At 39.6% G+C, this 288358-nt stretch overlaps 1 protein-coding gene across 1 annotated transcript; it reads left to right on the forward strand.

Moving 5' to 3' along the window:
• The first annotated feature begins 37763 nt into the window (after positions 1 to 37763).
• Positions 37764 to 161427, forward strand: INSC (INSC spindle orientation adaptor protein). Its single transcript, XM_070743927.1, has 15 exons — positions 37764 to 37929; positions 38053 to 38223; positions 42466 to 42557; positions 64967 to 65037; positions 84420 to 84765; positions 88890 to 88942; positions 89760 to 89883; positions 90730 to 90843; positions 101833 to 101958; positions 136572 to 136743; positions 139414 to 139592; positions 153573 to 153639; positions 155938 to 156093; positions 157013 to 157089; positions 161272 to 161427. The coding sequence occupies exons 1-15, from the start codon at positions 37764 to 37766 to the stop codon at positions 161398 to 161400; spliced, it is 2043 nt and encodes a 680-aa protein (XP_070600028.1). The 3' UTR covers positions 161401 to 161427.
• Positions 161428 to 288358: the final 126931 nt, after the last annotated feature.

Consider the following 288358-nt stretch of genomic DNA (forward strand, 5'->3'; position numbering starts at 1 on the left):
CCATTTGGCCCTGGCCCAGGTGGATAGGTCATTTGTTGGCCATTTGTTTTTTCCTTGGACCTTAACTGTCAAGTAATGTTCGGCAGGAAAAAATTACTCTGATGTAGTTGGTGAACATATTTTGGAGAACTAGAAAAGAATCAGGTAATTACAGTCCAATAAAGTAAAGCATCTCTCTTTCTGTCACATAAGGATGTAAAAGGTGATGATATCAATGGGAGAAGTATTCCTGCATATTTGTATTTTATTTTCCAAATCCAGGTATTTAGTACACTAGACAAATGGTAATGGACAAACTACTACTGATCAGATTCTATTTCATTAGTTCTGAATGTTTCCTAATGTCTTCTTCCCATGCAAAATGTATTGTAAAGTTATAAAGGTTTTCATGCTTTAAGACAGAGATTAGGAAAAAAAGACAAAATAATATAAATCTATATAAAGACTATAGCATGATCTCTTGCTCTGTGTATGTCAGTCTGCCATGAATATAATTTTAAACAAATTGGAATTTAAGATTTATGTGACAGTTCTATAAATCTGAGGACTATAACTGCAATAACAGATTCTACAATGAAGTCCATCCTTTCTACTGGCTATTGCAAAGAACTTGCATTTTTACTTATCTTGCTCTTTAAAAATACATCCTGTCCTTTTTTCCTGGGTTGGTTTAACCTTACCAAGAGCTTTTAATTACATTTCTCCTTCTGTAACTGACCACCCTAAAAAATTCAAGCCTTTGCCACAAATCTGTAAAAATGTTTCCACTGCAATGGGAGACAAAAATAGAATGAGTCCATGTCTTTTTGGATTCATGCCTAGGAGAAACTATGCAGTGTTTGATTGACAGGAGGATGTAGCCTTTTGCCGAAAGCCATTTCTTTTAAAATACCCTGCATTTAGTCTTCAAGAATCTTCAAGCAAGTGTCTGAAGGAAGGGAGTTTATACCCTGCCTTGTGGCTGCTTTCATCTGTTGCTTCTGCTTGAGTTTTTCTGACTTATCATTGGATTGTTTTGGCTTTCCTGTACTCGTGGAACACACCAGCATTTTCTTAGTTGGGTGAGCATTTTCTTATTTGGTTTTCTTTAAAAAGTGTACAGCTGGAAAACTTGCAAACATCCTTTAGTAATTTGGCTACAAAATTGCAATTCTGGATTACAGCTTTTTTCTAAAAGTGTATCTTTCTACTGTTCCCCAGCTATGTCAATAGCATACTTTTAAGTAAAGCCAAAGAGCAGAAATTAGTTGCAAGTTTTGCTATTAAAAGTTTTGATTAAGGATTCTACTTTACGACTGCTCCGAACACTCTCAATATCTGCCTGGGCTCCAAGTGGTATAAAAAGCCTCCTAAAGCTAATTGAGTCATTAGGAGGACAAAGAAAACACAGTTTTTCCAGATGAGTTGCAGAATTAAAAAAAACACAAATGTATTAAAAGAAAGGGGAAGGATCGGCAGCCGCTGTATTTTGCTATTGTACGATTTCATACAAAACGCCCTGGTAAAAATTCACAAATGTAGTAACAAGTTCAGTTAATGCTAACCATCTTTTCAAAATGCTGATAACATTACAAACCACTTCTGCCCCTTTCTGCCTTTCTAAAATACTCATCACTATTGGAATAGATTGCCATATGATTTTTTTCAAAAGCATTTGTAATTTGATTTTTCTGTATTTTGGGGGTTGTCTTCTTGAAAAAGGCATTTCAATCTACTTGTTTTTACCTGTATTTATTTCATTATAACTTAATTGACAACAAGAAAAAAATGATTTTGAAATACAGTACGTAGTAAATTCTTATGAAGGGGCCAAAGAATGAAACAGCAGTATATGTGTGTGGTTTTTTTTTAAGTATATGAATAACTCTCAAAGTCAAGTTACTGGTACTCACATGAATAGAACTGACTTTATATTCTGACCAAATGAAGACAATGCCGAAATGTGAAGGTGTGAACAGGATATGTGTTAAATCGGAAATGCCACCATATGTATGGTGACAGACAGTTTTGAAATGTGTATTTGTGAAAATAAGAGAGGCATGTACAGAAAGAAAGAGAAATAGCCCATACAATTCTCATCTATATATTTTCAGAGAATTTGGTACTACTCACCTATGGATTTCTCTCTTTGCTCTGCCTCATATTTTAAAAGCAAAATTTAGTTGCACGTCAGATGATCAGCAAAGTAAACAAAGTCATTTGAGTTTACTAATGGTTTTATAATAGTTTGACACCATTTCTCTAGGAAATCCTTAACAGAGAAGGAGCTAATTATAATCAAGCACCTGCTTTCCCCCCCAAACAAGTGTTTAAAATTCCATGCAGCTAATACCTTAGAAAAGAGGAACTTAAAAATGCGGATTGTGGGAGTTACATTTTCAGAACCTCAGAGAACATCCAGTTCTTTTAATTTCTAGTTCTATTCAGACGTTCACTCTGAATATGGGGGAGCAATAGGGCAAATAGAGCAGGGAAAATAGCTTCTCTGTGGCCAAGATTTCTTGTATTCCAAAGCTGTATCCTTCAACAAGAGATCAGTAAGGTGAAAGATCAACCCCAAACACTAAATGACTCTGACTTCATTTCTTAAGTCTACAGAAGTGTTTTTAAAGAAGGAAAATGAGAAAGTACTCAACACAAGTCCTCCACAAAATGCTGAATGTCCCTTTTGTTTTAATTTTTGCTTTGTTCAGTCTTTCTGGTTTAATTTTGCCCCAGGAAATTTGTCACTCTATTGTTTGAGCCAAAGGGGACTGAGTGATGGTGGAAACTCTTTCATTCTTCCTATCTAAGATACTTGGGTACCTTAGGTTTTGGAGAGGAAAATAGGAAAAGAATCTGCTTACCAGATATTCACCCGGCTAACATCCTTAGTCTGGTCAACTTCAGCACATCATTTTATCCCCGGTTAGAGCTTAAAAAAACCCTTATTTGGAAAGAGTAACAATAAAAGAGCTTGCAAGCCAGTAAGAGCTAGGAAAATCATTAGCACCTGGAAAGAAACATTTGGAGCAAGTAGAGCAATGAAAAAAACTTGCAAAGACTTAGTGCATTGAAAACATTCTTTGCAGAGAGTAACAATGAAAGAGCTTGCAAGCCGGTAAGAGCTGAGAATATTGTTAGCACCCGGCTTAGGGCTGGAAAGAAAGAAACATTTGGAGCAAGTTTGACCAATGGGAAAAAAACCCTGCAAAGACTTAGGGCTTGGAAAACATTCTTTGCAGAGAGTAACAGTAAAAGAGCTTGCAAGCCGGTAAGAGATGGGAACATTGTTAGCACCTGGTTAGGGCTGGATAGAAACTTATTCAGAGAAAGTTAGAACAATGAAAAAACTCTGCAAAGACTTAAGGCTTGGAAAACATTCTTCACAGAGAGAAACAATTAAAGGGCCTGCAAGGTAAGAATTGGGAACATCATTAGCAACTAGTTAGGGTGGAAAAAAAAGCTATATTCAGAGTATAGGACACACCCAAATTATCAGCCTCTTTTAGGGAGGAAAAAGGTGCATTTTATACTCTGCAAAATACGGTAATTATTTTATTCAATCCTTTATTCACTTAGTGGTGTTATCTGCTTTAAAAAAACACTGTGTCAAGGGTTTAGTTTTGCTGAGAAATAACAGAAAACCTGGTAGCAGATTTTCAGAGGAGAGGGTGGCAGACAACCAACCTTGGCTAGCGTGTTCCATAGTCCTAATTTGGATATTTCTAGAGTATGGGGAAGGACTGTGCATCAGCAAGGGGTAGTCAAGAAGAAATATGCATGTGTGATCATGTCCTATCTGCCACCTTAGACAAGGCTCGGCATCACTTGAGTTTCCAAGTGAATTATCTTTAATATCTGTAATAAGATATGAATTTCAGCTAAAAAGTTTTCTTTTAAAAATGTGGCAAAAACCAGTTATGTACAGCTTCAAAGATTTAAGCATTGTCTTGAACTGTCAGGATCAAGTGCAGAAAACAGACAGTGAGATCCAGCTGACTCCAATCCTCCATTTGCTTTCGGACAGAATCTTGCCACACTAAAGCTCTAACTTTCTACAATACTGGTTATCTCCTCAAAATTCTAATACCTGGTTATCATGATCCTCTTTCCCCTCTTCTATCCAACTTGGGGTTGCAAAGTCCCTTGAATGTGGCCTCTTTCTGGGAAAGCTCTGACTTGGCAAAATCCTCCCCCTCTGCAGGTGCACATTCCATCACATGAATTGTGCCTGGAAAATAACTGGCAGCTCTTTGTGATTTTTCAATATATCCCAGTGATCATGTGATAAGCTAGCGGTTTAGCATCAGTTGAAACTTTTGAATTCTTTTGAAGGATTATTTCAAATAAAGCACACTGCACTAGTCTGAGCATGTCATTAAACTATAGACATACAGTGTGTTGTTAGGTTCACCTTGCTTCTTAATGCTTGCAGCAAAATCATAAGATTCAGTGATGGGAACTCTTGGAAATTTCTGAAAGTTCAAAGGTAGCTGAATTTCAGCAGACGCTGCCAGAAGTGCACTTATTTCCCCAGTAGAAGTGAATCCCTAATCTAGAACAAGCTAAAACTGGTCTGGCTTCTTACTGACCAACATTATTTCTATGTGAGCTAGATGCAATGTAAGCTTGCATATGCACATCCAACCAGAGGTAGGCTGCTGCCCGGACAGGGTGGAACGCAGTGTGGTAGCAAAAGTGAAGCTCCACCCAAGAGCACCCAATCTGCACTGAAAGAGGTTGAAAGAAAATGAAGGGCATCCTGTATAAGCCACGCCCACAGTGTAGTAGTGAAAAATTGGGTAGCCCTTCACTGCATCCAACCCATTATCAAACTTAATGTCTACTTGTGGTTTGCAACTAGATGGCAAAACAGTATGGAGCTAAATATTGTTAGCACACCAGTGATGTTACACTCTAGATAATTTGCCCTAGTGCTTCTTAGAAACATAGAAACATAGAAGTCTGACGGCAGAAAAGACCTCCTGGTCCATCTAGTCTGCCCTTATACTATTTTCTGTATTTTATCTTAGGATGGATATATGTTTATCCCAGGCATGTTTAAATTCAGTTACTGTGGATTTATCTACCACGTCTGCTGGAAGTTTGTTCCAAGGATCTACTACTCTTTCAGTAAAATAATATTTTCTCATGTTGCTTTTGATCTTTCCCCCAACTAACTTCAGATTGTGTCCCCTTGTTCTTGTGTTCACTTTCCTATTAAAAACACTTCCCTCCTGGACCTTATTTAACCCTTTGACATATTTAAATGTTTCGATCATGTCCCCCCTTTTCCTTCTGTCCTCCAGACTATACAGATTGAGTTCATTAAGTCTTTCCTGATACATTTTATGCTGAAGACCTTCCACCATTCTTGTAGCTCGTCTTTGGACCCGTTCAATTTTGTCAATATCTTTTTGTAGGTGAGGTCTCCAGAACTGAACACAGTATTCCAAATGTGGTCTCACCAGCATTCTATATAGCGGGATCATAATCTCCCTCTTCCTGCTTGTTATACCTCTAGCTATGCAGCCAAGCATCCTACTTGCTTTCCCTATCGCCTGACTGCACTGTTCACCCATTTTGAGATTGTCAGAAATCACTACCCCTAAGTCCTTTTCTTCTGAAGTATTTGCTAACACAGAACTGCCAAAACAATATTCAGATTGAGGATTCCTTTTCCCCAAGTGCATTATTTTACATTTGGAAACATTAAACTGCAGTTTCCATTGCTTTGACCATTTATCTAGTAAAGCTAAATCATTTACCATATTACAGACGCCTCCAGGAATATCAACCCTATTGCACACTTTAGAGTCATCGGCAAATAGGCAAACCTTCCCTACCAAACCTTCCCCTATGTCACTCACACACATATTAAAAAGAATAGGACCCAGAACAGACCCTTGTGGCACACCGCTTGTAACCTGACTCTGCTCAGAATACTCGCCATTAACAATAACTCTCTGATGTCTACGCTTCAGCCAGCTGCAAATCCATTGAACTATCCAGGGATTAAGTCCTATCTTCACTAATTTATCTATCAGCTCTTTATGTGGAACCGTATCAAAGGCTTTGCTGAAGTCCAGGTAGGCAATATCCACGGCACCACCTTCATCCAACACCTTTGTGACATAGTCAAAGAACATTCTTGAACATTATTGGTGGAAATTATTTTTAGGCCAAAGGTATCACGATTTCAGAAGTTCCTATGATGCTGTGGTCATGTGATAATAGGGCTTGTCATTTAATTGAGTGAAAATTAACTTTTGCAATTTTTTTTCAGTGAGGGGTTCTAAAAATTACTTGTGTTTTCTATGCAAGTAATTCAAATCTGTTGTTATTTTTGCAATTGCAGAACAGTTAGCGTGGTGTGGAAAATCCATGTCTGATCATATACCCCACAAACACCGGTCCAGTACTGTTAATTTTATCTCCTCAAAATTACAACTTGTGCTACAAAAATTAAAGCTTTTTTTCTGCATGAGTCTTACCTAGCTAAAACAAAATTAATCCATGCAATCGTAAACTAACACCAGGAAGCAATTATCTGAGTTCCAAAAATGTTGAAGAGAGTTTCATCAAGTCTTGTTTTGATTTGTTCTTCGACATCAGCCGCCAATTTGCTTCTTGTCTTCTGATATAACCCTCATGTTTCTCATGTATACACTCTGCTTGCTGCCTTTGTGATCTGTTTCACACATCTCTCTATTGATTGGGCATGAGAAGACCACTATGGAACTTGCATTGGTTCATCAAAGAACTTCTTTATTTCCACTGTAGTCATTCTGCAGGGCAAAGGTGGCTTCAAGTACACTTTCAGACTCAATCGGCTCCAGCAGAGTGGATGTTCTGGCTTGATTTCTACCCAGTGCATGGCACCACCTTCACAGCCAGTATTAACATTTGTGGAATCTCTTCCAAAGGCCTTCAAGCTTTTGTCAATGCCTTTCTTCTTCACAAAATACACTGGACTATTTGCAATCACTTGAGTAGGTTTTCCTGTTTTTAGAGCCTTTCTCTAGAGTGAAATGATAAAGATATCTTCCATCCCTCTCACTGCATACAGGGTCATTTCTTTTTTAATGGTACTGAGTAATTGCTGATCTGAGTTGTCTGGTGGGTCTGGCACCTGAATTATATTAAACTAACCACCATTTTTTGAGCACTCCTAATGTTTGAAAATTGAAAGTTGAAAAATTTGACACACCGTAATATGATAACATCATTAAATACAAATTAAACTTGTTTTTTTCTCCTCATTTGGGAGGTTTGGAGTGTTTTTAAAAACCAAATATGTTTAATAAACATGTTACAATTAAAAAGCAGATTACATGATGTTCTGTTGAGCTCTCTGGTAGAATCCTCCCGAAAATTCACAGATACAAATTTCAGACACACACACGTTTGAAAATTCAAAACAATGTTCTTTATATCGAAAATTCAAATAAACTAAGCACTCTTTTTGTATAGCAAAGAGCACTCGTCTCCAAACAAACTGGTAATTTGTACAAGTCCTTTATCAATTCTGAGATACTTAGCTTGCAGCTGTGAGGCAATTCACAGTCCTTCTTTCACAAAGTGAAACACACTTTACTCTGGTTTAGTTTCAAAGCGGGGGAAAATCAGCACACAAAGGTCGAATTCAGCAAGGCAGGCACGAAACACAACGATCAGATAATCCTCCACAATGGCCAAACCCACAGGCTGCTATTTATAGCAGCCTCACTAATTACCACAGTCCCACCCAACCACAGGTGGCCTCATTTTCTTTGATAATAATCTCTCAGTTGTTGCTGCCTATGCATTGCTCTCAGCATGCATGACTGTATCATTAACTCTTGTTCCGAATCCAAGGAGGAGCTAGAGAATTAGATAGATTTAGATTAGATTTATTGGATTTATATGCTGCCCCTCTCCGCAGACTCAGGGCGGCTCACAACAAATTGAATTGATCTCCTTCTGAGCTGTCTGCCACACTCTCCTCCTCCCTGTCACTCATGTCTTCTTGGTCAGAGGAGCCTTCATCAGAAGATTCCACCGGGAGCAAAACAGGCCTGCAGCATGTGGATGTCTCCCCCACATCCACAGTCCTTGGGCCAGAGCTAACCACAACACATGATATTGTTCTTTTCCTACAAAAATATAGAAAATCGACCAATTCTATATAGACTGAGACCAGTCTATCTGGGCAACCTGATCTACTCAAATGTGGGACAGAGCATACTGCTTCTGCTTTCAGCCTCTGCTTTCTGCCCCAATCCAGTAGCCTTCTCAGGCAGTTGCTTTCGCGACAAACTTTTTTTTTTTGAATCAAATTATACAAATTGTTTTTTGTGTAAATATAAATTTAATACAGCCAATAAAGTAATGCCATTTTTACATGACCATTGCTACATTTTGGCATTATAATGTTGCATGGTCTGGGAACTGGAAAAAAGGAAGAAGGCGAAGCGTTGAACTGTAGTCCAGTATGATCAATGGCATTTGGAAGTGACAATGAGATATTGGAGAATTAATAGGGCTACCCCATTCCCTTTCGTTTCTAAATACAGGTCAACTAACATTCAGTCTCAATTCTACATGCTGGCTGAAAGCCCAGTTGAAATGGATCCAGATAAGTGGTGTTTTCCAAATACACCCTCTTGTTCCCTTCACCCTTGATCATTCATTCTGGAAATTTATTTGGCTTTATGACTTTTTTTGCCAATATTGCAATTGCTGTAGGGGTATAATTTCAGCCCCCCCCCCCTATAATCTATTAGAAGCTTAAAAGTAGAACTAAATTGTACTAAACAAATATGCTCTGGCATTAATCTTATCTATATTACTCTAATTTTTAGCAATAAATTGAGAGTGAGTGGTACTAATCCATCAACTTTACTATAAAATTCAAAAGATCACATTAAAATATCCCAGCCCTTTCTTCTGGCTGCTAGTATAAATTTTGTTTGCATCTATCTTGATTGCATAATTTGGATTCTTACTAGAAAGCAACATAATTTCACGAGGAACACTTGCTATATTGTTTGAGTTCTAGGGAGTAGGTTGAACAATAATGGCAAAGAATCATGCTATGAAATTTTCAAATTTTCAGATGAAAGACAGTAGAGCCTTTTAGATTCTGAAATATGCAGATGTTGGTAACAAAAGTAGAATTGAGCTTTTGCTTATTTATGATTGAGGAAAAACATTCCATTGTAGGTTTCCATAGCTACATAAAGTAACCTGTACAATAACAGCCTATGTCCATGGACATAGGCTGACCTCTGTTCAGAAAAATTCTCTCTCTCCCATAATTACAACAGGAAGCAAAGTGAAATACGTACATAACAAATGTAGAATGATTCTAATAGCTTGACTTTATTTGATGGCTTAGCAGATAATAACTTTGAGGGTATCTATAGTATGTGAGAACTCAGGTTGTTCATATATGACTTTTGGAATTTATCTGCAAGAAGAGGAGTAAATGGAGTGCATACACATTACTGGGGCAATGTAACAAAAGTTACACAGACCTATTTCTTCTGTTTCTGTTTTGAAAGACTCATTAGACACTAAAAGTACTGACACAGAAATTAGAGATGACATCATGGGATGACATACATGACAACTGAGATGGACAGGTGGCACAATGCTCTTTTCTAGGCATCAGAGCTAGGCATTTATAGCACCTTCTGAAGTGTCCTTCAATTGTGCAGTTTAAGGGAAGACATGCATCTTAAATAAGAAATGCAGTTGCAATTGAGGGTTTCCCTCTTCCTCTGAGAGCTCAGGAAATAAATAGTTTAAACATTAATTATCCAATTATTTAATAATGACTGATTGATGAGAATGTCTTGCCAAAAAATCAATGCCCTGTTTTTAAAGAATGCATATGTGTACTGTGATAAACAATATCAAACATCTCTAACATGGAAAACACCCCATTCTTAAGTGTAATTAACATGAGATATGAATAAGGTAGCAAAATAAAAAGGTGGGAATGGAAGGTTAGGGTAATGGACTCAAATGTGGTGGAATGCAGTCAGAGAAATAGATAATCACACATCAGGTTGTGTCTTCACTGTCTCTCCCACTCTTCCACCAGTCTCATCTGTTTCTGAGAGTGTGAATCTCTGGACTTTACAGGAGGTTGAATGTGGCCTTGAGAACAAAATAAGATTGTTCGCTTGGAGCCCTCTGGCTGTTTGAGTTGGTGACTTCCACAATCCAGACAGAAAAGGGCAGTGGGCTAAACATCTGAAAGGTCCCAGGCTGCTGCCCTTGCCCTACAGCCTTTAACCAAGATTAAGATGGAAACAGCAGATTGCCTAACAAAAAGGGCATTTATTACTAAAATTATCAGTTTTATTAGAATATTGGGAAGAAGTTGACAAAATGCTTTTTTTTTTAAAAAAAGAAGTGGATAAAATAATTGCAGGATTGTTTAGCCTATAATCTCTTTTCAAGTTTAGTTAGCAAAACCCTTATGTGCAATATTTTAAATGTGCATACTTTTAAAAAATCATTAACTGCTTTCACTTCTGCTTTTTGTAGAAAGATGACGTGTAAATATAATATTAGGTCAAACCTTAGTGTTTGTGTGGCTTCAGCAAAAGGAGTTCTTATTAAGCTTTTAAAGGTTATTATTGACGTTCATCCATAAACATCTCCAAAGCAAATTCTTTTGTGTTTATTTATATGTTTATTTCTGATCAGCAAGGTGTCAATCTTCCAGTGGAGATCTTTGGGAAAATCTTGACAATATACTTCATGGTGGTTTCAGAGCCAACACAACTAATAGAGAAGTGATCAGGCTGTTTCAGAGGAATAAATAGGAGAGGACAGTCCATTCTGGGCTTTTACATAGTATCAATAATTCACATAACCCCCAACAGTTTCAAAAGGTTTCTAAACCATGTGAATAAAAGGAGACAGAGAGGGAGAGAAAGAGTTCTTTAGGATCCATTTTAACACTAAAAAATATTGGTTAAACATTTTTCTATTCATAATTTATGTTGATAGGATGTTCAGAAAGGGTAAATCTGCAGCCAGTTAGCCAGTGAAACTGTTATATATTTTAAACAGATAAAATATTAAGAAAGAAAGAAATAAGAAACCCTCATATTTTATCTTGGCAAGTCTAGCAGACAAGGCTATTAAAACCCTCCTTTTCATCTCTTTCCCCATCTCATCATTTACTTTCCTAGTTTTTCCGACCTGCTCCTTTTGTGACTTGCTCATTGGAATCCCCTAGGGAGGATCACTATCAGATCTAATCAGCTTGCTGTTACTTTACACCAAGCAGAAAGCAAATGTTTCATCTTGTTAAACTGGCAAATAGAAAACATTTTTGCCTTATCCTCATTTAGTCTTCCAATGGGGAAGATGGCTTTCGCTCTTTTGTGACTGGACAGCAGATAAAATGGATTCGATGTCTTGGATTGGAATATGCTGAAATTACAACGGGTTTATGTAAGATTTTTCTCATTTCTTATTTAGTGGCCTGTACTGCCATATGATCGTAAGAATACTCATGCTTTGTGCGATTACAATGCACGATATAAGCCCTGATGCTTGTAAAGTTGTAAGACTTTGTCTGTACCATGTAACAGGATTGGTCTGGAGAAAAATATTAGATTAGGAGCTGTGCTAGTTTTACAGCTTGTTTGTTTATTTGTTTGTTTGTAGTGTGTGTGTGTGTGTGTGCGCACGCACAGTTTTCTCAGGGGGTTCTTTTTCATTGACCTGAGTGTTGGCAGACATAGGTCTATAATTTTGTAGTCTATAATTTGTAATATCAAGGTCCCCTTCCCCATTTATCTGTAACCACCCTTCAAACCACATTCCAAACTCGACTGCAGGAAATAGGACTTTAGTAACCGAGTAGTTAATGCATGGAACTCACTACCAGACTCTATAGTATCATCACCAACCCCCAAAAACTTTGCCCTTAGATTATCCACTGTTGACCTCACCCGATTCCTAAGAGGTCAGTAAGGGGGTGCATAAGTGCACCAGCGTGCCTTCCGTCCCTTGTTGTAATGTTTCTCTCTTACTAGTATCATGTATAGAAACATTGTTATATCTTTGTATACTACCAATAAAACAAAAATAAATAAATAAAAATAAATAAATACTTTTACATGGCCACAACACTATTTTTCTTTTCACTTTAAGTTTAAGTTTAAGTTTAATCAGATTTGTATGCCGCCCCTCTCTGCAGACTTTTTAAATAAAAAAGCTACAGTATGCAGTATGATTCTTTTTCATGTACTGATCAGAAGTACCATTTTAAGCTTTAAGTAGAATAAACATGTATTCCTATGTGCATGCAAGGTTCTTTTTCCCCAGAAGAAACTGTGGTTGCATATATTGATACAATCATGTGATTGTATCAATACAATCTTTTGTTTTCTTTCTCCCCCGACACAAAGCCCAGGTACTGAGCGGGGCGTCATACAAATCTAATAAATAATAATAATAATAATAATAATAATAATAATAATAATCATCATCATCATCATCATCATCCAGGAAGGGGATTGTACTGACACATTCCACATTACAATGCTTCAAAACATCATTAGGGATCATGATAGATCTCTTTTCTGTGATGTTTTAAAGCAAAGGTCCTCAAACTTGGCAACATTAAGACTTGCAGATTTCAACTCCCAGAATTCTGGGAGTTGACGTCCACAAGTCTTAAAGTTGCCAGATTTGATGCCCCCTGTTTTAAAGGGAAGGAATACATAGTATGGTAAAAAAGATATTGTAATGAATTCCATGTAGCTCTCAAGCATAAACCATTTAAAAACAGATTTTTTAAAAAAAGAATAACGAGAGATAAGAGAAAAGTGGTTGAGTGGTCCAGTTTTCCACAGCTGCTAGGTTGAATCAACAGAGAACCTGCTAAATGGTGTGTATTTGGATTTGTCTTGGTCTCCAATATGATTGCATGGATTGTTGTAATAATTATTTTTCATATCCTTTCTTATAAACCCTCTGTAAGCCAGTCAGAATTACTTGGCAATTGAATGGTCTTAAAAAGTTTTCTATACCATTTGAGTCAGAGACACGTGAAAGGCCGGCCGCTTAAGGCTGGCCAACATTTGCGGCAGGGGCTGGATGCACTCGGCCACCACTGCCAGAGGCTTTAAATGGGTGGTCACATGATAACGAGTGTGATCGCCCAGGAGGCCTTGCGCTTAGCACTAGGCCTGCTGGGGTGCCAGTCGGAGAGCCATCACATGACAGTGATGGGTCGCTGCTCTCCACCCTTTCCAATTTTGGACTCGTCTTCCCCTGTTGCAGGCATCCGCCTGCCCTCCCCATGGTCTTAGTCTGATTGCTGGTCACTTTCGGGATCCAAGTAGGAATTTTTGGCGACCATACTGCAGTTTAGGTTATGGCTGTTTTTTCACCTACTCCACACTGGGTCAGGGGATGGGAGAGGCTAGGGGGTGCTTAGCAATAGTTGCTCTCAGGATTAGGTTAATTTGCTCGAATACCCTTGGTCACTGGAATGGCGGTATGGGGTGATAAAAGGGGCTAGCAGCAACTGTGTGATCTCCTTAAGGATACCTTTTGGAAGGTCATGGGCTCCTCCACACCAGAAACTCCGGGCAGAATCTGCTTGAGTGTTGGGGAGGGGGTGCCCTTGGGGCTCACTCGCCACAAGCCCAAAAATGGGGGTGAGCCTTCCCACATGCATTGGGTGTGGCAGAGGGCAAGGAAAGGTCAAGGCCAAAGTCAAGTTCAAGGCCCAGGTCAAGGGCGACCTTCCCTTGCTCAGCAAGGAGCTTTTACCCATAGTTGGCCAAGGATGTTTGGAACAGAAGTTCCGCCCCATTGACTTCCTCTGCAGGTCCAGATTTAAATAAATATAGTGACTCATAAAACCCAGCTGTGCGGTTTGTGTGCTTATTCCGGATCTGACGCAATAAGGTGTTTCCAGATTAAAAGGATTAGCCAGTGACATCACTGTTGTCCAAGGGAGTCTGGGGGGCTCCTTTAATGATCTCATCAAGGACCTGGAGCAAGAGACAGGAGCTCACCCCACTATAGCAACAGCACTAGGTTTCAAATATAGGCTTGCTAACCTCCAATCCAGTGTCCTAACCGTATTAACCACTGACCTCTTTATTGGGGAGAAGTGATAAACTACAAGAGGTCTAAGCATTCCTTCTCCCCTGATTTTCTTACAACCTTTGTTTTTATAGCATTTGTAGTGGTTTTGTTGTTTTTACACTTTGGAAAGATGGAAGGGATAGAATGTCTATGCTACTCCTGTCACAGGCTTTGAGTAAATTTGACATGTATTCTTTACATTGTTTTATCTCATGAGCCACATTATTGTCCTAAAAATAATTATTTTAAAGAAATCAACAATTTAAGTAAATTGAATTAATTAATAAATAAAAACAATTAATTAGCTTTCCATTAGTCAATTTTAAAATAAATTTGTTAGCCTATGTATCCTCTGAAATTAAGTATAACAACATTGTTTCCATACTTTTTAATCTTGTTTTCTTTATTTAAAACAGTTTTCTTTCAATCTTTCTTCTAAGTGATACCAATAGTGATGATAGCTTTTTTATTGCAATAAGACAATTGTTTGGTGCAATTACAGCTAATACTTAAAAGCCACAAAAATAATTGCAAACAGAATAACAGCAATGTAATTATTAGCCCATACCATTAATTGATGTAATATTCAGCTGAACGTCCTTGAAGATATAAACACTAGCTCTAGTTAGTCTAATCTCACGGAAAGCTGTTAAGGCACTTATTTTATGAATAAAATTGTTTCCTCTAGGAATGATTTTGCATAGTGGATTTTAGTACCATTTATATAACTGGGCGCCAAGAAAGGGCTCTATAACTCTTATACTTTGAAGACTCATTTTTTCATAATTCCATTTGCAAATTTACTAAAGGTTTTCAGAAATAAATGAGAGTAAGACATTCCTTTTCCATTTTTGACAGCTAATATGATTTTTGGAAAAATGAATATGGTTTAGAAGTGCATGCAAGAAATATTAATAATATAATATAGTGTAATAAGCATTTATGTTCATATCATATGATATCATGTGATATCATATCATAGCATCATATCATGATCTTTATCATCATCATCATTTTAGCCAAAGCCACTGCAGGATGACTTCTTCTGCATGTTTCCAACCAACATGGTCCTAAACTTTCTTTGGCCAATTGGGCCTATAATACTTACTGAATAATATTTATATGAATCTGGTAATTGCAATGCTTTCATTGTGTTTAATTTTTTTTCACACAATCAAAAATACTTTCTTAGAACAGTAACCAATGTCATTTGCATTTGTTCTATTATATACCAAGGTCAATATGCTTCTAAGGTTTAGCTTGATCTTGAATTACATGCTTAATACTCTGGATTTAACAATAATGCTACATATATTTGGAATTCTGGGTTGGACTCTCCCTATTGTAATTGTCTTGTATGTTGATGCTCCTGACTTGTTTGACCATGCACCTTTGCTTGGAAGTCATGAGATAAGACATGTTAGGGTGAATCATGCCCTGCTCATGGGCTTTTTTCTGCTGGGACACAATGAGAATAGAACACTAGAATCGACTTCCTTATATATTATTGTTTTGAAGATGTAGTTAAGAGACAAGTGCTGCAGATGACTTTAGTCTGTCTGGACCTCTTTCTGATAGATACAACTTCTACCTGGTTCATTTGGTACATCTTTTCTTAATCCTTTTGTCAATCTGTATAAATAATAATTTTCCAAATGGAACTCAGATATTCACTAATTGGAAGTTTAAATAGCTAGCAAGCAAATAGCATTAAGCATGCGGTGAAATGGAAATGCCAGATGACCTTGGATCTGTAAAATACAATGAGACCATATGCTAACAGCTTTTTACGAGACCTCACTGGCTCTGGCGAATGGCTAAATCATTATTCATTTCTCATGATGATACCAGGCAGAACTGTGGAACAGATGGTGTTGAGCACTGATGAAAGTATGTATTGCTTGGCAGAAGCAAGCATGGGTTTATCAAGAGTAAGATATACACAATCAGTCTGATCAAGGGACTAGTTTAGTTGGACATGGGAATATGGTACTCCTGATATGCTTTGATCTCAGTAAAACATTCAATAAAACCTGCCATTAGCTCCAGGTTTCTCTACTTTCCCTGGTAACGTGTGGGCTGGGCCATGCAACCATCAGATAGATAACACCACTGATTTCATCTAAATCAATGGGTGCATTTCAAGTTGGAAATAAGTATTGAGTGGTGTACCACAGGGATCTGTTGAACCAAATATACTGAAAGACATGGTTATGATTTGGATGGTTATCAGATTTGGAAATGACGCAGACACCTCAAGGGACAACGATTTAGGAGGATCTTGACAAGTTGGAATAATAGCCAGATATTATTTTAAGTAGGAAAATATGAAGTCCTCCAGGTGAGGAGATTGGTTGATTGATTGATTGATTTAGATTTAGATTTATTTGGATTTGTATGCCACCCATCTATCTATCTATCTATCTATCTATCTATCTATCTATCTATCTATCTATCTATCATCTATCTATCTATCTATCTATCTATCTATCTATTATTATTATTATTATTATTATTATTATTATTATTATTATTATTACTATTATTAATTAGATTTGTATGCCGCCCCTCTCCATATCTATCTATCTATCTATCTATCTATCTATCTATCTATCTATCTATCTATCTATCTATCTATCTATCCATCCATCCATCCATCCATCCATCCATCCATCCATCCATCCATCCATCCATCCATCCATCCATCCATCCATCCATCCATCCATCCATCCATCTATCTATCTATCTATCTATCTATCTATCTATCTATCTATCTAGACTTCTATGCTGCCCCATCCCGAAGGCCTCAGGGCAGCTTACAACAATACAAAAAATATAAATACAATAAAGAGAAGTCAAATCTAAATATCTTAAACTATAAACCCCAGTTAAAAACTCAAACAATCCAGGCAACACACATTCACACCATTCAGTACACTTCGGCAATGGCAGATGTCAGTTTCATGACCCCCAGGCTTGCCGGTAAAGCTAGGTCTGGGAGCAGTACGAACATTGGGGGGGGAGTTGGTTCCATAGACCCGGGGCAGCCACAGAGAAGGCCCTCCCCCGTGGCCCCGCTAACTGCATTGCTTAGTCAACGGAACCTGGAGGAGGTCAACCATGTGAGGTCCTATCGTTCTCTAGGAGGTATATGGCAGGGGACGGTGCCATAGATAGTCTGGCCCGAAGCCATGTATAAATCAGTTGTACTAAAGGGGCAAATATTGCACAAGCACAACCAAAGCCTGAAACTGCTCAAGCATGCTGACATTATTTTATGCAGTCTGGAGGCAACCAGACATAACTGTTCACAGACCATCCCCTATGAGAAAGATGAAAGCACAGCACACTAAGGTTAAGCTAAGAAGCCATCATATAGAACTATTTGATAAACTTAAAAGAGGAAAAAGAAATCTGCACCATATATTCTCCTTTGGAGTTACTTCTTAGATTTTTTGTAATAATTCTCAAGAGAGCTTTAATGGACGCACACTCCGATATAGAAATAATGCAAGAATTTTGCCTTATACTGAAATGAATAGAAGAGCAAACTATAGTTTTACCTTTATCTTGATAGGAATTGCAGGTATTCCTATGCAATCTCTGTTTTTACCACCCAGGTCCCACAATAAACTTGCAGTATCCTGGATGATTGCCCTGGATCATTTTGCTGGAATGGTATTCCTTGAGTGTGTTAGCACCCCCTTCAAATTCTTCAGTGATAATTCTGTTCTCATCTTCACGCTTTTCTGAGAGAGTGCCTTTATCCAGTATATAAGGGAGCTCTGTCTCAATTTGAGTATTAAGGACAAAGAGCAATGCATTAACCTTAAGAGTGAGGGATACAAAAAAGGGCAACAGTTAGACCAGCGGTCCCCAACCTTTTGGGCACCAGGGTTCGGTTCCGTAGAGAGAGGTTTTCCCATGGACTGGAGGGAATGTGGTTTTGCATGCTGCCTATATCCCGCAGATGGAGTTTCGCTTGTTTGCAAGGCTGGTTTCTGGCCTGTGCAAACAGACCAGGGGTTGGGGATTCCTGAGATAGGCAACTGAACTGATCTAAGCTGCTTTGAGACTAGATTTTAAATATGTGCACCTCCAAAGGCTTTAACAAAGAAGCATCACAATATCTACAGCTGGTTTATTTTTAGGGAGAAGGGGAGGAACCCAGGGGGTGAAATCCAGCAGGTTTTGGCAGATTCTGGAAAATTGGTAGCAGAAATGTTGAGTAGTTCAGAGAACTGGTAGTGGAAATTTTTAGTAGTTCAGATAACCAGCAAATACCATTTCTGGCTGGCCCCAGAGTGGGGAGGGCATGGGGATTTTGTGGTATCCTTTCCCTGGAGTGGGGTGGGAATGGAAATTTGTTTTATTTATGTTATTTATGTTATTTATGTTATTTATGTTATTTATGTTATTTTTTTTTTTAATTTTATTTATTTTATTTATGTTATTTATGTTATTTATGTTATTTATTTTATTTATTTTATTTATTTTATTTATTTTATTTATTTTATTTATTTTATTTATTTTATTTATTTTATTTATTTTATTTATTTTATTTATTTTATTTATTTTATTTATTTTATTTATTTTTTATTTTTTATTTTTTTATTTTTTTATTTTTTATTTTTTTATTTAGTTAGTTATTTAGTTATTTAGTTATTTAGTTAGTTATTCAGTTATTAATTAATTAATTAATTAATTAATTAATTTATTATCCAAGCAATGCCCACCAAACTACACCACGCCCACCAAGCCACACCCACAGAACCGGTAGTTTAAAAAATTGGATTTCACCACTGGATGAACCTAATACAGATAGTAAGTCCTTACCCAGACATTATTCATGCTAAGTTTCAGCTGACTCTCTTGAAAAGTTTCAGATTGAGGACAACTTTTGAAATATTCAAAAATTCAGAATAGCACTTCTTTTAATTTTGCCCCATTTAATCTAGAAAATGAGAATGCCTTTATCCAGTATATAAGAGTCTTCTACACACTTCTGGTCCACCCCAAACACAGCCTTCTTCTGTATTTTTCTGCTCTAGACAAGCTCCTTCACTTTTCTAGGCTGCTGGGTTGAGACAGTAATGCCCCTTCACCTTATCAGCCCAGTTTTGGAATAAGTACTCATTTTATTACTGTATAGAAACACAAATAAATTTTAATAGAAATTCAGTGAAAAATTCAGCAGCCCAGGAAAGGATAAATATTTTAAAAAATCCTTCTCTTTGAATTTCAGCCAAAGTCTTTCTGTACATCAGACAAGTATTATAATCATTGAAATTTCAATAATAAAAGCAGTAGCAGATCTTGAGAAATAGCTACAGAAATGTAAGGAGGGAAATTTTAAAACTGGCTGCCGTGGCTGCAAATATGTACATTTTGATGCTTCAACTTTATACAGCATACATATATTTAATGTAATTTTGCTTTCATATATTTTACAGGTGTCTAAAGTAAGTTGGAACCTATACATGAGGGGTGGAACCTATACATGAGGGGTGGGTTCCAACTTACCACACAGAGGTTCGCTTCCGCCCCGAGGTTCGCTTCCGCCCCGAGTCTTTGGAGAGGGGCGGCATAAAAATCTAATAAATAATAATAATAATAATAATAATAATAATAATAATAATTATTATTATTATTCCTCCCGCACCACATGAGCGTGCCTTGTGATATGACCAATGGGCTGCTACTGGTTCAGGCAAACTGGTCCAAAACGGGAGGAACTCACCTCTGCTACACATCTCCAGACATGCCAGAGAGAAGCAGAGAGTATGTTTCTCTATTTCTTGAAAGATCCTTGCCTAGAAAGTTGAGGGAACATTGCAGCACGCTATTGTCCCAATCAGGGATCATAGCAGTTGGTTGCCTTGACATTTACCAACATGCTGTTAAAGCATCCCAGTCTGGACAAATTTTTTGGAAAAGTCCAACTGGCGTCAAAGAAGCAACTTTATGGTACAAAGTCTCCAAACTGTCAGCAAGGAGCCTCAATTGTCTCCAACTGATGCAGAAAGTGTCGTATTGCAACTGAGCAACAAATATTTTTAAAACTGCTTTAAAAAAATAAGCTCTTATGTTTCTACTTGTTTTCTAGGGTGCCAGGCTTGGCATGGCACTGGAAAAAAAAAGTCCATTCATTTACTGCCATGAAACTAGATTTTCCTGATGCCAGGAGGGTTGGCAGGATTGGCACTTCTTGGGAAAGACCCATTCATTGTGATAGATAGAACTCAGCTGTCACGGTTGTAGTATGTTGGCAATCTTTGATGTTTGTTCATTTGCTTAGTTAGCAGAGGCAATAGAAGCAAGCTGGAGACAGAGATAGACAGGCCACAAGAAAAACATAATCTGGGTTTGTCGATGCTGCAAAATCCAGATGGTCATTAGCTGACAGCAAAGACTCCGATTCTGCGGAGAGAGGCGGCATTCAATTTAATTAATTAATTAATCTGGGTTTGTCGAGGCTGCAAAATCCAGATGGTCATTAGCTGACAGCAAAGACTCCGATTCTGCGGAGAGAGGCGGCATTCAATTTAATTAATTAATTAATAAATAATAATAATAATAATAATAATAATAATAAAAGACATAAAGAAAACCCTCTTTGCTGCACATTGATAGTTGTCTGAACTTTTGCAGCCTAGTGATGTCATTCACAGTTGTCCAGTACTCTGAAAAAACTCTATTAATTTAGAAAATGTAGAAATTATTTCTCAAATCTAGAAATCTATACCTAGAATGTTCAAGGTCTCTTCTTTTCAATGCTTCAAGGGCTTGATTCAACTGTCTATACTGTGCTACTGCCCTAGCTAGAGAATTGCACACCCCTGTAACAGTCTGTTCAATCGTACATGTGTCAGCTAAAATTTTGTGGTTGGTTTTTGCATTTTATCTGAAGACTCAGTTCCATGATTGCATCCAAAGCTTTACTATCCCCATGTATTTGGTAATAGCAGGGCCAAGCCACAGATTCCTTGAGCTGAGGTTAAGAGCTGTCTTCCATCAGCTATGAGTCAGTCCTTGATTCACGAAATCTAAATACCAATGAACTGGCCAGGGGTGGGCTGCTGGGAGTTCTCAGGGGTTCGGGAGAACCTCTAGCTAAGATTATGTGCAGTTTGGAGAACCTCCAAGTCCCACACCTGGATGGTCCCTGGGGGGGTTGATGGCAACTCCCCCATTGTGGTGCAGGAGGTCAACTTGGTCATGCCCCCAAGACCATGCCCTCCCAGCAACCAGACAGAGAAACTTTTGCTAAAATTTTGGAAGCCCACTTCTGGAACTGAAGATTGAAATCCTTGTTACGCCAAGACTCAGCGCCTTGTGGATACTCCAGAAGATATCTTTTAAACATCATTCTAGTATCCAAATATCTCTAAACCATAACAGCAAGGTATTTGGCAATGCGTGCAATGTGCTAGTTCTGCAATTGTTTAATTCCAGTCAGAACTTCTGTAAACTGATCCACCACACTATGGTTACAAATATCCTATATTCCACATTTATTTTTTGTTTGTGCAAACTATATATTCTGAGCAGGTGTATCTCACATACAATTTTTTCTTCATCTGGAAAGATTCTTATGTCAATTTTAGACCTAGGAATTAGGGATGAATATTCTCAAATGGTAGTAAAGGTGCTGGCCTAGAAATCAGGAGATTTTGTCTGCCTTAGGCACGAAAGCCAGCACGGTGATTTTGGGCCAGTCACTTTTTCTGAGCGCAACCCATTTTGCAGAATTGTTGTGGGGAGAATAGGAGGATGAAGGGACATTATGTATGTTCACCACCGTGAGTTAATACAGGTGGGGTTAAAAAAAAAATCAACCAACCAATCAAACAATAACAGTTGATTTCCTGGGGGAAGATGGCTTTTTGCTAAAACCAAGTTGCCTTTTTTGAAGGCATTTTGGCTTTAAGATCAAATTCTTCTGCTTGAGCAGGGGGCTTGACTAGAAGACCTCTAAGTTCTCTTCCAGCTCTATTCTGACTGATTGAAGTTTATGTGAATGGAGCTTTTATATACACACATATACTATATTTTACAGTATATGTCTTCCACTTGATAATATAGATTTGGATGGATGCTGTAGTATTTGTCTACTCACTGCAATCACGATACAGTGATCCCTCGATTATCGCGAGGGTTCCGTTCCTAGCGATAATCGATTTTTCGCGATGTAGGGTTGCGGAAGTAAAAACACCATCTGCACATGCGCACCCTTTTTTCATGGCCGCGCATGCGCAGATGGTGGAGTTTGCGTGGGCAGCGGGGAAGACCCAGGGAAGGTTCCTTCGGCCGCCCAGCAGCTGATCTGCTCGGCAGCGCAGCAGCAGCGAGCAGACGAAGATCGGGGTTTCCCCTTTGCGTGGGCGGCGGGGAAACCCCAATCTTCGTCTGCTCGCTGCTGCTGCGCTGCCGAGCAGATCAGCTGCTGGGCAGCCGCAGCAGCAGCGAGCAGACGAAGATCGGGGTTTCCCCGCCGCCCACGCAAAGGGGAAACCCCGATTCGGCTCCTCGCTGCTGCCGCGCTGCCGAGCAGATCAGCTGCTGGGCGGCCGAAGGAACCTTCCCTGGGTCTTCCTCGCTGATGCCCCCGCTCGCCCACCCACCCGCCGCCCACCGCCCGCCAGCAAGAGGGGGAGAGATAGAGAAAGAGAGAGAAGGAAAGAAAGAGATGAGAGAGGGAGGAAGAGAGTGTGAGAGAGGAAGAAGCAAGATAGAGAAAGAGAGAGAGAAAGAAAGATGAGAAAGGAAGGAAGAGAGTGACGTCATCGGGTGGGAAAAATCGCGATATAGCGTTTCGCGAAGAACGAGATCGCGAAAATCGAGGGATCACTGTACTACTATTGTATTGTTGACAGTTTTGTTCCTTAAAACCAGGAAATGAGTTTGTCACACAAACTCATTTTAATCCCTAAAAATGCTAGGCAAAAACAGAAAAACCTTTAGACTGAAGTTGGATGTTTTAAAATATCAAACATCAGATTGACCAATAACATTCTTTCTTAATTTAGGCATATTTTTTTGTAAATATGTTTTAATTTGAAATATTGATTAAGGAGATTTCTTCGGCTTTGAAAAATTGACTTTTTACTGCTGTTCTGAAACTTGAAATGATATTAGAGTTTGTGCAATTACAGGAAATATATGGATCTATATTTTATATCATTTTCTTTGTTCTTTTTCAGAAAAAAAATACCTCAATTTTAAACTGAGCACTCTAGGCTATGCAGCAAATTAAAACATAGAAATCTGGAATGCAACTCATAGTAGCTTAATATTTTTCAGCCTGGGTTCTAACTAAATTCTAATTTTTAATTCCTAGGGTTAACCCTGATTGATTGGATGTGATGGGATAACCACATTTAATTAATTTAATTCATTTATTAATCTAATTTTTTAAATGTATGTGTTACCTGACTTCCAGTGATTGTGTATAACATTTGAACCTCTGGTTCTTTCTTTCAACTAGGAATTTGGACTGGATCTTGGTCACGACCATGACTAACTTTTTTGTCTGATATAAACAGATTTTCAAGAGTAATTTAATTGTTTTGAAGTGCTTTCATAGTATAGCTATTTTTAGATTATATTCCATTTTTATTGCCTACATGAGTATCTCTTAAATAACCTTGTACTACTGATATATTAAGCTATACAAATTCTACCTATACTTATGTATTTCTGAGTTCCTATCTAATATATAATAAAGGACCTAGTGTTTTATTTATGCATGTTGAAATGGAAGAGAAATGTTGGGCTTACACTGGCTTATGACATTGTTGTAAAGTTGCCCAACCCTGCTCTACAGATGTAGTTAAAGAGGCAAGTTTAATATACTGAAGAGTAATCTGTTGCCTTCCAGACCTTCTCTAGAGTGGATATGAAATAAGATAGAGATTTCTCAAAATCTGCAGAGTAAATCCATTCAAGGTGATGACAAGTTAGTAATATATCATCTGGATTTTAAGTGCTAATGGAAAACTCCTGGATATGCTACACAACTTCTTTTTACAACCATAACGCTCTTAAAAACTTGAGGTCTTTCAGAAATTCTAAAGTGCTTCAAAAATGATTACAGTTGCCTAAAGTAATCGATATTTTAAACAATAACAATGATGACACATTTTCTAATATAATGTCCTATTGTCACCATGTAAGCACTTCAACTTAGGCCAGACTTCTAATAAATTATTCATTGCTGTTTATATTCTGTAGATATAATTGAATCAGGAAGGAAGAATGGGAGGAAGAAATTGGGAGAAGTTTTATGGAACCAGAAGTACCATTTTGTGCATTAGTTTCAATAATTGCTGGACACCATAGTTGGGCTCTGTTTAGGGCATCAGCTAGTTTTTGTCCTGAGTCCAGAATGCAGTGGCTTAAGCAGTTATGTACACATTATGTAGATGTAACACCTTTGTTCTAAGACTTGTATTGGTTATCACTTTGCTTCAAAGCGCAAATCACAGATCTGGTTGTCTTCTTTAAAGTCATGACTGCCTTTGGGATCTCTTTCTTCCAATGGTTTCTGCTTCAACAATGAGAGCTGGTGAAAAGGTTTCCTTCGGGTCCTTCACTTAGATGGGGTCACTTCCAGGGATTTCAGATTTTCAACTGTTGTCTCCTTCTTTGAAGCTGCATTCCAAATATATTGGGCTTTAGATATAGAATTAATCCCTGGTTTCCCAGCAGATCTTGAAAGCATATTATGAACTGTTGCCCTTGGAACAGGGCATTCAGTTTTGACTTTGTTTATGGTTGAAGCAAAACATTGGAATCTGTCAGGCTCCAAAGACCAAAAATACAAGCGGTGATTTTTCCAAGCAGGTTTGTTTATGGTTCCACATCTCTAGACTGAATCTTGCCAAACTGAAGGATTCCACTATTTGCATTTATCATAAAGTAAGGGAACTATTAGTGAGGGTCTGTTTTCGCCCTCTTTCTCATACACAAAATATTGAACTGTGCCGTCTGTTATTCCTCTGGAATGCACCTCTTCTTTGCTGAGAATCCACATTAAATTTCCTTATAGAATCTCTGTTTTTGGTTTGATTTTTCTATATTTTTAAAAATCTGGTTTTACAGAATAGGATATCTAAACTCTTAGAGTAAGTTATGATTGGAGAGGTATATAAACTTAATAAAAGACAAGAAAAGTGTGCGTCATTTTGCCATGCTACATTGTTTTTTTAAAGATATATGACTAGAATAGAGTAGGTACCAGTGGTCCGCTGCTCCTGGTTTGGCCCAGTTTTGCAAACTGGTAGTGGCAGCAATGAGAGGCTCCACCCACCCATTCAGATGCTTTGCACATGTGCAGAAGAGCCACATGCGCATGCGAGCGTGCGTGCGAACCAATAGCAATGGGATTTGGAACCCACTGCTGGTAGGTACATATCTTTATTTCCCTTAAGAACTTTCCTTCAATATATCTGAGCTTCACTGCAGCAGCAGTAGTAGTAGAACACAACAGTATTCAATAATGGTTTATTTTTGGCCATCTTTATTGCGGTTTTTTATACTTGAGAAATTCATTGTTTAAGCTCCTGGCCATGGAAACTTCTTAAGCAGATAAACTGCTCAAATATTTATGTTATTACTATTTCTTTCCAAAACTGAAGAAAAGAAAGGGAATAAAGTTATAGCACACTTCACACATACTTACATACATACGTGCATTCACATATACATGATCCACAATACCTATACAGTACTTACTTTTCTCTTTTTTTAAAAGCAGCCTAGATGTTCCTCCATGATGATTTCTTGATGTCAGGAAAACCCATACCTCATACATTCTGTCAAGAAAACCTCTCATCCAGAAAATTTATATTAATGAAGACCTTTACTCATCCTGAATAAATTAGTCAACAAAATTACATCATCTAGTTATGATGTTTTCATTTTGACAGCTATGGTGATATACTTTTTTGGTGCTGAGGTATTGGGCCAAAAATGCTGACATGAAAATTTGCTAAGGAAAAATTCTCTTAGCAGTTTGCTTTTTGTCCACTGCTGGCTTTAGTATCTGTTAGAAGAATCCACACTAATTTGTCAGAATAAAAGGATCCATACCACACATTAAGCCATGATATGGTTTGATTTTAATTCAGTTCCTATAATTGGTAAACCACTTATGACTTAGTGTGACAACCCAACCAATATGTTTTATTTGATAAAATCATGTTTAAATGAATCAGGACAATATAATGTATAAATCCAACTGAAGTCCAATAAATAGTATATGTAATTGATTGACAACATTACTCATCTGCCTGTAATGCAGTACATTTCAGAAACTTAGTAAGGTTGTTTACATGAGAGCAGAAGCTTTGCTTGTTTAGAGTGCCTATATCTACGATGTAAAACTCTGGACAACCATTCGATGGCAACAATTTTATTTATTTATTTATTTGTTTGTTTTTTTGTATTTTTGTCAAACAAGTATAGTATTATAGTACATATTAACATAATATAATATAATATAATATAAGTATAAAGTAGAGATAGAAAAGATAAAAAGACATTAGGACAGGAACGGTAGGCATAAAGGTGCACTTATGCATGTCCCTTACAGACCTCTTAGAAAAGGGGAGAGGTCAATTATAGATAATGTAAGGTTGAAGATTTTGGGGTTGGGGGAAGCAACAACAGAGTCCAGTAGTGAATTCCAGGCGTTGACCACTCTATTGCTGAAATCGTATTTTCTGCAGTCAAGTTTGGATTGATTTACATTCAGTTTGTATCTATTACGTGCTCTTGTGTTGTTGTTGTTAAAGGTCACTGACAGGGAGTACATTATGATGTATGATTTTATGAACAACAGTTAAATCAGTTTGGAGATGATGTAGTTGTAATTTTTCTAGATTTAGTATTTGAAGTTTGGAGGAGTAGGGTAATTTGTTACGTGAAGAGGAGTGAAGGACTTTTCTTGTGAAGTATTTCTGGACTCCTTCGATTGTATTAATATCTGATTTGCAGTGTGGATTCCACACAGGTGAGCTATATTCTAGAATAGGTCTGACGAATGTTTTGTATGCTCTGGTTAATAAATCAGTGTTTCTAGAGAAGAAGCTACGTAAGATTAGGTTTAGGTTTTATTGGAATGTAAACCAATAATGAAACATGAATAGAACTACTGTAATAATATGAATTGCTATATAACAATGTATATATATTAGGGAATATAATGGACTTTTGTAATTCTCTGTAATTTTTATCTTCAAACTCATTATACTTGTATTCTCCTTTCCCCTCCTCCCCCTTCCCTTTGATTTTGTACTCCCCTCTTCCCCTTCCTTTTTCAATAAATTAATAAATTATATTTTGTTAAAAAAGATTAGGTTTACAATTCTTAATTTATTTATTTATTTATTTATTACTTGGATTTGTATGCCGCCCCTCTCCGAAGACTCGGGGCGGCTCACAACATGTAGAAACAAATCATAAGTAATCAAACAATTTAAAATTTTAAAGATTTAAAAAACCCCATATACTAACAGACACACACACACATATATAAATTAAACGTGCCCAGGGGGAGATGTTTCAATTCCCCCATGCCTGACGGCAAAGGTGGGTTTTAAGAAGTTTACGGAAGGCAGGAAGAGTAGGGGCAGTTCTAATCTCCGGGGGGAGTTGGTTCCAGAGGGCCGGTGCCGCCACAGAGAAGGCTCTTCCCCTGGGGCCCGCCAACCAACATTGCTTAGTTGACGGGACCCGGAGAAGGCCCACTCTGTGGGACCTAATTGGTCGCTGGGATTCGTGCGGCAGGAGGCGGTCTCGGAGATATTCTGGTCCAGTGCCATGAAGGGCTTTAAAGGTCATAACCAACACTTTGAATTGTGACTGGAAACTGATCGGCAGCCAATGCAGACTGCGGAGTGATGGAGAAACATGGGCATACCTAGGTAAGCCCATGACTGCTCTCGCAGCTGCATTTTGCACGATCTGAAGTTTCCGAACACTTTTCAAAGGTAGCCCCATGTAGAGAGCATTACAGTAGTCGAACCTCGAGGTGATGAGGGCATGAGTGACTGTGAGCAATGAGTCCCGGTCCAGATAGGACCGCAACTGGTGCACCAGGCGAACCTGGGCAAACGCCCCCCTCGCCACAGCTGAGAGATGTTGTTCTAATGTGAGCTGTGGATCGAGGAGGACGCCCAAGTTGCGGACCCTCTCTGAGGGGGTCAATAATTCCCCCTCCAGGGTAATGGACGGACAGATGGAGTTGTCATTGGGAGGCAAAACCGACAGCCACTCCGTCTTATCCGGGTTGAGCTTGAGTCTGTTGACACCCATCCAGGCCCCAACAGCCTCCAGGCACCAGCACATCACTTCCACCGCTTCGTTGACTGGGCATGGGGTGGAGATGTAAAGCTGGGTATCATCCGCATATTGATGATACCTCACCCCATGTCCTTGGATGATCTCGCCCAGCAGTTTCATGTAGATGTTAAATAGCAGGGGGGAGAGCACCGACCCCTGAGGCACCCCACAAGGGAGAGACCTAGGAGTTGACCTCTGTCCCCCCACTAACACCGACTGCGACCGGCCAGAGAGGTAGGAGGAGAACCACTGAAGAACAGTGCCTCCCACTCCCAACCCCTCCAGCCGGTGCAGAAGGATACCATGGTCGATGGTATCGAAAGCCGCTGAGAGGTCAAGGAGCACCAGGACAGAGGATAAACCCCTGTCCCGGGCCCGCCAGAGATCATCCATCAACGCGACCAAAGCAGTTTCCATGCTGAAACCCGACTGCTGGGGACCTAGATAATCGGCTTCTTCCAAGGACCGCTGGAGTTGGAGTGCCACCACCTTCTCGACAACCTTCCCCATAAAGGGAAGGTTGGAGACTGGACGGTAGTTATTAAGCACAGCTGGGTCCAGGGAGGGCTTCTTGAGGAGGGGGCGCACAAGCGCTTCTTTATAGAGTGATGGAAAAACTCCCCTCCCCAAGGAAGCATTGGTAATCTCCTGGGCCCTGCTCCGTGTCACCTCCCTGCTGGCCGAAACCAACCAGGAGGGACACGGATCCAGTAAACAGGTGGCGGAACTCACAGCTCCAATGGCCTTGTCCACTTCATCAGGTGTCACCAGATCAAACTCTTCCCAGACAGGTGGACAAGTACGTGCCCCAGTCACCTCGACTGATTCGTTGTCAGTCGACTCTGTTTTACAATTGGAGTCGAGGTGCTTTTTTGGCAATGCTGTTACAGTGGTCATTTGAAATGAGTACTCCAAGGCACCGTTCCCTGTAAGCTGCGCACGTGCACGCGCGCGCGCTCCAAAATACCCCCGCGCGCACCTTTTTCCTTGGGCGCGCAGTCCCCATCCCCCTGCCAGCCCACGGGGGGGGGGGGCGGGCGGGGAGGCGCGGGCAGTAGAAGGGAGCTGCGGCCACACCTGCCTCTCCATGGTGCCTCCGGCCCCCTCGCGCTCCTGGCCTCTCGGCCCTGCCCCCCACCCGCCCAGCCTCTCTTTCTCCTCCGCTGCAAGAGAGGGGGGAGGGGCAGGCATTCTCCGGAGGCTGGCGGGCGCATGGGCCGGCACGCGCTCTTCCCATCTCCCTGCCTGTGCGCCCGCCCGGAATATTCAAAGTAAGAGCGAAGGGTTTTCTTATTTTGAATGTTCCGGGCACGTGGGCTGGCAGGGAGATTTGGGGAGCGCGTGCCGGCTGCCCCCGAACACCTGGCCGCCCGCCCACCCGCCGCTCGCTGCCCGCTCTGCCTCTCTTTCTCCTCCGCTGCAACATGGCACCCGGCCACGCTCCTCCTCCCGGGAGCCCAGCAGAGCCGCACGGAGGCGAAGACACGGCGCCCGGCCGACTTTTGGAGACGTTTTATTTTCGGCCGGGCAGAGGCGGCGCGCGGAGGCGAAGACACGGTGCCCGGCCACGCTCCACCTCCCGGGAGCCCAGCTGAAAACAAAACAGCTCCAAAAGTCGGCCAGGCTCCCAAGAGGCGGAGATTGGCCGGGCGCCATGTCTTCGCCTCCGCGCGCCGCCTCCGCCTGGCCGAAAACAAAACGGCTCCAAAAGTCGGCCGGGCTCCCGGGAGGCGGAGCTTGGCCGGGCGCCGTGTCTTCGCCTCCGCGTGCCGCCTCTGCCCGGCCGAAAACAAAACGGCTCCAAAAGTCGGCCGGGCTCCCGGGAGGCGGTGCGCGGCTGCTTCCTCTTCACTGCAGAGCCGCCGGGCAGAGGCGAAGACAACAGCGCCCTCCACTCTCTCTCCATCTCTCTCTCTCTCTTTTTCTCTCTGTTGCCGGCGTGGTGAACGAGAGAGAAAGAGAGAGAGAGAGAAAAGAGGGGAGAGAGAATGAGAAAGAAAGCGAGAAAGCCAGCAAGAGAGAAAGACAGGGAAAGAAAGAAAGAGAGAGAGAAAGAGAGGGGGGAAGGAGGGGGAGGGAAAGACATAGAGGGAGGGAAGGAGGGAGAGAGAAAGAACAAAAAAGAGAGGAAGGAAGGAAGAGAGAAAGGAAGAGGGATGGAGAGAGAGGGAATGAAAGATGAAGGAAGGGAGAGAGAAAGGGGGAGGGAGAGATAGAAAGGAGGGAGAAGGGGGTAGTTAGGGAGAGGGAAAAGGAAGGGCTTGGAGAAAGGGGGAAAGAAAGATAGAAAGGAAAGAGGGAGGGAGAGATAGAAAGGAAAGAGGGAGGGAAAGATAGAAAGAAAAGAGGGAGGGAGAGATAGAAAGGAAAGTGGGAGGGAGGAAAGAGGGAGGAAGACATAGAAAGGATAGAATTATGGATGCAAGAACTTGCTCATGTGTGATAGCACACGCCCACACTTACTTACTTACTTACTTACTTACTTACTTACTTACTTACTTACTTACTTACTTACTTACTTTATTTATTTATTTATTTATTTATTTATTTATTTATTTATTTATTTATACTTATATGCCGCCCAGTGCCAAAGGGACTGCCGCTCAGACACTATACTTTTCCGCTCACCCCGAAAAAAAATTAGAGGGAACACTGCTCCAAGGTCTTTGACTGAGTGAGGGTCCTATGTTAGGTTCATTTTTACCAAGTATGTATTTAGTATTTGGATTCTTTTTACCAATGTGTACGACGGAGATTTGTAGAGATTTGAAGTTGCCAGTTGTTAGACCATTCAGCTACATGGTCAAGGTCCTTTTGAAGGGTAGAAGTATTGTCAGTGGTATTAAATGGTTTAACATCATCAGCAAAGAGAACACAATTGCTTGTCATATTGTCACAGAGATCGCTTATGTAGAGTATAAAGAGAGTAGGTCCTAAAACACTGCCTTGTGGGACACCACTGTTAACTGGAGCAGGATTAGATATGGCATTACCTATTTTGACCACTTGTGATACAAAAAGCTCTGACTCTTTCCGTACCTTTTGTAGAGGCAGTATGAGTAGATTTATTTATTTAGTGTTTGGCATATCACACATGAACTTGCAATATATATTAACATTACACCTAGATTAAAATAATAAAATAAAATAAAAGGATTAAAAAGATCTATATTCAGATGTTACTGTCCAGGCCAGGAGTAGGCAAAGTTGGCCCTCTATGACATGTGGACTTCAACTCCCAGAATTCCTGAGGTAGCATGATTAGCTCAGGAATTCTAGGAGTTGAAGTCCACAAGTAATAGAAGAGCCAATTTTGCCTAAGCTATCTAACTAATCTACTTATCTAATGAGTAGATGAGTTTCCCAAAGGACATGGATGTGGCTTTTTCTTGATACATTCAAAGCATGTGTGACCATACTTTCTTGTTGGAGATTTATTCAATCTTGGAGCCCCACCCCATAGAATTGGACACAACTGGATACAACTGGACAGGGGAAATTTTACCTTTACCTTTAACAGTCCTTGGTATAAATAACAAGGACGTATTAGCTTAGGTTCGTCCTTCTCATCTCCAATATTTGGAGATCTAGCAATGGTAGAATGGTGGCTCAGTGGTTAGAATGCAGTACTGCAGGCTACTGCAGGCCTGCAATTGGGCAGTTCAAATCTCTCTAGGCTCAAGGTTGACTCAGTCTTCCATCCTTGTGAGGATCCAGATTGTTGGGAGCAATAGGCTGACTCTATAAACTGCTTAGAGGGAGTTGTAAAGCAATGCAAAGTGGTCTATAAATCTAAGTGCTATTATTATAATCACCTTCACTGGGGATTTACACTGGGGATTACATCACACTGCAAAATTCTTCAAGCAGGATAATTGACCATAGACATTTACTGTAACTATACAGTTTTGCTTTCAACAAGTTTTCTGTTATCCAGTTATCATCAGAATTTGTACACCTAAGACTGATCGTGTACACTTGTTAAATTTCTTCTTTGTACTGGGGGATAAACAAGTATATAATAAGCTGGCAATCCTACTTAGGCTTTAGGGTCTAAAAATGAAATTTAAAAATAATATAAAAGTGAACCATGTGAATGTGAAAGTTTTGTTTCGAATCTGATAGAATTTCCTTTCTATCTAATAACACCTTCCTAAAATTAGAATATAATGGGACAAATAAATGGAACTATTTAGTATAAGGAAGTGGTTTCCTTGGTAATGATAACCATATGAAAGCTTTCATAACTCCCCTGCTTTGTAATATTATTTGGACAATAACTACCAATATCAAAAATTCTACTTAAACTAATGATTGGGAACATAAGTCAGAGAGAGATTGTATTTTCCAGTTGGTGATTTGCAAGGTGTTGGGTGAAATGTTGGATTGTAAGGAACTATGTGAATATGAAAGTTTTGCTTTGAATCTGATAGAGTTTCCTTTCTATCTAATAACACCTTCCTAAAATTAGAATATAATGGGACAAAGAAATGGAACTATTTAGAATAAGGAAGTGGTTTCTTTGGTAATGATAACCATATGAAAGCTTTCATAACTTCCCTGCTTTGTAATATTATTTGGACAACTCTACTTGAACTAATGAATTGGAACATAAGTCAGAGAGAGATTGTATTTTCCATTTGGTGATTTGCAAGGTGTTGGATGAAATGTTGGATTGTAAGGAACCACATACCCTAATATTTAAAATGAAGTAGCTATTTTTCCTAAAATCCCCTTTCCCGCATCTTCCTTGAACATGAAGGTTTAAATATTGGCATTTGACATATAATGCAAAATTAAGCATTGCTCCAAGTGAATAGGCCTGAAGTAAAAGATGGATTTGTCTGTTTCCTGCTGTCCTATGGTACAAGTTTTCTTCCTCCCCTTCCAAATTAGACAACAAGCCATGGTTTGTCATGCTATTCAAACCAGTGAACTCTTCAAGGTTTGATACTGGAGGCAAAAATGCTGGCTTAGGTGCCATGTCAAGCTATGGGTTCATCTAGAGCAGGAAATAACAAAACAGGCAAAGAATAGAAGGAAAAGGAAAGGGAGGGGTGAAGGAGGGGTGTGGGTATAAGCCTTTGCTCAGTTCATTGTCCGCCCAGTGCTGAACCATGTCTCACATAAATGTCCTTATGCCCAATCGTTCAGACAAGGATCACGAAAGAAAAAACATAGGAGAGTAAACTGAATAAATTTGATGCCTGCAAGTGATATGATTAGAATTCCCCTCCTCCTCATCTTTTTTGGATGCATGATTGCCTTGTTGGCAGAAACTAAACATATAAATCAGAGGTGGGAAACTATGACCTTTTTATGTCCTGTGGACTTAACTCCCAGAATTCCTCAGCCAGCCAGGAATTCTGAGAGTTGAAGTCCACAAGTCACAAAGGAACCATAGTTCCCCAGTTTTGTTATACATATAAATATAAAAGAGCCTCGGTGGTGCAGTGGTTAGAGTGCAGTATTGCAAGCTACTTCTGCTGATCACTGGCTGCCAGCAGTTTGGCAGATCGAATCTCAGTAGGCTCAAGGTTGATTCAGCCTTCCATCCTTCCAAGGTCGGTAAAATGAGGACCCAGATTGTTGGGGGCAATATGCTGACTCTGTAAACTGCTTAGAAAGGGATGTAAAGCACTGTGAAGCGGTACATAAGTCTAAATGGTATACGTCTAAATGCTATTGCTATTGCTAAATAGTGATTATTGAAATTTCTCTTCCTTCACTTAAAAAAGAAAAGAAAAAAACTGTTGCGAAGCAGAAGCAGTGCTCAAAATCCAACTATCCAACCTGAGAATGTATGTACTGTACTTCTAAGTAGAAATGCCTACTGCCTACTGCCTGCTTCTGATTCTCATTTTCCCCATTCCACCTTTACTTCAACAATGCAAAATAAAACTTCTTTATTCATGTATTACATTTAGAAACTGTCCCTTGACTTTGGGCAGCTAAGCAGCTTGACCAAAATGACTGCTGTTATAATTATACCAACACTTTTCCCACCACTTGTCATATCATGCAATACAGGTAGCCCACGATTTACAATAGTTCTGTTAATGACCTTTTGAAGTTACAATAGCCACTGAAAAAAGGGACTTATGACTATTTTTTACACTTATGATCATTGCAGCATCCCCATGGTCACATGATAAAAATTTAGAATCTTGGAAACTGGCTAACATTTATGATGGATGGTCCAAGGGTCATGAGATCACCTTTTTGAGAACTTCTGGCAAGCGAAGTCAACTGGGAAGTCAGATTTACTTAACAACTGTGTTATTAACTTAACAACTGCAGTGGCAGTGATTATCTTAACAATTGTGGCAAGAAAAGTAGTAAAATGGGGCAAAGCTCACTTGGCAACAGAAATGTTGGACTCCATTGTGATCATAAGTTGACAATTAACTATATGTGTGCCCCAGCCATCAAAAATATTACTCGAGTTTTGTTTGATTGCCAATTGCCCTTCATAGACTCAGCTACTTATCATCCCTATTGGAAACAGCAATCACTGGGATCTGAACTATAGATTGAGTTATTTCCTTCTGAGCTCACTCTCACACACAAACACACACACACAAACATACAAACACACACACACATGTAGGTCTTGGTGTATTTGAGTCTTTTCCCACATAAGATTTTTTTTTTAATACGGGAAATCTTACACAGGAAAAGACCCGAATATGCCAAGATCTGTGTGATTGGATACATAAGGAATTTGTCTTTGGTGCATATGCTCTCAGTGTACATGAAAGAAAAGATACATTTAAGAATCATGAGATACAACACTTAATGATTGTCATAGGGTTCAATTAAGAAATCAGGAAACAATATTAATATAAATCAGTTGCAGTCATAAGTGGGAGGAGATGGGTGATAGAAACAATGAGAAGACTAATAGTAATAGTAATGCAGCCTTAGTGAATAGTTTGACAGTGGTGAGGGACTTATTTATTTAGCAGAGTGATGGCATTTGGGGAAAAAATGTTCTTGTGTCTAGCTGTCTTGGTGTGCTGTCTCTATGGCATCATTTTGAGGGTAGGATTAAAACAATTTATGGGACTTCCGGTCTGGCTGAGAACCGCAGCGGAGTCTCTTGGCAGGGCTCTGCCTAGAGACTCCTTTCACCCCTCCCGAGATCGCTCCATTGCGATCAGCTCGAGTCCAGATGGCTTGATCCTAGAACAGGGGACTTCCCCCTGTCCGAGGAGCTCCCGCCGAAGCTCCAGAGGCAGCGGTCTGTCCCGCAGCTCGGGTGCAGGGAGAACCGGCCCTCCAGCACGGAGGACATGGCCATTGCGATCCCACCTAACCACCGGGGAAGCAAGAAAGAATTGAAAAAAGTGAAAGCAGTTTGCAGCGTTTTTTATTGAAAAAGGAATACAACCAAGGTAAAAAAAATCTTTTTTCTACGTTTCATGTTCAAATAACAAGACTGGAGTAAAAGAAAGTGAAAAGTTAAAGAATTTTCTGAAGCAAGGCAAAAGTGAAAGTTGTCTAAAACATTGTATCCAGGCGCAAATCAACAGCCAGATCTTATTTCCATCACTTTCACCTATTGTTTTGACTTTGAACTTGGACTGTTAAACGTTTGAAAAAACAGAGAAAACTTGCAAAAGAATTAAAATGAGACTTTAAAAGATTGACTAGCAACAAATTGAAATTATTTGGCTAAATGTGTTTCCTCTTTTTTCCGTGAGATAACTTCTTACTAAAATACCAGAAAATGAATCCTGGGCTGTGATTTACACAGCGGAAGGATTTAACTGCACAAAACCTATTGCAAATTTTTAATAAACGTTTAAATAAAAGAAGATGAAATAAATTGAGATAAATACACAAGAAGGATTATCTTCTCTTTTCCTCTTTGGATTATAAGTTTTTGGATTACTTGATCGTTCACATCTGGATTATTTCGTTTGGATTATTGGCTGTTTCGTCGGATTCGTAGCAGAGAGGTTGTCTATTCTGTTCTGAGCTGCAAGAGACGGATTGACTCCATTTTAACATCAGACAAATATATTAAAACTACCTTGAAAACTGGGACTTTATAAACTTTGAAAAGGTTAAACTTTATTCCTATCACAACTGAAATAATTGGAACTTCTTCAAATTAACTCTTTTTTTATAAACAGAAAAGATCTTCAATCAACATAATCACTTTAGAATATTAAATAGCTGAATTTCGCTCCTTGTTTCTTTTTTTATATCCTAAATTTTTTTAAAATCCTTTTGAATTTCCTTTTTTTTCTATACCTATATTTAGATTAATATATGCACTGCTAAATAATCCTTGGTCCTTTGTTCTATTTTAATTAAAGTAAATTCCTCCCCCCCTTTTTTAGATCGTTTTCCTCCCTTTACTCTTTCTTCATTCTTTTCTCTATTTCTTTCTTTCTCTCCTATTTTTATCTTATATAAATCTTATATATATTCTTCTTATTTCCTCCCTCTCTCCTGTACTTTTATTTTTCTTTCTCTGTTGTGCCAAATCCTATTATTCTTTTCTTATATTTCCTCGTTTACGTTAAATTGTATTGAAGGTTGTTTTGTTTTATTATTTTACTCTTTTTTTCATAGCATTTAATCTAGAGTAATAAGACAATATAAGGTGATATCTGTTTAAAATTATAATATTGATTATATTCGCAATTTAAGTGGGGTTTTTTTTAGGGAATTTGTTTTAGAAATTGACTGAATACGTTTGGAATTTGTAGTGATTCTCTACATTTCACTAACATAAAACAACATCAACGGTAAATTTAAGAATGTCAAGTACTTCTACTTTTACTAAAACAATCAAGAAACAAACGTCTGCGGCATCATCGCCCCAAGGATCACCCCATTCCTCCCCGGCACACCAGGTTTTGTCTGTAACTATGTCTACCAAGGAGAAGGAGAAAGAAAAGCCACAACAATCCTCACTTACTACAATACAAGAAACACTGAATGCATTGAAAGACTTCATGCTCCAATCACAAAATGATGCATCCCAGCAGAGAGAAGCCATAAAAGCAGAAATGGCTGAGATGAAGGCAGATACAGCAGAGATGAAGGACCAGATGAAGGAGATTAAACAAACTTTGAAGGAGAGTGAAGATCGAATGAAAGCAGTTGAAGAAAAAACAGAGAAAATTGAGAAAAGAATGGACCATCTTGATGACAGCGCGCACCTGCGTTATAAAAGATATGATGAATCGATCACACACTTGGAAATGCAACGTGCTTCGTATGGGCTACAGTTTCAAAATATTATAGAAGAGAAGGATGAAGATTTAAAGGCCACTATGGCCGAAATTATTGGAGGAATCCTATAAATGGATCCCGCAGAAATAATAAAAGAAATAGATGAAGTTTACAGAATTTCTAATAGCTACATTCGTCGCCATAATCTTCCAAGAGAGATTCATATAAAATTTGTAAGAAGAACGCTGAGAGATGACATTCTACATTGGGCAAGATCTGGACAACCGCAATTCAAGGGTAAAGATATAAAAATATTGAAACAGGTTCCAAGAAGCGTCAAAGAGAACAGAAGAGACTACCACTTCTTGACCAAAATTTTGATTAAAGAGAACATAACTTTTCGTTGGCTTATTCCACAAGGACTGTCATTGACATGGAAATCTACAAGATACAAACTGGAAAATTTAGATCAAGCAAGAGACTTTTACAAAAACAGTGGAATAAGCCAAATGGAGCAAATAACAAAAGAACTGACAGCACTCCAGGCAGAAGCTATGGGGGCTCTATCACAAGAGCAAGAACAGGACCAAGGCACGAGAAGAAAGCAACTGCAGCGCGAAACCAAAAAATACAATAAATGACTATATTGAGTGACTTAAAAATCTTCTCTGTAAATGTTAACGGACTAAATGAACCAAAAAAAAGGAAGCAAATGTTTTCTAAAATTAAGAACCAAAAGGCTCAAATTGTGATATTACAAGAAGTACATATAAAAAAAAGTAATCGGAATTTATTATTAAATACTAAAATTGGAAACATGTATGCTGCATTAGCAGACCAAAGAAAAAGAGGAGTAGCGATGTATGTGGAGAACTCTATAAATTCCAAACAATTATTTAGTGATGATGAAGGCAGAATTTTGATCGTCCAAGTTAGTATTGAACCTAGACCTCTTACTATTGTTTCTATATATGCCCCAAATGAAGATCAAATGACATTTTATAAAAAACTGCATCAAAAAATTATTGAATTAAATGTGGAAAATATGCTAATTATTGGAGATTTTAATGCTATTTCAAATAGACAATTGGATCACTCGGGAGGGGGAAAAAACAATAAAAAGAAAAAAAAGAATTTACTACCCTTCACTTTCCAAAAAATGAAAACAGAATTATTATTGAATGATATTTGGAGGGAAAGATTTCCCCCAAAAAGGCAGTATACTTTTTATTCAAATCCCCATAAAATTTGGACGAGAATAGATATGGTATGGGCCCCGAAAATAACAGCAGAATATATAAAAGAGGTTGAGATAGATGTTAATACATGGGCGGATCATAATCCAGTAATAGTTTATATGAGAAATAGCAAAAATGTTATAATTGGCAAATGAATAGAAATATTCTGAAAGAGAAAGAGTATAAAGATTGGATTGAGAAAGAATTAAAAATATTTTTTGAAATTAATAAAACCACAGACACTACTCCCCAAAATTTATGGGATGCAACTAAAGCATACATAAGAGGATTAACAATATCTTATACTGTACAGCAAAATATAATAAGGGAAAGAAAAGTAAATACAAACAATTAACAAAAGAATTAAAACAGCTAGAATTAATATCACAACAAAATATAAAAGACAAAGATTTAGGAAAAAAAAATATTATTAAACATTAAATTAGATTGGAGGACCAGAATCAAATGGTAGAAAAAATAAAAAGAACCAAACAATACTATTTTGAACATGCCAATAAACCAGGTAAGTGGCTAGCATATAAATTAAGGAAACAGAGACAATCTAAACTAATTAAAAAATTAGAAGATGAAGATGGAACAATAAAATACGATACAGAAGGGAAAGCAAATATAGTACAAAACTTTTTTAAAGAATTATATAAAAATGATAATATTGAGGAAGATGTATTTAAATATTTAAAGAAAGCTCGGAGTTACCTCAACTAACAGAAGAACAACAGGAGAGGATGGAAAGTCCTATAACAATGGAAGAACTCCTTACAATTATTAAAAGGCAGAAAAATAATAAGGCTACGGGCCAGATGCCATTCCAGCAGAGTGGTATAAAATAGAAAATGAGACAATAAGAAAGAATATGTTACAAATTTTTAATGAATGCAGGCAAGACGGTAAAATTCCTAAAACATGGTCTGAATCTTTGACAACCCTAATTCACAAACCAGGTACAGCACCGGAAAAAATTAAAAACTATAGACCAATATCGTTATTAAATGTCGATTATAAAATATTTACTGCAATATACACAGATAGGTTAAAAACAATTATAAATAGTAAAATCCATCAAGACCAAAATGGTTTCTTGCCAGGTAGACAGATTAGAAATAACCTTAGAACAATTATTAATGTATTAGAATATTATGAACAACACCCAGAAAAAACTTTAGCTTTATGCTTGGCTGGCATGCCTTTGTTTGGTATGATAAAGATAAAAATCATTCATATTTCAAAAGACATACATTAAGAAAATACCTATTGGAGGTATGGAAACATATAAGGAAAAATCATTTTTTAACTATCCCTGATTGGGTGGCCCCTCTAGAAGCAATTATACACCCAAATTCTATTAAGGATACAAAAATAAGATATAAAGATTTGTTAGATGATCAAATGAAGTTAAAATCTAGAATTAAATTACAAGAACAAGGAACAATAATTGATTGGTGGCATTACGCACAGATTAGATCTAGATACCAGAAGGATACCACGCTTTATATTTTTAATAAAAATAAAAATTTATTGAGTAATTTAATTACTATCAATCAAAATAGAACAATTGGGAAAATATATAAATATTTGATTGCCCATAAGAACATTGAATTAACTTTAAAAGATAACATGATAGCTTGGTGTAAGAATATAGGGAAAGATATAGATATAGACACATGGGAGAAAGTTTGGATACATAATTGGAAAATGACAAAATCAGTGTCTATGAAAGAAAACCAGATTAAAATGTTTTATAGATGGCATCTCCCACCATACAGAATAGCAAAAATGTTTCCCAAGACTTCCCCATTATGTTGGAAATGCAAGAAAGAAATAGGGACCTACTACCACCAATGGTGGACATGTGGTAAAGCTAAAACGTATTGGAAAATGATAGAGAGAATGATAAAAGAAATAGTTATGCAAAATATAGAAATCACCCCAGAGTTTTGTTTGTTAGGAATTACTAACCAGGTTTATAAGCAAGAAATTTTATATTTAATTGTACATATTTTAACCGCGGCAAGAATTATATACGCGCAAAATTGGAAAGGGGAAAATATCCCCAAAGAAAACAAAGTCATTATAAAAAATATTAGACTGCGCGGAAATGGATATGATGACAAGACGATTAAACGACCGTGAAGAATCAAAATTTTATGAAACATGGAACAAAGTCTATATATGGATAGACAAGAAAAAAATAATTAAAGAAAATTAAAGTCAAAATATGTAAGAAGTAAATATATATGTAATGGTTGAGATTTGCTTTTTTTTAAAAGAATGGTACTAGAATTAGTTTATATATACAATAGTAATAAGATGAGAAGAATGTTTGATTTTATCTTAGTTTAAATTACTTGTTACTAGTTTTTTTAATCTGTTATTAGCTATTTTTTATGTATTAGTATTCAACTATGTATTCAATTTTGTATTCTTTTTTCTATATCTGCATTTACACTTTTGAGATAAGTGGGGAGGATACCTCCCCAAACTATATGTTTAATGTTTGTAAGTTTGTGCATCCTTTTATGAAAATTAATAAAAAGATTTATATATATATAAAAAAGGATTAAAGCAATTTATGTCCCGGATGTGAGGGGTCAGTAAATATTTTCATGGCCCTCTTTTTGACTCGTGCAGTATACAAGTCCTCAATGGAAGGCAGGTTGGTGGTAATTGTTTTTTCTGCAGTTCTGATTGTCCTCTGAAGTCTGTCTTGCTGGTTGCAGTTATCATTGTATTTTCATGAATCGATTTAAACCAAGTTATATATTTAGTTTTTTTGTTTTGTTTTATTTTATGGTTACAAGACTAATAAGTTAATAAACTACAATAAACTATACTCTTGCTACTAATTATTGATAATGTTACAATTCAATACTATTTTCACATTTTAAAAGGAATCTGCCAGATTAAAAGACAGAATTTTACTCCTCTTAAAACAACATTTCTGGCAGCAACATTTACAGCTATAATTTGAAGGACTCCCTATTCCTTCTGGAATAGTAATAAAATATACCTAATATGCAATAAATAATGGGAAAAATATACTCAGTTTTACAAAAAGAAAGGGTTCTTAGGAATGTGTGATATGCATATTTCTTGTGTTATTGTTGAATATTGATCACTAATTATGATTTTAGCTTATTTCTGAGCTAAGAGTACATCTGGCATGTATGAAATAATATGTGACACTTCTGCATATAATCATGTAAAATAGTAGAGAGTATTAATTAAACATTTATATTGGTAAATGCTTCTTTGAAATTAGTGTGTCTTCTAGATACTTCAATGAAAGTTGTGTTTCTTTGGTAGCAATATAGTCTACTCTTCTTTTTCTAGTTGGTTTTAAAAATAATAATAATCTAGTTTGGTATTTCTAAATGATCAATTAACTTTTTAAAGCTTCGTTCAGGCCTGCTAAATTGTGCCACTTGCCCTTAGAATACATTTTACGACACATATTGGTCACTGGAATATGAAGTGATATTAAAAGAATTTGCTTTGGTTTGTAGCTGAGCACATTCTCTCTTTCTTATTGATAATTATGGCTTTCCATTCATGTTAACAGTCTATTTTCTTTTAGGGATCACATTCTATAGTGCGAATGTGATCCTCAAAAGAAACCAAAGCCCAGTGAAATCTAGAACTGATAGAGGGCAGGGAAAGAGTTCAGAAGTAAGTGGGATTATCTTGGTGGATAATCAACTAAACAGGACCCAACAATGTGCAGCAGCAGCCAAAAAAGCCAATACAATCCTAAGCTTCATCAACAGGGGAATATACTCCAAGACCAGGGAAGTCTTAATACCACTCTACTACGCCCTGGTCAGACCACACCTGGAGTACTGTGTTCAGTTCTGGTCACCACACTTCAAAAGAGACATTGAAACTCTGGAGAAGGTGCAGAAAAGAGCAACCAAAATGATCAGGGGTCTAGAAACCAAGACTTACGAAGAGAGACTGCAGGAACTGGGCATGGATAGCCTAGAGAAAAGGAGGGCCAGAGCAGACATGATAGCAGTCTACAGGTATACGAGGGGTTGCCACAGAGAGGAGGGGATCACTTTATTCTCCAGGGCACTGGAGGGCCGGACGAGGAACAACGGCTGGAAGCTGACCAAGGAGAGGTTCAACCTGGAAATAAGGAAGAACTTCCTGACGGTCAGAACGATCAACCAGTGGAACAACCTACCAGCGGATGTTGTGAACTCCAATACTCTGGACATTTTAAAGAGGAAATTGGACAGCCATTGGGCTAGGATGCTATAGAGTTCCTGCTTAGGCAGGGGGTTGGACTTGATGACCTGCATGGTCCCTTTAAACTCTAACAATAAATAAAATCTTTTTGTCTGCTTCTCTTTCTCATGCATTCCATCCCTTCTCAGAAAGTAGTAGACTGCTAGGGGTCTGAGTTTACTACTTACAGGGAATTCTGAAATTAGGTAGAATGGGTACAAATTACTGGTTTATTTAAAAAGTTGTAAGTGATAGTATCTGCATTTTAGCCATTTTATTTCATTGCTGTAAATCTATCACACTAAATCTGGCAGCTGCTTTATATGGTCATGATAGGAGTGTGACACAAATGGGACACAGGCAAATTTTAGAGGTGACTTGATTAATGCATATGGTAATCATACTCAAGTCCTGTTTTATTGAATAACCACTGGAAGAAGCTAATTCTCACTTCTTTTAACTTCTGCATGTCATCTCCACTGTTTATAGTCCCTCTCCATCAACCAGCTACAGGGATGTATCTACTCTTATTCAGGGTAAAAGTTCAAGTATCTGATGAAATAGATTGAGTCCACAAAAGCTTCCCCCATATTAAATTTGTTTTTCTCTAAACAGCCACTAGACTCTTCACTGCTTAAATGAAGCAAAGGAAATTAATGCAGAACTTCTAAGGGAAGTAGTTATAGAGGCTCTCTGAAGATAGTTAAGGACAGATTGCGACCTTGCAGATGAATTGGATCAAAACTCTTATGCTGGTAGAATATATACATGTATTTGTTGATTTGTTTGTCTGTATGGACTCTGGAGGGCCATTGGTAGAGGCCAGGCAGGCCAGGAGGAATGTTGTCCATGGGGTTCCAATGGGTCGGATACAACTTCGCAACTAATAACAACAAAATTGTCTATATTACAATTTTTATAGCCAGTTCAACTCAAAATAGACTATCTTGTATGGAAAACATCAATTTGCGGAAAAGTATGAGTTTACCGTAACTGCAATTAATTTGATAGACTCATTCAGTCCTCTTTGGACAAAAGCAAACAACGAAGGGACAAATAATATGCAAATAGCTAAGCCCTTTGCTTTGGAGGCCTTCTGGCTTGGTTCCCATAAAACCTTAGTGGCCAAAAGACCCTGGTTCTTCGTCTCATGTTCCCATTTGTTCATTTTTACCATGACAGAAATCCCTTGCCATTCCTCACTCCTTCTGACCTGAATGTTGAAACTCTTGGCAGCCTTAGATTTGAACAAATGCCAGTCTGAGTAAATGTGTCCAGATTGCTTTACAGAGCAAGACATTGTTGTTAGGTACTTCCAGACAGGGGCTCCTAATGGCCCAGTCATTCTCTCTCAGCCTTCTCTACTTTGTTGTTCTTGTTAGAAAGACCTCCCCTGGAAAGCAGTGTTGAAGTCACACAAGCAGACAAATAAATAATGCTACCCTGCTACATGTATCAATTCTTCTATTTAATGCATCTATTAAACAAAAAGTAGGGGAGCAGGAAATGGAAGTGTTATTATCAACCTCAAGTTAAATCAGACAGGGAACTTGACCAAATCAGTTAATTCTACTTTATTATATATTGTGGAATATATCATAGTCCACATGACCTGGCTCCGCAGAATTCTGAGGATCCAGTGGCAGGATAAGGTGCTTGACACTGAGGTCCTCTCCAGAGCAGGCCTGCCATCAATTCCTATTCTGCTGATGAAAGCCCAAATACACTGGGCAGGCCATGTTACAAGGATGTCAGACCATTGCATCCCTAAACTGCTCCTCTATGGTGAGCTGTCTAAAGGAAAGCGATCACATGGGGGATAAAGTAAGCGATACAAAAACACGTTGAAAGCCTTTTTCAAGTCCCTCGATATCGACACCACCTCTTGGGAAACCCTGGCACAAGATCGATCAACAAGACATGTGCTGATCTACCAAGGCTGCCGGAGATCTGAGGACAGAAGAACAGCCATAGCAGAAGAGATGTGAATACTCCACAAAGCCAGAGTGGTAAATGCTGTGACAATGGTGCCCACACATGTCTGCCCAACATGTGGCAGAACATTTTGTGCTCGTATAGGCAGTGAATAGCTGCAAAAAGTTTTACTACCACACTGTGGGCGTGGCTTATTTTGTGGGTGTGGCTTGTTGGCCATGTGACCAGGTGGGAGTGGCTTGATGATCTTATGACCAGGGAGTGGCTTAAAGGTCATGGGACTGGCTTAAAGGTGGCCAACTTGACGTCACTCATGTCAAAGGTTTGGGTTAGAGTTAGAGATACAATTTCCTTATCTATTTACTATTACTGAACATCCAAAATATGCCATTTAATTCTAAGTATATATGCTATATGTGTACATACATATTACACACAGGCACATAAAAATATACATTATCTACTATATAAACTGTTTATGTATACACACACAAACACATGCATACACAGAGCTCTTCTAAAGTTATACACATCCAACCTTATTTTCTGCGATAGGAAAAATATACCCAGAATCCCAGAAGGGAAAAGAAGAAAAAAAAATCAATATTTTTCTACCGGTTCTGTGTACCTGACCATACCCATAGGAGCCCATCACTGTGTATAGGTCTTACCAGCCACCCGTGGACACATCATAAACCTGTTAGATATCAAGGTCCTCTTCAAACAGATAGACAAACATCATTATAAGGCTGTGTTAACAGAATCTTGCAAGTCTGAAAATACATCCCTCCTGCTTTCTCTTTTTACAGTCTGATCAATTAAGGCAGGTCTTTCCTAAGCTTTTCCCTGTGGTTGTTAAACAACTGTGGGCCTCTTTGTCCACCTCTTTTCTGAATATTCCACAGGTAGCATCTCTTCACCTTGTCTCTCAAAATTATTTTCATTACAGTTACTACTACTATACTCCTCATAAAACCCTATGGGCAAGTGTGACTTCATGATAAAAATATTTCCTGGTCATTTGTAACAGAGTAGAATAAGATCCAAGATTTTTCATGCAATGGTTTCCTACCAGTGATGGGCACCAGCCAGAATGGTCAGAAATGCCGTTCCGCTGGTGGAAACAGAATGTGTAGGTTTGCTCTGGTTGCCGCTGGGCATGCACGTGCCATGCATGTGCAACCGGAGTGATTCTGGTAAAAAATTAGGCATGCGCAGAAGCAAAGAAACCAGCAATTTTTGCTGCCGGAAGGATGTCCATGAATGAAATTCCAACTGCTGCACATGTGCAGCAGCCTAAACCTCACTGCAGTGCCTAGAGTGGCAGCTGGCAAAAGCAGCCCACCCGAGCTATGGCCATGTGCCTGCTCTCTCATGCCGCAGGAGAGAGATGCCTGCGGCGAAGGAGAGCACAGAGCAGGCCGCATGGCCAGAGCTCAGTGCCACCTGTCCTGCATGTTCTCAGCACCCCTGCAGGACGTCATCGGAGAAAGGTAAGGGTGGGACGGTGGGCGGTGACATGGCAGAGGAGATGGTGGGGGATTTGTGGCATTGTGGAGGAGAGAGCAGACAGAGCAGCCACTCACGGCACAGCGGGCAGGCTGCTTGTGGTGGTGTCGGGGGTCCTGGGGGCTCACAGTGCGGTGGAGGGGAGAGCTGATGGAGCTGCCGCTCATGGCAGAGTGGGCAAGCCGCTTGTGGCAGCGGTGGGGGCTCGTGGCGCAGTGAATGCAGTTCTGTCGGCTCGTCCCTCCACCGCATCATGCAGGCGAGTGGACGGGAGTGGACCGGCAGTCCTTACCTTGTTTTGCTGGTCGTGTCCAAGCGACTGGCAGCTATTCTGTCCATTTTCCGGGTCTTTTTGCTTCCGTGCACACGCGGAAGCCGAATCTTGAGGCGGGCGCACACATACTCCTGGCACGAGCACACGCATGTGCTCCCAGCCCATTCTGGTAGGGCCGGGAATGGTAGCCTGTCCATGCTTCCTACTAAGATGATTCTCCTAATATTTTGTAGGCTCACATGCAGGGATCATATTTAGCAGTATTTCTCAACTTTGGCAACTTTGATATATTGACTTCAACTCCCAGAATTGTCCATGTTGGCTGGTGAATTTTGGATGTTGAAATCCATACATTTTAAAGATAGAGATATTGAGAAACTCTGATGTATAGGACAGTCACCATTTCTCTAACAAAGAATGTGCATTCTTTGCACTCTTTAGTTCATTCTAATCAGTGGTGGGGTCTACCAGTTCTCATGCAGAAGTGTCCCGTGTGGATGGGCGGAGCCTCCCGCCACTGCCACTACAGGTTCGCAGAACTGGGCTTCACCAGGAGCAACCCATTTCTGATTCTAATATCCAGGTTCTTTTCACAGCTTGTTTTTTTCTATTAATTTGATTTGGTCCATTTCTATTGGTATTCAGACTCTGTAAGAACTAGTCAATTAGCAAATTAGACTGGGGAGCTCACTGGAAAATGTCACTGTGATGGGGAAAGCAAATGTGTGAACTCTGATTAGGAACCCTGCCATGTTTGCCTTAATTTCACTAGTAAACAACAGCTTGTTAAATAAAACAGAATTTTTAATGATTTTTAAAAAAGCGTTCCAGATTGGATTCATTTTCTCTCTTTCTTCAGCTCTGTAAATTTAAACACAATAAATAAAATGTAAGAAATAGTGTTGGGCGAACCGATCTTGCAAAGTTCGGCATGCCACACCCGAACCCGAACTTTTAAAAAAATTCGGGTTCGGCATTTGCTCGAACACCGTGAAGTGCCGCCACTGCAAGCAAAAGGAGGTGGGAAATCCCACGATGGGATTTGGGGGCGTGGCTTTGACATCACGGGGACTCCTTCCTGGCCGGCCGAAATGGGGAGGAAGGAGTCTCTGTGATATCAAAGCCCCACCCCTGGAATCCCATCGTGGGATTCCCCACCTCCTTTTGCTTGCAGCGCCGCTGCGGCATCCTTTTCTGTAAAAATAAAAGGATTATTTTTATGGAAAAGGACGCCACAGTGGCGCTGTTTGGGTTTGGGTTTGGTTGAGTTCGCCGAACCCAAACTTTGTTGGGTTCACCCAACACTAGTAAGAAATAATAATGCATATCAGTGAATCTGTAATTCATGATCATTATGAACATTAAATAAATAAATAAATAAATAAGTGTATTAAAAACATTTTATTTATTTATTTATTTATTTATTATTTTATTTTAGTTCTCAAACATGTATAGGATAGTAGTTTGTATAAACATAACATAAGTAAAAAGTAATGATAAAAGAAGACAACAGGACAGTAGGACAGGGATGGAAGGCACAATGGTGCTTACTGTGGATCTGTGGATCTATGACTCAGATGTCCAGTTTTTATTTAAATTAATCCCAGTAGAAATTAAAGATTGCTAATATAAAACATAGGATTGCTAGTTACATTCAGTCATTTTGGTGAGGTTGTCTCATGTAAGAATTAGATTCTTTGGGAGAAAATATTTAAAACATCAGTGAAGGATAAGGGAAAAATCTAAGAATCCCATTAATTAAATACATGTAGCCACGTTTTGTGCATCATTCTTGTTTGCACCAAAAACGTGGCTAGTGGCTCTTTATTTCTCAAAGTTGAAAAAAAAAGATTGCCACAGAGAAAAGTATAATGTAAAGCTTTTACAAGTGCTCTACGGGGAAAGCTGTGGAAAGAAAGTGTTTTGTGTTACCTAATTTTTGTGCACACAATGCAGTCTTACGTGCGTTTTCTCAGGGCCAAAAGATGTTCTCTTGATATCTGGCTGAATGCCAAATATTATTTATCTAATTGGACAGGGAGGCTAGAGGTAACCCTTCTCTCCCTGGTGACATCAAAGCCAAATCCCTCCCTACTAATGTGTGTGGTGCAAAAGGGGAGGGGGGAGAAGTACAGACTGAATTTCTTCCCTAAGCGTTCTAGCTGTGAGAGACAAAAGTGATTCTCACTAGAAAAGAGAAAAAAACCTTCCCTGTTTGTGTGTGGCATACTTCCCTACAGGAAGAGCCACCCATCTACCTCAACTCACCTTGTGAACCTCGTCTGTATAGGATTGCCTCCAGGAGTGAAATTCAACCATGAGCTGATAGGGCCGACTACACGAATTCCCACCCATCTGTGTGGAAGTTATGAGGTCCCTTTTTTGTGACGATTTTCAGGCTCCGCACATGCGCAGAAGGCTTTGCACATGTGCAGAAGACGGTGCATGCACATTTGAGAACTGCTAGGGAAGATAAATGAATTTCACCCCGATTGCCTCCCCTCCCCAAGGTTTCATTTTGGTCATTGTTGCTTTCTTTCTAGTAACTGTGAATAGGCCTGGAGAGTTGCTAATAAACTCTTTTTTTGTTTAATGCTTGTTAATTGCTACCTTCAAAATGTATTCAACAATGAAGAAGCTGCCTCTACTGGCACCACACAAGACAATTAATCTGACTGTGAAAATATAACAACCGTCCTATTATAGTTAATAAAGGAATAAACTTGAGAAAATGTCAAATATAACCCCCACAAAACTAGCTAAAACATAACCCCCACAAAACTAGCTAAACATAAACATAAAACATAACCCCCACAAAACTAGCTAAAATAGACAAAAAGCGTTCACCTACATGTTGGAAGTGCAGCAAAGAATTCAGATCATATTATCACATGTGGAGTTGTGACAAAGTTAAAAGATACTGGGTGAAAATTCAAACATGGTTAGAAGAAATATTAGAGAAAAAAATAGAAAAGAAACCTGAAATTTTTTTGGTTAGGTATAATACGAACCCGGGGTTTGGAATTTTTTTGCCTCTTCTTCCGAACTTTTTCCATCTTACGAACCCACCGCCCGAATGCCAAAACCGGAAGTTTTACAAAAGTTTGGGTTCAAGTGGCCGCCGAGAAGCCCCGCTGCCCGGCTGTCGCTTTTTGAAACAGCCGGGGGGCTTCTCGGTGTCCTCCCGAACCCGAACGCCAAACCCGAACTTTTGCCGAACTTCTGGGTTCGGCGTTCGGGAGGCCGCCGAGAAGCCCCGCCGCCCGGCTGTCGCCTTTTGAAACAACCCGGGGGAGCTTCTTGGCATTCTCCCGAATGCCGAACCCGGAAGTTTGGCAAAAGTTTGGGGTCGGCGTTCGGATTCAGGAGGATGCTGAGAAGCCCCGCTGCCCGGCTGTTAGCTTTTCAAAAGAGCCGCGGAGCTGTCGGGCTGGTCAGGATGCTGGAAAGGAGGTGGGGAATCCCAATAGGGAATTCCATGGGCAGAGCTTTGATGTCACAAAGATATCTTTCCTGGCCGGCCATCAAACACCATTAGACACCATCAGACATCATCAAAGCTGTCACCAGTCATAACATAGAAAAACTCAAAGAAGCAGTGCAAGATTTGAAGATATAAGATCCTGGTCCATTGAATTTCCAAGAGGGGGATATGACTAAACAGATATCATCATCATCATCATCATCATCATCATCATCATCATCATCATCATGTAATTCATCTCATTATTAAGGGATTGCGTGTAAAATAGATTTAAAAACAAAGCCATGTTTCTTATATCTTCCCAATGTGGCCCAATAAGTTCTGTTGCAGCTATTATTAAAATAAGTCTTAGTAATTGTTATAATGTCTATCTGATATGTAGAAAGTCACAGATACATAATATGGCAGTGAGTTCTTAAATTTTTTAATTTTTTTGTTTGTTTCTCTTTTTTTTGAAAAAAAAGATGGTAGTCTAACTAACATTAAAATAGAAAAACCTAGTGAGAAAGTAGGTAGCTCATGAAAAGAAAAAATATTAAACCCCCCTCAAAATCTCTCCAACTGTGCATTATTGAGAATCTGCAGTCGGACAAATATTACACCCACTATTCTGTAGAGGTGCTTATTTCCCAATAGTAGCTGCAACAGAGATTCAAGTACTATGGGGCAGCAAACATTCTTTTAAGTGAACAGTAGCCAATCAGTGTGAAAGAAAAAAGTATGGCATGCAACTCAGACAGCAATGCTTGAATGTGCACAAAGATATGACCACGTGCCAACTAGGCTAAGTTTTCAAACTATGATAAAAGGCCAGCAAGTCTGGAGCCAACTGGACAGGGTTGAAATGCTACAGGTTCGGCCAAGGTAGCAGCGATGGCCAGTGGTTTGGAGAACCGGTAACGGTAGCAGCATAAGGCCCTGTCCCGACACTGCCATTTTCTTTTTAAAACTCTCTGTACATTCACAAAGCCTTCTGTTCCTGTTGAGAAGGTGAAAAGGCTTGCACATGGTGGCATATCGTAAAAAGTTGACCTCCTGGGTCCCATCAGAAGATACTGTTTCATATAGAACAGCGGTGTCAAACTTGCAGTGTCATGTTGTTGTCATGTGATGTATTGTGACTCTCCCTCCCTTTGCTAAACAGGGATAGACATGCCCAGCATCCAGCCCATGGGGCACGAGTTTGGTGCCTGATATATGTTCTGTCGGGCTCTCTGGTAGAATCCTCCCGAAAATTCACAGGTACAAATTTCAGACACACACACGTTTGAAAATTCAAAACAATGTTCTTTATAATGAAAATTCACTTAAACTAAGCCCTCTTTTTGTATAGCAAAGATCACTCGTCTCCTAACAAACTGGTAATTTGTACAAGTCCCTTATCAGTTCTGAGATACTTAGCTTGCAGCTGTGAGGCAATTCACAGTCCTTCTTCTTTCACAAAGTGAAACATCCTTTGCTCTGCTTTAGTTTCAAAGCGGGAAAAAAGCAACACACCAAGGTCGAAGTCAGCAAGACAGGCACGAAACACAACGATCAGATAATCCTCCACAATGGCCAAACCCACAGGCTGCTATTTATAGCAGCCTCACTAATGACCACAGCCCCACCCAACCACAGGTGGCCTCATTTTCTTTGATAATAATCTCTCAGTTGTTGCTGTCTATGCATCGCTCTCCGCATGCATGGCTGTATCATTAACTCTTGTTCCGAATCCAAGGAGGAGCTAGATAATTGACCTCCTTCTGAGCTGTCTGCCACACTCTCCTCCACCCTGTCACTCATGTCTTCTTGGTCAGAGGAGCCTTCCTCATCAGATTCCACCAGGAGCAAAACAGGCCTGTGGCATGTAGATGTCTCCCCCACATCCACAGTCCTTGGGGCAGGAGCTGGGCCAGAGCTAACCACAACAATATAGAACATCCCCTGATGGATTATGTGGGGTGGGACAATAACCTGCTATGTTATATACCGTATAGGAGGCAATCAGCAACTTGAATTGCACCCAGAATCCTAGCGGGAGCCAGTGCAGCTTGTGATATACATGATGTTAATGAGAATACATAGTTGTAATCTGGACCTGTTGTAGCTTCTGAATGATTTCCAAGGGCAACCCCAAGTAGAACACATTGCAGTAATCCAAACGGGATGGCGAACCTTTTTTCACTCAGATGCCGAAAACATGCATGCATGCCTACACCCATAATTCAATGCCCCTATGTGCCCCAACCCCCTATATTCAATCCCCCATGCTGCTGCACCCCTGCACATGTGTACATGACTCCACCGCTCCCCCATTCCTGACTTCCAGTGGGCCCGGTAGGCCTATTTTTCACCCTCCCCAGGAGCCTGGGGAAGGTGAAAACGCCCCCCCCGACCCACCAGAGGCCTCTGGAGGCAGAAAACACCCTCCCAGAGCCTCCGCATGATCCAAAAATCAGCTGGCTGGCCTGCACACTGCAGCTGAGCTAGGGAAATAGCTTGCATGTAGGCAGGTATGCCTCCGTGTGCCACTTGACATAGGTTCACTATCACAGTGGTAGGTGATCATGGCCTAAGGGCTATCAGTTAAATTAACAGTGCTTTACTTCAGTGTTTCCCAACCTTGGCTGCTTGAAGATATCTGGACTTCCACTCCCAGAATTCCCCAGCCAGCATTCGCTGGCTGGGGAATTCTGGGAGTAGAAGTCCAAATATATTCAAGTTGCCAAGGTTGGGAAACACTGCTTTACTTGACAGATTATCTTCATCAGTGATCATTCCTTATTCACCAGTTCTTTGGAGAAATCCTTGATGGCTGAATGTGCGGAAACCTTATCTAAAGACACCTAAGGATAGAAATATTCATAATAGAGGCTTGTAAGATACATAAATATGTTACATCATCTGCTGGATTTGGGTTTCAGGGATTTTGCTGGGATAGTTTAAATGTGATTCTCTCTGGATAAAATAATAACATGTTGAAGTTTTCATTGGCAGCTATTGAATTGTATCCATCAAAAGAGGATGATTTTTTGGTACTTAATATCCTGTCTTACCTCAATTTATATTATTGCCAGCTTCCTAAAAACATACTGTAATTCACTGGCCATTTCAAAGTCATTTTAAATAATGCTTGTCCCAAACAAATTATACCAGATCTTTGCTTTGGAAAGAAAACAATTTGTTTTCTACCACATACTTTTGTATTTTATTTCACTTTCATTATGGCATTTTAAAATGTGTTTATAATTCTGTAATGACCAGTGAATGGGATGGGAGTCTGTTTATTTTGTTAGCCATAACAAGGGAAGGGAGTTATATAGCCTGTGGTTAGCATTAAATTGCAAATAAACTTCAGCACCCCCTATTCTCTTTGCTATGGTAATTGGATGCTGACACCCACACGTGGGAGTATATTTATTTACTTGGGGTTGTAGATTAAACAATTGATTCTGTAAGATTAAAATGCCCCACCTGCATACTTGCACACTTCTGTTTTTGCTACGTCAAACAATATAAAACGAACACAGCACTTCTCTCTCCAGCTAATTGAATAATTTACTGTAAATAGCTGTCATTTACTTGCAGAGGAATAGGGTATCATTAGCCAAATGGATGTGAGTAAGTCATGGCTTTAATGCGTTCAAGGGTCTAAAATGGAATAATCTTAATGGGACCATCAATACAGCAAGCTGAATAAAGCCCATAAGCACTTAAAGCTCGAAGTCCCCTTTCTTGTAAATTACATAATCAGTCTGCCAAAAAAAAAAGAGGGGAAAAAAAATCACATAAATGTGGCATTTCCCTGCCCCCACCTGCTTTGTTTTTAATGAATACAATAATGGTGTTTATAACTATACCTGGTTTTGGATACCCTTAATTGAATTATCTCCCTCCACTCTGAAGTGTCTGTAACCAGAGCTTGTGTTGATCAATACAGGCTAAATTCTCTGGGTAAAAAACAGAGAGAAGCAAGGTAGTTAAATAGCCTGGACATCTGGCCTTGTAAATTATCCAATTTCAGCCTTTATTCATAACTGCCTTGTGTTACTAGGCAATCTTTCAACCTTGTAAGTTCATGAGCAATGGAATTTCTTAAACATTGGGTGTTCTCCTCCCCCCCCCAAGTTCATTTAGTCCCATTAGCAATAGATAGAGAATCTTGAAAGAAATGAAGCTTAAAACCCTCCTGTTCAAAAACACCCTGGTACTGTTCCCAGGTCTATTTGACCCAGACCAAAAATGGTTAATTTTAGGTACTTAACTTTGGTCTTTTCGAAAACTTTTTTCACTGGGAAACTAGTTTGAACATTTCTGCACACAATGAAATGAAAATTGAAATGAAAAACGTAATGCTTATATTTTTATTTTGCTCATAAAAGCCCAGCCCCCATTTTTGTGAATTTTTTTTCCAATTTATAGATAGTTTTGCCTGCAAACAACGTACAATTTTACTAAATTTGGTGTGGGATTACTAGTTTTCAATTTTCATTTCATTGTGTGCAGAAATGTTCAAACTAGTTTCTCAGTGAAAAAAGACCAAATTTAAGTACCTAAATTAAACCATTTTTGATCCGGGTCTTATTGACCCGGGAACAGTACAACTGTATAGTATTTTTGCCCAGCAAAAACTAAGCCCCCCCACCCCAAAAAATTCACATAGAAAGAACCCATGACACGATGCGAACTCATGAAATTTCAAGTTTCAGATATGCAGGGAAAATTTTTTACAGGGTCTCAAATTTAGATCCGGGTCTCACAAGCCCGAACAAAACAGCAGGGTTTTAATACAGTCTGCTAATTAATACACAATCCAAAGCCTGCTAAAACCTTTCAAAAAAGTGTTTACGAAAGTATGCCTGGAAGGCAACATGGCAACAATGCATCTGAACCCGTTTTAATGAGATTGTATTTTTTTTGTCAATCATAGATCCACCCCCTTATTTTGATCAACCAATCATTGAAAGATTTTGGCATTGGGTATGAGTAATTTACAATCTTCAGTCAGCCTAGCTGTTGCTCAATTAGGGAGGATGAAAGTGTCGCACTCTACTGCTTTCTGTAGTATCTCAATATATATTCACGCTTTAGAGTCCACAAAAATGAGTAAATGTCAGATGGTAAAAGTCTTCAGTAAGTTGGTACTCCTTCTTAGAAAGGACAAATAGAATATGTGTAAGGAATATATTTGTGCTACTGCATGACTGGCCACTATATGTCAAATTAAAATCTAAAATGAAGGAGACAAGAGAGGTGTTTACTTTTCCAAGATATTCATCATTCCTTTTCTTATTTGCATTTTTCAGATTAAAATATGTAGTAGGCACTAGCGAAGAAAGTGGTTATTTTTTGAGGTTCTTAGCACAATCAGTTCAATTTTTCATGTAGGCTGTGCCGAACTTGTCATTAAACTTGGTGCCCTGGATGTATAGGTAGTCTTCAACATACGACCACAAATGAGTCAAAAAAGTATGTTGCTAAATGAGGATCATGAAGAGTAAGTTTTGCTCCATTTTATGACTTTTCTCACCACATTTGTTAAGTGAATCACTGCAGTTCTTAAATTTGTAATATGGTTGTTAAGTGAATCTGAGTTCCCTTTGACTTTGCTTATGAGATGGTTGCAAAAGGTGATCACATGACTCTGGGACACTGAAACCATCATAAATGTGAGTCAGTTACCAACCATTCAAATGTACATCATATGACCATAGGGATGCTGCAACAGTAGAAAAGAACAGAACAGAACAGAACAGAATAGAATAGAATAGAATTCTTTATTGGCCAAGTGTGATTGGACATACAAGGAATTTGTGTTTGGTGCATATGCTGTCAGAAAAGATACATTTGTCAAGAATCATGAGGTACAATACTAAATGATTCTCATAGAATACAAATAAGCAATCAGGAAACAATCAATATTAATATAAATCGTAAGGATACAAGCAACAAGTTATAGTCATACAGTCATAAGTGGAAGGAGATGGGTGATAGGAACAATGAGAAGACTAATATGAGCTGAGGTTGCGCAGTGGACAGAGTGCAGTACTGCAGGCCACTAAAGCTGACTGCTAGATCTGCAGGTCAGCAGTTCAAATCTTAACACCGGGTCAAGGTTGACTCACCCTTCCATCCTTCCGAGGTGGGTAAAATGAGGACCCAGATTGTGGGGGCAATGTGCTGGCTCTGTTAAAAAGTGCTATTGCTAATATGTTGTAAGCCGCCCTGAGTCTAAGGTGAAGGAAAAGAAAGCAAGCAAACAAACAAACAAATAAAAAAAAAATAATAGTAGTAAAGTTTTAGTGAATAGTTTGACAGTGGTGAGGGAATTATTTGTTTAGCAAAAATTGTTCTTGTGTGTAGTTATACTGGTGTGCAGTGCTCTATAGCATCATTTTGAGAGTAGAATAAGTGTGAAAAATTGTCACTTTTTTCAATGATGTTTTAACTTCAAATGAACTTTAAACAAACTGTTATTTATTTATTTATTTATTTATTTATTTATTTATTTATTTATTTATTTATTTATTTATTTATTTATTTATTTATTTATTATTTAGATTTGTATGCCGCCCCTCTCCGAAGACTCGGGGCGGCTCACAACAAGATAAAACAAATCATAAATAATCCAAATAACTTTAAAATATTTAAAGATTTAAAAGAACCCCATATACTAACAGACACACACACAAGCATACCATGTATAAAATTGAACATGCCCGGGGGAGGTGTTTCAATTCCCCCATGCCTGACAGCAGAGGTGGGTTTTAAGGAGTTTATAGAAGGCAGAAAGAGTAGGGGCAGTTCTAAGCTCTGGGGGGAGTTGGTTCCAGAGAGCCGGTGCCGCCACAGAGAAGGCTCTTCCCCTGGGGCCCGCCAACCGACATTGTTTAGTTGACAGGACCCGGAGAAGGCCCACTCTGTGGGACCTAATCGGTTGCTGGGATTCGTGCGGCAGGAGGCGGTCTCGGAGATATTCTGGTCCAGTGCCATGAAGGGCTTTAAAGGTCATAACCAACACTTTGAATTGTGACCGGAAATTGATCGGCAGCCAATGCAGACTGCGGAGTGCTGGTGAAACATGGGCATACCTAGGTAAGCCCATGACTGCTCTCGCAGCTGCATTCTGCACGATCTGAAGTTTCCGAACACTTTTCAGAGGTAGCCCCATGTAGAGAGCATTACAGTAGTCAAACCTGGAGGTGATGAGGGCATGAGTGACTATGAGCAATGAGTCCCTTGAGTTATAAGATGAGGACTACCTGTACTTCTTTTATTTTCCTGTTATACATTTTAAGTTTTAGTAGAGGACCATGACTTCCCACCCCCCTATTCTAACTCTCTTTCCCCTATTAACATACATCTATGTGCAGCCTTTTAATGACATTACTGTATTTCTTCCCTCTGTCCTTTTATTTTATTTTCTCCTTCTGTCTTTTACACTGAGGAAAAAAAGCATGGGAAAATTAAAAGTAGTATTTTTGGAATAACATTTGTGGATAAAAAACATCCTGTTTATTCTCTCGAGAGACATAATCTCTAAAACGTTTCCATGTATCTTTCTTGTTGTGCTACAAATTTCCAGAGTACCAGTGTTGGCTTTGAAGTTCTGGGCAATGTCAAAAGCAGTAATCTGGTTTAATCAATTGAAAGATGAGGAATAGTTGTGACAGCTTGTAAATAATATGAAATGCCACCATTGTTTATCAGGTCACACTCTCAGATGCCTCTGGTAATTGCAATCTGGGCTTGAAATTAAACCAGTATTTTTTCATCTTTTAGAAACTCTAAATAAACTTTCCCAACTATGAGATTTTTGAGGCTACAGATTATAAAATCCACAACACCTTTGACAAATGTGCTAATCTTTAAATTGATTCTTTGTTGTTTATTCTTCCATCTCTTTGAATGTTTGTTATGTTTGTGTGTGTATTCTCTCTCTCTGTCTGTCTCTATCTCTGTGTGTGTTTGTAAGAGAGAGGGGGAAAGGAAGGAAGAAAGAAAGAAAGAAAGAATGAAAGAACGAAAGAAAAAAAGAAAGAAAGAAAGAAAGAAAAAAAGAAAGAAAGAAAGAAAGAAAAAAGAAAGAAAGAAAGACTGAGACTTGGTCCAAAATTTTTAGGTGACAGGCACATTTGAAATCTTGAGAGCACATCATGGGTACTATAGGATAGCTGCCAGGATGTGTTTTGCTATTTAAACATAATTACTTCCAATAAAGCAAACTGAGCGAGTGCTCTTCACCACCTCATTTAATTTCCCCAGATGCCCTTTATCACTTCAATTGATCTGTTCTTTTTCCTGAAGATTTCAAACTGAGCCGTGAGATAGGATCAGAACAATGACAGAAAATGTCTCCTCCTACTTCACAAAACATACTCATAACTCTGAGGAATAGCATTATAGTGACAGCTATTATATATGGCTCAAAAAAATAATAAAGGGAACACTCAAATAACACATCCTAGATCTAAATGAATGAAATACAGTGAACCCTCGAGTTTCGCGTGTTCAAGTATCGCGAAAGGGCTATTTCGCGAGTTTTCAACCAGGAAGTAAACTCCACCATCTGCGCATGCGTGCCCTTCCACACATGCATAGATGGTGGAGTTTCCCCGCCGGGCAGAGGCTTCCCTGGGTCTTCCCCCTCTTGCCCCCGTAAGACCCCAGCGGCGGCGCGAGCAACGGCGTGGGTGGGCGGGCGGCACGAGCTTGGGGACATCCCAGCTCCGCTCCCCAGCTGGGGAAAGCGCGCGCGTTGCTGGGGAAAGCGCGTGCGTTTCGGGACTCCCTAGATCCGCTCCCCAGCTGGGGAGCGGATATAGGGAGTCCCCAAACGCGCGCGCTTTCCCCAGCAACGCGCGCGCTTTCCCCAGCTGGGGAGCGGATCTAGGGAGTCCCGAAATGCGCGCGCTTTCCCCAGCAACGCGCGCGCTTTCCCCAGCAACGCGCGCGCGGTGGGGACTCCCTATATCCGCTCCCCAGCTGGGGAAAGCGCGCGCGTTGCTGGGGAAAGCGCGCGCGTTTCGGGACTCCCTAGATCCGCTCCCCAGCTGGGGAGCGGATATAGGGAGTCCCCAAACGCGCGCGCTTTCCCCAGCAACGCGCGCGCTTTCCCCAGCTGGGGAGCGGATCTAGGGAGTCCCGAAACGCGCGCGCTTTCCCCAGCAACGCGCGCGCTTTCCCCAGCAACGCGCGCGCGGTGGGGACTCCCTAGATCCGCTCCCCAGCTGGGGAAAGCGCACGCGTTGCTGGGGAAAGCGCGCGCGTTTGGGGACTCCCTATATCCGCTCCCCAGCTGGGGAGCGGATCTAGGGAGTCCCCACCGCGCGCGCGTTGCTGGGGAAAGCGCGCGCGTTTGGGGACTCCCTAGATCCGCTCCCCAGCTGGGGAGCGGATCTAGGGAGTCCCCAAACGCGCGCGCACCCCAGGCGCGAGCAACGGGGTGGGCGGGCGAAGGGCGGGCGGCAGTGGAAGCAAAAACACCATCTGCGCAAGCGCAGATGGTGTTTTTACTTCCGCACCGCTACTTCGCTAAAAATCGATCATCGCGTGGGGTCCTGGAACGGAACCCTCGCGATGATCGAGGGTTCACTGTATTCTCATTCAATATTTCATTTGTACAACTATTCCATTTGTAGCAACAGCATGTGAAATTGACTGTCAATCAATGTTGCTTCCTAAGTGGACAGTTTGATTTCACAGAAGTTTGATTTAGTTGGAGTTATAATGTGTTGTTTAAGTGTTCCATTTATCTATCTATCTATCTATCTATCTATCTATCTATCTATCTATCTATCTATCTATCTATCTATCTATCTATCTATCCATCCATCCATCCATCCATCCATCCATCCATCCATCCATCCATCCATCCATCCATCCATCTATCTATCTATCTATCTATCTATCTATCTATCTATCTATTTATTTTTGAGCAGTGTAGATAGGCTTGGGCTGCCTGGCATATACAGTATTTTGTTGCGAGGCCTCCTTCATTAACCCTGGCAAAAGGTGATGCCAAAAAAAGCTGGAGTTAAACTCTGTTTTTTAAGTGTTCCCTGTATTTTTTTGAGCAGTGTATAATTTAAACCTGCAATACCTATCCTTTAATAAAGCACCTATTCTGGGATAAACATATATCCATCCTAAGATAAAATACAGAAAATAGTATAAGGGCAGACTAGATGGACAATGAGGTCTTTTTCTGTTGTCAGTCTTCTATGTTTCTATGTTTAAGATTCTTTAAACCCTATAATCTATTAATTTATTATCAACTGACCATTTGCCAATGTCCATTTCAAATATAGACTTCTATTCCACCAGAATGTTAAAACTCATACAAGAGTGAAATGTTTTCCATTTATTCTACTCAAATTACTCAAGGTGGTTAAAAACATATCCAACACACCTTCCTCCTATTTCCTCCACAAGAACAGCCATGTGAAGTGGGTTGAGAGAGTGTGAGCTGTCCAAAATCACCCAGCTGGCTTTCATGAGTAAGGCTTTCATGAATTCATAGTCTCCTGCTTTCAAGCCTGATGCTTTAACCACTAGACCATTGATGGTGAACCTTTTTTTGCTTGAGTGCCAAAAGGATGATTGCACAATAGTGTGTGCATGCTTGCCTACACCCATAATGCAATGCTCTCCCTCTGAGCATGCATACACAACCCTCCTCCTAGGCTTCCCCCCACATACATGCGTGCAGGCCTCACTAAAGTTTCCCGACTCTGTGGATGGCAAAAAACTGAACTAACGGACCTACTGGAAGTTTGTTTCTGAACTTCTGGTAGGCCTGTTGGGCTATTGTTTGTCATACACAGGCTCTGGAGGCTTTGCTGAAGACTGGGGAGGGTGAAAATGCCCCCCTCTGGAAGGCCAAAAATCAGCTGGCATATGGCAATGCCTTGGGTTCCCTCATGCTATCTGTGGAACATGTGCCATAGGTTTGCCATCATGGCACTAGACCAGGGGTAGGCAAAGTTGGCTCTTCTATGACTTGTGGACTTCAACTCCCAGAATTTCTGAGATAATCATGCTAGCTCAGGAATTCTGGGAGTTGAAGTTCACATGCCATAGAAGAGCCAACTTTGCCTACCCTTGCGCTAGACCAAACTGGCTACCAGTTACTTAGAAAATGCTGCCTGTAATCCAAAGCATCATATTACTGACTGAATTCATTTGAAACTTGAAAGGACATTAGACAGTGTAGTGTATTGATTGATTATAATCTGCTAATGCATTCCATAACGATAATTCTGATGGTTCCACAAGAAGATTTGCAAGATTGGCATGTACCTCATTCTCCTGTGTTCATAGTACTCAGAACTATATTTAATTTTATATCATCATGTAGTGGTTCAGTATTGTAGTGCAGAATTATGAGAAGATTTATTTTAGTTATGAAAGAGTCATCCAGTGGTTGTAGCTTCTCCCTGCCTTTTTCTGTATGCTAACTGCTGTGAGGATACTCTATGGATTTTATTATCTTGTTCCTTTCTTAAATTTTATGTCCGATTTCTTTTTTACTTTCAACTTCAAAACTGTTTCTAGATTGCAGTCCTAGATTACCACATCCAAAATGTGGGTTTCTCTTTACCTAAATATTTATCTTTCAGATTTAAAGGATCTTTTCAATCAGAACAGACTTCTAGTAGTGCCAGAGGAACAAGGAACAATACAGCTTAGACAGCATGTACAAGAGAAAGAGGATGAAACTTGGAAACTCTTAGGGAGTTCATAACTAATGGCGTAACCAGGTTTTGAGAGACTTCCAGAACATTATCAGGATTCTTGTTCCTGTGCTGTCTCTTACCCAGGACACACAAGATGGTTCTATATCTGTGCAGCATTTTTTTTTGTATACTTAAGGGTCTTTCAGAATATTTTTGTTGCATTTGAATAGGGGCTCACCCTTTTTGTATGTGATTTGCGATTGGTTTTAAAAACAAAACCCAAGTATTATATTTTCTTGTTTTTATGACAGGAGAAAAGCAAAGCTATAAATGTGAAAAATAATATGTGTTTGTTTTCCAATTCAAAGAATTACTTTATCAAAATGGTTTATCTGGAAAATCTTAATTACATTTTATAAAAAAAAAATTCAGCTGTATTATGAAATGGGGCTGGCAAAGTGAATTCAACCACAAGAGCCATTTAGATTCAGTTTCTAATATTCCTGTTGTTGTTGTTAGAAATATAGATTTTAATCAGAAGCCAAGAGTGTTGTCCAGCTACTTAGTCATTTCTCTTGTAACTCACAAAATAATATTTGTTTGGAAATGCTGTTTCCTGGAAATAGCAGAATTACTTCCAGGAAAGAACATTTCTAAACAAATGTTATTTTGTGACTAATAAGTGAATCAGAGGGGGTTCCTCCTGGTTTGGACTAGCTCTATAGAACCGGTAATAAACTGGTGGTGGTGTCACGAGTTCTGTCCGTGTCGGTCCGTGGCCACCACCATCTTGTTTTTGGCTTCTGCGCATGCTCAGAAGCTGTTTTTTTTTGCTTTTCTCAGCATCAAGTGTTCAGTACTGTGCATGTGTATGTGCCCACAAAGTGCACATGTACACAGCATGGCCACATGGCGCATAATGCACGTGCAGCCACATGGCGCAGGAGGAAGTGAACTGGTGGCAAGGTAAGTTAGAATCCACCCTGAAGTGAAATGACTAAGTAGATTGGACAACTCTTTTGGCTTCTTACCTGTAGATTTTGGAACAAAGCAGGAAAATGTTTGTAAGGACACACTCCCAAGATTTGTGTTAGGATTTTTTAAAAAAACATGTTAATATATATTTGTTATAACTAGGTTATAAGATAGGCAGATATATAAATATGTCAGACGAAAAAATAAACAAATAAATACATTTCTAATTTTTTAGCACTGCCGGTTGTTATTTTTCCAAATATAAAACTATTTTTTTTTTCATTTTTACCTCTACAGCAGCTCCATGTGTCCTTTCTTGGAACAAGTTTCGAAGCAGAGGTTATTTTCATGACATTGGAAGCATTTCAAGTCCAATTTCAAAAATGTAGTCAGACTCCATACCTAGTACTATCATAGGTATCTAGTCTATTGAAGCAAAAACAAGACAAATCACTTATTATTACTATTATTATTATTATTATTTATTATTTATTAGATTTGTATGCCACCCCTCTCCGTAGACTTGCCTTTCCCAACTTGGTTCCTTCCAGATTTATTAAGAAACTTTCAGATGACCAATCTTTATGTCTTCCTATTCTTCTCATTCCAGTATAAAAGGTGACTGAAATTAATCCAGGCTGTTACAACTGCTGGTAGATTTATTTCCCATCTTCCCATCCTGATCAATTTTGGAGCTGGTTTCTTCCAAACAACATAAAAAGAAAAACTCTGGTTGCAAATTTACTAAGACCAGATTATCTCAGGGACTGCCTTCTGCTGCATGAATCCCAGCGACCAGTTAGGTCCCACAGAGTGGGTCTCCTCCGGGTCCCGTCAACTAAACAATGCTGCTTGACGGGACCCAGGACCCTCTGGAACCAACTCTCCCCAGCGATTAGAATTTTCCCCACCTTCCTTGCCTTTCATAAGCTACTTAAAACCCACCTCTGCCACCAGGCATGGGGGAATTGAAATACTCTTTCCCCCTAGGCCTTTACAATTTTATGCATGGTATGTCTGTATGTATGGTTGGTTTTTATATTAATGGGGTTTTAATCGTTTTTAGTATTTGAAATGGAGTTTAGCTGTCTCCAGAAACAATGGAGGCATATTGCAAAGCCTGGACATGATATTGTTTATTCATTGCAAAGTTCATTTGCCACCCAAAACTAGAGCTATAAGTTTCTTCTAGTAAGCAGTCATTGCTCACCCTTGATGAATGGCTGGACAATGATAGAAGTGACATCACCTGGAGACTATCAGATTGGAATATATTTTTTCCTTCTGAAAAATAAATCTAAGAATGTATAGAATACTTCCATCAAGTATTTATTGGTTCTAATCCACTTGTCAGTCAAATTTTGCCTCTACAGATAATTTAATCCCTTAGTCATGGATAGTCTTATTGGGCAAAAGGTCCTCAGATACAACTCAGTATAATTCATCTTTTTATTGATGTCATATACAGAGATCAAAGCCCTTATATAGTTCTGTGATGCAGGGTTTAAATTTTAGGGAATTTCTTCCTACCTAGTCAATGGCTACAGAAGCGGTATTCAGATAGTTTGGACCGGTTCAGGCAAATTGGCAGTAGCGACCTGCAGGTGGGCCCACCCACTGGCCTGCCTACCCTGGCACTATTCCATCCTATTTAGGCATGTTTTGAAGCTGCGTGCATGCATTTCAATTTGGAATTCCAATTAATAAATTCAAGTTGCGTGCATGAGCAAAGTGCATGCACAGAAGGCCATGCACATGACTGAAGCAAGTGTGTGTGAGCATGCGCTCACATTTGCGAACCGGTAGGGAAAGTAAGTGTATACCACCTCTGAATGGGTATTTGATGTTCTTTTGATGGGCTTGGAAGACACCTGGTCTACATTTTTCTATAGACCACCTAGAACTCTGGTTCTTGCCTTGTCAGGTTCATTGCTTAAAAAATAAGCAAAATTAAGTCATCCTCTATTGGACGTTTAAGAATTATAATTCTAATAGTTTCTTTGCTTTTCAGGCTTTGGACTGTGAGGATGCTTGCAAAAAGCCTGAGATAATCATGGCTTTCCTTGCTTTGGCAGTTCAACGGTAAGTATTATAGATAAATATCCCACACCTCCTGTTGTGATTCAGTCTGAGGCTCCTCAGGGAACGGCTGGAACTCTGCCGGCTCCATGCTCAGAGGGGGAGGACGAGGAACAGGAGGAGGAGGAGGACCAGCCAGACGGGGAAGAGGAATGTCAGGACGAGGAGGAGGGGGAACAGCCTGAGACCCCCGGGGGGGAGCTCTCCCCAGTGAGTAGCCTGAAGTCATTAGATGAGAACGCACAAGCCATCATAGATATGAGGCAGAGAAGGGCAGCACAAAGAAGGGGACAATTAGCCAGGTACTTCCATCCCTAATAGGCAAGAGCTGGGTTTGGGTGTGATTCTCCTCAGAAAGGTTGAAAAGGCAGGCCCGCCCTTCCTGTATTGTGGAGAGTTATCTTTTGGGAGTCCTGTGACCTTGCTTCGATCCTTGGCGTCTCTGATTCTGGCTTGTGGCCTCGAAGGCTGAAAACTTGGGGGAGGCGTGGGTTTTATTATCTACAGTGGTGTGTGTGCCAGCAAGAAGCCTGTTGTATTGTCTGGCCGTCGTGACTCTTCTGTGAAGCTTCACAGCATTCCAGTTTGTAAGAACAGTTTTTGTTCTCTGTGTTTGTTTTCAAAGATATAAAATGACTTTGCTTTTTACCAGCGTGTCTGGCTACTCTTTTTAGTTGGTGTTGGCGTCTGGGGGAACCCAGACAGAACACCTCCCATTTCTGAAATGTTTATTCGTAATCTTAAAATGCACAACAGTGAACCTACATAAAGTGCAGATGACGGGAAACAATAAAGGCAAAACTGTCCGCTCAAAACTGCAAATGGAAAGGCAATCAAGTAGGAGAAATCTACATAAAAATATGAATGGATTTTCATATAGAATGTTCTTTGCTGAATTAAAAACCCTGTTGCAGAAATTGGAAATCAAACTCCTGCTCAGTTAAAAGGGGAAATTGACCAAAAGGAAAATTGAGCCGATAGACCATCCAAACAGTTTTTTACACTTTGATGAGTGTAATGTCTTCTAGGATTTTGATCATATCTGAATCCAAACGACCCTCTTCCAAAATTTGATACATTATGATACATTTAATTCAAATAAAGTACTAAGTGCACTAGATACTAATTCTCAATTGTTGCTTTATAGACTACGGGTCATTTTTAATTCCGTATGTTTCTCCTTCAAAGTATGATGATCCATTTATTGCATGTACAATACATCCCACTGCAATCTGTTCAAATAATTATTGTGTCTAGTGCCTTTTTTGCCAAAACTACGAATTATAATTGGTGTCTAGCTAACAAACAAACAAAGAAGCAGAACAAAGAAACCAACCCTTTGTATTAAAATCTAATATATTGGAGCTATATAGTGATGATATGACCAATCAATTGTTTGGAAATGTAAGTGTAGATGAATGCCTTTTATACACACCCGCACCCACAAATATCCACACAAAAACACAAACACAAACACAGAGTATATACTGGACGAATTTCATATGATTCTATGCAAAAATTGAACATTTCCAGAGAGAAAAAAACCTTCTGTGAAATGTTATAGTTAGAAAGTAGATCAAAGCTGTTGGTATCTATATTGATCACTTAAAAGCATCACATACACCCCCTTTTGTGTATGTAGTATAATTAGGAAGACAAAGACATTATTTGCTAGTTTGGTAAAGGAAAATGAATTGAATGTATGAGCAGCATCAAAATTGGGCTACACAGGGAAAGAGATGCATTCTGTATATTAAAAAATCTTAGTAGCAGCCATTCGAATAATAGGAATTCCATTTGGTATGCTGAGCTTATGAACACATAATTTCATTACGCTTCCAATGTTTAGCCCTACAACCTGATTGCAAGGCACAATGAGATCATCAAGTTCTTTTGTAAAATCACATTTATTTTTGAAATTCCTTGGTATGGACAAAGAAAAGATAAGAAAGAAAAAGAAAAGTCTGATTATTCCACTATGATAGTGAAACCACTTAATATCATGGTTTGAAGAGAAAGCATTTCTATATAATAGGAATTAAGCACAAATGAAATGCCAAGATTTCCTTCTCTTATAGAAATGTTATCTGATGAAATAGCTGTTTCTTATCTGTTTAAGTCAGGCTACTATCTCTTTAGACACCACCCTAGGCTCCTTCTCCTTATTTCAAAATTATTCTGTCACTCAGCCATTTAGTCAATTGTTATTCAATCAGGGCTTTGATGGATGAACTAGTTTGTTGGGTGGGTATGTTTTGTTTCACACATACATTTCATTGTTTTAATGTGTTTTATAAAATGTTTCTTTTATTGTTGAGTGCTTTTTGTGTCAGTCACCAGGGAAAAGATGACTTGCCCATTAAATAAACATTTAATATATCTTAGTGATGGAGAGCAATCACAATCTTTCTTCCTTTGAACTTTAATTTTTAAAAAGTTAAATCATATTGGCTGGAAGTGAATTTTTTTTGAAAAAGCAAATGTTTAATCTCCATGACAGTGCTTATTTTCATTTAGTTATTGAATAGATCTGTGTATGTTTTATAAAATGTGCATTTCTTTATGGAAAGCTGTAAAGACAGGGGTTAAATTCATCAGGTTCTGACAGGCTCTGGAGAACTGGTAGTGGAAAGTTTGAGTAGTTGGAGAACCAATAGCAGAAATTTTGAGTACTTCAGAAAACTAGCAAATGAGTGGGGAGGGAATGGAGATTTTGCAGTATCCTTCCCCTGCCATACCCACCAAGCCACACAACGCCCATCAAGCTACGCCCACAGAACCAGTAGTAAAAAAAAAATGGATTTCATCACGGTGTAAAGAACTAACTCTTTCCCCAAGTGCTGTGATAGGATGAAGTTGGAGTTGGAAGAACAAACTGTTGGCTGCTTCCAAGAAGTTGGATTGTGGTGCTAGTTTCTTTGTTTCTATTTTATTTTTGGCTTTTATTTTCTGTATGATGTCAGTTTTATATAATTGTAGGGTTGTATTGTGGTTCTAAGATGGAGTGATATACAAGTCTTGTAAACAAACATATCCCAATAGATAATATAGTACTAGGAACTTGCTTTAAAATGCCATAACATTTAAGCCGTAATATTTAACATAATGAGTGGGTTAACATTTCAGGGTGATCTTTTTGTTCTATTTTTTGGTAATTCTTTTTTTTTTTTTGTGGCAAAACTAAATGACATATATCATTTCCTGAGGATCTGAAGTGGAATCATAAATTCTTTCCTTTTGCAATATAGAACACTATGAATCTTTACTTATTTGGAAGGCAATATTTTGACATTCAATAGATTATACATGCAACAGAGACAAGTCTAAGTAAGGCTGGATAAAAAAGAAAAAAAACTTAGACATTAAATGAGAAACTTGGGAAAAGTGACATTCTTAAATTGACACCAGAATATAACAAAATATTCAGCAAGAAGTGTACTATCACTAAAAAACACCAGGAAGAAACCAAGAGAAGCGACTCATTATTTGATTTATCTAATTTGAGCTGCAAAGAGCAAAGTGCTCAAATTCAAAATACGTAGCTCTTGGTGATCTGACAGAAACCTGGAGGAAAATATAGGACAAGAAAGAAGTGCATTCAAATTTCCTCCTTCTCTATATAGCACACTAAACTTACTATAATCTTTCCATCCTTTGTCTTACTGGTTTCCCTTCCTTTGTTACTTTCAAACTTTGGACAAAGCTGTGAAAAAGAACAATCTACTTGAGATGAGCTCATGCATATTTATAGCCTCAAATAGTTTTCCAGTTTGCTTGAAAGATAATTTATCTATAAAAGAAAACTGTTTGAATTTATTGTCCCATACATTCGTATCACCTCGAAAAGGGCGGCATAGAAATCTAATAAATAAATAAATAAATAAATACATACATACATACATACATACATACATACATACATACATACATAAAATAGGAAAAAAATTCTGAGTACCTCTCCTATCTGTCCCCCTTTTCTCTCTCATTTGTTTCTCATTTCTCCCTCGTCCTCCATTTTTCTCTCATTCCTTCCCTCTCTCACTTCTCTCTTTTTCCATCCCTGTCAATTCCTCCCTTGTGTGTGTGTGTGTGTGTGTGTGTGTGTGTGTGTGTGTGTGAACTCTTGAACCATTTCCAAAAACAGGTGAGGGCTGGTTTTTCCCCCCTGTTATTATTTGAGTGCTTTTTACCATATGCTTTAAATCAAGAGTCACTTCTCTCTCTCTTTTTTTTCTCTCTCTTTCCTCAAATTCTCTGCCTTAATCATTTTCTCATTTCTCTTTTTTCTTCCCTTTTTGCTCTCATTTCTCTCTCTCTCTCTTCCTTCCTCTCTTCTTTCTCTCTCTTGCTTTCTCTCTCTCTCTTGCTTTCTTTCTCTCTCTCCCCTCTGTCTCTCTCCCCCTCTTGCCCCCTCTTTCTCTCCTTCACATCCTCCTCCCCCGCTGCCATGCTGGGGCTGCCCCCTGGAGCCGGAGGCGACGGGCCCGGCATCGGCCCACTTTGCCCTGGTTTGGCCGAAGCACGAGCTTCACCTCCTCTTCCGCCGCCACTCTGGGGCCTGCCTGCCGCCACCGGGTCCCCTCCACCACCCAATCCCAGTACAAGACAGCAGCAGACTGCATCAAGATGGAGCTGGCCACTGTTAACCAGATAGGAAGAGGGGGGGAGAGAGAAAGAGGGGAGAGAGAGAAAAGGGGCAAGAGGGGGGAGAGACGTCAGCTCAAAGCTCCGCAGAGCTGCTGCTGCCGCCTGCCCCCTTCCATCCCAGTGCAAGTCGAGCCTCAATTACTCAGGGAAAGGGCGGAAGTGCCTGATGGGCGCCGCCATCTTTCCCTGAACTGGCAGGGACAAAGTGGAATGGGGAGTGTGCAGTTTTTCAAATGAAGAAAAACCTTGTCGCTCCCCGCCCCCAACTCCGATGCCCAGCTCATCTGGGCAGCCTTGGAAAAAGGCTGCGCTGGGGGTATTTTTCTGTGCTCACCAGTGCAGGCGTGCACCTTAGAGGGAACATTGCTTGTGTCTAGTTGTTTAGACACTATAGAACAGTGCTCTATAGCATCATTTTGAGGGTAGGAGTTGAAACAATTTACAACCAGGATGCATGGGATCAATAAATATTTTCCCCGCCCTCTTTTTGACTCGTGCAGTATGCAGATCCTCAATGGAAGGCAGGTTGGTAGCAATTGTTTTTTCTGCAGATCTAATTATCCTCTGAAGTCTGTGTCGGTCTTGTTGGGTTGCTGAACCAAACCAGACAGTTATAGAGGTGCAGATGACAGACTCAGTGATTCCTTTGTAGAAATGTATTGGCAGGTCCTAGGGCAGTTTGAGTTTCCTGAGTTGACGGAGAAAGAACATTCTTTGTTCTGCTTTTTTGATAACATTTTTGATGTTAGATTACCATTTTAGGTCTTGAGATATGAGTCTAGGTTTAAATTGGGATTTTGTTCCCATTAAAAAGGTGGGGAGGGAGAGAGAGAAAGTGGTTTTAGTTTCTAGCAGACTTTCTGGCCGTCGCAACAGCACTGAAGAGCAGGCAACAAGCCCAGGTACCAGTCTGAAGGGGTGATTCCACAATAGGTTTTTTGTGCTAATTTGTTTTGTACAATTAACAGAGCCAACTTCTGATATTAACTCTAGGAATTTGTTACAGTCATAAATCTTGAACCGTTGTAATAACAAACATAGTGCCAGCTGCAAACTTTCATTTAGAGAATGAGAATATGAATTTTTCAGATACTTTAGAGAAAAATCATCCCAAAGTAGTCAGATTTCAGGGTCAGCCAAGTATTCTAAGAAATTCAAGGTACAGTGGTACCTCTACTTACAAACTTAATTTGTTCCGTGATCAGGTCCTTAAGTAGAAAAGTTTGTAAGAAGAAGCAATTTTTCCCATAGGAATCAATGTAAAAGCAAATAATGTGTCCTTCACAGGGAGGGTGGAGGCCCTGTTTCTTCCCAGGAGATTCCTAGAGAGGTCCCTTGGAGGCTTCTTCCCACCTTTTCCGGCTCTATTTCCTCCCAGGACAATCCTAGAGAGGCTCCAAGGGGCTTCTCCCTGCCTTTTCCGGCTACAGTTTCGGAGGCTCGGGTTTGTAAGAGGAAAATGGTTCTTGAGAAGAGGCAAAAAAATCTTGAACACCTGGTTCTTATCTAGAAAAGTTCATAAATAGAGGCGTTCATAGGTAGAGGTGCCACAGTATTGGTTACCACTTTAAAACCCCTGCATGGGCTAGGCTATGAGAGGAACTGCCTCATCACAATGGGATTGACCCTCCCCTCTCATTCCAGGAGAAGCAGGGGTGAAATTTGACCACCTTGGCCCACCTAGGCCAAGACATTAGCGATATTTTGCCTGGATTGTTTTGGGGTGGGGTGGGGGTTCCATGCTGGAAGTGGTTAGTGAACTAGGAGGAAGATCCCACCTCCTCCATATTATATTCTGTTTTTTTACTTATTCAATCTGCTCATTTTAATACTTAATTTTAAAAATATTTTAACATCTTCCACTTCCTTTTACAATATTGGTAACCGTTCAGAATTGCTTGACAATGAGATGGGCAACATATAAATTTCATAAATCAATCAAACAAAAGCAGCATACTGATAGAGATGTAGACAGGTAAGAAGGTAGAAAGAGCTAGTTCATCCATCATTACATTTATATAAGAAGTTAAAAGCAGTTTGTTTATGCTGCTGTCTCTCTAAAGATATTTCTAATTGAAAAATGCAGGTGTATGGCACATGCTAATCATATGGCAGTAATCTATAAATTTATGAAGGTTATACTTTTCTGCCTGCCTAAATAGGCAGGAAGTGAGAAACAGAAATTGAGCAATAAAATAAATCTTAGGTAAATTTGCACAGGACACATGATTATCAAATAGAGGGATTTGGGACACAGACAGGCCTGGTTGTGTGTATATAAGGTAAGCGAGAGAAACACAGCAAGTGGCTTTAAGAAGACAGTCCTACTTGATTAGATTAGATTAGATTTATTGGATTTATATGCCGCCCCTCTCTGCAGACTTGGGGAGGCTCACAACAATGGTGAAGAACAGCACATAGTAACAAATCTAATATTTAAAATCTAGATTACAGTTTTAGATTAAAAGTCCAAAAAGAAAACCCCAATATATAAAAAAACAACACACAATCGAATCATACACAAAAAACTACATGGACAAGGGGGAGATGTTTCAATTCCCCATGCCTGACGGCAGAGGTGGGTTTTAAGAAGTTTACGAAAGTCAAGGAGAGTGGGGGCAATCCTGATCCCTGGGGGGAGCTGGTTCCAGAGGGTCGGAGCCACAACAGAGAAGGCTCTTCCCCTGGGTCCCGCCAGACGACATTGTTTAGTCGACGGGACCCGGAGAAGGCCAACTCTGTGGGACCTAACCGGTCGCTGGGGTTCATGCGGCAGAAGGCGGTCTCACAGATAACTTGGTCCAAATTGACAAATAAGCACAGTAAAAAGGCAGAAAGGAAGATAGACTGGAATACCTAGGTTGTAATAGAATTTCTCTACTGATGTTGTAGTGAGTAGGCTTAGATTTCCAAATCCCAGTGGAAAGATAAATGCTTGCAGGAATAAACTCTTGCTTGTGTTTGTCTTTCCATTAAAATAAATCTAATTTACTTTTGAAAATATATTGGACACTTGGGTCTCTTGGCTTTTCTTTTAACAGCAAAATCATGCTACATGCACATAGCAATCCATGCATTTTTATAAAGGCTGACCCCTTTTTGGGGGGGCCACAATTTCTGGAATGAAACACTACTCTGAGTTGGCAAATGTATGTTCAATTTTCAAGAAAAATAATACAAAAGCTTCTGTGAACAGAAATCTTCAACAGAGCACATATTAAAATATACTGGATTTTCACTGTAGTGTAGGTTGGCTACACTTCAGTAGTGGATTCTAAATCCTTTTAATACTGGCTCATGCACGTGAGCGCACACTGCTTTTGCACATGCACAGAAGCATCCTGGGCTATATTGTGTATCTCTTGCAGGAGAAGGAAAAAGGGGCATTAGCAAAAATAATTCCCACTCATTCTAAACTCTAAAATCATCTATTCCAGGGCAGGGGCAGGTTCCTCTTACCTTTTCCTACCAGTGCACTGGCTGGTGAATTTGGGGAGTTGAAGTCCACAAGTCTTAAAGTTGCCAAGTTTGGGGACCCCTGCTCTAGGAGAACCCATTAGCACTAAGTAATGAAGCATCTTTGGTTCTAGGAAGGATAAATCTTAAGAAAGAGCAGCCAAGAACAAGAGGCAGAATTTGCAGGGAGAGGCAGAAACAAAGGCAAACAAAACACCAGCTAATTGCAGCAAACATCCAGGACTCTTATCAACCAAAATATTCAATTGACCCGTAAACTAGGAACATGAACATGATTAGCATTAGGAACTCAGCTGACTTCAGATAGAAGCAGTAATGGAATGCTGCCCCCATCAGTGTGTGTGCATGCGTGCAGTGGGGATAGTAAGTTTATGCACTATTTATTGAATACTTAATAGTTTTTTATTGTCCTTCCTTCTCTAGTACCTTAATTACTTTTAAAACAGGAAATAATTAAGTAGTATGATTTTATCCATAAATGCTTTAATCATTTTAATCATTATCTAGAACTGAACTTTTGTAACAATTAAAGAAAATTGAGCTACTTGCCTAATCTGTTATCACACTGAACCTTGTGGGTTCAGTACAAAACCTTAAAATGTTACTGTGCTCCTCAACAAATAATGCTGTCTATCATTTGTCCTTTTTGTGACTATTAAAATAATGTGACTTAATCAACTGAAAAAGAGTCCAAGCACCTATTTGAAAACTTATCTTGGTTGGTAAGCCATTCCCACCCAGTTATATGACCTTTAAGCCACCCCTGGTCACATAATTGTCAAGTCACACCTAGCCAGTCACATGACCATTAAGCCACACCCACAAAATAAGCCACACCCACAGTTTGGCAATAAAAATTTTGGCAGCCCATCACTGGATAGATGGCATCCAGAGTAGATGACTGCAGCATTATTTTCTTCTGATTAAAAAAAAAATATCAGGTTTAGGTGACGAGGGATATGTAGTAATTACATATAATTATATAATGACATTTTAAAATTCCCTCCTAAAAATTATCATATCCCAAGTGAAGGACTGTAGGTGGTCACTTAAAAACTCTTCCTTTTGTCTCATGAGTAAATTTACTGTTAGTAGATCAGATGGAGAAAACATCATTAGCTGTATTTGAACTTTGAGCCAGCTTGATGTAAGGAAATTAATACTGTAAGGGAATTACAGTAGACTAAGGGATAAACATCTGTTAAAAACAAGATTTTGGAACAGTATAAGTATTTAAACCAGATTATCCATGTCATCTCTAGCTCAGATAAGAAGGAAGCTTGTAAAGGATTTTGAAAAGCCAGGGGCCTACTGTGTGATAAATGGTATACTTTCCAGATATATTCCAGAAATGTCATGTGGGCTGGTTTCAAGATAACAATTGGAGATTGTCTTTCTTTTCCTCTCATTCAGCACTATACATCAGAAGAGGTTGGACAACCATTTGTCTGAAATGGTATGGACCATGCAGTGAAGGGCTAACCAAATTTTTACTACCACACTGTGGGCATGGCTTATGCAGGATGCCCTGCATTTTCTTTCAACATCTTTCAGTTGAAAGAAACAAATCAAAGGAAATATTTCTTCACCCGGAGGGTCTTTGGTTTATGGAATTCACTTCCAGAAGAGGTCGTGACAGCTGTCAGCCTTGATAGCTTCAAGGCAGGATTAGACAGATTCATGGATGCCAAGGGTATTGGTGGTTATTGAAATGGATGTCCATGTGCTGCCTCTATGTTGGTTGAGGCAGTCAGGATTCCCTTGAGTACCATTTGTTGGGGGTTCAAGGGAAAGGGAGGGTCTTGCCTTCTCTTTCTGCTCAAGATCCCCATGGACAATTGATGGGCCACCATGTGACACAGAATGCTGGACTCGATGGGCTTTGGACTGATTCAGCATGGCTCTTCTTATGTTCTTTTGTTCAGTGCAAATTGGGTGCTCTGATGTGGAGCTCCATTTTTGCTACCCCACTGCATTACCCCTGCCATCTGGGCAGCAGCCCACCCTTGGGGCCATAATAGCAAACCTATGGCATGTAGCGCTGTCTCCAGTTCAGCTCCGCTGCGTACCTGCTGCGCATGTGGGAGATGGGGTGCGTGCAAATGTGGGAATTGGGATGCATGCAGGGGGGGCACATGCTGGGGCCCACACAAGCATGCATGGAGAGGGTATGCACATTGCATTTGGGGGTTCAGGTGTGCACTTTGGGCACTCGGTCCAGTTGTACATCTCCACCCCATGTCCAGTCAACTAAGCAGTGGAAGTGATGTGCCGGTGCCTGGAGGCTGTTGGGGCCTGGATGGGTGTCAACAAACTCAAACTCAACCCAGACAAGACGGAGTGGCTGTGGGTCTTGCCTCCCAAGGACAATTCTATCTGTCCGTCCATTACCCTGGGGGGGGAATTATTGACCCCCTCAGAGAGGGTCCGCAACTTGGGCGTCCTCCTCGATCCACAGCTCACATTAGAAAAACACCTTTCAGCTGTGGCGAGGGGGGCGTTTGCCCAGGTTCGCCTGGTGCGCCAGTTGCGGCCCTATTTGGACCGGGAGTCATTGCTCACAGTCACTCATGCCCTCATCACCTCGAGGCTCGACTACTGTAACGCTCTCTACATGGGGCTACCTTTGAAAAGTGTTCGGAAACTTCAGATCGTGCAGAATGCAGCTGCGAGAGCAATTATGGGCTTCTCCAAGTATGCCCATATCACTCCAACACTCCGCAGTCTGCATTGGCTGCCGATCAGTTTCCGGTCACAATTCAAAGTGTTGGTTATGACCTATAAAGCCCTTCATGGCACCGGACCAGAATATCTTCGGGACCGCCTCCTGCCGCACGAATCCCAGCGACCGGTTAGGTCCCACAGAGTTGGCCTTCTCCGGGTCCCGTCGACTAAACAATGTCGTCTGGCGGGACCCAGGGGAAGAGCCTTCTCTGTGGGGGCCCCGACCCTCTGGAACCAGCTCCCCCCTGAGATTAGGATTGCCCCCACCCTCCCTGCCTTTCGTAAACTCCTTAAGACCCACCTTTGCCGTCAGGCATGGGGGAACTAAAACACCTCCCCCTTGCCCATGTTGTTTTGTTGATTGATTGACTGTGTGCCTGTTTTTTATATATACTGTTTTTTATGAGATTATTAATTTCAATTGGAATCTGGATGGGTGGGCATTGGATTTGGTATTGTGTACTGTACTGTTTTTTATTATTGTTGTGAGCCGCCCCGAGTTTGCGGAGAGGGGCGGCATATAAATCCAATAAACCTAAACCTAAACCTAACCATAGGTTCTCCTGCTTTAGCAGGAGATTGGATTAGAACGGGGGTCTCCAACCTTGGCAACTTTAAGCCTGGTGGGCTACAACTCCCAGAATTCCCCAGCCAGTAAAGCTTGATCTTTCCAGTTTGAAACACTGGAGGCATCTCCAACAAAAGCATGTTCTAATGGGTCAAATGCTTTATAGAATTACATGGATATTAAAACTATTATGGCTGTAGAAGCATGAAGCATGGCATAAATCATAGTTAACAAATGTAAAGTAATTTTACTAATTATTTAAATTAGACATACTATTTTAAGCAGTGGATTTGGATTGAGATATCTGGGCTCAGATTTGGTGACTTTGAATCAGCCACAATTTTTCAGCATATCCTATTCTATTATGAGGAAAGAATAAGGGCTGAATTTGACATTGAATTCTTTGAAGGGAAGATGATCATTCTGTCTTTCTATCACTCGCACACCATAATGGAAATGCCTTTTTTTTACTTTTTGTATTTCTTAAGATGCTCACATAATAAACTGAATATATGAAAAACGGCACATGTAGAGATGGTATGTTTTGTAAACGAATGTAGTTTCAAGCTTTTAATATTTACTGCGGCCTTGGAAACCTTTTTCATTGGCTTTATTTGTGCGTTATAAGCATTGCATGAAAGTTCTGCATGGGACTTTGTCACTTAAATATTTGTGAGTTTACAATTGTTAAGCATACTAAAATGTAAGTTAAAAAGCTGAATAAATGAATAACTAGGAAATGATGTTCTAGCATCTTTTAAAGAAAAAAATAGATCAACTAAGATACAGTGCATCTTGGATTTGTTCAAATAAAAGCTTACAGCACAAATTGTATGACCAGTGGGGGGGGGGGACCTCTAACCAGTTAATTGGCAGGATCTGTTAGGGATCCATTAAAAATAATGGGAATAAGAGTTAAAGGAAGCAATAGCATTATGCTAGGGAGAAAAGATATTATTACTGCCTCATATATCTGCCTATTTCCTGACTGTGCACTTTTTTATGTGTTTAATCAGTAAATTCCATTGAATTCTGCTCCCAGAAAAGTCAATGCAGCATTGCAGTCTATGTGATTTAAGGCATAAACTAAACACCAGTTAGAACTGAGCCATTACTCATAACCCAATTTAGTGCTGCTGTCTTTAATGAAAAGTTCAGGCTTAATTAATAAGATAATAGATTATGATGTTTTCAGCAGTCCCACTGTTATATACATATATTATATTTTCATGTGATATAACTGGATTAAAGGCGGAAACCTAAAATTGGGCTTTAGTCATACCAGTTTTATCTTTACTTTAAAACTATAGCTATTTTTAAAATAAATAGATACATAAATTGCATTATATTCTTAAATTGAACAATTTGAAAATTGCTCTAGTAGTCTCTTCATATTTAAATAAAAGAAATCTTTAGATTATTTATTTCAATCCAGTTCTTTAACTTAATTCAATCCAGTTCTTTAACTTAATTTGAATTTCATGCTATAAATTTTTAAAGATATTTATATTTTATCTTCAGAGTGGTAATCTAAATCATTACAGAAGAACAATACATAGGAAGTCTTTATAGCCCAAAGCAATAATACTTTAATTCAATTAGAAAATATGACTGCCTTTGTTTAGACATATAATTTACTTCGTTAACTAAAATGTTTTGGAAGGAATTGCTTGCCATACAATAGAAATGTTCAATTTTTAAAGACTGTTCTACAGCAAAATACATATGGATCTGAAGACTCACTAGGAAAGTTATATTTTAAATATATGTCAGCATCTATCAATGGAAACTGAACACATTTTTGCTGATATGCACTCTGGGATTACATCTAAATCAAGTTTACCTAAAAAAAAAGTTTTGTTATAAATGAAAGGAAAGATTGAATATGAATATGAATTATATTATTATTATTATTATTATTATTATTATTATTATTGTTGTTGTTGTTGTTTACATTATTGTTATTATTAAAATGTACACTTCCTATATCTGAATAACTGAAGTTAACCAAGATAAAATTGGTTCATGAAAAGTTATATTTGGGTGTATTTGACTGAAAGTATGGACGACAGCTTTTCTATATCGGAGAGATTAAAAAATGTGATGATTCACTGCCTCATATGATGTGGTCATGTAAAATGACAAGAAAACCAGAATCTATTTTTAAAATTTAATGTGCAAATCCATCAATAACGTACCAGCCATATTTTATATGAAGATTGAATCAACTACCTATCTCCCTCCCTTCCTTCCCTTTCTCCCTCCCTCCCTCCCATCCTCCCTCCCTCTCCACACTCTCTCTTTCTTCCCATGCCATTTTTAAATACTTTCAGCTTTGCTTAATGAAACCTAATTAGTTTCTCAGTCCAGAGCACTACTGAGGGGAACAATAATGCCAATGCTCTTTTTACTGCTGCCAGATTGGGCTCAGAATGATTGCCAGCATAACACTTCTAACAGTCATAGCTATTCTACCCTTGTAAGCTTTCTGACTGCTAGTTCACATATTGATTTTAATTTTAAGGAAGTAATATAAAATATAGTCAGGCCTTAAGCTATAAACTTGTAGCTTTAAAAAAAAGTGAGTCTTTTTTTTAATAATAGTGTTTGCTCTGAATACCCTGTCTCCCACAAAATAAGATATCCCCTGATAATAAGCCCAATCAGGCTTTTGAGTGCATGGCAATAAGGCCAAGTGTTTATTTCAAGGTTCAAACAAATATAAGGCAAGGTCTTATTTTTGGGAAACCAGAGGAGCAGAATTCTAAAGGTGCTTAAGATTCCAACGAGGTCAGCTGTATTATACATGGGAAATATAAGTTTACTTGTGAATTTCAGCCTTTATTTTGGACATCTGTGTTCTTCCTCCTTCTCTAACACAAACACACCCACCCAAAATTTAAGCCAGATGTGCGTGAAACACTAACCTGTTAGTGGAGCTGGGAAGGCAATATTCACGAACACCCTTCCCCTTGTAGCCCCTTGTTCATTCCCTCAAATCTGCTCTGGAGATTTCATAAAATGAGTCATAGGGACTGTAGGATTTAGGGAATATGACCGTTTATTTATTCATTTGATTTCTATGCCGCCCTTCTCCTGAGACTGTCCATCAGCTTCTCCCAGTTAGAGCTCTATTAGATCTTGTTACCTCAGCAAACACGAGCCTTTCTATCACTAGGTCTGGATTCAAATACAGTGATACCTTGTCTGACAAACTTAGTTGGTTCCAGGACGAGGTTCTTAAGGTGAAAAGTTTGTAAGAAGAAACAATGTTTCCCATAGGAATCAATGGAAAAGTGATTCATGCGTGCAAGCCCAAAATTCACCCCTTTTGCCAGCTGAAGCGCCCAGTTTTGCGCTGCTGGGATTCTCCTGAGGCTCCCCTCCATGGGAAACCCCACCCCCAGACCTCTGTGTTTTTGCGATGCTGCGATTTCACTGAGGCTCCCCTCGCTGGGAAACCCCACCTCCAGACTTCCGTTGCCAGCGAAGTGCCCATTTTTGAGCTGCTGGATTCCCCTGCAGCATCACAAAAACACGGAAGTCCAGAGGTGGGGTTTCCCATGGAGGGGAGCCTCAGGGGAATCCCAGCAGCGCAAAAATGGGTGCTTCGCTGGCAACGGAAGTCCAGAGGCGGGGCATCCCAGCGGCGGCGGTGGGTTTGTAAGGTGAAAATAGTTTGTAAGAAGAGGCAAAAAAATCTTAAACCCCGGGTTTGTATCTCGAAAAGTTTGTATGACGAGGCGTTTGTAAGACGAGATATCACTGTATATGTTGTGCATTTGTTAAGAACTATTTGAGTGCATCTTAAACCACGTATAAGTGTAACCCTGAAACTGTCAGTTTCATATGAAGGCTAACTTGGATTCTAATTCTAGAATACTTAAAAACATAATCCACTAAATCCATAGCAATACATTCCTAGGTCAACCCATTTGGAGGCTAAATAAGAGCATTTCATAGAAGTAAAACAAACGCACCAATGTTTTGACAGGGCAAGAATAGAGGTCAACCTTTTCAAGAGTGTTATAAAAGCTATACAGTAAATAGGAAAGTTGCATGTGCAACTCTTTGGTTGCTGTGTAGTTGGTGCAGGGTAGGAAAGGATTTTAACAAAAAAACCCAGATTAGTTAAACTGAAAGATGGAGATGACAAGTAAATAGACAAACAGAATTTGGGGAGAGAGAGTGTGGAATCTTTACCTAGACCTGGTTATAGTTTAACTGGCCCCTAAAGATAGTGGGGGACTAAATTGATCAAAACAAAGGTAGCTCAGGGAGGAGACAGGGTACTAGGTCATAAGGCTCCAACTATGGGTGTGGCAAGGGAGAGAGGAAAAGAAGAAAGAGGTTAGCAGCAAGGCAAGAGGATCCCTTGGCGGAAAGACTATTCCTGTGGAAAAGGTAAAGAGAGAAGGCACAAAATTTCCTGCAAAGGATTCTGGTTATTGGTTCAGGTCAGGTAGAACCTAAGAGGTGGGAAATTTCACTTCTGAGAATTGGCCAAAGGATTTGGCTGGAAAAAGAGGAAGAGAAGCTGAGAGAAGCCGACTGGAGACTTAGCTTGTGTTGAATATTTTTTAAATGATGGGTTTTTAGATGCTTTTTTTAAAAAAAAAAATTAGATTTGTTACATTGTCATGTTGTTATTATAATTGTTGTGAGCCGCCCCGAGTCTCCGGAGAGGGACGGCATACAAATCTAATTTTTTTAAAATTATTATTATTATTATTATTATTATTATTATTATTATTATTATTATTATTATTATTACTATTACTAATATTATTACTACTACTATTATTATTACTATTACTATTATTATTATTATTATTACTATTACTACTACTACTATTATTACTACTACTATTATTACTACTACTACTATTATTATTATTATTATTATTATTATTATTATTATTATTATTATTATTATTACCTAAAAGGAAGGTGCCTGGAAGACAGGGAGGGAATAACAGAGTTGGAAGGGACCTTGGAGATCTTCTACTCCAATCCTCTGCTCAGGCAGGGAACACTATACAATTTCAGACAGATGGTTATCCAATCTCTTCTTTAAAACCTCCAGTGTTGGTTGAACTGCTATACTAATTTTTATGCCAAGATAAATTACAGTGAGGATATTTGCCAAGGGATAAAAGGGAGTGGGATTGTTTAAACAAGATACCGAGGGAATCATCCTCCTTGAGATCAATAGCTTCACACCATCTGATAATATCATTCTACCTTTGTTATATTATCCACCCTATATCTGTATATCATTTCCTGATGATAGAAGTTAAAGCTGTAAAAAGATTACAATTGGGGAGATATTTACCCCCTTATTTGATATCCCTGGAGGAAGGGAAGGATATCACTCCATAGAGTTCCCCCTGCTGGTGAAAGATTTGATATTTGTTTGATGAGAATAAATTCTGAAAGATATTCTGCTTTGAAAATCTCTGGGACAGGGGAATCAATTCCCCAATCCAGGAGCATTTGTGTTTTAGCAGGGGCTACTTAGAATATGCTGGGGGAGAAAATAGGAAATTGGTGGATACTTTTTATCACATTGTCTTATTTGACTGAGACAAATGTCAAATAATATCCATATAATTTATTGCATGTTGTAAATTGCCCTAAGTCTGCGGAGAAAGGCGGCATAGAAATCCGACCGAATGAAATAAATAAATAAAATATTCATTTGCCATGTCATATGTGGTTATAGTTCAGCAAAAGTCTAATTCTTTTTTTATCAGATAGTTTCACCATTTCCAAACTGAAAAAAAAATCCTAATTTCCATTTATAATCTTTTTATTCCTTGCATTTTATAGCAGCATACAAGAAATATTTCAACAGCTTCCTTTTTCAGCAGGGGAAGAAATGGTCTTGCAAAATTATTACCTCCCTCTCTCTATCCCTCCCAGTAACATGACTAATGTCTTCAGTCAGTTTACAGAATCACAGCATTAAATGACCTTTAATCATGTTAGCTAATAATAAACTGGACTATGGCTGAATTCAATTTTCTGTGCTGCTCTAAATAAATCAGTAGATTAGCTGGGCAGAAATACAACTTTTTTTCATTTGTTTATCTTAAGCTATATGCTGAAGGGTAAGAGAATAGACTTTTCTCTTTAAAAATAAGTTATCAGGATTTTAAAATTCAGTGGCTCCATTCCTGTTACTCTGGTGAGGGTGGATGCTATAATAAAGCAGAAATGAAGGATTATATTGAAAATATAATTTTACTGAAAGTTAAAGAGTGAAAATGAATACAAACAAAAATAGAATAAGTCATTGAGTAACGGTGCCATCTAGACCCGGCTAACAGAATATGAATGATTTTTATGTTTATGGGTTTTTAATTGGTCTTTTATATTGTTTTTTATTGTTGTACACTGCCCAGAGTTCGGAAGGAGTTGGACGGTCTATACATTTAAATAATAAATAAATAAATAAATAAATAAATAAATAAATAAATAGATAGATAGATAGATAGATAGATAGATAGACAGACAGATAGACAGACAGACAGACAGACAGACAGACAGACAGACAGACAGACACAAACAAACAAATAATAAGAAAAAAACTCTACAGGTTAACTCATTGTAATATATACTTGCTTCTGTTCAACCAATTGAATAAAACAGTCCTCAAATATTTGGGGAGTAAATGATCTGCAATGAACCTCACTACTATATTTATGTCCTATCTTTGAAATGAATTGAGAAGAATCCATACAAAACGCTGTGCTCAAAAGAGAGTTGCCCTGCAACTCTCTGGAACTTTGTATCTATCAGCAATGGATTTCACTTACCTTTGCTACCTGTTTAGAGATGTGCATGTCCATGATGAAATCCAGGCTGCTGCTACCAGTTCGGCTGAACTAGGGCAAACTGGTAGCAACTCACCACTGGTATCCATGCATATGAAAATCAACCCAAGGCTTTCTGCACATGCTTTCATAATTATTGATGGAATAGGTTGTACGAAATATCCACCTAATTTATTTCTATCAGTAGGTAACCAGATGTCTTAGCTGAAACACAAATACAGTAGACTTGGTATCATGCTGCTCTTTCCTTCAAATACAGTACAACAGAGATATAATTGGCCAAATACAATTTATTTATTTATATTATTTATATATATTTGTCAAACAATTATTGGATGGTAATTTGTATAAACATAAAATTAAAAAAGTAATGATAGAAAGTAATGCTAAAAGACAATAGGACAGTAGGACAGGGACAGTAGGCACAATGGTGCACGCCCCTTACAGACCTCTTAGAAAGGGGGAGAGGTCAATTGTAGGTAATCTAAGGTTAAAGGTTTTGTGCTAGTGCATTCCAGGCATTGATCACTCTATTGCTGAAGTCATATCTTTTGCAGTCTAGTTTAGAGCAGTTGACATTTAGTTTAAATCTATTATGTGCTTGTGTATTGTTGCGGTTGAAGGTGAAGTAGTCACTAACAGGAAGGACATTTTGGCGTATGATTTTATGAACTATAGTTAAGTCAGAACAGAGACAACAGAAGTTGTAAATTGTCTAATTGAAGAATTTCAAGTCTGGCGGAATAAGGTATTTATTATTATTATTTAGATTTGTATGCCGCCCCTCTCCGCGGACTCCGTGGACTTTTGTTGCGGGAATCCTATTTGGCTAAATAGTAGAGCCTCGGTGGTGCAGTGGTTAGAGTCCAGTACTGCAAGCTACTTCTGCTGATCACCAGCTGCCAGCAGTTCGGTAGATCGAATCTCAGTGGGCTCAAGGCTGACTCAGTCTTCCATTCTTCCAAGGTCGCTAAAATGAGGACCCAGATTATTGGGGGCAATATGCTTACTCTCTGTAAACCGCTTAGAGAGGGCTGTAAAGCATTGTGAAGTCTGAATGCTATTGAATGCTATTTCTATTTCTAAATACTATTTTGCTAAAAGTTTTCTTTCCTTTCCCCCCCTTTTAGTATGCATTTAATTCAGATGGACTCAGTCCAACGTTGGATGGAAGACTTGAAGCTCATGACTGATAGTGAATGCATGTGTATTCTTCAGTCTAAGCCAATCAGTCTAGAAGAAGATGCGCAGGGCGAATTTCCCATTTCATCACAACATGGTGCCTGTGATAACTTGCAATTGTTGCTGAAAAGAGCTTGGATTATAAGTACTGAGCTGACCAGGATTGTTCAAAAACTGGAGAAGAATAGATGGCAGAGGGTGCACAGCATGACAGTACGAGTCAACTGCCATGTCCGATCAATGATCAATGAATATAATACATTCACAAGGAATTCTTGGGAAGAAATGCACCAGGTAAAGTCAATGTAATATGAAACTATTACTTAACAGTCTAGATAAATATTAAATAACTACTTTTAAAAACAAGGAAATCTAGAACTCCATGGAACTGGAAGGAATGAGTTGGCATTTATGTGGGTGCATAAGGGACCATCTTCTGCCTTATGTATCCCAGTGATTGGTTAGGTCCCACAGAGTTGGCTTTTTCCAGGACTCGTCAGCCAGGCAATGCCGTCTGGCAAGGCCTAGGGGAAGAGCCTTCTCTGTGGCGGCCCCGGCCCTCTGGAATCAACTCCCTCCGGAGATTCGTACGACTCCTACTCTCCCAGTCTCTTGTAAGGCATTGAAAACACATTTCTGCCGACTTCTGGGGCCATTGAAATTTTAACATCTACACTGACCTATGACTAAAGAATGATAGGATGAATGTGGATGATTGGTTTTTAAATATACTGCTGAAAAAATAAAGGGAACATTTAAACAACAGAATATAACTCCAAGTAAATCAAACTTCTGTGAAATCAAACTGTCCAGTTAGGAAGCAACACTGATTGACAATCAATTTCATTTTGTTGTCAGCACATTCAACTTTGTACAGAACAAAGTATTCAATGAGAATATTTCATTCATTCAGATCTAGGATGTATTATTTGAGTGTTTCCCTTATTTTTTGGAGCACTGTAAATAAGGGTTTTAGAGTACAACTTAAGTCAGATTTCTATGTGCTTTTACTATGGAGATTTTTAGAGTATTTTAATATTAGATTTCTTCATGTTTTATATTTGTTTACTGTGAGCTGCCCTGAGTCCCAGGAGAAGAGAGGCATAGAAATCTGATAAACAAATAAATAAATTACAATATATAATAATGTCAGAACCATTTTTTGGTAGGAAGCTTCTGAAGCAGCTATGTACAAATATAATAATTATTGCAGTTTGTGTCTGGCATAGTACTTTTATTGCTAGAGAATTTTGAGTTCTTTCCTTATACCGATGACCGTAATCTTGTAAATCATTCAGGTGAGGTCTTAGAAATGAAATCAAATTAGATTTTTTTTAAAAAAAGCTAGCTTAGTTTGCATGTTTTGATTAGCATCTACTCATCAGAAACTCTGTTCAAAGGACTTTACCATAATCTGTTGCTTGAACCATTCAGCTGGAGATGCCAAGAAATAAACCTGAGATTTTCTATATGTAAATCATAGTCTTTCATGTTGGGTTCATGGCCCTTCTCTTTATGCTAAAATTCCTTTTTGCTTTAAGTCTGGATTCAAACTTTGCAATGTATAAAATGTGTTATTCTGCTATAAAACATCCTACTTTTCTTACATGGTTGTTAATCATTTATATCTATCTATCTATCTATCTATCTATCTATCTATCTATCTATCTATCTATTTGTCAAACATGTATAGGATAATAGTTTGTATAGGATGTATAGGATAACATGTATGGGATAACATAACATAAGTAAAAAGTAATGATAAAAGAGGACAGTAGGACAGGAACGGTAGGCACAATGGTGCACTTATGCACATCACTTACAGACCTCTTAGAAAAGTAAGATTGTCAAATATAAGAACAGGAAACCCTAATTCATCCTTTGCTATCTTTCCACTTATCTGCTCATTTCAATAAGATTACTTAATAGAATTTCAGAATGAAAAAGTTTCAGGCCATTCAATGTATGATTTTCAAAAAAAGAATTATAAGGACTTGGAAAAGAATTAGTTGTGATCCCGATATGTTTATGAGCAATATGAATATCAGGAATACTAGAAAAAAAATAGCATCTTGTATTTACATAGCAATGCGATTCTAATATCAACGGAGGAGTTGTGGGTGCTGTGATCAAGAACATCAGTCTGGAGATGCTAAACTATTCTGGATTTCAAATGAGTATCTTAAATCTTATTTTTAGTGGAATTTTGGTTTTGTTTATTTTAATTAGCTGCTGTGAGTACTTTTTGGAAGAATGGGTATTTCATGAATTTAGCAATCAGGTAATTCCTCTCTAACTACCTGCAAAAAAAGAAAAGGAAAAGGAAAAAGAAAAAAAGAAGAAGAAAGAAAGAAAAAAGAAAGAAAGAAAGAAAGAAAGAAAGAAAAAAGAAAGAGATAGAAAGAGAGAAGGAAAGGAAGGAAGGAAGGAAGGAAGGAGATAATGCTTTGAGATAATCCTGATCATAATTCTCCAGCTCATTTACAGAAGTCAGTATTTAGCAGGCCAACTTTGCTTCCTATAGGAAGAATAGAGTACAGTGGAACCCCGACATAAGAGCTGCTCTACTTAAGAGCAACTCGAGATAAGAGCTGGGAGGGGAGAGATATTTTTGTTCTACTTACAAGCCCAAATTCGAGATACAAGCGCCAAGGAGCTGTCTCCTGAAGCCAAACGCTAACTTCCGCGTTCGGCTTCAGGAGACAGCTGCGAAGCGGCGCGCGTGTTTTAAAAGGTTGCAGCCGGCCTGGGGGGCTCGGGGGGGTGCTTGCAGCTTTCTTTCTTGCTCTTTTTCTTTCTCTCTTTTACCTTCCCTTCCTCTATTTCTTCTTTTCTTTCTCCTTCCCACCTTCTTCCCTCCCTCCCTCCCTTCACTCATTCCTCTCTTACTCTCCCCTTTCATAAGTTTCCTTGCTTCCTTCCTCTGTTCCTGTCCCTTCCCTCTTTCCTTCCTTCCTTCCCACCCTCCGTCCATTCATTCACCCATTCCTCTCTTGATCGCTTAAAGCCGGTCCCTGGTGCAAAAAGGGTTGGGGACCTCTGTCCTATAGGATTGGGTGGCAGAGAAGTTGAACATATGTAAATTTAAAAGTTTAAGAAAGTTTACAAGTTAAGTGAAAGAAACTTCATTATTCATTTATATGTACATGTACATTTCTTCATTAAAAACATGTCCCTTCCCTCTTTCCTTCCTTCCTTCCCACCCTACCCAGGTATGCCCATGTTTCACCATCACTCCGCAGTCTGCATTGGTTGCCGATCAATTTCCGGTCACAATTCAAAGTGTTGGTTATGACCTTTAAAGCCCTTCATGGCATCGGACCAGAATATCTCCGAGACCGTCTCCTGCCGCACGAATCCCAGCGACCGATTAGGTCCCACAGAGTGGGCCTTCTCCGGGTCCCGTCAACTAAACAATGTCGGTTGGCGGGCCCCAGGGGAAGAGCCTTCTCTGTGGCGGCACCGACTCTCTGGAACCAACTCCCCCCGGAGATTAGAACTGCCCCTACTCTTCCTGCCTTCCGTAAACTCCTTAAAACCCACCTTTGCCGTCAGGCATGGGGGAACTGAAACATCTCCCCTGGGCACGTTTAATTTATGCATGGTATGTCTGTGTGTGTGACTGTTAGCATATGGGGTTTTTTAAATATTTAAATATGTTAAATTGTCTGATTGCTTATGATTTGTTTTTTACATGTTGTGAGCCGCCCCGAGTCTTCGGAGAGGGGCGGCATACAAATCTAAGTAATAAATAAATAAATAAATAAATGTCTTTCTGCATAATTTAGACTAACTTTGTGAGTTTTTTGAGGGCTGGAACCAATTAAAATTATTTACATTAATTCCTATGGGGAAAAGTCGTTCGAGATAAGAGCTGCTCGACTTAAGAGCCCAGGTCCGGAACGAATTAAACTCGTATCTCGAGGTACCACTGTATTGGTACTTTTCCCCTCTCAGTTCCATATAGGTATAATTTCTAGGTGCAATTAATGGCACCGAATATAGGAACTTTGATTTTAGAGATCACAAACAAGTTACCCCCCCCCTCCTCACCCCAGTTAATATCCTAAAACAGGATTAGATGTGGGAGAATGAAAGACAGCCCACATAGTTCATTCTTCCTTGTTATTTGATATCAAAATGGAAGGGGAAAATAGAACCCCACATAGAATGAACTTGGAGGGCATTTATGTTTCTTCAGAGCCTTTGATATCCCCCTGCCCTCTCCCAGAATAAAAGGCAGATTCTCCATTCTCAGCCCATCCTGCCATTGGCCGTATTTCTAAGGATTTATATTTTGCTCATCTATGTTACTCTCATGAACTGGGCTTGAGTTAATCACATGTATCTGAAAATAAAGCTCATATCTTGATTCTTTTTCAAATATGTTAATGCAGTTCTATTCCTATTTTTTGCAGTATGAAAAAAAGCTAGTGGAAAAATGCTCAGAGCTTACTACAGTTACTGAAAGGTAATATTAAACATTATTGATTCTTGTACTTTTACCTTAGCAAACCTATATTTGAAATTATGGACATCCTCAATGGGTCGAGGAGCTGTAATATTGTGATAGATTTAATATTGTGATAGACTACTTCAGCTTCAACCACAACAACACATGAGTACACAACAGATACAAACGTAAAGTAAACCACTCTAAATTCGACTGCAGGAAATACGATTTTAGTAACTGAGTAGTTGATACATGGAACTCACTACCAGACTCTATAGTATCATCACCTAACCCCCAAACCTTTACCCTTAGATTATCCCCTGTTGATCTCTCCCAATTCCTAAGAGGTCAGTAAGGGGCATGCATAAGTGCACCAGAGTGCCTTCCGTCCCCTGTCCCAATGTTTCTCTTTTACTAGTATCATGTATATAAATATTATATCTTTGTATATCACCAATACGTACATGACAAAACAAACAAATATATAAAAATAAATAAATAAACAAACAAACCAATAGGCCTTTTCCACTTGCAGAGAAAACCTGACTTCTACCAGGTCTAATTAATATAAGTCTCCTCTTTAGATTATTAGCTAATGTTGTGGTAGGAATTCAATATCTACTTTGCAGAAAAGTATGTATTTAGTAGAAAGAATGGGAAATCCCTAGGCTACAGATTGATATATGGGTGATACACAAGGGAATCATATTAATTATGAATTTTAATTTACCTTTATATTGAGGCTATAGAACTGCTATTTGATGTTGCATCTTGAATAGATCTTAGATTATAAATTACGGTGCCACTGGACCGACACTTTGGCATTTCCTTCTAGGTGCATACAGATTGAAGATGAACAAATATTAAAATCAATGAAATCTTGTATTAATGATGCGCTAACCACGGTGGCACAATATTTTGCCCAATTGATAGAACTAGCTCTAACACAGGAAATAAAGGTTAGTATTTTTTTTCCAGTAGTAAAAACATATTTTGGCAGTACTTCTATTTATATCTTTTTATATCTCTTAAGATATCCTGGAGTATTTTGTTGTCTCTAGAGATGTATCTAATGTCTTTCATATTGGAGAACACTAAGACTGGAAATATAAACCTTCTGGTACATTAATCTCGATCATGCCATGCTTGTCTTCCTAACACAAGCCTACTCTACTCTACAGTGCCAATAGAAAACTGTTCTGTAAGTCAAATGTTAGAGTAAATACAGGAGCACAGAAAATGTTTTAGTTAAACCATCACATAAAAGTAAAATATCCTTTTCATCCATGTTAATTCCTAGTGACAATATGAATACAGCCATGCTGTTTTCCTGGCAACAATTCTGAATAACATTTAGTATTTTAGCATTTAGAGTATATGCCACTTCACAGTGCTTTACAGCCCTCTCTAAGCGGTTTACAGAGTAAGCATATTGCCCTCAATAATGTGGGTCCTCGTTTTACCAACTTTGGAAAGATGGAAGGCTGAGTCAACCTTGAACCTACTGAGATTCGATCTGCCAAAGTGCTGGCAGCTGGTGATCAGCAGAAGTTATATTTAATGATAAATACCTTTGATATTATCCAAATATTTTGAATTCTGGAATATTTTTCATGCCTATTAGAATACTTGTGTCCTGATAAAGTTGCTTCTGTATGAAAGGTAGCACTCTGAATATAGTGCTTGAAGAAGATAAGTATTTTTCTTTCCAATTGGAATGTCAGTTTCATTCGCTCTCTAAATACCAGAAGAGCAGAAGTTTTACAATTATTTCATTTTGTCTCTGTTTTTGCTTTGTTACACAGAACTTGGTGAAAGAAATAGATTCCTCAGATAACCTCTGCTCTGTAGAATCAGCTGTAAGCAATTTATTCAGCCTTACTCAAGAAGGATCCCATTTGTGTCGCATTATTGCAAAGGCAAGTTATCCTTGGGATGATTCTAGAACAACTATTTGTTGAGTTCCAGATGTTGGTGCAATGTTTTGTCTCTCCCCTCCGAACATTTAAATATAATCTTGCTTTCCAGAGAAAATAATCAACCTCATATCTGTTGTTCTTAAAATTTAAGAATTACCACCGCATTGGTGTTGTTTTATCTCAAAATATACATTCCCCATCTCTCTATATTTTTATTTTTCTGCAATCATTATGATAATGTGGGTCAAAATGCACCCCCCTCATATTTGTAGGGAACATGTGGATTACAGAAAAAGAGGAATATTGTACCCAAACATAGCTCTAATTGTATTACATGTTCCCTCCAGTGGTGGGTTCCTACCAGTGAGATCCATTGCGACACTTTGGTAGTGGCCCAATGGCTCCAGTCTGTCTTTACCGGTCCATGCATGCCATCATCTTTTTAAAAAATAATTTCCCACAATTTTGGCTCTCTGAGCATGCGCAGAAGGAAAATTTCCCCTCTGAGCATGCACAGAAGGAAAATCATGCTGGGGACACGAACACAAAATGTCACGATGCACGCAGCACACCGATAGGAAAAGGTAAGCAATCCGCCTCTGGTTCCCTCTCTGGCAGAACAAACTGCTAGTGGTGAATAGATTTGACTGTACTGACGATTGTAATGCAAGAAGCAGAATCTGCATAATGATGCTTAGCATTTCAGGTTTGAGCACTATTTCTCCATAATTCTCACTACTTTGGGTATGTGTGCCTTTAGGTCAGCTTTGAATCCTAGTGACCTTGTTTGTGCAGTTTTCTTAGCCTGACCTACATTGCCATATACAGTGGTACCTCGAGATACGAGTTTAATTCGTTCCGGACCTGGGCTCTTAAGTCGAGCAGCTCTTATCTCGAACGACTTTTCCCCATAGGAATTAATGTAAATAATTTTAATTGGTTCCAGACCTCAAAAAACTCACAAAGTTAGTCTAAATTATGCAGAAAGACATGTTTTTAATGAAGAAATGTACATGTACATATAAATGAATAATGAAGTTTCTTTCACTTAACTTGTAAACTTTCTTAAACTTTTAAATTTACATATGTTCAACTTCTCTGCCACCCAATCCTGTAGGACAGAGGTCCCCAACCCTTTTTGCACCAGGGACCGGCTTTAAGCGATCAAGAGAGGAATGGGTGAATGAATGGACGGAGGGTGGGAAGGAAGGAAGGAAAGAGGGAAGGGACAGGAACAGAGGAAGGAAGCAAGGAAACTTATGAAAGGGGAGAGTAAGAGAGGAATGAGTGAAGGGAGGGAGGGAGGGAAGAAGGTGCGAAGGAGAAAGAAAAGAAGAAATAGAGGAAGGGAAGGTAAAAGAGAGAAAGAAAAAGAGCAAGAAAGAAAGAAAGAAAGAAAGAAAGAAAGAAAGAAAGGGGGAAGGGACAGGAACAGAGGAAGGAAGCAAGGAAACTTATGAAAGGGGAGAGTAAGAGAGGAATGAGTGAAGGGAGGGAGGGAGGGAAGAAGGTGGGAAGGAGAAAGAAAAGAAGAAATAGAGGAAGGGAAGGTAAAAGAGAGAAAGAAAAAGAGCAAGAAAGAAAGCTGCAAGCACCCCCCCGAGCCCCCCAGGCCGGCTGCAACCTTTTAAAACACGCGCGCCGCTTCGCAGCTGTCTCCTGAAGCCGAACGCGGAAGTTAGCGTTTGGCTTCAGGAGACAGCTCCTTGGCGCTTGTGTCTCGAATTTGGGCTTGTAAGTAGAACAAAAATATCTCTCCCCTCCCAGCTCTTATCTCGAGTTGCTCTTAAGTAGAGCAGCTCTTATGTCAGGGTTCCACTGTACTTCATCTTGGGGCAAAGAAGGCTTGACTGGCTCATAGACACCTATTGGGCTTTATGCCTAAAACAGCACAAGAATTCATACTCTCCTGGTTTTTAGCCTGGTCCCTTTCACTGCTACACTAAATTGACACTCAACATAATTTAGGCTATCACTCCTTTTTGTAGACTTGTGGAAAAGATTGAAAGAATAATACCTGTCTGAATGGAAGAAGAATTAAAGCTCATTTAGGTTACACAAGTTGTAATACTATAAATGTGACTTTGCATTGCACATCTAAGATTTATCTCATAGTTTATATGGATCAGGTACGATAGAAGCATGTGTTCAATAAAAAACAGTCTAAAATGAGATAACGTCTGGTGGAAAAGCTGAATTGGAAAAAGAAGTTAGCTGTCCAAAGAAGGAAGAGAATTTAAAGTTGTGGATTCAAGGATCTGCTAAAAGTCACAGGCGTTTTGTTCCTAAGCTCTTGGACTGCATTAATTATTCATTCTGTACATATTAGTTCATTTTAAAGAACCAATGATAAAAGTTAAGAATTGATTCTTATCTTCTAAATTCTTTGTTAAATTTATTCAGATCAAAGATCAAAGTATTTAATAACCACAATATTTTTTCTGATATGATTTATATCACCAAGATTTCTTTTTACAAAATCAATTAATTTTTTAAAATGAAAACTGCCCTTATGAATGCCTATATATATCTAAGATTTTTTTCTCACCAAACATGGCTGATCAAATATAGACTTTAAATAAATGAAATTAACTTGTTTTCTTTCACAGAGAGGCACAAATACATTTATTTGTCTATTATTACAGGCAATAGTGTGAAAATCAATGGCGTTTAATAAAAGAAATTGAATAGGTCACCATCAAAATCCAACTTAGTCTGATAATCCTCTTTATTACGCCTGTTTTTCCAGCAAAACTATTTAAAATCTGAGAACAAGGAGTCTTTAAAATGTTAAGCAATTTATTTTCCCCAATAAATTTTGGCTTAAGTTTATGAGAAGTTTCTTCTCATCTTTAAACTGTATGTCCACATAATCTCCTGTCCTTAAATCTGTCATTTGATTTGTACAGTATTGGAAATGTGAGATTTCCAAAGAGCATCAGTCTGTAAACTAAGATTAAATTTGATTTTTTTTAAATTAAGTTAATAATAGTTTAAAATATAAATGAAAATGAAGGTTCCAATCTGAGTCAACAGAGATTTTGTCTTTCAAGCTTTCAGACTTGTGCTGGAGCCCATCTTCAGGGAATTTCTCACTAGCATGAGTCCAAAAGTTTGGAAGTCAAAACCTGTGTTCCCAGTGACCGATCCAGATTGGATTCTGCAACATTATCTTGGGACACATATATTTGCCTTCTCTTAAGATAATTAAAATAGTAAGGAAATGGAAAGGGGAAAAAGAAGTGTAGAATGAAGGGGAAAAGGGGGGGGGGGGAAGCATTGAGATCCAAAAAGTTTTCAGCACAATAAAATACAAAAATCACAGTGTCAACTTTTTACTTTTCCATATTTAGCAAATAACTAGCCATTTCTGTAACAAAAAATTAATCTGATCAGCAAATACCAAGGCCAAGGATTTCAGACTGAATTTAATTTGAGCCACTTTGAAATTGAATTTGAAATTATCTGGTGAAAAAAAAATCCTTAGGCTATAATAGAGAAGTATTACAACACCTGCAACTGTTTCATATATTATTATTATTATTTTGCAAAAAGAAATCAAAAGAGCAGGGATGACAACCCTTTGGTGGTTTATGGCAACTTCCCAACATTATGACGATTGCAAGAGGATTATGGACTTAAGTTATTTTCTACATGTAAAAAACAGTGAGGATGAGGATGAAGTGGGATAAAGCAATTATGTTTATCCTTACTTCCTAGCCATGAATGAAGAGTTTATCTCTCTTAAGCATACACACATACAACCTGGGAGAAACCCCTCTTAGCAGTAGCAACTGTGAAAGAGACCTCGGAGTCTTGGTGGACAATCAACTAAACATGAGCCAATAATGTGCAGTAGCAGCTAAAAAAGCCAACACAATCCTAAGCTGCATCAACAGGGGAATACACTCCAAGACCAGGGAAGTCTTAATACCACTCTACTATGCCCTGGTCTGACCACACCTGGAGTACTGTATTCAGTTCTGGTCACTACACTTTAAAAGAGACATTGAAACTCTGGAGAAGGTGCAAAAAAGAGCAACCAAGATGATTAAGGGATTGGAAACCAAGACTTACGAAGAGAGACTGAGGGAACTGGGCATGGATAGCCTAAAGAAAAGGAGGGCCAGAGCGGACATGATAGCAGTCTACAAGTATACGAGGGGATGTCACAGAGAGAAGGGGATCACTTTATTCTTCAGGGCAACAGAGGGCCGGACGAGGAACAACGGCTGGAAGCTGACCAAGGAGAGATTCAATATGGAGATAAGGAGGAACTTCCTGATGGTCAGAGCGATCAACCAATGAAACAACCTACCAGCGGACGTTGTGAACTCCAACACTCTGGGCATTTTTAAGAGAAGATTGAACTGCCACTTGACTGGTATACTATAGGGTTCCTGCTTGGGCAGGGGGTTGAACTCGATGGCCATCATGGTCCCTTTCAACTCTAACAATAAATAAATAAATGAATGAATGATTGAACAAAATTAAAATCATGAACTTGGCTATATATAGTATATCTGAAAGAACTTCCGGTATAGTTGACCGACTCTCTTAATATTATCACAAAGATAGCTATTGAAGCCTCTTTATTTGTCAAACAAATGTTTGTTTGAAATCTTCAGACTTGTTCTTGGTGGAGGCAGACCAGAAGAAAGAAAGTGCAGTTCTACCACAGCCTAGAACAGGGGTCCCCAAACTTGACAACTTTCAGGCTTGTGGACTTCAATTCCCAGAATTCTCCAGCCAGCGTAGTCCATAAGTCTTAAAGTTGCCAAGTTTGAAGATCTCTGGCCTAGAACATGGGGTGCAGTGCCAATGCAGTTTTGTGCCCTCACACTTTCCAGAGATGATGAGCTGGTTACTCAGATATTTCTCCCAGAATAGAAAGTTATTAAAAATAATGTCTCTCCTGGCAAAAGACTTCTTCAATGCTCATTGTTTTAAAGCTCCTTTGGGAAGATTTTTATTCTAAAAGGGCAAGATATAAATTATCCTAATAAATAATCGAGAGGGAGTTTGGTTAAAGGCCCCAGGCTAGAAACCAAAAGACTACGTTTGTAGGCACAAAGCCAGCTGGAATCCAATGACTCTTTCTCAGAGCTAGGAAGAAGGCAATGGCACTTTCTGAAAAATCTCCAAATCATTTGTCTACATAGTCATCAGACTGAAGGGACTAAATAAATAATCTATTGTTTCCATTTTTCAAGATTAAAAATGGCATAAAAAGAACCATCAAGCTATTTTTATTTTGTAACAATGTTCCTAGCAATCAACAGTCTTCTGGCTGTTGCCTATAGCGCCCAACTGCGGTGACTTCAAGAGTGATTGATTTGAAAATAAAGTCTTTGTTTGTGGTATTTAATTCCAGAAATCAATAGAATTTCATTCACATTTTTGGTTGTATCTGTGCCAATAAAGCTTTCTGACTTGCATTGTAGCCATATGCTACAAATGAGAAAGGATTATTTCACAAAACTGAAAACCATTTAGGTCAAAATTCTAATTACATTTATCTGCAAATAATTTCCATCTGGTCAGTAATAAACTTTCTGTAGGGCTAAGCAGATTTAAGATGATTTCTACACTAGCCAGTTCTTGTATTGAACCTTCGGAATTCTTTATTTCCAGAGATTGGCTTGGAGCATAGAATGGATTGGATCTAATCAGTTTTTGAATGAAAGACTATCAGGGAACATCAGTAGATTGTAAAATAATAATAAAACAAAAGATCAGCTCAGCAGAGAAACAAAAGCCCAGCTTCTAATTAAAAAGATGATTTTGGAAAACTGCAAGAAAAAGAAGACCAACCTGAATGTAGTTTGCATATAAGAATCCATTCCACTCCTTGATGGATGATTAGATAATCAAGTGCCTAGAAATAACAGGAGTCGGAAGAAACATCAGAAGTTTTCTTGAATGGAAGGCATAGCTGTTGGTCAATGATGATAAATTGGGACCTGTTAATATCAAGTGTTGTGGTTAGATCTGGCCCAGTTCCTGCCCCAAGGACTGTGGATGTGGGGGAGACATCCACATGCTGCAGACCTGTTTTGCCCCTGGTGGAATCTGCTGATGAAGGCTCCTCTGACCAAGAAGACATGAGTGACAGGGAGGAGGAGAGTATGGCAGACAGCTCAGAAGGAGATCAATTATCTAACTCCTCCTTGGATTCAGAACAAGAGTTAATGATACAGCCACGCATGCGGAGAGCGATGCATAGGCAACAACAACTGAGAAATTATTATCAAAGAAAATGAGGCCACCTGTGGTTGGGTGGGGCTGTGGTGATTAGTGAGGCTGCTATAAATAGCAGCCTGTGGGTTTGGCCATTGTGGAGGATTATCTGATCTTTGTGTTTTGTGACTGCTTTACTGACTTTGACCTTTTGTGTGCTGATTTTCCCGCACTTTGAAACTAAGCCAGAGCAAAGTGTGTTTCACTTCGTGAAAGAAGAAGGACTGTGAATTGCCTCACAGCTGCAAGCTAAGTATCACAGAACTGATAAGGGACTTGTACAAATTACCATTTGTTTGGAGACGAGTGCTCTTTGCTATACCAAAAGAGGGCTTAAGTTAAGGGAATTTTCATTATAAAGAACATTGTTATGAATTTTCAAACGTGTGTGTGTCTGAAATTTGTACCTGTGAATTTTTGGGAGGAGTCTACCAGAGAGCCCGACAGAACATCAAGAAAGGAATCTTTCAAGGAGACCCATTCTCAAGCACTACTATTTGATGCTGCATTGATTCCTCTATCAGAAATACTAAACAATTTGTGTCATAATTAACTAACGTCAAAACCATCTGTGAGGCCAAACCACTTCCTTTACATGGATGATCTGAAGCTATATGGCAAGGCATCTGAAATGGATTCGCTGCTCAGCACTGTATACACAGCCAAAATGTTGCAATGGAGTTTGGCAAGGAGGCACATAGATTTTATTGGTGGAATAAAGGGATGCATACAACCAATTGGTTAATGGTTAAGGCACTAGATTAGAAACCTGGAGATAGTAAATTATATTCTAGTTTCAGACACAAACCCAGCTGCCCCCACTTTCTCCCCCCTCTCTTTTGTTTCTTATTCTTGAGTTCGAATAAAACAATGTCCTCTAGAGCAGTGTTTCCCAACCTTTTTTGAGCCGCGGCACATTATTCATATTTTCAAAATCCTGGGGAACACTGAACGGGGGTGTGTGGGGTGGCGGCTAAAGAAAAGTTTTGACAAAAAAAAATCTTCCTCCATTTCGCTCTATTTCTCCCTCACTCTTTCTCTCTCTTCCTTCCTTTCTTTCTCTCTCTCCATCCCTCTTTCTTTCTTCCTCTCTTTTTTGCTCTCTTTCTCTCTCCCTCCTTCCCTCCCTATATGTCTTTCTCTCTCCCTTGCTCTCTGCCTCTCTTGCTATCTCTTTCATTCTCTCTCTTTCTTTCTTTCTCTCTCTTTCTCTCTCTCTTGCTATCTCTTTCTCTCTCTCTCTGTCTCTCTTTCTCTGTCTCTCTTTCTCTCTCTCTTGCTAGCTCTCTTTCTTTCTTTCTCTTTCTCTGTCTCTCTCTCTCTGCCTCTCTTGCTATGTCTCTCTTGCTCTCTCTCTCTCTCTCTCTCTGCCTCTCTTGCTATGTCTCTCTTGCTCTCTCTCTCTTTCTCTCTCTTCCTTTCTTCTCTGCGGAGGCCAGCAAAGGTTTTTCTTATTTTAAATGTTCCGGGTGGCAGGGGCACGCACACACACCCGACATTCCAAATCCTGCCTCAGCTGTGAGAAGAACGCCTGCCCCGCCTGTCCTGCAGCCCTTTCGCTGACAGCCTGGGACAAAAGCGCTCGGTGAAGGGACTGCAAGAGGGACCAGGCGGGCGTTAGCAGCCGGATGAGGAGGACGAGAAGCCACCCCCAATCCCCCCCTTCCCTGGGTGCCTTCCAAAGGCCCCTGGAAAAAGGCAGGAGGTAGCAACGAGGCGCGAGGACAAGCAGGCAGCTTGGCGGAGGGGAAGCGCTGAGGGGCTCTCCTCCTTCCCCACCCCCCGCGCTTCTCTCCCGCCCTGGCTTTTGCTTCGCCCGCAGATTTCCCCGCAGTTCAAAAGGAGGCAAGAGGTGGCCTGGATGAAATTGCGGGGAAATCATGGGGCGAAGCGAAAGCCAGGGCGGGAGAGAAGCGCGGGGGTGGGGAAGGAGGAGAGCCCCTCAGCGCTTCCCCTCCGCCAAGCTGCCTGCTTGTCCTCGCGCCTCGTTGCTACCTCATGCTGCTCCCACCATGGCTGCGTGCGGTTCCGGTGCCCCTGGCTGAAGGTCGTCCTGTGGCTGGTCTTGGGCTTTACGGTGGCTTCCTGGTTCCCTCTCCTCCCTCCGCCTGTGTCTACCGCCAGCGCCTCATTCCTCGGAGCTACCGCTTCCTTCCAGGCAGCCCAGCCACGCTGCCGTAGAAAGTGCAGAGGTTATTGCCGCCACCTCTGCCTCCACTCAGGGAGCCACCGTGGTTGAGCTGAGCGAGAGGAAAAGGCGCGGTGACCACGGTGGCTCCCTGAGTGGAGGCAGAAGCGGTGGCAATAACCTCTGTGCTTTCTACGGCAGCGTGGCTGAGCTGGACGGAGGGAAGCGGCAGCTCCCACTCGAGGAACCCACGGCAACGGGCGACGGCTTGGTGGGAGGCGATGGCGGGAGACACAGGCGGTGGGAGGAGAGGGAACCAGGAAGCGACTGTGAAGCCCAAGACCATCCACAGGATGACACTCAGGCAGGGGCGCCGGCAGCGCCCCGCCCAGCTTGAGCTTCTCGCGGCACACCTGGCCATGTCCCGCGGCACACCACTGTGCCACGGCACACCGGTTGGGAAACGCTGCTCTAGAGAGCATTCAGTTTTAGCGTCAATTTAGAAACACTCAAGCTACTAGAAACTGTTTAATTTTATTTTGTGATAAACCTGAGATAAGCAGTTATGTTTCCACTGCACCAGGATGCAAACTTTAAGGACTGGAACACATATTTTTTTAACAGATGAGAGAACCTAATTGCTGAATGAATTTTGAACTGGGTCTATCCAGGCAGTCACTATACAAAGAATCGGCCTGGGCAACGTTAAGCAGTTTGCTTGCATGGCTAGCTTTCATCATGGTTCACTTCCTACTGAAAGGACAATAATAAAATGATAGAGTTGGAAGCAGGGGTGGGCTGCTGCCTAGATGGGAGGGGGGAAACGCAGTGGGGTAGCAAAAATGGAGCTCCACCCCAGAGTACCCAATTTGCACTGAAAGATGTTGAAAGAAAATGTATCCTGTATAAGCCACGCCCACAGTGTGGTAGTAAAAAAATTGGTAGCCCTTCACTGGTTGGAAGGAACCATTTAAAACACTGCATCACTCCTCACTCCCCACATTAAAGCATTTGTGATAAATGGCTGTCTGGTTTCTCCTTCAGCAATCTGTATTTTTGGATTAATCCACCCATTTGGAATTTGGAGACCATTTGATGGCTATTGTAAGAGGCGCAAGCAATCACAAAATACTTATTTAGCAGAAATAGTTCAGCTATTCTCCATCACTTCATATAACCTCTTAGTTGCTTTCTATTACTATTTCCCCCCTGAACTTGAGGCACACTGCCAAACAAGTACTGAGTCACAGCCAATCACCATTTTATTTTCTAAAAATGCCTCTGGGGTTACCTGGAGTACTGAAACATTCCTGGAAATAAAAATCATGCATGAGGATGTTTCTTTGTTTTGCCGAATACTAGATGTCCTTTATTTTTCATTAAAATGTTTTAAAACATAGGCAGTTAGAAAGCCTGTTGGGCAGGGGTGGGTTCTAATTTTTTTAAACTACCGGTTTTGTGGGCATGGCTTATTTTGTGGGTGTGGCTTGGAGGTCAGCTGGGTTTAGTTTCAGATGGGTGTGGTGACTGGGTAGGCGTGGCCAACTTGTAAAATGTGGTGAAACTCAATTAACAGTGCTCTTGCTTAGCAACCAAAATGTTGGGCTCAATTGTGGTCATATATTTTCTTTCTTTCTTTCTTTCTTTATTTCTTTATTTCTTTCTTTCTTTCTTTCTTCCTTTCCTTCCTTCCTGCCTTCCTTTCCTTTCCTTTCCTTTCCTCTCCTCCCCTCCCCTCCCCTCCCCTTTCCAAGCCTGAGCAGAGAAATTTCCTGGGAGTCCAAAATACCATGAACTCTGGAGTTGTTTCCTGGGCAGCTTTTGCTGGCAGAGAGTGAAAAGCAACTTCCAGGCAGTGGAAGGCAGTGCTGTCCAGCCCATCGGACTGCTGCCCACCACCACCTGGAACTTACTTTTCACACACATATCCCACCACCCAAACCCATGCAGAGAAACTCTCCAGGAGTTCCATGACACCCCATCACCGCCCCTCTCGGCCCTGACATGCTTGCCTGCCTTCAATCCTGATGGGAGCGCTAGCAGCAATGGTGGTGGAAGGAAAATTCCAGAGTGGCAGTAACGGTGCTTTAGGAGGGCGGCCTTCAGAGCCCTGGGAAAGCACCCAATAAGGACTTGCCACTTTGGGTCCTCCCGGTCTGGACAATGCTGTGGGAGAAACTACTGAGAGCCCCAGTGGACTTCTCCATCTATGCGAGCCTGAGGAATGGTGGCAAGGAAGTGTTGGAAATTCTTATGCACAGAAGAAAAAAAAACCCGGAAAAAAATAAAAAAAATAAAAAAAATCAAATAAATTCAATGTATTCTTTTTTCTTTTTTAAATGATGGTGGCGCCCATGGACGGGCACTGACAGAACTAGTGCCATGATGTCACAGTGACATCACCAGTGGGTTGCTACTGGTTCATGCGAACTGGTCTGAACTGGGAGGAACCCAGCTCTGCTGTTGGGGCATTTTGATACAGATGTTGGAGCTCACTTTACTGGGACCTGATTCTATAACGTGGCTTCTTCTATGGAACCACTTGTATTTTGGGATGTTTTCTTCTTCTTCTTAACTTGTAGTCTTACTTCAACTTATTTACTGGTTGTTTTTTCTTGTAGGAAGGAGGTATTGTTGCCTTGCTTAAAATCTGCCATCAAGATTGCTTCAGATGCCTATTTCCTCAAATACTCCGGACACTGGCCTCAGTATGTTGTGTGGAAGAAGGAATCCAACAGCTGGAAAAGGTATCACCTCCATTTCTTATGTATGTAAAAACAATGTGCTTTCCTTACCAGATTGATGACCCAGGCGTCGTAGAACCCAAAAGTTCATCCATGACAAATATTGATTGCAGGATCCAGTCTGAGTTGGTCAGTGAAACCAGAGGTTTCTGACTTCAGAGCTTTTGGACACATGCTGGAGCCCATCTTCAGAAAACTTCTCCCTAGCAGAGTGTGTGCTGTTTTGTGTATGGTATTTATAGGGCCTGTTGTATGTGGCTTTTTAGACATCATTTGAGATGTGTTAATGGCTGGTATTGATTATCCAACAGAGTTTTTCATAAATATGTTAGTGCTGGTGATATATTTTAAACACAATTCTTCATGTTTATTTCTCAGCAGATGGGATGGGTTAATGTTGCAAATATTACTCCAAGGAAATCAATATGAAACTTGCCATCTAGTTTAATAGCTAGGGACAGCCCATTCCATTGGGATACCAGTTTGTGCCTGCAGATTCTAAATACCACATATAATCCTGCTGTGTAGGATGATTGCTTTACACAGCTTTATAAAGTTTCATTTTGTTATGACTTCATTTTAGTCATAACAGAATACGATGCTATGTATAAGGTCCAAGAGAGAGGATGTTTGTTTGTTTGTTTGTTTATCAAAATGTGTACAAGATAATAGTTATGTTATAAACATAAAAAAAGCAAAGTAGGTATAGGTAAATTTAGATAATAGGACAGTAGGACAGGGACGGTAGGCATGCCCCTTAGGAATGGGGTGAGGTCAACTGTAGATAGTCTAAGTTTAAAATTTTGGGGGTTTGGGGAAGAAACCACAGAGTCAGGTACTGCTATACTCTCTGTGGTATTAATTTAATTGTTCCTGTCATAGTTTGTATGTGGTCATAAGTATTCCTAAGATTATTTCCATCTTATTTCCTTAGAAATAAGGCTCAGCTTTCCTCCCAGAAATACAAGGTTGTACGAACACCTTGATCCCACTTCATAGTTAAATCCCTTCAGTTAGTCACCAATTAACTAACTTTCTTCCTTTATTTGCTGAGCAAATGGGTGCATCCTCAAACATGGATTACAACCAACCTAAATGTTTATTTTCTAGAAGTAGCTATGGAGTAGCTACTCCATAGCTACCATACCAGGAGGGAAGTGTTTTTAATAGGAAAGTGAACACAAGAACAAGGGGACACAATCTGAAGTTAGTTGGGGGAAAGATCAAAAGCAACATGAGAAAATATTATTTTACTGAAAGAATAGTAGATCCTTGGAACAAACTTCCAGCAGACGTGGTTGGTAAGTCCACAGTAACTGAATTTAAACATGCCTGGGATAAACATATATCCATCCTAAGATAAAATACAAAAAATAGTAAAAGGGCAGACTAGATGGACCATGAGGTCTTTTTCTGCCGTCAGTCTTCTAGGTTCTATCAGTATACTGTGGATGGAGCTTTCAACCATTTTGAAAATAAATATGATATTAAAGGTGTATACTTTAGCAACATTTCAATATGTAATTATTTTTAAGCCAAAGTAACTAAAAAGATAAGAGCCTAGTAAGCATTTCAACCTATCTGCATTCCATTTTGCACATCTACATACATTTGTTTAAGAGTGGTCCATTGCCAATGCCATATGAGTTGTAACAAGCTATTTTGAAGATTCTAAACATGAAACATCTCTGTCCAACTTAGCTTGAGGTAACAACAGTTCAAGTACTCTCAACTATCTGGGTTACCTTCAAAATTGAAATTATGAATTACCAGTTTTTGCTCTCCCATGTTTAAATGAAGATAATAAATTCCATTTTCTGAATACCCAACACTTTCATAATTTATAATTTCCTGTTAGAACAGTACCCTTGAGTTGCCTGTAATAGTACTATTGTAACCATGCATTGCAATAAAATAAATGCAGAGGGTCTGAAAAGAAGTGTATGAAATTACAATATATGAATTTGTTAGATTATTTTGTGTAGAAATTTATGCATTCAGGAAAAAAATCACCGAAATGTTGAGTGTTTTATATAGATTCAGGTCTGTTTCTGGTTATCTTTGAAATGTCACCTTGTATGGTAATGAGATGGCACATCACCTCATTGCTATACAATTTACCATATATATAGTTTTGAACTCATTATGAAGCAAATATAACAACTGAGTCCCACGGGATTGGGCGGCATATAAATCAAATAAATTAAATTAAATTAAATTAAACTGAGTGTCAGAAAAAGGTGCTTTAATTGTTCTCTCTCTTTTTTTTTTAACAAAGGCTAATTTTAATTCTGAGTGGTAGATACTTGACAAACTCTGTTATCGGCATTTTTTCTTTGAGTTGTTGATAGGGTTCAATTATTCAGAAATGCCTTGTTGAACAAAGGAAATCAAAGGCTATCAATCACTTACTAAATAATAGTATTCTTCATATTTGATCAAACACATTTTGCATTTGAACAATGTGTCTTTTCTACAAAACAATGTTAAATGGTTAGGATGGAAGAAAAGAGAAGGGACAGAACATCATTAACCAAGGTACAAGCCAATTTTCAAAGGAAATTCCTTCTCCCTCCCACATTTACACAGATTTAGAGGCTAGGTGGTGCAGTGGTTAGAGTGCAATACTGCAAGCTACTTCTGATTATCACCGGCTGCCAGCAGTTTGGCAGTTCGAATCTCACCAGGCTCAAGGTTGACTCAGCCTTCCATCCTTCCAAGGTGGGTAAAATGAGGACCCAGATTGTTGGGGGCGATATGCTGACTCTCTGTAAACCGCTTAGAGAGGGCTGTAAAGCACTGTGAAGTGGTATATAAATCTAAATGCTAATGCTAAATTTAGAAACACACTGGATTAGATTTCCTATTTGTAACCTATGAAAGATTTGTAAAGATGTATTGATAATGTTTTAAGAATCTGAACTGTAGCAGCAGTAACTAATAGAATGGAAAGTAAATTTATTTATTTATTTATTGGATTTGTATGCTGCCCCTCTCCGTGAACTCGGGGCGGCTAACAACAGTGGTAAAAACAGCATGTGACAATCCAATACTAAAAACAGCTAAAAACCCTTGTTATAAAACCAATCATACATACAAACATACCATGCACAAATTGCAGAAGCCTAGGGGGAAAGAACATCTCAGTTCCCCCATGCTTGATGGCAGAGGTGGGTTTTAAGGAGCTTATGAAATGCAAGGAGGGTGGGGGCTATTCTAATCTCTAGGGGGAGTTGGTTCCAGAGGGCCGGGGCCACCACAGAGAAGGCTCCTCCCCTGGGTCCCGCCAAACATCATTGTTTAGTTGACAGGACCCAGAAAAGGCTCACTATGTGGGACCTAACTGGTCGCTGGGATTCGTGCGGCAGAAGGTGGTCCCAGAGATAATCTGGTCTGGTGCCATGAAGGGCTTTATAGGTCATAACCAACACTTTGAATTGTGACCGGAAACTGATCGGCAACCAATGCAGACTGCGGATTGTTGGTGTGACATGGGCATATTTAGGAAAGCCCATGATTGCTCTCACAGCTGCATTCTGCACGATCTGAAGTTTCCGAGCACTTTTCAAAGGTAGCCCCATGTAGAGAGCGTTACAGTAGTCGAGCCTTGAGGTGATGAGGGCGTGAGTGATTGTGAGCAGTTGGGATTAGGTGATGATAATATCTCATCATATTTACAAATAGTTGTTATCTCATAAATAAATAAAGAAATGTGTGAATTGTGTAAATGATTCTGCCAAAGAGGTAATGCTTGATTTACGACCACAATTGAGCCCAAAATTTATGTTGTTAAGGGAGACGTTTTACAATCTTTCTTGCCATAATTGTTAAGTGAATTATTACTTTGGATAAGTTAGTAACTCGGTTGTTAAGTGAATCTGGCTTCCCCATTTGACTTTGTTTGTCAGAAAAGAGAATCACATGACCTTAGGACACCGCGACAGTCATAAATATCAGTCAGTTGCCAAACTTATGAATTTTGATCACATCATCCTGAGGAGATGCTACAAAGGTTGTAACTCTGAAAATGGTCATAAATCATTTTTTTCCCAGTGACTTGGTAAAGTTGAATGGTCACTAAATAAACTGTGGTAAGGATTATCTGTAGTTCCTGCAATTCTTTGGTAATCATTTGTAATGAAAATTTGATTTGGACACTCTTTGCTTTCCAATTGGATCCCTTCCTGTGTTATCTTCATTTTTGTTTTTGACAGAAAAAATAATAGAGAGAAACAATCATTTACATTTGTGTTCCTGGTAGTCCGCCTATTGATCTGGCAGCCCCTCATCACCACATTATTAGCCTTTTGGGAGGCCACCAAGACCTGACTATGTACCTGGTGAGAGTGGCAGGAGAATCTGTATGGACATTCTCCGTCATCCAAGTCATGTTTGTCCCAAAGATGCTTTTTCAAGAGGCAATTGGACCTTTCTGTTTTTTCTTTTCTTTCTTTTCTTTTCTTTCTTTTGAAGATGTTTTGCTTCTCATCCCAGGACCTTTGGGAGTTTACAGATAGTTGTTGATAGATAGTTGTTGAGATAACAACTATTTGTAAATATTATGAGATGTTATCATCACCTAATCCCAAAAACTTTACCCTTAGACTAGTTATAAAATGGGACAAAACTCACTTAATGTTCTGTCGAGCTCTCTGGTAGAATCCTCCCAAAAATGCACAGATACAATTTCAGACACACACACACGTTTGAAAATTCAAAACAATGTTCTTTATACCGAAAATGCAAATAAACAGAGCCCTCTTTTGGTATAGCAAAGAGCACTCGTCTCCAAACCAATTGGTAATTTGTACGTGTCCCTTATCAGTTCTGAGATACTTAGCTTGCACCTGTGAGGCAATTCACAGTCCTTCTTCTTTCACAAACTGAAACACACTTTGCTCTGGGTTAGTTTCAAAGCGGGGAAAAATCAGCACACAAAGATCAAAGTCAGCAAAGCAGTCATGAAACACAACAATCAGATAATCTTCCACAATGGTCAAACCCACAGGCTGCTATTTATAGCAGCCTCACTAATTACCACAGCCCCACCCAACCACAGGTGGCCTCATTTTCTTTGATAATAATCTCTCAGTTGTTGTTACCTATGCATCACTCTCCGCATGCGTGGCTGTATCATTAACTCTTGTTCTGAATCCAAGGAGGAGCTAGATAATTGATCTCCTTCTGAGCTGTCTGCCCCACTCTCCTCCTCCCTGTCACTCATGTCTTCTTGGTCAGAGGAGCCTTCATCATCAGATTCCACCGGGGGCAAAACAGGCCTGCAGCATGTGGATGTCTCCCCCACATCCACAGTCCTTGGGGCAGCAGCTGGGCCAGAGCTAACCACAACACCTTAGAAAGTTCTCACTTAGCAACATATATTCTAAACTCAGTTGTGGTCTTAAGTTTAGGACTACCTGCATTACATTCGATTTTTTTTTTAAAAAAAATATTGTTTTAAGGGACAGATGACATCATGAAACGGAAATTGTTTGGTGGCAAAGTAGTGCAATTCTCATCCAGTCAAAATGATTTTGTTATCAATTGATTGTCTAAGTTAAGAATACTTAAACCAACATCATTTCATTGGATAAGGCAGGCAATATCCCCTAATGGGATATTTAATGCTGCATTGCAGTAATTGGAACTCACCCTCACCAAAAAGATTGTGGCACTTTGTTGCAGAAGATAATAGTAGCATATTGCACATGTTTCTCACATGATAAAAGCAAGTCTTTCGGAGTCAATAACAGTGTTGAAATAATGAAAAACTCTGGCTTTGTTATTTTTCATCATAATTATGGTGCTTTCAAAAGGGATCGGTGGAAATCTAGCATGTGTGGCTGTACCTTTGTGAAATGACACCGATTTTTTTCAAATCTCTACTTGTCAAGTGACCTCAATTAAAGGCACAGCTGAGTGTCAAGCAAGATCAACAGATTCTAGGGTTGTGAGATATTGTATATTATCAAATCACATTCTAGTGATGGGGGGGAATCATCTTTCTAGTACAATTCTGAGAGCACAGGTACTCCTCTAACTGACCGCTCAAAGTTACAATGGCACTGAAAAAAGTGATTTTTCACACTTATGACTGTTGCAACATACCCATGGTCATGTGATTTACATTCAAATGCTTGACAATTGACTCACATTTATGACAATTGCAGTGTCTCATGCCATGTAATCCCCTTGAAGAACTTATCTTCTCTTTTATGTACACTGAGAGCAAATGCACCAAAGACAAATTCCTTGTGTGTCCATTCACACTTGACCAATAAAATTCTATTATAGAAACATAGAAACATAGAAGACTGACGGCAGAAAAAGACCCCATGGTCCATCTAGTCTGCCCGTATTTTATCTTAGGATGGATATATGTTTATCCCAGGCATGTTTAAATTCAGTTACTGTGGATTTATCAACCATGTGTGCTGGAAGTTTGTTCCAAGGATCTACTACTCTTTCAGTAAAATAATATTTTCTCATGTTGCTTTTGATCTTTCCCCCAACTAACTTCAGATTGTGTCCCCTTGGTCTTGTGTTCACTTTCCTATTAAAAACACTTCCCTCCTGGATCTTATTTAACCCTTTGACATATTTAAATGTTTCGATCATGTCCCCCCTTTTCCTTCTGTCTTCTATTCTATTCTATTCTATTCTTCTTTCTATTCTACTTTCTATTCTATTCTATTCTATTCTATTCTACTCTACTTTGCTCTTCTCAACTCTACTTCTACGCTACGCTATGCTACTTCTATTCTATTCTATTCTATTCTACTCCACTCCATTCTTTCGCAACCTTTTGACAAGCAAAGTCAATGGGGAAGCCAGATTCACTTAACTCAATTAACAAATTTCTCACTTAGCAACATAAATTTTGAGCTCAATTGTGGGCTTTAGCTAATGACTACCTGTATTTCTATGTTGAAATTATGGGGATATGGTTAAAGTTTCAAAAATTCCAGGTGCAAGCTTCCTATTTCTTATTTAATACCACAGAACACTTTTGAGAATAGCAGAAAAAAATGTTTCTTCACGTTTCCTGTATAGCTATTAATATTATAGTGATTACAATATTTTCTCGCAATTTGTCTCCTTAATCAAAGAACTCTTCAGAAAAAGCTGACCTGAAGCGAGGTCTTTTACAGTGGTGGGATTCACATTTTTTAAACTACCAGTTCTGTGGGCGGGACTTGGTGGGTGTGGTGTGGCTTGGTGGGCGTGGCTTGGTGGGTGTGGTCACCCCACTCCAGGGGAAGATTACTTCAAAATCTCCATTCCGTCCCAAACAGCTGGAACATGGGAGGCAGAGAATAGATGGGGCCAGGGCCAGTTAGAGGTGATATTTACCGGTTCTCTGAACTACTCAAAATTTCCTCTACTGGTTCTTCAGAACAGTCAGAACCTGCCAAATCCCACCTCTGGGTCTGTACCAATTTACTTTGCAAGATTGTTGTGAGACTAAAATTGGGATGGCTTTGCCATGTATACTTACCCTGAATTCTGGAGGCAGGGGAAGCACAAGAATTGTGTACAAGCCAATTGTGTACTGTCCATGTAAGTCTACTATTTGTTACCTTGGTCTGGTTGTGATTAATGCAAGGCACTGTCTAATTTAGCAGTAAAATGCTGGACCTAGGTATATCAGATTCATAATAGTTAAAACACTGCCCCCCCCCCCAATCTTTTGTGTTTGGTGCACTTTAACATTACAATTGCCCATTTAATGTTCTGTACAGCACATTTTGTAGTTATCATATGCGCTTCAGCTGTAGGACACAGACTTAAAAAAAGGCCTTAAGATTCACAGCTTTAAATATGCATGAAAGGCCTTTGCAATGGTAAGATTGGAATACAAAACAAGAAGAAAAAAAAGAGTTAAGTGAAGCTGCAAGCAGATTGCATCCCTAACCTCTTTCATATTCTGAGAAAGCAGCTATAATGGAAGTTAGCAAAATTGGTCTGAAGGATGTGGTACTCTGACTATAATGCTTTCAGACAGATGGGATGCAGACAAGCAGATCGCTCTGTTATTAAAATGAGGGCATCTGTCCAGAGCATTAGAGACCCACAGCAAATTCTGGATGTTGCCAGAAGGGTTCAACTGAAAATTTCTTACTCAGGGATAATGTTTAATTAGAGTGAGAGGAATGCAGTACCATGCCAGTACTGAATATCAGTTGAAGCAATATAAATTAACACCTATGCTTTGCGTCATAGCAGACAATGCATTAAATAAAACTACTTCACTGGAACTTATGAGCAAGGAAGAGGCAGTATTTTACCATTGTGGACATTTTTGCAAATAACTGTCCCGATATTAAAATTGGGCAAGGTCTATTTGCTTAAAATATAATGAAGAATATGGATTAGGCGCCCAGGAAATTCAGCTCTAATAAAACCAGACTCCTACAAAAAGATATTGACAAAATTGAACGGGTCCAAAGACGGGCTACAAGAATGGTGGAAGGTCTTAAGCATAAAACGTATCAGGAAAGGCTTAATGAACTCAATCCGTATAGTCTGGAGGACAGAAGGAAAAGGGGGTACATGATCAAAACATTTAAATATGTTAAAGGGTTAAATAAGGTCCAGGAGGGAAGTGTTTTTAATATGAAAGTGAACACAGGAACAAGGGGGCACAATATGAAGTTAATTGGGGGAAAGATCAAAAGCAACATGAGAAAATATTATTTTACTGAAAAAATAGTAGATCCTTGGAACAAACTTCCAGCAGACGTGGTAGATAAATCCACAGTAACTGAATTTAAACATGCCTGGGATAAACATGCATATCCATCCTAAGATAAAATACAGAAAATAGTATAAGGGCAGACTAGATGGACCCTGAGGACTTTTTCTGCCATCAGTCTTCTATGTTTCTATGTAACTATGCACCACATCTTTATAGCAACTTGAAGTAGGTCTTTATATGACCATAACAGACTGGGGAAAGGAGAAATTATCACTTGGGGAAGGGAGATTTTATTTATTTAATTTATTTTGTCAAGAATGTATTGGTAATATACATAAATATGATGTCGTTTTCGTAGATTTTCACGGGTACAGGTATGAAGGTCTTGGCATATTCGGGTTTCTTCCCTTGTAAGTTTCAGAGGTTCCTGGCAACGTTTCGATGAGGTCCCACTCATCATCTTCAGGCTGGTGCTTTTGGCCTTGTGCTAGAGTGAACATCCCATGTCCAACCTAGCACAAGGCCAAAAGCACCAGCCTGAAGATGACGAGTGGGACCTCATCAAAACATCGCCAGGAAGAAACCCGAATATGCCAAGACCTTCAAATATAATGTTGTTTATATACATAGCGGGTACTGATAAGAGGGAGCAATGTAATCCAGATGGCAAGAACTCAAGTGAGCAGTCAGACAAGGAGACCCGAACTTCGACTTAACAAAACTCATCGGTACCCTCACATTTCAATGAACAAGGACACACTTTCAATTCTGCAGCTATTAAGATTGTTGGATGAGCAGGCACAAAAACAGCCAGGGAAGTGATTGAAGCCTGGGAAACAGAACCCTTGTCGGTCAACAGGACTGCTGATTTACCAATGAAAAACTGGTAAAGCGCCTAAATGAAAGATCATAAATTGAGGCCCTCTTGTACTGTCAGTTTCTAGATCTAGTTTACATATAGCAGGATCCAATTTGGGCTGGTCACCGGGATCAGAGGTTTTGTCTTTTGAGCTTTTGGACTTATGCTGGAGCCGATCTTCAGGGAACTTCTCTCTAGGCTGGGATACATATATTCACCTTCCTTTGTGTGGTTTACATGTAGTTCTTTCTGCCAGGTTCTTAATCGCCTGAAATGAGTATATTTAAAAGATTGCCTTTGGACAAGTATATCCAATTGATCCTCAAGATACTGTCATTTCTTAAGATCCTTAGCTGAAGCAAACTCAATTGTTCTGAAAGACAGAACTTTCACGGTGGTAGCCCCTTGAATTCCAAAAAAGTCTCCTGAGCATAGCTCCTTAGAATCTTATTTTTCATTGTCTTCAAGGCTGGAACTTTTTACTTAAAAAGGCCTTTTAAATAGCTTGGATAGTTGTTCTGAGAAAAATCTCTTAAAGTCTGAGTTATAGTTGGCCTTATTTTCCAATTAATTAAAAAGGAAAGCTTTTTAGCAATATCCTATTGCTATTTTTAAATATTATATTGTTGCATTTAATTCATGCTGCCTGCAGAACACATGTTGATGAGCAAGCTAAGCAACATTTGCTAAGCCCATTTTAAAAATAAAGCAATGTCATATCCCGAGTTTGACAAATTGCTTCTGTTGACCTTGCATCATCACATATCACTTTATGAGGAATAGCTGAGGATCATCTCTGTTCTCTTTTGAAGCTGAGAATATTACAAAGGATGGTTGGAGCTGACATAATAGCCAGTTATATTACTGTACAATGGAGTCTTTCTTTCATTTTGCCAAGATCATATTCACGAAACCCCGAACATCTCAGACCGATAACCATCAATTCTGATAACTATCTACATCTGGTTAATGAATCACACAGTTTCTTTTATTCAATAATAGATTATAATTGCAAATGAAGATTTAAAATGATCACATTTCATGAAGAGAATGGAACAGCTCTATTTAAGAACTGAATGAGTATGTGTGGTATAAAGAGATGATGTGTAAATATCAGCTTCATGGCTTTACCTACTGTTGCTATCCCAAAGCTGTTCAGTGAATTTGTACTGAAAGATAGTGGGTGATTTATTTAACTTTAAGTAGACTGGAAGTTCATTTCTGCATTTTCACAACTGGTTGGCACTAGACATTGGCTCTGTGGATTTTAGTTTTTATTCTTCTAACTTGGAATAAAGTTGAAAGAATTTGGTGATCTTTTTGTTACAGAAATATGATACAATGAAAAAATACATTTATTACAAGCACAGATGTTAGCAACTGGAAAAACAGACACTGCGCAAAGAGCTTGGACAACTTTATGAAATGAACAGTTTGGAATTACAGTATATTGAGAATTGAGAGTATTTTATATTTCATGACTGGTGAATTTCAGTTAAAAATGTACCGTCTGAAGAATGAATGCCTGAAGCAGTTCATTGCTATAATTTAATACTTGTTATAATTAGTTTAAAAAAGACCACAGGTGGTCCTGTTATTCAGTTTCATATATCTGCAGTTGATAATTATAAACCAGAAATCATCTTCAATAAACAGCTTCGCGTACCTGTGGTTTTTTTGGCATGCAGTTCTGATCTATTTACCATGTTTTGTGTTTGTGTGGGGTTATGTACCCTGCCTCCACTCCCTAAATTTTCCAGCCTACAAAGTTATGCATTGCATTCTGACTTGATATTGTCATTCCCTTCATATTTTACTTCATCCATGGAGAAACTGGGAAAGCATGCAAAGAAGAAATCTTGTGAGGGGAATGGCAGAATATTGCCCTTGACTGAAAAGTTAAATATCTCTGAGATCCTGCTACTTGAACATTTGAACTTGACTTCCTCATGGAACAAAGCATCATGTTCAATAGGTAGACAGATTAATATTTGAGGCCTTTAAAAAGTCACTCACCAGGCTCTGCAAAGATAGTGATACCCACTATAATTGTGGGTGTCAATATAACACAGTGTGACAATCATTTGACACATGGACACTTTACATGATGGCAGGAGGAAAAAGAGGAGGAATATTTCACTGCTTCCTTATTTTGATTTGTTCTTAAGATCATTCTGGTGATTTCTGTTCACTTCTGATGATACCAGAACCCTTACCCGCTTCTTACAACTTCTCTGATATATGTGGTTTGCTGTTGGTAAGTTGTTGAGAAGCTTCTGAACTTCTCAGCAATAGTTTTACCACGAATGAACAATATACCCAAGGCCAGTGATGGCAAGCCTATGGCATGTGGGTCACAGGTGGCATGGGGAGCCATATCTGCTGGCATGCAAGCTGTTGCCCTTTCTCAGTTCCAGTGCACATGTGTCCACCAGCCAGCTGATTTTTGGCTCGTGTGGAGGCTCTGTGAGGGCATTTTGGCTTCTGAAGGGCCTCTGGGGGAACAGGGGAGGCCCTGTGGAGGGTGAAAAGCGGGCCTACTGGGCCCACTGGAAGTTGGGAAATCAGATGTTTACGGTATGTGGAAGGCCTCCAGGGGTGGGGGAGGCTGTTTCGCCCTCCCAAGGCTTCAAGAAAGCTTTTGAAGCCTAGAGAGGGAAAAAAACTGGGCCTACCAGGCCCACTGGAAGTCGGGAAACAGGAGAGGGGGGTTGTCCACTCATGCACAGGGGGCCAGGATAGTGGGGGTGTCAGACGGGCATTTGCAGCGGGCAGAGGACAATGAATGCTCTCTTCATGGGGCTACCTTTGAAAAGTGTTCGGAAACTTCAGATCGTGCAGAATGCAGCTGTGAGAGCAATCATGGGTTTCCCTAAATATGCCCATGTCACACCAACACTCCGTAGTCTGCATTGGTTGCCGATCAGTTTCCGGTCACAATTCAAAGTGTTGGTTATGACTTATAAAGCCCTTCATGGCATTGGGCCAGGTTACCTCCAGGACCGCCTTCTGCCGCACGAATCCCAGCGACCAATTAGGTCCCACAGAATTGGCCTTCTCCGGGTCCCGTCAACTAAATAATGTCGTTTGGCAGGACCCAGGGGAAGAACCTTCTCTGTGGTGGCCCCGGCCCTCTGGAACCAACTCCTCCCAGAGATTAGAATAGCCCCCACCCTTCTTGCCTTTCGCAAGCTTCTTAAAACCCACCTTTGTCATCAGGCATGGGGGAATTAAGATATTATTTCCCCCTAGGCTTCCACAATTTATGTATGGTAAGTTTGTATGTATGATTGATTTTAAAATAAGGGTTTTTAGCTTCTTTAGTATTGGATTGTCACACGTTGTTTTTATTACTGTTGTTAGCCGCCCCGAGTCTGCAGAGAGGGGCAGCATACAAATCCAATAAAATGAAATGAAATGAATGAATTATGGGCGTGAGCACTTGCACATGTGCAATAGCACATGCACACATAATAATGATGATGATGATGATGATGATGATAATAATAATAATAATAATAATAATAATGATAATAATAATAATAATAATAGTTTATTAGATTTGTATGCTGCCCCTCTCTGAAGACTCGGAGCGACTCACAACAATAGTGAACAATGTAAACAAATCCAATACTTTAAAACTATCTAAAAACCCTTATCATTAAAATAACCACACAACTCAATCATACCATACATAAACCATATTAGCAAGGAGATGCATCAGTTGCCTCATGCCTGGCGACATAGGTGGGTTTTCAGCAACTTACGAAAGGCGAGGAGGGTGGGATCAGTTCTAATCTCTGGGGCAAGTTGATTCCAGAGGACCGGGGCCACCACAGAGAAGGCTCTTCCTCTGGGGCCCGCCAGATGATATTGTTTAGTTGATGGGACCCAGAGAAGGGCAACTCTGTGGGACCTAATTGGCCGCTGGGATTCATGCGGCAGAAGATGGTCCTGACACATGCTTTTGGCACCGAAGGAAAAAAAAGGTTTGCCATCACTGCCCTAGGCTTGTGTGCCGTCTCCTAGGAGTGGAGTGCCCTCTCCTAGTTTGCATAGTAGTCATAGATAAAAACTGAAGATTGTGACTTCTAGTCTGCCTTAGGCACAAAGACAATTGGATGATTTGGGGACTGTCTCTTAATCCTAGAAAAAAAGAAGCAGGCTAACTGTTTGCAAAACGGTTTAGGCACAAAGACAATTGGATGATTCTGGGCCCAATAGGACTTGGGAAACCATTTATTTTCAGCCTCCAGAGGCTGAAACAAAATCTTGTGAGAGAATGAATGTGTGTGTGAGATTTTGATGATTTTGTGCATGCACAGAAGCAAAAAACCACTGAAATCTCTTTCTGTCACATGTCCTCTCACAAGATTTTGCTTAATGCCCACGCGCTGAAGCAAAATATCACTGGGACGTGTGTGGCTGCCCGACGTTCACCCAGAGCTTTGTGCACATTGCCATTTTCACTACCGATGTGCAGAGTGGCCTGTACTCATAAGGAACCCAATACTGATTAAAGGTATGATCAAAAGCCCACTACCATGGAATGACACAGCTCATTGTGAATGAGATGGTGTCCCGTGACAATGGCTTGGGCTTTAACCCTAACTCTAACCTTAACCCTAATCCTAACCCATTTGACAAATGATTCAAAATTAGTACTTGGGAAATCATTTCCAGTGAGACTAATGATAATGTTGTTTTATTGCATCTTTAGAGACCACATTTGGAATAATGAGACCACATTTGGAGTACTGTGTTCAGTTCTGGAGACCTCACTTACAAAAAGATATTGACAAAATTGAACGGGTCCAAAGACGGGCTACAAGAATGGTGGAAGGTCTTAAGCATAAAACGTATCAAGACTTAATGAACTCAATCTGTATAGTCTGGAGGACAGAAGGAAAAGGGGGGACATGATCGAAACATTTAAATATGTCAAAGGGTTAAATAAGGTTCAGGAGGGAAGTGTTTTTAATAGGAAAGTGAACACAAGAACAAGGGGAAACAATCTGAAGTTAGTTGGGGGAAAGATCAAAAGCAACATGAGAAAATATTATTTTACTGAAAGAGTAGTAGATCCTTGGAACAAACTTCCAGCAGACGTGGTTGGTAAATCCACAGTAACTGAATTTAAACATGCCTGGGATAAACATAGATCCATCCTAAGATAAAATACAAAAAATAGTATAAGGGCAGACTAGATGGATCATGTGGTCTTTTTCTGCCGTCAGTCTTCTATGTTTCTATGTTTCTACATAATTCACCTGAGAATGGTTTTTTTCTTGAAGAGAAAAGAAAAGCTTACTCAGCTTTCAAAGTCAGAGCAGTGTTTAATGAAAATCAATAAAGAGATTTACAGCCATAACATCTATATCATCCCTTCTCTTTATAGTAGCTAGAAGAGAAAACTGAAAGACATAAGGAAATTAGGAGAATATATCTTTTTGTATCAATGCTTTTATTTTCTTATTTGTAGATTTTCTTACTCAAAAGCACAACAGGGTTTTGGGGTTGCTTATTTTTGTGCTGAAAGTTTCTAAACTGATTGGGATCGTTTATCTGTGAATTGAAATAATATACACTGCTCAAAAAAATTAAAGGGAACACTCAAATAACACATCCTAGAACTGAATGAATGAAATATTAGAAACATAGAAGACTGACGGCAGAAAAAGACCTCATGATCCATCTAGTCTGCCCTTATACTATATTCTCATTGAATCCTGTGTTCTGTACAAAGTTGAATGTGCTGAAATTGATTGTCAGTCAGTGTTGCTTCCTAAGTGGATAGTTTGATTTTAGAGCAAAAGTATATAACCAGCAATAATCATCAATTTGCCTATTTACATGGAAAATGTCCTTAATATAATTTCCTTGCTATTTGGCTCAAAAGAGCTCAGTTTGTGCCTTAAATTCACATCCCACCAAAGATATACTATCTCTAAATATTAAACCAAACAGACATTGTCTGTTGTCTTTTAAATTTCCTCTGTGAAGTGGTCTGTACCATGATACACACTGCTCCTTGCTCATTGCATGCTATACACACCTATTACCTAGTTTTCCAGCTGCACAAGGATTCCTAGTTTTATAAAGAAATTGCTCTTGTTGCCTAAAGGTTTACATCAGGGGTCCTCAAACTTTTTACACAGGGGGCCAGTTCACTGTCCCTCGGACTGTTGGAGGGCTGGACTATAAAAAAAAACTATGAACAAATTCCTATGCACACTGCACATACCTTGTTTTAAAGTAAAAAAACAAAATGGGAATGTACTATTTAGAGGGGGCAGAAGGTCTGAAATTCATAAATGTTTATGTTTTGTTTTTAATTTTCTTTTGTTGACATCTGATTGGCTATACAAGGTTTTCTTGGCTTATGAAAAATGTATAAAGAAAGAAGGAAGCACTTTGGCATAATGGTTAATAAGTTAGAAATATAATTGGTGTTGCACTTTTTGAAGGAACATTAAGGAGGAAATTTAATTAAAAGAAAATGAATGTAACTGGATGACAAAATTAGAAAAAAAAACTTTTGCAACTTTTTTTATGATTGATATTAGTTACTAACAAAATACTGCATTTTATTCATGGAAAATTAGATGGTACACTGTGTTGTTTGAATGTATGTTGAGAGAAAAATTTAAAAAAATTACCCCCCCCAAAACAGTCCTTCCTTCCTCTGTCCCTCCATTCATTTCATTCTTCCTTCATTCCTTCCTTGTTCCCTCCATTTCTCCTTCCTTCCTTCCCTCCTTCATTCCTCTCCACTTCTCCTTCCCTCCCTCTCTTTCCCTTTTCTTTCTTTCTCTCTCTCTTTTCCCTGTGCTCTTGTCACTCACCGACGGGCCGGATAAATGGCCTCAGTGGGCCGCATGTGGCCCGCGGGCCGTAGTTTGGGGACCGCTGGTTTACATAGTGCATATATGAGCTGGAGCCTGGAACACAGGTATTGTGGCAGGAAAGACGACACTCTTGCCATATTCATGCTGAGCTCAGTAATGTGTGAACAATGCTGCAGCAAATGTACATTTAAAGCTATTCTAATAGTTTAAACTACAGTGTTGCATACGTACCCACAGATTTGTAATAGTTTAACAGGGTGGATTTGTATAGCTCTCCCTGAACTCGTGTATCACAGATCTTACAGGCATTGGCCAGCAGCAACAGCCTATATGTTTCAAGACTGATTGAAATGGTTCATAAGGAAAAAAGCCAGGTAATTGGCACAAAATCTCTTTGTTGAAGTGTATTCTGTACAGGAGCCAAACACACTACTATAATGAAGTAGACTTGCTGACACGCTGGGTTTGTCTCCTGTTACAAACCTTGCTGCTGACTTAGTGATTTAACAATTCTTTAAAAAAAGAGGTGGGGGGATGCAGAAGGAAAGCGCAATCCTTGAAGTTACTCAAATATATCTTTAGATTTGGACAAGAACCCCAATTCAAGTTGCTGAAGTCAATAGTGGTTGTGAACTGCCAGCACCAAAGCATCTACCAGCAGCTAAAAGCATCGGGCTGTCTGGTTTATTCTTCCCCAAAACTTCCAGGTATGTGATGTTATGAAAAGAATGACAAATTGTTAACAGTGACCCTGGTCCCACGAATTCCCACATTTCCAGAGTGAGGCATATATGTTTAAAAATTAAATAAAACTATTGAATTAGTTTGGCATATTCTTCTTTCAAGATATTTATTACTTCCTAGTTTAATCTATAGTCCTGAAAATTCTAATGTTTTCAAGTTCCAAGGTTTTAATTATAAGTGAGTCTAGGTCAGATAGGTTCTGGTGGTATACAGTGATCCCTCGATTTTCGCGGGTTCAAACTTCGCGAAACGCTATACCACGGTTTTTCAAAAAATATTAATTAAAAAATACTCCGAGGTTTTTTTCTATACCACGGTTTTTCCCACCCGATGACGTCATACGTCATCACCAAGAGTCACTTCTCTCTCTCTTTCTCTTTCTTTCCTGTCATTCTCTGCTTCAATCATTTTCTCATTTCTCTTTTTTCTCCCTTTTTCTATCATTTTTTTTTCTCTCTCTACCTTCCACTCTCCCCCCTCTTGCTCTCTCTCTCTTTCTCCCTCTCTGTGAGAACGCCTGCTCCACCTCTCCTGCAGCCCCCTCGCTGATAGCTGGGACGAAAGTGCTCTCAGCTAAGGGACTGTGAGAGGGGCGGGGCAGGCATTCTCAAAGCGCTCAGAGCAGCTACCGGCCGAATGAGGAGGATGAGAAGCCGTAGCCGCCAGTGCTGCTGCAGGAGGACCCATGTCCGAAGAAAGCCGGTGAGAGGGGTGGATCGGGCAGGCGGTAGCGGCTAGGGGGCCAGAGGCGCTGGGGGGGCGGGGGCAGCCGACATTCAAGGCAATCTTTGCCGGCCTCCGCACTTTCATCGCTCCCTGCCCTAATTTCAAGCCCGGCTCCTTGCGCTGCCTTCAAATAGGGTGCGTGGGGGTAGTTTTTGGCTGTCCATAGCCAAAAATGGTGTTTTTACTTCCGCACCGCTACTTCGCGGAAAATCGACTTTCGCGGGAGGTCTTGGAACGTAACCCCCGCGAAAATCGAGGGAACACTGTATATATATGTTGTGGTTAGCTCTGGCCCTGCTCCTGCCCCAAGGACTGTGGATGTGGGGGAGACATCCACATGCTGCAGGTCTGTTTTGCCCCAGGTGGAATCTGCTGATGAAGGCTCCACTGACCAAGAAGACATGAGTGACAGGGAGGAGGAGAGTGTGGCAGACAGCTCAGAAGGAGATCAATTATCTAGCTCCTCCTTGGATTCAGAACAACAGTTAATGATACAGCCACACATGCGGAGAGCGATGCATAGGCAACAACAACTGAGAGATTATTATCAAAGAAAATGAGGCCACCTATAGTTGGGGAAAAGGAATCCTCAATCTGAGTACAGTGGAACCCCGACATAAGAGCTGCTCTACTTAAGAGCAACTCGAGATAAGAGCTGGGAGGGGAGAGATATTTTTGTTCTACTTACAAGCCCAAATTCGGGATACAAGCGCCAAGGAGCTGTCTCCTGAAGCCAAACGCTAACTTCCGCGTTCGGCTTCAGGAGACAGCTGCGAAGCGGCGCGCGTGTTTTAAAAGGTTGCAGCCGGCCTGGGGGGCTCGGGGGGGTGCTTGCAGCTTTCTTTCTTGCACTTTTTCTTTCTCTCTTTTACCTTCCCTTCCTCTATTTCTTCTTTTCTTTCTCCTTCCCACCTTCTTCCCTCCCTCCCTCCCTTCACTCATTCCTCTCTTACTCTCCTTTCATAAGTTTCCTTGCTTCCTTCCTCTGTTCCTGTCCCTTCCCCCTTTCTTTCTTTCTTTCTTGCTCTTTTTCTTTCTCTCTTTTACCTTCCCTTCCTCTATTTCTTCTTTTCTTTCTCCTTCCCACCTTCTTCCCTCCCTCCCTTCACTCATTCCTCTCTTACTCTCCCCTTTCATAAGTTTCCTTGCTTCCTTCCTCTGTTCCTGTCCCTTCCCCCTTTCTTTCTTTCTTTCTTTCTTGCTCTTTTTCTTTCTCTCTTTTACCTTCCCTTCCTCTATTTCTTTTCTTTCTCCTTCCCACCTTCTTCCCTCCCTCCCTCCCTTCACTCATTCCTCTCTTACTCTCCCCTTTCATAAGTTTCCTTGCTTCCTTCCTCTGTTCCTGTCCCTTCCCTCTTTCCTTCCTTCCTTCCCACCCTCCGTCCATTCATTCACCCATTCCTCTCTTGATCGCTTAAAGCCGGTCCCTGGTGCAAAAAGGGTTGGGGACCTCTGTCCTACAGGATTGGGTGGCAGAGAAGTTGAACATATGTAAATTTAAAAGTTTAAGAAAGTTTACAAGTTAAGTGAAAGAAACTTCATTATTCATTTATATGTACATGTACATTTCTTCATTAAAAACATGTCTTTCTGCATAATTTAGACTAACTTTGTGAGTTTTTTGAGGGCTGGAACCAATTAAAATTATTTACATTAATTCCTATGGGGAAAAGTCGTTCGAGATAAGAGCTGCTCGACTTAAGAGCCCAGGTCCGGAACGAATTAAACTCGTATCTCGAGGTACCACTGTATTGTATTGGCAGTTCTGTGTTAGCAAAAACTTCAGAAGAAAAGGATTTAGGGGCAGTGATTTCTGACAGTCTCAAAATGGGTGAACAGTGCAGTCAGGCGGTAGGGAAAGCAAGTAGGATGCTTGGCTGCATAGCTAGAGGTATAACAAGCAGGAAGAGGGAGATTATGATCCCGCTATATAGAGTGCTGGTGAGACCACATTTGGAATACTGTGTTCAGTTCTGGAGACCTCACCTACAAAAAGATATTGACAAAATTGAACGGTTCCAAAGACAGGCTACAAGAATGGTGGAAGGTCTTAAGCATAAAACATATCAGGAAAGACTTAATGAACTCAATCTGTATAGTCTGGAGGACAGAAGGAAAAGTGGGGACATGATTGAAACATTTAAAAATGTTAAAGTGTTAAATAAGGTCTCGGAGGGAAGTGTTTTTAATAGGAAAGTGAACACAAGAACAAGGGGACACAATCTGAAGTTAGTTGGGGGAAAGATCAAAAGCAACATGAGAAAATATTATTTTACTGAAAGAGTAGTAGATCCTTGGAACAAACTTCCAGCAGACGTGGTAGATAAATCCACAGTAACTGAATTTAAACATGCCTGGGATAAACTTATATCCATCCTAAGATAAAATACAGAAAATAATATAAGGGCAGACTAGATGGACCATGAGGTCTTTTTCTGCCGTCAGACTTCTATGTTTCTATATGTGTGTATAATAAAAATTAACAATAAACTAGCAGTGGTGAATTTGAATGAGTCTTTCTACTGCTTGTCCAACATCTTAAATTATTTAAAGACTCTTAGTCACTACATCATACTGTTTTCTGTTTTATTTTTATAATTAATTTTAATGTTTTAAAATATGCCAATTTATTTTGTTTTTGCACTACTGCAATTAAATCACAATGTCCAGTGGGTAATTCATGTCTGTGATGAATTATAGACAATAATACGGACAATTAATAGCACATGACAACTGCAATCAATCACCTTTGTATTAGTTTGAAATTATTACGTAATTGTTTTTTCCTTAACATGATTTTAAAATTATTAATATGGGTATCCTATGTAGAAGAATAAACACTTTTTTTAGACTGAAGAATAACCAAAGAGTATTTTCTTAAGGACATTCTGTTCCAAATCCTTTTCTTTCTTTTTTTCCTAGTGTGGTCAGAACATTTAAAGATATTTATTTATTTAACCAGAAGGAAAGCTTATTATAGTGCACTGCTCCAAAGAAAATAAAGGACTACATTATATTTATCAGTGTTTTCCATTATCTCCTACTTTATGTAAAATGTAATTCTTATTACAGTGGAACCTCGACATACGAGCAGCTCTACTTACGAGCTACTCGAGATAAGAGCTGGGAGGGGAGCGACATTTTTGTTCGCCTCCCGAGCTCACATTCGGGATACGAGCGCCAAGGAGCTGTCTCCTGAAGCTGAACGCTAACTTCCGCGTTCGGCTTCAGGAGACAGCTCCTTGGCGCTCGTATCCCGCGCGCCGCTTCGCAGCTGTCTCCTGAAGCCGAACGCGGAAGTTAGCGTTTGGCTTCAGGAGACAGCTGCGAAGCGGCGCATGTGTTTTAAAACATCGCAGCCGGCCTGGGGGGCTCGGGGGCGACGTTTTAAAACACCCGCGCCGCTTCGCAGCTGTCTCCTGAAGCCGAACGCTAACTTCCGCGTTCGGCGGCAGCGGGTTTTTTTTTTGTTGCACGGATTAATTGACTTTACATTGTTTCCTATGGGAAACAATGTTTCGTCATACGAGCGTTCCGACTTACGAGCCTCCTTCCGGAACCAATTAGTCTCTTAAGTCGGGGTCCTACTGTATATGGTATATGGCAATATAAGAATAGGAGGAAAACTTTATATCCATCTTGATATAAGCATGAAGAAAGGGCTGAAGAGTACAATTTATTTATTTATTTATTTACTTACTTACTTACTTACTTACTTACTTACTTACTTACTTACTTACTTATTTACATAGATAGATACATAGATTGATTGAACAATCAGTAGATAGATAGATAGATAGATAGATAGATAGATAGATAGATAGATAGATAGATAGATAGATAGATACATGCATACATACATACGTATGAAAGCCTGCCGGGACAGCCAAGTGTTTACAGCTTTGCAGAAGTCTGGTAAGGTGAGGATACAAATCTCTGGTGGCAGTTGGTTCCATAGGGCTGGAGCCGCCACAGAGAAGGCTGGGGAGGGAAGGGGAGAGAAGCCTGGGGGGGGGAAGGCTGCCAGCCAACATTGTTTGGCTGACGGGACTTGGAGAAGGCCGACTCTGTGTGTTCTTATTGGTCGCTGGGAGGTATGTGGCAGAAGGCAGTCCCAAAGATAGTCTGGTCCTAAGCCATATAGGGCTTTATAGGTGATAACCAACACCTTGAATTGTGCTTGGAGACCAACTAGTAACCAGTGCAGCTCGTGGAGCATCGGTGTTATATGAGTGTATATTCGTACTCCCATGATAGCTCACGGAGCTGTATTTTGCACCAATTGAAGTCTCCAAACACTTTTCAAGGATAACCTCATGTAAAGGGCATTGCAGTAGTCGAGTTGAGAGGTGATAAGGACATGAGTGACTGTGCGAAGAATCTCCTAGTCCAGATAGGGCAGCAACTGATGCATAGGGCGAATCTGTGCAAAGGACCCTCTAGCCACAGCTGAGAGATGTTGGTCGAGCCTCAGCTGTGGATCTAGAAGGACACTCAGATTGCACAGCCAATATGAGGGAGTTATTGTCCCCCTCCAGGACCAAAGATGGACAGTTGGTGTAGTCCTTTGGAGGCCTTACCCACAGCCACTCGGTCTTGCGGGATTGAGTTTGAGTCTGTTAACTCCCATCCAGACCCACACAGCCACCAGGCACTGGCACATCATGTCTACTGCTTCACTGAACTGGCGTGGAGTGAAGATACAACCTATAGCATCATTATAGATAATCCCCACTCGGTCAAGGACCTCGGAATACTAATAATTAAAGATCTAAGTGCCAAAGCCCACTGCAACAACATCGCTAAGAAGGCCTCAAGAGTTGTTAAGGTAATCCTACATAGCTTCTGCTCTGGAAATCTCACACTACTTACCAGAGCTTATAAAACTTTCGCCAGACCCATCATAAATACAGCTCATCTGTTTGGAACCCATCCCTCATTTCTGACATTAACACCCTTGAAAATGTCCAAACATACTTCCCCAGAAGAGCCCTTCACTCCTCTACCTGAAACAGAATATCCTACGAAACTAGACTTACAATCCTGGGTCTTGAAAGCTTAGAACTATGACGCCTTAAACATGATCTAAGTATTGCCCACAAGATCATATGCTGCAATGTCCTGCCTGTCAAAGACTACTTCAGTTTCAACCACAACAACACAAGAGCACACAAAAGATTCAAGCTTTATATTAACTTTACTGTAAAAAATATGACTTTAGTAATCGGGTTGTCGAAGCGTGGAACCCATTACTGGACTCAGTAGTATCATCATCCCCTAACCCTCAACATTTTACCCTTAGACTATCCACGGTTGACCTCTCCAGATTCCTAAGAGGTCAGTAAGGGGCGTACATAAGTGCACTAGAGTGCCTTCCGTCTTCTGTCCTATAGTCTCTCCTATATCTCATATTTCTTCTCTACTATATTCTCCATAACCTTCATTGTGTATTATTGTGTATTGGACAAAATAAAAAAATAAAATAAAAATTGAAGTCTTCATAAAAAATCTTTTCATTTCATTAATTCTACTTAATAGCCTCTCAGAGCAGTGATTAAGGCAAAGATGGAGAATTCTTGGAGTTGAAGTCCACAAGTCTTAAATTTGCCAAGTTTGGGCCTCCCTGGATTAAGGCTTCAGAGAGAACAATCCCCAAACTCAGTAGTATAATGCATCCAAAATTATACGGCTGTGTAATAGTGACATCCAGTGGTTATGAGAGCTGCAACAATTGCTCTTAATATACAGCTACTGTAGTTCAGTGATGGCTAACCTGTCGTCACATGTTGAAAGCATATAAGTAATTAAGGATAAGAATGTATCAGTTTGGCACTTTAAAAGCTATTATTATAATTATGTCAGATAAACAGTAACAACAAATCTCCAAAATAAAAACAATCAATAAAACAATACAATTTAAGAAATGTGAAATATCCCATCCTTAAATTACTTCAGATTTGGAGTTATAAGGTTCAGCTCCATCTTTGTTTATGGAACAGATTTATGTGCAGAATTATAAATGATTTCCAAGTTATATTAAAGTTAGTATTAAATCCTGCAGCTTGTTTCTTCCATGTCACGAAATGTCACATTTTCTAAAAAAAAGTCCTTTAGATGTGCAGATAGGTGACACACAATTTTTTTGTGTGTCTTGATGTGACACACATTTTTTTTCTGTTTGCATAAAACAAGATTTATCACTGAGAATGTTCATAAGTAAAAGATTATAATCAGCTAGTGGAATATTTTTTCTATTTTTTAAGTATCAGGCATTAAACAACAGTTTTATTTTAAACTGAAAGATTAAAAGACTTTCAGTTTAAAAGACATGTTTATCATGAACATCTAATTTTAAGGAGCATAATTATCTATGTGCACCCGGATACACACACACAGAGATAGATAGAGAGAGAGAGAGAGAGAGAGAGAGAGAGAGAGAGAGAGAGAGATTCCAGCTGTTAATCCTGAGAGTCAAAGAAATGAGAGCATATGCACCAAAGACAAATTCCTTGTGTGACCAATCACACTTGGCCAGTAAAGAATTCTATTCTATTCTATTCTATTCTATTCTGTTCTGTTCTGTTCTGTTCTGTTCTGTTCTGTTCTGTTCTGTTCTGTTCGGTTCGGTTCGGTTCTACTCTACTCTACTCTACTCTACTCTATTCTATTCTATTCTAGTTACGTGAATAGTGTTAATAATAGGTTAAACCCATTGCACCCTTACAAAGGTTTTTTTTTTTAAAGGCAACTGGACTTTCTTTGTTTTTCTTTGAAGATGTTTTGCTCCTCATCCAAGAAGCTTTTTCAGTTCTGAAGGAAAAACATCTTCAAAGAAAAAGAAAGTCGAGTTGCCTCTTGAAAAAGCACCTTTGGGACAACCACATGATCTGGATGACTGAGAATCTCCATAGATGTTTAGTTGACTGACAGTTTCTGTCCTTGAATTATCATCTGCCAATGGATGTAGAGACCTGGTCATTTAAGCCATCTTCTCATTAGGGGAATCTGATGAGGACATACGCAATGGCTTTAAAGAACAGGAAGAAGAGCCACTAGCAAGGCAATGGTTAGATAAGTAGAACTCAAGTCTGATGCATGAAATTAAATTGAGAAATCATCTCAGCAAGCCCTTTCCTAGTAATACATACAGTAAAGTGAGGAAGAGGGAAGCACATCCAGAATTGTAAGATTCTCTTAGTAGAGATGTTCTAATGAAAGTAGTTTTATACATACCGGTATATGGTGTTGGTCTTTTAGTCTGGTCTCTCTTGTAAGTCTGACAGTATCTGAACTGCCAAGGAATGTGTGCACAATCAGGACACCTTTACTGATACTTATTAAAATTAGGGAAGCAGATTACAGTATTTGGAAAAAATATATTGTTTTGCCATTAAGTAACACCAGGATTCCTCTTGCTTCTTCTCCATCTAAATATGTACTGATCAAGACCAGTATTGTGCAGCTGTCCTAAGCTTAAAATAAAATTTAAAATAATAAAAAGGGAGGTAAAGGAAAATAATGTTACAAAAATGTGTTCTTGTGGCATTTCCATGGTTTCCTAAGAAGGAAGGGAGGAACAGTCTGGAGCCTTGACATGCAACAACTTGCCTCTCTCATCTGAGAATTTTAAGTAAGGATTGGGTGCCTTTATTGCGTTGAGCAATTGTATGTTATACTAATACATGTTGGACAAAAGGCACTTTAGCAATGGCAGTATATAAGCTAGTTAGAAATTGAAAAGAAATCACTTCTTTCTTTCCTCTTTTTTATTTTTATTTTTACTTCTTCTCTTTCCCTCCCCCTTTTCTCTCTTTTTCTTTCTCTCTCCTTAGCTTTATTTTCTTCCTTATTTTTCTTTATGTAAGCGTGTATTTTGATTTATAACTCTATGCTCTAAATTCATATACAGTACATTTGTACCAATAGTCTCATAGTCCTTTTGCTTTATGTATCCTCTCCCCTATTTATCTTCAATAAAGATTATATTTTCTTTTTTTTAAAAAAAGAAATCACTAGTGGTTTGTCTCCCCTCCCCATCTGAGATGGGACAGAGATCTTTGATTCATTCTGTCATTGACTATGGTCAGCTTTGTGATTCAAACTCTTCCATGGACTTTTGCCTTCAAATAAAGGCTTGAAACTCAGTCTGCATGCCCCTAAACAGGAGTGAATGGTTGAACAGTTGAATGAAATGATATCTTTTAGCATTTATATAATACTATAGTGAAATGGGGAGACAGAGTGGTATTGTGATATGTACTCATATCAAAAAGGCAATTGCGAGTTGTTGTCCCTTTCTTAGCAAAGTGTAGGAGATGGGGATATGGTTGTTGGATAGGTGATGTTAGCTAGATAAATTATAGGGAGGGAGGGAGAGAGAGAGAGAGAGAGAGAGACAGACAGACAGACAGACAGACAGACAGACAGACAGACGATAAATAAAATCACAGATAACATCATCATACCTCCTTGTTGAACAGGTTCTCTTAAGGACATTCTTTCCTGTGGATGACCAATTGATTTATTTGTGATCATTCTTCAGTTGGTGCATTTATCTAACTTTCTATTGCTCTCCATTTCTTCCCCCTCCCTTCCCACCTTTCTTCAGAATATATTATTATACAATATATTACGTTATAATTCTTTATTTTGTTTCAAGGCAGTAACTTTCAATTACTCTTGTGTTTAGACCTCCTGTCTCCTTCATTTACCCTTCACGCACATCATACATTAGATTATCTTTTTTTCCTTATCTTGTACAGTTGTAAATAATGCAATATTGTGTGTGGGTGTGATGGGTTCTGGTCCTGCTGATTTAAGCTTTATCTGTGTTTGCATGAGTATACTAGGCTGTATTATGGGAGAGCTGACAACAAGGATAGCAGGGTAACATTTATTAAAGTTGTGAAGCACTATGGAAATTTGAGGGTATTATTAATGGAGCAAAGATCTGGTAGACTCTGACTATATCATTCCCATAGATGCCCAGTCAGCTATGTCCTCTATGCTATCTCTAAAAGCAGTCCTAACCATATTTTATTTTTATAATACTATTATGCAATCATATAATAGGAACTGAGTGCATGGATAATTCAGACCAGGCGTGTTCGTTTTAAGTTAGGGCTACATGCCTATTAGTGCAGGTTGGGTAGTCCTCCTAACTTTAGCCTATTAATCTATGCTTCTCGAGTTAGCGCAAGCTTTCTTGATGTTTCAAGAAAGCATAGCTGCCTCCCCCATCCATGCACACTCCCATTTCGGCACTTTCTTCCAAAAGGTTTTTCCAGCACTGCCCTATACCATTTCAGACAAATGGTTATCCAATCTCTTCTTAAAAACTTCCAGTGTTGGAGCATTCACAACTTCTGGAGGCAAATTGTTCCACTGATTAATTGTTCTAACTGTCAGGAAATTTCCCCTTAGTTCTAGGTTGCCTCTTTTCTTGATTAGTTTCCATCTATTGATTCTTGTGCTTTGGAGAATAGCTTGATTCCTCTTTGTAGCAGCTATTGAGATATCAGAACACTGCTATCACATTACCCCTAGTCCTTCTTTTCATAAGAATAGACATACCCAATTCCAGCAACCATTCTTCATATGTTCTAGTCTCCAGTCCTGTAATAGTCCTCCGAGTCTGCGGAGAGGGGTGGCAAATAAGTAAGTAAGTAAGTAAGTAAGTAAGTAAGTAAGTAAGTAAGTAAGTAAGTAAGTAAGTAAGTAAGTAAGTAAAATAAATAGATAGATAGATAGATAGATAGATAGATAGACAGACAGACAGACAGACCGACCGACCGACCGACCGACCGACCGACCGACCGACCGACCGACCGACCGACCGATCAACCAACCAACCAACAAACAAACAAACCAACAAACCAACAAACCAACAAACCAACAAACCAACCAACAAACAAATTTTATTGCTCTTTTCTGGACTCTTTCTTTCAACAGCTTTTTTAACATCGTGGCAACCAAAACTATATGCAGTATTTTAAATATGGCCTTAACAAGGCATTAGTAACTACTGATGTTACTTTGGAGGCGTACCCATTTGTAGACCCATTTAATTTTCTATAAAATTAAACTAGGGGTTGTAGGGAAATCTTAGAACAAGGTTTCCTAACCTAGTAGTCTACATGATATGTGGACTTGAGAATTCTCAAAACAGTTTTGCTCACTGGAAAATTGTGAGAAGTTTACATAGGTTGGGAAATAGATAGAAGAATGGCATAGGAATTTTGTGATTCAATGCCCTTATTGTGAGAAATGTGACATATTCTCAATATACCAAATTTCAAATCTGTCAGTCTCCCTATTAAATGTGAAACTATTAAGTCAAATGACCCTTTTGTATGTGCAGCATCACCAGTGTGCATATATGAAATATAATGTCTACAACTACTTTTTTTCCCAGATAAAGGAACTAAGACTGCAAGAGACCTATTCACTGCTTAGAAAAATGAATTGCATTGATGGCTAAGAAGACTGTCCTCCAATTGGCTATACCTGACAAATTTTATCAAGCAATTTCCTTATCTGGAAAGTCTTCAACTTTACAGTTATGATTTCACCACTCAAATATTCCTCAAATGCAAAATCTCTCTTCTATTATGCTGCATTCATGGAATTCTTTTGTTTGTATTATCTAGCTGACCCATTCTCTTGTATTGCCAAGATATTGAGCATGTTTGACATTTTAGCTGATTACTTCTCCAGAATTAAGCAGAAAGCAGGGCAACATTCCAAAGTTCCTTTCAGTGTGAAAGCTAATTATATAAATGCTTGGAACAGCAATTTCTTTTGGGATGTTAAAGTGCTTTTATTAGATTGTTTCCCTGTCCTTTTAAAATTTATTATTGGACACTTATAAATGGTATAACCTGGTAAGTTTTATTTCCCCTCCCACACACTTGGAGATATTTCCGCATCAGGCCCAAACGGTGTAAAATACACCTGGGTTTGTTGCAGCTCAGTAATAAGGGAGAGGGAAAATTGTTTGCAGGGGTTTTTGCCTCAGTGTAGTATAGCAATAACTCTTTGACTTATATACTGCTTTGCAGTGCTTTTAAAGTCTTCTCTAAATGGTTTATAATTTGGGTCCTCATTTTACCGACCTCGGAAGGATGGAAGGCTGAGCCAACCTTGAGCTGGTGGGACTTGAACTGCCAAACTGCTGGCAATCAGCACTCAGCAGAAGTAGCCTACAGTACTACACTCTAATCACTGCACCATTTCCAAAATCTGCAGTGTTTTGTTTCCGGACAAACCATGTAAATTCATGTAGTTTCATTCCCCAAATTCAATCCTATCTTCCAAATACAAGATATCAGCAAATCTTTTGCCTTCTTATTATTCTTCTATTTCTAGTAACTTATTCATAATCAAGGTCAGCAATTCATTGTAAAAAAAGATCTGAGAGTAAACGATATTCCAGTTTTATATTGTGAAACAGTAAGACAATAAAAGCATCAATTGAAGATGATCAGAGGAGATATGGCTTATTTTTGGCCCAAAGGTGTTTTTCCCAAAAAGCAACTGGATTGTCTTGGTTTTTCCTTTGAAAACATTTCACTTCTCATTCAAGAAGCTTCTTCAGTTTTAACTGTTCCATTCAGTTCTAATTTCTTCAGTGAGAACTGAAGAAGCTTCTTGGATGAGAAGTGAAATATTTTCAAAGGAAAAAAAAAAGAAACACATTTAACAACCTACTTAGCAACAGTAACTTGAGATTCAGTTATGGTTGTAAATTGAGGTCTATCTGTAACTGACATCTTTTCAAGTCAAAACTGGCCAAAACCACAGTGTAAGTATGAAGCTGTCAACCTGTTCAAAGCAAACATTCAAACTAAATGCAGTTTGCAAGCCACTAGAGAAATTCTGCAAGTTCTACTATCAACCATGTTGATCTAACTAATATGAAGTTTGAACTTTGTATTTGCAGACTTGTCCGCAGCCTAAGTATTTCTATAGTGTTTAACTTGAAAAAAAGTATTTTAAAATCTGGATTTTTTTTTAGAAAATATAAATCGAAATACTTCTTTAAATCTAAATATTTATACTGACTTGTAATCATATTGTTCAAGCAGAAATGTATTCCCTGCACTAAAGTGAGTTAGGCAAATGATTATTGTTATGTGTGCCAGGGAAATCAGGAGATTTCAGCAGTTCAAATGAGTTCAAAAATTTATTGCAGGCTTAAATGCTCCACAGCAGGGCTGTCAAACTCAAGGCTCAGGGTTAGATCCAGCCTTGGGGTACTTGGGTATGGTCCACAGGGCCACCCTGGAAATAGTGAAGGACCAGTCTATGATGCCTCTGCTGGAGCTTGGGAGGGTCGTGGGCAGAGGATTGTACTGGCAGAGGGTTGCAGGATGCTGTCACAGCCAAAAATGGAGTTCAGGAGCCCATTTTTGCTGGCAGAGAACTTGGGCCACCCCAGGTATTCCTGACACAAGTGATATTGAACTGGGCATGCTCACCCTGGCCATGCCCAGTCTAGCCCCCCCCCCCCCGAGGTCAGACACAGATAACACAGCTACTCTCCAAAAAGACCTTGACTTTGTGTCTGAATAGTCAAACATCTGGCAAGTCTGCGGAGAGGGACGGCATACAAATCTAATTAATAATAATAATAATAATAATAATAATAATAATAATAATAATAATACAGTAATAATAATAATACAGTAATAATAATAATAATAATAATAATAATAATAATAATAATAATAATAATAACAACTCCAAATCTCAACCCCAAAATGCTCTGTCCTACACATTAGCAAAAAGAGTCAGAACACCAAATACAAGTTGAATAAACAAGACCTTACAGACAATCCTCACTCCATAAAAGACCTTGGAATATTCATATCAAATGACCTAAGTGCCAAAGCCCACTGCAACAACATCACTAAAAAGGCTTCAAGAGTTGTTAACCTAATCCTACGTAGCTTCTAATCTTACACTACTAACCAAACCATACAAAACTTTCACCAGATCAATCTTTGAATACAGCTCATTTGTCTGGAATCCACACTGCATTTCTGATATAAAATGTCCAGAAATAGTTTACTAGAAGAACCCTCCACTCCTCCACTCGCAACAGAATACCCTGCACAAGTAGACTTACAACCCTAGGTTTAGAAATCTTAGAACTACGTTGCCTTAAACACGATCTAAGCATAACCCATAAAATCATCTGCTACAACGTCATTTCTGTCAATGACTTCTTCAGCTTCAACCACAACAACACACGAACACACAACAGATACAAACTTAAAGTAAATCGCTCCAAAGTTGACTGCAGGAAATTGACTTTGATACCCCTGCTCTACAAGAATCTGAGCTACTAATAGTCAAAGCAATTGGTGGTAGATAAGAGTCAATAGAATTGAAGGTGGGCTTAGATGTCTTGCGGGTACTCAGAGACTCATGACTTATGATGCGTTTGACCGTTTTCTCAGGCTCAGCCTCCAGTTACTTTTCTTATGATTACAGAAATATTGATCGATGGTGACATCTTGTCCAAAAAAATGGACACTGGAAACATAACTTTCATTTCCAAATAGTACACGCCAAACATTGTGTTCTATAAAATAAATAGGCCTGTGTTATATTTATCCTTGCTATAATCATAATTATTTCTAAGATAATAGCATTTATTTTTGTAAACTTCATAGCACTTTTCATAAAATGCTGTTATGGATAACAGAAGATCAAATATATTAATTTATATCCAGATAGGGATAGGTAAGGTAATTTAGCATGGCTTATTAATGAATAATAAAAGTGAGAGCCAGAAAAGCTTTAAATAGATCACTTAAGGCACCAGCATTTTAAGTATTAAGAAGAACTGAAGACATTTGAATACATGAACTGAATACTCTATGATGAACAATGCAAAATATTTTTATAATAAAAATGTGAAAATAGAAAATTGTGATAATAGATATTAGGTATTAGGTAATACTTTTTGATGTCATCAGAAGAAAAACTGTTCTCTATAATTTAATTTTAGGGAGAATACTGACTTCTTGGATATTTTATTTTTTAGCAAATTAATACAGTATCTCATCTCTCAAAATATGATTTTTGCCCCTTATAACCTTTGTAACAGTTCAGGACACATCAAGCAAAAAAACCAAAAGCAAAACATTTAAAATAAATAAAGACATGAGAAGCATGAAAATACCCATGTTTCCCCCATAATAGAAGAGCATTGCCTTAACTTCATACAAATGATCCTTGGAAGCTCAAGGTTGATAGAGAACAGTGGGGAATGATGTCCCAGAGATTGGGGATGTAGAATAAAAAAGTGCATGTCCTGAATCCCATTAGATAGTACTGGTTAAGAGGCAGGACTTAAAGCATAACCCTTCTATTTGACCTGACGGGATCTGACCTGATGAGAGATGAAATTGAGAAGAGGCAATCCTTTAAATAATCTACTCCCAAGCTACGTAAGATTTTAAATTTCAAATCGGTGCCTTGAATTACACCCAGTATCAAACTTGTCAGCCAGTGCAGTTTAAGGAACAGAGATGTAGTGTGTGCTATGTTAGGGAACACATAACTTTCTTTACAGTTGCATCCTCACCGTTGAAGCTTCCGGATGCACTTTAGGAGTAGCCACCTATAGAGTGCGCTCAGTGAAGGGCTACCAAATTTTTTACTACCACACTGTGACTGTGGCTTATGCAGGATGCCCTGCATTTTTTTTCAACATCTTTCAGTGCAAATTGGGTGCTCTGGGGTGGAGCTCCATTTTCACTACCCTACTGCATTCCCCCTCGTCCGGACAGCAGCCCACCCCTGAGTGCGCCACAGTAAATCCAATCTGGAGATGAGAAGGGCATGAGTGACAATGAGTAGATTCTCATGATCCAAGAAGGATGCAGTAGCCACACAACATGAAGTGCACTAGTGTGCCTTCTGTCCCCTGTCCAATTGTCTCTCCTATATATTTTATATCTTTTCTTCCATTCATTGACGTATTCTATTTTCATATCTCTTCTTCTATCCTTTCCTTGATATATGTTCATTCTCTCCAACCTTTATTTTGTATTGGACATACATACATACATACATACATACATACATACATACATACACAAACAAACAAACAAACAAACAAACAAACAAACAAACAAAAAAGTACTTCAAGAACCCTCCTAGCCACTACTTGCTGCTCACCAAGCAGGAGTTATGAATTTTGGGGGGAAAAATCAGTCTGTGCCCTATCTGGGAAATGTACCTTCATCTAGTATCAAAGATGTTAAAACTCCAGATCCAGAAGTCTCCCAAACCTACAGTTAGTCTTTCTTGTCAAGATTCATCTGAAACCTATTGTTCCTCATCCAGACCATCATAGTTTGTAGATACTACGACAAGATATAATAGTTTGCCAATGGAAGACAGATGTATAACTGGTATCATCAGTACACAGATCGAATGTCATTCCATGGTGATAGATAATCTCATCCAGGGGCTCCATGTAGATGTTACATAGAGAGCACTGAATGCTGCAGAAGCCCGCATAGTAGGGCTGAAGGCTCCCAATCAACATCAACTGATATTGGCCCCATAGAAAGAAAGTGAATCAATGCACTTCCTATTCACTGAGCCCATTCATGGTTGATGAGATCAAAAACTGCTGAGAAGTCAAGAAGAGCAAGGACAGATGTAGTATCTTTGTCTCTCTCCTAATAGAGATAACTCAAAAAGGCAACCCATACCATCTGTCCCATAGTGCTAAAGTTAATAGAATAAGCATGTATTACCACCACTCACAAAATTTCAGTACCACTGTGAGGTAAAAGCTGATTACAAGACTGTGAATATTGTTTACTTGTGTATCCACTCCTATAACCAAGGTCTTGACTGTACAGTTCCATTCTCTGTACATTTTACAAAGGGATAGATAAAAAATAGGGGCTTTATATTTTGTTGTTTGCCTAGCTTTCAAATAGGGCTGCAAATAGGGCTGCAGCTACCTTTGAAAAGTGTTCGGAAACTTCAGATCGTGCAGAATGCAGCTGCAAGAGCAATCATGGGCTTCCCAAGGTATGCCCATGTTACACCAACACTCTGCAGTCTGCATTGGTTGCCGATCAATTTCCGGTCACAATTCAAAGTGTTGGTTATGACCTATAAAGCCCTTCATGGCATCAGACTAGAATATCTCCGGGATCGCCTTCTGCCGCACGAATCCCAGCGACCGGTTAGGTCCCACAGAGTTGGCCTTCTCTGGGTCCTGTCGACTAAACAATGTCGTTTGGCGGGACCCAGGAGAAGAGCCTTCTCTGTGGCGGCCCCAACCCTCTGTAACCAGCTCCCTCCGGAGATCAGAACTGCCCCCACCCTCCTTGCCTTTCGTAAAGTTCTTAAGACCCATCTCTGCCGTCAGGCATGGGGGAACTGAGACATCTCCCCCGGGCCTATACAGTTTATGCATGGTATGTTTGTGTGTATGCTTGCTTTTAATAATGGGGTTTTTAGTGTTTTTTAAATTATTAGATTTGTTCTTACATTGTCTTTGTTATTGTTGTGAGCCGCCCCGAGTCTACGGAGAGGGACGGCATACAAATCTAAATAATAATAATAATAATAATAATAATAATAATAATAATAATAACAACAACAACAACAACAACAACAACAACAACAACTCATAGGTGGTTCTTTATGACCCTTGTCAAAATATGTTCCATCATTTTTCCCCCGCACTACCTTCTCTCCTTAGGTTGATGGAATATTATGTTTGGCTGACATTCTTACAGATGATATACATTCCCAAGCTACTCATGCTGAAGCAGCTGCAGTGATAGCTCAGATCACATCTCCTCAGCTCACTTTCACTCAGCATCTCAACAGCTTTCTGGAGAACATGGAAGAAATTGTCACCGCACTCCTCAGTATGTATATCCATGAACATTTCATGTTTGAATGTTGTTAAGGTGCAGAAGGCTTTGGGAACATTTCAATTAATTTCCCCATACTGCGTGTGATATGTGCAATATTTATTTCAACTTGGTGTCATTTTTCTCGCTTTTTCATATTTTCACCATCCTATTCTTGGTCATTTAATCATCTATGAGAGTTTAAACATGCTCGAGATAAATATTGTTAATATTAAATATAAAATGTCCACCTATTAAATATAACATTTTTCAGCATCCTGGTGAAATGACGTATTCTCCCCATTACATAACTGTTCTAGAAGTGATTACAGATTATCCCCCAATGTGCAAATCTATGATCTATCAATGAAGCTGAACCATCATTTATTTATGATTAAAAGAAACAGTTAATAGATAACCCTAAAGGCTTTTATCTGATAAAAAAGCTCTTCCAAAATATAGAATGCATCCCAAGTGTTCATCTGTCTTTATATTTCAAACCAGGAAAACAGTCATGGTTTAAACACCTGACTTACTATCATGTTGGAACATGAGGTTCTGCTATTAGAATTATGATTAACAAATAGAGAGTTATCTGTTGTTAGCATTAAAGAATCTACTTTTTACATTCAGGTCCAAATATACCTAAGCATATTTAGAAACAAAAGTCTGCAAGGGAATCTTTTCTCTAATAAATCTCTAATTTTTTTATTATGTGTGTGTGTGTGTAATTGAATTAATGTTAATATTTATTTAATCCGAGAACCACAGACAAATCTATTTGTTGGGTGAGTCAGACCTTAGTTAAAATAGATGTATTCAGAAATTAAAAGCTACTTAGAAGGTTATAATAACAGTTCTGTCTGCAGCATTTTAAGAGGTCTTTGGCAGGAAGAGAAAACAGAACAGCCTTAGATTAAATATATAGCTATAACGATAGCAAGATACAAAAATTAAATATCTTGTGAATCAATTAGTTATGTTTACCTGTGCATACTGTTGGATTTTATCTAGCAACCAAATCTATATCTGCATCCAGACTCTATGCCAAAACCACATTTGTATCATGCCTTTTTATTTGAAATAAACAGCTGTAAAAATATTTTAAAATATGCAAGCAAACAAAGTGTGTAAGGAAACTAATTAAGGAGAGAACCAACCTAGAACTAAGGAGAAATTTCCTGACAGGACAATTAATCAGTGGAATGTCTGGCCTCCAGAAATTGGTGGGTGCTCCATCATTGGAAGTTTTTAAGAAGAGATTGGACAACCATTTTTTTGAAATGTTATAGGGTACTGTTGGTGAACCTTTTCGGCACTCAGTGCCAAAATGGGAGCAGGCGCATGTACATGGGGTGTGCCACAAACTGGAAGAGCAATGGGCGATGTTTGGTGTGCCCAGAGGGATGGCCCTGTGTGCCATAGGTTCCCTATCACTAGTATTGGATTTCCTGTCTGAGTGGGGGTTGGACTATAAGATCTCCAAGGTCCCTTCTAACTCTGAGTGTTATTCTGTTAGATCAAACTGTGGGGGGGTTGAACAACCCTTTCAAAGAGGTCACCTAAGACCATAGGAAAACACATATTTCCGATGGTCTTAGGAACCAAGACACTCTATCCTCCTCTGTCTCCAGGCAGATCCAACCACATGCAAATAGACTACTGCAAATAATAATAATAATAATAATAATAATAATAATAATAATAATAATAATAATATGTCAGTACAACACAGCAAATGAGATCACTATGCTGGATTTTGTATTTCATCACCAGTTAGGCGCTTCCCAAGCACCTAGGACTGCGTGATGTAGCGGCGAATTATGTTTGCCGATCCCAGTAAGGCGGCCTTTTGCAATTGACAGATGGAGATTTTGTCAATTCCAATGGTTTTCAAATGTCCGCTGAGATCCTTTGGTACTGCGCCCAGCGTGCCAAGTACCACTGGGACCACTTTCACTGGTTTATGCCAGAGTCATTGCAGCTCGATTTTTAGATCTTCGTATTTCACTAATTTCTCTAGCTGCTTCTCCTCAATTCTGCTGTCTCCTGGGATTGCGATGTCGATGAGCCATACTTTCTTTTTCTCCACAATCAGGATGTCTGGTGTGTTATGCTTCAGAATTCAGTCAATAATAATAATAATAATAATAATAATAATAATAATAATAACAACAACAACAACAACAACAATAACAACAACAACAATAATTATTGACCGAATAATAATAATAATAATAATAATAATAATAACAACAACAATAATAACAACAACAACATTATTATTATTATTATTATTATTATTATTATTATTATTATTATGTAGTATGGGAACTTCTGAATTTATGGGAATTTATGGCATGCTGCATGCATCACCATCTTGTTTTTGGCCTCTTTTTTGCAATTTAAAAAAAATTATCACTGCACATGTGTGCAGATGCAAAACACACACACACCTACGAGGCGTGACCACACAGCACAGGAGGAAGCAAACCAGCAGTGAGGTAAGTTAGAACCCACCCTTGAGTTTCTATTACTAATAATTTTATTACTTTATGGTTGGAGATCACCACAACATGAAGAACTGTACTAAAGGGTCACAGCATTAGGAAGGTTAGGAACCACTGTGCTAGATAAATGGACAGGCTTTAATTTAATATTTTAATTGGGTTTTCTAATGCCTAGAATTGTGCCAAGAGGCTGCCTCTGGGGAAGTTTTCCTATTGGCTTCAGCTGCACTTGCCAATATTACATTTTTGGACTCAAAGGCCTGTGAGATGTTGCTTCAACTGGACGCGATGAAGATTCTTATTGCAGCTTGCTCTGACAAGCAGAAAGTAGATAGCCCCTATTCTCGAGATCAGGTAAGTATATTTAATGCATGTCCAGAGAACGTAACATGAATGGCTATCATAGTATAAGGAAAAAATATAGATGTGGGAAAGAATCTAGAATAATACTGATTTAATGGATCTTGGTGTACCCAGCATTGGATTTAATGGACATGCTCAAAAAAATTTGAAATAACACCTTCAGTTTGCTGTACTGTTCATCAACTAAACCTTAAGATCAATTTAATGCTGATGTCCTCAAAGTTTATTTATTTATTTAGTTTATCAAACATGTATGAGAAAACAGATATAAATATAAACATGGACATGAATACAGTAAACAGTAGGACAGGGCCAGTAGGCACACTTGTCTCTTACATGTATGCCCCTTACAGACCTTTTAGGAATGGGGTGAGGTCCACGGTAGATAGTTTAAGGTTAAAGTTTTGGGGATTTGAGGATATAACAACAGAGTCAGGTAGTGCATTCCAGAAATTTACCCCTCTGTTGCTGAAGTCATTTTTTCTGCAATCGAATTTGGAGCAGTTTACTTTGAGTTTGTATCTATTGTTTGTCCGTGTATTATTGCAGTTGAAGCTGAAGTAGTCATTGACAAGTAGTCATTGACAGGTAGGATGTTGTAGCAGACAATTTTACGTACTAAGATTAGTCAGACTATAGGTGACATAGTTCTAGGTTTTCCAAGCCCAAATTTTGAGCCTGGTGGTATAAGGGATTCTATTGTGAGCAGAATAGTGGAGTACTCTTCTCGTGAAATACCTCTGGACTTGCTCAATTGTATTAATGTCCAACATACAGTGTGGATTCCAGGGAGATGAGTTATATTCAAGAATTGGTCTGGCAAAGGTTTTGTATGCTCTAGTTTGTAGTACAATGTTACCAGAGACGAAGGTTTGCAAAATTAAGTTAACAACTGTTTTTTTGGCAATGCTATTACAGTGAGTTCTGGGGCTTAGATAATTTGAGACAAGTACTACTAGGTCTTTGATAGAGTGAGGCTTGTCTACGCGGTCACGTCTGCCCAGCTTGTATTTGGTGTTCTGATTTTTGTTGCCAATGTGTAAGAGCATTTGTTGGTTGAGTTTTGAAGTTGCCAATTGTTCGATCACTCTGACACATAGTCAAGATCGCTTTGTAGGGCAGCAGTATTGTCGGCAGTGTTAAATAGTTTTATGTCATCATTGGACAGAGCACATCTGGTTATAATATGATCACAAAGGTCATTTATGTAAATTAAAAAGAGATGGTCCTAAAATGCTGCCTTGGGGGACACCACTGTTAACTGGTGGAGGGTTTGATAGGGTGCTCCTTATTCTGACTACTAGAAACGCAGCTATCTATTTGTGAAGGGGTCCGGAAATGCCGTCAGAGCATAGTTATAACAATAGTTCTTTTTCATGGCTTTTTCTTCTTATCGTAGCATTTATTAAATATGTTCTTATGCAAAGCCAACTTTGTGGGGTAACATAGCTTTGCTTATGATGATGTAATACATTAGTAACCTTTCTGGAAATCTATTTAGAAGTAAGCACTTTTAAAGAATGCCATGATGCTATTAGTTTGAAAGGTTATAGCCTAGGAAAGAAAATAAATCAACTTAAGAATAATTAAAATAATATCAGTTTTCATTCTTACTGGGAATATGGGTAGCAATTCCCAGTAAGGATCACATAAATAACATGGCGTGTCTTGGTGGTCGTTGTAACCAAAAATATGTCACAGGATAGATGCTGTGCAAAAATAAAGAAAATTTTCTTTCTTCTAAACCCCCTATGTGGCAACTCATGTAAACTCTGTCCACAGTGGCATGGGATAGAATTGTTCTGAGCCAGCTCCCCAAACATGACAAAACCTCTGCAATGAACTCAAAATATTCTTTTATTAGGAGCGCTGGCAACCCTGATAAAAAGTTTCTCTTTGAAGATGGTGATCAAGAAAATGTTATACTGCGCCAAATTAAGTAAATTAACGTATGAATTACAGGATAAACAAAATAAGAACTACTACAGAGTGTGGGAGAAACTGTATAACTGGATAGGGAAAAAAAACAAGAAAAGGAATTAGTATTAAGGAATATAATGTAAAAAAACCAAAATTGTAAAATATTAATTATTATGTATATAGATAAGTATAAATGTTTAATGTTGTTTGTATGTTTGTCGATATAAAAAAAGTTACTCTTTGAGATTAACAAGTCTGTCCAGTTGAAAGATGAATAATTGCCTACCACATCTGTTCATCTCCACCCCCGGCCTTTTATCCCCAGAGCTAGAGTGGGGCTTTGCTTGCAGGTCTTTCTTCCCAAGGATCAACTCACAGACTTCCACTGCTGCCTTCTGCTACCTGTGCATCTGTGCATCAGGCACTGGATCCAGCTGTTTTTCTTCTTCATCAGCCTCCTCCAGACCTTGGGGCTGTCACTCTCCATCTGAGGACTGACAAAATGGCCAGGCTCCGCCTCTGTCTTGCTCTCTGAACAGCTCCATTCCTTCTTCCCCCTTGCACCTCTCAGATTGCCTGGATGCTGACTCCTCATCCTCCTCTTCCTCTGATTTGGTTGCTGGAGAGTCCAGTGCCAAACATGCCACAAAACAATATAATATATGTATCCTGTCCTGTGAGAAGGTGGAGTTTGTACACAATTCTGATAGCCTTTATTGCTAACAATATTTTTAAATGGAAAGTTTGATTGACCAAATCGCCCCATTCAGTAAAATAGATGGAGTGGCTATGCCAAGCTCCAAATATACTGTAAATTAGGAATGATTAAAAGAGCAAGTAGATAGAAATAACATTTTTTTTCCAGTGAGTCATCATCCCCAAAACGTAAGAGGCGTAATTTAATTGAGATCAGAAGTTATTCAATATTTCTCAGAAATAGTGCTGCTCCTACAAAGATGATAAATTTAAATAAATTCATTTTTCTAAAAAAAATACACTATTTTTGTTTTGCTTCTTTTGCTACATCATCACTGGCTGTGTTAAAATATCAGAAAAATCATATTCATTTCAGGCAGCATTATATAATGGCTAAATCAGTAGAGTATATATTCTCACAAGCAAAAAATGTTTGGATTTAAATTAATTTTACTTATATTTCTTTGCTCCCCCTCCCCAAACTGCAGCTCCTCTCATTTACCCATTTATTATAGTGATTAAAACCTCGAGGTATTAAAACTCAAACATTCTGTATAGTTTTCTATTACAATTCTATAAAGGATAATTCCAAATGCCAGCCAGAAGGAAAACCTTCTAGATTACTAAGAATCAGCTAATGTTTGATCATGTTAAGGGGAAAAAATCCAGAATAATGGAAAGTTCCCTAGAAATTGTTCTGCTGGGGTGTCTCAACTGCCCATAATTACAGGGTAATTAGTCCAGGAAGACACACACCACATGATAAAAGGGAAACCCAAAAGTTTTTATAAACAGAAAAAGAGAAAGAGCTCCCTTTTTAAATGTCAAAGGGATTTTCTGCTACACACAAGGCACAGGTTAAATGCAGTCCAATTGCTCACCCAATAACTGGGAAATTGAGTCCAATTCTAAAATCCAGAGAGTCCACACACACAATCCTGAACAGCAAAAACCACGATCTTGACGAAACAATGAATCAGATAAACTGCCATGAGGCTAAAACACCAGGCTGCACTTTTATCTGTAGCACTAATTACAGCAACCCCACCCAACCACAGGTGGCCTCGTTTTCTCTTGTAATAATCCTTCAGTTGTTGTCTCCTATGCATCACTCTACGCATGCGTGGATGTGTCATTAATTCTTGTTCAGAATCCAGGGATGATACAGATGACTGATCTCCTCCTGGTCTGTCTGCCAAACTCCCCTCTTCCCTGTCACTCACGCTTCCTTGGTCAGAGGAGACTTCGTCGGCAGATTCTACTGGAAGCAAAACAGGCCTGCGGCATGTGGCTGTCTCCCCCCACACCCACCTCCACATTCCTTGGGGCAGGAGCTGGGCCAGAGTTCACCACAACAGAAATGCTATTTCATATATGATCTATATGTCTTTTTATTGATCAGTTTTACTTAGTAAACTGTTTCTATACAGAGGTTTGTCCTCTGAACTTACTGCTTGGCTCCCAGATGTTTTATTACAAAATTAGATAACATCTTCAGTGGGGTTTTTAGGGCAAAGTGTCTTATTTGTTTATATAGGTCTTGGATGGCCAGTTGTTTTTGACTGGTTGAATCATAGGGCTGATTGAATCACAAGACAGACTGAATCACAAAGCTGGTTGATTCACAAGACTGGTTCTGGTCTTGTAACTTCTGACTGGTTGCTGTGAGGTGCGAAATTGAGCTGGTGTGGCTTGGGGTGCTCATTGATTGGAGGTTCAGATTGCTGCTTACTTATTGGTTCATGCACCAGTTCTACATCAGTCTTATAAATGAACCAGCCTTGTGAATCAGTCATGTGATTCAATAGATCTGTGATTAAGCCAGCCCAACTGATCACCCAGGACTTATATAAACAAACAAGATACTTTGCCCCCAAAGACCCCAGTGAAGATATTATCTAGTTTTGCATTAACCAAGCAGCAAGCTCATAGGACAAACCTACATCTTGAGCTACAAACTCTTTCTATTTCTGATTTTGGTCATAAAGCAGAATCATTACATACCCTTCTATTTAATTTCTCATCCAAATACTAATTAGGACAAGGATGGAATTCCTCTGGTATCAGTCAATTTGATAGTGATGAGTTATTGTTCGAAGTTATTATTATGAAATCCACAGGTTCCCCAACCTTGGATGAAATCAAGCCAATTTATTTCTATGGGTCCTTCTTATACAGACCTGAAACTAGGACAATACTTTGAATGAAGCCATTCTTTCAAGTTGCTTCCTCAAGCAAGGTGCACCTCCTACTCCTAGTAAAAAGAAGTAACAGCGCTTCTTTCTTGGCATTGCTTTTTTCCACTTTTTATAAAGAATCCATTATCCAAGAGAACTATATCAGAAGGCCTTTCTTTTTATTGAAAGTGTCAACTGAGGCTTTAATATAACCTGAAGTGCTTGATCAGAATCATGTTACTTCCTCACATTGCTTCTTCTACTTGGTACAATGGATAGTGTCACCTCTGCTCAGTCAGTCAAATTGCAGTAGGGTTTATTTGTTCTATCTATCTATCTATCTATCTATCTATCTATCTATCTATCTATCTATCTATCTATCTATCTATCTATCATCTATCTATCTATCTATCTATCTATCTATCTATCTATCTATCTATCTATCTATCTATCTCTATCCATCCATCCATCCATCCCTATCTATCTATCTATCTCTCTATCTCTCTCTCTCTCTCCATCCATCCATCCATATCTGTCTGTCTGTCTGTCTGTCTATCTATCTCAAGTACATATTTGATACTATACATATACTATACATTATTTGAATACATAAGATGGGTACATATAAAAGGGAACAGTTGGGCAGGGACGGTAGGCACGCTGATGTGCTTATTTATATCTATGCCACCCAACTCCAACAGGGCTCTGGGCGGCTCACAATAATCACGTGTACTTATTTATGTATTATTATTAATAGTAATTATTATTATTATTATTATTATTAAGAAATATTTTATTAACTATTAATAAGAAATTATTATTAATAATTATTATAAATAAATATTTTTTATGTTATGTGTTAAATCATTTTCTGAAATCCTGCATGATGGTGTGTTTGTGTGTGTGTGTGTATGTGTGTGTGTGTGTGAGAGAGAGTAAGGGATGCCTTAGAGGAGCAACCTCCATAAAAAAAAATATTCATATAAAAGTGGCCATCTTTATTAACAATCCCTTATTTATTTCAGCTTTCAATCAATGTATGGCATTTGGAAATTTAAGAGCTTGTATTGCATCCAGAAACAATGCACTTTTTTTTTAGTTTTGTTTTGCAAACGTCACTGAATGGCTGAAGTTCTTTTTTTGTTATTTCTCTTGAATGCTTTGCATAATAATATATCCTGGCATGTGTGGCAGTCATTTACAAAGTGACTGGCCTTACATTTAAAGAACAAATTTAGGAGCAGAGTAAGAAATGAGGTAATCAGTTTGTCTCTGTTAACAAAGCTGAAGATGATGAATTGTGCAATTAAATTTCTCAAAAATACTTAAGAAATTAAAAAGTGGCATACTAGTTCATAATGGATATAAAAATAAATGCAGAAAAGAGTTTGAAAGCTTGGCTTTTACCATCCCAAGCAATGTGAAAGCTACTTTTTATCCTAATTAGTGTGGTATATCAATTGGTCCCTTCTTTGTATCTTTAGATGCAATCAACTGTTTTGTTTACAAACATATAAGGAGCTTCCAGACATAAGAGTAGGTTCTTCCTTTGTTCACATTTTAATACACATGATTGCATAGATGCAGATTCACAGAGGATTCTTCAAGGAATAATTAAGTAGAGTCTGATTATTTTACCCTTAGATACCATTAGTGATCTTGGAGAAGACTGTTGGCAGTCCCTTGGACTGCAAGGAGATAAAAACCAGTCAATCATAAACGAGATCAATCCTGACTGTTCTTTGGAAAGACAGATACTGAAGCTGAAATTCAAATGAGAAATCACCAAATGAGAAAAGAGGACTCATTGGAAAAGACCCTGATGTTGAGAAAGATTTATTTACTTACTTACTTAATTATATACTTACCTACCTACCTACCTACATGCCTGGCTGCCTGGCTGCCTACCTACCTACCTACCTAACTATCATCTATCTATCATCTATCTATCTATCATCTATCTATCTATCTATCTATCTATCTATCTATCTATCTATCTATCTATCTATCAATCTATCTATCTATCTATCTATCTATCTATCTATCTATTCATCTATCCATCTGTCTATCGATGAATTTATTGATCTATTCATTTATTTAGACATATATATGATTATGAATACATAAAATGTATAGACATGGTTATTAGTACATGAGATAGTTACAAATACATGAGGACATTAGGACAGGGACCGTAGGCACATTGGTGCATTTATGCACTCCCTTTACAGATCTCTTAGCAGTGGTGGGTTGTAAATAGTTTTGCTAATGGTTCATGTGCTTGCTTGTGCGTGACACTTCTGTGCATGCACAGAAATGTCCTGGGAGGATGGAGGGAGCCTCCCACCAGAAACAACCCATGCTGCCTCTTAGGAATGGGGTGAGGTCAATGGTTACATTTTTGGGGTTTGGGGTAACATTACATTACCCCTATACATTACTCTGTAGGTAATGTAACAATACATTACCTACAGAGTCAGGTAATATATTCCAAGATGGAAGGCAAAAGGAGAAGGGGGTAACAGCAGAGGATGAGGCGGTTAGATAGCATCATTGAAGCAGTAGCAGGGGTGGGCTGCTGCCCGGATGGGAGGGAACGCAGTGGGGTAGTAAAAATGGAGTTCCACCCCAGAGCACTCAATTTGCACTGAAAGATGTTGCGGAAAAAATGCAGGGCATCCTGCATAAGCCACGCCCACAGTGTGGTAGTGAAAATTTTGGTAGCCCTTCACTGAGCAGTGGGCATGGGTTTGGGCAGACTCAGGAAGACAGGAGAGGACAGGGAGAGCCTAGTGTGCTATGTCCATGGGATTGCAAAGAGTTGGACATGACTTCACAACTATTTTTAGTGAAATCATCTTTTCCCTATCTTTATTTGCTGTGGAGAAAGATCATTAAGCAAATAAATAATTCCCGTCCCTTCTTAAAAACAAAGCTTTGTCTTTATCAGATAAGTCCAATGCCAAGACTGGTTTTGCCTTTGTGCTGTAGAAATTTCTCTTCTCTTCATCCCTGAAATAATCTCTTCCACTCACACAGCATTTGCAGAGTTCAAGAGGAGCAGTGGTGGAAGGGGGAATTCTCCTCTCCCTGCTTTGTTGACAGAATCCATTGCATCGATAAAAGCCGTTAATTGAATGCCTCCCTCTCTAATGGAACTATGGCAGCAAAGTTCAGCTATTTCTGGATGCAAATAATGATCCCTCATAGTCTTTGGTAACCAAGCCACAACAATGCAAATCTCTACCATCAAACAAAATAACAGACACCGCAGCAAATAAATAAATAAAAATAAAAATAAATGAATGGGTTTCATACCCTTATATATATTACTACATGTCAATCTTTCTTCCTATGTATTTGTTTATTGGACAAATGAATAAATAAATAAATAAATAAATAAATAAATAAATATCTAGATCATCATGAACACTTTCATGTTTATGTACTTTGTCACCTAATGAAACAATGCTATAATTTTTGTTTTAGAATTGATTTTTCCCCTACTCATCATAATATAAGTGCACAATAACTATCTTCTTATGAATATTTTAAAAAAAGAATTAACATAATACTCTGCAGTATAAATGGCTGGCCACCAGAAATCTAGGATAGTTCTTTAAAAAGTGAGATTGTGATGATGAAGGCAAATTCCACTGCTTTTTCAGTTTTCAAATGCTTTCTGCAAATGTATTCTGCTTTTCTCGTTTTCTCTCATTCAGAAACCTTAAATCAGGGGTGAAATCCAGCAAGTTCTGAATTTGGGTAGTTCAAAGAACCGGCAAATACCACCTTTGACTCACCACAGAATGGGGTGACAATGGGGATTTTGCAGTATCCTTCCCCTGCCATTTCCACCAAGCCATGGCCACCAAGCCACACCCACAGAATCTGTAGTAAAAAAAAAAATTGGATTTTACCACTGCCTTAAATATCATTTTCAATTCTGCTCAGTTGTTATTTCCCACAATTAAATCTTTTTCTTCAGTTTTCTGCAGAAGTGTGCTTCTATGGGGGGGGGGGGAGCAATCTTTTCTCATCTTCAAATGCTTTACTGGCATCTCTTCTCTCTTTCTTGTGTTTCTCATATCCCTTCTCTATTTCTGCTCTTTTCCTTAATTTTATCCAGGCCAAAGCTGCTTCCTCCTCTCTTTGCAAACCCTTTGAAAAATACTCTTTTTTTATGTGCAATATCAGCTAAAAACAAAAGAGACCTCTGCATACCCTATCTTCTTGCTCAAAAAAAGACATTGTCTGTTTGTCTTTATTCTAGGCACTAACACTTATAATATGGTTGCTCGGAGACCTGGTTACTAAAAGCTTAGACTTCAGCTTATCGTTCACTAAAATTATTCTTGTAGACCTATTGTATTGTCATGGCTTATTTGTTTCTCAGAAAAGCCCAACCCCAAATGAAGCAGAACATTTCAGAGTGCAAAGAATAGATTAATCAAAGGCTTTTGAATGTACTGTGACTGACACCCCCCCACGGCCCCAACCCTAATGACCCTTAAGCACAATGAATGCTGCTCAAACATTCCAACAAAATGATAACAACAAATTCTAAGAAATTAATTGAGGGTAAAGTGGGTTCCTAGATCGAGGTATTATGAAATTAGGACAATAGGCAAGTCTAGGATTGCCAGGTAATTTATTATGAGAATATTTCATATCTCATGTGGGTAGATTCAATTAAAGAAAGACTTAGACTGATGAGGGGCCAGTATAATCACAACCTAGGCACAGAATCTGCTGAATGACTTGGGCCAATCCCTATCTCTTAGAACTAGAAAACAAGCAAGGGCAAGTCACTTTCAAGAAAAGTTGTCAAGAAAACTTCAGGAACTAGTCCAAGTAGTCAGAAGGTGTAAAAAAGCCTATTGTATACGCACATACTGAAGAAGGAAAATTTGGGGACAAGTAGTATGGTCACGTGAAAGTAGGACCAGGGCCAAATATCTATCTATCTATCTATCTATCTATCTATCTATCTATCTATCTATCTATCTATCTATCTATCTATCTGATCCGATTTGGTTTGATTTAATATGATATGATTCGATTCGATTTATATGGTCCCCCTCTCTGAGGACTTGGGGTGGCTTACAGCATATAAAAGAATACAATGTCTTAAATCCAATTAATCTAAAATCCGCAATTATTAAAAAAATCAAGCATTCCCACTCAGACAAAAAGCTTAGACTTATATTCAAGTCCATCCTCAGGAATCACTGGATTACTTTGGAAAATCATTTTATCATTACTTAACCTACCTATATATGAATAAGAATAAATTATATTAAGGAAATGGAATGGGTGAATGTAGATGAAATAAACCACCATTTATTTACAGTTTCGAGACACCTTTGAACTTCCCTAAATATAGTAACAACATTTTTGAAAAAAAATCAATTAATTAATAAATCATATTGGTATTAGTCTATGGGACCTGCCTTTTGACATATTAAAGTATATACATTTATCTATCTATCTATCTATCTATCTATCTATCTATCTATCTATCTATCTATCATCTATCTATCTATCTATCTATCTATCATCTATCTATCTATCTATCTATCTATCTATCTATCTATCTATCTATCTATCATCTATCTATCTGTTCTGTCTGGGTCACTCCGGAAGCCAAGACCAACCCAAAAAGAGAACCCTGACACACCGGTAAAAGGCAAAGGCAGTTTATAAAATTCAAGAAAAACACAGGTAACAGAAAATGTCCTTACAAACAGGAAAATGCTGTATCTTCAAATTTATCCACGAAGGCAAAAGTCCATGCAGCAATACAGGATTCTTGCTGCCAAGACGAGGCTGTAGATAGCAGACCTACACCTCCCACGGGTCTTCCAAACTGCTGGGCCACAAGCCAGGAACAGAGACGCCAAGAACAAAGCAGGACACTGTAACTCCAACTGATAACACTCCACATGGCTTCAAGGGCTTGCCTGCCTTTTAAACCCTGCTAAGGAGGACCACACCCAAGCCCAGCTGTTCCTAATTCAGTGCTGATAATACTTCTTTAATTGCTCCGTTCTTTGATCTGAATGTCTCTGTCGCATGTCAATGACGGCTTGTGCTTCATCACCTAATGACTCCAAGCTACTGGCTGGGGAGAGGCCCCCCCCCCCCGGGGCTCTCATGCTGTTCTCCTTCGTCGCATTCCTGACTTTCCTCTCCCCCGTCCGACTGCTCAGCCCCCTCCTCTTCGCTGTCATCCTCCTCTGGGCATGGAGCCAGCAGAGACACAGCCGGCCCCTGAGCAGGCTCAGGCTGAACCACAACACTATCTATCTATCTATCTATCTATCTATCTATCTATCTATCTATCTATCTATCTATCTATCACATTTGTATGACGCCCTTCTCCGAAGACTCGGGGCTCAAAGAAATAAAGGGAACACTTAAACAACACAATATAACTCCAAGTAAACCAAACTTCTGTGAAATCAAATTGTGTACTTAGGAAGCAACACTGATTGATAATCAATTTCATATGCTGTTGTGCACATTCAATTTTGTACAGAACGAAGTATTCAATGACAATATTTTGTTCATTCAGATCTAGGATTTGCTATTTGAGTGTTCCCTTTATTTTTTTGAGCAGTATATTTCTCTAAGCTCTAGGAAGGAGGCAATGGGAAAAGGAAGCCAGAGGGAACACAACATGTATTTGGTGTATTGATGTATTGTATCTGGGAAGCTGGTTTGGTTGAACTCAGAAAATAGAGTCTGGCTTTATACAAGTGATTTCGTCTGGTAAACATCCCAAAAGTGCTTTTTAAGAGGCAACTGGACTTTCTTGTTTTTCCTTGAAGACTCATCTAAGAATCTTTTTCAGCTCTGACTGGATGTAATCTAAATATACATCCTGCCATTCCCACATCCAGTCAGAGTTGAAGAAGCTTCTTGGATGAGAAGCAAAACGTCTTCAAAGAAAAACAAGAAAATCTAGTTGGCTCTTGGAAAAAAAAAGCACTTTGGGGGCAACCATGACCTGGATGAGTAAGAATGTCCATAGACATCTTGTGAAGTTTTCCTACAGCAGCATAGCATATCTGCATTTATCTCCATTTGATTATGTATAAGGTCTTTTTTGAATCATGCTTTTGTAACACTATTCATCATTTATTTAATGTGTCAATGCAGAAGGCACTGACAAAAATCTAGAACTCCACATTCTCTGGTTCTTGGGTTAGTATTGTTCTTCAATTCCTGGCAGATTTTTCCAGAAAGGACTCTATGAATGGAAGCAGGAAGGACATCAGTTTTCTAGTCCTCTTTTTTATTAATTAATTAATTTTCCACTTTTAAAAAAGAAAACACAATAGTAAGTACAAAAGAAAATCAAAGAAAATTAAATTAATAGTAGTATATACAGATATTAGTGTTATATTAGCATTAAAGTCACTATATTTATATTACCATATATTAATTATACACCAGATATAATTTGTCTCAAGTATATAAATTAGTACATGCTTTTTTCCATTAACAAATTAATTTCATACAAAGAAACATTTGGACAGGGAACGGAAGGCACGCTGGTGCACTTATAAACCCCCCTTACTGATCTCTTAGGAATCTTAGGAATCTAGTGTCCATTCATATTCTGTGGTGTTTCATAAGACTACTCAACAGGAAGCTAGTTTAGGAGGGAAGAGGAAGAAATTGAAGAGGAATCAGCAAAATATATTCCTCCCTTTTCCTTCTATTCATAAAGGTTTCTGATAAGGATGTCTTGTCCAACTACTAAAAACAAAACAAATAAATTGGAATGATTTCTTCAGTTGGGTAGATTCCTCCTCTCCATTTATACAGTATGTTGCTCATGTTGAAAGGGTTATATGAACCAGAACTAGGTGCAAGGGATAAGCAAAGTTGTAATGACAGTCATGATTGCATAATTGAAACTGCCATATTGACATATCCCAACCCCTTCTCAAGTCTCTATGAGAGAAATTACAGAAATTTCAGTACAACAGAAATTTATTACAGAAGTAATAAAGAGTATACAGAGTATTACAGAAATTTAAACTCAGGAAAACAATACTAAATTCAGCCTCCAACATAGGAGCAGAATGCTTTTCGGAGTCAAGCCTCCCGTTTTTATGGTTCTTCTGCTATTATTAATATTTTTACTCTTTGAGAGCTCAAAAAGTATTGCAATTATGAAGTTACAATATGTCATTAAAGTGGGTTACCCAATTTTGTTTTATCCTTTTAAAAATGCCTTTACACAAAACTTTACACAGACTGGGAAATACACATTTCCCAGTCTGACATTTTTATATTTATTTATTTATTTTTTATTTTATTTATTTATTTTGTCCAATACACAATAATACACAATGAAGGTTATAGAGGATATAGTAGAGAAGAAATATGAGATATAGGAGAGACAATAGGACAGGGGTCGGAAGGCACTCTAGTGCGCTTATGTATGCCCCTTACTGACCTCTTAGGAATCTGGAGAGGTCAACCGTGGATAGTCTAAGGGTAAAATGTTGGAGGTTAGGGGATAATACTACAGAGTCCAATAATGAGTTCCACGCTTCGACAACCCGATTACTAAAGTCATATTTTTTACAGTCAAGTTTGGAGCGGTTAATATTAAGCTGAAGTAGTCTTTGACAGGCAGGACAGTGCAGTATACAATCTTGTGGGCAATACTTAGATCATGTTTAAGGCATCATAGTTCTAAACTTTCAAGACCCAGGATTGTAAGTCTAGTTTTGTAGGGTAGTATTCTGTTTTGAGTGGAGGAGTGAAGGGCTCTTCTTGTGAAGTATCTTTGAACATTTTCAAGGGTGTTTAAGATTCTACCATTTTATCCTTTCCCAGTGAAATGTCGGGGATACGACCACTGTATAGAATTTTGGTTGCTTACCCCTGCCTACAGTTTTTAAAATAAAATATTATGTAGCTTCATGAAACTTTTGGACACAGTGATTGCCTGAATTTGTGTCTAACAGAGGCCCATCATACTTGCACAATTAGATGTCACGAGAAAATAAGAATGGGAGCTTTCATGCAAAGGCAATAAGAACAGCGGGTCTAAGTGGAGGAGTCATTTCCCATGTAGCTGAGCAACGATGTATAAGTCATTAAAATAGCGGTTGTGTAATGTAAATTTTTAAACCTTTACCTCTTTTTAATTTAGGTTGTAACAGTATTAGCAAACCTGTCTGTGCTGGACCAGTGTGCTTCAGAAATAATCCAACAAAATGGTATGTTTTGGCATACTCACAAAAGATTTACACATGTGAAAACAAAATTGAAATACTATCCTTCAGCTAAACAGCATTTAATGTAACACTATACACCAGGATTACTAAAGATCGAAACCTATCTGTTTTTGAGACAAAATTCTGCATTTTCACATTTCCAAATCTCAGAATCCTGACCAAGATTCAAATTACATCATTTTCATTCTGAAATACCTATAGGCAGGACTCTGCAATTTCAAAATCATATCTTTTTTTCTATTTCAGATACATGGAATGATGATTACTAATGATTTGTAACACAATTTCTGTTGAGTTTGAATTCTGAGCTCCTTTATAGTTAATTATGCATGCTGGTTTCAAAACTGTAGTTAGTTTTCTTCTATCACGTCAAGATTTTTCTCTACATCAAGATTTAAAGGTCACTGGGGCACGGTATCAAGGTAGATGGGATATGATGGCTCACTATTGTTGGAGCATCAAGAGAGAATGTCCACAGATTAAACACTCCAGGAAAAGCTATAAGTGAAAACTTTTACCTTAATATGTATAATTACCATTCGATAAAAAAACAACTATTTGTATGAACACAATTTAACTTGCAGTAACCATTATAACCTTTGTATGAATAAAATTATACTTTGCAAAGCTTTTACTTTAGTTTACTTTTTTTGAGGGTATCTTATATCTGGAGGGTATCTTATATCTGGACCGGGAGTCACTGTTCACAGTCACTCACGCCCTCATCACCTCGAGGCTCGACTACTGTAACACTCTCTACATGGGGCTATCTTTGAAAAGTGTTCGGAAACTCCAGATCGCGCAGAATGCAGCTGCGAGAGCAATCGTGGGCTTTCCCAAAAATGCCCATGTCACACCAACACTCCGCAGTCTGCATTGGTTGCCGATCAGTTTCCAATCACAATTCAAAGTGTTGGTTATGACCTATAAAGCGCTTCATGGCACCGGACCAGATTATCTCCTGGACCGCCTTCTGCCGCACGAATCCCAGCGACCAATTAGGTCCCACAGAGTGGGCCTTCTCCGGGTCCCATCAACTAAACAATGTCATTTGACGGGACCCAGGGGAAGAGCCTTCTCTGTGGCGACCCCGGCCCTCTAGAACCAACTCCCTCCAGAGATTAGAATTGCCCCCACCCTCCTCGCCTTTCGTAAGCTTCTTAAAACCCACCTCTGCCGTCAGGCATGGGGGAACTGAGATGTTCTTTCCCCCTGGGCCTCTACAGTTTATGCATGATATGTTTGTATGTATGTTTGGTTTTATAAATAAGGGTTTTTAGTTGTTTTATTATTGGATTGCTATTTATTGTTTTTATCACTGTTGTTAGCCATCCCGAGTCCACGGAGAGGGGCGGCATATAAATCCAATAAATAAATAAATAAAATAAATCTTATAGCTTAAAAAGTTGACATGATAGACAAAAACTCTGGTTATTTTTGGATCCAGAGGCCAAAAGTTAGTTGAAAACAAGTCATAGATTTAAGACAATGAAATTGCTGTTCCCCAGATTATTGTTATACTTCCCTATTTTGGGAAATGTGCTAGTGAAGAAACAGAGAGATGCCATCTTTCTCTACTGCTTCACTGTAGAATTCCTCATATAACGTCACTCAAGCTGCTTTTGAATATAGACTTAACATTCTTATTAATGCAATCTCTTACACCCAAAAGTTTCCTTGACAACAGTTGACCATCTCTTTCTAATTCTTGCCTGATGAAATGGCAGAAAGAAGCAGTTTGCTGTTGTAGGATTGTCAGCAAGTAGGGCTTATCCAAACCAGATATCAACTCCAGGAAAGAACCATATCTTCCCCTTACCTGCCTTTTCTTCTAGTCTAGAAGAGATGATTTTGTGGTTAGGAGAAGTGGCAAGTGAAGGAGGGGATGAGTTCTGACAAATAGTTATACTGAAGTTCTTGCCATTTGTCAGAACTGTCATCCATGCTATTGGTGGATGCTTTTCCACCTCTGGTTTGTGACATTAATGGCTAAAGTCATAACAGAGGATTGGCAATAGAAGCAGCTAAATCTCTGCTGCTTAAGTAAGTTTTTAAAATTACCACTTCTCCTTTTTATACATGGAATAATGATGGGAGATTATACCTTTAGGCAGAATTTGAAAGAGCAGTGTTGTGCATATCGGGGATTTAGCTTTGTCCATTGCAATTATGTTGGCTTGGTTTATGTGTTGCTTCATCTTCAACTATAACATTTGTAGCAACAATTCTTTTTAATGTTTTCCTTGGATAATTGACAGCAATATTTTACACTTTTCTTAGGTATTCAAGTTTTAATGGAAATGCTGTCTGAAAAATCACCATTTGGGAATTCACCCGAAAGAGCTGCTTGTGAACAAGTTCAACAAAAAGCCGCAGTGACACTTGCTCGGCTTAGCCGTGATCCTGAAGTAGCTAATTCAGCCATAAAACTCAACTGTACGTATTTAAATGATTTGATACATCAAAGGGACAATATTTAGTCCAGTGTTGGCTGAATGCTACTTTTCTCCATATCGTATCAACTACATATCAACTAAGAACCAATCTATTTTGCAGTACTTGTCGTTCACTTTTTTAAAAAAAATCTGTTTTACAAAATCATCCGATGATTGCCCCAACTGGCAGCTTGGAGTTCAGTTACCAATACAAATAACCCTTGATTTATGATGGTAATGGAGCTTGCCCATTATGGTTATAAGTTGTGACAATCATAAAGTTGTCCTGTGGCCAACCTAATTTTACAACCTTTTTTTTTGTGGTGGTCATTAAGTGAACAAATTGTTTAGTATGGACTGGTTTTGTAGAAAATAAATCCCATCTTTTAGCAAAAACCTGTAAAACTTGGTCACATGATCACTGGGTGCTGCAAATGGCCAAAATACATCTGATTGCCAAGCACTTAAAAAGCAGTTAGCCATTGTAAGCAGTCCTGGGGAGATCCTTATAACTTTGAGGACTACTTACATGAACCTTTTTTGTTGCTCATAACAATGAATTTGTGCATGCTAACCTAGATGCCCAACAAAATGATACAATGTGGTTCACAGAAAACTCAGTACTAGATCTCAAAGGTGAGAATGGGACTCTTCTAGATAAAGAAAAAAGAAATTTATCATTGAATAAACTAAGTCTGAAATGCCTGGATAAAGATTCACTGGCTTTGCAAAGAGAATTATGAATTCTCTTAGTGTTTATAATTTGTGCTGTGTAAAAATAAGTGGTGTTATTTTTCTTGCTTGCTTTTTTTAACATCACTTTTTATAGCATTACATTATTTGGACTGAAATGGATAAATCTAGAAAATATACCACAGAGAATAAATTGTTGATCAATGTTCTCTTCAAATCATTTTTAGGTATTCCACATCTCATACAACTTTGCAGGTCTCCCGTTGAAAGAAATAACAGCGATTCTGTTCTTGTTGCTTGCTTGGTAAGGGCATCGACCTGTCCCCTCTTTTCTTTTCTTTCATTTTATTCTGATGTTGAGACATCCATGATCAAAAATTCCCTTTGGCTGGAAAGGTAGGAGAGCTAATCTTGGCAGATTTCAGCCTTCTGATTCACATATGTGGCACATTGCTCAACAGTAGTAATTGTGAAAGGGATCTTGGAGTCCTAGTGAACAACCATTTAAATATGAGCCAGCAGTGTGCAACAGCTGCCAAAAAAGCCAACACAGTTCTAGGCTGCATTAACAGAGGAATCAAGAGAATCAAGATCACATGAAGTGTTAATGCCACTTTATAAGGCCTTGGTAAGGCCACACTTGGAATACAGCATCCAATTTGGTCGCCACGATGCAATAAGGATGTCGAGATGCTAGAAAAAGTGTAGAGAAGAGTGACAAAGATGATTAGGGGACTGCAGCCTAAAACTGGGCATGGACCAGGGGAGACATGATAGCAGTGTTCCAATATCTCAATGATTGCCACAAATAAAAAGGAATCAACCTATTCTCCAAAGCACCTGAGGGTAGAACAAGAAGCAATAGGTGGAAGCTGAACAAGGAGAGAAGCAACTTAGAACTAAGGAGAAGTTTCCTGGCAGTTAAAACAATTAATCCATGGAACAGCTTGCCTCCAGAGGTTGCGAATGCTCCAACAGTGAAGGTTTTTAAGAAGATGTTGGATAACCATCTTTCTGATGTAGGGTAGGGTTTCCTGCCTAGGCAGGGGTTTGGACTAGAAAACCTCCAAAGCCCTTCCAACTCTGCTGTTATTATTCTTAACATCCCTCACTGTTGAGAAGATTCCTTAAGCCATCCAGATCAGATCTGCAACAGACAGGAACATAATTTATCTGTAAAGCAATACATTGAGTTCCATATTGTCAGATGTTGTAAGAGTATTTGCCAGTAAAAGATATTCCTCTGTCTATTGGTCACCTTCTCCTCAGTTATGTTCTACAGGGGCATATACGTTTTTTAAAAAGAGAGAAAATACACTTTGTTGTGGTTGTCAATAAAGCAAATATATGTTTCATAACATCAGATACTAATCTTTTGAGCACATTTGACATACTATGTATTGATAAATTGAATCTGCAAGTTTTATTGTGATCTGGCTCCTTTCTGTCCTTAAAACCAGTCCATTTTAGACAAATATGCCTTCAGGAGATTATCACTAATGAAGGTTTTCAAAGTTAAAATCTTAAAGTTTAGTAGTCTGAGATCATTTTCTTTTCAATGAAAATATATTTTATCAGATTGCTACAAGGGATGTCTAGCCTTCTGCAACTTCCCATCTCATAATATTGTAAAATAATTTCTGTAACAGCTGCCTTATTTTAATGAAGATAAGTAAGCAATGTTTGTTTCTGCAAAAGAGATTTGCATTCAATTTTTTTGTCTCCACATGGCTGGAAATAAGATGGTTTATTATTTGTAATGTTATAAACTTGCAGTCATCCATCAAAATAGAAGCATTATATGTTAATAATTGCACACAAATAATTCTTATCTTAATTTTAGGCTTGCCTAAAGTTGCATTATAAATCCACAATTCACCTTCAGAATCCTTCACTGGCACAAAGTCTCTAGCCTTCTACTGGAAAGTGCATTGGGGGTTTGGGGCCTAGAACACTCTTACACAACATGGTTCAAATTATATTACTTTATTTAAAAGATTCACTTTGTTTGCTTGTATAATAAGAACAAACCATTTTCCATCCCATTATTGATCCAAGGAGTTTGAAGTATACAGTTGTTACTGTAGACAATGCTGATACATAATCAATGCAACCTAAGTGAAGGATAAGCTGAAGTTATTTTATGGAGTTCCTAAATATATTGGCTGTAAAAAGAATGGAGGTGCAATGATGACTTTAGTTCAGAAGGGAAAGCAGGCAGATTCTGAGCATTATGTTGGCCTGCTCCAATATGAAATATATCCTTCATTAATTTCCTTGTTGGAAGTAGCATACAAAGAAAAAGAAATTATGAAACAGAAATCATGAAATAGCATATGCACCTATCAGATCTGGCTCTTCTATTGGACATTTGCCTCATCTGACTATGTCAGGATGTCAGGAAATGGTAGAAGAGCAACCTTAATGTACCATTTTGCAATAGCAATAGCACTTAGATTTAAATACCACTCTAAAGTGCTTTACAGCACTCTGAGTAACTTCCAAGATCAGCATATTGCCCCCAACAATCTGGGTTCTCATTTTACTAACCTTGGAAGGATGGAAGGCTGAGTCAACCTTAAGCCCATCAGGATCAAACTCCAAGCTGTGGTCCAAGTTAGCCTGCAATACTGCATTCTAACCACTGGGTCACTAATGCTCCCGTATGACTTTCCTGCCTGAATTAAGGTACTTGATAGCCTCAGTTATTGGAAAATGCTGGAAGTTGTACCTGGAAGTTTGGTAATTGTTACAGTAATTGTGGATCTTTTCCTTGCCAAGGCACCAAAAGAAAAAAGAAAAAAAGATCCTGATCTATTCTACTTCTCAAACTCTATAGAGTGTCTCAACAAGATAGAATCTATATAAATTAATCTAGTAAATGCAACATTTATGACCTGCAGGACCCAAGTGATTTGAAAAGTTCTCTTTTGTGAAAAAAATAATCCTTTTAATTTATTTAATTAAAATAGCAATAGCAATAGCATTTATTTATATACAGTGATCCCTCGATTAGCACGGTCTCGATTAGTGCGAAACGCTGCAACGCGGTTTTTCAAAAAATATTAATTAAAAAATACTCCACGGTTTTTTTGCTATACCACGGTTTTTCCCACCCTCAGAGTCACTTCTCTGTCTCTTTCTTTCCTGTCACTATGCTTCAATCATTTTCTCATTTCTCTTTTTTCTCCCCTTTTTTCTATCATTTCTCTCTCTCTTTCTTCCTCTCTCACACTCTCTTCCTCCCTTCTCTCCCCCCCCCCTCCACTTGCCCACGAGAAGGAAAAAAGCAACCTCTGCCGGGCAGCTCCCCTTGTGCCCCCGCTTTGTGCCTGCCTCTTTTGGGGATTTTTTTTCCTTTTCTTTTTTGCGCTGGCGGCGGGAGCTGTTGGGGAGGGCTCTGCCGGGAAGGCCTCTCAGCTGCAGAGCCGAATGGGGGCGGAGGCAACAGCGGAGCCCGGCGCTGGGGCCATGCGAGGCTGTTCATCCAGGGGGGCGTGGACTGGCAAGTCGCCCTCCTTTCTCTCTCTTTCTCAAGATCGCTTGCCGCTTGCCTATTGCAGCGAAGGAGGCGAAGCAAGGCTCCAAGCTGCAAAGCGGCAAGCGGCAAGCGATCTTGGGGTTTCCCCTTTGCCTGGGTGGCGGGAAGACCAAGGGAAGGTTCCTTCAGCCGCCCAACACCTGATCCGCTCCGCAGCGCGGCAGCAGCGAGGAGCCGAAGATGGGGTTTCCCCTTTGCCTTTACCCCATCTTCGGCTCCTCGCTGCTTCCGCGCTGCGGAGCAGATCAGCTGTTGGGCGGCTGAAGGAAACTTCCCTTGGTCTTCCCCGCCGCCCACACGCAAACTCCACCATCTGCGCATGTGCGGCCATGAAAAAAATGGCGCACATGCACAGATGGTGGTTTTTACTTCCGCATCCAGTATAACGCGGAAATCGGTTAGCGCGGGAGGTCTTGGAACGTAACCCCCGCGCTAACCGAGAGATCACTGTACCGCTTCACAGTGCTTCACAGCCCTCTCTAAGTGGTTTACAGAATCAGCATATTGCCCCAACAATCTGGGTCCTCATTTTACCCACCTTGGAAGGATGGAAGGCTGAGTCAACCCTGAGATGGTGAGACCTGAAAATAACATTTGTATTAGCAATTACATACGGACATTTAAAACAATGCTGTTAGGGAAGGGCAGCATTCAGTTTGGGGCACAGTTCAGGAACTCAAAGATAAGCCCTTTCCTCCCCTGCCTTCTGGATTCCTGTAAACAATTGCTGCCCTTTTCTAATTAATTCAAGTGAACCAACTGACCAAGCTACTGACATGCATAGCACCAAGATTAGCCTTCACTGGGAGGTAAACAGCACAAGGAACTTTCACTGAACTTCAAAATATGAGTCTGTTCTCAATTAGATTTATATAGCATTGTCTAAAGCAGGGTTCATTCTAATTAAGATTAACATTTTAAAAGTGTCGTCACATTTTCTTGTAGGCAGCTTTACGGCGGTTAGCTGTGATGAGCCCTGATGGTCTTCAAGAATCAGATTTCCAGCAGTTGGTGAAGCCCAGGCTTGTGGATTCCTTCCTGCTTTGTACCAACATGGAAGAAAGCTTTGTTTAAGCCAATACAACTTTATTATTAATGTTATTCATGATTGGGTAACTGATTGACTGCTTATGATTAATTTATTATAAGAGCTAACAGAAAAAAATGCCACTTCACATTTCTGATCCCTATGAAAAATGCTCTCTACCTCTTCTAGGTTTGCACATTATAAATATAATAATTTAAATTACATAAATAAATAAATTATACAGAATGAGAGATAAGTCCACTTCCACAGTCATTCCCCACATGATTTGATATCAGCCACCAATGATTTACTTTTGGGGTGGAAACAGCAGTGTGATTAAGAGATAGAAGTCAAGCAAGGGACAGGGATTGCTAATCCATAACTCTGTGGGGCTATAAACAGATTTCATACTTCTTTTTTTGGGACCTGTGGAAAATTGTTGGAATATTTTTTATAGAGAATAGAAAACTAATATATAAACAAGGGATAGGTTCACATACATGGTGCGAAGTGGCATTTTATATCATGAATTCAGCTGAATTTCCTCAAGTAGAATATTATTTTAGAATTAATAGTTGATGTGATTGCAGGGCACACATTAGGATTGGCAAAAGCTCATCAAAGTGCCTTTTCAGGTTGCTACATAAATCTGAGTAGCCTCAGATGTATACCAAAGTTTTCTCATGGCCAAGCCATACTGAAGCAATGCCTCCAGGACTTTCCATATTTTTTCCATGGTCTTATATTACCAGTCTCAAAAAAGCAAAGAATAGTTATCCATTTTGATAGGAGCTTATGGTGACATTTGCTTTTTCAAGCTGAAGCACTGTTCCTTCAATCAGATAGTCATCACAACAGACATCTATGGAGAATTTTAGTCATCCAGGTCATGGTTGTCCCAAAGGTGCTTTCTCAAGAGGCAACTGACTTGTTTTTCTGTGAAGATGTTTACTTCTCATCCAAGAGACCTCTTCAGCTCTGACTAGAAGGTGGATTAATTCCCCACAATCTAGTCAGAGCTAAAAGAAGTTTCTTGGATGAGAAGCAAAGGTCTTCAAAGAAAAACAAGAAAGTCCAGTTGCTTTTGAAAAAGCATCTTTGGGACACAACACATAGTAATTTCATTTTACACAAGCCATATAGAGAGATAATTTAAAGGGCTGGGGGAAGGGAATGAATAACAAAGCTTCTTTTATGAACTCCCAACTCAAATCCCACAAGCTACACACTTGCAAATGGAAGATGCAAGTATGAATGGAAGGGTTTTTCTATGCGCATGTCTGATTTTTCAACATTTTAACTAACTGACGATGCAGATGCCTCGTCAAGGTACAGCTCTCAGTTTTTTGCGATTAGCCATACCATTGGGACTCATAAATGTTTAAATCCAAACCATTTGGATAACATCAGGTTGCTTACTTCCACTCCTCTGATATACATGTGCACCAAAACCTATATATTTTTTAGAATTTTGTAATTTGGCTTACAGCTATGAAAATTTATGTAAAAATGCATCTCTTGACTTCTTGAACACTCTGCACCAAAAAATTATATATTAGATAATAGTTGCAGTGTAATAAGGAAAAATCATCTGGAGGAAATGCACAATCAGGAAAAATACAGAATCACATATGGAACTATTATTGTTTTTTTGTTGAATTGGCTAAGCCACGCACCAAATCCATCTAGTAGATGAAGACATGAAAAAATTGGATAGATTTGAAAAATATTAACACTGCTCCCTCCCCTCCAAAATAAGACATCCTCTGATAATAAGCCCAATCGGGATTTTGAGTGCATGGCAATAAGGCAATATTTCAGGATTCAAAAAAGTATAAGACAGGGTCTTATTTTGGTGGAAACATGCTATACACAGTAGTAGAGAAACTGCCAAGTAGGACAAAACAACTCTAAAATATTCAGTCCAGCATGCTATTTCCTATAATGGCCAAATGCTTTTGTGGCAGTGATGGGGGAGGGGGGGAATGGAGGATGATATTCTTTTGAACTGCTTCATAGATTATTTTCCTTTAATGAAATTTTATACATGTGCATATAGTCCTAAAAGTGTCAATTGTATTGAAATGAAGAAATTTGGAGTAGACAAAGTTTTGGAAGAAAATGTATCTACAGACATACACATATATGTTATCCCTTGACACAGAATTCAGCATTGTAACATTCCTTTAATTTTTTTAAAATTAATTTATATTAATGGCTTTTTATTTGTAGTGTGATTTCAAGCAATCACATTGCAACATATTTAGTATTTATACATGATTTAATATTTGAACTAAAGCAAATTAATACATTTAAGAAGAACATAAATATAGATTTTTTTTTATGCTTTTGAAAAGAACAGCTTAATATAATTGTAGTGCAAAGTTGGTTTATCCAAATATTTTAATCTCCACAAATAAAGAGAAACCAAATTTTTATGGGCAAAATTCAGCACTTACTTAAGCCAGTGGCAACCTTTAATGGTCGCCTATGGCAGTGTTTCCCAATCTTGTCAACTTGAAGATATCTGGACTTCAAATCCCAGAATTCCCCAGCCAGCATTCGCTGGCTGGGGAATTCTGGGAGTTGAAGTCCAAATATCTTCAAGTTGCCAAGGCTGGGAAACACTGGCCTATGGGACAGTTTTTAACATTCACTTTCAATTTTATAGTTGCAAATGCAATGCTTGATCTAAAAAAGAAGAGTCAAGCTATGTATGTGCAGTGACGATAGTTTCCAGAGGATGATGGAGCACATGAATGAAAGTCAAAGTTTTTTCCAAGATCTCCTCTAGCCTTGTTGACTTTGATAAAATTGCCAGGCAACTTTAATTAAAGGCTTCATGGCCAACCCACAGCTCATATATTCAGCACCCCTGAGGATGAGTGGAACTGAAGCATGAAAAGGAGTGTCATTTCAAGGTCAGTGATTCAAAGGCTTGTGGCAAATTGCCAAGAAACTCCTAGTTGACTTCATGTTTTCTGAGGCACATCTTTGCCAGAAATAGTCTTGCATCTCTGATTTCCTGTCAGTTTATCAGAATCATGTTAGATATATATTTAATTCATGGAACAAGCCTGTAAGCATTTAAACACCACATTGTAAGATTGAAAACTAATCCTTTTTTTGTGACTTAACATTTATGTGTACTATTTATATTTGGCTGTGTCTCCAGTATTATTAATTGCATTGAATTAATTTGCATTAATTGCATTGCATTGAAAATCCATGGTTTAATATTGATTTAACTGATCTACAGCATAGAAAAGGATTTATCCCAATCTCCAATTTTGACTCTTAGATCCAAACATAAAGTTTTAGGGATTGGTGTTCTAGGACTAGAAATACAGGGTTAGCTCCTGAGGCAGTCAGAAGTACTCAGGAAAGTCATTAATTTTTCTAGATGAATTCATAATATGTCCTGCAACTACAGTGAAGATCTGTAGTTAAGACTATATTTGGAAATAGACAAATCCACGAAGAACATGCCTTTTAGCAATGTAATAATATAGTTATAATTATGCTTATACTAATCCACCCCGCTTGTTCTGGCAAAAAGGGGCCTACAACAGACCCCATCAGCAAAGGAATTTCAGTTGTGTGATTTAGAGAAAAAACACACATACAAATCTTATATCAGAATTAGTGATGGGCGAACCGAACCCGCACAATTCGGGTCCATACCAAATTTTGCAGTGTTCAGTATGCCGAACACGAACCCGAAGTTTTTGAAACTTCGGGCAAAGTTCGGGGTCGTGTTCGGCGTTCGGAGCTTTGACATCACCAGCAGGTTGCTAAGGACGCCAAGGTGATCACTTCCTGGATTCCATGGAATCCAGGAAGTGATCACCTTGGCGTCCTTAGCAACCTGCCGGTGACATCAAGGCTCCGCCCCGGAATCTCTTCGTGGGAGGGATTCCCCAGCTCCTTCAAAGGGAGGTCTTCATGTAAAAATAAACATTGTTATTTTTACGCAAAAGGACGTCGCAGCGGCGCTGCAAGCAAAGGGCGGTCCTTTTCCTTAAAAATAACAATGTTTATTTTTACATGAAGACCTCCCTTTGAAGGAGCTGGGGAATCCCTCCCACGAAGAGATTTCAGGGGCGGAGCCTTGATGTCACCGGCAGGTTGCTAAGGACACCAAGGTGATCACTTCCTGGATTCCATGGAATCCAGGAAGTGATCACCTTGGCGTCCTTAGCAACGTGCCGATATAAGTGACATCAAAGCTCCATCCCCAGAATCTCTTGGTGGGATTCCCCATTTGGGTTGGGCTTCGGGTTCGGTTCGGGTTCGGACAAATTTTGCGTAAAGTTTCTCCGAACTTGCCGAACCCGAATACCGTTGGGTTCGCCCATCACTAATCAGAGTCATTTTTCAATTTTTTAAAAGAGTCACAATATGTTTCATTATTATTTTTTAAATATAATTTTAACATATTGCACTATGTAACATTCAATGGCCAGTATGACAAAAATGGTCGTTGTATGCTATTCCTTTAACGCTTAAAAATTCTGTCCCCAATGCAACATGAATAATCTATAGCAAGAGGGCAGAATATGAATATCAACACATCCCAGTACAAATTCACCTTCTCCTTATGTCACCTTCCCTGGTCTTTGCCATATTCATTACCTTAAGGCACAAAACATGCTGCTGATATTCTTAACAGACATAACAAGAAGCAGGAATTACTGTACAGGCACAAACTATCTGCAGAGCAAATTATGTGGTCAAATTGATACTGGAATATCAATTTGGAATAAGGAATAAAAAAGGAAAAGGGGGGACATGATCGAAACATTTAAATATGTTAAAGGGTTAAATAAGGTTCAGGAGGGAAGTGTTTTTGATAGGAAAGTGAACACAAGAACAAGGGGACACAATCTGAAGTTTGTTGGGGGAAAGATCAAAAGCAACATGAGAAAATATTATTTTACTGAAAGAGTAGTAGATCCTTGGAACAAACTTCCAGCAGACATGGTTGGTAAATCCACAGTAACTGAATTTAAACATGCCTGGGATAAACATAGATCCATCCTAAGATAAAATACAGGAAATAGTATAAGGGCAGACTAGATGGACCATGAGGTCTTTTTCTGCCGTCAGTCTTCTATATTTCTATGTATCATTCAAATGGACCCAAATTTAAGACCTTAATACCACACATTCAGTATAGCATTTATTCTCCTCATTTAATCAGACTTTTTCTTGGAAAAACTTTGAGACATGTGGCTGTTTATATCTATTTATTAACTAATGTATCTAGGAGAAGGCTTCCATCCAAGCATGAAGCATTTGTAAGATCGCCTGCTGGGAGACAAGTGTCAGCAGATCTTACCTCAGACAGGCTGCTGCTGGGATCAGTCCAAATTTTAATTTGCCTTGAAAGCTGATGGGAGAGAATGAACATAATCATAATGGCCCCCCACCAAGGCAATGGTATGCTACTGGAGTTGTAAAGGAAAACTGAGTAAAGTTCTCTTTAAAAATATTGATCCACATTAAAGCACTTTTCAACTGTTGAAAGCCATTATTTGTTTTGGGAAGTTTAGTATGATGTTAGAAAGTGGTATTATGAATATACCTTAAGTCCATAAATCAGAATCAGAAACTATAATTTGTTTCTGGCTTTCTTGACTGCAGATGTTGTAATACTAACATGGAATAAAAAAAAATTTTTTTTGTCTTTTGGATTCAAAATTTATTCTATCCAAGTTTGCCAAATTAAGGCTTCACTTTTGTTTATGAATATATTATGTACCAGGAAAAAACTGACAGTGGTGAAAATTTGAGAGGTCTAATTATCACTGACATGACTACAGACAACAACGCAACAGGTATAATGGATATGACAGGGTTGCCTCTAACTCATATGAAGCATTTTGAAAAAAAAATCAAGTTGAAGTTTCCCTTATAGGAAACCTACCAATTTTTATTATTTCTAATTTTAAAAAAAAAATGAAAAAGGGATTGAATCATTATCCTTTGCTATCTGTAGACTGCCGGTCTAAGATTCCTAGTTTTCTAACATTGCCTACCATTATAGTTAAAGCTGATGTGAGAATGATTAATTGATTATATATATGCCATCAACTCTTAGTGACCATATAGATCAGTGTTTTTCAACCATAGCAACTTTAAGCAACTTTAATGAACTTCTCCTCCCAGAATTCCCCAGCCAGCCATGTTGAAATCCATACATCTTAAAGTTGCCAGGGTTGAAAAACTTTGATATAGATACATTTTCTACCTGAGATCAGTGAATGACAATGTCTTATTTATCTTTGTCGGCCTACTACAACCTCAAAACAAAAAGGCCCTCATCTTCTAAGATTTGTTATCATCATATATCTTTTGCAACATACTTTTGAAGACAGACAAGTACATTTATGAGATACATCTTCTACTTTTTAATAGATTATACAGTTTTTGTCAGAAGAGCTGATGTGGTTGCTAAGACATCAGTTGTCCTTTGGGTATTATTTTGTATTCTTTATGAGAAACTGCACTGAATCCTATATATACTCAAATATACTGAAATAAATCACTCAATAACTTGATTGTCTGATTCCAAAAAGACAGTAGTAAAGCTGATAAACTAAGTGGTTTGTCATTTCCTTAATTTATCTTTGACATGATTTATCTCTTTCTGATGTCTGCAAGAAATCCCTGGATTTTATTTCCATTTGCGTTTCATTTCAAAGTCAATTAATTCTATCCAAATTTGTGATTCAGTTCTGAGTCAAGTTGAGCTAATTCACTTTATCAATTTCAATTGTGAAAGCAAGCAGATGTTATTTGAAGATATATTCAAGTTCATAAGAATATCTATCTATCTATCTATCTATCTATCTATCTATCTATCTATCTATCTACCTACCTACCTACGAAATGCACATCAAAATTTCCACTCATTATGAAGGCACTTGATTCAACTGAACATGTCAAATCATTTTGGCATTTCAGTTGAAAATTTTGTTTGGAATGAGCAATTTGAACCATTTTTTTTTTAGTCAGATTGTTTTTAATACAAGTATACACATTCCTATATAATCAAGAAGTAATTCCATCTTCTTTTTTGAAATTTATATAATTTGATATATAAGGCCAAATGTTGCATATAGAAAAACATAGCACTATTTCTACCATTGCAGGAGTTACATAAGATAGCTAATAATTTAAAACCAAATGATAGGATAATATAGTCAACTTTATTAGATTCTGTTGTTAGTTCTGAATTAACCTGTCAAAATGAGTATAGCCCAGTGTTCTTGAATTCTAAAGATGGCAAACCAGGTCATAAAATCTACAAAAATCAAGCTACAATAAGACACCAGAAAGAAAGAAAGAAACCTAATATTTAGATTTATGAAAGGTGTAAGATATCCACAATAAAGGCGAGACTCCTCAGAACTAATCCAGTGGCCAATTCTTCCAAGTAGTGATCAGTTTCCAATTACAAAATAAAACTAATCAGTTCTTGTCAATTTTCTCCTTTATATGACCAATCAGTCTAATCAGTCAATTTTCTCCGTTATACACCCAATTTTTCTAAAAAACCTCATTTGTCTGATTTTTGTCTATCTTATTATTGCTGAACATGCTAGTCCCTGTTCTGCCGGGCTCTCTGATAGGAGCCTCCCGAAAATTCAAGGGTACAAATTTCAGACACACACACATTTGAAAATTCAAAACAATGTTCTTTATCACAAAATTCAAAATAAACAAAGCACTCTTTTTGTATTGCAAAGAGCACTCTTCCCAAAACAACGGGGTAGTCTGTACAATTTCCGTTAAGCAGTCATTAAGTACTTAGCTAGCAGCTGTGAAGAAACTTCACACCCCTTCTTCTTCCAACGAAGTGAGACACACACACATACACACACGTTGCTCTGCTTTGGTTTCAAAGGTGTGAAAAAGCAACAAAGTCCAGCAACACAAGATTCCTGACGAACTCTGATCAGATATTCTTCCACAACGGCCAAACGCACATGCTGCTATTTATAGCAGCAGCCCTATTTACTGGAGCCCCACCCAAACACAGGTGGCCTCCCTTATTTCCTGTAATATGTTCTTACTTGGTCTCTTCTACGCATAATTCTGCGCTTGCGTGAGTCCAAAACGTCATCATCTGAATCAATGGAAGATAAGGAAGATTGACTGCCTTGCTGTGTGCCAAGCCCTCCTCTGCCGAGTCACTCCCACCTTCTTCTTCGTCCGAGGAAACTAAACTCTGAACTGATTCTGTGAGCAATAACACAGGCCTGTGACATGTTGAATTTTCCCCTGCATCCACCTCCCCATTCCCTGGGGCAGGAGCTGGGCCAGAACCAACCACAACAGTCCCCTTGGTTTTTTTTTTTAATCCCTCCCTTCTTTTCTCCTTTCCTTCCTGAATGAATGATCTGTTTATTTTAAATATTTGTCTACTACCATTTACTGATTCTTTGGAAAAACACACAAGTATGTGAAAAAGAAAATTAATTTTCCTTTGCTTAAAATTAATATCAAAATAACAATAACAACAGCAGCAGCAGCAACAATAACAACAGGGTTGAAAGGAACCTTGGAGATCTTCAAGTTCAACCCCCTGCTTAGGCAGGAACCCGTACACATTTCAGACAAATGTTTATCCAACAACTTCTTTGAAACTTCCAGTGTTGGAGCATTCACAGCTTCTGGAGGCAAGTTGTCCTACTGATTAATTGTTCTAACTGTCAGGAAATTTCTCCTTAGTTCTAAGTTGCTTCTCTCCTTCCTTAGTTTCCACCCATTGCTTCTTGTTAGCCCAGGTGAATTTCTTTACATAGTACATAGAGACAACTATTGAGAGGAACTTTTCTCTCTATACCCATATATTTTGTTATGATGAATTGATGCCTCAGACCATCTTTTAAAGTCTGAAATTTTTTTAACAAGTGTTTTCACAATTAGAGATAAAATTGTGCTGCACATTGTATTTAATTATCCCTCCCAGAGTATATTGAGTGTTCCTAACTCTGAATTTGGCTTAGAGTATCAAAATTCTACTATAAATTCAAATCCTACTATGATTTAATTATAATGCTGCAAATATTTGAGAGAAAAGCATTGTGTTCTATTGATGAGAAGCTAGTAGAACAAAAACTGACAGCATGTAAAAATGAAATAAAATGAATGAACAAATGATAAGTTTGGTCTCAAATATAAGATATTTATAAGTAATGAACTTGGATCCAGAAAATTAACTGTCATGGGCCTGGTCACCAGCAACAAATGAACTGGTCGCAATTAAACCGATAGTGAAATACTATTTTCAAGATTGAAAATTATGAATATTTAAAGAGAATTGCATTCTGGATTGTCATTGAAACGTATATACACAAAACATATTATTAAAAACAATAATGTAAGTTCTCCATATTTATCTTAATATCTGAAAAAAGCATGGAAACAGATTTCAACAAAATATCCTTATTAATGCAAAGGAGTGCTGCAAATTTGCTTTCTCAAGGTGTTCCATGGAACTTAATCAAATCCTTTATTTTTCACACAATTTTCTCAGGCAAAAGCATCCATTAGCAAAAAGAAAGAAGGAAATAATTCTATTTACAAATTAAGAGGTTTGGAGCATTAGCCTACACCTACATTAAAAGGTATGGAAAGTTTATGACATCACTCCAGTGTAGAGGTGGATTTTAGCAGGTTGTCCAGTACTTGGAAGCAGTAGCAAAAATTTTGAGTAGTTCGGAGAACTGGTAGAGGAAATTTTGAGTTGTTCAAAGAACTGATAAATACCACTTCTGACTGGCTCTGCCCCCATCTATTCTCTGCCTCCTGATTGGGAGGAAATGGGGATTTTGCAGTAATCTTTCCCTGCCACACCACCAACCATGCCCAACAAATCACGCCCACAGAATTGGTAGTAAATTTTTTTGAATTCCACCATTGCTAGTGGTATAACCAGTAGGAGAACCCTTTTGGTGGTGCTGATTTTCCGGCATTAACAAGCAAAAAGCCCAGAAACATCTCCTTTGTTATATTCTGCCAAGCCTGTAAGGATTGTTGGTTTGATTTTAATTTTATGCCTCAGCTCCTCGTTTTTTCAGCGCAATGTTCAAACTACTGTTCTGAAGTGACCAGTTGCTACCATATAACGCCATGCATTTCTGCTTAGAATGGACTTTACTTGAACCCAAAATAATTATCAAGCGAAATTTGAAAAGGTTTTACACTGAGAATGTTCATTTTCTTGCTGTTAATAAACTTTTGGCTCCTTTTTTCTAGTCAATATTTATATGTCTGAAGTTCCAATAATATTTCTTCTGAATGTTGGTGAGCACAAGCTGTAAATTTATTTGCTTCTAGTCCTTGTTGCTTGCTGGGAAGATCAAATATTTCTTATAGGGGGAAAAAAGTAAAAATGTTGATGTAGTTTTCAGCATTTCTTCTTTTTAAGTATTATTTGAGACTTGAACTGTATGAAGTCTCCAAAACCTTTTTTTGAGGTGCTTTTTTTATTAACTCTGCACAAAACATATAATCCAGACTAGTCTTTAAATTGCAGTTATAATTATTATCTTTTTCTGGATGCTTTCATAGTTATTCTATTAAAAAAAAAACTCAACCAGAGATGAATTTTCAAGACAAAACTTACCAAACGAGGCCATATCTCAAAACTGTTGTTTGCAAAATACAGCCCTACTTTTCCATACTTTAAGTATCCGAATTAAAGTCTTCCAGATGCTAAAGATCTCAAGAAGTGAATATAAATTCCAGATCAAGCAATGCCACCTAATGGATAGTGAATTATTTTGACAGGCATCTTTTTTTCATATGTGCTCTTGGACAGTCTTCTCTAAGGTGTCCTGTAGACATCTGAACTTTCTCCTTGAACTTGAGAAGGCTTGCTTTTTCTCGGTCCACTTCAAGGCAGCTGCGAGTCATAGCTTTCTGGAGAGCTTTGACCTTCTCAGCATAACGTTGCTCCTCACCACGGTTTACTGTCCTAGCCCATTTGAGAGCCATTGTGTCCTCAACCTTTGTAAGAGTCATCTTCTTTGTTTTCAGTTTACTCATGATGGAATGTTCTTGCGTTTTTAAAAAAAAGTATAATAAATTCAGGAAAAGAATAACTTCTACCAGATGAAACCTCCCATTTGCTTTGTCTCCCTGCTGGTCTTGGGTTTCATTAAAAAAACAATATTGCATGCATATTTCTGGAAGCTCTGAGGTTAATTATTAGCTCCTTTTCTCTACATTGCTTGTATTGCGTCCCTGCAGTACCATCCTTCTTCTTTAATAAACTTCTTGAAGAGACTAGGAGGAAGACAATGTTTTGTTTTATGCCTGGCTTTGAAAATAACTAACCAAGAGGAGTTTTTTCTAGGATTGGGGAGGAGTTAATTCAGAGCATTTCTTCTTTCTCACTTTTTATTGTATTGAAGAACAAATCTGCATCAATGAATGTTATATAATAAAATGCAACAGGCTACATATATACAAGAAAGAACTGATTATAGAAATAAGCTTAATTAATTGAAGAAAACTAAATTCATTAATAAATTAATAAAGTTCAATCGGTTCACTAGTGGCACATTTTACATAGCATATAGCAGAATATAGCTACTGTAAGAGTAATACAGTATTAGTTGATAAATATCTGAAAGGAAAAATTGTAAGGAAAAATATCCAGAATGATCAGGAAATTTGCTAAAGTCTGCAGTTACAGACTGTTTGTTTGTTTGTTTATTATTTGGATCTCTAGGTCACCTTTCTTCGTAGAGTCAGGGTGGCTTACAAAACAAGAATAAATTGGTTGCCGATCAATTTCCGGTCACAATTCAAAGTATTGGTTATGACCTATAAAGCCCTTCATGGCATTGGACCAGAATATCTCCGAGACCGCCTTCTGCCGCACGAATCCCAGCGACCGATTAGGTCCCACAGAGTGGGCCTTCTCCGGGTCCTGTCAACTAAACAATGTCAGTTGGCGGGCCCCAGGGGAAGAGCCTTCTCTGTGGCAGCCACGGCCCTCTGGAACCAACTCCCCCCAGAGATTAGAACTGCCCCTACTCTCCTTGCCTTTCGTAAGCTCCTTAAAACCCACCTTTGTCGTCAGGCATGGGGGAACTGAGACATCTCCCCCGAGCATATACAATTTATGAATGATATGTTTGTATGTATGTTTGTTTAGTAAATGGGGTTTTTAAATATTTTAAACTACAATTTAGATTTGTTATGAATTATTTTATTCTGTTGTGAGCCGCCCCGAGTCTGCGGAGAGGGGCGGCATACAAATCTAAATAATAAATAATAATAAATAAATAAATTATGCACCAGGGAATATAATAAAATATGTTTAACATTTTTGGTAACTTCTTTGTCCTATGGGCAAAACTGTAGCCCAAACGAGAAAGTTTTATGCTGTATATCTCTCTTAGGATAGAAATTAGAAGGGCACCAAATCAAGCTAATGAAAATGGTCTCCTATATTTAGTGATTGTAATTTGATTGAAGTATATAGCAGGTTTGGAGAAAGTGAATGTGCTGGTCCTTCAGAAGTGATGCCAAATATACCGGTAATTAGATATCAACATCTTTAATCTGTTGTCTCAATATTACAACATTACTATTACACGCTTCCGCTGAATGTGCAAAAATTGGGTTAATGAAAATCCAAAGTGTTGCATTTTTTTGCCTATAGCTTTGGGCAAGGATAACACAAAATTATCCATAAGGCTCCACGAGTTTTGGCGTATATTAACACAAAGTATATTTTGGCCAATATATGAAAATGTATAAGCCAGTAGAACTGCCTGCCAAAGTTGCTTATATTAACAAAGAAATAAATATGAGAAGATATATAGGCTCTTTTGAAATGGAAAGTGGGAAAGTCTTTGGAGAGGGGCGGCATACAAATCTAATAAATTGAATTGAATTGAATTGAAAGATTTGACATGTATTTAAATCAGATTTAGATTGGCTTATTTCTACTTGGCATCATTAGCTATTTCAATGAACTTTCCAGAAATTCATTGTCTCATAATTATCTTCAAATTTCAAAGATGAATCTAGGAAAACTGTGTTTCAACAACTTCAGAGAAGAGCAGTAATACTCATTCACAGAAATATTCAGTTTACAGTACTCTATTTAATCAGGATTAAGTCTCAGTCTACTGGCCCTCGCTTTTCCATGATGCTTTCAGTTACAGATCATCTGTGTATCAAAGACACATATTTTTCCTTTCCTGACCTTTTAAATATATAAATAATTTGGAAGGACTGCTTTCCTTTAAATTATCTAGACCTACTTACCAGTAAAGATGTGGTGACATCTGCTGGATATTTAAAATATTTCACTTTACATGTACAAGTCAATTTGCTAGAAATCATTTCGGATTACATCTCAAGTCTTTTTCTGTGTATCATTTTGCATATGCTTACTGCATCAATAGCAGTTAAGAGACTAGTTGAAAATAAGGAGAAGTACAATAAATTTATACTACTGGGAATATAGAATCAAGGTAAACTGTGTGCCTTCAGAGTTTTTTTCCCTTATATTTTTGATGGCAAAGATAGTGCTTATTCAAATTAAGTGATAAAAAAGGAGAAAGACATCAGGGTAGTTGATACAAAATGTAATTCATTGTAGTGTTTATTATTAATAGGTTAGCTTGGCTTTCAATTATTTTAAAGCAGACTCACCTGGCTAGTAATTGGATGAAAGATCCTCAGGAAATTCCATTACTATAGATTAGATGGGCATGTTGAAAAAAACCTGCACCCATAGAAGGATATCATAAAAGATGTCCATATCATTGCATAGAAAACTATATGGCCATATGATTACTAGGAAGAAAGTTTTATACCCAGGAGATTTTATAAATAATGAATCATGGAAAATGTCATCCCCACCCATGTATTCCTCCTTGACTAAATGTTGCCCTATCTATAATAATATGTGTCAAGTTTTACTCTGGGTTGTTCAAAGCTCATTTTTTGAGCCACCCCGAATTTGGACGGCATCCAAATCTAATAAATAATAATAATAATAATAATAATAATAATAATAATAATAATAATAATAATAATAATTTTATCCCCCATTGTATTATGTATGTGAAATCACTGGGAGAGGCTATCCTTCATATACAAATGATACTCAGGATCACCTTTTTCATTAGCGTAATTTATGAAAAGTTGTCCAGAGAAAAGATAACAAGTTATTTGCCTACAACTTGATAGAACTTCAAATAAAGGAATCAAACTTAACCAAGGAAAGTGAAGTCTTTTTTTAATTTGATAGTTAATTTGGCATTAATAGACTCTTACGCAAAATAATGAAAAATATTGAGAACATACTCTCCCCCACCTTGAAAAACATGCATCTTTTTCAAAAGTTATTATGACAAGGATTTCAAAGGGTTTAGCAAATAACATCATTAAGATGGATACTTTATCAAAGACATTTTGTAACCACAGCCCAGTCAGTCTAACCCTTAAGAGAAAAACTACAATTATTAGATGAGATAAAATGAAGTAATATTACAAAAAGTGTTATGGAAGACTGTAAAAAGAAGTTACATGAATTTTCTGACAATAACCTGCACAAAAGTATGCATTTAAAGACTGGAATGTATTAAAGCTGCAATGAAAGGTTATTTTATGTAATCATGAGAAAAGAAAATGCTGAGTATATTAAAGGAACTTAAAAGAAAAGAGAAAAACTTACAGAAAGCACCATCAGACTCTGTTCTTTTATCCCACAATTTTGCATCTATGTTAATTTTGAGAAAAATAGAGATAAATCAAAATATATGGAACAGAAAAATTCTGAATTTACAAATACACCAGGCAAATTGTGTAAACTGAGAAAAAGAAAAGAAAACCATCTTAAAGATTTTAGGAATGTGACACTATTTTAACAGATAATGTGATCCAGAAATTCTTCCATGCTTTCTACTGAAATGTGAACAAGAAACAGAAAGTTCCACTGGAAAAAAAATAATGAACAGTTGGAAAAAAAGGTTATAAATATCTGGTATGAATGCAAGAGTAGGTGATTGTGAGAAATAAGAGATTATTGGAGTTGGAAGCGCATGATTTGAGATTTGGGTGGTATAGCTACTGATATGACAAGGTTCAGATTAATATAGATTTCAAAAATATTTATTTATTTATTTGTTTGTTTGTTTGTTTGTTTGTTTTTTATCTGTTTGTTTGACTTGTAGGCCACCCAACTCCTTGCAGACTTTGGGCAGCAGAAAGCACTTAATTTAAACCATTCATCCATTCAGCCGGGGCAAGATGGAACTATTTACCAGCTCCAGGCCTGCCAGAAAAGCCATATTTTTACTGCCTTTTGTAAGGCCAGGAGGGTGGGGATTGTGCAGATCTCAAGGGGGAGTTGATTCCATAGAGCTGGAGCCGCCACAGAGAAGGCCTTCCCATGTGGTCCCGCCAGCTGACATTGTCTGGCTGAAGGAACCATGAGAAGAAGGAATTATGTGGGTCCTGGCAGAATGCAGTCCTGTACATAATCTGGTCCTAAATCATGTAGGGCTTTAAAGGTGATAATTGTCCTTCAAAGGCAATGCCTACAGCCATTCAGGCTTGTACAGGTTGAACTTGAGTCTGTTATTTATTTATTTTTATTTATTTATTTTATTTGTCATACAAATATAGTATTGTATTGCAGTGTGTTTAACATAATATAAGTATAAAATAGAGATAGAAAAGATAAAAAAGACATTAGGACAGGAATGGTAGGCACAAAGGTACACTTATGCAAGCCCATCCAGACCCTCCCAGCCTCCAGGCACTGGTACATCACTTCCACTGCTTTGCTAAATTTTCTTCTTCTTCCTCCTCCTCCTTTAGCACAGGGCATTTTGCACTGCTTATGGGAGTTGGAAATCCTTAAGCATCTTTCACTGTTTTTCTTCTATGTTCTATTGGTTTAGCCTTGGATAGATTCCAAAGCCAGAAGCACAAATGTCTTTCAAGCTGAACCAGAGCTGACAATTCAAGAGTAGTTCTGTATCAGTCTCCAGAGAATTGGGTGGGACATCCTCCACAGACACAGAGTTCATTTTTTGGCAGGTGGGCTGTTGAGGGAAACTGACAGTCACTGTCTGCTAGGTACTTACAGAAACCTGGGCTCTCAGCAAAAAATGAGATTAGCCTGTTTTTCTAATCATTTAGCCAGCTCACTTTAATAACATTTACAAAATGAAATGTGAAATAAGGAGGCAACAAACTCTATTAGGTCCATGGTAATTTCCTAGAAATAGCAAATACAATCAGCAAACTACGGACTTCTTTTACTATATAATTGTGTTTTCAGGGAGTCGCTCAGTCTCTCTGGCAAAGCTGATGTCAGTTCTAAAATATGTGCGTATAATGGACTTTATGCCTCTGTTAATCTAAATTTCATGGCCAACATTAATGCCAAAGTAAATTCATCGATTAACACTTTATCCACTGAAAGTGATGTTTTATAGAGGTGAGCAGAGCTGATGTGTTTATTTTAAAGAAAGTAGCCTGGAATGTGTAAGCTATGGAACTCCTGACAGTTTAATACATGCCACTTCAATACAGATAGACCTCAATTAGCAATCACAAACAGAGCCCAAAATTTCTGTTGCTAAGCATCACAGGTGTTCAGTGAGTTTTGCCCCATTTTACGACCTTCCTTGCCACAGCTGCGAAGTGAATCACTGCAGTTGCTAAGTTAGCAGCAAGGTTGACTTTGCCTTTCAGAAGTTCACAAAAGTTAATCACATGACATTGTAATTAATATAAGTCGGGTGGGTTCCTCCCATTTTGGACCAGATCGCCTGAACTGCTAGCGACCCACATGTGACGTGGCAATGGCATCATGCATCCAGTTAGCATTAACATTAGCATTTAGACTTACGTATATACCGCTTCACAGCTTTACAGCTGTCCGGATTGGGGGGAGGAACGCAGTGGGGTAGCGAAAATGGAGCTCCACCCCAGAGCACTCAATTTGCACTGAATGATGTTGAAAGAAAATACAGGGCATCCTGCATAAGCCACGCCCACAGTGTGGAAGTAAAAATGTTGGTAGCCCTTCACTGTACAGCCCTCTCTAAGCGGTTTACAGAGAGTCAGCCTATTTCCCCCAACAATCTGGATTCTCATTTTACCGACCTTGGAAGGATGGAAGACTGAGTCAACCTTGAGCCTACTAAGATTTGATCTGCAAAACTGCTGGCAGCAGGTAGCTTGCAGTACCGCACTCTAACCACTGCACCACCGAAGTTGTGTTGGTGCCTGTCCATGGGTGCTGCCATCTTTTTTTAAAGAATTTTTTGTGAATTTTTTGGTCTTTGGATGGCTTTTCCTCTTCTTCTACTTGAAAAAAAGTCCACCTGTGGGTTAATCTTGAGCTTTATTTCTTCACCCAAAGCATAGCTGACCAGCACCTCGGCTGTGTTTCGGACTCTATCGGGCTAGTGAGCATGTGTAGAAGTAGAAATGCATGGAGGGATGCACCCATGCACATTGTCACGATGCGAACTGGTGGCAAAGGTAAGTGGAACCCACCCCTGACATAAGTACATGCCAGTTATCAAGCATCCACATTTTGGTCATGTGACCATGAGGATGCTACAATGGTCGTAAATGTGAAAAATGCCCCTTTTTCAGTGCCTTTGTGTTAGCTTTCTATGAAATTTATGTTTTTAAGTAATCTTCTTCACTTCACTTAGCAGAGTATTATCATAGCAGAATTGTGCAACACAATGTATACTGGGCACATAAATACACTGACTCCAATATAAGCTTGTGTGTTTTATTTCTTCTTCTTGGTAGAACTTGTTTTATGTTTTCACAAATAACAACTTGACAGCAGAACTATATTTATCTTCTCAAGTAATAACATATATATACACAGTCCTTGTACTTTATTTAGATTCTATCGTAATCCTAAATATTCTACCTATGAACGTTATTGTTCTGTCGAGGTCTCTGGTAGAATCCTCCCGCAAATTCACAGATACAAATTTCAGACACACACACGTTTGAAAATTCAAAACAATGTTCTTTATACTGAAAATCCGAATAAACTAAGCCCTCTTTTTGTATAGCAAAGAGCACTCGTCTCCAAACAAACTGGTAATTTGTACAAGTCCCTTATCAGTTCTGAGATACTTAGCTTGTAGCTGTGAGGCAATTCACAGTCCTTCTTCTTTCACAAAGTGAAACACACTTTGCTCTGGTTTAGTTTCAAAGCGGGGAAAATCAGTACACAAAGGTTGAAGTCAGCAAGGCAGGCCCGAAACACAATGATTAGATAATCCTCCACAATGGCCAAACCCACAGCCCCACCCAACCACAGGTGGCCTCATTTTCTTTGATAATAATCCCCGCATGTGTGGCTGTATCATTAACTCTTGTTCTGAATCCAAGGAGGAGCTAGATAATTGATCTCCTTCTCAGCTGTCTGCCACACTATCCTCCTCCCTGTCACTCATGTCTTCTTGGTCAGAGGAGCCTTCATCATCAGATTCCACCGGGAGCAAAACAGGCCTGCGGCATGTGTATGCAGCATTTGTATGCCGCCCCGAGTCTGCGGAGAGGGGCGACATACAAATCCAATAAATAATAATAATAATAATAATGTGGATGCTAACCATTCCCTCATGAACTCTATATATTCCCTCATGAACTCTAACATTGAGAGAATCCATCTGCGATGCAGATTCACCAACAACCACACTAGAATGCCCAAACCAGCTATATACCAGTATGCAAATTAGCCCACATGTACCATTCTATTCTCCTTTTCCATGCTGCATGCTAACACCTTGTAACTTTGAACAGTCACTAAATGAATGGTTGTAAAGTCAAGGACTATTTGTACTGAGTTCTGGATAGAAAGGTGTTAGATTTTAATTTTAAGACACGGGACTGAATACTGCATTTGTGTGCGAGTGTACATCATGTACACCACAATGCATCAAATCTCCCTAGGTACTCTAGATAGCAATTTGAATGCTCTTCTATGACTTTAATCTCCTTGGCAACTGAAGTTCTTCCAGAGTGATGCACAGAGTTTTGACTGATCAAGAGTGCTTGTATCATAGCAAACGATTCAGAAACACTAGAATCAGGACAATAAAGAAGTAAAGCATTAAGGATTGGTTGATTTTCTCTAGCTTAAAGTCTGAGCATTTGTGCCTTCTTGGTATTATTTTGATAGCCGGGCATTACCTGACTAAAGATGTGAGGTTATCATTATTCTCAAGTGACAAATGCTCTTTCAAATAGCTTCCTGTCCCTAGTCTAAAAATTTGAGAGTTATTCTTTCTTGAAGGACTTGGAGTTTTGAATTAGATCAGAGTTAATTAGAACAGATTGAAAGTTAGAATAGAGACTTTAATAAACAGTAACATTTTTGTTTATTAATAAATAGTTTAATAAATATTTCAATAATCCCATTAAATATTAAAAACAGGGATAGTGGATTTGGATGCAAGGAACCTCAAGATCTGAGTTTTTGTCATCTTTAATTCTGAATGGGATTGCACATGACTCATGACTTCTGATCAAAGAGCAGGTGGTGGCCCATGAACAGCTTCAGTGAGTGCAGGGGGGGAGCGGCAATGGCTGTCTTCATACTGCTCTGTTTCCTCCCTAGATGGCATGGATGGAGTCAAACTCAGGGTCCTGGTTTATGGTCACAACATGGTGTTCTGGGCTGAGAGTAGAGCTGGGAAGACGGCACCTGGAACACAGATGGAGCTGAGCTATTGGGCTGAGGTTTAGTGGCTCAGCCAGAGAGACCTATGGTGGAATGGGCCACTCCTGTTTCTCTTCGACAGCGGGGCCGTGCAGGTGGTGCTGAAGTAGTTGGTGTTACATCTTGGAGGAAATGACCTGGGCACAGTGACAGGTGTAGACCTAATGTGGCGCATGATGGTGGACCTGCAGGTCATTGGTGCCCAGTGGCCGGGCCCATGGCTGGTATGGTCCAGCCTTATCCCTTGGCGATCTTGGCAGCATGCCAAAGACCCCAAGGGGATGAACAAGGCCAGAAAGAGAGTAAACAGAGTAGTAAAAAAGTGGATGTTGCAATTTTGGGGTGGCGTGGCCAACTACCCTGACATCAGGGCATCAAAATTGAGCCTGTACAAGGCTGATGGGGTACACTTAACTGACGAGGGCAATGACGTATTTGTGGCCGAGTAGGAATTTTTAGAGGCCAAGGAAGTTTGGGCAGATCTTGGCCATTTTTTCACCTGCTCCACACTATGTGGGGAGGGGTCAGGTTATGGAGTGCTCTTCCTGCTAGCTCTGAGAGTGCCCCCTTTGGTCACTGGGAGGCAGGAAAGGGTGGAAAGGGCGTTGGCAGTAACTGTGTGATCTCCTTTAGGGCACCTTTTGGAAGGTGATGGACGGCCCCTCGCCAGAGCTACAGGGCTGGGCTGGCCTCGGTGATGGAAGGGGGTCACCCTTGGGGCTCACTGGCCAGGGCTTCCCAGAGACTGGGAGCGAGTCGTCCCACACACCCAAGGGCGTGGCTTAGGGAGGGAGAAAGGGGAAGAACCCCTCCCCTCACCTAAGCAAGGATTTTTTGCCCAAGAGTTGCTTAGAAAAGTTTTTGGCAAGGAATTCCACCCCATTTTGGTCTTCACTGCAGGTCTAATTAAGTAATAAATCAATAAAAGCGACCCCTTTAACCCAATCAATGTGTCCGTGTGTTATTCTGCCTGTACTGCAACCTCAAGACCCGAGTTTTTGTCATCTTTAATTCTGAACAGGATTGCACATGACTCATGTCTCATGACTTCTGGTCAAAGAGCAGGTGGTGGGCCTATGAGCAGCTTCAGTGTTGTATCCTGGAGACCCTGACAACAGCCGGGATTCCATTTCATTGGTTGGTTTCTTGAGTGGGAGCTCTAGCCTGACAACTCAATATAAAAGAGCTGTCAGAGCGCGGCTGAGGTGATTCTGCTTCCAAGACGTCTGTGCTGTTACTTGCTGTACTGGTTCTCGTTCAATAAAGGTTCTGAAGGAACGAAGCCTTCTGTTGTCAGTATCTAACATTCAGTTTATGCACCAAATTTCCTGGATTTAGACTCTCTGCGCTCAATCACTCAGGCCCTAGTCATCTTTCTTCTAGATTACCATAATGGTTTCTACATGGGGCCATCCCTGAAAGCCATTTGGAAGCCTCAGCTAGTTTAAAGTGCAGCAGTGAAGACAGTCTTTGGGACACCTAAAAGGGCCCCATCTTACACCTCTGTTCCTCAAATTTAACCCGCTGCTGGTCGGCTTCCAAGTGCAGTTTAAAGTGTTGGTTATGATCTTTAAAGCCCTTAATGGCGTGACTCCAGCCTACTTAATAAATCTTCTCATCCCATTAGTAAGGCCTGCCCTCCTTACTTCAGGATTTACTTCAGATCCCATCAGTCAGAGAACCCGGGTATTAGGATCTCACTGCTATAGCACCTGATCTCTGGAATATCCTATCCTCAGGGTGAGATCTGCCTGGTTTGAGGGTAGATTTCATTTCACTCCCCCTGCATCTCTGCTTTCCCTGCCCATCATTTAATTTCATATTACTATATTTTCATTGTTTTATTTTATTGTTTCATAATTTTGCTCCTTCATGTTTACACTTCTTTTCATCCCTCTATTTTTACTGTTGTAAACCACCTAGAGTAGCCCCACAGTGAAATAGGTGGCAAATAATCAATCAATCAATCAATCAATCAATCAATAATTTATTTATTTTCAAATTCAAGAAATAAAATTGGCTGCAGTAGTAGTATTTAATAAATGGTGCTATCAGGTGGAATCTTTGAAATTCCTACTCTTCTATCAGGCTCTAGAGACAACAAAAAACCCAAGATTATTTTGTTAGCTGGTCAGTTGGCTGATACACCAGCAGTTCAAAAAAGTAGCTATCTTCCCTTCCACCTGCCCAGAGGTGGTATTCAGCTTCGACCAGGTGAACCTGTAGTAGTGACCTGTGGAGATGCTTACCAAGCCTGCAGATGACAGAAATCATTTCTTCTTGCTTGACAAACCAAGGCAAGCATAAATAGGAGGGCCTTTGTACAGCTTCATCCTTCAGAGTTATCCTGAGGGAAGATGAGTAGCCAATAAATACTATCAATCAGTCAGTTGGTTGGTCAGTCAGTCAGTCAGTCAATCTTGTGTGCCAGTTGTAGTATTCCAGATCAGTAGGCCTGCCTCACAGCCAGTCATGTCCTAGTCACTTGTACTGTTGAATGCACTGTATGTGAGTCTGGCCTTCAAGATTATCCAGAAGCTTCAACTGGTATAGAACGCAATATGTACACTCTTAGAACAACACCTATTTGCTTCTGAGTCCAATTCAAGGTGCTGGTTTTGACCTACTGGTTTAGCTTAGTCCCATGCCCTTATTGGCACGGGACTGGGCTAACTCTCTCCAGTTACTTAAGCCTGCTACATTAGATCTGCCAGAAAAAGCATGCTGTGGTGACCAACAGCTGGGGATCTACATGTGGTAAGTCCCAGGAGACATACTTTCCCCTAAAATTAAATTAGTGCCATCCTTTTTGATATTACGGCAGACTCTTAGGACCTGGTTATCAGATCTGGGGCTTACAGGGAACTAGAGACATACTAAGGGGCCTAAACCAACTATTTTTATTCCCTCTTTACCTAGGTTTCATTTCTCTGCTTTTATAACACTTATTGTTAAGTGATTTTTATATTTTTTATATGTTTTTTTAATGAGCCAGGGTGGCGCAGCAGGTAGAGTACTGTACTGCAGACCACTGAAGCTGACTGTAGATCAGTAGGTCAGCGGTTCAAATCTCATCACCGGCTCAAGATTGACTCAGCCTTCCATCCTTCCGAGGTGGATGAAATGAGGACCTGGATTGTGGGGGCAATATGCTGGCTCTGTTAAAAAGTGCTATTGCTAACATGTTGTAAGCCGCCCTGAGTCTAAGGAGAAGGGCGGCATAAAAATCAAATAAATAAATTAATTAATTAAATAAATAAATAAATAAATAAATAAATAAAGTAAGTATGGTTTTATCCATTTGTTGTGCATTCATTCATTCATTCATTCATTTATTTGGCTTCTATGAATCCTTCACGAAGGATTCAGGGTGGCTTACAATAATAATATAAATACAAATAAATACAGAAACAATAAAAAGAAGTTGAATATAATATTGAAAAGTATAAAACCCACAATAAAAAGAACCCATTAATTAAAACAGTCATGATCACATGCATACATACCATTCGTACAATTTGGCCATGTCCGTTGTTAGTTCATGGCTCCCCCTCAGGCCTGTCGGCAAAGCCAGGTCTTTGTGGCCTTACAGAAGGCCAGTAGGGTGGGAGCAGTATGGACATCGGAGGGGTAGTTTGTCCCATAGAGCCAGTGTGGCCACAGAGAAGGATTTGCTGGGTTGCCTATATAAAATTGATTAAGTAAATAAATGCATGTACCAAATAAATATCAATCAATCAATCAATCAATCAATCAAACAAACAGACAGACAGACAGACAGACAAATAAATAAATAAATAAATGATATATTTATTAGGCTTTATCTCTTTAGTAGTGATGAGCCCTAACTATGCTTTCTTCTGCCATTAATCAGATAAGAAACAGCAAGAGTTCTTTACAAATCTTACAACATAAGAAGAAAATGTCATCTTCCTCTCTATCAATACAAATCCCACTCTATCTAGAAAAGGCCTTTAGGCCTTTAATTCATCGTTAAGAATGTCATTTTCATGTTTTAAAATAGTTTGCAATTACTCAAAAGTAATCTCAAAAGTTGCCATTACAGTAATTCACATGTTGACCTTAAAAATAAAAAGCATGCAATTTCCCCCACTCCTATGATATTACCCTTACAGCAATGTCTTCTATCTTTTGGGGCCCAGAAAATACATATTCCTTGCTCTTTATATTCCTCTTTACATATTCCTTGCTCTTCATATTCCTCTTTAAATTTTTGAAATAAACATGCCTGGATGTAAAAATGGTTCATTTTTTAAAATAAAATTCTTTTAACTGTTCATGTCTGTGTCCACTTTCTTCTCCAGGAAATGAGAACAGAGCATCTTAAAGTTTATTTATTTGTAGCATGATATTAGTTTTGGCTTTCAAAAACCCCAGCATCAAAATACTGTAGATATGACAGAATATGTTAAGTATTGGGACTGTACTGCTTACTCCAGCAGTACATTCAAGCAGTCACAGAACTCAACAGAGTACATTTCCTTTTTTTTTTTAACAAATGAACAATTAACTGTGTGGATTGCATTAGGCTTTGGTAATGGGGACATCAGATAAGGAAAAAAACAGGCATTACAGTACAACAGTCACACAGTTTCAGAAAATTATACTGATTACATGGAAATATAGATAGATTCAGATGCAGGATTATTTTGTGTCCAGTTTCCCATTATATCTCTTACCACACACAGGGGCCAAATGATATTTTCTGAAGATCACTCCACAAAATAATCTGCAGCAGATCATAAAGACAAAGATTATAAAGCTGTTATCATAACTTTATGCAATGTTGCGGATAAAAAAAAATCCCACTAGAGTTGTCTGCCTCAGAACAAATAAATAGTTTGCTTGACACTGAGCCAATGAATACTTTATTTAGTATTTATTTTATTTATTTATTTGTCAAAATGTATACAGGATAATAGGTATGGTATAAATATAAACAAAAGCGAGTAGGTATAAGTAAATTTGGACAATAGGACAGTAAGACAGGGACAATAGGCACGATAGTGCGCTTGGGTCTAGGACAGTTCACCTCCGCCAGTTGGCCGCAGCTCTTTCTTCTCCAGCCTTTTGTCTCTGACAATTGGCCGCTGCCACATTCACCCCCAACCTTTTGGCCACATGGGACACTTTGCTGCCAGCCAATCAGAGTGGTCCTCACAAAAAGTTAATTCTTAAAAAGCTAATTTGGGAAGACTTTTATCTTAATCAAATGAAAGGAAATTCTAGTTCAGCTAAACTTCAGCCCAGCTAAACTTCTCTCTGAACTAATTTCAATAATCTTCCAAGTACAATAAGCCTCAATATACTCTATGATTCTGTATCAATCTCCTGCTTGAGGAAGGGGTTGGACTAAATGGTCTCTGAGGTCCCATCCATCTCTATGATTCTGTATCAGGTTTCATGCCTGATCAGGGAGTCGCCCCCCCTCCCATTCTCTATGATTCTGTATCAGTCTCATTATTATTATTATTATTATTATTATTATTATTATTATTATTTATTGGATTTGTATGCCGCCCCTCTCCATAGACTTGATCAGGAGGTTGGACTAGATGACCTCCAGGTCGCATCTATCTATATGATTCTATACCAGTCTCCTGCTTGAGGAGGGGTTCAGACTAGATTGCCTCTGAGGTCCCCTCCACCTCTATGATTCTGTATCAGCCTACTGCAGGATCAGGGGTCGGACTAGATGGCCTCTAAGTTCCCCTCCAACTCTATCATTTTGTAGTGGTCTCTGATGGACTCTGGGGCCCCCTCCAACTCTATGAATCTGTATTGGTCTCCTGCTTGAGAAGGGGGTTGAACTAGATGGCCAACTCTATGATTCTGTGTCAGTCTCCTGCTTGAGCAAGGGGTTGGACTAGATGACCTCCAAGGTCCCATCCATCTCTATAATTCTGTAACAGTATCCTGCTTGAGGAGGGGTTAAGACTAGATGACCTCTGAGGTCCCCTCCATCTCTATGATTCTGTATCAGGCTCATGCTTGAGAAGGGAGTTGGACTAGATGGCCTCTGAGGTCCCATCCATTTCTCTGATTCTGTATCAATTTCATGCTTGAGCAGGGGGTCAGACTAGATGGCCTCTGAGGTCACCTCCAACTCTATCATTCTGTAGTGTGATGAAAAGGAGAAAAGGAAATGAGAAAAGGTAGTAGGAAGGGAATGAGGTTTATTGCATTTGGAAGATTATTGAAATTAGTTCAGAGAGAAGTTTAGTTGGGCCCAAGTTTAGCTGAACCGGAATTTCTTTTCATTTGATTAAGAAAAAAGGGAGATAACCCTTCTCAAATTATATATCTCTCCCCCCACCTTTTGTGAGGACTGCTCTGATTGGCTTCTCAAATTAGCTTGGATTAGCTTTTGTGAGGACTGCTCTGTTTGGCTGGCAGCAAAGTGTCCCATGCGGCCAAAAGGCGGGGGGGAGGGGGTTGAATGTGGCTCAATCATCAGAGACGAAAGCCTGGAGGAGAAAGTGCTGTGGCCAACTGGTGGAGGAGAAGTGTCCCATCCCCTGTGTGCTTATGCACACCCCTTACAGACCTCTTAGGAATGGGGTGAGGTCGACTGTAGACAGTCTAAGATTAAAGGTTTTGGGGTTTGGGGAAGAAACCACAAAGTCGGATAGTTCATTCCATGCATTGATCATTCTGTTACTGAAGTGGTATTTTCTAAAGTTGAGTTTCGAGCGGTTTACATTGAGTTTGAATCTATTTGGCATGTGTTGTTGAGGTTGAAGTTGAAGTATTCATTGACCGGTAGGACCTTGTGGTAGATGATTTTATGAACTACATTTAGATCAGATCGAAGGTGATGTAGCTCTAGGTTTCTTAAGCCCAAAATGTCAAGTCTGGTGAAATAAGGTATTCTGTTGCAAGCAGAGGAGTGGAGGACTCTTATAAAATAGCTTTGTTGGCAATGTGACTACAAACCATGGCAGTTGTCTTCTGTAATTACTTCATTTTATAAATAACCTGTTACTAGAGACAGATGCTGAATAGTAGGTGGGAACATCCCATTGTTGTTAAGTTTGTTTTCTCCTTTGCAACAAGCTAAGACATCCTGTCTGCAAATGGAATTTTCTGCCTTAGAATAAAAAAAGGGAATTGTTTACCACATGGAGAAAAAAATAAAATAAAAGACACAGTATGTTAAAGCTCATCGTTCTACACAGCTAGTTCATTAAACTGTAATGTCAGAAGATGTCAAAGTGGAATGGAACACTCACTTTTATGAGTTTATCTTATGTCATATTGTTAGAGAAAAATGCACACCCGTGTAAATATTCATTGTATGACTTAATTGGCTTGATAGACTGTCGCTGCATGTGTTGTGTCAGGGGCTTGTTATGTAGGTCTGCATGTTTTTTCAAAGTCTTTATTATAATGACAGCAAAGTCTTGTTCATTAAAGTTTCACAATCCATTTTCATTAGGAGGAAACTGATGCTGTAAATGAACAGTTGCTCTGAAAAAATCAAACCCTTGGAGCTATCGCGGGGGAGATACAAAGTCTGTATTAATTATCAGGAATATGGTGTCGATCGAAGATGTTAATTGCCCTGATGGTTAGTTATTTGGGGAATTGCCATGTATTTCATGCAGGGATAATAAAAATGAATTTTTAAACAAAGAGATCTTAAAATAATATCTAATCTATGGAGAATACCAACATCAAAGACTTCTCTCAAAGCTTTGAATTTTATCTTTGTGGTCCAAAATGTTAAAGATGAACCAAGCGGTATTTCAGTTGGTTCAAGTTTTAGTGACAAAAACAAAACAAGAGTTAATTAACTGTTATTACTAACCTTTTCAACTTTAATTTGACTTTCAAATATTAGCATTTATCTCTGAACTATGCTTCTGGGTTTGACAAATTAACTTTCACAGAACAGGTCTAATTAAGCTTCATTGTGCTTTTATGTCACTTTGCACTGCTCCAAACAATGAATGTATTAATTTATTAAAAGTCATATGCTTAAAAGATTTTATTGCATAGTAAAAAGGTTGATCTTATGAAAAAAAAAAGTGTTTTGGGTTGGGGTTCTTTTGCTGACCAGATGTGGAGTGATTTATTTAGTTTAAAATCACAGTGTGTGTTCTTCATAAAGAACAGCTGGCACCAATGTAGAAAAGTTATTGTTGGATTCCCATGAGACATTCCACTGACATGATCCTCTGTAAAGTGTGGGATATAAGTTTACTACCTAACTTTAATTTGAGAAAAACAAGAAACTGAAGGAACAGCTACTGGTGCTCACCACCTGGATAAGTGATTTATAACTAGGAAATACATTTTACTTCTGTAATAATATTATGATTTTGCTATCTATCTGTATTTCTTCATTAGCTTGTCACAATTGTAGTAGAATTTTTTGAATATGATCCTAGTGTATGCTGTACCCCCTAGGGTTCAAAATGCCATGGGATTTAGTTTTCAATAAACATGCATAGCATTGTGTTGTCCTATTTTCACACAGACAATCATTTATTCCTTCACTTGCCTGAAGACAATTTCCAATTCTCTTCTAATAAGGGTAAAAATAAGAAGCATAGATCTAGCCCTAAAATGTTCAGGCTCCAAAGACTGCTAAACAACTAAAAATTAATGACTGCCTTGCAGTTAAAACTTCATCTGAACATCTGAAGTATCTTAACATCAAAGATATTGCAAACAGATATGTAGCCTGAACTTAGCAATCAGAAGGCATTGCCAAGGCAGGAGATACAGTAGTTTCCAGGACAGGAGGAAGCTAAAGGATCACACTACTACCAATAAGCAAAAATAGTTATTAGAAGACAATCACTGCTCTTGCACTTTGCATGTTAGAATAACTGAGTTACAACATCCTATGGCAGGGGTAGGGAACGTTGGCTCTTCTATGACTTGTGGACTTCAACTCCCAGGATTCCTGAGCCAATCATTCTAGTTCAGAGAATTCTGGGAGTTGAAGTCCACAAGTCATAGAAGAGCCAACGTTCCCTACCCCTGTCCTATGGCATTCAATCCTCAGTAAACGTGCATAGGGTTGTGTTGTATTGTTTTTATATAAAGATATAGAAAATCATTTCTGTTTAGGGAGCCTTATTGGTTTCAACCTGGCAACAAAATGTTAATTGGACCATTTTTAGTTTAAAGGCCAAGCTGTTGCTGTTCTCCCAAAAATGGATCATGAAGAATGGCATACTCCATGCATTTGGGATCGCTGTCCTTTACCACCAAGCGTGCAACTCCAGAAGAAATGCACATGGAAAGGGGTATCCTATCTAGGCAAGTCAGATCAGTCAATCAGCCCTAGCAATCAAGAGACGAGAAAAGTTTCATTCATTAACATGTCTAAATTGAATAGTCATCAAGGAGTTGGCCTTAAAGGAGTAGAAACCACAAACTGTAATGGTTTGCTTAGTATACTTTCCTAATTTATTGTGAAATAATATATTGGGTGTGAAGTAAGGGGTCTATGTGCATGTGTGTTATTTTGTATGTTCCCCTTCACCATATAATCTAGTATGGATCATTGACATCGCAATCCCAGGGGACAGCAGAATTGAGGAGAAGCAGCTAGAGAAATTAGTGAAATACGAAGATCTAAAAATCGAGCTGCAACGACTCTGGCATAAGCCAGTGAAAGTGGTCCCAGTGGCATGCTGGGTGCAGTGCCAAAGGATCTCAGCGGACATTTGAAAACCATCAGAATTGACAAAATCTCCACCTGTCAATTGCAAAAGGCCACTTTACTGGGATCGGCAAACATAATTCGCTGCTACATCACGCAGTCCTAGGTGCTTGGGAAGCACCCGACTGGTGATGAAATACGAAATCCAGCATAGTGATCTTGTTTGCTGTGTTGTATTGAAATAATAATAATAATAATAATAATAATAATAATAATAATAATAATAATAATAATAATAATAATAAAAAATACTTAATAGTAGCATCTTCTACCTTAATTCCTCCAATGCAAACTTAAAAACATTAACAAGAACAGTTAAAAAGTCACAACTCAAATGTCTGAGAATACGATTACCCACCCACCCACATGCACATACACCTTTTACAGGGGAAATTTTTGTCATAGCAGTATTAAAATTGATCCCACTTTCCTAGAGCAGTTTATTAAGATGGGTTGAAGAAGCTTGACAGGCAATCAGATGGAGCTACAACAGACCACCACTAGATGGAAGTAAAGTTCCTTTTTGCTCTTGTGTAGAGAGCAAGTGTCTACCCACCATAGGAACAAACTAAAAAAATAGTACAGTACATACAAATATTCTTGCTGAATTTTTTTTTACAATATGCAGTCCTTCTTTATAATCTGGTTTATTTCTCCCCATTGTTGCCCTCATCCCTTACTTATGGGCTTTTTAAGGGTAACTGGTCCCTGGAGTATGCAGCCTTCTTGGTCTGATATAGCAGTTACTTTATCTATATGTAGTGATCTATTTGACATATCAGAAGGTCTATTATTGCCAAGATTCAACATCTACTGAAATGATCCTGTGAATCTCTGTGAATCCCTGTGATGAATGTTTGCAGGAACTGGATATGTCTAGTTTAATGAAAAGAAGGACCAGGGAAGACATGATAGCAGTGTTTCAATAGCTCAGAGGTTTCCACAAAGAAGAGGCAGTCAAACTATTCTCCAAAGCACCTGAGGGTAGAACAAGAAGCAATGGGTAGAAGTTAATCAAGGAGAGAAGCAACTTACAACTAAGGAGAAATTTCCTGGCAGTTAGAACAATCAATCGGTGGAACAGCTTGCCTGAAAAAGTTGTGAATGCTCCAACACTTGTAGTTTTTAAGATGTTGGATAGCCATTTCTCTAAAGTAGTGTAGAGTTTCCCGCCCAAGCAGGGGGTTGGACTAGAAGACCTCCAAGGTCCCTACCAACTCTGTTATTATGATAATCCTTCGTACAATTGGTTGTGTGTAGAAGGGATAGAGTCTCTGTTGCCCAGGGTTGATTTTTGACAGCAGATCAGGATTTCCAAGATTATAATTGCATTATGTAATTTAGGAAGAAAGTGAAGATGGAGCTTTTTGTGTGGTTTTTCATTCACAGAACTAAACTTTGAATTGATGTTGGGAAATCAATTTGTTATTCTACATACATTGTTGCACTGTTTTAACAAGAGCAAGTTGCCAGGAATTTTGTTGGAAGCAAGAACAAAACAAAACAAAAATATGGATATGTTGGACTTCCAAGAACTCTGGGACATACAGCCAGGTTTTGGCACCATTGGTCAAAAAACAACAGTGACAAATTAGTACATTGTACATTTAGAAAACATGGATCTCTACCTACAATATGGGGTGTTTTTTTTTTTGCAAACAGTGAATAAATATTTAACAAAATATTTGTGAATATGTACACAATATCTTCCTTCAAGTATGAAGCATCAGTTGAATTTTGGATTGCAAAATCTTATCTTGGATAATCCTCTGGTTTGAGAAAAGATACGCTTGCTTTCTCATGCTAGGAATGTGGAGTAGGGGCAAGGGGGAAAGGGCTCATAAATGGCTGGATGTTCAAGAGCCATGTCCACCTTCAAAATGAAATTGCTTTTTATGATTCCCATAGTTGGAATAAATGTTTCCATACTTTCATTATTTAAAAGCAGAAAGGGGGAAACTGGCAACCTTTTTTGTTCAGACTAGATCAGTGCTTCTCAATTATTTTCTGTTATGCTCCCCTAGGAAGAAGTAAACACTTTGTAACCGCCCCCCCCCCAACTCTCCACCAGGACAATTTTTTGCAATATTCGTCACATTTTCACTGAAAAAATCTCAAGCCTCTTATCAGTGTGATTGGGGTGTAAAATAAATTAAGGTGTTTCAGTGACACCTTAATTTATTTGGCTTCATGCTGTCTGCTGCCAACATTAAGATGCCTTAAACATGATCTAAGTATTGCCCACAAAATTATATGCTGCAACGCCCTGCCTGTCAGTGACTACTTCAGCTTTAACCACAACAACACAAGAGCTCACAACAGATTTAAACTTAATATCAACTGCTCCAAACTTGACTGTAAAAAATACGACTTGACTGTAAAAAATACGACTTCAAAATATGACTTGTTGAAGCGTGGAACTCATTGCCGGACTCTGTAGTGTCATCCTCAAACCCCCAACACTTTACCCTAGACTATCCACAGTTGATCTCTCCAGATTCCTAAGAGGTCAGTAAGGGGTGTGCATAAGTGCACTAGAGTGCCTTCCGTCCCCTGTCCTATTGCTCTCCTATATCTCCTATACCATTCTTCTTTCCTATATTTATTCTATTCTTTCACTGATATATTTCATTCCTATTTCTTCTCTTCTCTTCTTTCTTAGATATACTTTACTATGAGTATATCCTCTATAACCTTCATTATATATTTACTATATGTATACCCTATATAACTCTCATTATGCAATGGACAAAATCAATCAATCAATCAATAAATTTTTAGACATAGTACACGTACTGGTCTTTACTCCTCTCCCAGCGTAGTCACAGTGAAGCCAAGCAATACATATGCTTCATCATATTTCCTCTCTTAGTTTTATTTTTGTCTCATTATCTCCATCTCTCTCCTTTCTTTTCATCCCTGTTAAATATTTTTCCATGGTGTCTCTTAAGGCTTTGTTATCTGCAGTTCATGTCTCCCTATTTGTGCTATGAGCTATTGTTTGGTGCAAAAAAACTCCTATTCCCTGCAGCAAAAAAGCACATTCCCTGGGGTCACACGACCCCTTGGCATTGCTCTATGCCCTTCCGGGGGGGGGGTACCCCACTATTTGAGAAACACTGGACCAAATCAAAGGACAAATATTATTTCATCATAAAAGTTGTGCCAGCATAAACTCAATACTTTTGAATATTCCATAGAAATTACTTACTAATCTTTCCATTCTCCACCATCCAATCAGAACTGAAGATCTTTCTTGAAGGAGAAACAAAATATTGCTTCCCCCCTGTTGTGATTCCGTCTGAGGCTCCTCAGGGAACGGCTGAACCTCTGCCGGCTCCATGCTCAGAGGGGGAGGATGAGGAACAGGAGGAGGAGGAGGAGGAGGCCCAGGCAGACGGGGAGGAGGAATATCAGGTCGAGGGAGAGGGAGAACAGCCTGAGTCCCCCGGGGTGGAGCTCTCCCCAGCAAGCAGCCTGGAGTCCTTGGATGAAAATGCACAAGCCATCATCGATCTCAGGCAGAGAAGAGCAGCACAACGAAGGGGACAATTAGCCAGGTATTTCCAGCCCTAAATAGGCAACAGCTGGGTTTGGGTGTGGTTCTCCCCAGAAAGGCTGAAAAGGCAGACCCACCCTTCCTATATTGTGGAGTCCTGGGACCTGGCTGTGATCTTTGGCGTTTCTGACTCTGGCTTGTGGCCCTGAAGGCTGAAACCTTGGGGGGGAAAGACGTGGGTCTTATTCTCTACAGTGGTGTGTGTGCCAGCAAGAAGTCTGCTGTGAAGCCTCATAGCCTGTCTGTTGGGAAGAACAGGTTTTTCTCTGTGTTTGTTTTTCCAACTATAAAGTGCCTTTGCTTTTACCAGCATGTCTGGCTGGTTTTTTCAGTTGGTGTTGAAGTCTGGGGGCACCCAGACAGAACACCCCCCAATCCCCCTGCCCCCGAAAGTCCAGTTGTCTTTTGAAAAAGCATCTTTGGGACATGCATGATCTGGATGACTGAGAATCTCCATAGACATTTACTTACATACAGAATACAGAAAAAGTAGGTTGGATTGCCCTGACAAACAAATTTCATCTGCTTTTAAAATTCTTGATGTAAATGGCTATGATCATTTTTAAATAAACAACATTTAAATCACCACTTTCACTATTTAGAAAGAAATCCAAAGAGCTAAACACAATGGAAACTGTTTCAATATGAACTGAATGAAAAGTAGGGAAAACTGTCTATCATCCATAATATACTCCTATTAATTATACATTAAGATTACAATTGACCTTGTCAGTTCATTAGAACAATACGAATACACCCTGACTGTCCTGTTTGCTTCTCCTTCCTGCACCCCTGGTTCCTTTGACTAAATAATAAGGTATTGCTGTACGGGATTATGATATCCTTCCAAACCCAGAATCTGCTCTGTGGAAACTAAAAAAGAACAGAATGTTCTAATGAAGTGGATTCAGGAGGCAGCTGCATACTGTGGTGTCTAAATATAATAGCCACATTCATCTACAATACCAGTATAGTTACAGTGGAAGCAATTCTCTTTGATTTTCTGCATAGCAGCACTAAATATTTTCCACAGAGAAAAGCCAGAAGAGAAAGGGAAACTCTAGTTAAACCAGCATTGGGGACAGAAAATTGAAAAATGATAGTTAGGAAAGGAACCACAAAGAAACAAAGTGAAAGCCCCAAACAGGATGCCAAACAAATTAAGGTTTACATATGAAATACTTGGTAAGAAAGACTATGATGTAGTCATGGGTGTTTCCTTTGGAAAGCTGATATTTGCAAGCAGTCATTGTGAGTGTGAGAAGCATTATGACAATCTTAAAAGCAGCCATCCTCAATCATATGCTCCTCCTCAGCCAGGCTTTGCTGACTGAGAATGAATAAGTTGGAGTCTAAAGCTTCTGGAGAGCACCAACCGATGCTACTGCCTTAAGTAATCTACGCAACCTACCAGGGGTGGGTTCCACTTACCTTTGCTACCAGTGCACATTACGATGTTTCACGCTCGTGCGCTTTGTTCCATTCACACGGAACCCTACATTTCCTCATGCGCCTTCCAAGCGCATTCTTGGAAGGTGGGTTCAGCCCAAAACACAGCTAAGGTTTACTAAGTCTGCACGACTATTAATCTTCTCATTATTCCTGTCACCCATCTCCTCTCACTAATGATTGTATGACTGTAACTTTGTTGCTTGTATCGTTACCATTTATATTGACAGTTTCCTAATATGATTGGCTTTATTTATTTATTTATTTATTATTTGGATTTGTATGCCGCCCCTCTCCAAAGACTCGGGGCGGCTCACAACAAGTGAAAAACAATCCAATACAATCCAATTAATTAAAATATTATGAGTTTAAGAAAATCCCCTATACTAACATACACACATACAGGCATACCATATATAACTTCAACGTGCCCAGGGGAGATGTTTAGTTTCCCCATGCCTGACGGCAAAGGTGGGTTTTGAGGAGTTTACGGAAGGCAGGAAGAGTAGGGGCAGTTCTGATCTCCGGGGGGAGTTGGTTCCAGAGGGCCGGTGCCGCCACAGAGAAGGCTCTCCCCCTGGGGCCCGCCAACCGGCATTGTTTAGTTGACGGGACCCGGAGGAGGCCCACTCTGTGGGACCGAATCGGTTGCTGGGATTCGTGCGGCAGAAGGCGGTCTCGGAGATATTCTGGTCCAGTGCCATGAAGGGCTTTAAAGGTCATAACCAACACTTTGAATTGTGACCGGAAACTGATCGGCAGCCAATGCAGACTGCGGAGTGATGGTGAAACATGGGCATACCTGGGTAAGCCCATGACTGCTCTCGCAGCTGCATTCTGCACGATCTGAAGTTTCCGAACACTTTTCAAAGGTAGCCCCATGTAGAGAGCATTACAGTAGTCGAACCTCGAGGTGATGAGGGCATGAGTGACTGTGAGTAATGAGTCCCGGTCCAGATAGGGCCGCAACTGGTGCACCAGGCGAACCTGGGCAAACGCCCCCCCCCCCAAATAATTGCTTATTTGTATCCAGACTATCATTAAATGTTGCACCTTATGATTCTTGATGAACATATCTTTTCTTTTAGGTACACTGAGAGCATATACACCAAGACAAATCCCTTATGTGTCCAATCACATTTGGGCAATACCAAATTTTATTCTATTCTATTCTATTCTATTGTATTCTATTGTATTCTACTTTACTCTACTCTACTCTACTCTACTCTACTCTACTCTACTCCACTCCACTCCACTCCACTCCACTCCACTCCACTCCACTCCACTCCACTCCACTCCACTCCATTCCATTCCATTCTAAAACTCAACTAGCATCTCCATAGTTGATTTTTTTTGGCGGGGGGGGGGAGAGAGAGAGAATTACATAATTTATTTTGCTGCCCAGTTTAAAAGAAAGCTAAATTTTCACTTTTCATATTTCATTTCAGATTGTTCATTTCCATACTTTCTAGCCCTCCATCTCCATCAAAAAATGGAGGAAGAACTTGAAGCAAAGGTATAGCTTTATGTATTCATGATGTTTCCCTTTCAAAGATTCTAGTCATTCAAAAGGTGTATTTTTCCTAATTTGTAGAATGCACTATGTCAATAAAAAAATCCATCTCATTGCCATTTGAAAAAGACTCTGACTACTACCTAAAGCATAATGATTTCATTTCATGATATCTTCCAAAATATGTAACATTCCATATGGTACTTGCAGTATCATTGGGTTGTATGGAACGGAGTATGTTGAACGTAATGACTTGCTGTGAGTCAGGATCAACAAGCTATGTATCATAGCACAATATGTCTACGGAGTCTACGGAGAGGGGCGGCATACAAATCTAATAAATAATAATAATAATAACAACAACAACAACAATAATTAAAAATTGGAGATTAATTGCCAGAGAAGACGAAACACCCCCACAGAGCAAAAAAAAATCTAAATGATTCTCCAGACATTTTTATCATCAGATATTAATGTCATTCATAAACCATGAATAAATATATAGTATCTTAGAGTGGAGAATGGAAATTAATATAAAACCAGTTTATCGTTTCATAATGAAACATCTATATTTTGATGGCACAAAATCTGAACACCTCAATAGCAGGATTTGATGTTTTTTTACTTTAGTTATAACTTCAACAATGACATCAGACATCAGTATTTCCATGAGAACAGTTGGCCAAATATTCTACCAGTGGCTTTCTCCCCCTAGAAGTTTACTTATCTATTGTTTAACAAATTTCTACACCACTCATTTCATCTAAGTAACTTTTAGATTTAGTGATAGAATGGTTGAAATTCAGGCTTTCAGCATCTTAGAGTAAGTTTCACATGGCAAACATATTCTGTGCATTGCATGTGATCCATTATGGAAGATAGCAATCATTCCATGATAGAAGTTTGAAAATTTACTCAACAAGCCTTCCCCTGTTCCACTCTGATGTCACACTTGAACGTTTAATTAAAAGGAAGACATTACAGAAACTTCTCTTCAATTCATTAAAATATCACACAATATAATTGTTACTTTCTAAGCTTGGAAAAAAGTAACATAAGGTCATAAGGAAGGCACATAACCCTGGATCCAACCCTGACACATTATTTCCAGTTTTTTGATACTATTTAGTTCCAACTTTGGTATGACTAGGTTTATATTTTTCCAGGAGAATTTGACAAGGTTTTTTTGTCTTTACCAGTTCTCTGGGTTCATTTTACTCAACTTTATATATTTTTTGCCTTTTTCACATCACTAGTTGTTCAGTGTATCAATGAACATGTATGTTGTTTTTCATTCCCTAACTTATATTCTGTTCTGTCTGGGTTTTCCCAGACCTCCACACCCACTGAAAAAACAGCCAGACACTCTGGTAAAATCCAAAAGTATTTTATAGCAGGAAAAAATAAGCACAAAGGAAAACCTGTCTTCACAGCAGACAGGTTACAATACGTTACAACAGGGTCCTGATGTCCAGTCAATTTCACAAGCTTCTTGCTGGCACCCCCCCCCCCCCAAGGTTTCAATAGTCCAAGGCACAAACCAGGATTGTAGCCACCAAAGTTCACAGACAGGTCTCACGAATCTCCAAGATAAAACTCCACAAGCCAGGAAGGGTGGGGCCGCCTTTTATCCTTTCCCAAGCACCACACCCAAACCCAGCTGTGACCTCTAATGCTGGAAATACCTAGCCAATTGAGTTCGTCTCTGATTAGCTCTCCTTTGTCGCATATCTATGATGTCATGAGCATCTTCCCCCAGGGAATCCAGGCTGCTTGCTGAGGAGAGCTCCCCCTGGTGGAACTCTGGCTGTCCTTCTTCTTCAGCCTGGGATTCCGCTTCCTCATCAGTCTGCACCTCCTGGTCCTCAGCCTCTCCCTCTGAGCTGGAAGCCGACAGCAAATCAGCCATTCCCGGAGGGGTCCCAGGCTGAACCACAACATATTCTAAATAATTTATTTATATTTTTCTAGTTTGTCTAACCTTGTGCAGGTGATGATGACAAATATAGACAATGATGATGATGATGATGATGATGATGATGATGATAATAATAATAATAATAATAATAATAATAGCTAGTTAGCCAGATAGAGATATCATACCAGATGACTCATATCAGTCAAATTACTTAATTTTGCTTGCATAACATTGCTTTTAATAGTTATTAGGATTTTTACATTATTTTGCAATTCAATCCTGGGAAATTTGTTCTTGATATTTTACATATTCCATACAATTATGCATAAGATTACAGAACAAGTAATTATGATTTTTTAATGTGACATGTATGTGTTTTAAGATGGAAAGTCAATGCATTGGTTATTTTAATTAGTAAAACAGATATTTGGATGCTAGCAGTATTTGTATTGTACTAGTCTTCTAGATGGATTGTTCAGTATTCTGTCATAAATTTCTGCTGTTTCTGTCTGTGGCCTATAGGGGCTTATACTGTGCTGTGTAATACAGTATTCATTCCTAATAAAAAATAAAACAAAATCAGATGTTCCTTTCTGTAGAGGAGATGTATATCTAAAAATGGAACTCACAGTGGTTTGCTTCCAAATGTAGTGTCCATAAAGTGAAAACCACACACTCCTCCTGCAACTTTGATCATGAAACAATTTTTCTCAGAAATAGTTCTTTTCATATTGTTGATCTTCAAAATAGTGATGTTTTAGTCTTTATTTTTGGCTGTACAATGGTACCTGTAACTAAGAATGCCTCTACTTAAAAACTTCTCTAGATAAGAATTGGGGGTTCAAGATCTTTTTGCCTCTTCTCAAGAACCATTTTCTACTTAAGCACCCGAGCCCGGAAAAATTGAGGGTGGCACGAAGGCCCAGCCAGTTTCCTGCCATTCCCCCTTTAATCCCTGCCATTTTGGGATTTTTTGGGCTGCCAGAGGAGCCTTTCGGTGGTGCTTAAGGAGGCTTTGGTAGTCCAGAGCGAACAAAGCATTTTCCTTTCCTTGGGCGCTTGGAGAGGGAATAAACCACTTTGCTGTGGTGACTCCCATACACCCGGCATGAGGTTGCCTCCTGGAGCATCTGAGCATGGAAAGGCAAAAGGGGGTGCTTTGCCCCAGCTGGATCAACTCGGCTTCAGCCAAACTGAGGAGTCACCACAGTGAAGGAAAGGCACCGGCTACAAAGAGAGCGAGCCAGAGGAGAGGTTCCCCCCTCTCGCCCCACTGGGTTTCTCTCTCTGGCACAGTATATGGGAGGCAGCCTTGTGCGGAGTGTATGGGACACGTGTGCTCCTCCTCGCCACCTCAGAGTCCCTCTTTTTTTTTTAAGCCTTAAAGTTTTGGATTTTTTTGATTGCCCTCACCTCACCTTCTTCCTTCAGCAGCGACTGTCTTCTTCTTCTTTCTCGTTTTCCTCCTCCTCCTCATATGCAAATTCTGAGCTTTTATTTCTTTCCTAATGGGTTTGCATGCATTATTTTCTTTTACATTGATTCCTATGGGAAAATTGCTTCTACTTACAAACTTTTCTACTTAAGAACCTGGTCACAGAATGAATTAAGTTCTTAAGTAGAGGTGCCACTGTATATTAGGGGTGTAAAACTCAATTTAATTGTGGGCTGCATAAGGTTGTGTTTGACCTCGGGTGGAGGGGGATGGAATGGCCAGGGTAGGTGTGGCCAGCTTGACGTCAATCATGTCAGGGGGTCCAGTGGCTGCCTAAGCACTCTGCAAGTGAAAACGGGCTCCTGAGTTCCACTTTCAGCTGCGATGGCCTCCTTCAACCCTCTGCGATCTAAGCACGCCATAGGCCACATCTAGAACCCAGGTCTGAATTTGACACTTCTGTTGTATAGATCTTTAAGACTAGCTTGACTTCTCATAAATGGGAAGTCCAAATCCCTAGCAATTTTCAGTGAAATGAATTTCTATAATAGTAGCATAGATAATGTACCATTATCACTTCTCTCATTCATTTATTTTAGATGTGTATTCTATTTAGGATTTAAAAGTCTTCCCAAAATCTTTTCCCCAATAAGCTACTACAACACAAAACTGAAGAAGAACCTAAAAGAATAGACTAATTTTTATTTTTAATCTTATTTTTATTATTTTAAATTCTATTTAAAGCTTTGGGAACAAGTTAAAAATGAGGCAATTGGGCTTTGCATGGCTGTTTATTAAATTCTAGCCATGGGGCGGCATAAAAAGGAATTTAGTTTTCATATCTGCTGTAGTCCAAATCTAGACAGATACACCTCGCTTGCTATCTGTGCTAATGGCAATTATCCTAATAAACAGAATATTCTGCAGAACATATTGATAATTCTATAAACAGACAAAATGAGGTCATGCCATCCAAATCTTGTGGCATACGTGACTAGGGGTGGTATTTACTTACCTTCCCTACTGGTTGACAAATGTGAGCGCCACCTCCACACATGTGTATAGCATCCTGTGCATGCTCGTTACTCATGCACAAACCTTCCGCTCATGCACTCAGCCATGAAAAGGTGGCTAAATAGGACATAATTATGTCTGGGCGGGGGTGGGCCAGGGTGGGCGGGGGTGGGCCGGGGTGGGCCAGGGTGGGCCCACCCGCAGTTGGTCCTATGAGCTCATCCAAACTGGTCCAAACCTGCAGAATACTACCTCTGTATATGACCCTCAAAAAAATAAGTGTTGCAGTTGCCATCTTAACTTTTTTGCTTCCCCTAAAGATATTTTGTACCCAACTGCATTGATTTAAGGAATATGGGAATCTCTTCAATTAACTTCTGCCGCTGTTGATACTGAGAATTTATATATATGCTATTACTGCAATTCCCTCCCAATTAAACCAGCTTAATACAGACTGCCAATAGTTGTGTCTACATGGAGAAGCAGGTAAAAGGAGATGGATTTGTAACGTGTAAGAATACTTCTCCCCCAAAGTAACAATTCCTACAACAGCCTGTTGGCCTCAGGTGCAGAGAACAATAAATCAGTCTTGTTTATCTAAAATGTAATTCACATGTCAAATTTTAACTCTCTTTGGCAAGTCATATCTTCATACTAACTTCCATAATCAGCTCGAATCTCCCCTATATTTTTATAAGCCTCAGGCTAAGTGGAATTGAATGCCGTGAGCATTATGTTCCTGATTATTTCTTATATCCATTTTCACATCCAGGATGTCTGACCATCGCCTCTGGGCAATGGCACTATAGGTGGAGGCTGACTTGATATTGCTGTCTGTAGCCATATTTGATTAGCTGTTGAGCACTTCTGCACTTAAAAAATGTCTGGTGACAGTTAAGCATAATAATCAACTCAAATGCAACACTTCATTGTTTGTGGGACAATAACTGATCCTAAACAATAGAGAAATAAATCCTACATTCCCCCATCCTGTTCAAGCTTTCTGTAAAAAAAACCCAAATGTAATTCCCAATTAGGGCCAATTTTTTTTTAAAAAAGTAATTAGTACTTTGCAATGAAACAATTCCTACTGGAATTGCTATCCTTTTTAAATCTTAACATTATTCATAATAGGTGTTTGATTTTTTTAAGAAAAGTAATTAGACTTCATTACATGATATATATAATTAGTTCAGTATCAGTGAAATAAAAATTTTGTACACTACTGAAATAGAGAATACCATTAACAATTCCTAATGCAAAGAAGAAAATATACAGAATAATAAAATAATTCTTTCCCAGCATATGCATATCTGTATTTACATACAGGGGGACATGGTAGCTCAGCATCTAAGATGCTAGCTTGTTGATCAGAAAGGTAAGCTGTTCAGAGGTTCAAATCCCTAGCGCCATGTGATGGAGTGAGCTCCTGTTCCTTGCCCCAGCTTCTGCCAACCTAGCAATTTGAAAGCATGTAAAAATGCAAGTAGAAAAATAGGGACCACTTTGGTGGGAAGGTAACAGATTTATATGCGCCTTCAGGGTTTAGTCATGCTGGCCACATGACCACGGAATCATCATCATCCCCTAGAGTCAGAAACGACTAGCACATATGTGGAAGGGAAACCTTTACCTTTATTTACATACAAAGCATCTCTCTTCCCATGGATTCTAGAGATACAGGGCACTTCAAAATCTATCCAATAAATCCCGAGATGACATTTTCCTAGACAAACAACAAGGGCTGTTTTTCTCTTATTTTATTGACTTCTTTCCTTCCCTTTTATTTTATTCCCAGAAAGTATGTATGAATTTATTTAGAGTTCTTAAGGGAAAATATTCTCTCACACCTCAAAGGAGAAAATTCCTTTATTCTTATTTTTTTATTGTCAAAGCTTTTGCTGTGTTATGTTACAGTCACTTTTGATGAAGGGTCTTTTTGTTCTCCTTATCAGTCATTCCTTTACTTTCTTGGTCTCATTTCTTTTTTGTAACTATCATCTCCACATTTCTTTTCATATCTTCTCTCTTTTACTGCAGCCTTCTCTATTTCCAGATTTCTTTACCTATTATTTATTCTCTCAGACTCTTGTTTTCATTCTTGTTTTCACTTTTCAGGCTGCTAAACCTAGAACCAAGGAGCATTTAATTGCTATAGCCAACCATAGTTTTTAGCGGTTTAGGTATTTGGAGAACAGAAAGAAATACGAGTAGCTGATGCATGGAACTCACTACCAGACTCTGTAGTATCATCACATAACGTCCAAAACTTTACCCTTAGACCAGGGCCACCATCAGGAATTTTGGGCCCCATACAGCCTAAGTGTCTGCCCCCCCCCCCGCCATTTTAAAACTATTTTAAGTCGCCAAGCCACTCCATCCCCCGGGGATCATTTCCGGCTTCACGCCAAGCGAGGCGGTCCCATAGGCCAGTGTTTCCCAACCTTGGCAACTTGAAGATATCTGGACTTTAACTCCCAGAATTCCCCAGCCAGCAAATGCTGGCTGGGGAATTCTGGGAGTTGAAGTCCAGATATCTTCAAGTTGTCAAGGTTGGGAAGCACTGCCATAGGCTATTTCAGGAACTGGGTTAAGCCGATTGTGTGGACTGGTCCAGGAGAAAGAAAGAAGCGGGAGTGACAAGGGACAGAAAGATCCTGGCATCGGTCAGGTGGAGCGAGGCTTATTTATGGCTCCTTGGCACTTCTCCCTTCTTGTTGACAAAACAATGTGCTTTCTAGCGAGGGGAGAGGGGAGAGGATCCCACACCCAGCAGCCACCGGCGAGGAGCTGGAAAGGACGAGGGGAGAGAAAAAGCAGGGTACCAGCAGTCAGGCGGATGTCTTGAGGGGGCACTCCCATCTGGAAGGAAGGGAAGAAAGGCGAGGGCGAGCTAGGAAGGAAGGAAGGAAGGAAGGAAGGAAGGAATGGTAAAAGGGGCGATCAAGAGAGGAATGGGTGAATGAATGGACGGAGGGTGGGAAGGAAGGAAGGAAGGAAAGAGGGAAGGGACAGGAACAGAGGAAGGGTGCAAAGTAAGCAAGGAAAGGTGTGAAAGGGGAGAGTAAGAGAGGAAGGAGTGAAAGAAGGGAGTGAGGGAGGAAAGAAGGGAGGAAGGAGAAGGAAAGCAAGAAATGGAGGGAGGAAAGGAAAGAAAGAAAGAAAGAAAGGGGGAAGGGACAGGAACAGAGGAAGGAAGGAAACTTATGAAAGGGGAGAGTAAGAGAGGAAGGACTGAAGGAAGGGAGGGAGGGAAGAAGGTAGGAAGGAGAAAAAAGAAGAAATAGAGGAAGGGAAGGTAAAAGAGAGAAAGAAAAAGAGCAAGAAAGAGAAAGAACAAAAGAAAGAAAGAGAATGAAAGAGAAATAAAAAGAGAGAGGGGGAATGAAAGAAATGGAAGGAGGGAAGGAAGGAGAGAAAGAAAGAGCAAGAAAGAAAGCAAGAGAAAGAAAAAAAGAATGAAAGAGCAAGAGAGAAAGAGAGAAAGAAAGAAAAAGAAATGAAAGAAAGAAAGAAAGAGGAAAGAAAGAGAATGAAAGAGAAATAAAAAGAGAGGGGGAATGAAAGAAACGGAAAGAGGGAAGGAAGGAGAGAAAGCAAGAGAAAGAAAGCAAGATAAAGAAAAAAGAAAGAGCAAGAGAGAAATAGAGAAAGAAAGAAAAAGAAACGAAAGAAATTGTGATTTTTGCTATGCCTGCTTTTTCCCTCCCCCGCTCCCCACAAACCACCTACCCCTCTACCGCAAGAGGGAAGCGCCCGAGGCGCCGGGTTCTTCCCTTTCTCCCTCGCCCGCATCCTTGCCCCGGTGACTCACCAGGAGAAGGCTGGAAACCCACGCGGCTCCTCGGGGGCCTTGCGGAAGGAGGCGGTGGATGCCCCCATGGCCGGCACTGGGTGCGAGGAAGGATGCTTTCTGCACGGGCGGAGGCCGAGAGCTGAGAAGGGCGCACCTTGCCCACCCTCGCCGGAAGAGCTGCCCATCTAGCAGTCCCGCTGCCCCATTGCCCGGCAGGGGATGATGGGCAAGGGACACCTCGGGGAAGGAAGGCAGGACGGGAAGGGAAGGAGGGGGCTGGTGGGGGTTTAGGAAAGGGGAGCCCGCCGGGCACGAGGGAACGCTGGCCACACGGAGCTCCGAGGCCAGCCTTGCAGCTCCTCGGCGGGAGGAGCTGAAAGCCACCGGGAGAGGACTGGGCTCAGCAGGAGAAGCGCCGCCCCCCCCCCATTATTCAATTTCCCCGGGCCCGTGATGCCACTCCCAGTAGTACCGGTCTATCGGCGGCCCTGCATTAGACTATCCACTGTTGATCTCTCCCAATTCCTAAGAGGTCAGAAAGGGGCATGCATAAGTGCACCAATGTGCCTTCCATCCCTTGTCCTAATGTTTCTCTCTTACTAGTATCATGTATATAAGAACATAAGAACATAAGAAGAGCCATGATGAATCAGGCCAAAGACCATTGAGTCCAGCATTCTGTGCCACACACAGTGGCCCACCAATTGTCCATGGGGATCTTGAGCAGAAAGAGAAGGCAAGACCCTCCCTTTCCCTTGACCCCCAACAAGTGGTACTCAAGGGAATCCTGCCTGCCTCAACCAACATAGAGGCAGCACTTGGAAATTATTATATCTTTGTACACTACCAATACGTACTTAACAAAAACAAACAAGTAAATAAAAATAAAATAAATCTACTGTTGGTATAGTCAGAGGCAAAATTAACAAGGTGCCAAAGTTGGATGGCAGGTAAGAGACAAATGAGAAAATTTATTAACCCTTTGTTGCCTTTATTACTGAAAGGCAATCTGCTTATAATAAGGAACAGATAACTAGTGTACAGTTGGTTCTTTAATCACTATTAAACTAGCAGAATTCATCTTAAGTTTGGAGATAGCAAATCCATTATGGAGGGAGAGGCGTTCCTGCAACAGCGCTTCTCCTTCCACTATGGGTCTTCTTCAACAGAAAAGGCCTGTTTCATATCACACTTATCTGATGGTGTCAGTCTGGCACCAGAAACTATGGGCAGCAAACATGAAAAATCTGTGACTCCATAGATAAAGAGTTGAAACTAAAGCTGAGTTTCCAGAATTTTTTTGTCTGATATTTATGAAGCTCTAGTCATTGTTTTCTCTGTTTTATTTATTTTATTCATTCATTCAGGGAAAAAAAATATAACTAAAAGAATTTGAAAGAACGAATAGTTGTTTGCTGTCTCCATATTGGTAAATCTGAAAGTCCCTTGGAAGCATTTGTATTTTATTTATTAAATGTATCCAATAGCAAAGAGGGCACCCTTCCTCCACTTTACTTACTTACTCCTGGTACTTAATTCTGTACTTTATGGTACACCTTGCATTGGAATTGCTTAACATAAAGTTTTTTAAGGAAAATACTAGAAAAGAAAACACATTATAGTGAAAGAAAGCAAGTTAGTTTTCTCTAAAACAAACTATAGATGGAAACTAAATGAAAATTTCATATTAATTAAAAAAAACTAATCTAGGCCTCATATTTATAATTCCTTATTGTTTCATTTTTTTAAAACCTTAAAAGAATATTTGTCAAATCCAAATCCAACCAGATTTTAATCAGTTCATTCAAAAATAGACCTTGTGGATTTTTGTGTTACTAGTTGCTGCCATATTATTATTATTTTTCTTCAGAATATCCAAAATGATATAGGAACATTCCAAAAAGACAAAATGATGGATACCAGTATAATATCATTTTGTTCCAGAGTATCCTGCAAGTACTTGAAAAATCAAGACACCTGACATAAATAAAATCTTAGAAACCAGGATTAGCTATTATAATCAGCTGTGACAAGGTTTTGTAATAAGGGTATTAAATAAGGAAGGAATAAAAAAAATGTGATTAGCCAAGTTGAACAATAAATAAGGAAATAAATAGGATTTAATTAAAGTTCTAATAATGATAATAAATAAAGTAGCAGCACGAAAATATATATTTGTCCACATTCCTATCCAGTTGCATTGGGAATACTGAAAACATTCTACTTAGAAAATGAAATTAAAACTTTCTTTTCATGGAAATATTTAAAAACCTTTAAGGAGAGATCTTAAGCATTTTCTCAATATCGTTTGGTTTCCTCTCTTAGTGTATGAAGAAAATCATTTACTTAGATTATAGCTATTTTCGTTTCAAGCAATTTCATTGAGTGTTAGAACCATTATAGATTATCGCCAATAATCTTAATCTATATGACTAATATTATGGCTTGATGGAGGTGAAAGCATAAGGTAAACTTCAGGGCAATTCTAAACAAATGCTCTCAAGTTTGGAGATTCTTTCCTAATACAGATTTTTTTTCCTTCCACAAACTGTAACTACAGTAGAATTAATTAGGAATTAATTAATTCCTAATTAAACTGGAATTAATTAACCAGTGGAATCTCCAGATACTGGAGGGGCTTCCAACAATTTTTAAGGTTTTTACAAAATGATTGTACAACCATTTATCTGAAGTGAAATAGGGTTTCCTGTTTAATCAGGGGATTGGACTAAAAGACCACCAAGGTCCCTTTCAGCTCTGTTAATTTGGCCCAGGTTATCTGGGAATTGTGGATGCTGAAACTGACCAAAGCTAAAAGGCATCAAGTTTAGGGAAGGCAGAGCTAAAGAGCCTCACAATCTGAAAGTGTGAGTTGGAATCCTTTTCCTATGAGGTTCTCGCTTCTTTCTTCTCCCTATAGACTCTCAGATGTTCCCCCACATTGTTCTGGAAGGTTGAGACATTCAAGAACAGCATTCAACACAGGGTGAGAGGATACAGCTGGAAAACGGAATTGGCATCTTTTCTCTCTGCTGTGTAAACATGAAAATGTTTCCCACTTGCGAATGGGGCTTGTTGGATCTCAGCCATGAAATACATACAGATATACAGTAGCCCAACAATACAGTTGCTGTTATTAGCAGTAAAAATAGGCTCAACGAGATATTGTCAAAGCTTTGTTTCCATGCAGCTGTCTACTGAACTATGATCATTTTTGAATGCCATGAAAGTTGTAACAAAACACACTGAATTTATTAACAGTTTGTTACCATAAAACTTGTTGGGGGAAGGGGAAATATAGTGAAAACATCTGATACCCTTTGTTCTTTTTATGCTGGTGACATCTTTGGAGTTGTTTTTCAGCGAGACTGCTGTAATCTAATTTTAATCATACTTATGGGGACTGATATATGCAGACACACACACACATACACAAACACACACATTCATTCCAAGGGGAAAAAAATTCAACACAAAGAATGTGAAACTCATTTTATGCAATATGTATTAATTCATATTTTTTTATGTTAACAAAGAAAAGCCTGTTTTACTTCATATTCCCAGAGGAAAGGGCATCATAGCAGAGTATCTGAATTCTGCTTTCCAACACTATAATTAGCTACAATCTGAGAATTTGCATACAGAATATATAGTGTATTAATTTCTTACTCATTGCATACTTTAATGTATGCACTTTGTATTTGTTTGTCCTCTAGCTCATGCAAGAGAAACCAGATCCATGCTTAGGGATCCTGAGGGTATTATAATTAAAGCTATTTTTTTTTTTGCTTGCAACATCAGCATGTAACATGATAAGAGTTGATTGCATCTGAGAACAAACTAATAGGGTTTCATTAAAATAGAAGTGGGATTCTCCTATTCATGGTTATCAGTGTTCTTTTTGGATGTCTCTAAATATGTATCCAGGATTACCCTGTTGACACTATAAATCTAGTACCAGCACGCCTTTTATAAGAACAAATGGATGTCAGGTTTAGGTCAATAGCCAAGTAGCATAGCATTTAGACTTATATACCACTTCACAGTGCTTTACAGCCCTCTCTAAGCGGTTTACAGAGTCAGCATATTACTATCAACAATCTGGGTCCTCATTTTATCCACCTTGGAAAAATGGAAGGGTGAGTAAACCTTGAGCCTTTTGAGATTTGAACTGCCAAATTGCAGACAGCAAGCAGTCAGCAGAAGTAGCCTGCAGTACTGCATTCTAACCACCGCACCACAGTGGCACAATAAATGGAATCAAGGTCATTTAAGTTGAGAGGATCCTCCAAAGTAGGACTGTAACTCATTGATATGTGTTGTATATAAGATCCCAGAATCTTTTATTTGGGAAAGGTGTGGATGATAATCATGACCACAATAACTTTTCAGGACTATCCAACAAATAAAACTGTGTAGTTGTGTAGTTGTGCAGGGTGAAGCATATACTTTCTAATCTCCCTTGTGTAAAATCAGATAGATTGTATTATAAATGATATCAGAAGATGTAAGCAAGTCCAGGGAAAGGTAGCATAGTGAAGTTGGCAGCTGTCTTTTCCCAATTTCTCCCTGGAATTGTTAATTCACTTTTGATTTTTATCTTGAGCTTTGGTGGCTCCTCCATTGCTATAATTGCCAGGTACTATAATTTGGGCATAATCTTGCACCACCTTTCTTGCAGCCATGAACTTCTAATCTACTTGATTTAAAATGGATTGCAATAAGCTTTCTAAACAGTCCATCCTTCATAATGAGTTCATTTGCTTTAGCTATGACAACAGAATAGCAAATACACCCACCCATTAAATAGCAAAACAGTTCTCTGGGAAAAAATGACAAACATGTTCTACTACAGCAATCTGATGGATGTGAAGAAACACTATCACTTTCCATGAAGGTTCAAGATGCTCACTCTCTTCAAAAGTTATATGTTGGAGCACACTACCAGATTTTCCTCACTATTTAATTGTCATGGATAGATACAGCTCCAAATATTGTCCTTCACCCTGAATGTTTCATGATGACAATTTAACATTACTTTCCAACTGTTTGTGCCCTAAATCCAGGGAATAAGCATATGGAGAAAATAATGGTATTGATCAGAATTGCTCTCAGACATACCTGACACAGGCATGAATTTGGATGAAACTTCCCAGAAAATTAGATGAACATAGCTAGGAACTAAATCTTGACTGTTTTTGAATTGTGGTGTTGAAGAAGACTTTTAAGAGTATCTTGCATTGCAAGGAATTCAAATCACTCAGACCTAAAGGAAATGAACCATGACTGTTCTCTGGAAGGACAGATACTGTTGTGGTTAGCTCTGGCCCAGCTCCTGCCCCAAGGAATGTGCAGGTGGATGTGGGGGAGATGCCCACATGCTGCAGGCCTGTTTTGCTCCCAGTGGAATCTGCCGACGAAGTCTCCTCTGACCAAGGAAGCCTAAGTGACAGGGAGGAGGAGAGTTTAGCAGACAGCCCAGGAGGAGATCAATCATCTGTATCATCTCTGGATTCTGAACAAGAATTAATGACACATCCACGCATGCGTAGAGTGATGCATAGGAAGCAACAACTAAAGGATTATTACAAAAGTAAATGAGGCCACCTGTGGTTGGGTGGGGCTGCTGTAATTAGTGCTGCTGCTATAAATAGCAGTATGTGGGTTTGGCTGTTGTGGAGAATTATCTGATCGTTGTGTTTCATGACTGTCTTGCTGACTCCGGCCTTTGTTTGTTGACTTTTCACCACTTTGAAACCAAAGCAGAGCAAAGTGTGTTTCACTTCATGGAAGAAGAAGGGCTGTGACTTTCTTCACAGCTGCAAGCTAAGTACTTATGAACTGATAAGGGACTTGTACAAACTACCAGGTTGTTTTTGGACAAGTGCTCTTTGCAATACAAAAAGAGTGCTTAGTTTATTTTGGATTTTGTGATAAAGTACATTGTTTTGAATTTTCAAACGTCTGTGTGTCTGAAATTTGTACCTTTGAATTTTTGGGAGGCTCCTACCAGAGAGTCCGGCAGGACAGATACTGAACTGAAGCTCAAGTATTTTGGCTACCAAGTGAGAAAAGAGAACTCACTGCAAAAGACTTCATGGTGCCATCTCCCTACCATTCTTCAAGATGCCTAATAATGCTTTATTCTAATAATAAGTGTTCGGCTTTCTTCAAAGTATATATCTCTCATTCTATATCAGATCACCCTTGATGGAACAAAAAATTACAGAGAGCACATATCTGATACCAAAAGAGCAGGCTTTATGTGACTTTCTTTTCCCATTACTATGTGTCTATTGCATCACATATTCTACATTCTATGTTCAGGGTTAACGCCCTTCCCTCTCTACCTAACAACCAATGAATCAGAGTAGGCAAGGAGAAATCTGGAGAAGGTGGATTCACATTATACTGTTTGCATTGCCAGTTATAGTGAGGAGGAGAAAATAACCGCAAAGCTATTTTTGATTCCAAAGATATATGTCATTACTAACATCTACCCAAGTCAAATGTGTGAAGCCAAGTATCTTTTTCAAAAAGCATTATCTTTGTTCTGGTCTATCGAAGGTGATAAATCTGTGATAGCTGATTCACAAATGCAAATTGCCATTTGCTACCATACTCAGTGGACTGGTTCATCTATCACATTAAACGTAATATGGTTTGCTTGACTTTAGCTTTGGCCCAGCACAATATATGAAGCCAATTACATGCTATATTTATTTATTTGCAAATGTGCATGGCGGTCGTTCCACCAAAACAATCCTATAAGATATATATGTAGAAGCATAAAATAATCTAATGTCTCAAATAAAACCTCTAATAAGGATGGGACCTGTCTCAATTCCATTAATGCTAAACAACATGGAACAAGGGAATCTGACAGATTCTCTTTACCATTATAGACCTCATTTTTTTTCTAAGATCACCAGGGAATGTCTGGGTGCATGAGCTGAGATGGCAAAAACCTTTCTGCAATTATTCACGAGAGGTCTCTTTTTGGGGTGGCCCCCAGCCTATCGCAAAATCTCTCCTCTGAAATTCAGAGCAGCTATTATCAGAGAAGTTTCATGCTTGTTGACAACTTGTCTCTTGAGGCCGAGTTAATAATTTTTAATCATTTTTTAAAAACAAATAATTGTCTTATATTTGTTGATTTTATTATTGCATTTTTATTATTTATTTATTATTTATTAATTTAATTTATAGGCCGCCCAACTCCCTAAGAACGTTGGAGAGCTCACAACTAAAAAAACAATATAAAAAGACAGTTTAAAACCGATAAAAACCATTCATATCTTTTTTGTGGCTGGATCTAGGTGGTACCGCACCAGCCTTCTGACAGAGCCAGGTCTTCATAGCTTTCTGGAAGGCCAGTATAGTGGGGGCAGTACAGATCTCAGGAGGTAGCTGGTTTCAGAGTTCTAGAGCCACCACAGAGAAGGCCCTCTCATGCGGGGTTGTTTCAAACCTCTTTGAGATTTATAAGAAACGATAAAAATGTATGGTGTTTTTTCCACCATAAACGCCCTATCTTTCAAAAGCTGAATTTTCTGTCAATATTAGTAGGGGTAGCAGCCTTACTACTACTTAGTAGCAGCCTAAGAATATTAGTAGGGGTAGCAGCCCTACTACTACTTAGTAGCAGCCTAAGAATGATGGATGTAGCAATAAGGGGGCTCAGAAGGGACTAAATTCAACAGAAGGGATTCAATTTTAATTTCTTCTCCCACATCCAGTTCTATACAATTGGGATATTATACTGAGGTGTTTGCAATGTGCAACCTTGAGTTTGCTGGTATGTAACAGTACATTTAGGTATATGAGCATTAGTTTCAACTTTTTCCAAATCCACATATTAGGGGTTAAATTAAGCAGGTTCTGACAGGTTCTGGAGAACCAGTAGCAGAATTTTTGAATAGTTTGGAGAACCAGCAAACGCCACCTCTGGCTGCCCCAGAGTGGGATGGGAATGGAGATTTTGCAGTATCCTTCCCCTGGAGTGGGGGGGGGGGGGATGGAGATTTTGCAGTTTACTTCCCCTGCCATCCCACCAAGCCACGCCCACCAAGCCACACTCTGGCCACCAAGCCATGGCCACAGAACCAAAAGTAAAAAAAATTGGATTTCACCACTGCCGCATATGATCCCTGTATGGAGTTTCTCGTTAGCACCACATGGATATTAAATCATATGGATGATATCATGGCATTTTACAAGATCTTTCAGATCAATTCCCATTGAAAGTGTAAAGCCCAATTTCTTCTAAAACTTAAGATTGATGTAAGCCAGTGGTTCTCAACCTGGGGATTAGGACCCCTTTGGGGGTTGAACGACCGTTTCACAGGGGTCACCTAAGACTATGGGAAAAGACAAATTTCCCTTGGTGTTAGGAACTAAAGCTTCTATTCTGGTGCCTTGGAACATATTTTTACAATCCAACCAATCAGGTGTTTGCAGTGGGGGTGTCCCTCTGACCTTCCTGCCAATCAGCTTAAAGCTCTGTTGGGGGAATTGGCACTAGGCTTATGGTTGGTGGTCACCACAACATGAGAAACTGTTTTAAGGGGTTGCGGCATTAGAAAGGTTGAGAACCACTGAATTCTAAGCCATTATAATTTACTTTAAAATTGTTTAATGCTGAATTTGGTTTTGTGAGTTGCGTGAACAAAGTCAAGAAATGTCTATGGAAATTCTTGGCCATACAGGACATGAAAAAGGTGCTTTTTCAAGAAGCAATTGGACTTTCTTTGCTTTTCCTTGAAGATGTTTTCCCTTCAGAACTAAAGAGTTCTTGGATGAGAAGCAAAACATCTTTAAGAAAAAACAAAGAAAGTCCAGTTACCTCTTGAAAAAGCATCTTTGGCACAAAGCGAAGAATTTTTTTAAAAGGGTGAATAAGAATTTGGATTATTTTACTTTTTAATTCCAGTTTTCTCTACATGAATTAGTTTACATGTATTGTAGAAAATGAAAGGAGACAGTGTATTCTTTGTCTAATTTAAGTGAGGTTTTTTTCCTTTATTTTAGGTTTTTCTTGACCTACATTATAAGCCGAAACAAAGAAAAGAAATAACAACGATAAATAAGTATCTAGGGTAAATAAAGAACATATAAAAATATTAACAAGAGCAGAATTTGTAACAAACATTGGCATTGGACCAGAATACATCCAGAACCGCCTTCTAACGCACGAATCCTAGCGGCCAATAAGGTCCCACAGAGTTGGCCTTCTCCGGGTCCCGTCGACCAAACAATGTCATTTGGCGGGCCCCAGGGGAAGAGCCTTCTCTGTGGCGGCCCCAGCCCTCTGGAATCAACTCCCCCCAGAGATTAGAACAGCCCCCACCCTCCTTGTCTTTCGCAAATTACTCAAGACCCACCTTTATCGCCAGGCATGGGGGAACTGAGACATCCTCCCCCAGGCTTTTATATTTTATGTTTGGTATGTATGTGTTGCATGGTTTTAAATTGCTGGGGTTTTAGATATGTTTTATTTTAATATTAGATTTGTCTCACTGTTATATTGTTTTTGTATTACTGTTGTAAGCCGTCCCAAGTCTTCGGAGAGGGGCGGCATACAAATCTAATAAATAATAATAATAATAATAATAATAATAATAATAATAATAATAATAATAATAAAAAACAATAGTGACAATAAGCACATCAAACCATAATTGCATACATGTTACCATTACTTCCCTCTCTGCTTTCTCGGCAGACATACACAATCAATGAATATTAAACTTTTAAAAAAATAAAAAAATAAATTTCAGTCTACAAGGGAAAATTGTTCTCTTGTTTAAAAAATTGAAATGGAAAAATGAAAGTTGAAATATATTGGCTTGGGATTCTCAGCACAGTTTAAAAAACTAATTAAATGGAATTGCAGGGTAGAAAATGTTAAAATGTGCAGTGATTTTTAAAATAAGCATAAAATATCAGTATAAAAGATTATTTTAATTAACCAGTTCTTCTGGAAAAAAAGATACAGGGTCAATAAAAAGATTTTCAGAAGACATTTGGAGAAATGCAGCATTAAAATATTTTTCCAGTGATTGGAAATGGAAATGGAATACTTAAGTGAGAAATTATTTGAATTAATAGAGCTATTATTTTAAATAATCATCCACTTATAGCAGGCCTTCACTGTGTGGGGGAGGTCCCACCATTAATCCATCCATCCATCCCTTGAGATTTGTCTGTCTCTCTCTTTTTAAAATAATAGCTCATAATAACAGCTTAATTTTTCTCTTTAGTAATAATATGACGAGTTAGTAGTAGTGTTAAGAAGAACATTAAGTATTTTCACAATGCATGTTCATGTTAAGAAAACCCAAAACCCAAAGAAATGACATTTTTCAATCCATAATCTAAGAGCATAACATTGAAGGAAAGGACAATGCAGGAAAGAGAAGCTCAAATAATTAATGTGATAATTAATAATTTATATGAAAGAAATAAAGTGACAGTCAGCAAACAAATACTTTAGCAGATAGTGCTTGTTTGGGACTGAGAACAAATGAATTTTATTTTATTTTTAAAGGAAGAAAAGTAGAGGGCTATGTAGAATAAAGAGAATAAAGTGTTGAAAATAAAATATCCTCTCTTTGTTCAAGAATATCTAGAAAAACCAGGCAAACTAATCAGAGCTTATTTCAGATGATGATGGCAGGAATAAAAACAATATGGGAATCCTTTTGGGCTGTAGGAGGGTAAGAGTAGACCATATGTACTGCTCAAAAAAATAAAGGGAACACTCAAATAACACATCCTAGATCTGAATGAATGAAATATTCTCATTGAATACTTTGTTCTGTACAAAGTGGAATGTGCATAACAGCATGTGAAATTGATTGTCAATCAGTGTTGCATCCTACATGGACAGTTTGATTTCACAGAAGTTTGATTTACTTGAAGTTATATTTTGTTTTTTTAAGTGCTCTCTTTATTTTTTGAGAAGTGTATAATGGGGGGCAGGAATGGGACAGGAGAAACATGAATTTGCAAGATTCTCTCCCTCCCTCAATCATTTCATTCCTTGAAGTCATTGGATAATGCTAAACATAGGACAAGGCATAAGTTAAATTATACAGCCTCACTCATTCTGGCTAGTGAGAACTAGCAGGATATGAGTAATTGTGGACATGGTTGCTCCCTCTAGTAATTCCACCTAAAGTTCACAGGGAGGAAATCTTATTTGTAAAGAAATGTAGTGCAAAACTACATTTCTCATCATTGCTAGATCTTTTTGTGACCCCAAGCAATGCCCTCTCACTTCCACTATCTGGTATTTAAATTTCTCCTTCCATCTGCCTGCCCCTGTTCACATCTAAATAACGAATTTGAGCATGGTGCTTTGTGCTCAGCTTTACTTTTTTTTTTAAACATAAGTTCACCTATATTCCTCTGCAATCATCTCTTTGACCTCCAGCCGTTAGAAAAAAGCTCACGAGTGTTTGGTTGTAGTTTATGGGAAAAAATGCAACTATGGCAAATGTTGGTGTTTTAATTTATCTGAACCCCAACACCTTGCTGGAACTCTATAAAAACTGAGCTAAAAATAAATCTATTTGGTTTGACAGAAATGAAATCAGCAATATGCTTTAAATATTCAGGGCAATTATCTATAATTCTAGTAAAAGCAGTGTTTTGGGACGAGGGGGGGGGGATGCAGCAATTTCTGCCTGCATTTCTGATAGTTACCATTGGGTGGTGCCAGACAATCAGATAATTTAGCATAAGACAATGGCTTCATTTTATGCGCTAGGAATGAAATAAGACTGAAAGGCATTAGGGAAAAATTGCAGTGCAATAGACTGAGACACTAGTTCAAACAGTTGTCTGCTTTTAAAAAAAAATGCTTTTAATGATTATGATAAAGAGCACCTCCGTCTCATTTTGCCATAAGCCTTCTTCTTTTTTTTAATGATTAGCTAGCCTGACCCAAAATGTTTTCATGCCCCTACGATATGGCTGTCTATTTTTATTACTTTTATTGAGTTGTGCCACAGTAGTGTAATTAATTAGACCGTTAAATATCATGCTAATATTACAGGGACTTTTGTTCAGTAAGTTTTTTAATAAACATGTGTTAAAAGTCAAAGCCTACTGAAAATTAAGTACGTTCAACTTTGAATAAAAATATAGTTAGAAGACAGTTAATCGAGCAAGATTTAAAACAAAAAAAATGTGTCCTTTTAAATTAGGTTTTCCTGTCAAATGTGTACTAAGAGGTTAAACACATACACACATAAACACACAGACCACATTTTAAAATAAAAATTGAAATACGTTTGGATTTTTTTCCCCACAGTATGTTATACTAATAAAACAAATCCTCTAAAATAATCCAACAGTGTGGTAAACTTGATTTATTAAAAGTACTTATTGTGGAATATTTAGACTGAAATTCTATCTGCTTTTGGGGAGAGATGAATTTCCATTGTACTCTCTACAATTTACTTCCAATTCAGTATGTACAAGACTGTGTTTTCAGATTAAAAGAAAGAGAATTTTTTGTTATCTTTCCAAATCATTTCTGTGCACAATTTTATTATCAGGGAATTAAAATGTGTCATAACAACTCTGATTACATATTGACTGGTTGAAATAATTTTTAGAAACTTTCATTTTAATTGTGGAAGAAAATGAATTATTTTATTAAAAACACAGTGACAAAAACAGGCATTGATTTTGTTTCCTCTTAAAATAATTAACCTTTTTTTCCTAAATAACACTAGTTATTAATTGCGGTATAATTCTATGCTCATTGAAATAATGGAAACTGTGTTTATGTAAATGTATACAGATATGTTAATGAGATACATTATAAAGTAAATGTTATGTTTTAGCCTGTCTGCAGCTTCTGCCCTACTTCCACAAACCTATTTAATTGACAATTTTCCTAGCCCTTGGATCTTTCTCCGCTGTAGATAGATTAAACTTGAACTACATTGACCAGTTGGTGACTTAGTATGTATGGTCCAAATCAATCAATCAATTCAAAATAATTCAAAGTAATTCTCTTATCTTATACTTTTAGTTATGTCAGGCAAATTCTGTAGTTAAAATGATCTATACTTTACTGAGAATTACATTTTCCAAATATTTATACTTACATAAGCAGCAATAGTGATGTAATTTTTTTTTGTCTCCTTTATTATTTTGACTATATTTTCATAAGGCAAAAATCACTCAGACACATATAAGAGCCTAGAAAGTAAACTTTCTAAAAAAAAAATAGAATATCAGTGAGGACATAAATTTAAAGTGCAAAATAAAAGTTTTCTGAATTAGTCATCCCTAATATTGAATTATTTGATCTCGCTGGCTGGCTTCTCCCTTTCTCTCTCTCTCTCTCTCTCTGACTCACTGCATTACCTTAATAATTTGTATAATTATTAATTTGAAACCTGATATAGATATAAATATTGATCTTCAATTTTCTTCAGAGTAATAATTAATTATTGATTAAGTTACATAACGACAGCTGGATTTATATTCTGCACAGTTAGAAGGAAAAAGTTTATTATATGTGCACAGATGGAAAGAAACCCCTTCCGTAAATTGTACAGATACAAAAATGCTAATCAATTAAGCCCAGGAAACTCAGATTATGAACAACTAAACAGGAGTGGGAAAATTCTCTTCCTGGTAGACTTTCAAAACAGATGGCAAAACTTAGTTTTACCTTTGATCTTTTGTTTTCCCAATCTCTTCTCAGTCTGGGTATTGTCAAATAAGCACAAGGTCCTCATCCAAAAGAATTAGAAAGAAATAGCAATGAAAATAAGGAATTAGGTGTAAATAAATGCTCAGATCCATTATTAAAATTTATATTATGGATTGATTTAGGGTTTTTGTGTGTCTTCATTCTATTACATTGTTTTAATAATCTTAGTCTACATAATAAACCATTTGTGTCTCCTCTGAAATCTCATATTAACTGGCAATTTAGTGTCTTATCCATTTTAGCTATTCTACTAGCTACTCAAAAAGGCAAACACAGTAAAAGGGGAATAGTTGTCTACTTTCCCCATTTCTTTTTTTAAAAAAACTTTTTAAAATTAAATACACATTAAAACATGGGACACAGTATAACCATCCTGGCATTATCTTACATACTAAATTACAAGATAACTATCATATATCCCTTACTACGGTCTATTCAGTATTTACAATATATAAAGACATCATAATTCTATTCATATTCATTTTAAATTTGTCTTATCCGATTTCTTTCTATTGTAATAAAATACATAACTTTAGTTCTCCATTCTATAAATCCTAGTTACTTTTTGTTTTAGGTCCTTCCTTTCTGCTCCAACCATTGATAAAATTCATTCCATATATCTCGTAATATTCTGTACACTTTTTCCCTTCTGAATCAAACTAAAAATACCTCTTTTCTTTGTAAAGACTGGAGTTTGGCAGCAATTTGGAAGTCTCTAAGGACTGTGCGGGAAAGTTTAGGGATGACATTCAGTGCAGCCACAGGAAACAATCTATCATATCTCTGTGCATATAGAAGTACAAATTGCATCAAAATGTTGTTTTAATTTGAAAGAAAACCAAACAATTGCAGATTTCTTTGAGAAAAATCACTGCAGAGAATTCTTTGGGAATTCATAATCTTGGTTTAGGTACCCAGAAATACTAATTTTATAAGCCAAAATTTACCAAACCATGAAATAGATTTTTACATCCTAAATACTAAATTCGGATGCTATTCAATAAAAAGTAAATATGCTAAATTAATTGCTGATTTTATTATTTAAGTATGAAAATATCAATCCCATTAAATAGGACCAGTCACATTTCTAATTAGTGTATCTAATCTTAGAATCTCCTTTCTACAAGTAAGTCACTATGGAAGAAGAATCTTAGTGGAACTAGATTTAATTCAGAATAGTTGAATATTTTAAAAACCTTGTTACTGATTACTATATAATTAAATATGGCTGTATCCAAGCCTCTATCCTTCCTGTTGTGGAAAATGATGATTCTATGCTATCCTATTTTGCTAGAATAAGTTCTCTAAAATTATATAAATATTATTCCATAATCTGATATACTGATAAATATTGGAAAAGCAAATATTTATATTGTATTAGAATAAAAACTAATACTTTGGAAAACATTTATTTTCTTATAGGGCGATTCCAACATAACTTTAATCCAGATTACGTAATGAAGGTCTCCAGAATTTTAATCTGAATAACATTAAATATACACTTTCAGGTCTGTTAGTTAGAAATAGTGTCCACTATCCTGGGGTTAAAGTCTACACATTTTAAAGTTGCCAAGTTCACGGGGAGGATTAGATTGTGAAAAATAATTCCAGTTTATTATTTAGGATCTTCCACATAGAAGTGGAAAATTAGATTTTATTTTATTTTTAAATCTCTGCATCTAGTTAGGTGCAGGAGAAAACACAGAAAAAGCATCTTTAATGCAACTTCTAATAAAGTAAATGTTCATCCGATATTATAAAATATTCTGAAGCATTTGATGGAAATACTCTAAATTTCATTCTGAGTTTAATGCAGACAGTCATAATTAATATTTAAGTATTTCATAACAAAAGTATTAACCCGAGGGGGGAAATTAATATAGTATAGTTTTTGCTTTTCAATCGTTAGTTAACAATAAAGATTCTGCTAATATGTCAGGTCTCATAGGCAGCTTCCTTCTGACTTGGATGCAACACAGTGTCCTGTATCTTTTTATGCAGCTTCACTCACTTACCCTCTGCTTTCCCCTTTCCATTTACAAAAAAATAAATAAAAGTAAAATAAAAATAAAAATCTAGAGCTTAGAGACATAAATCTTTCAAACAGCACATTGCATCCATGCGGTTGTCACATTTGAAGAAAACTAATTGCATGGTAATTTCTTTCCTTTTGTAGCTCAAAATAAGATCTGCCTTCAGTTCAGCATCTCAACCCTGATTTTAAAAAAAGCGAAGCCCAGAAATGCTGGTGCCCATGACACAATTGCCTACATCTAGTGCTGAGACGGTTTTCTCAGCTGGTTGGGATTTTCAAGGAAACTGACTCCTCATTTTGGAAAGTTTGCCTCAGGTTCTGTTCCCTTTACCTGGTGCTGCTTCGATTTAAGAGTGACATCCTTTTTCTAGCACTCCAAAGGGTTTGTGTTATGTATGTGTGTGAGTTTTACACTCTGCAGTATTCCCTCCCTCTTTCTCCCTTAGCCCCAGATGCCTTTGTAAAGCAGTCTGGTGAAGCAGTGAACAAAACCTTGTGGGATAAGTCTGACACTGGAAGTTAATGATTATCATTTGAAACAAAACACTTGTTTACATGTTGTAGTCATTAGAGGATCTAGGCAGTCATACCTCAACTGGGATTCCTGCCAAATGTTTTGAGGGTTCTTTCACAAGCTGTGCAGTTTTGTAAATACAAAAGCACTCTTATTAAGCCTTTTTAGTATTAGACTGAGCAATTAAGATGATGGTTAATTAAATTCCTTTATTTGGAATAGGATGTGTCCGAGACAACACACTCATACAACTTTCTTACTTCCAGGAAACCAACAGATTCTTCATTGGGTGAGGTTCCACTGCAGAGCAAAACACTAAAGGGCAAGTTTCACAGATCATACTTTTTAAAAAAGAGGGATTAAAAAGCTATATACCTAAACTGGCATGCCTCCATATTTATTTTCATCTTTCTCCTTTTCCTCAGCAGTGATTTTAGAGTTTCCTTTCCTATTAATAGGGATATATTTTCTTTGAAATGCCTTGGCATTTCCTCTGTTTCTCTCTCTCTGGTACTACAATTAGAATAAAAGCAGTGAATTAACTTTGAAGGAATTTAGGAACCCTTCTAAATTAGCTAGGATGCTTTTAATGTAGTCTGTTAACCATGCCATATTTGCCAAAATATCTTTACTGGTACACAAAGTTTCCTTGTCAAATTTAGATATTTCTCTGTATTCAGAGGAATAATCTTAATCCCATAATTTTGAAATCATGCAACTGAGAGAGAAATAACTATGACATGGCTTCATTTTGTAAATGTCTTTAACTAGACTTTGATTACATTTTGATACAAGAGCTATTTTTATGCCCAAATTTTTGCCCAAATTTTTTTGCCCAAATTTTTGACAAATTATATTTGTCATGACAAAACCCTCTGTTTGCAATAGTAAATTATTCCAGATTTGGGAAGGGATAGTTTGATATTGGGAGACAACTTAATTGTCCATACATATTTTATCTCTAGGGTTCTTCTTTTTTTCAATTTGCCAAAGAAGACATTAGTTTGAGCAGCTCCTATGGAGGACTGCTCGCTTTGACATTTCCCAGTTGTCTGTAGTGCTAGGCAATAATTAAATATCAGGTGCATAAGCTGCTCTTTAATTTGACATGTGTGCTCCAGGCAATAAACACATGGAGTGCAATGTGGGAGTGTAATTGCTAAGGAATAAAATCTTGTACCAAGTGAGATCATTGTATCAGGTACTATGTGACAGCTCATTTGATCATTATGCCCAGGCTAAAGAGGTTGCCTAATTAGTTTCCATTAAAACTCACTCTTTAATCAGGAATTATTCTTGCATAAAGAATGTCACTTGGTCCAGATGAATGAACAATTGTTCCCCCTTGAGATGCAGCTATCTGTTACACTTGGGATGCCATATGTCTTTTCAAACCATTTGGTGACAACAGAACTCTACAAAAGTGATTCTTATATCATGAAACAATGCATACGTTTGCTTTTGACACACCTCAAAAGTAGTCATTTCAGGAAAACATCACATCCTGGATTTTGAAAGCACATAACAGCTCAAGAAATGTGCTTGTCACCAAAATCAAGTTAAGGACAGTATAAAGTTCATTTTCTCCTGATCTGTAATCTTGAGTGGTAAATATAGCTGCTGTTAGCTTTAAAAAATCAGAATATGATAGAATTCAAGAAACACTCTTTGCGTACAGTTATTCTTACCATAATGTACAACAATGGTAGCATCACAAAGACCCAGCATGCCTCCTTAAATTTATTCTTATAACAAAACATAGTCACATTACTGTCGTGGATTGTACAGAAAGAAGTTAGAGGTAACCCAATCCTTAATTTTGTTTTCTTCTATTGCTTTCCTGAAATAAAGTTCTCCTAGATAAAGACCAACTTCCCTTCTTAGCAAATAATTCCTTCAATTCGAGACCAGAAAAATGATTTGCATGAAATTGTAACATAGCAAAAATCATTCAGGAGAATACTGTCTCTGCTTCTAAACAATCACTTAGCTTTCCTGATTAATTAAAAATTTGTTCTGTGTCTGCGTATAGTACAATTTTAAAGCCATCTGAGTAGCTTGTGTCCATCAATATGTGGGAAATTACTTCCATAAGTTAAAATGTCCATCATTCCTTCATTCTGAGTTTATCTACTAGAAGGTAATAGCAGGGAAGAAAAGAAGCAGACAAAGTAAAATTGAGACAAGTTTTGAAAAGTGTGAGACAATGTGAAATAATTTGCACTCTGCATCATTCTTACTCTAAGGATAATATAAAAAATTAGCTTTAGATATTCTAAATAACAATTTATTGGATCTTGTATGAAAAATTTAATTAACTAGTTAATGTGCAATATGGCCCACAGACAAAAAAGTTTTCTTTAACTGGGTGATGATTTCATAACCTGGGCAAAAGTTGAAATTTCTCTTTCCTTATATAAATAGGCTGCAATATATTGGTTTCTTGTCACTAGATGATGCTCTAATGCTATTTGTAGTAGTTTATAGAATATACAATCCCTTCCTCTTTCACTTATTTGCATGTTTGAAAGTTAGACATCTTTGAGTAGAAAAAAATGGGCAGGTAATATTATACAAATACAGTCATAAGAATTCCTGTCTTCAAATTTAAGCCAGCTTTTTCCATAATCTGAAACACAGATTTTTGTTTTTGTTTTAAAGGAACTATTGAAAGCCTAATAATTTGGAAAAAGAACCAAATGCATTCAAATTTGTAAAAATTTACCATAAAGAAAGTTGATGTTTATAGATAAACACAACCTTAGTGGTGCAATGTTTAGAATGCAGGATTTCACGCTGGCCATGCCCACTGCCAAGAATTCAATCCTGACTGGCTCAAAGTTGTGTCAGCCTTCCATCCTTCGGAGGTCAGTAAAATGAGGATCCAGAGTGCTGAAGGCACCATACTGACTCTTTAAACCTCTTAGAGAGTGCTGTAAAACATTACGAAGTGGTCTATAAATCTAAGTGCTATTGCTGTAGTGCTATACAAGGCATGTACGAAAACACCTCAGTAGATTGAAAGTGACTGTACTGAGGTATTTTTAGCACCTTGTGCTTTACTTTAAAGGCAGTTTAGCTGATGGAAGAGAGAAACCAGTACTTGTAGATGGTTCAACAATGTGAAAATGGCTGCTATGACCAAGTGATTGAAACCTTATCCCTTTTTACATCACACCCACATATAAAAAGTCATATTTCCTGCAGTCGAGTTTAGAGCAGTTTACTTTAAGTTTCTATCTGTTGTGTGCTTATGCAGGGCCGCCATCAGGAATTTTGGGGCCCCATACAGCCTAAGTGTCTGGGGGCCCCCTCCCTTCTTCCTTTCTTCCTTCCTTCCTTCCCTTTTTCTTTCTTTTTTCTCTTTTGGTTTTTTTCCCCTTCCTTCCTTCCTTCCTTCCTTCCTCTTTCTTTCTTTCTTCTTTTTATTTCTTTCCTTTTTTCTCTTCTTTTTCTTTTCCCTCCCTCCTCCCTCCTTCCTTCCTTCCTTCCCTTTTAAATTTTCAAACTGTCTTCTTCATATTCCTGGCTGAGGAATTCTGAAAGCTGCAGTCAACTGTCTTCAGCCATTGTCCAGCCCTGTGCTATGGACTCCTCCCTCCACCACCTGAAGAGGCCGGGGGCTTCTTTCCAAAGCCAGTGGCAGTGATGCCAGAACCCCCTTCCCTGGGGATGGGAGCGGGGGGGGGGGGCTCCACTGGTCTCCCTCGACAAGACCTTCCGCAACACATCAGCCCTGCTGGGCAGGCCTCTTAGCCCCACCAAAGAAATGGGGGTTAAGGAAGACCCCCACCCCCCACCTTGCCCCAAACACTGGCACTCTGCATAACCCATGCGGGGGCTTTGGCTTCCCCTCTGCAGAACAGAAGCTGGGGACCTCTCCCTCCACATACACTGGATCCCTATGGCCCATCCGAGGGCTGGCAAAATAGGTGTGCCCCCCCCACCTGCTTTTCTATCTCTCTCTCTCTCTTTCTCTCTTTCTCTCCCTCTCTTTTGTCTCTCTTTCTCTCTCTACTTTTCTCTTTTTATCTCCCTTTCTCTCTCTTTCTCTTTATATCTTTCTCTCTTTTTTCTCTCTTCCAACCTCTCTCTTTCTCTTTCTATCTCTTTCTCTCCCTCCCTCTCTCTTTCACTTTCTCTATCTCTTTCTCTCCCTCTCTTCCCTTCTCTCTTTCTTTCTCTTTCTCTTTCTCTCCCTCCCACTCTCTCTTTCTCTTCCTCTTTTTATCTCTCTTTCTCTCTCTTTTCTCTTTTATCTCCCTTTCTCTCTTTCTCTCTCTCTTTCTCTCCCCCTCTCTTTGTCTCTTTCTATCTCTTTCTCTCCCTCCCTCTATCTTTCTCTTTTTATCTCTCTCTTTCTCTTTCTCTCTCTCTCTTTCTCCCCCTTCTCTCTGAAGTGGGGAGGGCCGGGTTGGCACCAAGGGAGCTCGAGACGGGGTGCAAAAGCAAACTACTCTGCTGGCCCAGGCCCACATCGGAAGGAAGGAAGGAATGGTAAAAGGGGCGATCAAGAGAGGAATGGGTGAATGAATGGACGGAGGGTGGGAAGGAAGGAAAGAGGGAAGGGACAGGAACAGAGGAAGGGTGCAAAGAAAGCAAGGAAAGGTGTGAAAGGGGAGAGTAAGAGAAGAAGGAGTGAAAGAAGGGAATGAGGGAGGAAACAAGGGAGGAAGGAGAAGGAAAGCAAGAAATGGAGGGAGGGAAGGAAGGAAGGAAGGAAGGAAGGAAGGAAAGAAAGAAAGAAAGAAAGAAAGAAAGAAAGGGGGAAGGGACAGGAACAGAGGAAGGAAGCAAGGAAACTTATGAAAGGGGAGAGTAAGAGAGGAAGGACTGAAGGAAGGGAGGGAGGGAAGAAGGTAGGAAGGAGAAAGAAAAGAAGAAATAGAGGAAGGGAAGGTAAAAGAGAGAAAGAAAAAGAGCAAGAAAGAAAGAAAGAAAGAGAGAAAGAAAGAATGAAAGAGAGAAAGAAAGAATGAAAGAGAAATAAAAATAGAGAGGGGAAATGAAAGAAATGGAAGGAGGGAAGGAAGGAGAGAAAGCAAGAGAAAGAAAGAAAGCAAGAGAAAGAAAAAAGAATGAAAGAGCAAGAGAGCAAGAGAGAAAGAGAAAGAGAGAAAGAAAGAAAGAAAGAAAGAAAGAAAGAAAGAAAGGCAACTTCAAAGAAAGGCTCACTGAGCATCTCTCACTCTCTCTCTCTTTCTATCCCTCTTTCTTTCTCTCTCTTCCTTTCTCTCTCCTCTCTCTCTCCCTCTCTTTCTACCCTCCTTTCTCTTCCTTCCTTCTCTCCCTCCCTCCCCTCCCTCCCTCCTTCCTTCCTCTCCATTTCTCTTTCCCTCCCTCTCTTTCCCTTTTCTTTCTTTTGGTCCACTTCTCTCTCTCTCTCCGCTTCTCCACTTGCCTCCCCCTCGCGCCTCGCCCTTCCCACCTGGCCACCCGAGCGCGCTTACCAGCAGCAGGAATTCAAGTGAGCCCAAAAGAAGCCATTGGCTCCGGGCGGCGTTCATGCCCCCCCCGAACCCCCAGCCCAGCTGGAGCTCCCTCTCGCCGCCGCCATCTCCCTGCGACTGCCTGCGGCCGCTGCAGCCCCCCCTCCCACCGGGCCACAAAGGACATTTGCCGCCGATGCCAGTGAAGCTTCAGCTGGGCGGGGCGCTGCCGGTACTTCCCTCCTGGGGCTCCCGCTCGCAGCTGTCCCCCGGCTTCTGCTCGATGCCACGGTTTTCGGCGCTGTCCTGCTGTGCCCCAAAGACGGAAGGCGGGAAAAAGGCGAGAAGAATGGAGCTCTCCTTCTTCCTGCCTTCCGTCTTTGGGGCCCAGCAGGACAGCGCCGAAAACCGTGGCATCGAGCAGGAGCCAGGGGACAGCTGCGAGCGGGAGCTCAGTGCAAGGAGCCGCTGACTGCGGGCCCCAATTTGCCCGGGGCCCGGTAGCGCGCTCCCTGTAGTACCCGTCTATCGGCGGCCCTGTGCTTATGTGTTATTGTGGTTGAAGCTGAAGTAGTTGCTGACAGGAAGGATGTTGTAGCAGATGATTTTATCGGCTATGCTTAGTTCATGTTTAAGACGACGTAGTTCTAAGCTTTCTAACCTAGGATTGTAACTCTAGTTGTGTAGGGTATTCTGTTGCGAGTGAAGAAGTAGAGGGCTCTTCTAGGAAAGTATATCTGGATGTTTTCTAGAGTGTTTATGTCTGAAATGTGGTGTGGGTTCCAGACAGATGAGCTATATTCAAAGATTGGTCCAGCGAAAATTTTGTATGCTCTGATTAGTAGTGTGAGATTACCGGAGCAGAAGATAAGGAGGATTACATTAACAACACTTGAAGCCTTTTTCGTGATGTTGTTGCAGTGGACTTTGGTATTTAGGTCATTTCATATGAGTATTCTAAGGTCTTTTACCAAGTGAGGTCTTGTTTATTCAGCTTGTATTTGATGTTCTGATTCTTTTTGCCAATGTGTAGGACAGAGCATTTTTTGGTTGAGATTTGGAGTTGCCAGATGTTTGACCATTCAGATGCAAAGTCAAGGTCTTTTTGAAGAATAGCTGTGTTATCAGTGGTGTTGAAAAAGTTTACATTGTCGGCGAAGAGAGCACAGTTGCTTGTAAGGTAATCACAAAGGTAATCATTTATATAGAGTACTGTATATATAATTTATATAGAGTATGAAGAATGTTGGTCCATGTATGCTGCCTTGGGATACGCTGCTATTAACCAGAACAGGATTAGATATGGAACATTAGATATTTTGGATTAGGTATTTTAACAACTTGTTATCTGTTTGATAGGAATGCAGTTATCCAACTATGGAGGGATCCTAATGTTATGCCGGGCTTCACGTTACGAGACCCAATTAAGTCAGAAATGGAAATTCAAACACACATTCTGTTGTAAAGTAAACAGAAAAGCCGTTTATCCAAAATAAAGCTGTACACATGCACTTTAAACTGAGCAAATTACAGATAACAGTCCTTGAAAGTTGCGAGAACAAAAACAAGCAAACAGATAAGAGCAGCTGTGGAAGCAACATAGTCAGTCCACAAGTTTTTACTTAGCTGTGAAATATCCCCAAGAGTCTGTGAAAAACCAGGAACAAAATACAAAAACGACGTCTCCTTCTCCAAACAAATAATCTCTCACATGTGCTCTCTGCAATGCTGGCAATTTATCAGCAGCCCCATTAGCCTAATTGCCCCAGCCACAGGTGTTCTCCCTTATCTCCGAGGATACCTACGCAGTTGGTCCCTTCTAGCCATGAGTCTGCGCATTCTAGCATCTATCCACCGGTCCCCCGCCTCCGAGTCTGATGACCCACTAATGGGGTCATTAACTAATGGGCTGGCTAGATCCATCTCTCTATCTGATGATTCTTTTTCTTCCCCAGCATCTAACCTTGGCAAGGAGTCCTCACTGTCTGAAGCTGATGGAAGTAAGACATGTCTCTGGGTACCTGAGGACTTTCCTAAGCCAACATCCAAATTCCCCATTGCAGGAGCTGGCCCAGAGCCAACCACGACACCTATGATGCCATAAGGTTTGAGTTTTAGAAGTAGTTTGTCATGAACCATTGAGTCGAAGGCTTTACAGAAGTCAATGTAAATTGCATCTATTGATTTGACCTGATCGAGATGTGTAGTCCATATGTTTTTACAGTGAAGGAGTTGCAGGTTGCAATATAATTTTTTTCTGAAACCAAATTGTTTGTTAGAGATTAGGTTGTTAGCTTCTAGGTGGAGGGTAATTGATTAGTTTATGATTGATTCCATGACTTTGCATGTGATGCAGCATAGTGAGATTAGTCTATAATTTTCAACTAGACTGGGATCTCCTTTTTTGAAGATGGGGATAACCATTGCTTGTGACCATAGATTTGGTAGTGAGCTGGTCCTGAATGATTTTTCAAAGATTACGCTTAGTGGTTCAGCTAGGGCTGTGGAAAGCTTTTTTAGGATGTATGCACATAGACCATCAGGCTCAATTGATAGGAAAGGTTTAAGGTCGCAGAATAGTTTTTCAACATTGTCTTCTGTGAAGTCTATTTCGGTTAAGTCGTTGTGAGTGTTTGAGATGCTATTAGGGAATTTGGGGGATGAGCCATTACTGTTTACAAAAAATGAGCCAAAAAATCTGTTGAAGAGGTTAACTTTGGTTGATTCATCATAGCATTCTTTGTCATTGAGTCCTTTTAGTGGTGGGATGGGTCCTGAGTCCTTGAATTTGTTATTTACAAAGTTGTAGAAGGCACAGTTGGATTTGATGCACAGGAGGTTTTCCTCTTATTTGCTGTGGTATTTGAAGCGTTCTGTCTTTATTTGGTGGCATATATTTTGTAGTGGCTTTTGAAGTTGGCTACATGACCTTTTTTGTTTTTCCACCAAAGGGGAGGGGGGGGAGTTGTTTTAGTTTCCTTATTCTGATGGGTAGGTTGTTTTTCTTCTTTATGGTAGTCTTTAGTGGTACATGTAGTCTGATAATTCTTTTGACTTCAAGCAGGAATATGTTGTAGTGGTCACCAGTAGCGTTACAGACAGAGAATAGAGTTTGCCAGTCAAGAGTTGAGAGATTGGCGTCTATGAATTCCTAGTTGGCTTTTTAAAATTGTACTTGGGTGTCGCATTATTAGGGTGAATCTTGGAGCTGTGTAGATTGTTGCTGAAGTTAATCATGCTGTGGTCGCTGTTGGAAAATGGTCCTTTTATTTGTAGTCCATAAATTGCGCTTTTGTTGTTGCAAAATATGAGATCATGGTATTGTTACAGAATATGAGGTTGTAGTTGTGGTTAGGTGATATCCTGCTTAACAACCCCATGGTGATCAGCTTAACAACTACAGCAGAAATCAACATTGTAAGTCACTTACAATGGCTGATCAATTGATGATGTGTTAAAAAAAATAAAATGAGTTCAAAAGCCAGGTTCCATTGCCTCATTGCCAAACCACAGTTGAAAATTAGGTACTAGATGGAAAGATGCAGTCTTATCCGCAGAATCAACTGAAGTCCAAAATTATGGGCAGGGACATTTTATTTCCTAGGCTCATCAGGGCACACTAGGTTGTCCTATACCTGTGATGGTGAATCTATGGCACGTGTGCCACAGGTGGTACGCAGAGCCATATCTGCTGGCATGTGAGCTTTTGCCCTAGCTCAGCTCCAGCACACATGTGTGGACTGACCAGCTGAAGCTCTGGGAGGGCATTTAGCGCTTCCGGAGCACCTCCAGGGGGATGGGTTAAGGCGTTTTCGCCTTCCCCAGGCTCCAAAAATGCATAGCGAGCCTGTGGATGGTGAAAAATAGGCCTATCGGGCCCACTGGAATTTCGGAAATTGGGGGGGGGGAAGGTTGCATATGTGTTGGAGGGCATGGTGTGGGGGGGCATTGAATTATGGGTGTGGGCATGCATATGTGCACATGCACAATAGCAGCTGTGTACATGCTTTGGGTACCTGATGGAAAGAAGGCTTGTCATCACTGCCCTATACTATCTTTGGAGGTGTGAGAAAAGGAAAAACTAATCTTGCCCTGCCTTGTAGCTACTTCTATGTTTCTTGTAGCGACTTCTATGTTTCTATGTTTCTACTTGGCAATGAGAAACAGGCACTAACCCTTAAATATGCGCTCTAGACATGATTAGTGGGCTGTCTTTGTGCAGAGGCAAAAAGATTATGTGAACATGACTCCAAAGAACTTTCCTTTCCTTTCTTTTCTTTTTGGTACTCTTCTCATTCTACACTGCAAAAAATTGAAGCTGTTCCGAAGTTCCAGGTTGCATCAGGAACTGCCACTGGAAAGTGAAGGTACAGGTAATTCTAAACAGGAGTCTTTGAGAGATGTCACATTTGCAAGTTTTATTCTGAAGTAAGTAGAGAAATCCTCTGGGTTTATTGTGTGATCTAAAATCACAGCTATGCAATGGAGTTTGCATTTCTCTAAATACGTAGTGTGTTGAATAAATAACTTATTTTGAAACAAAGCTTGTTTGAGAAATGGCTATTCATATATGTACATACATTGATTGATTACATGCCACTAAGAAATTTTCAACTCCTAACAGCCACATAGATACATTTTAAATATACAATTTTAGTATACAAAATATTATGCCTTTACAGTTGACTTTATTTTCAAGCTTAGTTTGTTGGATGCACAATTTTAATCAGGCCTCAAAATATCATGTACACAGGGATAAGGAAAGATAATCTCATTCCATTTTCACTGGTCTCAACTCCTAAAAAATCTGTTTGTACCAATTTTAATTAAACTTTGTCTTCTATTCTCTCTCTTTCTCTCTCTTTCTCTCTCTTTCTCTCTCTCTTCTCTCTCTTTCTCTCTCTCTCTCTCTGTTATGTGTGTGTGTGCTCATGAGCATGCATGCCTTTGATTCAGTCGTTAGGGACCATCTCCTGCCGTATACCTCCCAGCAATCCATTAGACCTCACACAGTAGGTCTTCTTCGGGTGGACTAAGCAGCGTCGGTTGGTAGGCCCAAGGGGAAGGGCCTTCTCTGTGGTAGCCCCGGCTCTCTAGAACCAAAAATCCCTACTGCCCCCACCCTATTGGCTTTCCAGAAGACCTTGAAAACCTGGCTTTGCTGGGAGGCTTGCCATGAGAAACTGGCCTAAATAAGTTTTGATTTGGATGTATGATGTGGTATGATTGTATGGATTGCATGTAAGAGTTTGATATTATTATTAATGCCATAAATTGTTTTTATATTGTTTTATTGTTGTAAGCTGCTCTGAGTCCTTTGGAATTGGGTGGTGTACAAATCTAAATAAATAAATAAATTTACTCTTGGGGATTGTCTGGATGAGTCCCTGCAATGTTCTTGGCATTTCAGAAGTGGTTGGCCATTGCCTCCTTCCTAGGTATGAGAGAGAATGACTGGCCCAAAGTCACTCAATTGGCCTCATGCCTAAGGCAGGACTCCTGATTTCTAGACTGATGTCTTATTTACTACACCAAAGTGATTTTTTTCTTTTATTTCTGTCAAAAAATATTATAAGATCTTTCAGCTTTTGAAAAAAAAATTGGGTGGTTCATTGGTTAGAATGACATATTGCAAGAAAACTCAATTCTGATGGACCTCATGGTTAACTCAAGCTTCAATCCTTCTGGGGTCAGTAACATGAAGATCCATATTGTTGAGGGAAATATGCTGACACTATAAACCATTAAGAGAGTGCTTTAAAGCACAATGAAACACTATATAGGTCTAAGTGCTATTAAAGGCACTATTATATTATTTATTCATTATTAAAACAAATACTTTTCAAATTAATTGATTTATCACATGCCATTATTTCTCCAGTTATTGCAGATGATAGATAGATAGATAGATAGATAGATAGATAGATAGATAGATGGATGGATGGATGGATGGATGGATGGATGGACGTACGGATGGAAGGAGGGATGATGGATGGATGGACTAACTAGACAAGATGGACTTGCAGGACAGAATAATTAATAAGAAGCAAGTGTATGCAAAGTAAAGCTTTTGATAGATTTCATTTCAAATATTTCTCTTATAAAATGGCAATAAAAGAGATTTTGAAAATTAAATAAACTTGGTAATTTAAAAATATTTTTTAAAAAAACATGCGAATTGTTTCTAGCCACCCAGAGTCCGCAAGGAGTTGGGCAGCATACAAATAATAAATAATAAATAAATACATTTCTATGGGTGCGTTCAGAGCAGGTTTCAGTTAGACAATTTGACCTTTATCCAGTGATGGGCTCCTACGGGAATGGTCAGGAATGCAGTTCCGGTAGGAAAATTTGGAGCTCCACCCCAGAGCACCCAATTTGCACTGAAAGACGTTGAAACAAAATGCATAAGCCATGCCCACATTGTGGTAGTAAACATTTTGGTAGCCCATCACTGCCTTTATCAAATGCCTTTCCTTTTGCAATGTCCTTCTGCACAATTCCTTCTGCTTGATCGAAACATTTAAATGTGTTAAAGGGTTAAATAAGGTTCAGGAGGGAAATGTTTTTAATAGGAAAGTGAACACAAGAACAAGGGGGGGGGGAAATCTGAGGTTAGTTGGGGGAAAGATCAGAAGCAACGTGAGAAAATATTTTACTGAAAGAGTAATAGATGCTTGGACAAACTTGGTAAATCCACAGTAACTGAATTTAAACATGCCTGGATAAACATATCCATCCTAAGATAAAATACAGGAAATAGTATAAGGGCAGACTAGATGGACCATGAGGTTTCTTTCTGCAGTCAATCTTCTATGTTACTGTGTTCTATGTTTCTTAATGACATCCCCTCTGACTGAAGAAAGAGATTTCTAGATTATAACTATACATCTGAACAAGAATGTAGATTTACTAGATCAAGTTTCAGCTAGTAGTGGTAACAGCAATGATGAAGTTCATAATTAAGGGACCTATAATGACACATTAAAGCTGCCGTGTTTCCCCTATAATAAGACATGCCCTAATAACTGTTCTGTCGGGCTCTCTGGTAGACTTCTCCCAAAAATTCACAGGTACAAATTTCAGACACACAGGTTTGACAATTCAAAACAATGTTCTTTATAATGAAAATTCACTTAAACCAAGCCCTCTTTTGGTATAGCAAAGAGCACTTGTCTCCAAACAAACTGGTAATTTGTACAAGTCCCTTATCAGTTCTGTGATACTTAGCTTGCAGCTGTGAGGCAATTCACAGTCCTTCTTCTTTCACAAAGTGAAACACACTTTGCTCTGGTTTAGTTTCAAAGCAGGGAAAAATCAGCATACAAAAGGTCAAAATCAGTAAAGCAGTCACGAAACACAATGATCAGATAATCCTCCACAATGGCCAAACCCACAGGCTGCTATTTATAGCAGCCTCACTAATTACCACAGCCCCATACAACCAAAGGTGGCCTCATTTTCTTTGATAATAATCTCTCAGTTGTTGCCGCCTATGCATCACTCTCCGCATGCGTGGCTGTATCATTAACTCTTGTTCTGAATCCAAGGAGGAGCTAGATAATTGATCTCCTTCTAAGCTGTCTGCCACACTCTTCTCCTCCCTGTCACTCATGTCTTCTTGGTCAGAGGAGCCTTCATCAGCAGATTCCACCAGGGGCAAAACAGGCCTGCAGCATGTGGATGTCTCCCCCACATCCACAGTCCTTGGGGCAGGAGCTGGGCCAGAGCTAACCAGAACAATAACAAGCCCAAAAAGGTTTTTCAGGATCTGTGTTAATATTAGCCCCTCCTCCAAAATAAGTTCCCTTGCAATAAATTTTTCTTTACATTTTAAGGAAGACTGTCCAAGAAACAGAAGTGATGAAGCGGTCAGAAGCTGGTAAGATGTCCAGGCAAATTTTGGGGGTGGTAGGTGAGTCAGTGGATGGGGAGGGGCAGGCCACGAGATGCACATCTTACCAGCGTTTGGTTTCTCTCCGCCATTACTCTCTTTCAGCCGGTCTTTGCAGGGAAACTCCAATGTAAAGAAAAACTTTTGAATGAGCTGCCACCGCCTGGGGAAATATGTGAATAATGGGCTCTCTCGCAGCACCTCTTCTCCTGAGTGGCAACCATGTATCCAGAGATGGGTAGGCCAGACTCAGTGAGCTGGACAGACCTCTGCTGCCTAGGAGAAGAAACATAGAAACATAGAAGACTGATGGCAGAAAAAGACCTCATGATCCATCTAGTCTGCCCTTATACTATTTTCTGTATTTTATCTTAGGATGGATATATGTTTATCCCAGGCATGTTTAAATTCAGTTACTGTGGATTTATCTACCACGTCTGCTGAAAGTTTGTTCCAAGGATCTACTACTCTTTCAGTAAAATAAGAATAAAGAGAGAAGGCACTGTGAGAGACCCCATTTCTCACGTTCTTCTCCTCTTGAGTGGCGGCAGCACGTTCAGCTCTCCAAGTCTGGCCTGCCGATCTCAGCTGGCTTAGTGGCTTTTATTATTTATACAGAATGAAGCCTGCCTCTCAGCATAGCCCAACGCTGAATCCAAGTTCCTTTTCAGGGTAGGCGGGATGCTTGGGGGATGAGAAGAGCAACAAAGTTGAATAAGGGACTGGAGGCTGAAACATATGAAGAACGGTTGCAGGAACTGGGTATGTCTAGTTTAATGAAAAGAAGGACATGATAGCAGTGTTCTGATATCTCAGGGGTTGTCACAAAAAAGAAGGAGTCAAATTATTCTCCAAAGCACCTGAGGACAGGACAAGAAGCAATGGGTGGAAGCTAAACAAGGAGAGAAGCATCTTAGAACTAAGGAGAAACTTCCCGACAGAACAATTAATCCATGGAATAGCTTAAAAATATATTTTGATTTTTTGACTTTGATTTCAGAAATAAACTAATAGAATTATAGAAACAAACACAACATTCCTAATTGAGGGGAATAGCTAAACTAAGCAGCACCTAGTTTAGGAATTGAACCTGTGGAAAAAGATATAGATCGGGGTGTCAAACTCAATTTTATTGAGGGACACGTCAGGGTTGTGTTTGACCTTGGGGAGTCAGGGTGGGCATGGGCAGCTCCACATCATTTGTGTCGGGGGTACCTGTGGGGACCAAGTGCTAAGGCAGGACTTCCCTCAGACCCTCCCTCTCTCATGTTATAATCCATCCCTTCTTTCCTCCCTCACTCCCCTCCCTCCCTCCTTCTCTCCATCCCTCTTCCCGCTTCATTCTCCTTCCCATATTTCCTTCTTTTTCTTCATCCTTCCTCTTTCCCCTTCTCTTTTCCTGACCCTTCTTGGATTCTCCAATGCAAAAGAGGAAACATTTCTCCTTCTCTTTTGAGTTTGTTTTGCTACCCTTCTGTCATCAAAAAATGAAGCCTGGGGGGACCATGGGTGCCTCCTGGCCCCATTTTGGACCATAACAGCCTCCGGCAACCCTCTGCCAGCGAAAACAGAGCTCCATTTTTGCTGGCAGAAGCACCATGGACCAGTCCTTCCCTGTTTCCAGGGTGACTTTGCAGGCCAAATTTAAACACCCTGTGTTCTGCATTTGGCAGGCCTTGTTGTTTGACTCCCCTAATATAGATGATCATCATGTTCTAACAGCAGTACAATTTACCTGAGTACCTCTGTCCTAGCTACAGTTGTTTCTGAAATATTTATCTCAGTAGGTGCTACTATTAGAAGTGGGATTAGGAAATCCAAAAAAGAAAAATAATGAAGCTGTGGGATGAATTCATGTTTCTTTTGTGCAAGAATATCCAATATGATTTCCTTACCTAAAATGCCAACTTTTAAAAAGTCAAACTAAAACAAAGGCATCTTTATAATGGTATATAACTGGAATAGTGTCAAACTGACTTTTCTAGCCAAATGCGGAATATGGTGATTAGGGAGTTTGATTTTTGGGTGTGAGTGTGTTAAATGACTTCTGGATTAGATTACGTTGGGGTGTATGAAAGGGTAAGAAAACCATGATTAATTTAGACAGCCTTTTGCCACATGCACAACTATATTAGGCTGACTGCTGGAGGGTGGATAGGGAGCAGGAATGTTTCATGAGAGCATCTCTTTCTATCTTGAGATGAAGTGATTAGTTAGAATGACGGACAGATGTAGAAAATAATAATTGGTGACTCTTTAATTAAGGGTGGAAATGAAGTGATTTTAGTACGTGAATGCAGCCTTTAAGTTTTGCAACCTTCCGTAACAATTTTGGATTATTTCTTTCTGAAGTTCTGTCTGTGCAAATTGAGTTCTCTTCCAGTTTTTCCTATAACATTTTACGTGTTTTCCTTTTTTGAGCAATATCTTCACTTGAAAAAAAACCCAAACCAGTTTTGCATGGAGAACACCATTAATAATGAAATGCAGTCTGTGTGATTTTAAAAAGTCTATTTCTTCCTTATAAATAAATGGTAATTTGTTTTAAAGCGTCATTGCACATAGTGTTCTGCCAGATCTCACGCTTTCGATTATTTTAAATAAATGTACCATAAATGGAACAAGTTCTTTCTAATTTGCAAATGATATGCAACATTTTTCAAAAAATGGGGGGGGGAGGGGGGAGAGAAGAAAAAAAATGTGAAATTTCTCCTTAACTACTTCTCATTAATGGGAAACTGTTCAATGACCTGTAAAGATGAAAGAATTAGTGAATTGGTAAAATTATCAGAATGAAAAATCTGTATAATTTTGATTTCATTTAAAAATCTGCTAAACAGTCTAGAGGCTTTAGAAAAGGATATTACTTTTTAATTTCACACTCACATATGCCCTCATATCAGTATTACAAATGGGCTGAAATAAAGGCAACAAATAGTATGCTTAAATGTACAACATTAGAAGAGTCGATTTAAACTCAGATTTCCTATTCGTGCCCCTCCCCTCTATTTCATTAAAACAACTGAAGACATTTAATTAAGTGACCACTCTGCTAAGTGGAGCAAAAATTAATATACATAAATGAATTTATGTATGGGTGATGATGCATAATTAAAAATATGCTTCAGATGAGAGGCTGAGGATAAAAAGAAAACATTTTTACAAGACTTTATCAAGGCTACTGAGCTCTGCATTTTAAAAGATGTCTGATATTTATATACACAGAGATACCAGACACATAGATTCATACACAGACACACACATGCAATATAAACTAATTGGCTGTAATTTCTCAAACAAACTATTCCACAGTTGCCATAAAGTTTAAAATGTGAACTGAGTTGTAAGCTCCATTTAGTTCAATGAGATTTGCTACTATGTATGTTAAAAAATAGGACTGAAGCCTTAAACCTGGATCATAATCATATTGAGGTACCATATTGAGGAATAAACCTTAAGCAAAGCTTACCTTTTCCATAAATATTACTTGTTATTCTACCACATTTACTATGTCATACTACCAATATGGTGAAAATGATACTTGAAATGTATTTTATAAACATGTATGATGAACATCAGAAGCCAGATGAAAAGCAAACGTTTGATACAGTCGATCTAACCTCCATGTTTCTTTGTGAAAAAACAACGTGGACTTTAAGTAATGTACCTTTGACATAAAACAGTTTTATACAGATGTAGTTTTGGTGGCCAAATAAACAAATGTGTTCACATCAAACAAAAAAAGGAAGAAAGCAAATATTGAAGAGGATGACTAATATTGTGTAGGAAAGTGAATTTAAGGTACTTGAGATACTGTACTTGGGATATTTTGGAATTTATTTTAATTTATGCAATTATTTTTTTTGGCTCTTTCTTTTAATATACATCCTTTACTGAATATTTTTTTAGGTTTTGAAATTCTGTCCTTTGCATTTATCATCTGTGAGAATACCCAGCCAGTGCTTCACTCCCCGGCCCGTTTTGCTGCAGGGCCAGGGAGACACAGCCCTCGGCGTAGCCGCCATTTTGAAGGCTGAGATCTCGCGAGATTTTGTGAGATCTTGGCCAGTCTCGGCAGGCTTCGGGCTAGCTTGTGACGTTGTCCAGGGCGGAGCCTGCCAGCCCTATAAAAGGGCTGGACAGGCTTCAGGGCCTCCTTTTTGCCCTGGACGACAAAGCGAACACCCACCCACCCACCCTCCCTATCTTTCAGTGTGCCATTGTGGGTCGCCCTTAGGGGGCTGAATAGGAATTTTTGGCGGTCTCAGGTATTTCCTGTGACCATTTTTTCGCCTATTCCACACTGCGGTGACAGATACGCGGTTAGGGGGTGCTTCGCTCCCCTGTTTAGGCTAATTGGCTTACCTCTGGTCATTTGGGTAGGCAGGTTAGGGGCGGAAAACTGGGTGGTGTTTAGCAACTGCGTGTTCTCTGTTGGGCATCTTTGGGGATGATTGACAGGTTCTCTCCAAAGGCTCATGGTGGAAACAATCTGAGCAATTGGGGGGAACCTGTCTTTGGGTCCCACCCATTTCCTTCCCCTTGTAGGGGTTAGACGGCAGGACCTCCCACATGCAGGTGCATGGCAGTGATTCAGGTGAGGGCATGGCCCCTCTCCTGGATCAGCATGGAGCTACACCCATAAGTTGCCCCGGAAGTTTTTCTGATGTCATTTTCCGCCCCGGAAGCAATAGTTTGACACTGCGGGTCCTTGTTTAGGGTTATAGTTAATTTATGCTAATTTATTTGAATAAATTATGCAAATTTAATTAATTAAAATGACCCATTTTAAATCCAGCTCTTTGTGTCCGTGCCGTTACTCCGCCTCTGCTGCAAAGGATGTTTTAACCTTGTTAAGCCATTAGGAGAACTGGTTCTTCCTACTGAAACTACAATATGACATGAAGATTATGTTGTTTCATGTTCCTTACCCAAAATACATAGGAAGGAAGGAAGGAGGGAGGGAGGGAGCAAAAGAGGGAAGGAAAGGTAAGAGAGAGAGAATCTAACGCCAATAGATTCTATTGGACCAATTGGAAATGTGCACAAAATTTCTAAAAAGGTAAATGATTTTTGTTAAGTATAGTTTGCTATTAATTGTATTGTGATTCAATTGAATGTTTTAGTACTTTTTATTAATGGTTATATATTTTACAATTTTTGTCATTTAAAATGTTAGATGCTGTTGGTAGTATTCAGCAGCAAGCTGCTTGTTCTGTCCCAGTGATGAGCCCCCCCCCCCAGGAAATAGGCACACGCACACTGATTTTACAACATTTAAGCACTTACTCCTAACATTTTCTCAGTAGTGAGTTTTTTTAAAAAAAAAAATGTTCAGGAAATCGGACAAAAAGTCTGTTCGGTGCCAGCTGCTAATTAGCATCTCAACAAGGGGCTAGAGTCCAAGCATAAATCAAAGCAAACAGATCATTTCTTTGATCACACAGATCTCCTTCACGGACTTACTATGAGTTGGCAGGAAGCCCAGATATAATTAGTCCAAATTGCCAGTTTGTAAATCATCATTGAAACAATAATGTCCAAGAGAGAAGTCCAAGTGAACAATTGGAACAAAATGAAAGCTGACTTCCGCACTGAATTGTGACATGACATAAACTTAAATAGTTTAAGGTCATGGCCAATTAACCTGCAGCTCTATTCACGAAGAGACCTCTGCTTGTATAGCCACTCCTGCCTTCTAACAGTTCTGCATGCCCTAGCATTGAGAAGAGGCTGCTCCTCTTTTCCTGAGTCACTCATGTTCACCTCGGGAGGTGCAGAAGGCCCTGGTTGGCTTTCATCCTCTGACATAAATCCTCTCCGACCTCCTCACTATCTAACTCTAATCTCATGTAATTTCCCATGTCACCAGAACCCTGCTAGATTTCTAGGTCTTCAGAAGGCAGATCCATTAAGCTCAACAATATGGTCCTCTGTTCAGCATATTGACAGTGTCCCATCCAAAGATATTTGGGGACCAGGAAAAGCCAACTGACTCCAACCCTAGCTGTTTTCCCCACCTTCCAATGGAGACCCAAGCTCATATATCAGCAGTGTGGCCATTCACATGACATTTTAAACCAGGTCTAGGAGGAGAAAACTCAGGGAGGATAATAAAGTTTATGCTTAGCTTGATTCTCAACCACAAACACTGAAACCTCATAAAAACCTATACAAACTGCCCCTTCACTTTTTCAGTTGACTGTTCTTTTAATAATGGCAGCTGCCATATTGTTCAGATTATTGTGTGTTGTGATGATTGTGCTAACTGGCATTTTTCTCCTGCACAGATAGAGAAAAATACATGAAGTAGAAGAGCGAGATGGATCCATTGGCAGTCCATTCTCTTAAGCTCTCAGCCAATGTTCTACATACTTCTTCATTCTCTGTAGTTCAGTCTTTCAAATCATACTCTCAGTTCTGATTTATAAACTTCATATCCATCTGAACCAATAAGGTTTCTGATTGGTTCCAAACGGAATCCACAAGATTTATCATTCAAAGCTGACAATTCCAGAATCATCTTTTAACACTAACATCCTTAAACCCATGTTCTAAAAATAGACTCTTGAAAAAACAACACGAAACAAATGAGGATGCCCAGAAAACTGCAAATTAAGTCCTATGAAGAGAGACTGAGAGAATTTGTGTATGTGTGAGAGAGTGCTATGAAAGCACATTTCAGGTACCTGAAAGGAAGTAATAGAGAAGCAGTTAAAATAAGATTGCAATTAAATGTTAGGGGAGGTGACAAATCCTACCAGCAAGAGCAGTTCAACAGTGGAACCAATTAACCCAGAGAGATAGTGGGTTCTTCTTCACTGAATGTGAAGGCTAGACAACCATCTGTCAGGAATACTTTTAATTCCTTTTCCTGTACTCTGCAGAGAGTTGAAATCAATGGTCTAAATTGTGCCTTCAAAATCTGGTTTCATAAATGTATGAGTCTTGATACTGAGATGATGGAATGCTTGCACCAAGCAGCCTATATTACCGATGCCCTTGAGTGAGTCATGCTTCATATAAATTAGAAGGGTTGCAAGGTTTTTAAAAAAATGTATAGATTAAATAGATAAATAAAATGTACAAAATGAATTAACGGTCTCCATTACACAAAGCAGCTGAATCCGCTTCACCAAGTGTTGCCCTTTGCAGACTTTCAAAGTTAGTTGACCCAATTATTATAGAGATTCCCACACATGTACATTCATCCTTACATGTAGAAGTGTAAACACTCATAGCAAAGAAACATCAGGATGCAAATAATATGCCTAGTGGTTGGTTGTTTTTATTGCTTTCACAGAGATTAAAAAAATATATTTGCAAATGAATAAATTCCTAAATAAATTCCTTGGTCAATTTTTCTATATATAGGGAGATAGGCAGCAGCTGAAATATTGGAACAATGAAAACAATACACAGGATACTGGCTCTCAAGTGGCTTTTCTTAGTGAATACTACATTTCAAGTGATATAACAGGTTAACCTTACTATTTAATATGAGTAGCTTAAAGTTCAGGTCCATGCGCCTTTGGTGTTTAATCATACTGACCACATGACCACAGTGACTTCTTGAGACAGTGCTGACTCTGCGGCTTTGAAACAGAGATGAACAGCGCCCCCTAGAGTCGGGAACGACTAGCACATATGTATGAGAGGAACCTTTACCTTTATGAATAGCTTAAGATACATCCCTTCCAGTTTACACCATATTTTTGCCACAAAAAATTCAGCATCAATGTTCTGTAGAATATTGCTTCTGAAATTATAAACGTCTCTCACAGGCCCTTGTAATTAACAAAGCTGTCCTTTGTTAATTGCTGTGATGTTCTTTTAAGGTTATCTCAGATAATATTTTTAAATCCATGGTTTTAAATCCTCAGTAAGTGCATGGAATATCTAAATGCATATTCAAGGATCTGTCATAATACATGTTCCAGAATGGAGTTTCCTGTTCCTGCAGTTTCCACGAACTTTAATGATCATTTTTAGGTGATCATCAATAAAGGGTGAGAGATATATGACTGGTGACTGGAGACAATCATTTTACTTAAACAGATTGATTATAATACAGGCACCCTCATTTAGTGACTTTTTTGCAGCAATCATTTGCAGTTATGACAATAATGAAAAAGTGACTTTTAAACCACAACCACAGGGAGGAGGGGGTCAGGCAGTTTTCCAAAGCACCAGAAGGCCAGATAAGGAATAATGGATGGAAGCTGACCAAAGAGAGATTCAATCTTGAAATAAGGAGGAACTTTCTGATGGTGAGTGCGATCAACCAGTGGAACAGCTTGCCTACAGAGGTTGTGAGAGCTCCGACACTTGAGACTTTCAAAGGGAGACTGGACTGCCATTTGTCTGAAATGGTGTAGGGACTCCTGCTTGAATAAGGGGTTGGGATAGATGACCTACAAGGTCCCTTCCAACTCTAATAAATAAACCAATGCCCACATTTTTTACTTTCACAGCATCTCTCTCTCTGTGTAATGTGTTCACATCATTACAGGCAATTGACACACCTTGTCCTATTTTTTTTCTGCCTCATCCTGCAGAGTAGAGAGACTGCCTAAACAAGATACCTCTTCTTGATTAGCTTTTCTTCATAGCATAGTATAATAATAATAATAATAATAATAATAATAATAATAATAATAATAACAGCAACAAAAAAATAATAATAATAATAATAATTTATTAGATTTGTATGCTGCCCCTCAAATAAATAAATAAAATAAATAAAATAAATAAAATAAATAAAATAAATAAAATAAATAAAATAAATAAAATAAATTAAATAAATTAAATAAATTAAATAAAATAAATAAAATAAATAAAATAAATAAAATAAATAAAATAAATAAAATAAATAAAATAAATAAAATAAATAAAATAAATAAAATAAATAAAATAAATAAAATAAATAAAATAAATAAAATAAATAAAATAAATAAAATAAATAAAATAAATTAAATAAACTGCTACCTGAAACTGACAAGACCTTAATCAGTTTTACACTTTCAGTTTTCTTTTCCCTCCTAAGTTGCTCCCATCTTACATCAAAGAAGCATCTAGGCAAGCAACTGGCATGAGTGTATTCCCCATTATGTGGCCCTCTTTTTACTCTCTTCAATCCCTTCTTCTCCAATACAATAACCAATTCTCTTCTTGCTAATTATCCCCGGGCAGGATTCCAAAAGAAGAAGGATTGGGGGAAAGTGCGATAAGATTCCCTCTTTTACCCAGCTTCCTTGGGAGATGAGTAGTGAAGTAGACCCAGAGACAGGGTTCAAGCAAATCGGTACTTTTATTCAGCTCAGAGAACAAGTGACAGCTCAGCAAGGCAAAGTGACAATTCAGCGAGTACCGACTGACTCTGCTTGGAAAAGCCGCTTCTTTTATACATTTGCGGCTCCCGCCAAAGCAAGAGCCAGCCGCGTCTGAGCCAATCAGGAGCGACTTCCTGCTTCGGCTCAGACAGCGCTGGAAAGCGGAACAAACTATTTACAGGAAATACAAGGTAGCCATTTCAGGATACAACACCCCTCCCCTCATAGTTGGACACATCCATCATGAAAGCCATGTGACAAAGTCGTCCAATCGGTGGGGCCTCCGTGGAGCTCGCTCTGACCTGCGCAGTTCAATTTCTCCTTCGACACCGACTGTGGAGGATGGCTCGCCGCTGTTCTCCCGGCGCGGCGGACTTGGCCTGGCGGGCCCAACGAAGGCTTCGGAGGATGAGGATGGCTCGGCGTCGCTGGATGGCTCCCCCTGGCCCGATAAGTCTCTTTGCGTGTTTCTTAACTCGGGCAGTGTGTTAAAGTCTGTTGAAGGGGGAGAGTCCATGTCAGCGGTTTGTGGCAATTGGTTTTCTGTTCGCTTCCGAATGTGGTCTATGTGTCGTTTCCACAAACGACCATCCTCTAGTTTTACAATATAAGTTTTTGGTGCATTTTGCTTAACAACAATTCCTTTCATCCAGTTTACATTTCCATCAAAACTTTTTACATATACATTTTGTCCCAAATACATTTCTCTTTCAGGTTTTACACACATTTGATTATTATTAATACAGAACCTTGGGTTCAATCTATCTAGTGGTGACCTTAATTTCCTTCCCATTAATAACTCTGCAGGGCTTACATGTGTGTGCGAGTTAGGGGTGATGTGTTGGGTGAGTAAGAATTGGTCCAAGTTTTGTTGTACATCCCCAGGGCCTGACCTGCGCAATGCCTCCTTTGCCACACGAACGTAATGTTCTGCCAATCCATTAGCCCAAGGCGAGTAAGGCGAGATGAGGGCATGCCTGACCCCTAGGCCATCTAGGAACAATTCGAATTGCCTGGCTGTTAGCTGTGGCCCATTGTCAGACACTAAGATATCTGGGCAACCATGGGAGGCAAACAGTCTACTCAATACCTTGATGGTGGCACTTGTGGTTATGTTGTTCATTGCTATTATTTCCACCCATTTGGAGAACGCATCAACCACTATTAAGAAATACTGGGACCCCACTGGACCAGCAAAATCAATGTGGACTCTTGACCAAGGACCAGTAGGCTGCTCCCACTCAGCCGGAGTTGTTTTGGGGGGATTAGGCCGTGACTCTTGGCATGGTTCACACTTCGAAACCCAGCTCTCAATATCAGCATCCAGACCTGGCCACCATAAATGCCCTCTTGCTAGGCTCTTCATCCTGACAATCCCAGGATGGCCCACATGTAACATTTTGAGTACCTTTTCCCTTAGGCTTTTGGGGATGATCACTCTATCTCCCCACAGCAGACAACCCTTTACATAAGATAACTCAAGTCTTTTGGTTTTGAAGTCACACAATTCAAGTTTCACAGCATCATTTTGCCATCCCTTAAGTACACAGTTTACCACTTGTTTAAGGATTTGATCTTGCTGCGTGTGTGCAGCTACCTCTTTGGCCGTGGTTAGTGGGTTATCCTCGAGTTCTATCATTAGTACATCTGTGGAAGGAGCAGGGTCCTCCACTAAGTCTGTTATGGGGCACCTGCTGAGGCCGTCTGCGTGATTGATTTCCTTCCCCCCCTTGTGGGTGAGATCATACTGGTACCCTGAGAGGAAAAGAGCCCATCTGATCAGTCTTGGAGACATAAAAGGCGGAGTGGGCTTGTTGGGGGCTAGCAGACCTAGTAAAGGCTTGTGGTCCGTGACTAATTCAAAACTTCTTCCAAAAATGTAATTGTGAAATTTCTTTACCCCTGCCACTAAAGCTAGAGCCTCCTTGTCTAACTGGCTATAATTCCTCTCTGTGCTGGTCATGGTTCTTGAGAAAAATGCTATTGGGGCCTCTGTCTTATTAGGCAGAACGTGAGCTAGGACTCCTCCTATGCCGTACGGTGAAGCGTCGCACGTGAGCCTAATGGGTAGTGAAGCACTATATTGGACTACTACACTTTTAGAAGTTAATAATTGCTTTATTTGGAAAAAAGCTTCACGTTCAGTTTCCCCCCAGGTCCAGCGGGCTTCCTTCTGGAGTAAACGATGTAGAGGCTCTGCTACTGTTGCCTTTTGTTTTAAAAAAACGGAATAAAAATTAAGGAGGCCTAAAAATGCCTGCAGCTCATTCTTATCTCGTGGCTCTGGGGCTTCCCTAATGGCTCTCAGCTTCTCTGTTGTGGGGTGGATACCTTCTTTGTCTACTTTATATCCTAGGAATTCTATACTGTTGGTTCCCCAGACACATTTGTCAGGCTTGATTCTTAAGCCTTTGTCCTGTAACCTCTTAAGTACTTCCCTTATTCTTTTGTTTACTTGTTCCTGGTTTTCCCCTGCAATTAAGATGTCATCAAAATATGGAATGGCCCCATTTATCCCTGACAATAGGCGTTCCATAATGCTCTGGAATATTCCTGGGGCTATGCTTACTCCAAACTGTAACCTCGTGCATTTGAAAGCCCCCCTGTGTGTTACAATTGTTTGTGCGTTTGCTGTTTGTTCATCGACCGGGAGTTGCTGGTAAGCTTGCGCGAGGTCGATCTTTGCAAACCTTTTCCCTTCCCCCAGGGAGTGTAGGAGTTGTTGTACAACCGGGATGGGGTAGGGGTGGTGTTGGAGGGCCTTATTGAGGGTAGATTTGTAGTCAGCGCAAACCCTTAAAGAACCATCTGGCTTCAGAGGCGTAACTATGGGAGTTTCCCATGGCCCTTGCTCCACAGGGACCAAAATACCTTGGCTTATAAGTTTATCAAGCTGCAGGTCTAGCTTGGGGAGAAGCGGAAGGGGGACCCTGCGAGGTTTTAGCCTGACTGGTGGGACCTTGGGGTCAATAGAAAATGATATAGGGGGCCCCTTATACGATCCTAAGGTGGGGCTGAACACTTCAGGGAACTCTTGCACAAAGTTAGGCATATTATCACAGTTTACATTACACACACCCGAAATTTCAATCCCCAAAGGTTCCATCCAAGCCAACCCCAATAGAGAGTGCTTAGCCCCCGTTACAATAAGCATGGGTAGGGTACATTTGACATTCTTGAATACAATAGGTACATTTGCTGTTCCCAGGACCGAGATTACCCCCCCTTGAAAATCTCTGATCACTAAAGAGGTTTGTTTTAGATCAGATTTAGACATATTAGGCATATACAGTTTAAACTTCTCCCAAGGCATAATGGTATATCTAGACCCAGTATCAAGCTCCATTGAGCAAGGTTGGTTATTTAGTAACAGTGAGATAACAATTTTGGCCCCTTTTTTTGTTGCCGTGTTATTCACGGAAAATTGAGTGTTACCTCTATAGTAGTCGCGGTTAGCGGTTGAGTAGTTCCTTTGACCCGAATTGCGGAACGGTCTATTTTCTCGCGGTTGGGGGGTCTGGTTTTGTGGTCGTTGGTATTGCGGTGTGGCGAATGTCTCTTTTGGTGCCGTTGCTCTGCATGCGATGGCGATGTGGCCTCGACGGTTGCAGCGGCGGCATGTGGCGTCTCGGAAGGGGCATCGATGGCGCTGGTGGTTTCCCCGGCAGCCCGCGCAGGGGGCTGGGTGAGTAGCTCTGTGGTGTCTCGGCTGGTCTTGTACTAGGAAGCAGTTGTCCCCGTTGTGAGCTGGTTGGCTGGGGTCGTCTGATCCCACGGCGCGGGGAGACGCGGAGTCAATCTTGGCAATGAGTTCTCGCCTTCCGTGTTCTTTTAATTCTCTAGCTGCTGCATTGGCGGCTTCTGCGGTTTGCGCTAGTTTAATCACGGTTTGTAGAGTTGGCTCTTCTTCGGTGAGGAGTTTGTTTCTCACTGTGGGGCTTCTCATGCCGAAAACCAGGGCATCGGTGAGGCGAGCTTCCGGGTCTTTAAACTTGCATTGAGCAAGTACCGTCCGAAGTCGCGTTGTAAACTGGTTGATTGATTCAGTTTCCTTCTGAGCCATCATGGAAAACTGATGCCGAAAAACCATGGCTGGTTTGGTCGGTTTGAAATGGCTCGCTAGCTTTTCCTGTAGGACGTCCCAAGCTACGGTTCTTGCTGGCTGCGGGTCGGTGAGAGTCTGGGCAAGGCCACGGATTTCTGGGCCGCAGTAATTTAGAAAGATAGCCCGTCTGCGATCGGCTTCGGCGTCCTGTATCCCTGCCGCCTCGAGGAAGATCTCGAAGGTGGCCATGTATTCGTCCCAGGACGTTTTTTCGGGATCGAAGAGTTCCGGAGCCTGGCCGATCTGGACTTTGTTCATGTTGCACGCGATGTTTCTTCCGTCCGTTCGTCGCCAGTGAAGTAGACCCAGAGACAGGGTTCAAGCAAATCGGTACTTTTATTCAGCTCAGAGAACAAGTGACAGCTCAGCAAGGCAAAGTGACAATTCAGCGAGTACCGACTGACTCTGCTTGGAAAAGCCGCTTCTTTTATACATTTGCGGCTCCCGCCAAAGCAAGAGCCAGCCGCGTCTGAGCCAATCAGGAGCGACTTCCTGCTTCGGCTCAGACAGTGCTGGAAAGCGGAACAAACTATTTACAGGAAATACAAGGTAGCCATTTCAGGATACAACAAGTAGCATTTAGCATTTAGGCTTATATACCATTTCATAGTGCTTTTACAGCCCCCTCTAAGTGGTTTACAGAATCAGCCTTGCCCCCAACAATCTGGTTCCTCATTTTACTCACCTCGGAAGGATGGAAGACTGAGTCAACCTTGAGCCCATAGTGAGATTTGAACTGCTGAATTACAGCTAGCAGTTAGCTGAAGTAGCCTGCAGTGCTGCACTCTAACCACTGTGCCACCCCAGCTCTTTACAGAGTACCAAACCTGACTGTCTGAAGTCATAATTTCTGACACTGTAAATCAAAGGAAAGTTGAAGTAAAATGTCAGCCAAGTCACAATCACTTGCTTTTTCACTTAGTGATCACTTTGCTAGAACCAATTGTACTCACAAAATGAGAACTATCTGTATTGCCAGAGGCTTCCAATATATGAAAGAATGAATGGAAAGGCATTTTGGTTTGCCTGGATAAATGAAAGCAAACCCAAATTAAAACCAACCAGTAAACCAACAAAACAATTCTTCTGACCCAAAAGACTGTCCCTCAAATTGCTAAAATGCAAATAAAAATAAATAAATATGTCAGCAACTTCCAATTGTTCTCATAGCTTACTCCATGATAGACCATGTGTACCTTATTCGGTGTTGTAGATTAGTCCAGCAGTTGGTGGGCTGCCTTGATACTGTCAACTAATGCCTCCCATTGCTTCATCCAGTATAGACACATCCTTCATAATGGTGGAGTAAAACTCACATTTTAATTCATAAACAGTTCCCCTGCAAGACACTGTAATTTAGTTTCCTTGATAACATTGCTGCTGAGGGAAACATGACCACATAACCCTGTCATGATTAGTACACCTTTGCCATGTCCCTCCACCTCAATGTCCTCCCATCATCTTCCACTTGTTCTGCCCCCCTGTTAACCGCCACTCATCTAAATTTCCCCAATGAGTCCAGTGTACAAGGAACAATAGGCAGTTTGAACATGAAATGTACATAAAAGCAGAGGAGCTTTGAATGAAAGATCTGTATGGTTGTGGGAAGAGAGGGAGAGTGGGAGGGAGATCTATCAACAGATACACAGGCTTGCCTATAGCCAGAGTAATCTGCAAAGCCTTTGAAATATTTCAGTTTCATGTCTGTGATAATTAAAGAGCAATGACCTTCTCATTAGTGCTAAGAGGCCTGGTGATTATTGTTACCCGTTTTCTTAATGGATGCAGGCTACACACATGAACTTGGAATATCAAAGCAATTCTCCAAGATATTTATTAGAGTCAAAATTACAAAAACACATAGCAAACCTTTAGTTTGAATTGCAAGTGTTAATATATGCAGAACCAAATGAATAGCTCATCTTTCTTCCCTTCTTGTATCTTAAATTTTTCATTACAAATTTCCAGGGCTTCAAAGTAGCATCTCACAGTCAGCCTCCTTTTTTCTTTCTTGCATGACAAAGAGCTGTCAAAAATTGTTCCTATGTTTGTTAATGTTTTTTTTTCTTCCCTCTTTTCTCTCTCATCTAAATGTCAAACAACTTAGCTTTAATAAAGCCCAGCATTCTTCATCTGGTGCTTCTCAGAAGGAAAACAACGCCAAAGAAGGCATCTAAAAAGTCCCTAATTAATGTTTCTCATTGATTTTTGTTTTAGTGTGATGTATTTTATGAAAATATATGAATCCAGAAGGCACTCTCATTAAAATCATTAGCAGTTCAATGTTAGCTGAAAACAGCTCATTCTTTGTATGGTAGTGTTTAAAAGCACACTCTCACACAGCTCCTTATTAACATCGCAAGCTTGCGCGAGCTGAAAACTAGCATTATGTTTGTCAGGTACTATTGAGCTGTGATGAGCACAATGTTTAAAAAAGGCTCTATCAAGGTGAATAATAAGAGTCTATCATAGCGGTATTCCGCTTATCTTTTCAGGGCATCCTTTCATGCAAGCAAGCATAAAAATGTAACATCTCAAAGCATGCTTTTCTGCATTTCCTCTCTAAATTATAGTCATGACTGAGAAGGGGGGAAAGCAACATGTTTACATTGTGGGCTTTGCTGTCTTGGCACAAACAGCCCTACATAGAATACTGAAAGAGGAAAATGACATTGGATTAAGCAATGGTTTCGACTTTGACAAAATGCATAGACTTTATTCAACTCTTGAGAATTGTCTGTCTGGAGAGCAATAACTAAACACTTCTGCCAGCTTTAGAGTCAAGGCCTCAGATGCTGAGACTGAGACATAATGAACCCAAAGTTGTTTTAGTTGCATTCTTTGTGAGCCACTGAGTGGATGAGTCTTTGATATTAAGAAGATGTCATCGGTGTATGGTATCTTCGTTTCACGAAGGATTTGATTTCCCCAGAAGCTGAAGTCTTGCAACCACACCTGGAGTACTGTCTTCAGTTCTGGTCACCACACTTCAAAAAAGACATTGAAACTCTGGAGAAGGTGCAGAAAAGAGCAACCAAAATGATCAGGGGTCTAGAAACCAAGACTTACGAAGAGAGACTGTAGGAATTGGGCATGGATAGCCTAGAGAAAAGGAGGGCCAGAGCGGACATGATAGCAGTCTACAGGTATACGAGGGGTTGCCACAGAGAGGAAGGGATCACTTTATTCTTCAGGGCACCGGAGGGCCGGACGAGGAACAACAGCTGGAAGCTGACCAAGGAGAGATTCAACCTGGAAATAAGGAAGAACTTCCTGATGGTCAGAACGATCAACCAGTGGAACAGCCTACCAGCGGATGTTGTGAACTCCAATACTCTGGACATTTTTAAGAGGAAATTGGACTGCCATTTGGCTGGGATGCTATAGGGTTCCTGCTTAGGCAAGGGGTTGGAATTGATGACCCGCATGGTCCCTTCCAACTCTAACAATAAATAAATAAAAAACCTGAGAGTCTGATTTAGATGCCTGGGAGCTATAAGGGAAAGTACAAGTTTGATATAAAAGTTATCTGCAGACTGATAAGAGCTGCTATTGCTGGCTTAGCTGAGCAGTGCAGCAGGGTTGGAGTGGGTGCCTGAAGCCCATTGAGGTAAATTGCTTCTAGAAAAATTGGTTTTGTTAGGACTATCAGATCTTGCTTCCAAAAATCAAGATGAGATGACAGCAAAGAATATTCCCTGGAGTTGGGGACCCAGATCAAGTAACTCTGCTCATTTCTCTTGTGGTTGGACAGCAAAAAATGCACCAAACCTTTAGATGGTCTTGAAGAATCTTAATTCTAGACCCAAATTTCCCTTTACAGGTAGTTCTTGACTTACTACAGTTTATTTAGTAACAGTTCAAAATTGCAATGGCACCAGTGATGGGCTCTTATGGGTACGGTCAGGTATGCAGAATTGGTAGGAAAAAAATGATTTTTTTCTTTTTTCCCCCTTCTGGGCTCTGGGTACGTTTTTCCTATCACAGCAAATGATGTTGAATGTGTATAATTAAAAAAACTCTGCTGTGTACATACATTTTATATAGTAGATAATGTATATTTTTGTATGTCTCTGTGTAATATGTATGTACACATATGTCACATATACATAGAATTAAATAGTATATTTTGGATGTTCAGTAATAGTAAGGGAAATTGTACCTCTTTGAGGTGAGGTCAGGCAATCTAACCCTCACCTAAACCCTTGACGTGAGTGATGTCAAGTTGGCCACCTTTAAACTAGTCACATGACCTTTAAGCCACCCTCCCCCTGTTGCAAGATTGGCAAGCCACTCCCACTTGGTCACATGGCCAGCACCCACAAAATAAACCACACCCACAGTGTGGTAGTAAATTTTTTTTGCAGCCCTTCACTGAATGGCACTGAAAAAAGTGACCAATGACGAGGGATGGGCTCCACTTACTTTCACCATCAGTTTGCATCGCAACATTTTATGCATTTTCACTTCTGTGCATGCTCAGTTGCAACTTTCAGTTTGAAAGGCAGCTGAGGAGGGCAGGCAGGAGGGCTCTTTTTAAAGCAGGTGAACAGGAGAAGCCATCAGAATAAGTAAAAATGAGCAAAAAAATTCCCCCCTAAAAGATGGTGGTGCACACAGCCAGCAACAACAACAGAATCGGATCTGTGACACCATTGTTGTGTCGTTAATGGATCGGGTGATCTGGTCTGAATGGGGAAGAACCCACCCCTGCCAATGGCCATTTTTCACACTTCCAGCCATTGTAGCATCCCCATGGCCTCATGACCAACAGTCAGATCTTGACAATTGAGTCACATTTATTTATTTATTTATTGGATTTTATGCCACCCCTCTCCAGAGACTCGGGGCAGCTAACAGCAACATGAAACAGCATATAGCAATAATCCAATATTAAAAACAGTTAAAAACCCATTATTATAAAAACCAGACATACATACAGACATACCATGCATAAAATTGTAAAGGCCTAGGGGGAAAGAGTATCTCAATTCCCCCATGCCTGGCGGCAGAGGTGGGTTTTAAGCAGCTTACGAAAGGCAAGGAAGGTGGGGGCAATTCTGATCTCTGGGGGGAGTTGGTTCCAGAGGGCCGGGGCCGCCACAGAGAAGGCTCTTCCCCTGGGTCCCGCCAAGTGACATTGTTTAGTTGACGGGACCCGGAGAAGACCCACTCTGTGGGACCTAACTGGTCACTGGGATTCGTGCAGCAGAGGGCGGTCCCTGAGATAATCTGGTCCAGTGCCATGAAGGGCTTTATAGGTCATAACCAACACTTTGAATTGTGACCGGAAACTGATCGGCAACCAATGCAGCCTGCGGAGTGTTGGTGTAAAATGGGCATTTATGGTGTTTGCAATGTCCCGAGTTCATATAATACCCTTTGGCAACCTACTGACAAGCAATGTCAATGGAGAAATCAGATTCAACTGAACAACTTTGTTACTAATTTAATAACTGCTCAAGTGATTTACACATGCGGCATGAAAAGTTGTAAAATGGGACAAAATTAACTTAACAATTTTCTCACTTAACCATAAAACCTTTGGCCTCAATTGTTGAGAACTACCTGTATTTATGCTTTGGAGATTTAGAGCTTGCATTATTTCAGTTGCCTGAAGTACCTGTCTGCTTTTGGCCCCCATTTCTATCCAATGCCCTGTCTGCCTATTGTAGTTCATAAACAATATAACATTTTCTTACCTCCTATCCTTGGCTGCCTCCCTGCTGACTACTTGGGAAGAATGTGATGAAATGAGCCTGGGCAGTTTGTTCTAAAACATTTCTTCTCAAAGGCAAAGAGATCCTAAAATTTTATTCCTTGCTCTTGCAATAGGGGAAGTTTCAGATGGGGCTTGGTTCTGATGCAAAGACATATCTGATGTAAAATATTCCCCTGCCCGAATCCCAGCGACCGGTTAGGTCCCACAGAGTTGGCCTTCTCCGGGTCCCGTCGACTAAACAATGTAGTCTGGCGGGACCCAAGGGAAGAGTTTTCTCTGTGGTGGCTCTGACCCTCTGGAACCAGCTCCCCCCAGAGATTAGGATTGCCCCCACCCTCCTTGCCTTTTGTAAACTCCTTAAAACCCACCTCTGCTGTCAAGCATGGGGAATTGAAACATCTTCCCCTTGCCCATGTAGTTTTGGTCTATGATTGATTCTGTGCTTGTTTTTTATATATATTGGGGTTGCTTTTATGGACTTTTTAACTTAAAACTGTAAACTAGATTGCTAAATATTAGATTTGTTATTATGTACTGTTTTTGCCATTGTTGTGAGCCACCCCGAGTCTGCGGAGAGGGGCGGCATATAAATCCAATAAATCTAATCTAATCTAATCTAAAGACATCTAATTTATTAGATTTGTATGCCACCCCGAGTCTGCGGAGAGGGATGGCATACAAATCTAATAAATTATTTTTATTATTATCAGACAAATCTGACCACTCTTTGGTAAATGCCACTGTGACTGTTGGTAGTTTAGTATGTTCGTTTCTTTTTCCATTTTGATGGATGGAAGTTAGTCACAATACTGCATCCTTTCAGTGGTTCTCAACCTTTCTAATGCTGTGACCCTTTAATACAGTTCTTCATGTTGTAGTGACCCACAACCATACGTCTAGCACCAATTCTCCCAACAGAGCTTTAGGCTAATTGGCAGGAAGGTCAGAGGGACACCACCCACTGTAAACATCTGATTGGTTGGATTGTAAAAATATGTTCAAAGGTGCCAGAAGAGAAGCTTTAGTTCCTAACACCACGGGGAATTTGTCTTTTCCCATGTTCTTAGGCGACCCCTGTGAAACGGTCGTTTGACCTCCAAAGGGGTCCCGATCCCCAGGTTGAGAACTATAAAAAAAGTTTAGAAGATCTCCTTGGAATTGCTTGTGCTGAAAAGAAAAGTCATGGCAAAAAAACCCAAATTGCAGGCCTGAATGCAACAAACACAATCCACACATCTGGTTTCTGGACTCTCTACTCCATTTTTTAATTTTATTTATTTATTTTATTTTTATTAATCAGATTTGTATGCCGCCCCTCTCTGTAGACTTTTAAATATGCATCCAAAGAAATATCTATATAAATTAATATTTACAAAGTCACCATCACACTTATATAATGAAGACAATTAATAAATACCTGAAAATCATAGTCTGAATATGTTTGAACCGCAAATCTTATGCCTAGATATGAAACAGCATAACCAAGATTCAAGTTATTATTTCTTTTTTTGGTTCCTTTTGCAGTTGTATAATTTGGTCAAGATCAATAGATAACTTAGACCTGCAAATTTATGACTGTTTTTTCCTGTTACAAGAAAAAAAGAAAAGGGAACCTTTACACAAATCTTACATCAGTATTTTAATTTAAGTACAGGGCTACTTAGGAAAGCATATAAGCAGCCTGGTTTTAATATTTCTATTTAATAATAGAAAGCACCTTTGGGAATACAGAAAATTATTGTGCGGTGCTTTTGTAGAATGGTATGCATTACTATATTTCCTGGTTCCTGGAAATATTAAATTCACTGCAAAATTTCTTGTTGCAAACCTGACAGGGATTAATTTATATTTACAAACAGCATGATGGACTGCAAAAATCATACTCTTAGAATTACATTTCATTGACTTTTTTTTTTTTTTGGCCTGATATCTGCTAATGGGGTTGTCAACCAAATTATCATAGAAAAATAATTACATTGCAAGTAACAAAATTTAGAACCAGATATGAACGGTAAATCTACCTTAATTTAAGGGCTTGAAATATGTTAATGTTTTGTCATATTTTTTCTTTATAGGGAACACAATAGTGAGGTCATCTGTAATAAACTTGTTCATACTGAACCTTGGTAGTTTTACCTCTTACATCGGTAAGACATTTATAGATGAAATATGGGAGGGAGATCCTTAAAATGTTGTTTTATGGCCACCTCTCTGCAGGACTATAAAACACTCCTATGACTGATGAATATAAACCAGATATGATCTATGTTTTACTAAAGGGCTCAGTGGTTATCCTTGTAGTAATATGATTTCTTTCAACCTTTAACTTACTTCCCTTCATGAGACCAGATTTAAACCTCTTTGCATCTGCTCAATTCATTCAGTGTTCAAATAAGGAATGCGAAGTTGAAAAAAAAAGGTAAAGATAGTTATTAACTTGGAAATTAAATATTTTTAAATCTTAAGTACAGGTTGTCTTCGACTTATGACTACAACCGAGTCCAATATCTCTGTTGCTAAGTAAGACAATTGTTAATTGAATTTTGCTTCCCTTTACAACTATTCTTGCCACAGTTGTTAAGTGAATCTCTGGTGGTTGTTAAGTTAGTCACATATTATTATTATTATTATTATTATTATTATTATTAGTAGTAGTAGTAGTAGTAGTAGTATTGGTATTAGTATTATGTCAGTACAACACAGCAAACGAAATCACTATGCCTGGATTTCGTATTTCATCACCAGTCGGGCGCTTCCCAATTATTATTATAATATTATTATTATTATTATTATTATTATTATTATTATTATTATTATTATTATTATTATTTAGATTTGTATGCCGCCCCTCTCCATAGACTCAGGGCAGCTTTTTCATAGTTATTCAGTGCACCTGGCTTCAGAAATTATTTATTTTTATTTATTTATTTATTTGTTTCTTTGTTTCTTTGTTTCTTTGTTTCTTTGTTTGTTTATTTATTTGTTTGTTTGTTTGTTTGTTTATTTAATTTTTATTTACTTACTTACTTACTTACTTACTTACTTATTTATTTATTTATTTATTTTGTCCAATACTTATCCAATACTTTTGTCCATTACTTATTAGAAGATTGTGAAAGGTTGCAAAAGGTGATCACATGATTCCGGGCCTTGTCATAAATAGAGTCAGATGCCAAGTTTCTGAATTTTGATCATGTGACTATGGGGATGCTCTGGGATCATGTGATCACCGTTTATAACCTTTCATGTAAGTCACTTTTTTCAATGTCGCTGTAACTGTAACATAAACTGTTATAAGTGGAGGACTACTTGTTTGCAGGGGAAACTTTATTTATTTTTATTTTATTTATTTATTTATTTTGTCAAACAATTATAGGGTGGTAATTTGTACAAATGAAACATTAGATAAGTAATGATAAAAAGTAACAAAAGAAGACAATAGGACGGGGATGGTAGACACAGTGGTGCACTTATGCACGCCCCTTACAGACCTCTTAGAAAGGGGGAAAAGGTCGATTGTAGACAGTCTAAGGCTAAAGGTTTTGGGATTAGGAGTAGAAACCACAGAATCAGGTAGTGCATTCCAGGCGTTGATTACTCTATTGCTGAAGTCATATTATTTGCAGTCAAGTTTGGAACGGTTGACATTTAATTTAAATCGATTTCGTGCTCGTGTGTTGTTGCGGTTGAAGGTGAAGTAGTCGTTAACTGGTAGGATATTTTGCTATATGATTTTATGAACTATGATTAAGTCGGAACGGAGACGACAGAGTTGTAAGTTGTCTAAAAGTATTCTAAACTATTCTATTCTAAACTATTCTAAACTATTCTAAAGATTCTATTTGAGTCCACCCACCATTCTTGTATGCTCCTTTGCTTGCTAAACAGCCTAGTGAGTCTCTATTACGATGGTCATTAAACAAAAAAATCACTTCCATTATTGTGGGGTAAAGTTTTGAAGATCAGCTAATGGAAACTGTATTTGTTTGCCCATGATTCCAGACACATGAGTTCACATATGGAGAACATCCATGGCAAATAATAGTCTGTGAACTGGAAGTTAAGCGCGCTGTGGTAAATTATCATGGAATGAAATAGTGTCTTAAATTTATAGCAGTAAAAGAAGCAGAATGATTCAGATTAATCTGATTCGGAAGTATCTTAAATCACAGCTAATTGTATTGCTCCTTTTGTTCTCCATAAATTTTTGCCTGTGCTGTACAGGCATATTGTCATATATATTTTTCAGACTTCTAATTGCATGGGAGTAATTTCTGGAAGAGTTCTATTTACCTCGGGATAATTACTTTAGATTTGATTGGTTGTTTTGGCCGGGGGATTTCTGACTAGGTTTTAAGTTTCTGGTTGGTTGTATTGGCTAGAATTGTTCTTCCATGGGCCCAAAATATTCTCATCCATCTTCTCTTGTCTCAGTGTCCATCCCTTGGAACAAAATCCAGTTGGAAGTCTGTGCAGTTCCCAAGGGAAGACTTCTCCATTGCTGGAACTGGGCTTAATTAGGATGCCTGGGAAGCCTTTGTGAAGTCTGCTTTTTTAGCGTTGGGAAACATTGCTTTAGTTGTGTGGGGCTTTTTTTTAACTTAATGTATTGGATGTGTTGAAATAAGGAGGAACTTGTTGACCGTGAGAGCGATCAACCAGTGGAACAGCTTGCCTGCGGAGGTTGTGAGAGCTCCAACACTTTGTTTGTTTGTTTGTTTGTTTGTTTGTTTGCTTGCTTGCTTGCTTGCTTGCTTGCTTGCTTGCTTGCCTGCTTGCTTGCTTGCTTGCTTGCGTGCGTATTTATGTACTTATGTACTTATGTACTTACTTACTTACTTACTTACTTACTTACTTACTTACTTACTTACTTACTTATTTATTTGAGACTTTCAAAGTGAGATTAGACTGCCATTTGTCCGAAATGGTGTAGGGACTCCTGCTTGAGCAGAGGGTTGGACTAGATGACCTACAAATCCCTTCCAACTGTAATAATCTAATCTGATCTGATCCGATCTGATCCAATCCAACCCAACCCAACCCAACCCAGCCCAGCCCAGCCCAGCCCAGCCCAACCTCATCCCAACCCAACCCAACCCAATCCAACCCAATCCAATCTAATCTAATTTAATTTAATCTAATCTAATCTAATCTAATCTAATCTAATCTAATCTAATCTAATCTAATCTAGTTATCTGGATGTCTTTTTTTAAGGTAGGTGGCCTTAACAAATCTAATGAATAAACAAGCAAATAAACACATAACATGAATCAAACCATTTGTCCTTGGAGAGGGGCGGCACACAAATCGAATTAAATAAATAAATAAATAAAATTTGCACTAACCGGGACGTTACAAGAAGAAAGTTGAGGCATCTAAACAAAGGATGTCTCAGTTCGTTGTTTAAAGCTAGCCTATAAATTGGGTTTGTTTGACAGCAACACAGCAATTTGAACTCATTGCTAGCGAATTCTAATGATTGAAAATGCTTCTCTCGTAAGGAATGTGTGCTTACTAACAACTAATAAAACTTCTATCCTATTTGAATGTATTGTATTTATTTCTGTATGTTATTTAATGAGGAACATTCTTTTTAATATGCAATAGTTAACAGACTAAAAGCACAAACATAGCACTGCAGAAAAGGTTCAGGTGATAGAAGCTTTAAAAAAAACAAAACTGAACAAAATTGGAAAAGTCACATTACCAAGCCAGGTGTAAAATATAAGAGATCTTTGCAGCTGTGCTTAAAATGTTGTCAGCAGATAATAAAACACAATTTACCATCAAAATAAATAATTCTAAAAGGCCAGGGAAAATAATAAACTAATATTCTTAATTTGGTGCTGAAGCAACTGTGCTGCTAATAGAGTTGGCTCTCCAGGGTAAGTATTCTGTAGAGAAGGGGACATTATCAAGGCCTTTCTAGTGAGCTAATATAGAAATATTAAAATGAACCTCAGTTAAGGGCTAAAAATATCCAATAAAACAAGCACCATTAAAGCAATCAGAGAAAAATCTTACCAAACAGCTCATGGAATTCTTATCCTCTCAGGGCTTCATCACTCCTTCAAGAGGAAATTTTTCTCCTGGAGAGTAGAGAGATGGAATTTATTATTTATTTATTGATTTGCTAAGGACACAGTTCCAAGAGTTTTGCTGCCATCAAAATGGAGGACATACTCCAGCTACTCTTCAACCCCTGATGCAAGGTAATCAGGAGCATGACCCATAGAAAACAAAAATCTTAATATTTATCTATCTATCTATCTATCTATCTATCTATCTATCTATCTATCTATCTATCTATCTATCTATCTATCTATCTATCTATCTATCATCTATCTATCTATCATCTATCTATCTATCTTTCTATCTATCTATCTATCTATCTATCTATCTATCTATCTATCTATCTATCTATCTCTATCTATCTATCTATCTATCTATCTATCTATCTATCTATCTATCTATCTATCTTTCTATCTATCTATCTATTAGATTTGTATGCCGCCCCTCTCTATAGACTTGGGGCGGCTAACGACAATAATGAACAACATATAGCAAATCTAATATTTAAAATAATTAAAAGACCCTTATTTAAAAACCAAACATACACACAAACATACCATGCATAAATTGTATAGGCCTAGGGGGAAGGGCATATCTGAATTCCCCCCATGCCTGACGATAGAGGTGGGTTTTAAGGAGCTTACAAAAGGCGAGGAAGGTGGGGGCAATTCTGATCTCTGGGGGGAGTTGGTTCCAGAGGGCCGGGGCCACCACAGAGAAGGCTATTCCCCTGGGTCCTGCCAAATGACATTGTTTAATCGATGGGACCCGGAGAAGGCCAATTCTGTGGGACCTAACTGGTCACTGGGATTCGTGCGGCAAAAGGCAGTCCCGGAGATATTCTAGTCCAATGTCATGAAGGGCTTTATAGGTCATAACCAACACTTTGAATTGTGACCGGAAACTGATCGGCAATCAAGGCAGACTGCGGAGTGTTGGTATAACATGGGCATATTTAGGGAAGCCCATGATTGCTCTCGCAGCTGCATTCTGCACCATCTGAAGTTTGGGAACACTTTACAGATATAGCCCCATATAGAGAGCGTTTACAGTAGTCGAGCCTCGAGGTGATGAGGGCATGAGTGACTGTGAGCAGTGACTCCCGGTCCAAATAGAGCTGCAACTGGTGCACCAGGCGAACCTGGGCAAATGCCCCCCCTTGCCATAGCTGAAAGATGTTTCTCTAATGTGAGCTGTGGATCGAGGAGGACACCGAAGTTGCAAACCCTCTCTGAGGGGGTCAGTGATCCCCCCCAGGGTAATGGACGGACAGATGGAATTGTCCTTGGGAGGCAAAACCCACAGCCACTTTGCTTTATCAGGGTTGAGTTATTTGTTTGTTTTTTGTTTATTTGTTTATTTGTTTATTTGTTTTTTGTTTATTTTTGTTTATTTTGTTTATTTTTGTTTATTTTTGTTTATTTTTGTTTATTTTTGTTTATTTTTGTTTATTTTTTGTTTTTGTTTATTTTTTGTTTATTTTTGTTTATTTGTTTATTTTTTGTTGATTTGTTTGTTTTCTAGGCCACCCTTCTCTGGAGACTCAGGGTGGCTTACAACATAAAGAATAAATACATAAACATAGCACAGTAGAAATCGAAATAAAAACTAAATCAATTTAAAAACTAAAATCCATTAAACTTAGTAAAATCCAATTTAACAAGCATAAAACCCCATGTCATTAAAACCATTCAGTCACATTCATCCATATCTCTATCATAACCTGGGCTGGAGTAGAGTATCTATGTTCATCAGCCCCAGGCCTGCCAGCAAAGATGTGTCTTCAGCATCTTCCGAAAGGCCAGGAGGGTGGGAGCAGTGCAAATCTCTGGGAGGAGCTGATTCCAAAGGGCCAGAGCCACCACAGAGAAGGCTCTTCCCCTAGGGCCTGCCAGCCAGCATTGCTTGGCTAATGGGACCTGCAGAAGGCCAACTCTGTAAGCCCTGATTGGCCACTGGGATAAATGAGGATACATTTTAAAACTGGAACAGCTTATAAAGATGTGAAACTTCTTCCAGTGTGAGATGGAAGGCAATAGAAGAAAAGTTCATAACACATCTGCCTCCACGCAGATGCCTCTCTATGGTTTATGCATAAATAGATAATTTTGTAACCTCCTGTTACTTTAAATATCATTTCAATATTCTTAGCTAGACTTTTTCCGAAAATAAAAATGCCCCAAAGTAGAATTTTTACTCTTTGTAGATGAAAGATCGGTTCAGTATCGCACAACTGCAATGCTTATGCTTATTGCTTGTGTAGTGGCAATAGATGAGAGAAATGCACTGAGGAAGTGAAGCTTCAGAACTCTGTTTTTAATTAACAAGGGGCAGGATTTAGCAAGTCACAGCTTTTCTTTAAATACTTTTGACATAACTCTGCTGTTAGCAGCAAAATTAAAACTTAAGTCCACATTAACAAAAACAGATGGCTTTTGCAATATCTCTCTCTCTCTCTTTCTCTCTCTCTTCCTTAATGTTTCTTAAGATGGGAAAGCAGAATTAGATGATTTTGGAAAATAGCTGCCAGATGCAAGTCAAGCTGTGAGCTTCTGTGTACGACATCTGTACAATTGCATTTTCACTCTCTATTATGTAAGAAAACTATGAACCGGATTTCATTCAAGGCTTCCTTTTCTTTCTGTTTGGGATTTGACATTATTAATCTACATTCTAAAATTATACACCCTTGTTAATTGTTATATGTCCAGGTGAATCTATAGTGCATTTTAATGCCAGTTATGCCCTTGTTAAGCTTAGAACTACGTCGCCTAAAACACGATCTAAGTATTGTCCACAAGATCATAGGCTGCAACGTTCTATCTGTCAATGACTATTTCAGCTTCAACCGCAACAACACAAGAGCACGCAACAGATTCAAACTTAATATTGACCGCTCCAAACTTGACTGTAAAAAGTATGACTTCAACAACCGAGTTGTCGAAGCGTGGAACTCATTACCTGACTCAGTAGTGTCAACCCCTAACCCCCAACATTTTCCCCTTAGACTATCCACGATTGACCTCTCCAGGTTCCTTAGAGGTCAGTAAGGGGCGTGCATAAGTGCACCAGTGTGCCTTCCGTCCCCTGTCCAATTGTCTCTCCTTATCTCATTTATCTTTTCTTCCTTTCAAATATGTTCACCTATACTTTTATATCTTTTCTTCTATTCTTTTCTTTACTTATATTATTACATATCTTTCTCTTCAATGTGTATTATGTATTGGACAAAATAAATAAATAAAAATAAATAAATTGTTACCTTTCCTTTGCATTATTGCAATGCTCTCTTCATGAGGCTGCCCCTGAGCAGTATTTGGATTGGAAGCTTCAACTAGTGGAAAATGTACTGTAGTTCCACAGGCAGTAAATGGTGTGGGATATTTGATACATGTAACATCATTACTGCATAGGTTGCCAGTGTGTTTCTGGGTGTAACTCAAGCTGCTGGTTATAATCTTTTCATCTTTCTATGACTTGGGATCATGTTACCTGAGGGACCATCTTCTCCCAAATGTTTCTGTGCATCCCATTGAGTCTGACAAGTTGAGCCTTTTATGGATCCCATCAGTCAAAGAATATCAGATGACAGGGACTAGGAAAAATGCCTTCTCTGCTGTAGACCCAGTTCTTAGTAACATGCTCCCATCAGACATCAGGATGACCCTGTCTCTGCTGACCTTTGGTAAGGTCATGAAGGCCTAGCTATGTGTTCATACCTGGGTCACAAGGACATGACTGACATGCCGTTAAAAATTGAACTACAGATTCACCTGGACATATAACAATTAACAAGTGTAAGTTTAGAATGTAGATTAGTGTAGGCTCATTTCCTGGCTATATTAACATCCACAGCAACAGCTTTACTTGGTGACCACATATATTCTGTACTTTTTTTAAAAAAAATATTTTGATGATGTATACTATCAGAAGCACTGCTTGTAATGGGCAGTTATAGAAATAAGTAACTAAGGAAATCAAGATCATAAGCATAGTTGTGATCACATAATTAGTGATGGGCGAACCCAACAGTGTTTGGGTTTGGCAAGTTCGGCCGAATTTTACGCAAAATTCGTCCAAATCCGAACCGAACCGAAGCCGAACGGGGAATCCCTCCCATGAAGAGATTCCAGGGGCGGAGCTTTGACGTCACTGGCAGGTTGCTAAGGACGCCAAGGTGATCACTTCCTGGATTCCATGGAATCCAGGAAGTGATCACCTTGGTGTCCTTAGCAACCTGCTGGTGATGTCAAAGCTCCACCCCCGGAATCTCTTTGTGGGAGGGATTCCCCATCTCCTTCAAAGGGAGGTCTTCACATAAAAATAAACATTGTTATTTTTACGTGAAAGGACACCGCAGCGGTGCTGCAAGCAAAGGGCGGTCCTTTCATGTAAAAATAAACATGTTTCGCCCATCACTACATATAATTCTTCACTTCATCACTTAAAGTCCAGATTTCTGCTCCCCATTGTGGCTGCTAAATGAGGAATACTAGCACCCAAGAATATCAAGGAAGAGTCATTTTAAGGGTTTTTGTTTTTTTGTAATGCCTTCTTTCTTTCCTGGGCTTAATTCATGTTTTGTTAACTGTCTCATCCCTTTTCCATTTGTATGATGGGATTTACATAGTTGTTACCATATCACTAAAACCAACAATGGATAGATATATTAGCTCAGGGTTTGCTTATTTGGGTGGGTTGCTTTTTATCTGAATTTATCTGCTGTGTTTGTATATAAAAAAATTTCCTTTGCAAGTTCCAATGGAACTTATACAAAGATTTCACTCTCTATTACCCACAACCTTTTGGGATAGAATGGGCAAAGTCAGAGTGATCCAAAGTTCGCCAGCATATTCAGGTATGAGCTTGAACCTAGACCTCTGATTTCTAATTGATCATCTTAATTGCTCTGGTTGTCTGGTTCCTATAGTGTTAAGTCTTACAAATTCACGAATTGTTATGAGTGGAGCCAGATGTGGATTTCTGGAGATGATATTTTTGAAAAGTGACACGTGTACAAGATTTTCTGTAGAAAGCATGGGAGTTTTCTGTTCAGCCTCGCTGCTTACATGATTGTGGGATGTTGCCATTTGCTGTGTCTCTGTTACTTGTCAGCAACAATTTTCATTTCCTTCATTCCTTTAGGCTGTTGGGCTATAAAAAGCATGCTTAAGTCTCAAATCAATCTAGACATAGCTGCTCTGGCATTTACCACATTTGATGTTCTGAATACAGCTTCAAAGATAGCTGGCCTATACAAAAGATTAGTTTTAAATCTATTACTTCCATGTCAGCTGAGCAAAGCTTGTCTAAATGATCCTATAGAGCAGTGTTTCCCAACCTTGGCCACTTGAAGATATTTGGACTTCAACTCCCAGAATTCCCCAGCCAGCGAATGCTGGCTGGGGAATTCTGGGAGTTGAAGTCCAAATATCTTCAAGTGGCCAAGGTTGGGAAACACTGCTATAGAGTATGGGCCAAATCCAGATGGAGATCTGAGGGAGGATTACTGGAAGCCCAACACCAAACCTGACATAAATATAGGCATGGTTCTAGGATCAAGTAATAACCCTAATAATGTGACACCCAACTGACAGAAAGAACTAGAGTCTATATCAGGAGTTGCTGAAATAAAAGTGAGGTAGCTATCTAACAGTTACTTAAAAGGAATGAGGATCTATAAATAAGGTTCTCAAGGTGTGGAGGGAATCAGGCCATATTAATTCAGGGAAAAAATAAATACAGGCTGGGAAATGCAAAGGTGAAGATAAAACTAGAAACAAAGAAGCATATTGCAAGATAAAACCAGGAAAAAAACATTTTGACTATTAATCTTAGAGATTAAAAATAGTGAAGCTTTGATGGGGCATAAAAGTTGAATAAATAAATAATAAATAAATAAATATTTCCCCTGGCAGCAGCAGCTCATTCAGAAGTATTATTTACATTGGAGTTTCCCTTCAAAGACCAGGAGAGAGAGAGAGAGAGAGAGAGAGAGAGAAAGAGAGAGAGGGGAGAGAGAGAGAGAGAGAGAGAGTAGTGGCAGAGAGAAGCCAGACACTTGTAAGATGTGCATCCTCAGCCTGCCCTTCCCCATCCTGCCACCCACCCAGTGAAGGGCTACCAAAAATTTACGACCATATTTATGCTTATGCATTTTCTACCAACATCTTTCAGTGCAAATTGGGTGCTCTGGGGTGGAGCTCCATTTTCGCTACCCCACTGCGTCCCGTCCAGTCTAGGCAGTAGCCCACCTCTGCACCCACCCCAAAACTGTGCCTGAACATCTTACGAGCGTATGGTAGCTTCACCGCTTCTCTTTCTCGGCAGGTGTTTGCAGGGAAACTCCTTGAAATGTAAAGAGAAACTTCTTGTGAGTCCCAGAAGTTGTTAATTGCTCACAGTCACGAGAAGTGTTTCTTTACGTTTTCTTTTATTTTCTTTACATTTCAAGAAATCGCAAAGACCGGTCAAGAAAGAGAAGTGATGAGCTGCCTGACCCTGGGAAGATTTTGGCCACAAATTGGGGGTGGCAGATGGGACAGGGGATGTGTATACGTATTTGGGAAAGAGAGTTTAGGATTTGGGGGGGGGGGGTTATTTCAACTCATGTCCTAAAAAGCCCCATTGTGCTTATTATTATAGGGGAAACACAGTATATTTAAAATAATTTAACTCAATATATTAATAATTGTTCAGCATTTCTGGTTTTACCTTTTGGGTTTGCTATGTGTCACACCCAATGAATCTCAGTAATGGGCAGAGCAAAGGAAAAATTATTTTTTGGGTTGTTTTGGTGTCCATATAAGATTTTTTTTTAAAGAAGTAGTAGACAACTAATACCCTCCAGATGCTTGGAGACTACAAGCCCCTGCCCAAATGGCTAATCTCCAGAGATTATGGGACCTTTGTTCAAAACATCTGGAGGGCACCAGGTTTCCTACCCTGATTCAATACTTAACCAGCAATTAAAAACAAAACCAAGGGGGCTTTTTCATTCTGATAGATTTTCATCTTGCTGACATTTCTCCTTCTGGGAAGAACCTTGAGTAACCCTGTGGTGTACAATAAAGTGCAGCAGAGGATAAACAGCAAGCGTTTTCTTAAATAGCAGCATCACCGCCAGAAGAAAAGATGATAAATTTGTCGCATTTTCCTCTTGGCTATTTTCCTACTCCTGCTCAGTGTCCCTCCTCCATTGCCCCATCCAAAGAATCTTCAAAAGGAGAAACAAAACTATTGGGCTACCATCTGCACATATGAGTATAATGGGTACTTTGGACTTTATTTCCCTGAAGCTGTAAAAGAGTTAAGAAAAACTTTTCTCTCAGGTGAACCATTTCAGACTGCAGTAAGTGGAACGCTTATTGATGCCTTATATATTCAATCTGTTGCATATTTCTTTGGAGGCAAATTCAGCTGAGTTTTCTCCCTGAATGAGCTAAGACTACATATATTATTAGATATCTTTAACCCTTAACCCTCTCTTTAAAAGAAATCATAGTGCATATGAAGAGCCCTGGTGGTGCAATGGTTAGAATGCAGCATTGCATGCTAACCCTGCAGACTGTCAGGAGTTCAATCCTGACTGACTCAAGGTTGACTCAGCCTTCAATTCTTCTGAGGTCGGTAAACTAAGGATCCCGATTGTTGGGGGCATATGATGACTCTTTAAACAGCTTAGAGAGTGCTATAAAGCCCTATGAAGTGGTATATAAGTCTCAAAGCTATTGTTATTCCCATTGCTATATTAAACAAGAGATTTTGGATATAGCATGGCTTTAAATAAGAACCCAAATATGGTTAGAGAACTATTTGCATGTAATGTTGAAACTAAGGAGAAAGACTATTACTAAAATTATTTTCTTGGAAATAATTTCTTTGGCAACTTGACCCTAGTAGAAGGCTCTGCCCTCCGTGCTTAGTGACTACACAAACTATTGGTTTCACAATTCTAAAGACAATCCTCTATTTTGATAGGCAAACCATTGATTCTACTAACTAGGAATTCTGGCTACTGAAAATCCAGAAGATGTGCATAGAAACATAGAAACATAGAAGTCTGACGGCAGAAAAAGACCTCATGGTCCATCTAGTCTGCCCTTATACTATTTTCTGTATTTTATCTTAGGATGGATATATGTTTATCCCAGGCATGTTTAAATTCAGTTACTGTGGATTTATCTGCCACGTCTGCTGGAAGTTTGTTCCAAGGATCTATTACTCTTTCAGTAAAATAATATTTTCTCATGTTGCTTTTGATCTTCCCCCCAACTAACTTCAGATTGTGTCCCCTTGTTCTTGTGTTCACTTTCCTATTAAAAACACTTCCCTCGTGGACCTTATTTAACCCTTTAACATATTTAAATGTTTCGATCATGTCCCCCCTTTTCCTTCTGTCCTCCAGACTATACAGATTGAGTTCATTAAGTCTTTCCTGATACGTTTTATGCTTAAGACCTTCCACCATTCTTGTAGCCCGTCTTTGGACCCGTTCAATTTTGTCAATATCTTTTTGTAGGTGAGGTCTCCAGAACTAAACACAGTATTCCAAATGTGGTCTCACCAGCACTCTATATAGTGGGATCATAATCTCCGTCTTCCTGCTTGTTATACCTCTAGCTATGCAGTCAAGCATCCTACTTGCTTTCCCTACCGCCTGACTGCACTGTTCACCCATTTTGAGACTGTCAGACTGTGCAAAGCAAATATTTGCAAAAATTGTGCTCAGCAAAGCTATTTATTTTTTGGTGGGTGCAGAAACAGTAGAGCAGTTTTGTTGGGAGAACTTAATGGTCGGGTGTTTCAGTCCTTCCTGTTTCAAGGTGGGAAACTTCTGACTTCCATCCACCCCACCCTTCCCCATCATTTGTCTGGGAGAAGGCAGCAAGTAACCACATTATCTCTTTGTGTCACAGAGCAAAGAGTTCATAAGAAGTTCACAATTCTTTTTACCCCAAACACTGTGCTTTTGGGGTAAAAATAATGTATATATATATAAATCCACAAACATACATTTGTTTTTGAACATCACAACAAAGCTCTGAAGTTCCAGGAAATTCTGTGATATTTATTATTTTTGTGAGAGGGGGAGGTGTCTACTAATGTAATGTGTGCTTATTTTCTACCATCTCCGTGTTACTTGGAAAAAGCATCAGGGTTTCATTGTAAATCCATTATGTCTTCCTGGGTCAGAAATTATAAATGACAACTAGTCCCAAGGTAAAGAAAAGAAAGTATTATTTTGTAGAATAAAAAAAGGGGTTAAATCACTTTTTATCACGACTGTCCTCCTGGTTATGACACATTCAATGTATTATTTAGCTTAAGTGCATGATTAAGAAAGAACTGGGATACTTGTAGGGAGCATTTTCACATACACTATACTTATAGGATCTCAATCTGCAGTAGAGAAGAAAGAAAAATGACATGTCCCTTTGTGAACCTTTCCATTTAAAATTAGGCTATAGATGATATGGTGGTATGTGCTCCTGAAAGAAATTCTGGGTCAGAAGTATTTGCACTTGCACTCTTTATTCAGGGGAAAAGAAAAGTCCACAGTTATATGCAGCATTATAAAAAATATATTTTCCTATCATCTTTATTTTTCATATTTAATGAGGTCAGGATTCCCATAGTGCCATAAAATTGCGATAATGCAAAACTTAAAGAAAAGAAAAGGAAAAGAGCCTTTTTGTCAGGAAAAAAGTATTTATTCTTTCTTTGTCGTAGGAGTTTATCTTCAGTTAAAAATTTAAAAAGGAATCCTCTCTGATCTGCAAATAAAATGCCCACTAATGAGGTTCATTCTCTGTCCCAGCATTCAGAGGCTGAAACCTTACTCCATTCTACAGTGTATTAATAGTGCCCTTTGGCTGCAATCAAATTTGCCTTCAGTTAAAAATATTACACTTTATTCAATTCTATTATGATTTATTGTTCTCAAACCACAGGAGCACAAATTGGGAATGTTGGCAGAATGGAGAGGACAGGAAAGATACACAATGAAACCCCCACAAGCCCCACCGAACCAAAGCATATGATAGTTGATCAATTAACAAAGTCCTGGAGTGGCTGTAAACACATTTTCACATTTTGAAAAATTGGAAGAAGTTGGAATGGGCTGAACATATGAAAAATGGGATCCACTTGAGAACAACAATTCCAACCCTATGGTTACTAGAGCACCTATGATCTCTATCACAATGAATTCAAAGAAAAAGGGACAATTTGTTTGTTTGTTTGTTTGTTTGTTTGTTTGTTTGTTAAACAGATTTATATGACTGCCTATCTAAATATATGATGATTCTGAGTGGCTAAAAATATTTAAATGGTAGTAACATATACCAGCTCCCCACAAAGATTCGTACTGCCCCCACCGTCTTGATTTCCTTGAGAGTTTGAAGACCTACTTGTGCTGAAAAGCCTGGGGACATTAAACTTCAACCCCTGCCCATGAATAGAATGTGTGTTTGTTGTAAGATTGAGAATAACTGGTATTTTAAAAAACTAAATTGGGGGTTTAGATTAGTTTGCTTAGTTTTTAAAAATTGGATTTAAGATGTATTGTATTGTTTTTATATGCTGTAAGCTACCCCAAGGCATATAAATCCAATAAATAAATATAGAAAAAACTTAAAATGCATAGCATCCAGGAAAATTATAAAGACAGCAACCAGCATTCAGCATAACCATTGGTTCCGTTCCACCCCCGGGCCCCGGGCTCAAGAACAGGGAGAGGTCTTCAGGGCCTTGTGAAAGGCCAATAGGAAGGGGGCAATCCCTGTATATGGATATAACTCACAACCTCCTGATTGTGAAGGAAGAGCTGCATCTCTAGACATAAGAACATAAGAAGAGCCATGCTGAATCGGGCCAAAGCCCATCGAGTCCAGCATTCTGTGTCACACAGTGGCCCACCAATTGTTCATGGGCATCTTGAGCAGAAAGGGAAGGCAAAACCTTCCCTTTCTCTTGACCCCCAATAAATGGTACCCAAGGGAATCCTGCCTGCCTCAACCAACATAGAGGCGGCACATGGACATCTGTTTCAATAACCACTGATACACTTGGCATCCATGAATCTGTCTAATCCTGCCTTGAAGCTATCCAGGCTGACAGCTGTCATGACCACTTCTGAACATGAATTCCATAAACCAATGACCCTCTGGGTGAAGAAATAGTTCCTTTTATTTGTCCTCACTTTCTTACCTATGAACTTTATGGAGTGCCCCCTTGTCCTAGTATTGGGTAATAGAGAAAAGAATGTTTCCATTATATCCTTCTTGAGGTGTGGTGACCAGAACCGACACAGATGCTGTGGCCTAGAGGTGGAGTTCTTGCCTCACAATCAGGAGGTTGTGAGTTCGATCCTAAGAGGCAGATGTAGGGTGTCCTGCTTCGGCAGAGGGTTGAACTAGATGACCTGCAAAGTCCCTTCCAATTCTGTTAAACTAGATTACATAGGGATGATTACCATGATGAAAAATGGTCTCCTTCCGGGCCCCACCAGTCAATACGCCTTGGCAGATGGGACTTGAATTATGCCCCTCCTGCCTGGAAGGTTAGAAACAACCAGGATGAGAAGATCCTATGAATTGCCAACTTTTGTTCTGACTTTCTGCTCTCTCTGAGCAGTAATATTTTTATCATGCTTAAAGCTTGGAAACACACAGTAGAATAAGGGCTCTTTGCTGAATTGTGCTTGGTGCTTTATTTAATTTTTAATGTCAGTCTCAAAGATCTTTTTTCCCCTATCAGCATAATTTACTTCATTGTTTATCCAATATCTTGTGATATTATGCAGTACTATTTACATTTTAAAGTAAAATCAGTTTTCAGTCTTGACATTCTGAAAACCATCATTGTTTTACGTTGTATTGTGCTATGCCATGATATGCCATGCTATGCCATATACTATACTACACTACATCACACTATACTATTAGCTACCTGACTCTCAGCAATTCTAAGTAGTTTACAAAATGTTAAAGAAACATTCAAAATAAGAAAACAGCAAGGCAAAATAAAACAAGAAATAAAAGCAAAGATGGCAAAGGTAACAAATCCAGGTGGAAACAAAGAAAAATAGAGGGGACTTCAGTCATGCTTATCAAAGACCTGGAAGAAGAGTCATATCTTTAGCCCCTTCAAAATATCATTATTGTGGGGCGCATTACAATCTTGAAGGGAACTTCATTCCAGAATAAAGGTGCTGCTACAAAGAAGACAAGCATCAAGGGTGCTGATAGATGCAATTATTTAATCAAAGGAACCTGGAGTGCACAAAATCATGCCAAATTGGATTGGTCATGGAAGATACAGGGTCCCTCAAGTAGCCATAATAAAGAAAGCTCCATCCATATTCAATACAAAATTCTCCATAAAACTATTGTTCTAGTAGCTGGCTTAGTAATTGTTCTGGTATCCCATCCTTTTGGATTTGGCAGGAGTGGCATGCTCTGATCAGGGAGTATCCATATAGATCCAGAAGGAGAGTCTTCTCTGCCATGGCACCCTCCATCTGGAGCATTATCTACCCAGAAAGTAGATTTGACTGCTGGGGTTTTGCAAGGTACTAAAAATAGCAATAGCACTTAGACTTATATATGCTTATATATATAGACTTATATAGCACTTAGACTTACAGCCCTCTCTAAGTGGTTTACAGAGTCATCATATTGTCCCCAACAATTTGGATCCTCATTTTACCCACCTCGGAAGGATGGAAGGTTCAGTCAATCTTGAGCCTGTTGAGATTTGAACTGCCAAATTGCAGACAGCTGGCAGAAGTAGCCTGCAGTACTGCATGCTAACCACTGAGCCACTGTGGCTTTGCCATAAATGAACCCATGTCATAGCTTGTTTGAGTGACTATGAGTCTTTTAGCTGCTAGTTTGGTTTTATTATTTAATTGTTTTTATTCTGTTTTTATTGTAATTTAAAGGCAAGAGTATGAGGTATGTGGCCTATACATTAACTAACGAACTAAACCAGACTAGACTAGACTACATTTTAAATAGCAGTACAAGATATATTGTAGCCTGCCCCATTTTTAAGATTTTATTCTTTTTGATTGTTAAGGGTGATTTCCAGTGGAGAATAAAACAATAATGTCCTCATTGAAGTTAAGTGATGTGCAAGATATTGTCACTAAAGGTTTTGGAAATGTGTCTGATGCAATGATAGATGGTCCAGCCATCAATTCACACAGATTACTTTTTAATGAACGCTACTTTAAAAGCATATGCAAAATTAAGATCAGCTACAAAAATACATTTGGATATGGTATTTAAATAATGATATACATAATGTATCAGTAGTAAGATTTATAACACAGAGATGGAAAAGAATTTTAGTACCATGGTCTTTCCATTCATATGCACTTTGGTAATGGAAATATTACTTTGTGGAGGTAAAACTGTACTTTGATCTTCCCCTCTTTGAATTGGGTAGGCAAAATGGAGCGATAGTTTATCAGTCCTAATCATGTGTTGAAAACAGTATATGATCCTAATGGAATGACTTCAAAATGGAAAGTTATCACCTTACAGTTAAAAAGTTGTATCATTCACTGTGTGAATTTTTTTCCAACCATCTTTCTCATTATAAAACAAAAATTAGTTTTTAGGACAGGATGGATACGAAACACACATATCGTTAGGATGTGTGTTAAAGAGAATTTCCTATGTCTTGTAACATAATGAATTCAATTCAGTTATTTGATATGCAACAACTTTGGTCTCCTTATCAACATAAAGAAGACCGAAGCAATGCACCAGCCAGCTCCAAAAGCCAAATACCAAGAGCCCACCATCTCAGTGACAGGACAAAAACTGCAAGTAGTGGACAAAGAAGTAAACCCCCATCTGCTAGATGCAAGCAGCACGTGAAACCACACCTCATCCTGTCCGTGGAGAAACTTCTCTCCAAGGAACCAATCCCTGGTGCCCAAAAGGTTGAAGGCCATTGCTTTAAATGACCGCAAGGCCGGAAAAGCTGCAGAAGTCGCTTCTCCTAGAAAGGGTTACATTTCCTGCAAGCTCTAATATCAGAACTTTTCATAGCAGGATTTAACATTTTTTCATTAGTGCAGCTCAGCACTTGGCCTTCTTGAAGAATATAAAGGATTTATATTTGTTTGCTATGCACCAAAAATATATCACTCCTTTTATGCTATGAACCCAAGTTGCTAGTCATTTCTACTTGTTTCTATTGGGTGCCAAATAACATCAATAGAAATGCCCTGGTCCAACCCTTCTAGAATTCATTTAATCTTTCATTTGGTTTTGCAATGATGCTACAGAATACTTTTTATCATGTGTTTTTTTAAAAATTGTGTTTACCTTCCTACAAAAATGCCCCTGATCATCGTTACCCTTTGCCTCGTAATCAAATTCAATATTTCTGTGCTTGGAATCCTTCCAGAAACAGATGCTGTTGCTGATCTACAGAGAATCATTGAAGCTTAGGCTACTGGTCATAATTCTCAGACTAAAACTCTTTTGATTAAGTCTTCTGATTAGACATCTTAGTAAACAAATTACTGTAGGAAGCTTTTGAGCTTTAGTGGAAGGCTACAGCAGTAGCATAGAATATCTTTTTTTTTCTCTGGGACATCATTCCTCCCTGATCAAGATGACATTTCGGATTGTTGAAAGTTCATATCATTTAGGGTTAATAAATAAGCCAAGGTAAGTCAAATTTACCTGAACACTCTTGATAATGTACCATTTCTGAAGCATGTTTTTAGTTCCTCTTTCACACAAGGTGCAAAAGTATTTAAAGATTTATTTTAAAAATATGATTGACAGGATACAGAAATGCACGACTGGCGGCTTAAATCGGCGGCTGAAATTGCCCCAGGAGCAGGGGGACACTGCGGGCTACTCTATAGAGCCCCGAACTTCCGGGTTCCTGAAAACCCAGAAGTTTGGCTTTTGGCAGCGCGCCAGGTCGGCGCGCCGCCTGCTGGTCACTTGGGAAGGTCCTGGATCGCCCTATTTAAGGGCGATCTGAACAGGACCTCCACCTTGCTTTCTTCACTTCTGAAGCGAACAGAGGTTTTTCTGTTCGCTTCGAAGATTGGGACACGTGGCGAGGCCTATCGAGGCCTCGCTCAGGTTTCATTTCGCTGAATCAGAGGCCGGCTGATTTTTAAATTAATTTTTAAATTAATTTTTTTAATTAATTTAATTAATTTAGTTTATTTAATTTAATTTAGTTGTAAGCACTTTGGGGAGTAGGCTTGGCTTACTCCCCATTGTAGTGGGGTAGGAGCCTTAAGCTACCCCCCCATGACCCATTTTAATTTTAATTAATTTAATTAATGTGTTTAATTAATTTAATTTAATTATTTAATTTATTTATTTATTTAATTAAGCACTGTGGGGAGTAGGCTTGGCTTACTCCCCATTGTAGAGGGGAGGGAGCATTAAGCCCCCCCCACGACACCCCCGTGACACACACACACACACACACCCAACTTTAGGGCTGGGACAGTGTGGGCTAGTAGGGGCAACCACCGAGGGTGAAGGGCCTTTATACCCCCCCTCCATTACCCCCCCTCCCACTTTGGGTGAGATTTTTTTAGGAAGGGCAGTAAGGGTGGTGGGCCACCTAAGGCTATTCCCCTTAAGGGGATAGGGCCTCGTTGGTATAGTTTAAAGGGCAGACTGCAAGCAGCTTTCAGGGTTTTTACTGTGGGTTTTTTTTAATTTAGTGTGCTTTTTCATTGAATTTAGCTCATTTCCCCCCCTTTTTAGGGCCCCCAGGACCCCCCATCCGGGAGGCTGGCGTGATTTGGGCCTGCTTTTTCAGGCCCATTAGCTCCATTTTGAAGTACAAATTTTGGAGGTTTTTCTTCTTTTAGGGACCTGCTCCAGCATGGCCCCCAAGAGGCAGAAGATTGATCAATCTCACAAGATATAAATAAAATCAATCTTTATTTTTATGAAAACTAGAAACCAAGACATACAAAGCGAGGTTGCAGGAACTGGGCATGGATAGTCTAGTGAAAAGAAGGGCCAAGGGGGGACATGATAGCAGTATGCAGGTACTTAAGAGGTTGCCACAGAGAGGAGGGGTCACACTATTTTCAAGGGCACCATTGGGACAGAGGAACAATGGATGGAAGCTGACCAAGGAGAGATTCAAGCTGGAAATAAGGAAGAACTTCCTGACGGTCAGAGCGATCAACCAATGGAACGGCCTGCCAGAAGAGGTTGTGAGCACCCCAACTCTTAACACATTCAAGAGGAGATTGGACTGCCATCTGGCTGGGGAAGTGTAGGGTTTCCTGGTTGAGCAGGAGGTTAGACTGGATGACCTGCAAGGTCCCTTTCAACTCTAATAAAATAAATAAATAAATAATAAAAAGGAAGAGAAGGACATGTAAAAGATCCCTTTTTAGCTTTAAGAACTTACATGTACAGTAAAATATTTGGGGGAAAGGGGATAAAATCAATTACATTTTGTATTTTCTCAGAGCCTTATATTTCCTTATATCATTATTCTTATAGAACAGTGATGACGAATCTTTTTTTCCTCAGATGCTAAAAGTGTGTAGGTATTATAATTGAATACCCATAATTCAATATACCCCATGCACTCCACCCCACATGTATGCATGCATGACATGCACACCCCGCACTTCTCCACCTCTGTGCATGCGCACATGACCCTCCTCCACTCCCCAACTTCCAGTACGCCTGGTAGGCCTGTTTTTCGCCCTGGAGAGGGTGAAAAAGCCTTCCCAGAGCCTCCGTGCAAGCCAAAAATCAGCTGGCCGGTGCACACATGCGTGCTGGAGCTGAGCTAGGGCAATAGGGTTCTGTGTGCCACCTGTGGCCATCATGGCTATAGAAGATGTTTTGCCATCATGGTTATAGAAGATGTTTTTACTTTATCTCTAATTCGATAATTCCCACGGCCGACTTACCGGCCGATGGACTTTGCGGCGATCGGCGGGAGAGGAGGCCGCCATGTTGGGGGCGGAGCCACGGCACCCATGCTGTAAGGGGTGCCGTGATGACGTGGTGCGGTGCGTGTGCACCGATTGGCCGGGCGAGCCAGGCAGCCCTATATAAGGGGGCTGCCTCATGACGCAGCAGTCTCACCCGGATCAGCGTGAGGCGAGGCTGCTGCTGCTGCTGCCGGCTCGGGCTGCTGCGTCACAGGCCCGGAGGCCGGCGAAGCAGCCGATCGACGTGGGACGTTCGGCCTTTTGAAGCCAGAAGAGCCGCGAGCGGCGGCTGGAGGCTCAGTTCGCTTCGGCGACACCCCCCACAGGGTTTGGAGGCGCATTTGTGCTGCGGTACATGGCGGGGGGTGGGAGAAGTCGTTCGGGGGCCCGGCGTCAGGCCACGGGGGGGCAGACCAGAGGGTTAGGGACCCTCCCCCATCGAGCCACGCCGCACCGGGAGAAAGCGGGCCCCCAAACGAACATGGAATGAGGCCCCGGGGGCAAGGCTGGCCAGGAGGCCAGTTGATGAGGGCAGCCCCAGGGGGGAGGTGAGCCCCCGGGGGCGCGCATTGGGCCGAAGGGGAGCCTCATCAGGGGCGAGGGGCCGCCGCCAGGGCCGGGCCCTACCGGTGGAAGCACTGGGGGGATCAGGTGAGGCCACTGGGGCAGAAGAGGGGGCCCTCAGTGGATCGGAATCGGGTCTGTCTGGGGTGGAGGCCCCCGCTGCAAGGCCTGCCAGGAGGGAGCAGGAGGAGGGGGATTCACTTTCGGTTTCCTCACATCTACTGTCTTCCTTGCTTGAAAAACTTGATGAGAGGCCAAGGAAGCGAGGCAGGTCCCGGCGGGGCCAAGCCGCGTGCGTTGCCAATGCAGAGGGGTCTCGGAGCTCATCGGAGTCAGCAGACAGCCCGCGGAGGGCGCGGGGGACCCGGCGTGCAAAACAGAAAAGCAGGCGGAGGAAGGCCAGGAGAACGGTGTCCGGCTCCGAGGACGCAGACGATGACTCTTCTCACTGGGGTGAGTGCCCTGTGCCTAGGCACCGGTGGTCCCTCCCAAGGGGGCCTCGCGGCAGGCTACGGGCTAATAAACGCACAACACATGGGGCTCATAGGACCTGGCGCTCGCGCACGGCTGCTCAAGTTTGGAGGAGGGGGCGTAGAAGGGGGCTGGCCAGGAGGCACAAGAGGAAGAGGGATACCTCGAAGGATAACTCTGGGTCGACCACCTCTGGGTCCACCAGCACCTCTTTTGACAGCGATAATCCTTTCGCACCTGGCCTCCCGGACACTCCGCTCAGTATGCACATGTCCCAGGCCCTCAAGCGTAAGATTTGGCGTGGCGCTTATGTTGACATTTTTCAGATTTTACTACCTGAGAAGTCTAAAAAGGATAGGGATAAAGAGGGCAAGAAAGCGTCGGATGACCCAAAGGACACCAAAATGGACAAGGGCATTCTGGCGTGGGCGTATGCATTTTTGGCCTACCACTCTGTGGTTGTGGAAGATGACGTCCATAAGACCCATGAGCTCATCTTGTACATGAACATGATTCTGAAGGCTTATCAGGAGTTTGGGGGCGAGGCTTGAAAGCAATATGACGAGACCTTTCGTAGGTTCGCTGCCCACAATAGACACTGGCCTTGGGATATGAGGCATAATGATTTGTGGCTTCAGGCCACGCAGCAAGCGTCGACCCCGGCCAGTGGGCGGACTCCCACTGGTCATTTGCTTTTGACGCCTGGCAAGGAGGCTACTCTTCCCCGCCCGGCGGTGGGCATGGGGACCCCGGCCTCCGGCCAGCGTAGTGCGGCTGGTTCGTCCTTTCGGGGCCCGCCGTACTGTTACGAGTACGGCGCCAGGGGGGCCTGTTCAAGGTCATATTGTCGTTTTCGCCACGCCTGCGCCTTGTGCAATGGCAGGCACCCGACCTCCGCTTGTTACAGGGGAAGGGGAGGGGCCGGCTCCAAAGACGCCGGGGCCCCTGCCAAACCCCAACTGGGAGGAGCTCAAAGTAAGGGGCCCAACCCCCGTTAGGTTGGACAGGTTGAAATACTGGCTCACCGGCTACCGCCCCAAGAAAGGTGCTGATTTTCTGCTCGCGGGGTTTTCCGCGGGCTTCAGGATCCCATACAGGGGGCAGCGTAGGGCCTGCATGGCAGATAATTTGAGGTCGGTGGCAGGTATGGGCCACGTAGTGCGGGACAAAATTATGAGGGAGGTGCGTGAGGGCCGGGTTTTGGGCCCCTTTTCGGAGCCCCCCCTGCCCTTCCTGCAGGTGTCCCCACTCGGGGTGGTGCCCAAGAGAGCTGCGGGAGAGTTCAGGCTCATACATCACCTGTCGTTCCCCCCTGGTGAATCGGTGAACGATCACATTCCCGAGGAGCTATGCTCGGTACGCTACACACCATTCGAGACGGCTGTCGCGATGGTCCGGGCGTGCGGAGTAGGGGCGCTGATGGGAAAATGTGATATCAAATCGGCCTTTCGGCTTTTGCCTATTCACCCGGGGGATTTCGACCTGTTAGGTTTTCAGTTTGATGGCGGGTTCTTTGTTGATAGGGCCCTGCCAATGGGTTGTTCAGTGTCCTGCTCGCTATTCGAGAAGTTTAGTTCATTTTTGGAGTGGGCACATGTTAAAGGTACAGGCATTGCGTCTGTCGTGCATTATTTGGATGACTTTCTTTTCGCCGGGCCGGCGGGTTCCGACGATTGTCAGCGGGGAATGACAGGTTTTCAGGATTTATGCTTGGATTTAGGCGTACCTTTGGCTCACGAAAAAACCGAGGGGCCTTCGACCAGACTGACATTTTTAGGCATCGAGGTGGACTCCGTTGCGCAAACGTGTAGGCTACCCGATGATAAACTGACGAGACTCAAGGATGCGGTGAGGGTTGCCCGAGCCGCTAAGAAGGTGACTCTTAGGCAGGTTCAGGAGCTGGCTGGCCTGTTAAATTTTGCTTGTCGAGTGATAGCGCCAGGTAGGGCTTTTATGTTTAGACTGTATAGGGCGACGGTTGGCTTGACGAAACCGCACCACAGGATCAGGTTGTCGAAGAGCGTTAGGGAGGACCTCGGGGTGTGGCAAAGGTTTCTGGACGTGTACAACGGTGTGTCATTGTGGAGACAGGATATGCTGCTGAAAGCGGACTTTCAAGTGAAGTCCGATGCGGCGGGCACGACCGGTTTTGGTGTGGTATGGCAGGACAAATGGTTTCGGGCTGACTGGCCGCAGGAGTGGCGCGGTGAGGCTGTCTGCAGGGATTTGACGTTTTTGGAGCTATTCCCAATTGTCGTGGCCATCGAGCTGTGGGCCACCAGTTTTGCCAGGAGGACGGTCCACTTTTGGTTTGACAACATGGCGGTAGTACACGTAGTGAACACACTCTCTTCTAGAAATGAACGGGTTATGGGTTTGGTCCGGCATATGGTAGCGAGATGCCTAGCCAATAACATGCTCTTCCGGGCCCACCACGTTCCAGGGGTAAGAAACGGGGTGGCGGATGCACTGTCAAGGGGGCAGTTGGCTAGGTTCTGGCTGCTTGCCCCACAGGCCGAGGAGCACCCGGAAGCAGCCCCACAGCATCTGTGGCTGATTGGAGGGCCGACGTAAGCAAGGCCATGGATTTGTCCATAGCCCCAAGCACCAGGAGATCATACCAGCGGGCAGATAGGGAATTTTGGGCTTTTCGTCATGATAGGAGATACGATCAGCTTTGGCCTGCCCCGGTGGAACACCTGCTCGAATTCTGCGCGCTTAACCGTCGCCGTGGGTTGTCTGCCCGGACGATTAGGGGCAAGCTTGCTGGCTTGGCCTTCGTAGCCAAGTCACGGGGCTTTTCGGACACCACAGGGGATTTCAGGATTAGGACGACATTGGAGGGTTGGATTAGGGAGAAAGGTCAGGCCCAGGGTGACAGCAGGCGTCCCCTAAAGCTCGCCCACCTGATGGGGCTTTATGAGCTGTGGGGCCGGCTCTGCCGCCGGCTCTGCCGCTCTGAGTATGAGGCATCACTGTACCACGCGGTGGCGGTGACCTTGTTTTTCGGGGCTTTTCGGGATAGTGAGGTTCTTGCAGCTTCCCGAGCCGATAGCTCCGGCCAGGCGTTTACCACAAGGGATATCAAATTAAGTAGGAGCTCGGTGTCCCTGAGGCTTAGACGGTCCAAGACCGACCAAAGGGGTCGAGGTGTGACGGTCCGACTTTCCCGGGCTAACAACCGGAGGGTGTGCCCGGTGGCGGCTCTGGTGGCGTATTGGGCCCATAGGGGCGAAGGGCCGGACTTTCTGTTTTGTCATGTGTCCGGCGAACCCCTTACCAGGTACCAATTCTGGGCCGTCACGTCCAAGGCGCTGGCAAGGCTGGGCTTGGACCCCAGGCGGTACGGGACTCACTCATTCAGGATAGGTGCAGCGTCGTTGGCAGCAGTCGAAGGCTTCAGCAGGCTGGATATAAAGACAGTGGGCCGCTGGAGATCTGGGGCCTTCCGGACGTACATCCGCCCTTAGGTGAGTGGGGCGGGGGGGGTCTTGCCGGGCCGCCACTTCTGATGCTGCTCTGCTTCCTCCCTTTCTCTAGAACGAATACATGGCGGGCACCGCAGAATCCTGATATGTGGCCACAGCATGGTGTAATGGGCCGAGAGGAGGGCCCGTGAGACGACGCCCGGCACACAGCTGGAGATGGATCAGCGAGTGGTTGTTCAGTGGCTGGGCCGTCGTGGCCTACGGTGGCGCGAGGTTCTTCCCCTGTTATTCAACAGTGGGAAGGTGCAAGGGGTGCCGGGCTGTTTGGTTTTGCACATTGGTGGGAACGATCTGGGATCGATGACAGGTGTCGATCTGCTGTGGCACATTTGGGAAGGTTTGCAAGTGATCTGGGAGCGGTGGCCAGATACGTGTGTGTGGTGGTCCAACATCCTGCCAAGGAGGAGTTGGCGGCAGGCTAGAAGCCCTATGGCGGTGGATAGGGCCAGGAAGAGGGTAAATAGAGCGGTTAAGAAGTGGGTAGTTCAGGCCGGGGGTGGAGTGATAGACCATCCAGACATCAGGGCATCCCTAATAGACTTGTATAGACAGGACGGGGTACACTTGACCGACAGAGGGAACGATAAATTTATAGCGGACCTGCAGAGGTGCCTGCACATCTATGTGCAGGGGGGGGAGCAGGGGGAATAAATTAAAATTTCACCCCCTGCTGTGGCCGATAGGGGGTGGAAAATAAAGTAAATAGCAACTGGTGATCTCCTTTAGGGGCACCTCTACTGAGGTGAGGGGCGAGCTCCTTCTCGGATTACAGGGCTCGACCGGCTTGGGTTCGGGGAGGGGGTCGCTCCTGTGGCTCGCTTGCTGGTGATTAACATAGTCCAGTAGCGAGCCATCCCACACGCCAGGGGTGGCGTGGTAATGGTGCAGGGGACAGGCGTAGTTTACCAGGACCCGCACCCAGTTTTAGGAGCTCTCGCCCGAGTGTTGCTCTGTTGAATTGGCTTAAAAGTTAATTCCACCCCCATTTGATTTATGCACCCTGCAGGTCACGTGGGGTTAATTGTTTAAATGAGTTAATCGGTAAAGAAGTTAAGTTGAGTTGTTTGAATAAAAGTAACCCCATTATACCCACACCTTGTGTCCGACTATTACTCCGCCTGCGCCGCAATACCCACGGCCGACTTACCGGCCGATGGACTTTGCGGCGATCGGCGGGAGAGGAGGCCGCCATGTTGGGGGCGGAGCCACGGCACCCATGCTGTAAGGGGTGCCGTGATGACGTGGTGCGGTGCGTGTGCACCGATTGGCCGGGCGAGCCAGGCAGCCCTATATAAGGGGGCTGCCTCATGACGCAGCAGTCTCGCCCGGATCAGCGTGAGGCACCCGCCCACCCTCCCTCTGTTACAGGGTGCATATGATGGGTCGCCCTCTGGGGGGCCGAGTAGGAATTTTTTGCAGTCGCAGCAGAATTGGACGAGCTGCGATTGTTTTTTCGCCTACTCCACTCTGTGCGTGGGAGTGTGGTTAGGGGGTGGTCCCACCAACTAGCGCCCCCCCCTTAGGGTCACTGGGGGGGGGGTGGCCGATAGGGGGCGGAAAATAAAGTAAATAGCAACTGGTGATCTCCTTTAGGGGCACCTCTACTGAGGTGAGGGGCGAGCTCCTTCTCGGATTACAGGGCTCGACCGGCTTGGGTTCGGGGAGGGGGTCGCTCCTGTGGCTCGCTTGCTGGTGATTAACATAGTCCAGTAGCGAGCCATCCCACACGCCAGGGGTGGCGTGGTAATGGTGCAGGGGACAGGCGTAGTTTACCAGGACCCGCACCCAGTTTTAGGAGCTCTCGCCCGAGTGTTGCTCTGTTGAATTGGCTTAAAAGTTAATTCCGCCCCCATTTGATTTATGCACCCTGCAGGTCACGTGGGGTTAATTGTTTAAATGAGTTAATCGGTAAAGAAGTTAAGTTGAGTTGTTTGAATAAAAGTGACCCCATTATACCCACACCTTGTGTCCGACTATTACTCCGCCTGCGCCGCAATGTAAAAACATATCCTATAGGAATAATGATATAAGATATAAGATATATCTTAAGAAAATATAAGGCTCTGACTCTGAGCAAATATAAGATGTAATTGATTTGGGCACAATTTAGAGGAAATCTTTTGCCCAAAGCTTTCCAGATGCATAAAAGTACAAATGTTACCAAGCATGTACACATATCAGGAACAAGACAACACCAAGAACAACTTTGACTTAATTCGGGTCCGCCCGTCCCCATTGTTTTAGAGATTAGTTTAGCTTTGGAAAGTATGCTATTTGTGTGCTAATTTGTTATTTAAAAATTATTTTTTCTGTGAACACGTAATAAATAGATACCAGAGACCTTACAAAACATAGCTACAAGAAACATTCCCATGCTTGATATAAAAAGAATAAGCCACACATCCATTTGTAAATCATCTAGCACAGGTAAGCATATTTTTTAAAATCATTTGATTAAAAAAATCATTTGATTAAGCTTAGACATTGTAGACACTGATGAAAATAGCGGAAGTATTGATGAACTTAGCTGAAAGGAAAGATGTGGAGGAGCATAAACTGATGGGAGTAAATGTTCCTCATTCTAATTTACTTTTGCTTAGTCTGGATTCTGTTATTTGTCTAATTCATGAAACAAGGCTATTGCCTTTGACTGAAATGCTCTAGAAAATTTTCACTCTAGAAAACATTTGACTGATTTGCATAGGAAGTTTCTAGACATTTGCCCAGTAAAGATGTTTCTCTGTGTCCATTTTCAACTACCAGAACTGTACTACAATGGCATTTTAGAACATATGGATATCACATGTTGGTTAACCATGAACATGAAGAAGATTCTCTAGAAAGGAAATAATGTGGTTGCTAATTCTGAAGCTATTGTTAAATTAAAGTCCATGTCATCAAATGGTCATAAGGTGTTTCTGCCACTCTGAAGGAAATTTAGCATTATTTAAATCATGATTTATTCCTGCTTTTATTAGAACAATTATTGGTTATTTCAGACTTGAAATGGGCAGATTAAGCTCTATAAACCTCACAGCTGAAACCTCACAACACTGGCAATTTTCGGTGATTAAAGCAATTTACTTTATAAAGTGTAAAGATATTCCATAATAACCATACTGCAAGTATAAGGAGGTGTAGTTTTCTTGGAGATAATCAGACCTCTGGGGATAAAGGGTCCTGGTTACACCTCATGCATTGCAAAATCCAAAGGACTTTATTATCTGATGATTTCGTGTCTTCTTGCTTAATTAATCACAGAAACATTATTGCCCAACTTCAGAAAACAAAAATAACGAGAGATGCTTGAAAAGATTTGGAATGAGGGGAAAAACAAGAAATCCCAAAGGAAAGAACTCATTGTATAATGGAGGTTTACAAATAAATAACTAAAAAAAATTAAAGTTACATTTCATGAAGTGTCTCCTATAGTATAAATAATACTTTGTGTGAATGTTTTTATGGCATGTATTCGATTTCCCTGTACATTCATAGGGTCAAAATATAAAGCTTTCTATTTTAAATATATGAAAAAAATCAAAATATTAATTCTGCCCTTATTCTTTCACAAATTAATTAATTATTGAAGAAGAAAATATTGGAAAGAGTACATATTGCCATTTCTTTTATTGCCACAACGTCTGGCTCAGTATCGGGTTGCTACCGGAATGGTGGGGAACACTGACCCACTAGTGGAAATGGAGCTGCATGCTCAGCTCTGGGTGACCAGCAGGTGGGCATGCACATCAGAGAGAGAGTTTGCTTCTGCGCATGCGCAAGAAGCAAAATCTCATGGGAGGACACACACGCGTGTGATATTTCGGCAATTTTTGGGAATTTTTTGCTTCCGCGCATGGACAGAAGAAAAACAAATCACTGAAATCCCAGGTGCCTGCACATCTTCTGATGAGATTTACTTCCTGGGCATGCACAGAAACCAAATCTCGCTCCAACGCATGTGAGCGCCCACTGGACATACGCACGCGCACACCAGTCACCCAGAGCTCTGCAGGCAAAAGTATCGGTGGCGGCAATAAGTTGGAACCCCCACCTGTTCTGGTTGTGTGACCTTCATTACCCAGATTGCTGGGAATTCTGGCTCTTGAAGTACAATCCCCTGAAAGTTGCCAACGTCGTAAAATACTAATACGAATCATTTTACTTATAACTCTTTTTTTCAAAATAATAATGGCAATGTTGAATAAAAATTGAGTCTGCAATGTTGCCACAAATTCACCCCCTGCCCAAAAGTTTTATGTGTAATAAGGTATTAATAAAAAACCAGCTGGAATAAATGGGTGTCAGAGCTGCACTTTCCGAAGATAGGCAGCCCAAGCAGCTAACCAACCAACCAACCCAACCAGCCAGCCAGCCACAGACCAATAGATACGGAGTTGAAGTCTTCAAAGAAACACAGCAGCAGCAGGAAGTCTTGCAAAAATATATTTACTTTTTATTTACACTACTAACTGTATTCTATCTTACTATACATACATCACACTAGTATCTCACTAAAACTATCTCAATTACAGTAACTCACAGGAACCAACAGTCCAATACAGTAATACAGCAACTGGAACTTCAGATCAGAGCATGGAGAACAGAGCACACACCAGAGCAGAGCATCAGAGAATCAGAGAGAGCAATACTAAAGCTCTTACATATTTACATACTTATCACCCAATCAGGTTGATGTTAACTCAGAATGACTCAGCATTCTCTATGTATTCCTTCCTTCTCCTTTGAGATATCACCTCAGGATACTGCTTGATCCTGACAATGGGTAGCTATGCAGCTTGGAAGCTCTCTCAGAACATTACCAGTCCATACATGCAGAAAGTAACAATAATTTGCCATTCCATATTATCATTTCAATGAAGGTTTGCAAGTTAACAAACTAATAACAATATAAATTTCTTGAAACAATTGAGTAAGAAGAGAGGAGCAAAAAATAAAAATTCAACATCAGAGGAGGGCCCAGAATGATGACAATAAAAGACCCATTAAAACTTTTCTTATGTTAGATTAAGTTCCAAGAAAACCAATTCAGGTTAGGAAACCTCTGAAACTCTTCCACTAATTGTAGAAACCTCTAAGAATGTACAAACCCAGGAAGCACCTTTCAGAAAAATGACACTATTTGGACATGGTCATATGGGAGAAGGTGATATTCAAGCACTTGAAAAGTAAGCTGAGCATGGCTTGAGAGGCACTCATATTTATGACTCAATTTATTTATTTTATTTATTTATTGGATTTGTATGCCACCCCTCTCCGTAGACTCGGGGCGGCTAACAACAGTGGTCCCAGTGTAGTGTATTCAAGAGAGGCAGACAGCCGATGCAATAACCAACTTTATTGGTAGAACAATTACCACAGAAAGAGAACAACTTACAAAATGGCAGGTTATTTATACTGCCCTGCTAATCAATCAGGATCGTACTCTTTTCCTGCCGAATATCGCCCCCTGCTGTTGCTAGGGACGTGACACCCAGCAATCTACATACCAGTAACCAACTTTATTAGTAGAACAATTACCATAAAAAGAGAACAGATTACAAAATGGCAGGTTATTTATACTGCCCTGCTAACAGGTTATTTATACTGCCCTGCTAACCAATCAGGATCGTACTCTTTTCCTGCCGAATATCGCCCCCTGCTGTTGCTAGGGACTTGACACCCAGCAATCTACATTGTTTAGCTGACAGGACCTGCTCTAATTGGTCTCTGAGAGGTATGCGACAGGAAACAGTCCCGTAAATAATCTGGTCCTGAGCCATATAGGGCTTTATAGGTATACCAATGCCTTGAATTGTGCCCAGAGACTAATAGGGAGCCAGTGTAGCTCGCGGAGCATAGGTGTTATACGGGTGTACCGAGGTACACCGCATGGCTGCATTTTGGACCATTTGGAGTCTCCAAACACTTTTCAAGGGTAGCCCCATGTAGAGTGCATTGCAATAATCAAGACCGGAGGTGATGAGGGCCTGAGTGACTGTGTGCAGAGCCTCTGGGTCTAAATAGGGTCGCAACTGCTACACCAGGCGAACCTGGGCAAAGGTCCTCCATGAAGAAAGGAATGATTTATCATATACGCACGTGCTGAAGAATATTTAAGGCAGTATATGTTGCACATGAATGCTCTCCAAATTCAAGAAAACACATCTTTCTCACTGATGATGATCTTGGATAAAATCTTTGGTGCCCTAAGGATAGAAAGAACATAAAAGAGAAATGTTGCTGTTCTTGTTGATGTTGATGACAATAATAATACATAGAATGTATAAGAACTAGTAGATTTAATAAGATTCAGCATCCTGAACTCTGTGTAGGAAAATAAGCTTTTAATTTCAATTTCTTTAAAGACATAAGGCCAAGCTGGGCAGTTTGCAGTCATTCAGATCATCAGAGTTTCAGCTTTAGCTTACAAAGGAAAAAGGCATGAAAGGTATGCAAATTTCCCATAATTATACTTTTAGATTGTTATTTAAATAAATGTCTTTTTTGCACTGCGGGCACAAAGTCAGTGACTAAAGGGATA

The sequence above is a fragment of the Erythrolamprus reginae genome, chromosome 1, assembly GCF_031021105.1.
Source record: "Erythrolamprus reginae isolate rEryReg1 chromosome 1, rEryReg1.hap1, whole genome shotgun sequence".
In the NCBI taxonomy this organism is placed as follows: Eukaryota; Metazoa; Chordata; class Lepidosauria; order Squamata; family Dipsadidae; genus Erythrolamprus; species Erythrolamprus reginae.

Coding starts and splice junctions, on each gene's coding strand:
- INSC (XM_070743927.1), top strand. CDS start 37,764: ATGGATCCCGCAGAAATAATAAAAGAAATAGATGAAGTTTACAGAATT. Junction 38,224..42,465: donor AGAGCAAGAACAGGACCAAG/GCACGAGAAGAA, acceptor ATTTTCTTTTAG/GGATCACATTCTATAGTGCG. Junction 101,959..136,571: donor GAATCCAACAGCTGGAAAAG/GTATCACCTCCA, acceptor TTCTCTCCTTAG/GTTGATGGAATATTATGTTT.